The 223,061-nt window shown below is 35.2% G+C and overlaps 10 protein-coding genes and 2 long non-coding RNA genes across 16 annotated transcripts; 7 read left to right on the forward strand and 5 right to left on the reverse strand.

Moving 5' to 3' along the window:
* Positions 1-1,972: 1,972 nt before the first annotated feature.
* On the forward strand, positions 1,973-14,359 carry LOC136414196 (1-acylglycerol-3-phosphate O-acyltransferase Pnpla3-like). 2 transcript variants are annotated; one of them, XM_066398070.1, is made up of 11 exons: positions 1,973-2,276; positions 7,010-7,192; positions 9,183-9,421; positions 9,477-9,737; positions 11,283-11,458; positions 11,618-11,809; positions 12,280-12,437; positions 12,497-12,575; positions 13,381-13,564; positions 13,625-13,775; positions 13,839-14,359. In XM_066398070.1, exons 1-11 carry the CDS (start codon positions 2,117-2,119, stop codon positions 14,063-14,065), a joined length of 2,010 nt encoding a protein of 669 aa, XP_066254167.1. In that variant the 5' UTR covers positions 1,973-2,116; the 3' UTR covers positions 14,066-14,359. The 2 variants fall into 2 exon arrangements, with proteins under 2 accessions (XP_066254167.1, XP_066254168.1); XM_066398071.1 differs by lacking the exon at positions 11,618-11,809 and having other exon boundaries at positions 1,988-2,276.
* Positions 14,360-16,570: 2,211 nt separating this feature from the next.
* On the reverse strand, positions 16,571-18,170 carry AP-1mu (adaptor protein complex 1, mu subunit). Its single transcript, XM_066398084.1, has 2 exons — positions 16,991-18,170; positions 16,571-16,934 (listed from the first exon to the last, which is right to left on the reverse strand). Exons 1-2 carry the CDS (start codon positions 18,036-18,038, stop codon positions 16,714-16,716), a joined length of 1,269 nt encoding a protein of 422 aa, XP_066254181.1. The 5' UTR covers positions 18,039-18,170; the 3' UTR covers positions 16,571-16,713.
* Positions 18,171-19,212: 1,042 nt separating this feature from the next.
* On the reverse strand, positions 19,213-24,849 carry Ctf4 (Chromosome transmission fidelity 4). 2 transcript variants are annotated; one of them, XM_066397794.1, is made up of 15 exons: positions 24,727-24,849; positions 24,555-24,669; positions 23,390-23,633; positions 23,065-23,311; positions 22,734-23,015; positions 22,433-22,678; positions 21,678-21,963; positions 20,720-21,006; positions 20,494-20,666; positions 20,186-20,443; positions 19,932-20,135; positions 19,779-19,874; positions 19,651-19,719; positions 19,392-19,601; positions 19,213-19,328 (listed from the first exon to the last, which is right to left on the reverse strand). In XM_066397794.1, exons 2-15 carry the CDS (start codon positions 24,629-24,631, stop codon positions 19,236-19,238), a joined length of 2,772 nt encoding a protein of 923 aa, XP_066253891.1. In that variant the 5' UTR covers positions 24,632-24,669; positions 24,727-24,849; the 3' UTR covers positions 19,213-19,235. The 2 variants fall into 2 exon arrangements, with proteins under 2 accessions (XP_066253891.1, XP_066253890.1); XM_066397793.1 differs by having other exon boundaries at positions 24,555-24,843.
* A 4,053-nt stretch (positions 24,850-28,902) lies between these two features.
* Positions 28,903-30,572, forward strand: LOC136414057 (uncharacterized). The gene is made up of 2 exons (XR_010752509.1): positions 28,903-29,616; positions 30,085-30,572. It is a non-coding gene; the product is annotated as an uncharacterized lncRNA (long non-coding RNA).
* Positions 30,573-31,409: 837 nt separating this feature from the next.
* Las (lipoyl synthase, mitochondrial) lies at positions 31,410-35,128 on the reverse strand. The gene is made up of 8 exons (XM_066398085.1): positions 34,800-35,128; positions 34,563-34,730; positions 33,710-33,878; positions 32,915-33,071; positions 32,790-32,847; positions 32,579-32,737; positions 32,343-32,529; positions 31,410-31,634 (listed from the first exon to the last, which is right to left on the reverse strand). Exons 1-8 carry the CDS (start codon positions 34,835-34,837, stop codon positions 31,470-31,472), a joined length of 1,101 nt encoding a protein of 366 aa, XP_066254182.1. The 5' UTR covers positions 34,838-35,128; the 3' UTR covers positions 31,410-31,469.
* Positions 35,129-36,007: 879 nt separating this feature from the next.
* On the forward strand, positions 36,008-42,007 carry Aasdh (Aminoadipate-semialdehyde dehydrogenase). The gene is made up of 8 exons (XM_066397736.1): positions 36,008-36,456; positions 38,644-38,982; positions 39,043-39,258; positions 39,319-39,870; positions 39,929-40,486; positions 40,539-40,842; positions 41,308-41,527; positions 41,583-42,007. The coding sequence occupies exons 1-8, from the start codon at positions 36,233-36,235 to the stop codon at positions 42,005-42,007; spliced, it is 2,838 nt and encodes a 945-aa protein (XP_066253833.1). The 5' UTR covers positions 36,008-36,232.
* A 3,105-nt stretch (positions 42,008-45,112) lies between these two features.
* On the forward strand, positions 45,113-50,330 carry LOC136414033 (uncharacterized). Its single transcript, XM_066397825.1, has 3 exons — positions 45,113-45,359; positions 48,256-48,361; positions 48,414-50,330. The coding sequence occupies exons 1-3, from the start codon at positions 45,288-45,290 to the stop codon at positions 50,129-50,131; spliced, it is 1,896 nt and encodes a 631-aa protein (XP_066253922.1). The 5' UTR covers positions 45,113-45,287; the 3' UTR covers positions 50,132-50,330.
* An 11,888-nt stretch (positions 50,331-62,218) lies between these two features.
* On the forward strand, positions 62,219-167,872 carry ft (cadherin-related tumor suppressor fat). 3 transcript variants are annotated; one of them, XM_066398061.1, is made up of 44 exons: positions 62,219-63,388; positions 64,843-65,363; positions 65,417-66,631; positions 66,685-67,403; positions 67,507-67,759; positions 67,929-68,330; positions 68,389-68,960; positions 69,344-70,180; positions 134,039-134,347; positions 141,111-141,344; positions 146,252-146,453; positions 149,568-149,755; positions 152,173-152,302; positions 152,358-152,638; positions 152,689-152,922; positions 152,976-153,124; positions 153,183-153,313; positions 157,168-157,377; positions 157,434-157,630; positions 157,682-157,936; positions 157,989-158,369; positions 158,424-158,636; positions 158,688-158,937; positions 158,994-159,306; positions 159,357-159,690; positions 159,741-160,305; positions 160,360-160,668; positions 161,046-161,572; positions 161,629-161,817; positions 161,872-162,243; positions 162,294-162,633; positions 162,689-163,037; positions 163,096-163,641; positions 163,788-164,023; positions 164,084-164,294; positions 164,348-164,631; positions 164,687-164,938; positions 164,994-165,197; positions 165,257-165,421; positions 165,916-166,267; positions 166,319-166,594; positions 166,652-166,820; positions 166,880-167,109; positions 167,181-167,872. In XM_066398061.1, exons 1-44 carry the CDS (start codon positions 62,661-62,663, stop codon positions 167,443-167,445), a joined length of 15,099 nt encoding a protein of 5,032 aa, XP_066254158.1. In that variant the 5' UTR covers positions 62,219-62,660; the 3' UTR covers positions 167,446-167,872. The 3 variants fall into 3 exon arrangements, with proteins under 3 accessions (XP_066254158.1, XP_066254161.1, XP_066254162.1); XM_066398064.1 differs by having other exon boundaries at positions 166,325-166,594; XM_066398065.1 differs by having other exon boundaries at positions 167,161-167,322.
* Positions 76,805-78,284, reverse strand: LOC136414210 (uncharacterized). Its single transcript, XR_010752532.1, has 2 exons — positions 77,022-78,284; positions 76,805-76,966 (listed from the first exon to the last, which is right to left on the reverse strand). It is a non-coding gene; the product is annotated as an uncharacterized lncRNA (long non-coding RNA).
* A 5,436-nt stretch (positions 167,873-173,308) lies between the features above and the next one.
* Positions 173,309-176,880, forward strand: LOC136413911 (beta-galactosidase-1-like protein 2). Its single transcript, XM_066397673.1, has 10 exons — positions 173,309-173,632; positions 173,687-174,042; positions 174,094-174,280; positions 174,331-174,529; positions 174,582-174,732; positions 174,786-174,891; positions 174,942-175,104; positions 175,161-175,291; positions 175,485-175,627; positions 176,587-176,880. The coding sequence occupies exons 1-10, from the start codon at positions 173,332-173,334 to the stop codon at positions 176,839-176,841; spliced, it is 1,992 nt and encodes a 663-aa protein (XP_066253770.1). The 5' UTR covers positions 173,309-173,331; the 3' UTR covers positions 176,842-176,880.
* A 148-nt stretch (positions 176,881-177,028) lies between these two features.
* LOC136413912 (beta-galactosidase-1-like protein 2) lies at positions 177,029-182,136 on the forward strand. Its single transcript, XM_066397674.1, has 9 exons — positions 177,029-177,428; positions 177,500-177,719; positions 177,772-178,031; positions 178,084-178,359; positions 178,416-178,610; positions 179,034-179,203; positions 179,265-179,460; positions 179,517-179,660; positions 179,729-182,136. Exons 1-9 carry the CDS (start codon positions 177,161-177,163, stop codon positions 179,965-179,967), a joined length of 1,968 nt encoding a protein of 655 aa, XP_066253771.1. The 5' UTR covers positions 177,029-177,160; the 3' UTR covers positions 179,968-182,136.
* Positions 182,137-184,962: 2,826 nt separating this feature from the next.
* On the reverse strand, positions 184,963-206,128 carry LOC136414195 (peroxidase-like). Its single transcript, XM_066398069.1, has 12 exons — positions 205,949-206,128; positions 189,437-189,709; positions 189,150-189,382; positions 188,763-188,939; positions 188,510-188,706; positions 188,259-188,454; positions 187,832-188,177; positions 187,618-187,774; positions 187,390-187,563; positions 187,149-187,332; positions 186,972-187,089; positions 184,963-185,232 (listed from the first exon to the last, which is right to left on the reverse strand). Exons 2-12 carry the CDS (start codon positions 189,700-189,702, stop codon positions 185,100-185,102), a joined length of 2,181 nt encoding a protein of 726 aa, XP_066254166.1. The 5' UTR covers positions 189,703-189,709; positions 205,949-206,128; the 3' UTR covers positions 184,963-185,099.
* Positions 206,129-223,061: the final 16,933 nt, after the last annotated feature.

Consider the following 223,061-nt stretch of genomic DNA (forward strand, 5'->3'; position numbering starts at 1 on the left):
TAGGTCCAGTAATGCTTCGTTTTTAAAATACATGGTGTCAAATTTGTTTTAATCGTTATATATAAAAAAAAATATCCTAAATAACAAGAAGACACGTACAAATATGATGTTGAAACTTGATCACAGTTTTTAATATAATACAAAAGAATTTTTTAAGCTAGAAATTGTTTATCTCTTTTTGCTAGTGGCGTATATAGGGGTTACACCAGTTTAAAAAAATTCAAACAAGAGGAACGATTTATTAAAACTACACTTAAATGGTATGCAATTTTTTTAATAAAAAAACTAACAATAAGTAAATGCTAAATTTCAACAAAATCGGCTAAAGGTTTATTAGGTTTTTTACGAAAAAACTTCTTTTTTTTTTAAGTTTGACACCCTGTAACTTGAAAACGAAACATTGCTAGACCTATATTTATATAAACTTTTCGTCTTAGACCCATCCAAAGAATCACCCCTTAAAGTTTGGCCACGTACTTAAATAACACCCTGTAGAGTACATTTAAGCTGGGTTTGTACAACAATAATGGATCTTGGAACAACAAACTCAGAAACAATTTACGAAGTTGTTCCTGTTGTTTCACTGTTAAGTAATAAAACGCTTTAACCAAGTTACAAAATGAAGAAATTCTGTTAGCGAAGTGAACGTCAACGCCACAATTCGACAAAGAGGTCTTTAGACATTTTACAAAAAAAAACTTGAACGTACTTAAACTCTTGTTTTCACAATGAAAAACGTCAGTTTATTATAAAAAAATAATACAAAATTTTCTTATACAGGAAAAATCTTATTTAGGATAATTGGTACTACAATCTAGCCAGGCAGGGTATATTACCTAAAAAGTGGTAATGTTCGTGGGCGTTACATAAGGGTATATTACACAGCGCATAACGTATAATAAGAAGCATAAGAATAGCAGGGAAAGTTAAAAAGTTATGAACATTCTATATTATGTGTTATGTATTCGTATATGCTATACACTCTATAAGTATGATAATAGGTGTATCCATACAACCAGCTTTCCATATTATGCATTATGTTATGCAATATGCCCTGTATAAACCAGCTTTATAATCAAGCATAAATAAATATAAGGCAATTAGGGATCACAATAGTGGAGGAAAGAGTAGACAGCAAATAATTATTTTTACTATATTCGTCGAAAGAGAGACCTTGCAAAATGCTTTCATGACCTTGACCATTTCCCAAAATAAACCGATAAATTTGAAAATTGCTTCCGAGAAGGACGAGCCCTTTTAAATGAGAACCACAGTACCATTCTCGACCAATCAAATTTGGAAAACAGTACTGCTGCCAGTTCCTTAAGTGACCTTGCCGCAGCGAAACAAATGCAGAGCGCTGTGTTGCCAAATATCACGATTATCCAACTCTTGGCTCATAAATGAAGGAACACAAACTAAGTGTCAAACTTGATATTCGGTTAACGTCCACATTAGACTAGTTTTCATAGAAACGAAGAATTTAACCACTATTTGGGCTTATTTCAATTTTTCCATGAAAATTATCCTACAGTAATGAATCGTCAGCTCATTAATAATTTGAAACTAAGATGACTATAATAAATAATAGAACGCACTAAAAATTTAAGTGTAGACACATAATTTGTTTTTACATAGTATATTTTCAATTTGAAAATACATCAAACGGATGAAGTAAGCTTTTGGGAGACATTTGGCTACAAATTAGGATATATGGCAAAGTTAATACAAAAGTAAATTTATGACAAACCTAGTTGTCGAGAGCATAGGCATCACTGTCTAATTTTATCAAGTCAAGGAGAGTGAAGAAAAATTGACATAATCGGTTCAGGTTCTATTTGAGTCATATTTAAGTAGTGCTTTACCCCTCTTTATCCATAACCAGAATATCCCGCAGTACGTTATCTAGTTTTAATCTTTTTATCACCATTTGCGAGAAAAAGACAACCGATTTATGTTGGTTATTGTACTGCCTGAGAAATGAAGTACCTTTCGCGAATGATAACGAATGATGGTAGTCGCCTTCATATAGTCGTTGTGTAACGTCGCACTGTACTATAGCTTTTTACGTATTTTCTACTCGTTCTGAAAAATTAAAATATTTTATAGTTCTGCAATGAATCTGTCTTTTGCCGGTTGCGGTTTTTTGGGCATTTACCACGTTGGGGTGGCCTGTTGTTTTCGGAAATATGCCCCGCATTTATTGTTAAACAAAATCTCAGGAGCGTCCGCTGGAGCTATTGCTGCTTGTTGTTTGTTACTGGATTTGCCACTGGGTATGTTATGTTTAGTTATGAACAATAGCAAATAATAACTTATCTAAAAATAGAATTATTAAATATTATACATAACAACTCTATTGATCTCTAATAACAAAAACGCAGGGTCTTCTTCGTACCTAAAATATTTTTACAGCTCTCTCATGAATATTTTGTCATTTAAATGTCAAAAAATCGAAAAGAACGCGTTTCAGCAGTCCTTAAGAAATCATCTAAACATAAGTTCACCATCATATATAGTAGTACCTATAATTGGTAACCGTAACCATTTATCTTGCTTTCCATATACTAAAGTAGAAAGTTGTGCAAGTCAAACATAAAACAATATTACTTTTATATGTAATGTATATATACATATATAGCAATTTCTATAGCAAACTAACATTATTTTTGGGTGTAGAATTCATGGTTAAAGTAGTTAAAATATGTAATAAATTTTACTACAGTCGACGTGGAATATGGGTATAAGACAAAGTTACACATATTACAAACTATGAAATAGCATGTCTGGATGGCATAAAAGTTTGTCCCATAGTTCACATAAAGCGGAAGACCGCATTGTTATTGGAGTGAAACTATAATTGATATTTTACAAAAGAACGGCATCTCGCTACCCATTTCACTGATACCGGTTTGATAAGGTCTGCCTTAATGTCTCCTTAAGACGGCCAACACTTTATGTGGACAATGGCCGAAATCGCCCTGATATCCACACATAAAAAAAAATGTGTCAAATATAAAAGTTATATAAAATTTTCTCAAGAACTTTATGGCGCGTTCCACTAAGAACAATTAAAAATCGCTGATTCGGGATATGAGAAAAATTGAACATTTTTTTAAAGACACCCAATATAACTTAATATTTTTGTATGTAGTTGCGATTTTCATCTCAAAAATAATTTCAAGTTTAATAATATTATTTGTATTAATTTTCATGCAAATGAAGAATGTATCTTTTATAATAATGGTGAGTTTCGGTATTTGCATAAGTTCAACGGTAAACTTTCAAATTTTTATGGAATTTCTTGATTAACGTGAAAACTATCAGGATAATAGAGAGATTTTGGTATGTTTAATTTAACATTCCTTTAATGTTTTCGTTATTACGAAAGTGTCCATTGCTCCAAACTCAAACGTTACTACTATTTATGTTACCGAACGGCGATAATTACCAAGATCTTTAACATTATTAACGGATTTCAAATATAAATTTTTTCTCGTTCTAAGCAAGTAAACACTACCACCGGATTTTGTGGTACGAAAGGAACAAGTTTTTTCTTTGAACACACAAAGATGCAATACATAATGAATTAATGCCTTATCATCTATTCTTTTTCACAAGGTATTTACGCTGGATTAATGTCTCTATTTGATATTTTAGTTCTTCCACTGACTAAAAGTAATGAATACAAATTTCAGAAATTGAAATAGAAAAAATAAAAGGATGGTAGCCTTCACTGCTACCAAAATTGATTGTATTTTTCTATGCACGCATTTTCAGTATAACGCAAAAGTAAAAGTATTGTTAAAATTTTAACTATTCACAATCTATTTGTTATTTCAAATAAGAACCTGAATTTGATCTGAAACAAGTAATAATAACAGTATTAATAATATACAATTCGATTTTAAAACAACACAATGTTGTCATAAAACTATGCTTATCAGATACACAAATGCCACAATATTTTTAACAGATTCAAGGCAATGATTTTTCGCTTATCCTCACGCTTCTACATGTTTTAAGATGTACAATTGAGACAGTCAAGGTAGTTTTTATACTAATTACCACATGATTTCACGAGTAGGTACAATGAAAATAGTAACTGAACATACAGTGACTCACATTAATATTCGGACACTATGGTATTTGTGGAAATATTAAGTTTTTTGCTAACTTATTATTAAATAACAGTATTTATTGCGTAATCATTAGTTACAACCATGTTTCTAGTATATGTAAATACATTTTTGATCTTTGAAATTAAATTATATACAAAGATACTATCGAACAAAGAAAACAAGGCATCATTTTACTATCGCAAAAATATTCGGACACGGAATGCGGTGCGGTGCAATGCAGGTAAAAAATAATAGAAAAACACTGTATACAGACTTTTTTATGATCGTAAAAGATTAGAGATGCATCCAAGACTCAATTTTCTTGTTAGTTCAGGTTAGAAGTTAGCGTTGAAGGCAAACTTATAACTTACTAAAATTCATATTATGGGGCGAAAAGGCAAAAATATTTCTTTTGACGTACGACAATTAATTATTTTTCATCACGCTAAAGGCAGATCTTATCGAGAAATCGGTAATTTGTTAAGTGTAAGTAAAAGTACAGTTGGTGATATAATTAGAAGATTTGTTCAAGAAGATCGTATTGAATCAATTCCGCAAAAAGGACGACCGAAACTTATTGATGAACGTGAAAGGCGTAAAATTATTAAACAAATTAAAATAAACCCTGGACTGAGTGCTCCTAAATTGACAGCTGATTTACTAGAGTACAGTAACAAAAAAGTGCATTCTGACACAATTCGGCGATTATTAAAAAAAGACGGGTACAACGGAAGAGTAGCCCGAAGAAAGCCATACATATCGGAAGTCAATCGCAAGAAACGTCTCGCCTTTGCTCATGAATTCGTTGTGAAACAGAAAACATACTGGGAAAGCGTTATATTTGCTGACGAAAAAAAATTCAACATTTTTGGATCCGATGGTCGCAAAATGGTATGGCGCAAAAAGAATGAAGAGCTAAAAATTAATAATCTCAGGCCTACTGTGAAACACGGCGGAGGGAGTATAGTGGTTTGGGGCTGCATCTCAGCTGCAGGAGTAGGCGAATTAGTATTTATTGAAGGAAATTTAAATAAAGTTATGTACTTGGATCTTTTAAAACAAAATTTATTAAAAAGTGCTGAAAAATTAGGTATACGCGACAATTTTAAATTTTACCAGGACAACGATCCAAAACATAAGTCGCGTTTAGTCCAAGAGTATTTATTATATAATTGTCCTAAAGTATTAAATCCTCCTGCACAATCACCTGATCTCAACCCCATAGAAAATCTATGGGAATTTTTAGACCGCAAAGTCCATAGTAAGCCAATCAACTCCAAAAACGAGTTAAAACAACGATCAGTTGAAGAATGGCATCGCATACCTGAAGATTACATAAAAAAAATAATTGAAAACATGCCAAAACGGCTAGAACAAGTTATACAATATAAAGGCAATCATACGAAGTATTAATTTGTTTATATGTTTTTTGTTTATATTAATTTTCCTCACAAATATTATGTTCCTGGTATGTGTCCGAATATTTTTGCGACAGTAAAATTATGCCTTGTTTTCTTTGTTCGCTAGTATCTTTGTATATAATTTAATTTCAAAGATCAAAAATGTATTTACATATACTAGAAACATGGTTGTAACTAATGATTACGCAATAAATACTGTTACTTAATAATAAGTTAGCAAAAAACTTAATATTTCCACAAATACCATAGTGTCCGAATATTAATGCGAGTCACTGTAGCTGCAATATTCAAGACCTCTACGAAGGCACTTATCAATTTTTGGATGTTTTAAGGTGCCAGTTGTTGCATTTTCAGGGTCTTCATGTAAGACTTACAGAATTGATTTGTGATCTGAATTAGTCGAGTGCACCAGGAAGGTGTTATTAAAGATAATGTGTAGATAGCCAAATATAAAATCTGTGAATACTACACTAGAATCATTACGTAAAATAAATAATAAAACGATTTTTAAAGAGCATGATAATACTAAAAGATCTAATTTTTATATTAAAGGCTCCCTTTGTTTCAGGAACAACCTGGCATAAGGACATTTTAGTCTATTTTATTCGCTTACCGTATATCTCTTACCATCTCAACATATCCTCAAGTATGTCTGTGTTTAATTGACTAATTAAACCATAGCTCTTACGTCTACCCCTCATTATACTCAAATTTTAACGCATAAATGCTGATGCATGCTTTCAAGATAATGTTTGTTACTTACTATATGTAAAATTTACGTATCTATTATCATTGCTCGCATATGGAATAGTATTCATAGTCAAGATCTAATATGTAAGTATTTATTTCCCAAATGTCTAAAAGTCCACCACAACCATACACAAAAATATATTATCCATATGTGCATTGACTACATTTAGCGGTAATTATTTTTGTTGTGCAGTCGTTATCATCAAGGAATGGTAAACAGAAGTTGTATTATGTTAATAATAAACCCCATTTTTATTTGATCTTCGCAAGGGATATTTTTCGAAAGTATAACGTCTTTATCACCGCAAAGTTAATGAACTGTTACTTGATAGTTCACAATAATTCAATAATAACTAAATAAATATTGGAAGCACATCCATGAACTAATAATGATGGCATGAGTGAATAGGAGATTTAATGAGGGGTATGACTCAATTTGACAATTTTGCTGAATTGTGTTGTTACATTTTTTAAAAATAAAGATATGTAAATTATATCGAAAACAAATAAATAATATCGCGTCAGTATGCAGTAGCTAAATAGGACAATAGAGATAAAATAGGCATTTTGTTTGTTATTCACAAGGGACCCCCGGCTTTGTTTAATAATCACATGTCAATATAAAATCAAAATTATGTTGTTGAACCCTCACCTGAATAAATATACATTATTATTAATCATACACAAATGACATAAGAACTTTTTTTTAATTTCCAGGTGAAACAACAAGCGACATTCTCCGACTAGCTACAGAAGCAAGGAAGAAATCTCTAGGCCCTTTTAACCCATCGTTTAATATTCACAGTCTCCTCCTACAAGGATTAGAAAAATTCCTCCCTGATGATGCACATTTGAGGGTCAGTGGAAAATTACATATTTCATTAACCAGGGTTTGTGACGGTAAGTTTTGGAGCATTAAAAATAGTAGCGATGTGGAGACAAAAGTGTACTGAGATTTATCCCAGAGAAAAAAATTGCAACAAAACATAATTATGATACGATGACTTTAATTAGCAACACCTTCAATTTTCAAGGCCTCTTATCGAATCAAAACAGGCTTGGCTTGAAGTAGTTATTTGTATTCAAAGTTCGATTTTCATTATAGTTGCATACACGCAATCTATTTTTAATATTAGTTTTTTAAAGATTTCAGAATTTTCGATTTTATAAATAAACTGGATCGAAAAATAGTTAAAAAGCCATATTTTCGTAAAAGTCTGGGCCGTTTTTCATGTATAAAAAAGCGTCTGAAAGCCCGTTTTGTCTTTCTGACATCAATAACATGAAAACTTGGACGAAGACCGTTGTTAACAAAGAGTTAGTTGCTCAAAATGTCCAACAACACGCGCTCTTTTATCATTGTGTTGACAGTGATTATTATTATCTTGACAAGATCTGCTACACCAGCATATCCCATTTCAGTTTTTCAGGCCAAGATATCTATCCTTTTCTTAACGCCCACAATCAGGCAGATTATAATACACAAATTGTGGCACTCCTTCATGAAATTATTTCACAATTTCAACTGTTTCAGCAGATTTTCGCAGTTACCGCTTAAAAAAATTTAATAAAATTCGTTAAATTGCGTAAAAATAAAATTTCCGTTCAAAACAGAAACAAGATTTTCCAAATTAACAATTTCAAAATCAACATTTTTCTACCACGCTTCTCGCTTTGTGCGTTAAAGATAAGCTTACACAATAACATATTTAATATTCATTCACATACACAAAGCGCATCATCTCTTAGTTATAATAACAAAACGGTAAGACCTTTTAATAGTTATTACACGCCCGGTATATTTAAAATTTGTAGGAATATTATATAAAATATTATATGTAAAAAAACGAAGTATACCTAAAAAATCTTACGAACATTTCTGCCTCATTTAAAACCAACAAAATTAATATTTTCTACAAGTTCCAAGACTCAAGAACGATGAATACTTTAAAAGGCAAATATCCGGTGTATTACAAATATGAAGATATACGGAGTCCGTATGTGGAAAAAAGGAATTGTAATTATGAAACATAACTAGTATTTAATTTTATCTGGTATTAAGTCACAAAAGCTACTCTTTTAAAATTTTTGGAGCTCGAGAATAATTAGATACATTCAGTAATACATTTCTAACACACCTCATAGATTGAAAATTTGACAATATAGAGGGTAACCCTAAGCAATAACAATTGCCCTTTGGGTCAATTCTCGAAACCCTAAAATAGTTAGAACTATTAATAAAAAATCTCATATTAGGAGAAATATACAGAGTAACTTGTGAAGACAAATATTAGTACTTATATTATATTTGCTCTGTATATTGCCAATTTGGATGTAAACCATTACTGAACATGTACCATGTGACCTATTTCGAGTTATTTTGATATAACAATTACTCATAAATCAACATTTTTCAGGAGCAAACTTGTGCCCTCATAAAATGGGGCAAAATTGTGCCTCCATAAAATGTGAATTATTTACTCTGTAGACCAGCTTTGTACATACGGAGTCTAAGATTCCCAGACTACAATACGAACTAAGAAATATACAATACAATTTATGGAACCTCTTGGTGCAACGATGAAATAATTCCTTATCGCAAACTTTAAGCAAAATTAGTCAAGCTCTTTAAAAATCAAATTCTAAATCTAAATCCCAGATTTTTTATTTATTTATTTAACTAGAAATTTCAACAAAGAGCCATATTATTATCACACCACCTATGACGCACATACATTGCTGGAAGCTGTTGCAGATAATCAAGGGGGTCAGGCTCGTTTTGAGGTCTCGTATTGTTGTCCTTGCTCAATCTTTTATCGAATTTTTTCTAACATACTTCCCGCTTTATACGTTAACAACTTATGTACATAACAGCATTGTTTATTTCCAGGCAAAAACGTAATCGTCTCCCAATTTGACACCAGAGAAGAATTAATACAGGCCCTTCTCGCCTCAGCATTTATACCCTTTTTCTCAGGCCTATTTCCCCCCAAATTTAAAGGGACTCGTTACATGGATGGAGGATATAGTGACAATCTTCCTACATTAGACGAAAATACCATTACAGTTAGCCCCTTTTGCGGGGAAAGTGATATATGTCCCAGGGATGATAGTTCACAATTATTTCACGTAAGACTTTTTTCTAACCTTCTTTCGAAATCTACAATACTCCATAATATTTCAGATTAACGTTGCAAATACCAGTATAGAACTGTCAAAACACAACATATACAGGATGGTCCGAATTTTATTCCCTCCACATCCAGAAACTTTGGCGAATATGTGCAAACAAGGATTTGATGACGCACTTAGGTTTTTACATAGAAACAACCTTATAAACTGCACAAAATGCCTTGCAGTACAGTCTACTTTCGTAGTTTCGGATTCTGTGGATGAACATTTGGTATTCGATCCTCAATGTAAAGATTGCAAGACGCATAGGCAGGTCAGTATAGAAAATATCATTTATGTATATGAGTGAATTAGTGATCTTTTTTAATAAATAATCGTGGCAGTACGCTCAGGTCATCATAAATTATATTGAAAACTGAACAAAGAGAATTCATTAAAATGACACAAAGTAGTTTCAACTGAGTAAAGTTCATTTTATACGTACTACCAATTGAGACAGGTTTTGAGATAACAGGATAATGATGATTTGTTACTATGCAATTAAGGAGTAAAATACTTTTTTATCCAGGACTAGACAAAACAATTTGCAACATTCTAGGAACTTCGGTTAAGTTAGTGATTAATAAAAGAAATCTATCTCCCACGCAGTTTTAATTGGACAGATGTTATAATTCTTTATCGGTTCAAGATGTTTAGTAAGCAATTAGACATGTTATTGGAAAATTACCCATTTAGTTATATATGATAATTTTTTATTCTAAAATGATGCAAGGCAAAAGGATGCAATTCTCCAGTAGCAGAGGCAAATGATGATTTAACTTTTCTGTTTTAAGCAGTTATAAGTTTACTTCGCAGCCAAGAAAATCACTTTTTACTTAGAATTTTCAAATTTTGTAAATGGCGAATTAATAATTGCTAGTAATAGACGCTGTATATTGCAAAATTTGACGATACATACATACATATATACATATTATATGGGGAAAAGGCGATTCTCCTTAAGAAACCCTACTACCATTTTTAGTTTTATAAAAGCAATGAAATTCTCTTTATTTTCTTTTGAAAGCTCAAAAATGCCTATTGATTTTAAACACCCTGTATTATAACTTGTAAAAATGTTCGAGTTGTGTATGGAAAAAGCGAGTTATAGATAAGAAGCACTATCAACGGTTCAGCTTATTCAAGGTGAAAAAGGAGACATCTTTATATTTTATACAAATTTCAACATCAAAAACGAAATACAAAATGACTTGTGTTGAAAAGACACTTATAAAATAGCACAGTAAAAACATGATCAAGATGTGAATTCTGGTAATGACTTCACGAGTAAACCTAAATTAATATCCACAAATCAAAATTTCATTTAAATATCTCAAAAACTGTCACAGCTGTAAGCAAAATTAAAAAAAAAAGATCTTTGACACCCTGTATATTCAAAACTGTCAGCTGTTGTATAAGACAAAGTTAGTGAAATTGTAATATTTTTGCAGAAAAAATATGTGGATGAAGATAATATGCCAACCAGCGTGTACAAAATATTTAGATAAAAACACTTCTAAACAATTAAATATTTATATACAAATATTAATAATTTTCAACATCCCCATCCAACTATATCTCATAGCCCCAATAGTTTTGAGATCTTATTATTGTAACACTCATTTTTTTAATTAATTTTTTATTGAACATCCTCAAATTTTATTTTATGTGTTTATTTATTAGTTTAATAGGTACCTACCTACAGATAGATTTGTTTTTTTTCTTCACATTTTGGGCCTTAAAGGATAACTAGTAAATTGATTCAAAACAAAGTAACTACATTTTTGAATAAATCTCTCAGATCTCATTTCTTCTACAGGAAGCATTAGTTTCAAACGTACCTGACACAGTGTTGAACGTCTTTCAAGATGTAATAGAAACAGCAAACAAGGGAGTTCTCAACTGGATATTCAAGCACAGAGGTATGAAGCTTTTGTCGGTGTTAAGTTTACCATACACGTTACCAGCAGACATCATGTACGCCACATTCACAAAGTAAGTACTGTCCTTAAATCATTGTGAATGTACGTGTGATGTGAAGGGAAAAATATTATTAACAAGACAATAATCTCAACCCCTTAAGAATAATTAAATTGGCTCGATATATTCCTCAACAGTTCTTAAAGTAGGTTTTCGCATGCACTATCTTTGTAGGTTACAAATTTTGACTCCAAAAGTAACTCGTAGAATAGTGTTTCGTAACAAAACTACGTTAGAATTGCTTCATTTCGTCGGCCAAGAGTCCGAATGCCATTTGTATCAACATCAACCTTGTCAAGCCTTAGTTGCATCGCATGAATCTTTTGGACAACCTCCAAGCATGACGCATGATAATCATGGTGAAAGGTGACTAATACCGTTTCTACCCAGCAATTTATATACAATAGTTGAAGTTAAGTTACTCTTAAATAACCAATTTTCATATGTTTATTTTTAAAAACCATTTTTTAAAGAGTTGATGCCGTTTTCCAGCAACTAAAATCGCATACAAAGTTTCAGGTTTCTAACAAGGACACGAATAATAAACAGAAATTCAACACATCAAAAAATTTACTTGAAAAATGGACGCCGTATTAATTTTTATTTAGAGAAGCTTTTACTTCTAGTAGACTGAAAAATTGCTTGGTGTAAACGGCCCTAATACGATTTAGTTCATCCTCTTCCATATTGGGGTCATCTGGTCACTGTATAGCAAAATCTTCACCAAAACTGATTGTGTGTTCTGTCATTTCCTAGTCTATGTTATCTGAATGATTATGGCTCCCGATGACCCCTAACTTGATCGAAAAAAATTTAACTAAACTCTTCTTTCGTAGAGTAATGGCCACAGCGCCCCACGTGGGTAATTTTCTATGGGATGTGAGTAGGGTTCTCCTGGATGAAGTTTCAAATGTTCTCAGCAAAGTCAATAGGAAAAGGCAACAAATTAGCGCCAAAATTACTTGCCAGTTAGCTATAACCGAGTATGGAGGCAGTAAGTTAAAAACCATATTATGTAGAACATTTACTCTATTATATTGTTATGATTTCTAGATAATACTAACGAGCAAGAAAATGATTTTGTAGAAAACAACAAAATGAACTTGAACTTCACACTTAATTTAGACAACAGGTAAGAAGCAATGAACGCAATTTTTTTTGCGATAAAATGTAATTCCTTATGAATCGATGATGTAATTTGGTCAAAGGTTAATTAGCTAGATAAAACTTATTGTTTCATGTTATTCGCATTAAATAAATATAGGAACGTTGCATCCTTTGTTCCTGGCGATGATAACAATATGGATAGACAAAGAGAGAAAGAGACGGACTTCGTTACTAAAATAAGCAACAATTAATTGTTGTAAACAAAATTTAAGGTCAACGTAAAAATTAGATTTTACCAAAATGACCGAATTTTTGACTCTTCTGTTTACTCTGATATGTTTACTGCCAGAAGAATAATGGAGGATTTTGAAAAATATTTACTAAAAAATTTGAATGCAACATCTTTGTCATTACTGATTAACAAACATGTCCAACAGTTGTTCGAGAGTCCATCACATAATTACTTCATTAATCTCGAAATTTAATTTTTCTTTGAATATCTGGCGTGCTCTTTATTCATTTCTGATCGATAGACAGGTTACTATAGTGCTGTTGCATAAACTCATCATGAGAGCGGGAATATAAATATTGCTTAAAGCACGTATCAAGCAAAAATGTAAAAAAGTCAACATTTTCGGTAAAATAACAGTTCTATAGAACCTGATATGGTCTGAATATGTTTTTGTTTAAAAATTCAAACAGTTTATTCGTCAAAATCAGTCGTTCTAGGGAAATCTGGTCTTAAAATTGACCTTAAATTTCACTTATAACGTTTCAACTGTTGCTTAATTTACTATCCTGCAAACAATAAAATGTTCCCTATTTTGTAGTGATTTGCCCTTGGAACCACATCCACAAAACAAATTCAATGCCAAACAGATCTTACAACGTAAACCCAGTTTTACGATTAATAAGACTGACACTATTGACGATGATACTTTTGATCACATATTGCATGTTACGTCTGATCATGAGGCGGTTATGGCTTACTATTATTTGGACGAAAATAATAAGGTACTATTATGAAACTCCTCGATATGTAAATACAACATTAATGACTATTTTGCTGTGCAGGTTAAAGTCACCGAAATATTTGACGTAACTGAAGACGAGTCTCCAGTGTTACAGACACCCCAAGAAAGAGATGTTAACAAAAATTTAGAATTTGATGATAATTGGAACGACTATAATGAGGCGGATCTAACACATAATCAATTAGATGATGGTAAATGTCTGAGGCTAATTAATAGCATATAAACAACTTATGATTTTATTTCTTCTTCTGTAGACATTTCTGAATACTCAGTAGAAGATATTCTCGATGACAAAAATCTTTTCTCAGACCCAGAAAGTGAATGGGTGGGCTCTTGCAAAATAGAAGAACCTGAAGAGGACGAACCTACTTACTTTACTAAATCTAGTGATACGAGACCTGAAGCAGAACGAAGTACCAGTGAGATCACTGCAACCAAATGCACAGTGCCCTCTTTCTCATACGAAGAGATTGACTTTTAAGGGCCCTTGTTAAGCAGCACACATTCCTTAGCGACATTAACAATGTAATGAATGTGATATGATTAAAACATAAGATGGTATTAAGTAGCAAAGAGGGCGATTGTTAGTTGAGATTCTAGTAAGTAAGATAGGTAGTATTTAAATAATGTGATTGATGTAAAATAGTAAGTTTTAAATGGATATTTAAAATACACTCATGTAACTCACTCGTTATATAGTAGTATTCAAGAGATTTACCTAATTTATCTGCTGATTACTGTTAAATTATTTAAAAATATACATTGTTGAAACTTTTTTTTTTATTTTTGGTGATGGAGAAGATAATGGTAGTACAAAGTATCTGTGTTAGGTGCTGTTATCCGAATTAACTGCAGATATTTCTTATATATACATATATATAATTGAACACTTATTTCGTCCGAAATGAAAAATTTACATGTCATGAAATACTTAAGCATTTGATACTAATGGAAGGTGAATTCTGAATTTCTATTATGTATATAAATCAATAAAGCTCTGCAAGGACATTGCCTCATATGGTTATTAACAAGTTGATGAAAAGGAGATAGATGAAATTTTTGATTAAACATATTGATTCTGAGAACATAAAACTTAGAATAGAACAAATTCAATAAAATACTCATTGAACGAAGAAAAAATCATTTGAACACTTGATTCTTAAATACACGAGTATTAATGTTGTATAAATTTAACAAACATTTTTGCTAAATTTGACGAAAATAAAATGATGATTTTCTTAATTGAACCCAGCGTGTAAACGAATTTGTTTTCGCAATTAGTTATGACAACAAAACTGATACCTTCATTTGATATCTCATTTAGCAAATAGGTGCAGCAACGACAATGCACTAATGCACTCGGTGGGCTAAAAAGAATGCCCACATTTAATATTCTTTCGACTTTTTTCTTTTATACATATTTTCTTAATTTTCATAAAATGTACATTGATGTATAAGCCTTTGGTAATCCGAGAAAAATATGTCGCAGCTAGAAACTATTATTTAAAAAGAGTGTTTTAAAATTATGCTTTACTCTAAATCTTCGAAAAATAAAATAATGGGTGTATTAATGTTTCAGTATGATAATAATTTGGTAATTAAATCATATAAGCGTCAAAAATCAGTTTAAAAAAAAAATAGGACAAGGTTGTATTCACAATGTTACACGTTTTAATACACCCATCATGTACTTATTTTTCCAAGATCGCAAAGAAAAAACCTGTATGAAATTGGTTTACATTCATGACGACAGTAACACAAACTGACGATGTCATTGGTGTAAATTGGATGACAAGATTATATAGCAGAACGATTGCTGCCGACAATATCACAGTTCTATACGAAGCATCGTATCAGACATTCTTGAAGTATCATGAGCTAGAAAACATAAAAAGAACTCTGAAAACATTTTATTGGGGTACTTTATTGAACTTAACGGTATTCACAAAATAAAGAGCTCTTCCGTGTGGAGCTACTGTTACATATGAGACAAATATTCCTATTTCGATTCTTCGACGTGAGTGCATTTTTTGAAAAAGTATCAGAAAGAAGATTTCAGGATTAAAAATCACACCAAAAATGTACTCCGTTCACCAGATACTTGGAAATCAAAGAAAGTAAAACTGGATTTATCTGCAGTTTACTTTAAGATTTTACGTGTAGATTTTGCTGTTATTTGGAATTGGTGTTTGTAAATGCGAAGTCTTAATAAAAATGAGGTTGGGAGATATTACGGATTATAGTTTATTAAATCACATCAGAGTACCGGATGGACCAAACTCATAGGAAAAAGTAGTACTGCTGATGATGTGTGATATTTTGTTCTTATGTGTCAAAATTGCTGATTGGAAAATAGAATCATTAAAATTTTTAAGAAATTATACTAAGATGGAGTTTTGTCGATGTATTCTACGTCTACCATGAAATATAAAAATTAAAATAAATATTACCTTGAAAAAAAAAGAAATTTCATCGTTTCTAAATGTATAGATGATCTAAAAGTGGAAAAAAGAATGATTGAACCAATGTTTTCCATTTTTCCAATAAGTAGCCATTAAGCTACGCAGTATTTTTAATTCTTTATACAGTTCCCATCTGATTTTGCAAATTTAGAATGGCGCGACAATGAGCTGCCTTATAAAACTTATGTAAATAATATAACTACATTGTGACATCTTTGGGGAGGGTCAAGCAAAAAAGTAAAATCCACTTACGTTTCTTTAGAGAAAAGAGTCAAACTCTGATGCAGAACTTTACCTCTCTTGCTTCTTAGGTATGATTTCAAGCACTAAAACGCAGTGGAATATATTTGTTAAAGTAATAAACATGCACTGATAGAACACAACACCTAATTTTACTGAACAAATTATATCTGTAAAAAATGGACTTTACACGTTTTGCTTCTAACGCGCTCATTTCAATCAATTACAAGAACTTAAACAACTCTTCCTTAATATCATTAAAAAATAAAAAAAACTTCATCACATTGATTATTATAGTAAATTTAATCGTACATAATTTAACAATATTTGGATCACTCATTAATACTTATATAACAGTAATTAAAGTTAGGGAAAAGAAAATTATTCAAACCATTAATTTAACTTAACCATAGCAAAAAAAAACTAATTAATTGGTACGGAGCTGATAATCACCATTTTGTGTTATGTACCTTACCCATGGTAAAGCTTGATAGCCACTCTTCTCTATGATTTTCAAATAACGTACTTGTATGCCTGATGTAGTGAAATAGGGTATTTCAAACTTTACTTGAATGGGGGGTTTTCCCTCTGTGTCTTCACATTCAACACTGGGCAAGCCAAAATGCGCCCTCATCAAGTATTCTTTACCTGAAAACATAATTATTCTCAATAGCACATTGTGAATGTTTAAATTATTGTTTTACCTCCAGGGAACGATTTAATAGTCCAAGTTATGGCATTCTGCTCAGGTGCATATTTAACACTCCCAACTGTAGTCTTAAATTTAGGAGAATCGGCATCTTGAGGCACTGGTATAACTATCTCTACATTATTAGCTGTAGACCTTCTTTTAAATTGCGATTTTGCCTTAATCATATATTCCACACGGCTATGAGCATGCCTCTCAATAACTGACTCAATCCAAATCAAAGGCTTCACGTGAGTGTTCAAACGATATGACATGAGTTCAAACTCTCCATCAGGTGGAATGAAAGAAATGGTTCTATCAATCTCAAAGCGAGATAGTCGTACACACTGATGAAACTTTACATCTTCCAGCTCAACAGACTTGGATTTTCCTCGGCCAGTGCTCTCAAACAATACTTTATCATTGAGACCAAGTCTGAGTTCAGGCATGCCTGAAAGGTACACTCTCATTTTTATTGCACCAACTATTTCACTCCTCAAAACATTCCCATTGGCATTGGCCAACAGATTTACTGACTCAATAACATCCAAGAACACCTCATTTTTCCTGTATTTAATACCCTCAGATCTCCAGGAAACTGCATTAGTTACAGCTACAGGGATTCTTGGCTGAATTTCCAATTTATGACCCTCCTGTGTAATGTACTCTTGTAAAATCTTACTATCTGTTGTTTGAGGATAACCGAAATCAAGTAACTCATCTAACAGCTCATAGATAACTACAAAGTTGTCTCTAATACTCTCTTCTTCAAGCTCTTTGAAATACTCAGTCATGACCTGAACAATTTTGTGCAAGAACACAAAAACCAGGGCTATGTTTGCATTTTTCTTAGTAGTGCTTACAATGTACAAATTGTTAGTTTTTATATAGGCAAAAGTGCAATCTGCAGTTTGTAAAATGGGAGTTAACAATCCTTCTTCTTCCTTTTCCATCAAAAGAGGCATAAACTTCTCGATTACACTCAAGTCAATGTCGCCCCTGTATGTCCGGGATATTAGGACTTTACCTTTTATGTCCAAAATGTATATGGCCGAAGAGGACATTTTGATATAATACTGTTTATTTCGGAAAATAGGTACTACTTTTTCGAAATTTTCATAATCGAATTTTTTTTAGAAAAAAAATACAAATTAACACGTCAACCTCCTTTACACACACGTTAACTGACATATATGACTTATGACTTTGACGTTGAAAGTAAACGTGACGTCAAAAGCGAAGAGTAATTTGATCTACATTTTCCAGCCTGATTGAAACCTAACTCAACTCATTAAAAAAACAGGAATCTAGCCACTGATACGTCATTTAGTTCCGACCTATAATAACCGACGTTAAGCTGCACTACTTCTCATGGGGACATGATAACAGAGTTCCCATGAAGACAAAATAACAGACACCTTTTACTGGCACAACTATGGCCAAACGGAAATTACCCCGTATACATAGTTTAATAATCACTAAACAGGGTAGCCTTTCAGTAATTGTACTATCAAAGTTGATGGGTCCAATCCATCAAAACCATTTTCAGGATGGCGGAATTTCCAATTATTTTAAATAGAAGACCTAATATAACATTTAACTTCTTGAATTCCCTTCAAAATTATACAAATAATTTCCCTCATATTTCCTGTAAGTCTAAAGGCCAAACTTAAGTCTAAGCTTGGCTTAAATTCACTAAACACAAAAATGAGGATAACCGTGAGATAGTACATCCAATTATAGATAAAAAATTGAATTAGACATTTTTCCGTACCTTACACGGTTTCGCTGTAAACCATGCTTTTCTTATTGATCGCATTAAATGGGTGTGGGTCCACCCACTATGTAATATACACATTTATAGACATTTTACCTTAAATTGAGTTCTAATATAACCTGTTGACATTCTGCAACAAAAATCGAACTCCACCATATTTATATTGCGCCACAGCTACACAGAATCCGGTAAATCCCAGATGGTGTTATAAGGAATAATTATTGTCCTTCACTAATCTAAATTTTACTGTATTGGACGCGTTGGTATAAACATTGTACTCGTGAAATGAAAATCAGTAGTGTACCAACAATGCTTGAACACTCTGTACTTCCTCAACGTTTTTAAATATTAATATATCTTATATACCAAATTCTTCGATATAGAATCACTAAAAATTGCGGTATATGAAGCAATAGGAAAGAGGAGTCATAGCCAAACACAAAAAAAAGCGACAAAAGATCAAATAAAAATACCTGTTGAATTATTATTGCTTGGAAAATAAAAACTTATCCAATTTTCTCTGTTTCTCCGCTGGTTTTTCCGAGTCTGAATCTGAAAGCTTCCTTTTCTCAGCTACCTGTATAATTATCAAAACATAAAACATTTAAACCTGACACAAATCATTCATATTTTCCCCTACCTCAAAACTCTGCCTTGGGTCAGGTGTCTCATAGTTTACTCCTGCGTATTTCTCAGAAAGATTCAATGGATTCGTAGCGTTTATCTTCTTTGGCTTCTTCAAAAACGGGTTTAAATTCGGTGTAAGGCTAACAGTTTTATTTGTGTCTTCACTCTCCAATAAAGGCAAGGCATCTTTGGATTGCGACTCATCTTCTTTAAATATTGATTCCTACAACGAGAGACGTAAATTCCGAATACAAAAAAATGTGCCTTTATACTTGAGTATTAATTATTGAAGATTGGCTATTCTCGTTGTTTTCTGAGTTGCTAGCAGCAACAAAAGAGCTCTAAAATTACAATAGAAGACAAATTTAAACTTAAAATAAAACGTAAATGTAATACCAACCTCTTTAATGGACTTTCTACTCTTTGGGGTGAGTTTAGAAAGACTTAATCTGGTAGGTTTGGGCTTAATAACAAGTTGCTCTGGCTGTTGAATACTCTTAAAAAAAATACAAAGAAAAACTACTAATAAAACAAGTTACAAGTCAAAATATACCGACGTGCCAGAGAAATTCTGGGAAGACTCCTCACTTTCATCATTTTGCTGCCTTAAGCGCTCTCCAAGTTCGATAAGTTTATCTGAGAGGCGCTTTTTATTAACTTTACTGGTGTATTTAAGGGCCAAATTGAGTACTTGTTGATTACCGAGAATTTGCATTAATTCAAATGCCCGTTGATCTAGTTCGTTTTTACATGACAACTGAAACATATTTCTGTTTATTTTACCTTAGTAAATTTTAAAGAACTCACTGCAAAAAGTTTCAGTGCAGTTTCCTTGAAATTTCTCTCCACATTCGTGATGTTTAAGTTGGACCAGGTGAAGAGACTCATCTCCAGTTGCGTTTTCTGAGTACTACACTCAGCAAATGGAGGCTGTAAGGGTAATTCACATACCGTAGGTCGTGGTACAAAACCTGGGTACACAGTACCTTTACACCAAATCCCACCCACCGCCTGATAAGACTCAAATACTGCTGTTACGAAGAAATGATCTCCCGGGCTTTTCCTCTAAGATTGAGCGTGTCAAAGAATTATACAACGAATGGCGAAATTCTTACTAGTTCGGTAGTATCACAGAAAGGAATCCACGTATTGCATTTTGGTGGAAATAAGTTCAACATGCCTAAAGAATCCAACATAGCCGGAGTACCCATATCTGAGAAACCCAGCCAATATAAAGTGGATCCAGGGCCTAGAGCGGAGCTCAAATCGTGACTCTCCACATTCATACCTGAAATTTGCACTTTGCAATGAAAGAAATTCTCCGATTGCGCGTGAATTTACCGTCGAATTTGAATAGTTTAATGTTAATGCATTGATCACCTTCTCTGGCAGGTCCGGCGTGATAGGCCACAAGTAATAACTTCTGAAAAGCTGACATGCAAACCACTCGTCCTGGCACCGACACGATGCCTCTTTGAGTGCCAAATATCGAACAAACTCGGATTATGTAGTTGGAAGAAGCGAAACAAACCAAATTCTCTGAAGCCGCTATGAGAACAATGGTTTCGTATTCGAAATTTTGAGTCCATTCTTTGTTGTTTGCAGTTAAGGGAAGGACGAGTAATTGACTGAAATTTTATCATTTTGTTTAAGTGTCGAGACTGTTAAGGTTAATAAAAATTGAAAGATCTCTGAACTAGACGGATAGTTCTACAACATCTAAACTACAAGATTTTGCACAAACAGGGAGACGTTTGACAAAATGTTGCTCTGTTAGGCGATTCAAATATTTGGATAAATAGTTTTATTAATTAAATTAAAAAAAGAAAAAATTTAGAAATTTATTTACAGTAAATCGTGTAATTCCACGATGTGCCTGAACGTATGATAACCCAGTAATAAATTATTATAAGTTGGAAACAACATTGAAAGTCTTTTCTTATATTTTTAATTCGACATTAATTAAATATGGTCAAGGAAAAGTGGATTTAACGAACTCTATGTTTGGATAATATAAAGGGGAAATTGCAACACAGATATTATTAATTGCCTAAAAAAACTTTATAAATTTTAAATTCCAAACTTTGATATTTTTAGAATAACGGCAAAAAACTAATTAACACTTTAACTGTTAATACCCTGTATATTTCTTAAACTAATGACTTTCGAATAAGACATGTATGTTCCAATTGTTACCATTTAACATGTAGTATTTCTAGATTTGAGATTTTCTATTGTTAATAAATCACCCTGTACAATACAAAGAATAATACAAAAAAACAAATAAATGCCCACTTACTTGGAATTTGCGACAGCTAAGGCACCTCTACCGATCGACCCCATGGTATAATCCTTGAAATTCTGAACCATCATACTATTATGGAACGTAGAATCGTGAAATTCCACTTCAATCGTTTTTGAGCTTATTTCATCATCTGCATTACTGCCGTAACATTTAACGATTCCCACATCGTTCCAGCACAAATATCTAGGATCTAAATGTTCAGGTGTACAGGAGGGCATAAATGATGCTTGTAAGGGAATCGCTGGAGAGTGAGGTCTAGGGCTACTTGCTCGAGATGAGGCTACGAAAGTATAAGATAAATGTTATGCAAATTGCTCAAGTTATGAGAATTAAATAATTAATGAACAAAATGAGACACTTAGAAACATTAAAGAATTTTGAAATTTCCTGTCAAAAAGTTAAATAATATGTTTACATGTGCACAATAATTAATAAATGCTCTCCAAAGATATTTCACAAAATTACAGATTTGATGAATACTGTAACGCGAATATTCCGCAATTGAAGACACTGGTGAAGAAAAAGGGGACACTAGATCCAGATCTAGTGATTCTATGCATTAATAATTCTATTTGTTTGTACTTGTCAATACCGGCAACGAAGTTTCAAAATCTTTGATCCTACACAAGTAAAAACCTGGTAGCACATCTCAAAAACTAAGAATTACGTAACAGTTTAAACATTTCGAAGAGCCCCATAAATTCGATTCCAACCGTAAGTATACTGAATTTAAAGTAAAGAATGAATACCTTTACTCCCTTCACCAATACTTTGCAACTCAGGTTCTAAACTTCCAGCCCTGCTTGGCAAGCTTGATAAAGAAACAGCATCATCAACATCTTTCACAGGCTCATCTATAAACTCTCGAAAATCAACCTCATGCTCTGTAAATCCATTCTTGTCTATTGTCTCTTGGTCAATTCTTTGTAACCGGTTGCAATTTGACATTATGCTTAACTGGCCCTCAACATCTGTATATACAATTTCCCCATTTCCTAATAGAATAATACTATATTAGATTGAATTGTAATTAACAATTTGTGAAAACACCTTTAGGGTTCCACATAAGACCACATATAGCTAGGGAACTCTCATGCTTGGAAATTTTATAAATTTTCAAGTTGGAAGTTTCCCAGATTACAAAATCGCCTTCAAGTGTTGCTGCCGCTAAATATTTTCCACAACTCGAATAATTTAAAACTGAATAGTTAACTTTAACGCTGCCGCAAGATAATGTTTCTTCTTTCCAACTTGTTGTGTTCAAGAGTTTAATTGTGTTGTTATGAGGGTAGGCCAAAATGTCACCAGTGTTTGGTTCAAAGTCAAGACGACCTAAAAGTCAATTGTTCGATGGAAACTGACAAAAAAGATTTAAACTTACAAAGAAGTTTTGAGTTGGCAAAACTGTTAACTTTGGGAAAACATAAAATTTCTTTTAATAATAACTCAGAATCAATGTCCCACACTCGAAGGTGCCCATCACCACTTGAAGCAGCTACTTTTGAAGCATTAGGGCAAAGTGCTACACTTAAACAAGGTCCTCCAAGATCTTTAAATTTAGTTTTAACAGTATTTGTGTCTAAATCCATTATAGTTACTTCCATGCCTTCTCCAGCTAAGGCTAAAATCTGTAAAAATATTTTATTGTAATTAGAGATGCTAATTTAAAATTTAACTAGATTGGTGTGCATTTGAATCATTCTTACATTTTTATTTTTGCACACGGCAATTTGATTGAATAGATCAGTAGCTCGGGTGAGTAAATGATCTCTTTCACCTTCAGGGTGGCTTAAGATTTGAATTTCATTGTTACCAGTAGCGACATAGATTTGATCACCTTTATGACGAACACTCAAAGCAAATTCCCCTATACAAGTATGTGTAGGATCAGCACCTTCTTCAACAGACCATATTCGTACATCGCCATCAGCTCCACAGGTCATGAAGTATCTACAAATAAATAAAGAATTTATTTATCTCTTCTTCAGAACACAACATCAAGATTAAAAAGAAATAACAATACTGGTTATGGACTAAAATTATTTTCAAATCATGGGGTAAATTTACAACGGTTAAAACTTTTCTTAAAAACTAATAGCTCTAGTCCTATGAAAACAACAACATACAAACTCTAGATTATTAAACACTAAAATAGCATCCCTTATAAATTGAGCAACTGTTTATCACAGTTAATTAATTACAGTTAAACCTGACATGTTTTATGATCTACTAAATGTAAGATGCACTACACTTTACTGGTTTTTCTCTAATAGGTATAGGTTCCTTGCAAACCTCATCTCTTTATATAAATTAGAACTTTTGGTCTAATAACTGCTGTGCCAAAAAGATCAAACTTTTGTCTGTCATGTGCTAAATATTTGCACAGAATGTACTTCATAATTTTCTCCTGAGATACATCTTGGCTTGTATTTCTCAATAATACCCAATGAACAAGTGAACCTAAAGCAAGCTGGCCCTGTATTGAATTTGCCATAGCAATTTATACAAGTGATATAAATTCTTGAAATTTAATGACAGATAGTAGTCCTCGTAGATTTCTAAGTAGTAGTCTTAAGGTTTTTTGGAAAATTACTTGGCTCACTTACTTGAATAAATGTTGGTAACCTCAGGTTACTTAGCTCTATACATTTTAAATCTGAAGTAAACAGACATTCCAGAGTTCATTGATGAGCCAGTTAACCAGAGAAACTTTTCAAAAAATAACTTAGTTGCGGAGTATATGAACCTCATCAAAGATAATTTTATTTTTTCTCTACCTACAGACAATTTGGGGGGTTCATATCGATATATACAAGGGAAAAGTGTTCATAGCATTGAAACAATATAAAATTTGAGGGAGAGAGAACTTACTCTCCATCAGTAGAATAACAAACATCTGTATGACCATCTTCGTGGGCGTATCGCAATGGCTCATGGATTATATTCATTGCTAAGAGTTAAAAAACGGTTTATATGCAATAATTGTCTAAAAATACAAATAGTCGCGAATAAAATTAAGTTAATAAACTACAAATAACACAACCTATTTTTTCTTCTCGAAATTGAAATCCCGCCATATTTTGGCAGATGGTGGTAAATGTCAAATATGGTCATGGACAGAAAATTCCTCCCAGTGTATCTCGTTTGCACCTGTGGCAGAACGCACTGAACAGACAAAAGGTTGATTTTATTTATTGCCGAACTAAATGAATGTTTCTACACTACTTTATGGAATAAAGTTCGGTTATCACTTCTCAGCGTGCAGTATTAATATAAAGACCGATGTATTTTATGTATTTATTTCGATGTCTGTGCCTTAAGCCCATGTGGTTTCTTTCAGTTGAAACTTAGATAAAATAATAGCTGATAAATCAAAACAAACGATAAGACATTTACGAACATTCTTAGTCTTCGGTTCTCCGTTGAGGTCTTAATTCGCAGTTTTCAGGGCTTGCAAACATTGACAATGTTCCAAGTCCTGAATTAGCTGCCCCATCACAAAACCTAGGACAAGTGCTAACATCTGCGTCAAAATTTAAAATAATAAGTCCTAGGATCTCTCTCAAAACCAAGAACAACAAATCCTAGGACCTGCCTCAAAACCTAGAACAAGTCCTAGGACCTGCCTCAAAATCTAAGATAACACTACTGTATTAAATTAAAAACGCTACAAAACACATTCAGTTCTATTAAATTTGCGATAAAGAACGCTCCTGTACCGAAAGTGTAAGATAGTACTAAAATCCAGCAATAAGGAGCAAACTAAATATACCTCAAACCATAATCAAAATAAACAATTTTTTTATTTTCCGCATATGTTTTGCTTTGGTAGTGATTACTTCGCGATTTAAGTCCTCCATTAAATGGTTATAAATTTCATATTGTGCATGGAATGTTACAATGGTAAAAATCCACGTATAGTAAATGAGTTCAACAGCGGGCATTATTAAACCTTCTGATTTATCAAAATTGGAACATTACACTTTGAAAAATTTCACTCGTAATTTATTAACGTACAGAAAATTTACTAATAATTCATCCAGTATCGCAACCACAAATGACATATTTTAATTAAGATTAGCTTTATCTGACCTCATTCGATGGGGTGAAAACGAGGACTCCAAGTACAGAGAGGACCAGAAGTAGGTACCGCATACATTCATTGATATTGCAAAGTTTTTTTTTATGAAAATGCTCGAACACGACAAATCTTTGTTTTTCAGTGCAGCATTTTAGACGAATATACAGGGTCACCAATGTATAGCAGACAAATGTAATTTAATATATTTTTTCCCGCGGAACCCCTTAATGAAATTTTTGAATTCCTTATGAGATTCTAAACGTTCTAATTCAAACTCGGCAAAAATGCCATTTTGAAAATTTCTCCATCTGTTCAGGTCGTAAACGATAACAGGCAACGAGCCATATGTTTTATAAGCTAAGATCTATGAGCAAAAGTTTAATAAACATTGACTTTTCTTAATTAAATTTTTACTCAATTGCTATGGGAACACCCTGTACACCCCCTATGTTGTGAAATTCCAATTTTGTTTCTGGAACGTTTGTTTTGCCCTAGTTCCGTGCATCAAATTCCGAGTGCTCGAGCGTGACCCCAGTATAGCGAGACACCCAGTATTTAGAATAATTTTCCTATTAAGTATTTGGACTGAAGCCAAGTGGAAAATGGTTATTAAAAAAAAATAGCGCGCTTAAAATGGCACTTTACAGCTGTAGAAAAATCGGCGATTTTAGTGTGTTCGTTCCCACGAACCTGCGATTTAGGTTCGGATGTTCAATCATAACTTAATCTTACTGCCAAAATTAAATGGCATTGCAACGAATTTCTTATAGCTACCACCAATATAAGAAGGTTGACTTTGACCGAACCAAGCTAAAGCGATGATTACAGAACCGAGCCTTAATCTTCAATTTCCAAGTCATGTCTTAGCCAAGCTCATTCACTAAAATAAAAATAAAGCACATTCACCATTAACTGGTTATGCGAATGATTCTTTGATGATAAGATTTAATAGTCGACAAAATTGTCAGCTGTTGACAACATAATCAAACTGGCCACATTAAGTTGACGACACTGATAAAAATCTGGTTTTTATCGTGATAAAAATAATGTTTTTATCGATGTCTGGAAGACTTACTCGGTAGGAAATTGATATGATCGAGAGAAAATCGAACGTTTTGAAAGATGAATGAATTTGTCATATAAATCCTTGCAATTTTAACGAATTAATGCAGGAATTTTGGTCCTCTCTGTATCCTTACACTTATTGAAAGAGACAGAATTTTTATCTCAGTGCGTTTATATCACGCTACTATGTTTTCTTAATTAAAAACCAATCATTAATAAAGTACTTTGTTGCAAGAAGTATGGAGATTCAATTAGTATGAATGAACCTGTTTGTCCGATAAGGCAATAAATTTTATATTAAATAAATACGTATAGGTAAAGGATTCAATATATTATGTACTTATAAAAAGTAGGTACACATATGGATGCGGCACTATTCGCTTGGAAAAATCTTCTGCTAAATTTTGAGGAAACTAGAAAAACACCAATTATTAAAAACATTTAAAAAAATCATCAATATGAAGTTTTACTCACAATTTTACTCATCATAAAAGTTGAAAACGCGCCTGCACATCCCCCTCAGCGCAATCTCATGGTCGCCACAGGGATATACAAATGTATAACCCAGTTTAGTGAAATTTCTGGGTCGATTATGTGGCACACCCTGTAGCTGCCAGACAGAAATTAAAATAATTGCGAGAATAACAAATATATGAGATTTCAGCAGCATTTTTGTAGCTTTAAAGTCTGCAAAATGCCTCGTATTTTAAGAGTGGTACCCGTTGGCGCAATATATTGTTTATTGTACACATGTGCTGATAATTGTGTTGACAGGGAATACAAACAATAATATGGGTTTCAATATAATAATGCGCAAATCAGCTATAATAAACAATAAATTTAAGAGTAGTTGAAAAGGCGCGCGATATGGCTGCATTAATTAAATACATCGAAATTCGCGGAACAGTTATAGGGAATCATGGTTGTTAACAGATGTGCCGTAATCGAATAATATTATATTATCGGTTTCCTGGAGCATATCAGCAAATAGTGTAATTAATTTGAAATAATAATACGCCGTACATCTTGCTCGTCATATCTTTTTATAGACCGTTTAGTAACTTTTTGAATTGCGCTAAACACATTTAAATACTTCAAGGTGCAGGGTGTTTATTAAATAGGGATATAAAATTTAGTTTCTTAATTTAATCAAAATAAGACAAAATATACTTGAAACAAGGCGAAACCGTGCAATTTTATAGCTTCAAAAGTTTTTGAGGTTTTTTGTCGACTTTTGCGGTGAATATCTACTACGAATACAATAATAGAATTTTGTGTAGTATTATTACCCGTGAAATTTAAAAATACTGTAAAAAAATTATTTTAGTGAAACAAAAGAGCTTAGATATAAAATTTGAATTTTTGTAATGGAACCCCCGGTACTTATATTATTTTATTATAAATCGCTTTCTTTATGCTCATTTCAAAAATATAGGATTTCCTGAATTTATTTTCCAGTCTCAACAAATTATTATTATTTCTCAAATAAATGATTTGTGTTTTATAAGGATTGTGTGCGAAGGCGATAAAAAGCACCTGAATTTTAATAGGTTAAAGATATAAAATTAAATTGTTTTATTCGTCTTACACACAATTTGAATGGAACGCCAATAATTCGTTTAAGAGAAAATGAGTAGAGGTAACATCACTAACCCTTACATTTTTGAAATCAGCATAAAGCCCATCTAATAAAACAATAATATACAGGACGTTCCATTACAAAAATCGAAATTTTATGTAGTAGCTCATTAGTTCTACATCGAATACGAAACTAAAAAAAAAACATTTCTTGTTAATTTCAACTGAAAAACTCCATCTAAGTCATTTACATAAATAATTAATATACCTACTTTCTTAACTTTCCCTATGGCATTATAGAAAAAAAAACGAAATGCGTTGCAAAGAATTTCCTGTGGCTCATGTTAATAAAATATATTTTAACAAACTACTGAAGCAGTGTATTAAATTTATGAAAGGACAAGTTTAAAATGTTCGTTTTTTGTGGATATCTCTAAAAGTATTCAGATTTTTACTAATTTCATTGCAAATTCTAAACGAACATTCAGTTGTTCATATTTTTCTTAATTTAACCAATTCGGTGTTTCTTATGAGTTAGAAGATTTCCATACATTTCTGCGAATTTACAGCACTCTGTATATCGAGAGCGAATGCATGATGGAAAAAACCATTGTTAGCAAGTGTCAAGAGCCTCTTAAGCATACATGGGGGGGTTCCTTTGATGTGAACCAGACACATTTGACTTATCTCCTTATTTGAATGAAGTATGATGGCCAGTGCAGATTAATTACCAGAGTTCACACATGTTCTTGCAGATTTATCTATATCTTTCAATTCTATAACGATGGATAAAAAAATTACGTCAAAAGTGAAATCAAGACACCCCCACTATTCATTATAAAGCCGAACCAACAAACCTGGTCTTTTATGTATATAATGAGAAGGCAGCTTCATTCATTGAGGCAAAAGCTATCGCACTGAATACGCGTACACTCACACGTCTTAAAAAAATTTAGTAATTTTTCGCCTTGCTAGGGATCAACATCTTTGATCCAACATGAGTTTGATCTACATGATAAAGCGAAGATTGTTGATCTTTTTAATGGTGATCCTGATAGCCAATCAGATACACACCTTCCTGGCCATGCCAGTGGAGAGCACCAATGGAGCTAAAGTGGTGAAAGCGGGGAACGAGACGGAGACTGTTATTTGTATCTATGGATTTGAAAATGTGAATGGCACGTGTAGGGAGATATTTTGATTAATGTGGTAAGTTAACATAAAAACATCATTATTAGGGCGAATTTTGAAAAAACAAATAACGTTATTTTAAAGTAAACTTGAAACCAAATTATGCACATACATAACTAACCCAAATATTAAAAAAATGGCACTCTGGTAATATTCATTTAATTTCCTTGTAACTCTAGCATTAAATCTTATCCCAAAGTCTGAATCTGAAATTTCAGCATTTTTTTCATTGCATTACATCTCAGATAAAAAAAAACCTGAAGGGAAATTTCCTATGCTATTCTCCATTTATACGACATTTGGTCAAAAATTTCGTAACAGAGGATGTAACCTTCGAACTTTGATAAAACCCACTGAATTACTAAGATTAAATTTGAAAAATTAATTACATATGACACAGGGTCAGGAAGTATATTTTTGGCGATTAGATCACCCACTTTGTATCCTATAAAATGCAATTGAAAATGTCAACTTTTTCTTTTCCAGATGCTGAAAGCCAAACGGAAATCATCGTACAAATCATTAAAAAAATGCTCTGGCTGGGTATGAAAGGGAGGATTGAATGATTTGTCACATTGAGAATATTTATTAAATTATTTATTTTAATTTAGGACTTTTTAAATTTTAAACTTACACGTGGTTTGTGAAAGAAATGTTGAAATTTTCGAAGAATGACAAAGGAAAAATTGGATTATTCCGGTTTGAAGTTACGATCTACAGTGGCGTTACTTAATAAATATGTATATATAATTATTTTTATTATAAAACAGAGCGCCTCTTAAGCCCGGATTTTTGTATTAAAAATCATGCTGATCTGTACGTAGGTACTTATACAAATAATACAAATTTTAGATTCGAATAAGACAGTAAATCTCTCCAATATCATATGTAAGATGTAGATAAGTAAATAATTTGTATTTATTATTGATACTACGAATTTTATATTATATTATAAGTTGCTCTAACAACTACAATGACTGATTTCAATCCTCAATATGCCCTCATATTAGTGCCGACCCTGTCGCTTGCAGCACTTAATCGCATTAAATGTTAATAAGGCTTAATAAAAGTGCTGTCGTGGAAATTCCCGTCCACTAAAACCACAATCTGTCGCATCTTTAAGTAGCAGGCAACATTTGTCTGTCGGCTGCGTAACAATAATTCTTAGAAGGCGTTTTAAAACATAATATTACCATGCACGAGTGGAAAAGTTTCTTTCAGGTTCAGGTTTCTGGGAATTTATATGCATATAGTATTGGATGATCTAGAGATACCATCGTTTTTTTAAAAGACACTAAAGTTGAAAACTTTTAGAACTTCAAAAAAATAGTAACCACATCAACACAAAATCCATATTCATGTTAACTTTTAAGCGTTTTAGTATTTATACACGGTTTTGTCATATTTGGATCAGTTTGTATTTTATAATAATCACTCTTACCTAACACGTGCTTTTTAATAGAACAAATGAAAGAGAAGTTTAATCATTATTCTCGAATATTTTTTATATATACATATATATAGTATTATCCCTAAATGAATTGCATTTGTAATTCTTAATCATGGTAATATTATTCTCAGGGTGGTTCAAGCACCAGCTCTGGTTCAGCCAAGTCGATTGTTGAACTGTCATTGCACAACTATACCTTATAAATTTTAGAAGCTGTGCAACGACAAAAAGGAAATATGCAGAAAACTCAGAGTTAAAATTTGTTTTAATCATAATCTTACAATAATATAAAAAGTTGAATTTCATTCAAGTTTGCCTTGTTCGAGGTTTTTATTGGGTTTTAAGACAGACAAAAAAACCATTAACACGCCATAAAATCTTTATTCACTTAAACAAAAACTTCAAATAATATATCTATTTTTTAAGAACCATTAGATTGCCGATTTTTCAAAATACTAGAAATGAAAAACTCGCCTGCCTTGTAAGAACTCCTGACCAAAGGTCCACTAGCAACATAAAGAAATCCCATTTCTTTACCTATTGTCTCCCAATGTTTGTATTTGGTAGGAGTAATGTATTCTACCACCTGGAAAAAGTCAAAATTTGACATAAATCTTTTAAAAAGCTGATAACCGCTGCGCATATTACATATTTCTCAATTTCAAGGATGAAGATATTTTTTTAAAATCATTGTACCAAACACTTACGAAAAGTAACTTTATTTACAATCATATATGTATGTATGTATATATGTAATGTTGTGTGTTCTTTGTCGCTTTATACCACTTTTTTTTACTTTTTAGCCTTGTTAGCCGAATTAAAATAAAAAGAGACAGTTGAAATGTTACTACCTAAACAAGAGAACTTAAAACTGGAAAATTTGAACTTTCAGCTTTATTTAAAAAGTGGGAAAATAATAGTAATTCTTAAATAGGCCAAAGGATCAATACAATATTAGCTACAAATTAGTATTAGTTTGATAGGTTACTTAAAGCATCAGGTTCCTATAGTTGCAAATATTGTGGTACCATTATTTTTGTCAATTTCGTCCCTGCTCATGTAACCTTGAAAACGCCTGTTTTTCTTATTCCCATTAGTAACAAAACACGCTAAATTGATTTAAAATCCTGAATAGAGAACATATTTGATCTTTTTGCCTATTTGCGAAATATAAAATCTCGATATACATTTTATATACAACTCAGAGAAATGTCCATTTTTTTTCAACACTTGAATACTTCATTTCAAGAATTCTGGGCAACGGTTTTCAGTTGAGAAACATCGCATTATTTACCTTCAAATGACGTTTGGTAGGTTGCATATACTGTCCTAAAGTGACGCAATCTACCCGAGCTGTTCTCAAGTCTTTCAAAGTATTTTCCACCTCCTCATCCCTTTCTCCCAATCCCAGCATAATCGAGGATTTTGTTATCAAATCCTCATTCATATTTTTGGCGTTTTCCAAGGTAAAAAGCGACTGCCTACCATATAGATTTACCAAATTCATAGAGAAACAGAGAAAATTCTTACCTGTACTTAGCCCTTCTGTCTCTAACATAAGGGGTTAATTTCTCCACTGTTTCTATATTGTGAGCATATACGTCTAATCCACTATTAACAATATTTTTAACCTGCTCTAAATTACCACTGAAATCTGGGACAAGGCACTCAACAAGAATGCTCTTATTTCTGAAGAAAACATTCCAAATTAATTAATTGTTGATATAATTCATCAACAAACCTTGATTTAATTTCCCTGACAGTTTGAGCAAAGTGATTCGATCCTCCATCTGGCAAATCTTGAGAAATATAATTAATTAAATACTTCTTATAATAAACCATACTTTTTGCACAAATTTACCATACCATCTCTATCAACTGACGTTAGAACAATGTAATCTAGACCCCATGAGGCTATAGCTTGGGCTGTATTTACTGGTTCATTAGGATCAGGCAGAGGGGGTGCTCTAGATGTTTTTATTGAACAAAACCTACATCCCCTAGTGCACGTGTCTCCAAGCAACTAAACAATAGAAATTGGAAAGTTAAGAATTAGCATTTAATAATAAAAAATATATAAAATACAAAATACATATTAAGAAGAAATCTATAGGGTGTCTTAAAATAAGCAGAAGAGATTTAAAAACCCGTTTGGAAACGAAACATGCCCAATTATGTTTATAATTTTAGACTTTACATAAAAATGCAACAAAATTAGCATTTTTCTATTAAAAAAAAATGCTAATTTTAATAAGCTGATTTTGGTTCTGATGTGAGATTAATTCATTTTGGCTTAACATTGATTTATTCCAATCTGTGAGTTCCACTTTTAATTCACTTAATAAATTTATGAGTAGATTTGCTTCTTTCAGTAAGCCATGACTTTGTCCACTTTAATCTGGTTTACGTTTATTTTTGTTTTAATGACAGAGTGCTAAGGTTACGGTAATCACATCGTTGTCGGATAATTTGGGCATTATCTTTCATGTGACGTCGCTTGTTGATTGCCAAAAATTTATCAAAAGTCTAAAGTATCGAGGGAATGTATGAAGACATATATGTGTGAGGTGTCATTGGATATTATATTTTTTAAATTGTTTTAAAATATTTTTCTCTAATTTTTGATCACTCTCTTCTATGATATAGCTTCACCTTTCTTACCATTATTGTGGCAGTTTGTGTCCCATGTTCTCCACCACCCCAACATTCTCCAATGTTTGGACACCTAGCTTCCTCACACACAGTATGAAGTTTAAGATCTCTTAATTGTTCTTTAATTTTCATGTAATTTTTCCCCATAGGTATTGTTCTTTTTAACCATGGTGGTAACCTGAAGGAAAAATGCAAATGAAAACTTTCACTCCATTCTAGAGCTGGAGAGCATAAATAATGAAATATAAAAATTTAGTTTAAGACTGAAGCGTCATGGTAGAGTAGTAAAATCACTAAAACACAGATTCACAAGGGGGTACACAAGGGATTACATTAAGAGGTAGTCATCTATAGGACTGGGCAATATTGCAAGTTGCCTATTGACAATTCATTGCTACTTACCTACAGATAAATATCAGTTATTGATGACCAGAGAGTTATAGGTTTATCAATACTTATTGCTGTATTAACAGTTAGCAACATTTTGACAATCTTTAAAGCAGCATCAAATAATTATTATATGTTATAAGTATATGAGTGAGCATACTAACTATTATTATAGAAAATATAAAAGTCTGTAGCAATTATATGTATTGTTTGTCTTTTACTGATTTATAAAGGTGGATCAGGAATAGATATTAAAATTATCATCTGTTAAATGAGTGTTATACTGGCAAACACATTAAAAAGTTGTGGATATCACAATGGCAACATTACAAAAAGTATGTGTCTTTTCAACTTTAAGGCATAAATACAGATCCAAGTTCTGTTAAATTTTTTGAGGTTAGATATAATAGGAGAATGTAACTAAATTTTTTATTTTTCTTACTAATTTAACATTTACTTAGCAAGGATTATTTACCTCAATCTCTGGTCTTCCCCCTTTTCCCTTTTCAATTTTCCATCATACTCCTCCCAAACTTCAACTTCATCTTTTAGAACAGCCTTCGGATCTTGTATAAAGTCTTGTAAGCTTGGGCCATTGACTATTTTTTCACGTAGTGCCTCTAAATGAGACTTTCTCCTAACTCTAGGTTTAAATATTTGTGTGTATGAAATTTGATTATGTAATTTTACCATAACTAAAGGGAATACTTACTGTCCCTCGAGGATTGTTAGGAACTTTGATTTCAGCATACTTTCTTCAAATAATCAACAATTTTAAATAAAGATTTTATTATTTTGAGGTGGGTTAATGCTAATCTCACTTAAGATATTTCTACCACTTAATATTGGATACAAAGATTTATGAATGGAGTTAGTCACAGGTCAAAGTGAAGTATTAGTTATCCAGTTTGTTTATGTTACCATACTGTCAAGTCGCCATCAGCTGATGGACCGTAGGGAAAACAAAGCTATGTTTACCATTTATTTTTAATGTAATTATCGTCGAAATGGTTATGTAAACCAAATTTAACAATAAATGTGAATATTATTATACAAGACACCTAAGGCATAATTGCATATGTTGATCTATTTGTAGTAGAATATTACAATATATGTGTCGGAAAATATCTTGAGGAATCTTTCCAAGAACTGCTTAGAAGTATTACACTGATATCACAGATCATTTATGAAGCAAGAGCAAGGCAAATTAAAAGCCGTAAGCCGCATACGTTATTAGTTTCCTTTTTTAGTTTTAGCTTAGATTTTTCTGTAGTAATTTATGCGATAAAATTTGGTTGTGTTTCCTGGCAGTTACTGCACGGTTGAGATAAAAAAAACTTTAAATTTGCTGAGCAGTGCATACCTGTCGTGGTGACTCATAGATTCCGGTCTGTGTCTTTTCTTACATTTATTTTTATTAAAATTTTTATTATTTATATAGGTATTCATTTTTATGTCCTTACGATTTTTTCTAGTTTAAATTTAAACGAAATATTAACTACTAGATAAAAACGCACCATAAAGCAACATTTGTATACATTTTTGACATGTCCCGAACTAGCTGTCTTACTTCAAGACCTCTCGCAGTAGATTCATTACACAATTACACTAAATTTGAACATAATAAAATTTAGTTCTCCCAAATTTGCGATTAAGAAAGTTCCGGTACAGCAAATACCTAAAAGTTAGTAAGGGTAATTATTTAAGAAATTCTTTGAAGTAGGCCGGGAAGCGTAGACGTAGAGCGTAGATTAAGCCACTTGTTATTTACCATCATACATCTGACTGAAACTGGTAACAGATGAATGTATTCTAGACATGCCTCTGATATTTCAACGTTTAATTGAGGTTTTATTATTTTAATGGCCCCCCTTTACCAGTGTTTTTATGGAGTGCGCAATCGTGCAAAAAGTGGCGTTATATGTTTAACTGTTATTTTGGACGTATTTTGCAGTTATTTTTTATTTATTTTATGAATTTTATCACTTTTTTCTTTTTGGTAACCGTTTATGTGTAAAAATGGCGGCTGTGCCAGAAAAGAGCGCAATCGTCATCCGTTTAGGGCGATTTTGGTGCGGCTTGTGTTACGTGGGCAATAAAGAACAAACATTATTTCATTCAACAGTTTAACTTAGGATTAACAGTATGGAAACCTCAAGCTTGTTACAAATACTGGAAACACGTCCTTCCGCTCAAAGGGCAATTATGTTGGTCTCCCATCAAGAAGTCCTCAAAACCCTCACCTATGAAACTGTTCTTCGCATTTCAGCTGAAATCAGAACTTTCCTACAGAAGAATGTCAATAGGGAGTATCCTTGCATAGGCTTGTTCATGGAGAAAAACATTTTAATGCCATCAATTATTATTAGGTTAGTTTTTAAAATTAGATCCTCGAAGCAATTCCATTTTTATAAAAGAGTGTACAGTGGAACCCTATTCCCCCTGTTAATGTGACTAAACTTAGTAGATTCGAGACTCCTTAAATTTTTAAAGCAAAAAGCATATTATTGTCAGAGATAAATATGCAGGGAGATGCATTAGTTAGAATTGGCAGTGAAGCTTATGGGTCTAACCTGAAATCTAACACCCACATTCGTAGGTTCACAAAACAAGCAAAATTTAAATCTAAATGTAGCTTCATTTGATATTTCACATACAAAGTTGTTAATTTCAGCTATGGTGAGTCAACCGAGAAGTATGTAAGTAGACAATTGGGGCTGAGCTTAGCACCAATGAATTAAAGTACTAGCAGTTTTATCTAGATAATTAAAAAAAAAATTAAAACCATTGGTTAGTTTCTTGGTTTTCATAGAAAACCAAAACATCGTTTCCAATTATAGTTCTGAAAGTATAAAGTTTAACTGAGAATACTCAAATATATTTCACTAAATGTCAATTGTAGCAATTGTAGCAATAGCTAACTGAAATTCAGAAAGCATATAATGTAATTTATAATGAAGGGTAAAATTGAAATTATACTTTACTACCAATATGCTGTAAGACATAATGTTAAAATTCTATTTACATTGAACATTATATTGATGTCAAAAGTGACAAATATTGTGTCTTATGAAACTTGCTGTTGATATTAATGGTAACAAAACATTGTTATGTTTATTTTTGTTACATCTTAATGTTACATATTGGAACATTATCTAAGGAATCCATAAATCCAGTTTAATTCAGTCATACTTATATCAGAGATATTATGATTTAAGTTTCTTTAGTTAAGTAATAAAACATGTCTTCACATGGAAACTATAATATGATAGGGACTAAGAACATCATTTTAAGTCACTCACTTAACTCATAACTCTCCTATCCGGATCATTTTAAGGTAGTAGGTTAAACGTAGTAAAAACTCATAGGGTTCCAAATTTGCCATTAAGAATCTTATTCAAATAAATTAGAGAAACAATACAAAGCTATCCCATAAGAGCCATTGCTAATACATACATTCAACTCATCTATTTACGGGGTCGCTCGCAAGCTCGCACGGCCATAGATTTATTCATCTCATAAAACCTTACATTACGTACTTATTACCTGCATAAATAAAGGGTGATCATTAAAGAAACCTCAAGTAGGCGTTGAAATATCAGAGGCATGTCTTGGATAAATTCATCTGTTATCAGTTTGTCAGTAAGATGTTTGATGATAAATAGCAAATGGCTCAATCGACGCCCCGTGTTTACGGTTCATCGCCTACCGTGTTTTTTTTTTTAATGATCACCCGTTATTATTGCATGTATTGTACAATAACTCAAGTCTCGCGATAAACCAACACATTCCACGATACGTTGAGACTCCCAAGCCTGCAGATCAGTACTAACCTGTAATTCAAATGCATGTCGAGACCTCGGGTGTCCGTATTAAAAAGATGTGTCCAGATTATGACTTGTAAATCAATGTCCGGATTAAACTGTGCTGAGATTAAGGAGGTTACACTGTATATGGTATGCCATAGCTTGTTATCTTGTCTCATCCGATCTAAATATCACACATGTGCTCTATAATAAATGATTCTGTCAATAAAAATCATGGAAATCCTTGATTCGGTCTTGTTTCAAGTTGTTAAAACAAGTCCAATGTTTGAGCTCACAGTAAGTGCTTACTTTTTGGTAAATAATAGATATCAACAAATCTTTGATTGGGTCATCTCCCTCATTCTCAGAGTATGTGTGTTTTTTAATGTATATAGTCTTTTAATAGATTTAAAGAAAATGAAAAAGAGAACTAAGAAAATAATGTTAATTAAGTCATTAGATAGGTAAGTCCCCGAAAGACCCACAATACAGTTTATTAATGAATGTTCACTTCTATAATATCTGATAATGTGTAATAAATTCAAAGTAAACATTCATAAAATACCAAATAGAGACTTCATAGGATAGGTTAAACTACAGCTAGATCAAATTGGTAATATACATATATGGGCTGAATTATTGGGGTTGAAAAGAGGGTTCATCCCTGGGTTCTACTGTATAACTAGGTCCTTGTTTAATTTCTTTAACATGCGTATACTTATTCGTATTAATTGTGTAATGTTACTCTAGTTTCCAGGAACTGAACATAGCCTTCACGTTTTTAACATCAGATAATATAGTAACAACCGTTAATCTATTGGACCTTAAATGGGTGTTATCAGCAAATGAGTTCCAACTCTCTGACAAATCTTTTACTCTCGTTGAAACTTTATTTCTCTCAATAACTGGAGATCATATTTATTTATGGCTTAACAATAATTTGGCAATAGATGGTCAAGATCAGAGTTTAGTCAGCTTATCTACATATAAGGATGTTTTTTGTGTCATGCAAACATCAGGCACGACTGGAAAGAGTAAAATTGTTAAGGTGCCATTTAATTGCATCAGGGTGAATGTAATCAGTTTGAAGTACGTCTTTTATAGAGAGATTTGCTATTTTACCTATGATTCCTATGTGTAAAATTGCAGTAAACATTTCCGCATTTACAACGAAGATGTCGTCTACTGGGGGACCCCACTAACCTTTGATCCAAGTCTAATAGAACTGTTGCTGGGTTTATTGTTTGGTGGCACATTATTAATAGTATCTCCAGGAACCGTACTTAATCCATTTCTTTTGTATCAATCACTTTTTTTCATAGGATTAGCCACATTCCTCCAAATTGTTCCTTCAGTATTTTTAAGGTCAGTTTTCTTAATTTTAGTCAATTGATAGCACCTAGCTTATTCTGTCAATTAATTTAGATGGAGCCCTGTTCAAATTTCCCAAATTTTACTCAGTTCATCATTAAAATTATTAGCATTTGGAGGTGAGTGTTTCCCTAAAGAGCTTCTAACTTATCCCAGAAATCCAAATTTACAAATTTATAATTTGTATGGAATAACTGAACTCTCTTGCTGGGCCACCATTGCTAATGCCACAACTCTACCTCACAACCAAGAAGTTCCTCTAGGAGATCCTTTAGATGAAACTTTTGTCAGTGTAGATGAAGATTCTGAAATTTCCATTGGTAGTAATACCCGGTATTGTCTTATTAATAATGCTCAGATTCATAAACCTTATGTCGTGAAAACTGGAGATTTAGGTCAATGGCAAGATGGGAATTTGTTGTTTTTGGGTAGAAAAGTGCGCAGTATTAAGCGTTTTGGACATAAAATCTTGTTGCATAAACTGGAAGAGTTGATATTCAATGAAATAGGGCTGAGAAGTAGATTTGTCTATCATACTTCTATAAAGAAGTTATTAGCTTTTATTATCATAGAAGAATTTCCTCCATCTGAAAGTGTCAAAATAAGGTATTATGATACACATAAAAAAGTTTAATGCTTTATCCCTTAAACGTTTGCTTTGCAGGATGTTAGATAAATTAAGAATTAAAATACTGAATACCCTTCCTCAGCATTCATTTCCGGATTTCCTAGATGTTGTATGTCATTTACCTCTAACTGCCCATGGGAAAATATCTGACAAAGAATTAGTAAATCATTATGAACATTTTAAAAGTAGAAATTCGAGCAATATTGAAACTGTCTTTATTGAAAAATTGAGCAATTATTTGAAGACTGACTTAAAAAATAACTTAAAACAGCTTGGAAAGCATACATTTAGAGACTTAGGAGGCAGTTCATTATTGACAGTTCAATTCGTGGAGGCATTTGAGGCAGAAATACAGGCGAAAGCCCCTGAACAGCTCATAAATTTATTATTGAACGATCCTATTGAAGAGTGTATAAATTTTCTCAGAAAAAACATACGATTTAAAAGATTGTTGGAAAGTGGAGAGAAGAAAAGTAATGAAAGTGAAGATGCAAAACTTCCTAAAATTGGTGACTTTAGTTTCAAAGATTACGTTCTATGGTCTTATGATTTAAAGGGATGTGTTGACGCACCCCCTACAGCATTTCAACGATTGTAAGTCCCGTACTATTCAAAGATTAATTTTTTTAAGACAACAATATTTCAGAAATTGCACATATATTGCTTGCGGTAGCTTTGCTCATAGATTTGCTATATTAGACGAGCTGGGAAAAGAACATTGTAGCTTTGTGTTCCCTAAAGAACTTGCAGCCCAACCTGCAGTTTCATCAAATGGCAAATTTGTTTTTGTGGGTTGTTCCAATGGAGTTTTGTACTGTGTAGATGTAGATCTTAAGAAGATTGTCTGGGAATTTAAGACAGGGCAAGAAATTAAGAGTTTTCCCTGTGTGTGTAATGACGCGATTGTCTTTGGGAACTATGATGAGCAAGTGTATTGCTTAGACATACAGGTTAGTAAAATTCTCGTCTTTTATTTTTTAATCATGACGATAATGAGTATCCTAATATTCATGCTGTGGGTCAATTAGCGGGTTTGGGTTAAAAACTAAAACTATTGTTTGGAAGATTATCAATATTAATAGTAATGAAGCTCTTTACCAAAATGTCGAAGAAAATATCAGAAAAAAAGCAATGAAAATTCGAAATCTGAAAAAAATCAGAAATCTCGGAATTTTTTGAAATAGAAACCTTTTGAAAAATACTCTTGAAATTAATTTAAATCGCCCAAAATAGACAAAACTTTCCAAAGCAATTCCTATAAATCCTTGAATGCTCCTAGAAAATAAAAAAAAGTTGTTCGAAAATCAATTCCAAAGTATATTGAAAGCCTTAAGAACTTCTGAGCTATTGCAAATCAGTGTGAAATCTTTTTTCTGTTTTTGAAAAAATCACTTTTTTAACTTCAACTAAATTAGGAAGGTTCCCTGCTATGGAAAACAAAGCTCCAGGGTAACATCAAAGCCGATCCAGTTTATGACGAAGCTCAAAAAACAATATTCTTTGGTACAATAAAAGGGACTTGTTATGCATTAAATGTGTCCAATGGAAGGACAATTTGGAATGTGAATTTAGGTGAACCAATCTTTGGTGCTGGGTGCATAGTTCAAGGGCGTCCCATTTGGGCCACTGTAAACGGTTTGTTTTGCGTGCAACTCGAAATCCTTCTCCCATTTATAATGCTGTATTGAAGGTAAAGTGTATACGGAACTTCCGGAAGACGCCAGCAAGTTTATCGAGGTTGGAGGACACATATTTTCATCTCTAAGGAGATCTGCAGACGGTTTATCTTTTCATTTTGGATGCCATGATTCATTTTTGTATAGTGTTGAAGGGGACCATCTTGAACTTGTCAAAACTGCTCAACTGGAGTCACAAATTTCATCAACGCCTTTTCTAGTTGAAGTGAGTGGTAGTACTTTCCTTATATCGGTTTGCAACAGTGGATTATTGTATGCGGTGAATGTATCAACTAAGAAAATTGTGTTTAAAACTCGTCTACCCTCTCCTAGTTTTTCGTCCCCATATGTCCTCAACATGAAGGTTTATATTGGTTGTAGAGACGATAATCTATATTGTATAGATTTAAAGAAAGTGTTAATAAATTCTGTTACTTGAAGACTTTTGTGTTTACTGTCGCAATGAAATACCGTGGCAAATGCGAAAAGGTTTCTTTGTGATTGACAGAACCATTTTTGCAGCTTTTTCTTGCGCATAGTTTCGAACCAGTTGCCTCTGTGTGTGCTTGCTAATAATTAAGAAATGGCAACCACTAGTGTAGGTAGGTACTCGTAAAAACGAAATGAATTTATTTGTATTTTATTAATTATGGAATTATTATAAAAACCGTGGAATGATAAATATTTACTTCAACGGTGGACTCTTAAGAGCCTTTCGCTCACTCAAGTCTCATGCGTGATGCTTCGAGTTTGCTAATGTGTCGATGACCAAGTGGTGTCATGGAAGGTCCTTAATAAATTGTTCGCAATTTTTCTTAGCAGTTCGATAAAATTTGTTGATAACGATTAATTAGCGGCTTTCTGATTTACTGGGATGTAATTAAGGCGAGATTTTGCCATCGAGAATGAGGAAAATGGGAGAAGGTGAAAAATGCCCAGGCATTTTCTAGGCGGAATCATATTTCTGCTTCCCATGATTATTTGGCCCATTCTGACTTAATTATTGCTCGACACGTTTCATTTTCTATTGATGACGAATACTAAAAGCCAACAACGATGACATATCCCAAGAACTTTACGAATAATTGGGTTATCAGGTAATTAGTTGAAAGAAAAGAACGTCCAAGAATAAATATTTTGCCCATTTCGGGGGAGTAATTACACGCGGGGAAGGAAACAAAGCCGTCGGTGAAATTTACGAAAGTCTACCATGCTAGACAAGCTGCGATCGCCGGATGGACGTGCCAATTACTCTCGCTGGTCAGAATGCGACCGTACGTGATCTATGGGCAAATGTTCCTCTCTAACCATAGAACATGTTAACGTCCAATACCGGATTTTAGACACATACATATTTTGTTCACAGTTTAAAAAAAAAACATCAAAAGTAACCATTTTGTAATCTTCAGGTACGAATACAGTTCACAGCTGCTACTATATCTCAAGACTATTCGATTAACTTTATTTGTTTTTCACGCAAATGAAAATTACTCGTTCCAGAGAAGTGCATTGAGGAAAACAGTGATCAAAAATATTAATATCCCGTACGACCCACTTATACAGGGTGTTCCTTAATGTCGTGCTAATATCAAGGTGTGATTCCTCAGGTCATTTTATGAAGAAAAGTTCACATGAACACATTTCCGTAACGGTCCAAATTTTTAGATACAGGGTGTTGAAAATGTTCTTTTCAAATCGTTGTTTTAAATGTCTTACAAGGTACTTTAGACATTAGTTCAAATTTGGGTTTGTGTTAATAGGACCTGAAACCCCGTATTTTATTAAGGAAAATTATTCTATTGCTCAACCACTGGCGTCCTTACATGCATGTTTTCTGATAATTTTTACACAAAAAACTGGTGCTCTACTGATATTTTTTCGCGGGAATATTTTTTCCGATTAGGCTGGTCAATTTTACACGAAAAAGGTCTCTTACGCTTTTGTTGCTATACAAACCGTTCTTGATTAAAACAATAAAAATCATCTTAATTAATTTGTTTATTTTAAGAGTTTATTATAATTATTATTTTATAGTTTAATATAAGAGACTTTCATGTAAAATTGACTAGCCTCATCAGAAAAAATATTCCCACGAAAATATGTCAGCGGCGTATCACTTTTTTTGTAAATAATATTAAAAAACATGTATGCAGGGACGCCAGTGGTTGAGCAATAAAATAACTTTTCTTAATAAAATATGGGGTTTTAGGTCCTACCAACATGAATCAAAATTGAAAGCAATATCTAAAGTACTTTCTGAAAAATTTAAAAATAACGATTTGAAAAGAAACATTTCAACGTCCTGTGCTAAAAATTTGTGTCGTTGCGGATATATATATGTTTCTATGAACTTTTCTTCATAAAGTGACCTGAAAAAAAAATTGGAAAGTTTTTTACATCTCAAAGATTTATGGTAAAACACAGCTTTATTGAAGTTGGGATACTTTGTAGGCAATGATGGTAGATGAGGAGTATGATGACAAGAGCTTTCAACTCAAATAAGCAGCTGTGAGAGCAGGTTTCACTTATGGGGTCTTCCTACTTAGCTCCAGACGAAAACTGAAAGGAGTGCAAATAAATAGTACTTTTTTTGTCGAAAAAAAGCATGCATATTCATATGGGTATATCAACTGAAGAATTCTCTAGAAAGTTACTAATTTTTTACCGCCCTCGAGGACATATGCATTTTTCATTAAAATTTTGTAGATGCGAAGGACGATAAAGGCTATAGCCTTGTATGGTTCACAAGAGAGTATTCGCAATGCTATCAGGGTTTGATCCGACAATCATGTGCCAAAAGCACCTAGATTGCATCATATACTTAACTTCAGGTTATAAGTTTCGGCCGAAGCTGCTGAAATTCGAATGTTTCGTGAAGATTTTAGATCTTCGAAACTTCTAGCAAAGTGCATGTTTGAACATTTCTAATTCAAGTACACACGATATGAATATCGTTTCCGAATTCTTCAAGTCGAAACGGATTTTAGATTGCAATTCAAAAAACACTTGCAGCATTACAAAACGGCCTGGTTCAACATGCGACCTAATGTTGTGTAACTAAATGTGTTATTTGTATGCTCGCTAATTATAGTATGGAAGTTTCATATCAATCGTTCAAAAGTGAGCAGAATTTTAAACCATCACTTTCCATTCGATCAATTATGCATTCCCGACATGCAACAGCTATCAAATTACGGTGCGATTGTAAAAGTTCGAACTGTTTTTGCAAATTGGGCTTTGCCAGATCTAGTTTTGCTTCATGGAAAGCTTACTTTTTCGGCTCATAGGAATGTATTTGGCTGTTCCAAAATCATGTCATAGGTGACGACCACTATCTGTTCACTGAATACCTGCAATATGATGTTTTCAAATAAAGTATATCACTTTCTTCCGGAGGGTCAGGTATAACAATGCCGGACACTATGAGGATTTCTTCAATGAAGAAATATAGACGTCGGAATAAAAGGAAAGAGAGAGAGCTCGAGCAACGCCTTCAAAGAAGAACAGAGACGGGAGTAGGTAGTAGAAGAGTTACACTTCGTTTTAAGTTGTTTCACGTGGTCAGCGAAGATGATTCGAAGTTATTAGGCTTAAAGGTGTTGACAAAGGCGGTTGTTGCGGTCGATTTAGTGGAAGACGATTGTAATTTTCTTCGATCTTTAATTTCGATTGACCTTTAACAGCGATCCAGTTTGAGGTTTATCTGTAATGAAAATGTGATGCGGGGTTGGAGTGTTAGAGTGCCGTTGAAGGGTTTTGAGGTGGAAGAAGGTTGTGAAGAAAGTGTTAAGGTACGTCTGAAGATTTTTAGATTTAAAGAGGTGCGTAATTTACTTTTTTCAAATTTAAGTAGGTTTAGCAAGTAAGACTCTTGGTAACTCGTTTTTGTCACCGTTGGATTGATTGACAAAAAGTGAAAGTTAAATAGGCCCTAAAAACACTTAGTCCTCCCAAAACCATGCCAGAGTTTCCAGCCTATGCATTAACGTGTACATAATTTTCTTGCAGGGTCATTAGCATTTAATTTTACAACTAATTTTAATACGTCCCGAATTGTTAGAAACAAATGCCCGGCCTTCGTCTATTGAAGGTGTGGCGGCAAAATTTACAGTACATAAATAAGTATTTCCTATTTTTAGAAAAGAAGCCGGTTATTAAGTTTAAATAAACTCTAAACCATGGGAAACTAATATTATCGCCTGAGGATGTACTGTCTAGTCGAAATTGGGAGCCCCTACGTGTGGGCAGCTGATGCGACCAGTACTAAATCGATGGGCTCAGAAAGAAAATGAATCTTTAATTGTCACAAAAACTCATTTCGATGGTCGGCTTGAAACTTTTGAAGTTGGAATTACGATCGTTTATAAGCGTTTGTTAGCGGCCAAGTTGTTCACCAACTGGTACCATACCCGCCTCAAAATGAAAAAATTGGACATCGCTAATCTCTTATACATGGTACCACCTGTGGCGTACTTTTGTCTAGGCACCATTGTGTGGGTTCCTTGATTATGCTTTCTTTTTATTGGGTTGTGCTCACACATCCTTCAATTTCGGAAACCGTAACTGTCACCCGAATGTGAGAAACTCGGATGAGTTGTGGGTTGTGATGGTGGGCGACTATAAATAAATCAGGCACTAAAGGTATCACATGACCTCCTGTCCAGTCGGCTGATTTGTAAATCTGGAAATTGGATATTCAGAAAAGGAGATTTTGCAGAAAAAAATCATATTTTGACTGCCCTCTCGAGTTATTTACTTGCAATAACTCCGTAAAACCATCGATTTTGAAAAGTATTTGATTATACAAGACTGAAAATGAGTGCTTGCTACCTCGGTAGTTAAGTATACTGTCAATATACCTTTCCCGTGGGGGCGCGGAAAAATACGCCTTTCCCATAAGTACAGAGAAAACTGGCATTTTCTGGATTTTTTATTGAAATTCGTAGCATAGTAATGAAAACTATCGTTCACTACATGCCCGAAATACTGTCTCCAAATTGCATGTCAAGCACATCAATATTTCATATTAGAATTTTTTCATTGTTTTTAAATGTACATTTTAGAATTTCAAAATTCAATCAAATACCTACCTGAAAATATTTTTTTAATGTGGGACTGTTTGTACGCCATCAAGATTAAGAAGTATAAAATTAAACTAGAAAAACGATTCGCCTTAGACGTGTAAAACTTATTTCCAACAAAGATGTTTTTTTTATTGATTTGAAATAAATCAAAACAGCAGAATTGTCTTGCAAAGTCGTTTGCAAATTTCATTAAAACAACTCTTGTAGCAAGTAACTCAATTATCATTTTAAGAGTCTAATATTATGAAGATCTTCATTACCCACACATCTGAAATACATCTTCCATTGTTTCGTCACGCGCGCACGAGAAAACACTCTTTTCCGGACTTGTAATGAAATATAGAATTTCGAGTAAAATTTGAAAAATAAAGTCCTCCAAGCAAATAAATTTGACAAAAAAAGAAAATTTCTGTTTTTTTTTACTAACAGCTAAAACTTTACTTTAGCTGGTATTGAAAAACTAAAAAATGTGAAAAAACAAGTTTCAATTTATTCCCAATCATTGCAGTAATCACACACAGGTCTAACTGGGAAATCCCGGCCGTCCAGATCCAACTAGGGAACTCCGATCCTCCAGGACCTGTGGCATGGATAAATGCCTCCAGCGAGCAATTAATTTTTGAATTGTCCGGTTATTTAATCTCTTTTCCGCATATACTAACCTGAAAGATAATTTTCATGGAAACTAACTAAGCACTACACTGCCTGTATTGCAATATTTCAATGGAAATTGTCCTTTTGATAAAATGATCAGGTCTTCTATGTTCTGGCAATTTAAGTCAAATAATTAGGGATATTTCCGTAATAATGAACTCTCCTTTAATTTCTTAAATTTGCATACACTTTCAATTTTCAAAATGATGTATATTTTTTATGTGTAGATATTAAAATGCCGTGTAAAATTCTGAGGGACACGAAATTTTGAAAATTAAAAATCGATACCAATTTATGAAGTTGGGGGATCTATTGTACAGAAAAAAAAACCAGAAGTAGGCAGATTTTACAAATGTACCATAAATATATGTATATATGAATAAATTATAATTTCCCTAAAAGAGGCAGCGAGTAACTTCCTAAGATACCATCAAAGCGTATTTCTTTTCAATAATACCTTGAAGGCAGCATAAGAGCATAAGAGAAAACATATTGTTTTCATTGAGGCACATCATAAGAATCGTTCATAGATTTAAATACCTACTACTGAAATATCAATAGTCTTTTCATTCACCACTGTTTCGTGTTGAAGCCACATAGGTTTTCATGTCTAATACGTTTATTTTTGTCTTTAATGTTTCAGTCAAGTCTTCTTTCAAGCCTTCGTTCTGCAAATTTCCAATCAGTAAAAAGCCATTATCAGCTTAACTAATACAAAAAATCACAACGCTTAATTTTGATGGGTCCCTCCCACGTCGCATGGGTCACGATTTCATATACTGGACCCACGCAATCGTGAGCACGTGATCGCATAAATTGGGCCCCTTTGCCACAGGGTGTTCCCTCGGACGCGCGGAAATATGAGAAAGTGCCTGTAATTTACACTTTTAAGGATTAAATTCAAAAATAACTGTTTTTCGTTACCTACAACGTTTTGTTTTTCTTGCAGATCATGCGGCAGCGAAGCAGATGGAAGATGCTGTGGATACTGGTTATGATATTTCACATGCCGCTTTGTTCTTGTGTGGAGGACGAATCTATAGATAGAAGAAATGGTAAACAGTTGCATCAATATTTCCACTAACATAATTATAAACACTGCTTCAGTTCAGAAATCTCTATTCTCACCAAGGATGGATTACAATCAATGGAAACCACTAGGCCGCGGAGACCCATTGCAAAACGACCCAACTTTTGACTACGTCCCTCCAGTATTAGACCACGTGCATTATTGGGTCGAACCCAAACCGAAGGAAATGGAACCCAACAAGGGTGGTCAGAAAAGTGAAATTTTATTATTGGGCGTTTCCTCCAAGAAACCCGCCACACACAATGCAAGTGACCGTAAAGATATACTTTACGAACCATTCCCCAAATACTACCATCAAGATAAGGGCACCAGTTACTACCCCAACCAACCAACTCAGCGAATTTCTAGACCAAATTATCTGCCCTCGATGACATCGCAGGTTATACCATCTCTCATGTCTTTGGCCACCCAAGTTTTGAACAGGACATTGTTTTCTAAAGTAGCCGAGTCGAGAATGCCTTACACTGTTCTAATGCCCCCTCCGATATTCACAAAAGACCCAGGGAATAGTCATACAACTCCCATGACTCCTAAGCCAACATATGAGCCATTCACCAGAAAACATCAACAGTTCAGTCCTCCTGGAGTGACTGTACAGGAATCTAATCTTATCTATCAGGCCAGTAGCCTAGGAAATCGTAAGGAATTCGAGGCTGTGCCCTCACTCAGCTGGGAATTGTCCTCATCAACTGAAGCTCTATCGCCTCCAAAGAGTTTCATAAAAATTCAATTTGCCCCTCAAAATTTCTCAAATAAAATCTTGGAAGCATCTGGAAGTAATCATAATGTGAACTTTGTTACCCCTCCTCCTTTAGACGATAGTAAGTTAACTTTTAAAGGCCACGTGAGTGATGATAATGATATATCGGATAGTTATGTGAGGATTGAGAAGCCTCAGGCTCAAATGGATCATGGAGGGGTAGACATTTCCAATATTCATCCAATGCCTATAGTGTTTCCAAATGCTGAGCCCTTTGGCAATTCCAATAAATACTATCACCCGGTAAGCATGGAAACTATAAGGGATATGGAGACTATGAAGCCTCCTCCTCCCACTCAGAGTCCTGTTTATACTAGACCCACAAATCCTGTGGTGAACATTTTAAAGAAAGAACATGTAGACTTCACTAAAGACTTCTCGGCGACTAAGACGTATGCTACTACCCCTAAATTAGAATCTTACCCTACAGATGCTAATACTGTCGAGCCAGAATTACTAGTTACTACCCAAGATCCTGTGATAACAACCTCAGTGGAAACTACTACAATCCAGACCTTGACTACAGACCCATTATTCAGGCATTACAAGCAGCGTATGGAGCCTATAAAAGGGCCGTTATATCTGATCATTCAAGGGCATTCGAAGGTTAAAACATATAAACCTGCCAAGCAGATTGGTGGGGTAATGGTGCAGGATACTAATGAAATTCCGCATGATGCAAACGTCGACTATAGCATCAAGCATTTGCATGGATTTGGGGAAAAGGAAGATTTGATTAAGAAATCTGAAAATATAGCTAAAAGGAGGCAGGCCAGGACTGGGAATTTGCTTACTTTAAAGCATGTAGTGCAAACAGGATTAGGGGCTATAGATTTTATCGACGGGGAAATGCTCCGCAGGAGCGATTTGAAGGAGACTGAACTGGAAGCAGGATATAAAGTGGTGGATAACAAAGACGTTACTAGCGAGAAGTACATGAAAGGCATTGTTGAAGCGGCTAGGAAATTAGAGTAAAGTTATTGGAAGTTAGGAAAATTTGTAACGGTTTTAGGTCTTGTTAAGTACGTAAAAGTTTATTGTTGGTGCCATACATTTATCTGAGTTCTTAAGCAGAACAACTGCTTTGTAATGATGACTATGATTATATATTTTTGAGGTCTTTATATGTAGATGTAATGATTATATTTTTTTAAATAAAATGTGTTTCATGAGATCAACCGTGGTTTCATTTCAACAAATTTAAATCAGCAAGACGATGTGAAACTCTTAGAGAGATTAATAGAAATGTTTTGAATTTTTGAGATCAGTTTTCCGAATGTGGAAGCATAATATCCGGTAGTAGATCTAACTCAAAAAGAATCGGAGTAACTCAATACTAAATTAAGTCCCTTAAGTGCCAGGTTTTTCAATAAATTAGGCATATGGGTATCCTTTATTGTTAAATCTTAGCAAGAGCCCAATTTGGAGACATTTTTGCTAGTTGACAAATTATCCAGATAAAAGTTCAGTCCATATAATGTTGATACTTTCAAAGGAAGTTTTGAGATTTTTTCATAAAAGAATTTGAATATCTTATTTTATTGTAATTACATAAAAATGTTGAATTTCGGATATCTTCTGGATATCATGGTGAGTTAAAATTTCAGAATTGAAATTATAAAGTTTGCTTTTTTCTTGTTGATAAAGCAGAGTAATCTGGATAGTAGAAGCAGGTATTGTGTTGATTTAATAACTTTGGATTCGAAATGTAATATATTTGCAGATTCCCAGCTGCCAGCAGCTGGTTCAAAAATTTAAACAAAATTTATGTTAATCTGTACTAAAGCAATGCGGTCATTTTTGTTTCAATCTGATTCAGCCCCGTAGCGTTTCTAGTCTTCCAGAGGCTGACGACACCAACCATTTTTTCACAAGAAATATTTCGCATAATTGAATTATTGGGTCCCACGTTCCTCACATTATGGTTCGACTGTATTCAACGTAAGAAAACCATTGCTTCAATTTTTGGGTTTTGCCTTCCATGCATTAACAGAAACTTTTATCGCTCTTTCACCATCTATTAATTTTTTCTTCCTCCGTCAAATTGTCATTTGTGGATTGCTTTTAGCTTTTGGCAATCAAAATATCTTAAGCACATTCCCATCTTACGGGAAAATAATGATACTTTGTAAAATAATCGGACAAAAAATCTTCCAAATTAAATAGGCAATTTAAATTGTTGATTAGTAAATATCTGTGGAGTACCACAAGTTAGTTAGGGCCGAATAAGTAGAATTTACATGTTAAAATAATAAAGAAAAAAATCTGAAACCTAAATTTAACAGCATGTATATCGCTGGCATACAGTTTTTTACAAGGTCATCTAATTTTGCGATAATCTACCATTTTCTAAAAGTGTTTAAGTTGAATTTGAGACACTCAATATATAATCAAAAACTTATTTTAATTAGAGTGACGGCGAAAATCTTGATGTTTAGGTGAAGGAGAATTCTACAACCATCAGGTTAAAATAATTTAGCTGCATTGCTTATCAATTTAGTCTCACTATTTTCTCTAATAAGGCTGATTTGTACAGTTATGAACCGGCTTTTCCTGATGGCAATGATGACTGAACTTTGATAATAATTTCTAATATACAGTAGTCAGCAACTGAAATGGAACAAGCGAAATTTTAGGTCAAATTTAAAATTAAATATCTCGTGAACCCCGGATTGAACTCCAGTACTTTTTGAAGATTTGGAGTTGGAAGATTTCTCTTCATGGCTGGCTATGAGTGGTCACTAATAAAAATTTACATTTAACAATAAGGAGTGTAACTAAAACCCTGCAACATTTTTTAAAATTATTTAGACAAAAAGTATTTTAAAAATTTTTTTATTAGTGAATATACTGGGTGGTGTAGGCCTTAAGCCATTGCAGAACTTTTTTTAGATTTTCCATAGCGACGGACGTAACGTTTCCTGTGCGGGGTGCTTTTCTGAATTTTGGCCATTTCTCCATTTCAAATTTGAGATGATAGGTTTTTCGTTTTCATGTTTATATTTATGAAAATAATCGGCAAAAAGTATAATTGTTGTACTGTTAACAATACCAGGTGATAGTGTAGTAAAAATGTGACGCTCGAAAAACTAATCTTAACAAATGCTATTCTTGTTGTCATTTGTATTACTTAAGAACATATACCTGATATATGTCTTAAACCTGTTTCAGTTCGATAGGTACATTTAGTAACACTGAAGCATTAAAAAGAAGTATCAAAGGGACGTGCTTATTACGTTGAGTATTGTATGACGAGCATGCAAAGAGTCATTGATTCGACTATATGTCATGTCTAAAGCAAGAAAAGCGTCTAGTATAGTGTTTTAGCTATTGCATTTGCTTCTCTGGTGCATATTGAAAGTATTCTAGCTATGTAGGAATGCTTACACTCGTATTATCTCTAGACATTTTCTGATTTTCTTTGTTATCTCTAATATGAAAGGAGCTAAACTTAGCACGTTTAAAATGAGATTTTAAGATCAAGTACAGCAAGCACATCAATCTGTAACGGTTAAAAATCCTTTTTTGATAGTAGAAGATTCATACAATTTTCAAGTAGATAAGTTTCTACAGGATCTTACAAAAGTGAAATGAATTTTATAGGCAATTTTTCCATGAGGCTATTTCGAGACCCAGCTAATAAACCTTTTTTGAAATACAGAAATTACTATGACACTTCAATATATGTTCGGCCAAATATAGACATTGAATAGTGATCAATTGACTTAGTTTGGATATTCTGAACAATCAAATCAATTTAAATTTGACATCACTTCTCTAAGAGGAATTTAAGTAAAACTTTAGAAAATGTGCTTAAACATACAGGGTGTGGCAATAAAACTTTCTTTTTTCAAAGATCAATTAAAAAAGGTACTCGGTATGTATATATGTATATATTTTTTTGTTAATTAATTATAACAACATGGAAATTTACTTAAGTGTTTTTAAAAAGAATGTTTGACAAATGTCGACCGTTCGTTTTGATGCATTCTTGAATCCGTCCTCTAAAGTGCCTTTCAACACCCTCCAGCATAGCTACCAGTATGTTGGTAACTCTGTCACGAATGTTCTTCCAAACTTCCACCATTACAGGATGGTTTACGTAAACAACCGATTTCAGGTAGCCCCACAGGAAATAATCTCAAGGAGCCAAATCTGGAGAGCACGCGGGCCATGAGATGTCACCTCTATTTGAGATCAGCCATCCGGGAAACGGTTCCCTCTAAAGATGTACTGAAATTCTTGATAAGTGAGCCGCGGCTCCACCCTGTTGAAATTATATTTCGCCTACATCCATGTTGTGAAGTAATGGCAAAAAAATATCAATGATTGCCACGTAACATTCAGCATTTTCAGTTACCGCACGATTGCTCTCCTCAAAAAAGTAAGGTCCAATGATTCCTCCTCTTTACAAGGCACACCAAACTGATACCGGTAGCTATGCTAGAGAGTGTTGAGAGGCACATTAGGGGACTCATCCAAGACTGTGTTAAAACAAACGGTCGAAACTTGTCAAATATTCTTTCTAAAACCATTTAAATAAATTTCCATGTTATTATAATTAATTAATTAAAAAAATTTAAATATATACTGAGTACTTTTTTATTGACCTTCCAAAAAAAGAAAAGTTTTAGTGTCGCATCCTGTATTTTAACGTAAATGTCAAAAATTCAGAACTATTTTCATAGAAATTGCTCATATTCTTTTCTGTCAAGTCAAAGCAAATTGGCTTGCGAATTTCCATTTCGTCATTTTGACTTTCTTCATATTAATTTCTATATTGTTTTTCAACCTTTTTTATTTTCATTATTATTGCTGCTTCCTCATGTTTAGCTATCTAAATAATCAGTGACATTTACTTTACTTATTTTCTATATAATATGGAAATTACCTCTTTTAGATAAGATTAGTTCACGTTAAGATAGCCCAAACAGCAAAGAAAGCTAGTGGGAGGGAAGTCACTACTTACAATGTGTGAGAGATTATGCTGGCATTCGAACAGGGATGAAATGGGGTTGATAGAATGATAGAAGACATTCTGCATAAAAAACATCTTTTGAGACGATAAACAAAATACAGGCAATAAGGGATGTGGACAAGATATAGCCATAATTCTCGGAAATAGAAAGCCTTCCCCACTGGAAGTAAGAGAAGAGAAGGGGTTTTTAGTGGGTATTGCACAAGATTGCCTCTAGGTCCCACATATCCACATTAGTCTAATCACGATCTGGGATGCGTAAACGCTTTTTTTCCTCCTAATCTATATAAAAAAAAAGATTAAGATACCCATTTGAAATAATTCCTCACGGTGGTACAAGGGAATAGGAAAGGAGTTTAGTCGGTCGGTTATCCTGGAGAGAAGACAACCCGACAGTAGGTGGGCAATCGAGCTCGCCTTAGAGCCAACCCACGTGTCTATATGGAAGATTCTCTAATCCTCTTAAAAAAAAACGTTAAGATAGGTGTTGGTCGGAGGACCAAAATCGGTCCTCTGAATATTACTTGAGTCGCAATGCTTGAAACGTGTTTGTGGATTGTGGATTCAAGGGGAGGGAAATCTCATCAGGAAATTACTAGATAAGTAGTAGATAGGAGTTTTAGATAGGAGAGGATTTAGAAGATTTAGATAGGAGTACTCCTAAGAGTATTCCTATCTAAATTCTCCTAAAAGTTGAGAAGTGGTTGTTGCAGCCAGTATGCCTAGTACTACCTACATACGTACTTTCCTACATACTGGCAAACAGAGCAGCTCAATTGGGGTTTGATTCATATTATAGCTTAAGGGATTGAAAGAACTTGTTATTAAAATTGCGTTAATTTGAAGAATTTATTTAACCAGTATTTGAGTGTTAGCTGATAGTCCAAGAAGCTCTGGATGATATGAGCACGGGGCATAATTTGGAGACTGCATTATACGAGTTAATTTAAGTTAAAAACTGAAATGTTTTGACGAAATGCACCAGCAAAGATGTCCAGGGTTGTATAGAGGACTTTGGTTGTAATTTAGTTGTTAATGCTATTTGGCCTACATCAAAAATAGTTATTAATTCGCATTAAATGGATAAAATTTTCGTTCAGTTCTCGATGATACCTTGATTCGATATTCATTCTATATTTCAAGTACTTTCTCGAGTAGCGCAAGGGCAAAGCAAAATCTGTAGCACGGGGTCGTACGATGGATATGGGTGATTAAAGCTAGGCATCTATCATTAGAATCGCCTTGTTCATCGATTTACCATAAAAAAATGCTTAACATTTTTAGCATGTGTGAGTAGGTATAGCTGCACAATGAACTCGGTGTCTCTCAGTTATTTGATCATATGCTAAGATTTCATGATTGATTCATTCTTTCATAACCACGGAGAAGAATGTAACACCCAAAATGACTCGTATCTTCCATTAATTCCCCAACTTCAGCAATTTAAGCTGCACGTACGGCCGTCACACAAGTGCCAGCGCATTTAAAATTTAATTTTTCCCTTTTTTTATTCATTTTATTTGCTCGTGTACACTTTTTTCGATTTTGTTTTCTTTACACCTTGTCTGCCGACCCCAACCCACGCACTCGGGCCGCCATACGCGCGGGACATTCCTAAAACACGGCCACCGTTGTACGACAACAATGCTGAAGAATTGTGCAGGTTTATTTTGCAGGGAGACCCTCACTGCAAGGCCTTTGCTGATTTTAAAGCCTGACCACCAATCTTTTTCATACTGCCTAGATCCCCAAAGAAATTCTTGATCGTCAACCATCATCAGCTGGAAATTTAACAAAATTTCGGCAGAAATATGTGAGTTCAGGTGGTATGCGTTTGCATGAGATTTTTAATGGTCCAGCCTGTAAACTTTGCACGTTTTGAACAAAGAAGGCCTATAGAAATACTGAACAAAAAGCATCCGAAAATATTATTCATGCATGGTTTTGGTATGAAGTGTAGTGGTTGAGGCGTCCGGCGTTTTAGGCCTCAGGTAAAATCTGAAGCCCATGAGTGACAGGTCTTGAATAGGCTATGTGACGAGGGCCGTCTCAGCTTAAAAACACTCAGTCTAAACCGTTTTGGAAATTTAATAGCCCCATATTAAAACGATTCTTGTTCTTTTTGGGACAGAGACAGTCCAACCAAAAATTTTATGTTTTATACAAGTGGAGAACACATAGCTACAAGCACATCTACAACTAACCAATTTTTTCCACTATTAGCTATAAGAGATCATTATTGGGTGCGTTGAACGACTCTAATTTTTTCGAGTTTCTTTTTTAAGCTAGTTGAATAACAGGTTAGTAATGAAACGCATATGGCTCATTATTTATCTAGCGAGATAATCTGTCGCTAACAATTTCGTTATCATCCTCATTGCTGCATTATTTATGGTTGCCATGGAAATGAATATCAAATGAAACATCAATGTTGATGTTATGATTTAAGACGCGGTGTATTTTTATGTTTCGGATTTAATTTATGTTAAATTTAGGCAAGTTTATTGTAGTTTCGTAAAATTGCGTTAAATCTAGTAGCGGAAAAAATTATATATGTACATGTTGTCCCTTTCTTGAGCCCAACTGCGGGGATCGCCGTAACCATGTAAAATACGAGGTCGGTTAAATTGGAAACGTTAATTTTTTTTTTCTTCAACTTATTTGGCGAAGCAATTCAAAATTATTGACAATTCTTCGTTGCAACTTTTCCTTTTCTACAAAGTGGTGTATCATATTCGAAATCTGAAGTTTCGTTTTTCAATAACCATCGTCAATTTTCTTTTTTCTCATGAACGCCATCTTGATTTTTCAAATTTTTGAATTTAGTTTTTTTTACGATTGCGAAAGATGTTTTTCAAGTTAACTGTTGTCGAGACATTTTGAAAAATGCCTTTCGTTTTTTTTACTTTCTATCAACTTGGATGCCCTGAACTAGGGGTTTCTTTCGGGATTTTGTGCATTTTAATTTTTTTATTTATTTTTTGCGGAACCAGTTACCGAAGTGTAGTGAAGTATTTTAATTACACTTATATAAGCTTTTGTATAAGCAGAATACGTTACTTTTTTGAGCGTAATATTCCATATCTATCTTGCATGTGTTGTGTAACTTTAATAATACGTGTTTAACCATAAGCACGATATACGACTATATTATATGTAATGAGCATAAAATAAAGAATGGCTTGGAAGTTCTGTTACACGCCATTTATGATCCTTATAAAACATCTTCATTATATTGATCTTTGGTACTATCTTTTGCAGGGCAATATGTACAAAATAGTTGTTCTGCTAGCATTAAAAGCCACTCCACTTTAAAAGAAGTATTGCTTCTAATTATTCTATTTATAATGTACTTGTATTTTATTTCCTTAAAGCTATATATGTAAGAAATCCCGCAATGATTCACATGATCAACAATGCATAGTGCAACAATTCTAGTGAGTACCTTCTTGGTTCATGAAACAATTTGTCGCGACATTTTACTTCTTCCCCTTTCAATTAAAGTTACGCAAAGTGTTCCTTAACGTCGTACTAAGTTTTTAGGACTTGATTCTTCAGGTCAGTTTAAGAAGGAAAGTTCATACAAAATTCATGTGTCTCAACAAGTCAAATTTCTTGCTACAAGGCGTATACATTGACACATAATGTTTTTATTTGCCAATCTTGGCACCTTGTGACATGTTTGTTATACATCCACTCCTAGATCAAAATCTGGTCGATAATGATAGACTTTTGGTTGTGATTTTACTGAGAATGCTTTTCAAGGAACTCGATTGTGCGTAAATTTTAGTTACGTAAAAGAAATTCTTAGAGAATGAAATCCTGTTTTACATACAGGGTGGTCCGACAAAAGCTTTACACATCGAATTTCCTTATTTAAAAGGAAAATATGTGAACGCGCTCCAATCTATCGATTTTTGATTCAAGGGGGTCATTTTTTTAAATTGTATTTTCAATCCTTCAACTTCAACCCCTGAATAGACCACGGTTTATTTCCATGCAATAAAATCATTTTTGTTCAGTGTTGACTTTTGTTACATGATGTAATTTGGTGGCATTCATGAATATACGATTAGGAATAAAAAACTCACCTCCACCAAAATGTTTCAGTAATACCTCACATTTAACGGTCCCCCTCCCTCCTTTTGAGTCTGCAGGCTCTTATTGCGATAAATGAATTATGAATTAAAAACTATTTCCCCCACAGATTTTGATAAGTTGTCATATTAATGAGGATAATGGCAGTGACCTCAAATTTAAAGGTTATAATCAGGGTGCAACTACCTTTAAAATGAAGTATCATTGGACTCTCCTTCTCATTAGAAATTTTGGGGGTAACTGTCGCCTCTGTTCAGGGACTGAAATTAAAGAGTCGAAAATACAATAAAAAATTGCCCCCCTCGAGTAAAAAATCGACAGGTCCGAGCGTTCTTACACACATTTAGATACTGAAAATCGAGGTGCAAAGTTTTCATTGGGCCACTTTGTATAAAAAATAGGATATTTTATTTGCCCGCCGTTCATTGGTCGCGATAGTTAGAGTGTGGTTTAGACAGCAAACGAAATGAAATAGATATTTTTTCTGCATAAAAAACACGTATTTAAAACGCATTATTAAGTCCCCTGGAAGGTATATTGCATGTAAAGTCAGAAGCGAAAATTTGTCATAATCCGCTGGACTATGATTGCTATTGTTTGGTAGATTGAAAATCTTGAAATCTTTGTCCACTGAAATTGGCAAATGCAATTTTTATTTGATCAAAATAGGCCAAAATTGTTTTCCTCCTTTTGCTCGTTCCTATAGAATCGAGCCCCAGTTTCTCTAGATCACTATTAAAAAATCTCCTCATTGTCACTATACAATTCCATTTTGCAGAGAATAACAAGCCAAACTGTATATTCCATGACCGATTATGCAACCAGATACTGTTAAAACGATTCGTCTCTATCTCATTCAATTTCACCTTTTCTAGGGACGTTTTTTAATCGTGGGATTGAAGACAATTAAGAGAAACTAATTAATTATTCCCCCGTTAAGTAGACATAGTTCATAGAAGTTATTACTGGTCGCACGATTGCGTAGGTGCATATAGCAAAAGTTTTACGATCCGACTGCATGTTACATACATGTTATTCCATACGAAGAAATGTCATTGTCGTGTCACACAACGAAAGCAAATCATATCACACCCACTCTGTTCATTGTTGTTGTATTAACAAGCATTTATGCTTTAAACTGTTAAGATATATTTGCTTGTTAAATGCGTGTAAGTAACCAGGGATTTCTTTAAAATGACGTTGATTTTTTAAATTGAAGCAACAATTTGATGACTAAAGAAGGCATCTAAAAAAACTCCATCGTCAAGAACTTGTTTCTGACGGACGGCGAGATGCCAGAAAAGCGGTGAATAATAGATGCTAATGATATGACCAACAACTACCTTCTTCTTCTTGCGTTCTCGTCTCCGATAAAATTTAAATTGTCCATCGATAGATACCAGATTCCTCATTTCCATGGCCATATATCTTTACCACTGCGACGTCGACCTATACTTCTTGCCTGGGCACACGCAAAGATACCCACGTTCCACGTTACTTCCTTAAAGTCCAAATAGTTACATAAAGGAAACGGACACACTATAGCTACATTGTAGTTTAGAGGCGTATTGAAATTGTTCCGAGAACTCTAATCGGCTCATCTCATGGCATTAGATTCTATAGATGCTCAGATACCAATCCAAAAAAATCCAATCCTATAGATTTATGGCTCAAACAGGCTCGAACTGACACGGTCATAAATAATGTTTATGTTCTTTTCGATTAGAACGCGCAAGTGATTCTGCGGGCCATGTGGCAACGGTGTCTAAGGTACAGGTACCACTAGAGGTATTGCTGATTTGTCAAATCTACTACTAAGACGGAAACATTCAGACTCCTAGTTCGTGTTGTTTCTACCTGCACTCGTAGCTGAAAGTGGCGCGGTTTCGACCAAAATTCCGTTGAGGTTTTGATTGGACAGTTCGAGGAACTTTCAACGAAACTGAGTTCTGATCACTTGTTTCTAGTCAAGTGAACTTTTATTCTTCAATATTTTCTTCATTTGGCAAGAAATCTCAGTCATCGAGGAGCCTCCGCTGGAAAAATCGAATAAAACGTAACCTACTTCTACTTTCTAAAACCGATAATTAACACCTAATGAGATCCTAACAGCGCAAAGTGCTGATTATTGATTGATGAATTAGCTGTGCATAGAATATGTCTTATTAAGTATGGACTTGTTTTTGGGTCTTCAGTTGAAACTCTTAAAACATTAGTCGGATTCCCACGTATCTGCAACGCGAGAGCATGGTTCTCGACAATGCTCGGTCTGCAGACAGATTCCTTCCATTTTTCCTCACTGTCTTTCATTCTATCTCGAAATGTTCTCCTGCACCCCACCTAGAAACACGACATTTACTTCTAAATGGCTCTAAGTGGGATATTAATAGTTTCTGTTTTTGAGCCACGATTTTCTCCCCAGAAGCTTCAGTGTATTCTAAAATAGAGAGACTTAGCAAGGGAGGACGTGAAAGCCCGACTCGTAGAAATCAATGATTTTCAAGACGCGCAAGAAGTGGAGTTTTATGATATATGAAGAAATAACCGAAATCTAGAAAGTATTGTAAAAATTTGATGTTATTTACGAGAAACACGTAGGTATGCTTCCCAGACTCGTGAATCTAACCCCCGATCTTAAATTCTCTAATTGAGAAAATTAACACCTGTCCGGGAACTACGTGAAAATTATCTATTAAGCCAATTTCTTTATGATTTCATTCTCGGAGAATATCCTATTTGACAGATTCCAGAATCTAGCAGTATACATGATGAAATATCAAGATCGTACATTGCTATGTAAACGCTGTATTATGCAGTATAATCTAAGCAAGGACTACATTTTTTTTGGTCTTAATTTGAATGCTTAAAGGATAATTCATGTTCCCATGTACATAGGTACTTAACACGAGGAAACATGACTTAACTATCTAGACTATCAAGACACATAAAAATTAGACACTCTGTTATTTCAAACTACGCTCTAATTTATTGTGTTATGAGAGATGAATTTCTTCGCAAAGAATTGGAGGGTACGTGGAAACCTTACTTGTCGACATTAAATCGTGCTCAATATATTGGTATCCACGTGAAACATACTCATCAGGAAAAACTCCTTTAATGTAATATAACTGGTTCAATTGAGGTAATCGTCTTGCATATTGCTCCAATTGGGTCATTAATATGGATTTGTTGAGCGGGTTTCTTCAGTTGATTTAAAATAGTGAGATTGACCGACAATATAAATTATTACCATCATCTCATGCTAAATAATGGTGTAAAACTACTCTGTTAATAAACAACTTTATAGCCGTTGCTTATCAAATTGCTTTATTATCTTGCCCAAAGTTTAATAGATACTGAAAACAATGAGCCGCTTTAGTTTATTATAACAGTTATTATTTTTATACTTTTAAAAATTCTCCACTATGTCAAAAGTGCCTTCAAAAACGCTTCTAACTTTTCTTTGGGAGTTGCCAAACATTGGAGGAGTTACTAACCAATTTAGTTCCTCAGGTCCAAGCCAGATATGTCTTTAAAGTAACTCGTTTAGCCAACTAATTCGCAAAATAATGCTAGACTATTCGAATCTGGACATAAGAAAAATTATTCTAATCTCTGATTATTCATTTATTCAATTCTTGAATTCATGCCTGTTCTAGACTAAGACAAGTCGAAACTAAGCTTAAAGCAACAAATATTTTGTGCGTTTTTTAAACGTAAACCCTGATGCAATTCACTTATTTTTATCATATTTTTCTTCTGCAGCCTTTGATAACCTTCACAAATACTGAGTTCCTCAGCGTTACTGAAGAAACGAACAGCTTGAACATTCAAACTTATTCCCCATCTTCGAGATAAACAGGTACCTCCGGGCACAAAATTAGAAATATAAATGCAAAAACCGACAACATCGCAATCTTCGGTACCACGCAAGAACCACCTTCCATCTGCTGAAGAAATGGTACTCCTTCAGTCAACATCGTCGGTCCGCGTAAGTACCGTCAAGTACTACCGGTGCCCCGTGCGTTTACCAAGACTTAAACTTCGCCAAAGTTTGAGTGTTATCAGTGGAAGTTTTGTTTGTTATACGTGAACATCCTCCCTGAATGACCTCCTAAAACTCCGGATCTGATCCCTGCAGAAGAATTAAAGATGCTGCGTTCGGTCTGTTTATAACCGGAGTTCTCTGATCTCGCGAGACTCGCGCTTCGGCCATATTGAATACCATAGGGAGCAGGACGGGTGCATAGGTCCGCTAATGCGTTGAATAGAGACAGAGTCGGTGAGGTTGCGAAGATATTTGAAGGGGCAAGGGACTGTGGAATGCTAGATTAAAGAAATAGAAGACGAAGGCATACACGTGGATGATTTTCTAGCATGAAATGAGTACTTTGAGGGAAATTACTAATGTTGTAAGGAGATAGTATTATGCTGCACCACATAAAAATGCAGTTCATAAACAGCTTAGCCCAAATTCCTATATTCCTCCTGCTGGCGGTGCTAGTGGGAGGACAGGGGCCAGGGCCTGGACCAGGCTACAAAAAAGCACTCACAGAGTCCCCTTACAAATACACCGAACAAATGCAAAGCAGGGCAGTAGACACTAGAATAACACTAGAGATCCCTGAAGGGCAGCCAAAGGGTACCATTGCAGGGCGCATACCAACGAAACCGGGCTTCACTTACAGATTCAATGAGGCCCCTCGAGAGTTTACCTTAGACCCTGTGACCGGAGAAATTCGGACTAATGTAGTTTTGGACAGGGAAACTCTTAAGAACGACAGATACGACCTAGTGGTTTTGTCCAGTCAACCTACCTATCCCATCGAAGTCCGAATCTTGGTGATGGATGTCAATGACAATTCCCCGGAGTTTCCGGAACCCAGCATAGCGGTCAGCTTCTCGGAAAGTGCAGTGACGGGAACTAGACTGTTGCTGGACGCAGCGAGTGACAAGGATATCGGTGCGAACGGTATTAGCGATAACTATAAGATAATAGCCGGGAATGGAGATAAAAAGTTTAAGTTGGTGGTTACCGGGAACCCTACGGGAGATTCCTCCTATTTGCATCTGGAAACTACCGGGAAATTGGATAGGGAAACTCAGGGATTTTACATTTTGAACATTAGTGTTCAGGATGGGGGAGCGCAGCCGAGGTAAGCCAATTTTTGAGATCGAATCTAATTACTTTTATTAAACGTGCCACTGAAACTATTCTTGTCAAGGGTTTAAGTATCATAGAGTAGTAAGTCACACATTTTGGAAGTCTATGTAAGTAATCGTGCAAATTGCTAAGTTCTTTAAATTCCTTTCAGGGGCGTTGAACAAAGTTATCTGAGTGTTGTAGCTTGATTTCAAGTACTTTGGAGTACTTTAGGAGTAGTTAATTTATGCATATGGTAAATGCGAGAGCATTCGACACAGGTTACAACACACAAAATTTGTAATTATAAATATGTCCGCTTGGAGTGAAAGGAAAATGTAAATCGCCGATTTGTAAAGATAAGTTTTTGAAATGGAATCCAAAAATTTTAAAGTTATTATTGTCAAAACTCAAAAAGATAAAATTTCATTTGCCGCAAACAACATTTAAAAAAGATTAAATAGCAATTATCGAAATTATATTAAAAAAATGTATAATTTGCAACATAATTATTTTCTATCTCTGCTATGAATGGGTGAATGATCTGTTGTCTATAATTATTCCTTTTTAGACCGATTCTCTTGATGAGTTAATGGAAGAAGATTAGCATGAGCGATATCGTTGAGAACCCGACATTTTCACTAAGTGATGGGAAAGTAGTTTTGTTCTGTCACGAAAATTGCAGAACACCCAATATTTTACAAGTACATGTAACTGGTCTAATCTGAGTCCCGTAGTTTTTGAGATAGATAAACCAGTCCAGATACATATAAATTAAACGATTGTTCTGTGGAACCTGAACTACTTGCTTGCGTTTTGAAAGTTCAAATTGTCTCGGTATCTCAAAAAACTTTGCTAATTCCTGAACCTAACGTTAAAGATGAGATTAAAATTATGTTTATAATGTATCAACTCAGAAACAGCTATAAAAGTCCATTAGCATTCAAATAATCGAATTCAGCCAGATATCTCATTCAGTAGAGCGCGGTAAGGCTCATAAATAAAGAGATTGAATCTCGAAATGCGAAAATATGGGCCTGTTGGATATGCAAGATCGGTTAAATTAGGAAAAAGTGTTTTGTGATATCTAAAAATTTAGTAAAATAGGCGCATAGAAGTTGGAGCCGAAAGAGCAAAACGAAAATGAAACATTACTTTAATGATGTTTCGCAGTACAATGTGTTTGTCTCTTTTTGGAAGATCTGAGATTTGCTGCATCAATTTTTAATAACCCAAAAGCTGTATCCATCTGATTCGACTTCATTAACTTCCTTCACATTCCTTATTTGATTGATATCACAGTGGCAAAACTTGAATGGCCCTAATTAAAAATTTGGCACCTGAGATTGCATTTTACTTACGGCAATGTCTTTTATTAATTACTTGCAAATCTACGGCTCTTGAAATGAAAAAATAACTCCCATAGTTAACGTGCTATAGCCACCTTAATTTCCCTTTAACCCCCAGGTATGGTTACCTCCAAGTGAATGTCACCATCCTAGATGTGAACGACAATCCCCCGATATTCGATCACAGCGACTACATAGTCAGCCTGAACGAAAGTGTGCCCCCAGGCACCCCCGTTCTTCAAGTTATGGCCACTGACAATGATCTTGGGGACAATGCTAAGATCACCTACTATCTTGGCGATAATGAGAGGCAGTTTTCCGTAGACCCAGAAACTGGAACCATATCCACTACGGAACAACTGAATTGTCCCCAGCAAAACTGCGCACAGACGAACAAACATGGGGCTAGCTGCCCTAAGAGTTGTGTGTTCACTGTTTTTGCTAGGGATCACGGTATTCCTAGGCAAGATGGTCGGACTTATGTAACTGTGAATTTACTGGATGCCAATGATCACAGTCCAGTGATAAAGTTTAGGTACTTTCCCGCAACTGCTGCATTTGCCACTGTCGATGAGAATGCTGGAAATGGGTCTGTGGTTGCAGCGGTTTCGGTAGTAGACCAAGATGATGGTTTGAATGGTTAGTTTGAATGTCATTCTGCTACTTATTTTGAAGTAAAATTTATTTTGTAGGGGAAACTACAGTTAAAATTGTAGCCGGTAATGAGTTGAATAACTTCCGTCTTGACTACACTCCAAGCTTCGATATAGTCAGAGTGAATGGTGTGCTAGACAGGGAGGAAATTTCCAAATACAACCTTACAGTAGTCGCAACTGATAAAGGAAATCCTCCAAGAACTGCAACCGCATTTCTGATTATTCATGTAAATGATGTCAATGATCATGAGCCTGTCTTCGAGAAAAGCGAATATTCTGCAATATTGAGTGAACTGGCTCCTCCAGGAACTTACGTGGCTGGAATTACTGCTACCGACGAAGATACTGGAGTAAACGCGGAAATATTCTATGCTTTTGTGTCTGGCAATGAAAACCAATGGTTCCAAATCAATCAAAACACAGGATTAATTACAACTAGAACTCCTTTGGATAGAGAAATTCAAGGAACTGTAGAACTGAACATTTCAGCCAGAGATGGAGGGCCTAACCCCAAATGGGCTTATACCCAATTGAAAGTGACAATTTTAGATGAAAATGACGATGCTCCAGAATTTTCTCAGTCTAAAATAAATGTGTCTCTTTCTGAGAGTACTGCACCAGGAACTTTGGTTGCAATGCTCACAGCTATGGATAGAGATCAAGGTACGAATGGTAGTGTAACATATTCTCTGCATTCAACTGTGAAACAAAAATATGAAGACACATTTTTTCTTGATGGACTCACTGGACAACTCACCACTAAACGAAAATTAGACAGAGAGGAAGTTTCCATTTACGAAATCCAAGTAGTAGCCAAAGACCAAGGACTTCCACCCCAAAGCAGCACTGCTACAGTATTCTTGACAGTTCTGGATGAAAATGATAATGCCCCCGAATTTTATCCTCAAAAGTATTTCACTCAAATCCCTGATGACTTGAAGGCGGGATCTGTTGTTCTCAAAGTTGTGGCAAATGACTTGGATGAAGGAGATAATTCTGTAGTTACTTATAAACTGGAAAACCAGCAAGATAGTTTGTTTTCTATTGATGAGTTCACTGGAGTCATATCTTTAAGAGGGAGTTTGAAAAGCAGCTCAAGTCCTATTTATCGCTTACAAGTTTCGGCTAAGGATAATGGAGATAGGAGAGCTATGGAGGATGCAGTTGTGGAAATTATTAAAGAGACCTATGTGGAGGAGTTGGCTTTTGATAACTATGGTGGATATGAGTTTCAAATATTAGAGGATTCTGGTAAGTTATTTTTTTTCCAAGTTTTCAGTAACTGAAAACTTCGATTCTTTCAGGAGATTCTCCTTTTAAAAGAAGAGATATAGGTATAGTAAATGTGGGCAATCATGACGCCTCGTATTTCATCGTGTTTGGAGACCCCCATAAAAACTTCATTATCAATGAAGACACAGGCAAAATCTCTACCGCTAAAATCATAGACAGAGAACAGAGTGTCAGTTACACACTTTCGGTGATAGCTAGATCCAGGTTAAGTTTCGGCAAGACTACTGTGACCATTTTGGTGCAGGACCTAAACGACAACAAGCCGACTTTTTCGAAATACAAAGATGAAATCAAACTAGATGAGAACACTGCTGTAGGCCATGAAGTGTATTTGGCCAGAGCTAGGGATTTAGATTCAGGAATAAATAGCAGAATCACTTATGCTCTAAGTTACAATCCTGATGATCAATTCAGAATATCTGAAGCTACTGGGGTCATATACTTAAATAAGCCGATCAGGGCGGAACCAAACAGTGTGAATCATATAGAAATTACTGCCACTGATAGCGGTTCTCCAGCGTTGTCTTCAAAGCTTACTCTAGATATTACAATAGCAGATGTTAATGATCATACACCAGTGTTTGATCATACGTCATACGAAACCTCGCTTTTAGAGAGTACTCCTGTGAATGAAAGATTTTTCGCTTTAGTTGCTTCAGACGCAGATTTGGACTTGAATGGCAGGATCACATATGAGATCACTGAAGGGAATGTTGAAGAAAAGTTTGGGGTAAGTGTGGATTGGTTCATATGATGATTTGTTTATTTGCGAAGTTCTTCAAGTAGGCATTCCTTTTATTGGAGATTTTATTGCAATTTGTTCCCTCTTGCAGGTTTTCCCAGATGGATTTCTTTACCTCCAAAAACTGTTAGATCGGGAAGATAAAGACTATTATTCCCTTACGATTATGGCAAAAGATATGGGGAATCCTTCGAGATTTTCGGTGGTTCCAGTTGTGATACATGTCATAGATGAAAACGATAATGCCCCTCAATTCACAAACAACACGTTCACTTTTCAAGTACCAGAAAATAGGCCTCCTGATTCGTTTGTTGGAAAGCTAGCTGCCACGGACAGAGATATTGGTAAATTTCATCAATAATTATCAAATATTTCCTATTTTAATGTACCTGTTCTTTAAAATTGCCTGTATGTTTAATGTATGCTGCCACATAATGAACATACAGGTAAACACTACGAAAAATCTGTGGTTTACGAATGTTATGTGTTCACACTCTTTTCTTCCTTCCCTAGGGCGTAATGCTGAGCTAATATTCTCCCTCTCCCCTCTCCAAACTGACTTCACCATTGATCCTAAAAATGGTTTCATTCGAACTCTACACGCATTCGATAGAGAAGATCTAATGCGCATTTTCGGTCACAACTTTATTACCCTTGAAGCCACAGTGACTGATAATGGATCTCCCAGACTGAAGGATAGAGTCAAAGTGCAAGTTTACATTACTGATGAAAATGATAATCCCCCGAAGTTTTTGCGCACCCCGTATAAAGTACAAGTATCTGAAGGAAGCTCTGTTGGTACACATATTTTAAGACTTTATACTCAGGATGTGGACGAGGGTTTGAATGGGGATGTATACTACTCCATTGTAGGGGGTAATGAAGAGAGGAAATTCGATATCGAGGAAACCACTGGTGAGTTTTTTTTTATTATTGTTTGATATTGTCTAAAGCCAATATTCCTTGTTTTAAGGTCAAATAATTCTGACGAGACCTCTGGATCGAGAAACGACATTCAAGTACACCTTAACAGTCCAGGCTCATGATGCTGGATTAACTCAGCAACTTACCGCAACAACCACCGTACAGATCGAAGTTCTGGATGAAAATGACAATTCTCCAGAATTTACTCAAAGCGAATCCAAGATATCGATACGCGAAACTACCCCAATCAACACAGAATTGTTGCAATTTAAGGCTATAGATAATGATTTGGGAGTGAATAGTGAAGTTGGATATTCCATTACTGCTGGGAATCGCAAAGACACTTTCCACATAGATTCCAGTACAGGACTTTTGTATCTGCACAAACCTCTGGATTACGAAGAACTGACCAGTTATCAATTGAATATAACTGCTTCGGATAATGGGAGTCCTAGACTGGCAACGAATATCTTGTTTTCCATTGCAGTGGAAGATGCCAATGATAATCCTCCGAACTTTCCAAGTACAGCAGTTGTAAGGCAGGTCAAAGAAGGGATAACAGTGCATACTCCTATTGTGACTGTGGTGGCTAGTGATCCTGATTCTGGATTAAATGGGAATGTAAGTATTTTGTTAGTGATGTCAGAAAAGTCAGTGAAGATGTGACTAAGGAGTTAGGCGCAAAGGTTGTTTTAAAATTTTATAGCGGAAAAATAAATTCTAAATACATGATAGGAATTGCAAACATTTCTGATTTTTCCAATGAAACAAGGTAATGTCAGTTCTCCAAAAGTATTTCCATTTCTTTTTTTAGGCACCTGCTTATCCAATAATTTAAAATTGTTTCCCTGATTTCTAGAACATTGACTTAAAATCCTAAGTTTTAAGAGAACAATTTTTGGCTAAAACGTTATTTCCTAGAGAGTCAGAAAATACGATGTTTATTTTCAATATAACCGCATTTCTGCTTCTCATTTACTTAGCTTATTAATTTATCTCCCTAGGTGTCATATTCGATCACCTACCAAGAACCCGACAATTCCCACCGCTACTTCGGTATTAACCCCATCACAGGGGTAATCCACACCCTCCGCCCTATTGACAGAGAAACAATAGACACATTCCGCCTTACTGTAACTGCCACTGACATGGCAGAACCTCATTCCAGCAGACTGAGTGCTGACAAACTGGTAACCGTGATCGTCGAAGACATCAACGACAACATGCCCGTCTTCGTCTCTATGAACGCCGCAATTTTGCCTCAGCAGAACGAGAAATTCTACAGACAAGGCATCACTGTGATGCAGGTGTTGGCTCGAGATATCGACTCAGCTACAAATGGTTTGCTTACTTATGAGCTTATAAACGATCCTAGTGAGTTATTCATGTTGGATCAGAGCTCCGGAGCTTTGAGGCTCAGAAAACCTTTGAGTAATCCTGAACCTACGTATAAACTCACAGTCAAAGCTACCGATGAGGCTGTCCAAGCTGATAGAAGGTCTGCGGATGCCTATATTACTATTATATCCAATGGGAGTAGGAACGGGCCCAGTCCAAGTTTCGTATCGCAGAAGTTTTCCGGAAGTGTGTCCGAAAACGAACCTCCGGGGACGTCGGTTTTGACAGTGTCCGCAAGGAATTTCGGGAACGAAATTGAGTATTATATTACTAATGTGACCGGGAATGGGGTGCAAGTGGACAGGTTGTTCGATATCGATACAAAATCGGGGGTTTTGTCCACCGCGACAGGGTTGGATCGAGAGGCCGGGGTGGCTACTTATGAAGTGGAGGTGTACGCCATTGTGGTCGGAGGAGAAGGACACCGAACTGCAAAAACTAAGGTAGGATACCTTTAATATATGGTTGAGCGATGCTCGAATCTACATAAAAGCTATTTCTGCGAATAAAAGCAAAACAACGTTATATAATAACACAGAATTTAGAGTATCTGTGTAAATTATTGTGCACGTAAGTGAAGAAAACTTACATATACGATGCCTAAGGCCCTTAAATATCCGCTCTCGAGCTTCTATGACCCATGCAATCCTTGTTAACATGTTTCTTTTACTACTTTGCTTCATGTAACTACCGTCATCTCAACTCTAAGAGCTCCTATTGGATTATTTCTAATAATAATCCTTGTACAGCCACAGGTGCTGTAGCTTAATTTATCTGACTTCAATGTGAATTCATCATCAGGACAAAGCAATGTATTATCGATCGCGGTAAATTAATTTTCGTTGGCATTAATAAAGTTGAAACAAAGCTTTGGAAGCCATATTGCGATGGACGCCTCCTGCTGAGGGACCATGCTTAATTTAAGTGGTCGCATTTTTACAAATTGTTTTACAACATGCTGGTATTTAGCTTATTATAAATGTGTTATTACTTATTTATGTATACGGTTTGTGTTATTTTATGCCTTTTTGATTTAAGTTTGAAAAATCCGCACCGGCTTCTCTCAAGCCGAGTACCGAAGACATGAATTTCGCATAATCACGTTTACTTAGCCGAACGCCGGGCACACAATTAAAGGTTTTTACCCACTGAATAATAAATAGTCAAAAAAATTAGAGTAAACAACTTTCTAGTGATGTCTTAAGGGTACGGAAAAATTTTTCTGGGTCCGCATGTTTTAGTTCAATGGGAACGTTGGAAACTCAACTTCTCAGGGCGAGTACAATTTTACGACGCCTATGGACTTGTACGAACAAACAGAAAAATTGTCGACAAGGCCGAGTCTTGTTCTTCAAGTTAAACGAATTCAAAATGTCGTGTGAACACATTTATTTATTGCAAATTGAGTAGGGACAAACAACCCCTGATCCTGAAGAAAAGGGAATTCCCTCGGAGTTGGAGAGATATTTCTTATTTTTGTTTTTTTTTTCACCTCATTTAATTCAAATTAGAAAGCTTAATTCAGGTTTTTCCAATGATGAGTATTATCAAAAAACCAAAAGTTAATATTTTATCGCTGCCGTCTTTTGGGTCTTTTAGATTATCGGCCACTTTCCGAAAGGGAAAAATAGACGTCTCCTGTGTCACCAGAAGCATCAGGAATTATTAATGTTAAATTCCACTTCATCTCTCTTTGATTTTTTTTAAGTTGAATATTGTTGAGAATTCTGTTATCCTCTTTCTCTTGAGAAATCACTTGCTAATTACGATTAATTTTAATCAGTCCGGATGGGAAGAAATTGTCCACTGTTCAGATCCGGATCCGGAATCCGAATCTTTAGGTTTTGTGATAATTATAGGTCGTAGGCGTTCTATTTGTAATAACTAAGTACCTTGATAATATATTTAATTATAGTAAATTGAGTATGGACAAATAATTTGTTCCTGGAGAAAAAATAGAGAAATTAAATTAGTTTTTCCGGTTTTCCCATCGATAAATGTAAGAAAATGAGTTTATCAGCCTCTTCATCTCAACATCAATCATCTTCAATATCAGTAATTATAGGTCATAGAGGAGATTCAATATTCTGAGGAATTCTATCAACCTGCGGAGTGAGACCTTATGCAAGTACGGTTCTATGGATGGGTGGATTTGTATATAATACTATAAGAAAAGTCGTTTTTTTATTACCTTGTATAAAACGCTTGAGGCTAATTTAATTAAATTTTTTGTCGTTTAATAACAACATTAAAATGTGCCGTGTAGACATATCATAGTTCCTCTATAAATTTTAACGACCCTGTACCGGCTCTGAATTTTACGCAAAAATAGTAACGTCTGATAAGGCTTTTTTATCATACAATAAAACCTTAAGAAAACCAAAACGTGATTAACTCAAATCTTATAAAATAAATTTGCTAGTAAAGAGGTAAGAGTCTCTTAGGATTACACCCGGATGTTTCCCCTCCGGCGCAAATGGAATTTCTAGAGGTTCTTCGAGAAAAACCATTATATTTTAAACGATTTCTTATTGACAAAGAAGGAACCAATTCCTCATCTATAAACTTCTGTATTGATATGTTTTAACGAAATGTTTCCATATTTAGTATTCCAGTGACTCAATTTGAATAGTGTAAATTTGGAATGAAGTAGAGCACAGTAATCCTTAGTCTCAACAAATCAATGCCAACTATTAGATCTTTAGCGTTATATTTGATCGGGTTTTAATGAAATATCTACCAGACGACATATCAATGAAAAGATGGTAATTAACGGACACATGAGCAAAAGGTTAATGCCATTAACGATATCAGCGAAATATGCTTAATAGCAGTCAATGAGACTTACACTGATAAGCTGGATAATTAATTTATATTAGATTATTGTCTCGCTGCTTTTTCATTTGATAATTGAGTGTAGTCGATGTCGGCAGGTTTGCTGTGACTTGTTTCCTTATTACTTACGGAATTCTTTTACCAAATTTGGATTAAAGAGGATAGTGTGTGACTTTATACATTTATTTTTGTGAATCTGAGCTTCCTCTGCTGTACAATCTTTGGTTGATAATTGTTCTCATTGGAACTCTTACAACGTGTCGATTTGAAATCCAACCACCATCGATATTTTGGTCCTTACAGAAAATATGTAAATATGCAAAAATACGTCGATTTTATTTTCAATGTGGACATTCTTTAAGTCGGTTTTCTATTAAATTGCGTGCACTCTCTAGCGGGGGTGGAAACAATCATTCAAATTTTAAATTAGAAGGAGAGTTGAGTTATACCTCATTTGAAAGATCATTTAATTACTTTTCCAAATGTAGCTGTTTTTTTTCATTGAGAAGTTTTCGAAAAATCGTGCCCAAACCATAAACAAGATTAAGTAACAATTGTATTGTAGAAAACTGGTTTATTAATGTTTTAAAAGTTCAAAATGCTGTCCATTATTTTCTAAACAGTAATAAAATCTATTTTCAAAATTCACTCTAACATTTATAAAAACTTCTATTTGAATTTCCCTACAAGCAGCTGTAATTCTTCTTTTCAATTATTCCAAATCTCAAGGCTAGGTTTTATAAACAATAGTTGATTATTTACGTTTTTATTTGCCTATTCGTATATGTAAATGTATTTATTCAAATATTCTACTTGTAGAAAAAAACAATACGAATAAAACCGTTCGATTAAAAAAGGATGATGAAATTCTTGAGTTTTTTATTAAATTATTATTTCTTATTGTAAATTTTATTTTGCGAGTTAAGGGCTGGTAATAACCTTTTACAAGAAGATAAACCTCCACCACATTATTTTTCCTTATGTTAGACAGTAGTTACACGATAGGTTACCTGACAAATGGATTGGTCAAAGAGGACCAATTGAGTGGCCACCGCGATTGTCCGATTTAACACCTCTGGATTCTTCTCTAGGAGTATCTTAAATCTGTTGTTCATAAAACTTTGGTTTAAGATTTGGAAGGATTGAAGAAAAGAAATACAGCTGCGTCTAAAGATATTCAAATAGAAGTGTTGGTAAACGTTAGAAAGTGTTAAGGACTTTAGGTTATTGTTTTTGGTGTGGTTTGCTTAGCTAACTTATTTTGTACTTTCATTCCTTAAGTTTCGTCCATGTATGTCGATACTTATTTAAAGGATTCCATCTGTGTGCCAGACAACTGTACCCATCAGGTCATATCGAATAGCTCTTTATGGCTGGGAAATGCGCTGTTCGTCAAAAGAAGCTTTCTAAATTGGACCATTGCCGCGATCTGCAATTCGGCAGATCTGCAACATTTCAATAAAAGCGACTTGTATCGGTATTCATCCGATGGTGGCGAGTTATGACATCAGGCGCGACCATAGCCCGTAACGGCTCCTGGTAGCGGTGCGTCCCTGGTTGGAGCTCCTCAGGTTTAGTACTTAAGGGATGAGCATAGTAGATTTGCTCTCTTTGACGAGTGCTCGCTCTAGACATGTGATCGTAAACATAGTTCGTAATCTTTCCAGCTAAGCAAACTCCCTTTTCATACTTAGACCAATACTTTGTCATTATTTAAATAAGTGAAAATTAATACAGTCCACTTTCGTAAACCAAATTGTTGTTTTCGTGGTTTCGTTCATCGAAGGAACCTCAACAGAGTGAATTTTGACAACAAACTTTTTACTATTTAAAAATAATGGACGGCATTTTGAACTCTTAAAACATTAATAAACAATTTTTCTACAATATAATTGATACCTAAGCTTATTTATGATCTGAGCATGATTTTTGGAAAACCTTTTAATGGAAAAAAAACAGATACATTGGGAAAGGTAATTGAAAGGCCTTTTAAATGAGGTATATTTCAATCCCCTTCCCGTTTAAGATTTTAGTAGTTGTTTGTGCCCGTGTTAGAGGATGAATGCAATTTAATACAAAACTGACTTAAAGAATGTTCCCCTAGAAAACAAAATCGACGAAAAAAAATGTAAATGTGCTTTTGCACATTTACATATTTTCTATAAGGACCAAAATATCGAGGGTGGTTCGCTTTCCTATCAGTAAAAGTATCAGTACCTAGTAAAAATCACGATTGCCATACGAAACTGTAGACCTTACACTGAGCGGACAAATGCAAAAATTTAACTAGGTATAATTTTATCTAGGAAGTAATGGCGTTAAACGAATATGTACGATAAATCAGAGCGGTTAAGTGCAATTGACACATTTGCGACAGTTATCGGAGCAATTAAAGAGATAAACTCAATCAATTAACCATTATTTATACACTGCGAGCCATTAAAGACTGCATAGCTTTTGTTCATATTTATTACTTTTACTGCATCGTCTATCTTTCGCTTTGCATGGGTTTTAATACCCGCTTGAAAGTGTTTCTAAATTGTATACTGCTGATTTATGTAAGCGTATCAGTTTGTACTTGAGAACAGTTACCTAGAATATTATTTCTAGCTGGCAATGTTCAAAGCAACACTTTAAGACATTCTAATACTTTTATATCCTTCTGAGTTAAAACCCAATATCTCTTTGCCCTGTCATTACACCAGAAAACAATTTCCAACCAATAAATTCTTTAAATAAATGTCGGAGATGTCTTATACTGTAGGTAATAACACCAAAAATGCTATATTGCAGGGGCGTGTTCCGAAAATGTGTTGCCATAAGTCTGGCATGTCAGATCTGCTTTAAGGATAAGGAAATATTTATATTTATGTCTAGATTTTCGATAACAATTTGTAAATTATGAATTACATACACACTTACATGTGGGGATCGAGCCTTGCATAACGCCTATATTACGCTTTTCGGGGAAAATTGGAGAAAATCAAGATAAAATACCCCTCTGGAGAGTGCACATTTATCTATCTTCGGTTTCAGGACAGATATATGCGAAGGAACGACTTCATCTTGAGTTTGAACATCTGAAACACTCTCTTCTGGAACCGGTCTTGGGTTTTCGAAATTTGACCTATTTCCTCTGTTTCTCATACGATCGTACTTTCTTGCGCGTGGACTGGATCCATGAATTTTTGCTGATTCTGCTAGCTTTAGTTCTGGGAAGAGTGCGAGCTTCTCTCTTCCTCACCTCACTGTTACTAGAGTCAAACAGCGATCAAAAGATTAAAAAATTAATATTTCAAATCCAGTTACTACTGATTTTTTTCAGGTCAGGTCAAGCTTAAATTGAAGCTATTTAACATTTAGGACTAATTTCACAAATAAGCAGATATTTGAGGACGCAAATCCGATTAGCTGCGTTGACAGTCCAACATGCAAGGACCGATGGCTTTCAAGAGGAGCTCGACACGAAAAAACTGTATTTTTGGGAAGGTCACATGATCAATTAGAGATTTGTCCAAAGATGGTCCGATAATTATTCCAAATGTTGGCACCATGTAAGGCCCACAATTTAGATGATTGAAAAGTGCAGTATAGCATTTACGGATGTATCAGAAGCCATTTGATGGAAGTGAATTAGGTCAATTTTAGAAGTTTCAGAAAACTCTCGATAAGAAGCGCAAAATGTAGCTATCGCGCTCTGTTTGGATAGTGTGCACTAGATTAGTCGCAGACAGTATGAGAAAGTCATCAATGATTGAGACTTCTCCTGTAGTTTGTGTGCTTCCAATTGATATGTTGAAGCCCTATTTCTCACTGAGCTACGAAAAGTAAAAGCAAAACAAGGAACATGTATTATCCACGGCCTTCGCAATCCCAATCTTTGAATACGCGATTGCGTAACGAATCCTTTCGTCTCGGCCGCATTATTAGAAGAAATTGCTCCTGAAAATTCAATTGATAGGGCAGTTTAGAACGGTCTCCAACAATTAATAAGTAACTGACGAGAAAACAGTCTTGTTCTTATTTTATCGAAAAATAGCTTGTCACTCTAGGGATGTTCCGATTCATCGATCGCATGTTCGGAATACCGTCTTAGAGCAGTGATTTAACGCTCGAGTCGACGGTAGGCTCGCCCATCTCTAGTGCAATAATCGAAATTCCATCGAGTCAGAATTTTACAAAGTCAGGCCTTAATTACCGATCTTCTATAAGGACCAAATTAAAACGTGAGCTGGTGATGACTTATTTATTTTTCTAAAGGTGTGATTTTTAAAGTTTCGAACAGCACTGCATTGGAGTGCTTGTTGTAGCCGCCTTTGTCAACGCACCTGCATAAGCAAAGTCACTGATGAGGCCGATGATTGAATGATTTGAGTCGGTGTGCTGGTTGCTCGCTTCAAAATACAACATGGAAGGCCACTCCGCCTCTGTGCAACAATAAAAATTTACCTCGGCCAAGGTTCGACCCCCTGCGACTACGATACGACACTGATGGAAAAATATAACCAACATTACCAGTCCCACTGAGCACTGGGGAGCTTTGGCATTTTATAATCTGAAGTCGGGTTTTAATTCCTCTGAAATTTTTCATTTTACCCGTAAAAAAGGTGCAGTAAACACATTCGCTTATTTGTCTTGTTGGGCTATAGATGCAGCTCAGTGGCGCTCACTAACAAAATCATAAGTGTATAGAAACTCCCATCTGGGGCCGGTAGACACCAACACAAAATCCACAAAAAGAACTAAAATAGCCACTATCTCGAAATTTACTTACCATAATGTATGTCGAGGATTCTTAAAGCCTATTAGGTTATCTTAATGCCGGCTAATGTGAGCCAATATACTTCATTTAATGTTCCATGGACGGCCAGCTCGACAAATTCGCTGAGATGGGAAATGTTCGCAGATAAAGCGTTAACTTTCCTTGTAGATGTACTGTTAGGATCACGTTAGTGCTATTCGATAAATGCGCTCCAGAATAGCGAAAAATACTCAATTTTCTTGAGAAATGACGGTAAACTCTCGTAGTGTGGAGCATCACAATTCTCCAACAACTTCCTTTTTCTTCTCTTGTCCTCCTTTCCATCCCCCAATATTTGTCCGTGCAGAATTGGGCCTTCCTTCCTGGTTCTACTAGAAGGAATATGTTTCAAATTTTCGTCGGTTAACTATTTTACCATTCAATGGGATTAATTCAACACAGACCGTACCAAGTTCCAGGCTAATAAAACCGTTACTACTGTTGATACAATGATAGTGTTGAATTATAATGCGATCATTAAATTTCTGTTTAACATGGTTTCACCGATAGTACCATCCCATTGTTTTCCACATAGCTATGCTGTCAAGCACGCTCAGTCCCCTAGAAAAAACTATCGGCGGAATTTGCTGGGACAATATTATTACTTTTCAAGGGAAACGGGTCTGAATAACGCCGTTAAAGGCATATTTTCCTCGTCAAACCGGGCATAATATATAGGATATCGGGAGAAGGTAAAAAACAACCGGCTCACCTATAAAACCCAGTAGTGATCGTAATGAAATTTGCTAAATAGTGTCGATTAAAATAATTACTGTATGAAACAGGTGCTGCAATTACTTTTTTAAGCTTTACGTATAATCTTAGACTCGGGTGAAGCCTGAGATACAAACAAGGTTTTACGTAATTACGACCGCACAAAATGATATTAAGACTTCCGCTCCTTTTTTACTTGTAAGTGTCTCATCTTGTCATTAGTTTGCGAGTTTGCTAATAGGGCTAATGACATGAATTTCTTACACCATCGTAGATAAATTATTATAATTAATCGAGTACATGGAACCATGAAAGAGAGAGGTATAATTTTAATTGTTCATTACAAATGAAAACCTATAAAAATGTCCTGCAGACCGGTTCTGTTTTCTAGGTTGCAGCGATAAAATGATAGCATTCCTAGGAAGTTCCATTTTTTTTCGTAACTGCAGAGTTATTGTCTCGACAAGAAAATTTTGTAACAGACACCCTATACAGAGTGTTAAAAAAAAGGGTTCAAGAACGAAGGATGCGATTTCTTGGCCTATTCTAAGACAAAAAGTCCCTGTTGACATGCGCCCGCAAATGCACCGTTTTCGAGATACAGGGTTTCAAAGGAAAAGAAAAAAAATGCTATCTATCTAATCTAATTCCCTGATCTAAACCCACTTGACTTTTGCCTTTGGAAATATTTAAAACAAGTGGTTTATTCAAGGCCAATTAATCATGTGAATGAACTACAAGAGCGAGTAGAAAATGAGTGCCAAACAATTAGACGAAATCCAAAGTTGTTCGAAAGAATAAGAGCTTCTTTTCGGCGAAGATGTGAATTCTGTGTACAAATGGCAGATGGACATATAGAAAACCTTCTTTAAGTAAGGAAAAAAGTTAAAACTGTGATCGTGTTTCTTTTTTTGATATTTTTTTTTTTGACACCATGTATCTCGAAAACGGTGCGTTTGTAGACTTCATGTTAATAGGAACTTTTTTTCTTCGAATGCGTCAAGGAATCACACCGTTCATTTCTGAACCCTTTTTTAAAAACACTCTGTATATAAATACCTACATAACCGAAAATGAGCTTTTTTTGTAAGATACATGGTATTGAAGCTTTGAATAGTGTTTAATATTTTCTTAAGCGAACCTACAGTTTTTTAGGCATTTGTTGAACTATGAGTTATTTTTCGCCGTATATGTGAGCAGACTTTTATACTTGATTTTGAGATTTATAGGAGGGCATTTATTCACTCAACATGCCCATTTCATTGTTAACTTTATTTCTAGTACGTCACTGATCGTCGAAATTTTGAACTCCACAGTAACCTACCAAATATTCTATCTGATACAACACATCATTTTTACCAATATTCTTAAAAACTCTAAAGTTGTTAATACGTAAGTAGTGTCTACTCTGCGACGTAAAATAAATCAATTATTCAAAAAATTTCAATTGCGTTCTCTACGATAATTTTCCAAATAACTAAAAAATGGTGAGAGAAATAATATAAATGCAGGGGGTGGCGCAGCTTACGAGCCATACAAGAAAACTTTAATTTATAGAATGGACAGTCACAGCGGTGCAAAAGTAAAACTGTAGTTTCAAATGTAAAAAGCTTAGTAATTTGAAAATTAATTTGTAAAACTTACTTACATTGCTTCATTTATCCTGAACTTAAGTGTTTAAAAAAGCGACTACTTAAACTAAACGTTGCGAATATATTAGACTGTACAAATTTTCTTTTCCGAATGACCCAATACTTAAAATATCAGAATAGACTTCCATTCTGAATTTCACACATATGCTAAAGCAGAACACTACAGGATTCGTAGAATCTCCTTAAAACTCTTTCTCACAACTCAGTGCGCACTCTTAGCGTTTTTGTTCGAAAAATGCCCCTCATTAGCTGTATCTGTTATTTTCAAAATATGCCCGGCCTCTAGTGTTTTACTTATGAATTAAGGTACCCAAGAAACCGGGACAAGCGCAATTTATCTGTCAAAAGAGGGCGAAAAACCGGACTTAAAATTATTGATCTATATGTAAAAGACTCAATTTGCATCGATAAATATGGGTATAATAACGAGGATCTAGGGTGAAAGGAATCGTCAGAGGTTCACATGTCCATGTGCGAGGCCGGTTTGACCATGAACTTGTTTCAGTGCTTTTTGTTAGATTTTCCTATGAAAGTCTTCAAACTATCAATTTTTTTAAAGAATAATTTATCAACATATATTATGACGCTTTCCAAAGCATTTGTAATGATCTTAGCTCTCGGCTAAGACTTTCTGTAGTCCCCACTGCAACATTTCTTGCATGTCTAATGCACATCTTGACACTGCTCATTGAGGCCAGAACCAGTAATTTGACTTCAGGTTTTTGAAAGTTCCTGCAGCCGTTAATTTACCAATTTTACGCACTTTAAGTTTGATAATATCTTCAAAGATTTTCTTGATGTAAAATATCGAGTTGACTACTACAATTTAACAAACTGTATAAACAGGAGCAGGAGAAGGAGAAGGGCAGAGGCTCTTGACTGCTGTCGAATTTTTAAAATCCGTTTTCACGTTACGGTTCAGTAAGTCAAAGAAATGGCATCACTATCTATTTCTAATCTGATTTGAATGGCTTCACATGCCGCTTGATCTTATCTGCTAAGAACGAGGATTATGGACGGCCATCTTAATGAAGCGGGGAGTTTTTGGTGTGGGTTTACAATATACAAATAGCTTCTTCGTCTTTAACAAATGCCGAAGTTTTTATCAAGGTAGAAATAAGGCATCTCAGTACGTCCCAGTTTTCTCGGCACTTCTACTTACAAAGAAGTAGAATTCCAGACTAGAATGCCGGACATGTCCGGTATGGTATTAAAGAGCATTTTTATGGTTTTTCAGGCGTAAAGGCGCACCGAATAACTTTTAATTAATTAAAACCACTGGTGGCCGCCTCATTTAAAATTTTTATCTACCTACGGCAAATTGCCGCTCTTCAGAGTAAATGGACCATTAGAAAAGGAAACCGTCTGCTTTTTCCTTTCAAACAGTTTCAGGTAATGATTTATTTATTTCCACCTACTAATTGCTGAGAGCGGGCTTCTAATTAGTGGTACTATCCCAGTGACGGGCAAATAACCGACTAATACGTTGCTGTGCCCGAGGTCTAGATCCGCCACTGACTGTAAGATAGAATGTCTTGAAGTAACACCGAAAATTGCTGGAGCTTAAAACGGAGTGATACGCCACTGGTTTTAGAGTATGCGTGTTGAGTGCTTTGTCAGTTATTAATCACAGCAACAACAGAGGCGTGCTGAAAGCATTTTAAAGTTAAGGACCGAAAAAAGTACAAATGAAAGATATAATCTTAGAAAATTGCCGGGATGCTAGATCTCAAAAAGTTATATGCTAATGCCTTGTAAATTAATCATTATATGAGTTCTTTGTTATGTGAACAATATACTCTTGAAGTCGATGAAAACAGGGGCGTAAAGAAAACAATATTAGAGCAGACATTAAGGTAATAAAGGATGTAGTTATTTCTTTCACAAGGCAAAAAGTAGTACGCTTTTTTGCCTTTGAAGTTCACAACCGAGTCGAAGGCGAGGCTATGCACATGGCAGGCAATATTGCTGCTGAGGCAGCAAATTTGCGGTTTCAACAAGTAGCACGCGTTTACAAAAATTTTGAAAAACCGTAACTACGAGTTTCGCACATTAGTAAGATATCAGACACTGACTTGTCGTTTATCACACTAAATTTCGAAAATTTGGGATCTCGGAGAAGCAAAATACCCAAAAACTTGTTGACACAATTTTGAATTGTGGGACATGGCGAAAAAAATACCAATTAAAAAAGTATTTTTTTAACATTTATGGGTCTCACAAATGCAGATAAATTTATATGCGTGCATAACATATTGTATAATGAGCGCTGTAAGACTTCTTAGTAATTTGAAAAAATACATTTAAATCCAATAGAGTCACGGGCTTACAGAACATAATTTTCAAGTAAGACCTAGTAAAAATAAAATAAATCAAATGGTAGATATATTAATTTGTAAATTTTCTAGATGTTAACAGGCTATAATGTGCCAATGACTTAGTGAATAAGTGAGTGCTATAAAGGTCCTCTCTAATTTGAAAATTGTTGTAGTTAATTTATAAAAGGAATGGCGTACTGGATACAATTTTGAGGTAATAACAATAATTAGGATGAAAAAAAAAGAAACAGGAGAAATAATGTTGAAAAATTGCTGGGTTCGAAAATATTGTTGTACACCAATCACGTACTGAATATTAAGCACTGTACTCAGGTTCAGATCTACAGGATTTTGCCCTGCAACACTTACCCCTAGACCCACCACTGCACTACTTCCCCACTTATGTGGATTTAAAAATGCTTAAAATAACGTTTGTCTAAACCTCGTTTATATCTCCTTTACTAAACTTGTTATCGGCAATGGTCTTTGACTTTTTACGAACCAACCAAAACTCTGAAAATTCCACGGTTTAAGATCTCCTTTCAGTATTTTGATGCATATTCTGATACGAAGTCCGTTCTTAAAAACATAATTTGGCTAATTTACATATTGGTGTATCTAAAATAAAAGCCCAAAGCTTTTAGTGTGTAAAAGATTAAGAAGAGACCTGTTCGATGAAGAAAATGGTTTAGATTGACATCGATTCGCCTTAAGCGGTTGAACCTATGAAGATAAACTGAGACGTTTTGTATGCCTTTTTGTATGTAAGACTTAGACATATTCCAGGAAATCTTTTTTAGAATGAAATAAAGCAGCACTGATTTTGATTTACGTTTTGATCAAGACACTGCCTCATTATTACTGAACAAATAAAAAAGGAATTTAATTTCAAATTGGCTGTAATTATATGTAACAAATCACGGCAATGTCCAAAGTAAGAATAGCTAATGGGGTTGAAGGGAATCGCTTTGTTCATATAGTCCTATCCCAAAAGTTTTTGCTCCTGTTAAATTCCCTTTGACGAAGTTTTCCAAATTAAACATAAATTTAAAATTTATCAATAATGAGGGTCAAATTAGCGATATTCATACATAATTTGACTAAATACAGTTATTTCCCCGTCGAGTTAATTCGGTACAAGGAACTTCACCTGCTCTTGTACTAAACATTGCATTAACAAGAAGAAAAAGGGTTCGGTCCAACCCGGTTTGTGCATCAGTTGGACCTCCGAAAAAAGAGCTCCCAGGTAAATTTTGACAATATCTAAAGATTAATGGCGTAATGGCTTAGGCCCGGTATTTTCAAAAGTTTTATTCGGCGATTATCTTAATTATTGGTTTTGGGGCCGGTGCATTAACATATTTTTACCCCGTTTAAGCTTATTCTCGCGATACGGCATGTCTGTCCGCCATTTTCTGCCTTTACTTGGTCTCTTTTTCGGAATTAGTAGGCTTTGAAGTGGTACCGAGTTATGCTCAAGGAGTGGCATTACAGTAAGGCTACCTTCAATGGTCCTAAGAATAATTAACCTCAAGTTTGTTCCGAGAAGGGTTGGTTAAAAAGGTTTTTTTGTAGTCGCATTGGTATGCGACATGGGTTGATTTGGGATTTGTTGGTAACTCAGGCAACTGCCTGTTATTCATGGGAGATTTTACTGTAATGAAAGGGTACCGGATGAACTGAAATTTCGATTTTTTTCTTCCACGTTGAAACCAATAATGATCAGTCAGTCACGATTCACTCTACTCCACTTAAATCATTCTTGATAGTTGAATAGGTATAATCGAATACAAATATGTCCTTGTTGAGAAATCGCTGGCGTAAAGTAGTATCAATAAATTTTAAAATCTGGAAACAGGAAATTTTCATATACAGCACTGGTAAAAAGTATGACAACATATTTAGAACTTTGATAAACCCGATGATAAACACCAAAAAAAATACTTAAACACGTATAATTTTATTTTTAAAAATACATTTAATGCATTATTTTTGATTTTCAAAATTTTCACCACTATACAGGTACCTCTACTAACTTTTCATTTTCAAATGGAAAGGCACTCAGTGTAGTATACCAAATGAAGAGTAATTTTAGTGAGGGATACAACGGTATAATTACAACTAAAATTGGATCTACAGTTTCTTAAAAAAAGGAATAAAGTCCATATCCTAAAAAGGTTAAAAGTTTCCAATGAAAAAATGATAATAAAACGTAGAAATTCCAAATCGTCTTCAATGTAACCAATTTTTTAGGTACAAAATATTTTGTTTTTCATAGAATTCATTAATAGTTGAATTCAATTGTTAGACATTTACCACAGTTAGAATATCAAAAAATAAAAAATAAATTGTTTATCTGAGAAGTAAAGAATTGGAATTTTACTTTTTTTAGAGCATGTAGATCGCAAAAGAATTTACGAAAAGTGTGTTTTATATTTAATGAGAAATATCCAGACCGACCTATTGATAAAAGTGAAGTTTGTCGGATTAATTAAAAAATTCAACAACCTGGAAGTGTAAAAACTGCTTCAAAATGTGAAAGGCCCTACCTAAACAACTGATGACGATAAAGCACTAGACATTATTTTATCTATCGACGAACACCTCATATAGTCTACCAGCAGACTTGCCGATGAATTTGATATATCTGCAACAAAAAGTATGCAATCTTTTAAAACGAAAAAAAATTCATCCATATAAAATTTCCTTTAGCCAAGAGTTATTGCCAGAAGATTTTGATCGCAGGATGGAATTTTATGAATTGATGCAAAAAAAAAATTCAGAATAATAGGTTCATTTCTAGAATTTTATTTTTGGATGAAGCAACGGATCTATTCATCGACATAATTGTCGTTACTGGTCTATAGACAATCCTCATTGGATGCAGACTCTGCATACATAATATCTGCAAAAACTCAATGTATATATAGGTATAATAAGCTACCAGCTCATCTGTCCATTTTTCATAGAGGGAAACTTAAACAATACATCACACTTGCACTTATTGCAAAAAAAAATAGTTCCATCAATCGCCACAATTTTTTCTGGAGAAAATGGGGAAGGAGTAACCAATAATATTTGTTTCCAACTAGATGGTGTACCACCACATTTTGCTATGGCTATAAGAGATCTCGAAGAAATTTTCCCTAGAAGATGAATCGATAGAAGAGATGCAATAGAATGGCCCCCACGATCTCTAGATTTTACGCCCCTTAATTTTTTGTGGGGTCACTTAAGGGGTTTCGTTTGCAAAAATAGATCACAAAATTTAGATGATTTAAGTTTTAGACTTAAACAGAATTAGATTTAATAACAGAAGCAACACTGGATAATTGCATAAAAGAGTTCGAGAAATGACTGAGTCATCGCCAAATTGTTACTGGAGCCCAATTTGAGCATTTATTGTAGGAATTTCAATTTTGCTTGATGTAACAGTTTCTAAATGAGTTACTTTATCTTGTATTTAATAATTTTAGTTTTTCAAAGAAACTGTAGATCCAATTTTAGTTCTTAGTATACCGTTGTATCCTTGATCGAATTACTCTTCATTTGATATACTACACTGGGTACCTTGCCATTTAAAAATAAAAAGTTAATAGGGGTAGTTGGATAGGTGTGAAAAATTCGAACGTTGAAAAATGAAGTATTAAAAGCCTTTTTTAAAATAAAATTATACGTATTTAAGCGTTTTTTAATAATATCGGGTTTATGAAAGTTTTATATATATATACAGATGCAAGCAAAAAAATAGCGTCACCTATGCGCTCGTAGCTTTAAGTTAAATATTTTTCTACCAATTGAGATGAGTGAAATCGTAAACACAACACTTTCTTTGAACACTTTTAAGAACAATCTACAAGTAATTTGATGTCACTGTATCGTATATTAAAGAAAATGTTGAGGAAAGTTACAAAAAAACACAAAAACGAAAAGTAGGTGACGCTATTTTTTTTCTCGCATCTGTATAAATATTTTTTTTAAAAGACGGTCACAAATTTCTCACTAAAAGGTTAAGAAAAATTTTCATCCGAACCCTTAGTAAAGGGTGAATGTTAGTTTTAATTGCATTGCTCCAACAAAACAAAAAATCAAAGCAAGAATGAATAATCCCCTTCAAATATGTAGAACATACAAATTTATCAATAATAAGGAGCTGAATATTGTCCACTTGCACTTCACCAAATAAATTTTACTAAGTGATGATAATAACCCGAAAGAATGTTTATTTCCTCACAATACAGATTCCAGATATCTATAGTTTTTTCAACTTAAAAATTATCGCGGTACTTGATCCAAGCCTTGACCTTTTTGGACATATTTATTGTTCCATATAATTTCTCGGCCTCACATACCAAACAGTACATTATTTTTTTATCTATATACGAGGTAATGGCAAGAAGAAATGCGTCACTAAAATAAGCATTAAAAGAGGGTGTGTCTCGTTGAAAAAAAATAATGCTATTGACCTTTTATACTGATCTAAGTAGACTTATTGCCTAAAGCTGGCTTTAACCCGGACACGGTTTTCTAGTAAGTGTTCCAAAAGCTATTTAGCGGTACGATTTATGATGTGTAACTAAACACTTTGATGTTTCGAATTTTTGTAATACTGTTTAAATCAGTTCTCACACATATATCTAAGCAATTACACGTTAAGGTCATTTTCGAATTTTAAACGAGCAGTTACGGCATGACCAGCTGGAATTTGTCATTAATTAAAAGGCAAAACTAAGGCAGTCCCTGCGCAAATATGGACATCGTGGAATCGATACCTCACGACGAAATTCAAAAATTCATTGTCTATAATTTGCCGTTAATTCACCGTCATTCTAGAACTGTCCTTAAACAATGGACCTTAATGAATATCAAATTTATCTTTTTTTATCTCTAACTGTACCGCGTGTTCGAATCGAACCACTTGGTAGTGAAAATATCGGTGAGTCGACATTAGTTCACCGAGTAACACTGCAAATGGCGTAATTGAGCTCTACAAAATGCGGTTCGCCTTAAAGTGGCGTCGATTGCATAACCCAATATAGACGATGGTTTTTACCTACCCACGCCGGTTTACTGGGCGATATTTGAACTCTTACAAACCCAGATATTGTCATGGGTCTCAATGTAAGAGACACTAAGGCAGGCTATGTAGGTATGAACGTTCGATCAAAGAAGTCGTTTTATTACAGGAAGTTGCAAGCATGGCGTCAGGAAAAGGTTCTTAAAGGAGAACATGAAGATGGCATGCTCGAAGCAACTTCTGATATACTGTCACAATCAAGTAAGAATCGTCTTCAAGAATGAAAGATATCTTCCGAGGATCACAGTAATAGCACTAAAGCCATCTCGGGAGGGGTAGTACTCAAATCAACCAAGAAGCAAAAGTATTAGATAGTCTTGAAATGATCATCAGGCAAATAATTTTTCACGATTTTCTCGATTTTCATGGGAAAGGTTGTTGGAACATATTTCAAATTTCACTATATCGTAAAATTAGCTTCTATCATTATATGAGTTCATGTGCTTGTCCACGGTCGAGCAGCTTTGGAATATGGGCAGCCCAAAGCGCAATTCAATAGAAAACAAAAGCTCCGCAGATACCAATAACTCATTTAGATCTGGCCAAAGATACACCGTTTCATTCTGTTATATAAAATGTTTGGAATGTAGCTATCTGGGAAAGTTGCAAGTCCTTAAGGCTATTTAATACAGAACTCAAACAAGACAAAACAAAGTTATTCATGATATTAAATCAAAAGAACTGCAAATTAAAAAAAAATTTTAGTGCCAAAAGCGTGAAAGTACCTACCTGTCAGATGTTGGATTAATAGGAAAAGCAATAAAATGTATGCACATATTAATTTTATTATGTGTTAAAATACCGAATAGAAAATGTTGGCATCGAGCACTTCAGTATCCTAATGAAAATTTAACGTTAACAAGGCTTTTGATTTTAAGGCTTGGGGCTGTTGCAATCTCGATTTACAAGCACAAAACGCCGCTTTTTTAATTGCCAATAACTGTCGACAATAAAATAATTTGTGGTCTTTTATACCGGTGCCCGTTAATATTGAGGTTACTTGTCCATATTCGTACATAATAGGCAGTTTCTAAAATTTAAAATGTAAAAATTCCGCACAAGAATTATGCAACGGCTACAAACAAACGAGAAGCCGAACATAAAAGCTACTTACAAAGATTAGCACAAAAAAGTCATTAAAAATCCGAGAAAGCCTAGTGTTTGCCTTTGTCTAATGGATGAAATCACGTTTGTTGCTAAATCCCTAAGAGTGTTAATGGCTTGAAGGTAGACGCCATCGTACGTCAAAGAAAATAAGAGCCTTTGAGAAATCTAATAAGTAAAAAATAGTCAATAAGACTTCTTGAAATACATGCAGCGAAATCGGAAAGAAAATAAAAAATACTGCTATATCAGCATTAGAACAAATCTGATATTCTAAGATCAGAAAGTGCCAGACTATTTCAAGCTAGAGAAACTATATCGCCCAATGTGCCTTCCAGGACACTAATTATTGTATAAACAAATTCTGGCAGAAAATACCGTGCGGCTCTAAATTGACTCCCCCCCCCTCTCTTAACTATTTTACAAATTATTATGTTTGTCAAATTCAAAAGCAGCATTAAATAGAACAACAAATGCTATTTTTTGACGTTTGGCTGTTTTTTAAATGTTGCTTACGTCACCGGCAGCGCAAAATGATTTTTTTTAAATTGAAATATAGGTTAAATGACACTTCAAATTAAAGGTTTTTCAAAACTACACTCAATGGTATAGTGCGATTCAAAATCTATCGATTAGTTTTTGAGAAAAACAAGTATAAATTTGGTAAAAAAATTAATACAAACTCAGTTTAATAGTGCGTAAACAATGAAAAAACATGTTTATTGATAGAAAATTGGATTCTTTTCTATTTTGTGCTCATAAACAAGTCTTTGTTAAATAAAAAAAAATTAAATTAATAAATAAAAATAGTCAAAGACTCTTTGTGAGCACAAAACAAACCAATTTCCTATCAACAAAGAAGTTTTCCATTGTTGACGTACTATTTAATTGAGTTTGTATTAGATTTTTTACCAAATTTATACGTGTTTTTCTTAAAAACTAATCGGTAGATTTTGAATCGCACTACATCATTCAATGTAGTTTCGGAAGACCCTTAATTTGAAATGTCATTTGACCCATGTTTCAATGTTAAGAAAATTGGTCACTTTGTGCTACCAGTGACGTAAGCAATATTTTTAAAAAATGTCAAAAGATAGTATTCTTTGTCTTATTTAATACTGCTTTAGAATTTTCAAAAAATAATTTGTTAAAAAGTTAACAAAGGGAGGGGGGAGGTTACAATGTAGAGCAGAACCGTATATAAGAGGATATAAGGATATTTCTGTTGAAGCTTTGGAACCTTGAAAACCTTAATTTTGAAGCTCTTTCGAAATTAAGAAAATCACTATTAACGTTATATAATCGATGTCCCGGTAACTGAAAGAAAGAGAGCAACCCACCTGGAACAGGCTGATAGAGCTAATTGAAACGATTAATATTATATGATCTATATTTTAGTGCTATTACTTTTCAAGTTCCCACGAAGATGAGTCTGATCTAAGTTTGAAAAATGATTAAAATGGGCTACCCCTCACCCTTTTAAAAATTTTCAGCAAAAACTTCGAATCTTTTGAAGTAATATATATTGCTCTATCTGATAAATGTGGATCCTATATTGACTCTGGACAGTCCCATTTGGGCTTTGGAACATTTAAAATGCAATTTGAAGAACCTCCGTTTCATTAATTTGATCTGCATTTTTAATACATTTACAATTTGGGTTCTTAAAATATCGGCACTTAAACTTGAGTGATTATTCCTCTTTAATTAGGTACCTCATTCTCATGAAAAATTGAAATCGTTAAGGTCCAGCACTGTTTTCATTTGCATGGAGTTTTGAAGTACTTCTCGTGAATCGTCAGAGTCGGCATTAAACCGAACGTGTGGTTCTGCGTTTTTTGATCTGCAATAGTCAACTTCAAATGCACTTAAAAACATTCAAATAGAGCCACTAGAACGTTGCATCGTAAGATTAAATCCAGAACGAACGAATGAAATCGAATACTATACTGCCCTGATTGTTTGTGCTTAATAATCTTCCGTTACGCGTTTCATCTTGATCAAAAATTGTGTACATCAGAATGATGTTGCACATGAGGAAAGATAGAAGTTAACATTGGATCTGACCTCAACTTTTAGTCATCACTTGTGTATTACTTTTAATATTTGTGACTATTGCAACTGCACTGATTTTAAAAAGCTATAAAACTCGAGCACATTCTTTGACTTTTATTTTATGTGAAATAATCGCACCCAAATTTGATGTCATTTACAAACAAATCGAAGAACGAAGATGCAACCTGAGTTTCTTGTGTCCTCTTAATCTGCCTGACCTAATTATTTCTTATTATTTAGACACACGTGACATTCTAAAGAACCAAAATTAAGTTCGAATCGGAACCATAAATTCGTGGTTGTCGAGCTTCCTTTTCCAAATCTATTCCCATATCATTCCCATTGATCAGTTTCATAGAAATGAACACTAAGTGCTTACGTGATACTAAGAGAGGATATAGGTATTTCTTAAACTCAAAGTTCTGATCTCGAGGACTTAACTCGCCTGCAGCCATGGAAGGTAATCAACCAGGATTGGGTGCTGTTTTGGGATGATAGTGTAATGAAATATGAATGCTTCTTAATCATTAAGTGTTCCACTTTTTAACGCGCAATTACTGCTTGAAATTTGTGCTTGATACGTTTTTATGTTCGCGTAGTGGGAGATTTTAGGAGTTTTAAACAGAATTTGTACTTTCAAAAAAAAAAAAATGTCAGTAACTTTCTTTTTAAGCACAGTTATGCTTTTTTTAAATCTCCTAACTTTAATTAGCGGATTTCGTGGTTTAATTTGCGATTATTGTATTATGTGTATTGTGTCCCATATTTTACCTAAAATCGTCAGCATTCTGTAGCAAAAGCCCTCAAGATCAATCTAAACTCTTAATACAAAAATCACAGTTTAAAACCCGAAACCCACGAGTCAAGCTTTAAGTTTTAAGAAAACCTGTGAAATAACTGTGTTTGAAGAGAAAGTCACTGACATTTTATACTGACTTTTTTGATGCTGATGCATCTGCGGGATTTTTCCGTGGAATTTTGAAGATCTTAGACATTGTAAAAAATGGGACTTTCAAAGTTTAAAATTTATTGGCGTATCATTTTACGGCCGTATCTTATACAAGAGCGATATCTTCGTTTCTGGAATGAAGTCGAGTTTGGAAATAGGTCGTGATTGTCTAAAAGAAACCATAATTAAATAGTTTATTTTGCTATTGAATTTACCAGAATGAAAATTCTTTGCCGTTTTGAAGACTACTTCGCTTTAATTTTCGATGATTGGCGTATTTTACTCCGTATTTTAATAGAATCAAATCTCATAAAATACCTATCTACCGTAAAATTACAAGAGTTAACGAGCAAGAAGAGGTTTTCCTATTTGAATCCACTCCGACAATAAAGAACAGGTAGATAAAATTTATCTATTGGACTATTATCGTTTGTTTTACTGACCCTATTGAAATCCAAATAAAGAGCTCCTATATTCACCCCCTTGCCACTAGCAGTAGTGTGATACAAAATGGTGTTTAAAATTTATTTTTAAGAGATGATTAATCATCACGAAATAGACTGATTTAAGCCTAAAATATCATAATAAAAGCATGACAAAATGTTACTTTTTAAACAATTTATCAATTAACATTTTTTAACCATTTATTTTTAAGTAAATCATCATTAATGAGAATTAATGATGGTAGCAATCCATCTGATAAATAATTCATGGATACATGGAGAGATATACTGGAAAAAAAAATTTGATAATTTGTTTGAAACACCATATCTCCTTATTATGCAACTTTCATTATGGTGTTTGAGGCTTAATTACTTTTTTCGAGATAATTAATAACTGCTTGAAAAGAAAATCACAAGGCTTCAAACATCCTGTATAGGTAAAGGCATAAGATACTTTACGGTACGTAAAGACATCCTAACGAACGAATGGTAAATACTGTGTATGACCTGCTTGAACGCAGGTACGATTTTTTTTACTTTGAAGCTTAACTTATGCCTTTCGGGATTCTTAACCTCTACTATATGAAACTTTTCCTAAAACACCTCTGTAAAAACCTAAGTCTGATACCCCTGTGGGTTTCACGTAGTATATTTCAAAATCGAGAATTTTAAATAGAATTTAAAACTTTTAAATCCTTTAAAAATCAGTGGCCTAACTTATTTTTACACTTGAATATGATTTTTTATTGAAAACTTGACCCATGGATTTTCGGTTTGGTAATAGATATATGCGGTTATTGTGCTAAATTTATGTCCGATTTGCCTCTGGGTTTTATAAAGGATTTTTTAACATTCCAGAGATTGGAAATAGAACTTGAGATTTTAAACCCTTAAAAATACAGCGGCGTACCTTTTTTTCAAATAAAGTTTTGAATTTTTAAGGCTCACAATTTTACTCGCGGATCTAAAATTTTTAATCTGCGGTTAATGAATGCGAAAACTAAGGAGATATTGAGAATATACAAGTCTTGTTTGTGAAGTAAAGCGTGCAGAGGTTGCATTTTTTTTTATATAGAAGCAACATTGTGATCCTTAAGTGAGCCTCCTTTCCCGCAACGTATCCGAAATGGAACCTGAAAGGAAAGGTTGGAAAAAAGAAAGAGTGCTTGAGTGAGATGTATTCAAAGAAGACTGCTATAATCATAGCACCTTTCTCATGCATTTCCACCGATAACATTATGGGATTGCAGTTCTTAACATTTTCACGAACGGATATGGATACACTCCCAGTACTTCTTATTTACTTCTTGGTGGTATATTAGTGAGTAATTGATCACCCGCCTCATCAAACCGCAAATTTAAATCAGCGTGTAATACTTTATGTGATAGAAAAACGATAATCTGATTCTTCATCGGGAAACTTTTCGACTCGCGCATCTTTGTCTCGGAGTTGTTCGGCGTTCACTTCTGCAAAAGCAACGTCTTCGACAGTATATTTTCTCAAGGTCCACAAGCAACAATTCGCGGTATAAAAAATTTCCGAAATGGTACCAAAATAAATGAGCTTCATTTTAAATCGCAGCGTGAGGCCAGGATAGACGTTTTGGTCTAATGTCGAGCAGCGGGAGGTCGGCGGATTCAAGCTGGCATCAAAAATTCAAAGTCGCTTTTCTATGTTTGAATCTCTAAGTGTATAGCGTCGGCCATCAAAGACCCGACGTATTACAGGACCATTTGTTAGTTGTTTTTTTTCGAGTAACGGTTTCCTCTGTACATGGAAAAAATATGTTTGTTTTTGTGTCTGCCCTCATCGAAGCCCTAATAACAGTCTGAAGGATTTCGCACAGACGAGAACGGCAGAAAATCGACCTCAGAGGTTAAAGCAATTGCAGTCGGGCCTGCAGGCCTTTCCTTAGCTATCTAATAATAATTATTCAAGTCGGCCATATTTTAATGGAGACCGTTACTCGTTCGTATCCATAAGCGTTCAACTTTCAATAAAATAATAAAGTTACGTCGATGCGTTTGGGAGATACGGGTGTGACTGTGACTGTGATTGCCTGCATGTGCTAGGTGCAGAAATTTACAGGTGCAGCTTGAAATATAATGGTGTATGAACCTTCTGGGTGGGTTCACTGGGAATGCGCACCCAGATCTCTTCCTGCTTAATCCCTAATTAAAACTGGGCAACATATTTTTCAACTTACAGCTCTGCTTCTCCTGATTAAACATGCCCCAATGCAATTAATCAAATTTATTGCTGTTTAACATGCAGGCTCAGGCCAATTTGTCTGTTCGTTTTGATGTATCTTCCACATTCCTATATTTGCTTCCACATTTTTATTGCTTATTTTCGGACAGTGGCGCGTCCGATGCCGCTTCAAAAGAAAGGTCTGGGAACTGTAGATTTACACGTCGTCGATGGCTGACTAATTTCCGTCCCAGACATTGTTTCGCTTCATTTAAAATGAAGTTTCGTTAAACTGCGAAATAAAAGTACAAACAATTCGGTAAAGATTAAAACAATCGGTATTTGTTTTGCACTGACCGTATTTGCATGGGGCCAATATTGATTTTCCGTCTTTAAGACAATGGCCGAAACTAAATAGAGACACCATTTCTTTCGTGTTTTTTTCTTATTACTGCCTTTTCGAGTGAATGAATGAGCGACGGACCAGAGGAAAATCCACATAAAAAGTTCTTTTCGCCTCCTCACCGCATCTTGTCAGTTTGGGACATTTGAAAAGGGAAAGTTAACTGACGCGATTCACCGATAAAATCGGATTCGCCTCTTAAAACATGTGACAGAGGTGACAAGACCAGTCCGTAGATGCGTAATCCTTTTAGTTCGGCCCGTTCTTGACAAATGGAGGTTTTACAAGCCGGTCGGATAACTCTTCGGTGTACGCCACTGTACTCGAAAGGGTCACACAACCATTTTTTAAATATGATAAACGTTGCTGGTCGGGTCGTTCAGCAATTTATCGCAATTATTTTAATAATGCGTTTTAAGAGTGAATAAATTCAAAGTTTTGGGAAGTCAAACTGCCGTTTATTGGTACAAGTACTGCGTGTCAGAAACTTAAAATAATATGGAGTTAATGAGAATTTTAAAGCGTTTAATTCTACGAACAGAAAAAATCGCGAAATCCATAAACGATAACCAAAACTCACCATCACGGTGGTTCCGAAATGATTCTCTATGAAGATTCAGATTATTAAGTCTTTCAGATAATTAGTTCTAGCGTGGACTAAGTATCTACAGGATACTATATTTTCCGAGACGAACTGATGGTTTTCCTTCCAAGTACTTGTGGGTAAACCCAGGTCCAAAAAAATAGCTCCCTTTAAATGTTCAGGCTTATTTTGCAATAATATATTAATAATTGAGGATTTGCAATACGTCACCTCAGGACAATGGTTCAAACTTGTGCAATACAAAATCATGGGTTGAGCACGACAGTCCATCAAGGGAATCGCGGGAGAAGGAGCCTCCATTGCTCTCGGCCCTCGGCTTTCTCAAAGGGTTTACCTTAAAACCCTTATTGTCGGATCCAAAAGAGCCTGTTTCCTGGTATGGGGGTTAAGTTACTCTAGCCCACTACTTGGAGGTGGGCATGGGAAGATTGATCAAAAGGGGCTATTTGAGGCTCACCTTCCCGATGCTCCATTCTACTTCCTGATACTCCATTCTCAGATATTCTCAACTAATTTCCGTCATCAGGTTATTCTCAGATTATTCGATTATTCCTGTAGAGGGCCCTGAATCCTAAATATGCCTCTATTGCCCTTGAGTTCATATCTCCACCAAGTCGTTAATATTCAGATGCCTGATTCGAAACTACTACCAGCTAGAGGCAATATTATCCTTCCAGCTGTACCGTCAACTAGAAACTTTTTATTTTAATTCCGATCAGAACTTTTTGACAAGGAGGGTCCCACCACTGAACCAAACTGACCCTTTATTGACAATTTTTTGTATTCACGTAATTCTCTGAAATATGCACTTTTCCTTCTTCGTAAAACAATTTCATTTTCAAACTCATTTTTGCCTTCCAATCAAACAAATGAAGTCAATTTGCTCGACTCCATTTACGACTGTTAACCTTGTCGTTGCAGCCTAACAAGAACTAGGGCTTAAGTACTCATTTCGTATGGATTTATGGCATGATTCTTGTCACCTATTCCTGTAATTGCATTTATAATAAACCGAATCCAAACATGTCGACAAAAAAGCTGCTTATTATATTTCCTCTAGGTATTTAATTAAAGCTGCGGGCTAAACGTCCTTGATACATACAATATAATAGGTTAGTTTGTGTGTACAGCCGAAGCGTATGAAATTTTGCGGTAAATTAAAATTATATATTATTACAAATGAGTGTTTAATGTAGGCTGTCATTACAAATCGGAATACTGTAATTTGAGGCCAAAACTCTGTTAATTATCGTGAGGTACGCTGAAGGGAAAACCAACACTACGCTTCTGCTCAAACATTTAATATCAAAAATTATTTGAGCCAATTAAAAATATTCGAATTTTAATCATCTACCTAGGTGTGTCAGATGCTTCGAATTCTCCACATATTTTTACATAATGAATATGATGCGGTACCACCTAATAGTTTTACGCCGAAACAAACATGTATTTTATGCATCAAATCTTTTGTTTTCTGCTATTTTACTTTTTGCTCCTTGCAGCTAATGCAATTTGCTTAATTAAACTAAGTAAGAGAGTTAGTTTATGTGGAAACACTCCTTAACACTAAAGCAATATGATCCGTGTTGGCGAAACCATCTAGTTAAATCCCACGTACGTATTTATCGCTGGTGCCACCGATACTGTGCCGAGTTATAAATCTTTGGAAGAAAAAACCTATTTCAATATGTTAATATTTTGCATAACCTTCAATAGAGCTTTGGTATTTATTAATAATAGATTTATGGTTTCGGATGTTTTTTTCTAGTGTTTCGATGAATTGGAAAGTTTGAGAGAAGGTATTCTTGGATTGACAAAGTAACCAGAATTCACGTTTGGCCATTAATAACAAGCTATTCCTTTACTCATCAGTCATCATACTTGAATGCATTCCACTTTTCCATGCTATGTCAACAATTCTAATATTTTCGACGAACGCTAATTGAAATCGCCATAATAGGACATTCGAAAAAATGTATCCGCGACTCGCTTTACATAACCGTTTTGCTGTTCTCGAGATACCTAATTGCAGCGAAAGCTTCGTAAATCATCGACATACCATTTATATTGTTGATTTAAGACCGTAACGTTAGTAGTGGACGCTTCTAGATTTTCAACATTCACTAAATGTTTGAGCAATGCCGATTGAAACGTTCCTGTTATAACCCGCAAGTTGAAGTGAAGCAGTAGTTTCCTTTACGGTTTAATCTAGGTTAACGTACTATTGTACGTAGGAGCTCCGAACCACCGTTTGAAACGACCAATCAGGGCCGGATTGAACTTAGAAACTTTGGCAAACTTACAGACCAAAGATATTGAGAAGCCATTCCGAAGTCGGCCATTTTGGTCGGTCTTCTGAAAAACGGTCGCTATGGCCAATTAAAAATGTAAATTAAATTCTCGGGCGAAGTATCGATAATTAGTGAGTATTGTGTGCTAATCATCGAAAACATCAATTAAAATTCTGCTGAGGTCCAGTTTTTGCTGACCCTCTATGTCCACCGCGCCGACCGCTCGGTATAATGCACCCCAAAACTATTCATGCTTTTATGAAAGGGGAGATACGATTGGTCCATTGAGTTGCGGCAGGCTATAGAAGGGCATTTATTGCATACAGGCGATGTTTTATTGGAGAAGTTGTATATAGATATTTTTCATAGAAGTCATATTTATATATAGGGTTCGTATTTGAGAGCTGACACAATCCGTATATGGAAAATTACGAGTATTATGTATACATATATGAAGTTTATATTTTTGTTTTGTAGAAAAAACCTGACATTGTAATAATATTTTCAACTTGATATGATTTCTGGTTAAACCGGAAACTGACCTTCACTTAATATTTTTAAATGCACCATGGCAATTTTCCATTGTGAAGCGAATTTTTTAAGGAAAATGGTTTTTTTTGTCGAAAATAAATGTCGAAAAAATAAGAGTACAACATAATACCGTTTCTAACATATTTTTTTTTATTTTCACTTTTATGAATTTTTCCATATTTGTAGAGCTTTACTAAAACTCAATTATCTACAAAACTATTTAACATAAATTAATGAAATAAATTTTAAATTACTGGAAAATTAACAAATTATTATTAATAATTCAAGAATTAAGAAAAATATTTGAAAAAAATAGTTGAAATTTAGAATTTTTTAAATTCTAAAAATGTCATTTTTTTCAAATAGCGTCCTACAATTATTTTTGCACAATTGGTGATAGAAAGAAAATTGTCAAATATGATATACATCATAAGTATCAAAAATTAATACTTTTTGAGTAAATCGAAAAAAACCATAAATTACTTTATACTGCGTAGGTAATAGATACATCAGTGCACCGTTACACGATCAAGTTGCTTAATGTTTTTTTATCCTTTGTTCTGTTTTTTACAACGTTCGGTTTTTTCCAGAAAACAAAAATGCAAACTTAAAAAATACATTAAACTTGTAATTTTCCACTTACGGATTGTGCCAGCTTCCAAAGACGAACCCTGTATATATACAAGTATATTATACAAGGTTGCTCATTAGTGCGTTAAACTGCGTTTTAGAAAGAACTGTTTTGTATTAAATTTTTTGGTCATTAATTTTTACTTTTTTTAAAATTTTAAAATAACTTTCAAATGTACAGGGTCCGTCATAAAAGTGTAGTAGGCTCAAATTATGTTTTTTGAAATGGATCCCAAATTTTTTCGCCATTTTCAGATTTATCATCAAACTGTAAGGTCAATTTATACAAACGGTCTTATGTAAAAAAAATTATCGTTTCTGAATTATTCAGAAAAATTAAAACATTTTGATAGCTGTAAAGTCTCACAAAAACGGTATTGCAACCTAATCGCTGCGAATTTTGGAATTGGTCTTATGGAGATCCAAGAGGACTTATGTCCCTACATTTTGACTTGATTAAATTAAAAGAAGTTTTCCATAACCCCCGAAATAAGCCTCTTAACATGCACGACTTCACACTTTAATAACTTGTTTATTTCAAACAGAATGTCCCAATTTTCTCGACGACACCGTGTTCAGACAGACCCTGTATATTTGAAAATAATTTAAAAATACGCACTTTTTAATGACCGAAAACTTTTATATGAAGCTTTTCCTTTTAAAACGCATATTTACTGAGATATCGCATTTTGACGCAATAAGGAGCAACCCTGTATATATTACGAAAAAGAGGGTTTTTCAGTTTCTTCTTTTTTTTTTGAACTCATTTCTTCAAAATCTTCTCAAGATTTCAAAAAACTAGTTGAAGAATTTTTTCCAATCGAGCGAGTGTGGGTATCTCGGAAATATTGACAGTCATACACGCTGCCAATATTTGAGAAATATATCTAGCTCTTGCAGGGACTGGGCATAGGTATTTGACCCAAGGAAGTCTGTTACGTTTCACTTTAAATTTGTTACATAGAGTAAATGATTTATACAGTTATAACTTAGCGGAAATTGTGAGCCTGTCTTTAAGTCCAGTTGGTGAAACTTACCTTAATCTCTTTCATGTAATTCTTCAGAGAGATTCATTCTTCCTTCAAGAATTGCCCCAATAAAACATGAAACAAATAGGAGACCATATCTGAACGATCTTTTACTCTAGAGATCACTTCTCTTTAGATTTCTTTTAAATCCAACAAAAAATATTCACGAAGATTGATTTCTAAGGCATGTTTTTGCCTCGCGCGATTTCTGCGACTTTTCAAGGTGTTTTTCTAGAAGGTATTTTAAAACTATTTATTTGAACAGTAGATTTACGAAAAACTTTTCAGTCTTTTCTAAAACTTATTACCATAAAATCCGGAATTCTCACCCCCATTGTGTGACCCCCATTTATGTAAATACGTAAACATGTAAACCCCCATTCTCAAATGGGGGTTTACATAAAAATGGCACTCTATACATTACCTTAATGTGGGCCATGCAGCTCAAGATAATTTTTCTTAAAAGTTCACTTCAACACTACATTATTATTGTTCAGTTGATTGTGGGCTGTTTAAGTTTGTTGAAATTATGATGCGACACTGCTTGTATTTTGAATGTTTTGTTTCTTCTTGCCTTTTGTTCGTTTTACAAGAATTTAGCGACATTTGGGTTCTTTCCAAGAAGGGCCATATGCGGACTCATCTGGCAATCTGTAATTCATAATGTCAGACTAGGGTAGTTTTTGGTGAAAGTTTTTTCTCCTTGCTTAGACACATGTTTTTTGGTTTTAAGAGCCTTTTAGCAGGTGAATTGCATTGGCCTGGTTTTCTCTAAGTTAGTTCATTTTTGCCACACGTACCATAAGGATCTACCCAATAAAATTCTCACTGCTCTGTGGAAGTGTTTTGTTCTCTTAGCGTGAATCAAAAACCCAACAAAGTTTCATATTTTCGTTCAGATCTTCAATCAGCTCTCATTCATCAACAAAGAGTGACCGTCTCAACAATATCTCGCTAGGTAAACTTTGCTTCCTACATTTCTTTGAATTAAAAAAAAGTTACAAAGTAGTCTACACAGAGTGGTCCAGAAGTTTGGGAATGGATGATAATGGGAAGAGTAAATAAATGTTGATTTTATTTCTAAAAAGATCTATTCCCTACTGAGGCCCGCTTGTTCCATTGTGAAGCGAGTTTGCCTTTGTAAAGCCCTACCCTCGTATATCAGATTACGTCGATGTCCACTCTACGAAGGTCTGGTCCGGCCAAACATGCCTCAGCGGAAGATGCGAGCCTAAGTAGTAATAAACTAAAGGGCGACGCCATAATGTTGATTTTTGGACATCGTCAGTGCTGTCGTATTTTTGGATTCAATGGTTTTTCTAGAAGGAGCACACTTTGGATGGTAAAAAATCTTCTCAATGGTATGCAAAAAATTCCACCAATTCAGCTTTCCGATGTGGGAACGTGGAACCAAAATCGATTTAACGTTCTCATTTTCAATCAGCCTCATTGTTCATTTAAAGCGCTATACGCCGTAAGTTGGGTGTCATTCGATCTCGAGTTTCTCTTTCGCAAAATATGCCTTTGTGCGATTAATTGACAGATCGTTTCACAACAATGGCGGTTTTGTTTTTTCTCCGGGTCGCCGGTAAGTTTATGCACCCGGCATGTCTGGTTCTCATACCAGCTGTGTGCAAGGAGTGAAAGTTTACTAATGTGGGTGTAGATCTGGTTTCATGCTCCCAGCACATATGCAGGAACAAAAATGTATCTGCGAAACATGCAGGATCAAATACTGCTCAAAGAGTCGAGTCGTTCAAAAGTCGTTTATCGTGGTTTCTTTTTAAGAAACAAACAAGCACACCCTTTGGTTCGACGGTCGACAGTACCACTGTCCGAATGTATAAAGCACGGAGAACGAGCTGCATTGTGTCTGTTTGTGCCCACGTTCTATTAAGTTTTTCTGCCTGTGCCCATAAATAAACCCTTTCGTATAAATCTCAATTATGTGTCTTTCTCAGATGGGATATTTGCATTGAGAAATGAGGATTTCAATTAGAGGGCTGCAGTGGGCAAAGTACCGTAACTCTCTGATGTTCTCGATTTAGCTAATGCTGAATTTTGTTGTATTCTAGCTGTGCAGCCTGGAGGTTGTTTCATAAATAAATGGGAAAAACTTCCGTTGCAAAAGTCCTATAGAGAAGGCGTAGCAAGGAGGACGGAGCAATTGACAATAAGACACCACTCCTTATTCTTAAGATGCATGCGATATTGTCCCGCTGCAGTAAATTATACAGATAGGCATTTGGAGGAACAGTTCTTCAGTGTAACTACAACTTGAACGTATATTCATTTTCACCTAAGAGGCTGTCTCGCATATAAAGACTTATAAGTGTCATTATCTTCCTCGACCATAACGAGGGCCTCTAAAGCGCTCGCACATTAACAGGAAAAAGTTCCCCATTGCCGCATTAATAATTAATCAAACCTTCATTATCAATTCGCGAGACTCAAAAATTAATCATAAAGACAAGCTTTCCAAAAGAGGCAAAAGAATGACAAATTTACGGATCCTGCTATCGTGCAAACCCGTTTTACTTTATCAACCCAGCGAGCACCATCTATTAGTCTTCAGCCAGGCACATTCCTGATACGAGTAGATACACTCCCTCAGTTCTTTGCCACCGACAAGTGTCTGCTACATTAACTCAAAAGATCAAATCATACATTCATAATCACTATGTAATTGAGAAATGTGACCACCCACATCTAAGTTTTACCTGAACTTGTGAGGCTGGAAGGCTAGGGTGGACAAATTCCGATGCTTATACAAGTGTTCCAGATACAATGGTATAAATGAGTATTTGGTGTTAGCTATTACGAGTAAAAAACGGATCGACTCGACAAATTCAGCAACTTGCCCTCCTAATGGACAGATGGGGATATACCAATGATATTCCCTAAAGAAAAGCTAGGAGTAGAGGAAAATTTCGATTTTTCCTAGAGCCTTTAGAGTTATTGGAGTGTCACAAGCAGGCATTATTTGAGAGTTTGCCTTCTCGAGTGAAGTGGGGGCTACATTTCCGATTACGAGGGCGCCGGGTTTCATCACTTAGCTGTCTCCCGCTTCATAATTTAAGTGCTTCCCTTCTCCTCTTCTTCATTTTCTGTGGCTGTACTGATGAACGTAGTTACAGAACGTTAAATTACCGGAGTTCACTACTTGGAGAAGAATATCTGAAAATTAGGTAGAAGAGGCTGGTTGAGGTGCATATTAACTCAGAGCTTTATTTCAAGGGTTTATCGAAAATGGTGAAATCGAACATTTACACTTTTTTTCTTTCATGGTTCTCGAGATTCCCTACATAAATATAGAGATTTGCCCACCCTGTGGCGGTACGGCTATCGAGCAGCCGGACTAATAACAATAAAGTACCTGTAGGAACAAGACAACTCACGCTTCCCTAAAAAATATGAAACCATCTCGCTGGCTCGAACAAAAGTATATTACACCACTAAGTGATAACTTTACAACATATTAACCAGACTGCACGCAAAGACCCCGCTTAAGTAGCCAGCTTCACGCCATTTTCTTATTTTCAAAATGGCGGAGACGCGGTCAGGGTTCCGCCGTTTTACGAGCCCCACCTGTTGTGAGGTTCCGTGTCTCGGCGACATTGGCCCGATTGTTTCAATATTGCATTTTTGACGTTTTCAATCGGATGGTATTGAGTTAATTGCCCAGCACCATATTAGAAATGGTGCATGTTTCAAAATGGATTCGATATTCACTTGGGTCGTTACATGCACAGGAGTAGCAAAGCTCAATTTATGTGGTGAAAAAACTTAGGTATACACGGTGAGCCAGATTGTCTCAAAGATTGATACTTAATCCCATTTGTCTTGAAATACTGGGACAGACATGTAATAACTCGAGCCGTTCAGAAGTTACACCTGTCGAAATTGCAAAAGGTGCTATATTTCACACTACTGGAAGCAACTAATGAAAAAGCGCAACTTTCCGCACTCAAGTGCGTGAGGAAAAGTAAGCTTTTCGCACGCATTAAAGTACGAATAATAAGCAGGTGTCATCGGAAAAGTTAGTCTTCTATTCACTTCTTCTAGTTCTTCATTGTATTTTTGAAACTTCAGTGCTTTCCTCCTTGCTGGGGCCATACAGGAGGTTATAGTAGACTGAGGTTGCCAAAACTCTACGTTTTAAATCTTTTAGACGTCCCGGTTGAATAAGGCTACTTCCTGACAGGTTGCTCACCAGAGCCTTTATTGTTATTTCCATCGCATGAATTGCTATCCGCATGTTTTTGTCGATCAATTATATGTGACAAAAAAATGCATCACCCAGTAAAAGTATACATTGTTTAACCAAATTAGCTACGTATGTTTATATTGTGAAGAAGAACGTGTGATAAAAAACACCACAAATATATGAATATTTTATTGTTTTCCGGTGCCCTTTTAAAAAATTGTTTAATTTCATTCTCGGCTATTGCTGTCAGTTTGTTGTTATTATTGGATTCAAACAGTGGTAAATTAAGGTGCTAAAACGCCCAGAGTTCGAAAACGATCGAATTATCATCAACTAAGTGATTTTAAAAGGGGTCGTATAATTGGGCTACATGAAGCCGAAATTGGTTTTCGTAAAATCGGTGGACGAATGGAAAGAAAAGTTGCAACAATAATTCGTTGCTGGAGAAACTGGAAGGATATTGACACTGCTTGCTCTTAGGGCTTGACACAGTCCATCCAAACCGATAGGAAATGTTTTTGTAGGAAAGATGAGCCATAGAATCACAATGCGTTCCATATTCGCCATGTTTGTTTCTATGAGCTAATTTCATTTCTCTCGAGAATAATACTCTCTCTAACCAACTATCATTGTCTCTTAGATTGGAACGATAAAATGCAGGGTCAAATTAGGATGGAGAATGGAAGAGTGTCTTATTTTCTGACGATCCTAAATTTTGCCCGTGAACCCATGATGGTCGTAGACCAGTCAAGCGTCGAAAAGGGGAAAGGTAACTTTTGGAGTTTGCCGTGAAACGTGAAACAGTCCTTACCAGAGGATTAATGGTTTAGAGTCGAATCAGCCTGAGTGGTAGAACTCCTCCAATACTTCTCCAAAGCCAGTTGAATGCCCACAGGTACATTCATGAAGTTCTGAAACCGTTTGCTATACCGTACATTCGAGGGTTAAACAATGTCATTTTTCAACAAGATAACGCTCGCCCTCGTATTGTCGCGGTTACATTATAGTTTCTGCAAGAGGCCCACATCAATATTCTCCCATGGCTCGCACGTTCGCCTGACCTTTCACCCATCGAACATATCTGTGATATGATGGGTCGAAGGTTGGGAATGTTTCCTAACCCTCCAATGAACTTACAACAGCTGCTTGATGGACTACGGGTGGCTTGAGATGGGCTTTATAACGCCATAGATCACCTCATTAGAAGCATGTCCAGATGAACCGCAGAATGTATTCGTTTAAATGGAGAGGTAATCCATTACTGAATTTGGATTGTATAAGATATGGTTTTTCCAATGAAAATGTTATCAATCATTAATCTTAACATCATAAATATTTGCACAAAATTTGGTAAAAAAATTTCTACATTTATTGGTTGACGCGTTTTTTTTTGTCACACGTTGTATATATTCTCAGGTATTTATTTGGCTTTCGGTCTGGTTTGTATCTCGAGCTCTCGCGCGCAACCGCTATTTCCATTATTTTCCATTTCCGCACCAGCAGTCTCGCACTAGCTCCTTCTTGGACACAGCCACCTTGTCACAGTAATCAGTGCAATGTTGCACTTTTCTTTCAGATCACTTCTAGATTTAGCAGCTGCTATGATGTCCAGATCATCGGCATATGCAATAAAATTGACAGACCACCTGATACCCTGAAGTAACTTGATAATGACTCCAAAAACTAAAATTAAAAAAGTAGGTATTGCCGAAATGGGCGTGCTGGACCATCAAATTTCTGAGTAAATGGTCTCTCTTAATGACGCCGGAAAAATAACTTGAAATGGACTTCAAGAATGGAAAATTTTAAAACATGGTTCCTGCCGTCTATGCTAATGAATTTCTGAGTAATCCGTCTGCTTTAATGAGGCCAGAGAAATGCTTGAAACGGGCCTCAAGAATGGAAAAGTTGCTGCCTAAATAAGATTCTACGTTGAGTAACCCTTAAAAGATTGGCAAAATGTCCTTGTGTCCACTTCCACTCACATTTTCGTCATCCACTTCTTTCCTATTCACAGAATTCATTATTATGCAACATTTTGACGTGAGGATTTTTCTTTAGATCTTGAGGGTGGGGCGAAGAAGCGAATTCTTAAAGAAAAGCATAAAAATGCCAAAATAAAAAAACACCTTTGATGACATCGAGTCTGGAGGAGGTCTTCACGCTATTGTTGTATTTCTTTGCTGAAGTTAGTTGTTACTTTACACAAATTGTCGATTTTTCCAAATTGACAATTCTGACTTTTTTAATTACTGCAGCCAGACTACACAGGGTTCTTATGAGGGATTACGTAAAAATGTTCTCACTGGTCAGTTACGGAGTCGATCCTCAAACGAGCGTCACATTCAGCCGTATCAAAAACTCATATTTTTGCTTTGTAATAAAACAAATTCAGAAGGACTTTGTTCACATTTTTTCCTTATGTATCCACTGATTTATGCACTTCATAACAATGCAATTGAATTGCCTTAACAGTGCCGGCAAAATGTTGTCAGTTCTTGTTAGTTTAATAACCATGTTTTTAATTTAATTGGATTACAGTGATAGTGCACTTCTCTCTCGTTTCGTTACATTGCACTTGGCTTTTAAATAATAATGTTGTAAGCTCGGCGTTCTTGCTTAATAATAATTAGAAACAGGCTGAATTGTTGTATCGCATAATTACTCGGAATCGTTGATTGTAAGTACGTGCGTAGGAAGCCGTGTTCTTTTCTCTCGCTCTCGGGAGAGAAGTAGAAAAGAATTGATTCAAATGATTCTAATAATGTGTTCTTTTATTTTCAGGTACGAATGGATTTTGCGATGTCTTTAGAAGGGGAAACACAAGGTTTGGCAATAGAAACAGCAATAGTTTTGTGTGTAAATGTCTTGAGGAGACATACAAAAGGATTAAAATATTTTACCTAGCATAATCATACTGACCGATCTCAGGTTCTCGCGACCAGCACGATAAAACCAAACATATAGTAGCTTCTTTTTTGGACTGAGGTCTTTCCCAGAAGGACCCAACTCACCGTCACCGATCAACTGTTCTTGATTTTGCTAGACAATAACATCCTCAAACATCCAATCAAACCTGTTTCCCGTCAAAAACATATTAAATCAGCGCAGAGAAAACAGGCGTAGCACTTTAGCTTTGCTGCTAATCTTTGAGCAGATCTTTGGGCGACTAGTGCCAGTCGAATTGACAGCCGTCCCTTAAACAAAAAAGGTTCTGTTCTTGTTTGTCCTCCCCGTGTAGTACATTTATAAGAGATGTAAATTACATTTGAATACAATTACGGCCGGTCGGGGTTCTGTGGCAGGCCGGCACCTCGTACATATAAAATTAATTGCGAAAATATAGAAAGTTTTAAACACTTCAATGGCAAATCGAAGATGCCAATCGGAGATAGCCCACATAAATTTGAATCGAAAACACCTTGTTTGAGAATTGGAAAAAAGGAGGAAGGAATTGGGACGACGAATACGACGAGAAGAAATGGCATCATTGAGGTACTTCAGGCGTAGTAGCTCGGCGGCTTGGGCAATCGTATCTCGTTAAACGTGAATTTTGTTTGATCTACTTGTTGTTGTGCAATTGCTAATGATTGAAAGGGAATCGGAGAAATTGGTTCTGTTATGACAGTAATGTTAGCGATAGTTTCGCAAGTGAATGTTAATAAGGAGAAAAACGGTTTGTCGGAATTTGGAATTCGAAATTGAAAAAATGTCTATCATGTTTTAGTTCTAGGCGCCGATTGAATATTCAGATAGTTATGTGACACAATTAGATTCAGTCGTTTTTATGTGCTAAAAGCACTTTACCAACATGTACTTCTTCTATTAGTAGCAATTGAACAATAATATTTTGTTGTGCAGATTTTGCAGTTTTTGTGAAAATTGGATACTCAATCTCCGCTATTAGCAAAAGCCCTAAGAAGACATTTTGCTGCTTTTCTCATGAGAATAATTTCTTAAAAAGATACTGTGAAGGCTTAATAACAGCCACATTACCTCATCAAACTTCAGATGCATAGTCCAGATCAGAGCTCAGAAAGAGTAATCCTCAATTAAGGATCATGTTTTCTCATTCTGGCGCACACACATTCTTCACACTTTACCACACTACTTCACACTTCAGGTTCCAAAAAAGTTACAATTGAAATGAGTCCTGGCAGCCCATGTGACTTCTGGTTACTCTATGTTATTTCGCATTTCAATCGTACTACTTCACCTCTTCAGATCGCTAATGTCGTTCGAGTGAGTGCCGCTTACTTATATTACGTCAGATTACTATTTAAGTTTATTTTTATTTTCAGTTCAAAATTGATCACCCCAAATTTGCTTGAAATCACGTTACCTATGTGTTCATGTGGTGTCACTGGTCGCATCATCATGTATTATCATGCTAAGTATGGAGTTATAGAGGTTTTGTGCGAAAAAATCTAAAATTCATAGAAAAACAACACTTTGGTGGTATGGCATGAGTGGCCATGACTTCTCGTGAGATCACATGATGTGACAATCTTCTGGTCCCATCTTGATTACAACTAAAATTTAATTTCAATCTTACGAAATCTTCGAATTAATTCATTTTTTTTTCTATATTGATGAGTAACATTCTTCACATTTCACCTTATTGTTTTACACCTCAGGTTACAAAAGACACATAGTTGAGCCCTGATTACTCGTTTCACTTCGAGTTACTAAAAACATTATTCTGCATTCTTCTAATTTCATATTACCTCACACCTCACGGAATTCTTCAACGTATTCGAAGAAGTGGCATTCCTTGCGGGCCTTGGCTACTCACGTCACATCAGGTTACCTTTGAAATTTCACTCCGGTCCGAACAAGTCACTCATTTCATCACAAATAAGTTGAAGTAAATATGATTCATTTTGGTGAGCACACATTCTTCACATTTCACCACTCTTCATACTTGCAGTTACTTAAAAAACTGATTTACGTAAGCCTTGGCGACTTATACCATCTCTAGTTGCGATGAAAATTGTTTTTTATTTCGGGTCAGTCCATATTCCGTTGCACTTTAGGACGCTATAAAGAATTTATTGAAATGAGTACTGCTTACTTATGTCACTTCAGCTTATAATAGGAACTTCCTACCGGGAAGGATATTACAGCTTTCAGGTAACTGTAGATTAGTTGGAGACTAATTTTCTGTTGCGTAAACGCTCTTCACACTTTACCCCATTACTTCACAATACAAGTTAGAAAAAGTCATTTAGATGCATTCAGGCTACCCTTTTCGTTATAATGAGAATTGCTCATCCTTCCTGCGAGGCATTTTCGTGTCACGTTCTACTTCACTAAATTACTACGCATTTCAGAATACAAAATAAATACTTTTAACCGAGTCCTGACAACTAATATTACTTCAGATTACTGTTAAAATTTTATTTCAGTCGGTCAATTAAATACAGAAGTTCTTCACAGTTTTACTGAAAAAAGGAAGATACATTTAGGTCAGTACTCGACATTTATGTCCCTTCTAGTTACTGTGATGGACGTTTATCACTATGAAGAGCCCAAATTACATTACACTTCACCTCATTACCCCACACGTCCAGATGTTGAACTAAATTTCACACAGGTGAGCCCTGATCGCACATGTCACTTCAGCTTGCAACTGAAGTTTCATTATGATAATTACAAGTTGTGCAGGTCACCTCGGATTAGCTTGAGAAAATTTGTTTTTCTCAAATTAACAATAAGTGATTTTCTGATGATCCAAAGCAAGCAGTAAGTTGTCACTGTTAAGCTGTAAAGGAACGTTTTTGCTGCCTAGGTATTAAATATTTTTTCAGTGACTGCAAACTTGACGGATCGGTGGTAATAAAAATAAAGTTAGAAGTACAAGAATCATGCAAGGATGAAATGGAAATGTATTTTAATCGGTACGAATTGGAAAAAATAGGAGTTTTACTCAAAAAAATAGGAGTTACACTAGGTGAAAATGCAAATTTGGTGGTGTACTTTACTTCACAATCGAGTCGTAAATTTTACTATCTTTTCGACTTGTGATACAAATAACTATTTTCATTCTGGTGACTAGATATTCTTCACACTTCAGCGCGTCACTTCACATTTCAAATTATAATTAATTTTTGTTGGAAAAGGCAAAAGTTACGTCCCAAATGAATGTTCTGGATATTGGGTGATTTAAGTGTATAATAATTATCTGTCAACAGCAAAAAAATGTCAAAATCTGTGTCTGTCCTCTGAGATGGTGTAAACCGGACGCTTTTTGTCTGTTTTTGGAATTAGCTGAAACATTCACTCGGACCTAATGTGCACTTTAGAGATATGGGTCTTCAAGAATCGACAAGAATTATGCTGAAGATTTCCTACTAACATACGTTTCACACATGAAGCAGTCTCTTTACATAGTTATTAAAAAGCCTTTCGTCACTGGGACACTCGTAGAATAGACAAATTTAGTCACGGCTGGTTACGGCTATCTAGCGTCAAAATCAAATCAAAAAGGTGTCAATAATTGCATTCCGATATTGGCGAGGTCGCCATTTTGCCGCTTATTTATGGAGTAACTCGCCTAATGACATTTATTGGTTAATTATACACTGAAAGCGATGCTGTATGTGAGATAATGCTGCCCATGTTAATGACGATTAGAATTTTATGCTTATTTATGGCTTGTAAATGGGGTTGAAAAAAATTGTTGTTTCGAGAACGTTGGTATGTCAATGTCAAGTGTCTACATGAGGCCCTGAATGACTAATATCTCTTCACTCTGTGTTGAAGTAAATCCCACACTGCCCTGGTATACAGGGTGTATCAAAAACATTGGAACAAATTAGTATTGGGTGCTAGCGGGTAAAAAAAAAACAATGTTTTTGTACTTTTTGACGTAGAAAAGTTCAGAATATCAGAAAGTTATCGGCAGTCGTGAAAAAGTTATATCGATTTTTTGCCTCGGTAGAGCGCAAGAGGCGCTACCTGTCAGCTGGCTTGAAGCGAATATTCGAAAATAATGTATCTTCCCCGGAACTCCCCCTAGGAACAGCTTCGGGTCCGTAATACGAAAATTGCGAGATTCATTCCCGATTTATAGAATAAAAAATTACTTTGACGCCCTGCACAACGAAAACACGCAAAAGCCGATGCGCGCTATTTTTTACCCTGTAGCACTCAGTAGTCCCATTATTCCTTCTAGGACACTGTATAATTCAAAGAAAACAGAAATGGTCAATGCGACAAAAGTATACTGGTTTCATAACGAAAGCGCAACTTTCTTCGGACAACTGCAGATATCTCGACTTGCCAATTGGGTTTCAATTTCACTTTTCACCACCCACTACATGGACCCGATTCGACGACCTTCAATTGTGTTTGCGCTCACCTGGTCTAAAAGGCACTAAATTGCGACATGCAGGCCCTCGCGAAACTTCCTTGAGAGTCGTTCAAATCCACCAAAGGAATTAAATTCACATTCGACATGGAATAAATTAAAACAGAGTTGAATGACTCTTCTGCTAATCAGAAAGGGAAGGAAGTAAACAATCCTGTGACCGCAACCTTCTGGTCGCAGTTATGTAGGAGCGAAGGATGTAGTGGCGCAAACCAAAATATCGCATAGATGAAATATTAAATAATATCTCTGATGTAAATAAAAATCACCCAAGGGTATAATTTACGGCCGATCCCACCCAGATGGGCGTGGAAGTCATGGTTAGTGGTTTCAAAGCCTGCCTCCCACGTAAAATTGCTAGTTCCAAATTCAGCTCTGGTTCATGTTTGGGTATCGAATTTCATTTAACTTGCACTTGTACAATAGACGTTAGAATTTATCCGAAACATTCCACCCCTTATCCACCCACATTTTCGGGATTTTACACTGCAAATTTCACGGAAGAGGTTCATTTTCTCTGCAGATTTGTAACGGGGAGTCGTATCACACGCTAAAAACGGCAATTATATGCAAAACTCGGATAGAGCACACGGACGATATCTCCTTTTGATAGAAAGATTACCGTCGCCGAAGAGCCTGAGGGCCGCTTCGCTCCGGACCGGTAATGACAGATAGTTATCCGGTTCGAAATTGGTAAAACATGGCCTTTAGGGCGAATACTCGAAATGGCGCAGCGGCGAATTAAACGCTCAACGTAGGCCGGTCCTGGGGCCCCGGGGATCTTAGCACTAGCTTTTCCATCATGGATAATACACCTAACTTGCAGTGCAGACATGTCTATGTGTATGAAGAAAGGTGGCTACTCTCATTAATATTCTTAATTTATATTTAGCTGAAAACCACCCATGGAAGCATGGCAACTGTCGGCATGTTGTCAGTTAAAATTCTAAATACTCCTCCCCTTTATGTTTTCCATGAAAAATCAACACAAAAGGGCCCTTCTTCGAGATCTTCTATTTAAAGCTGAAAATATTTCTGTAATGCACCTAACTACCTGAACCATAAACGTGAATGGCTGTAATGAAACTTAGTGGCTTCTCTCTACAAATCTGCATCTACAAAGAGCAAACAGGAGTTAATGATATATTGCCAGGGCAGAAATGAAATTAATTTATCTCTTGTAATGCATGTTTCTGAACAATAAATCAGTGCAGTTATTCTTCTCTTCTAGCGCTGTGTAAATGTCTCTATTAAGGCTGCTCCTACATGCCAAGCCTACAACAATAGGGTGCGGTCGGTGCCTCTGATTTTTTTTTACCGATAAAAGCCCTATTCAACCGCGATAAGTTATCATTGTCTCTTGCATAACTAAGAAAGGCATTAAAATTTCAATTTTCCATTCGTTCTGAACATTTACATATATACATAAAAATCTTTATTTCCAGAGAAAACCACGTCCATCATAAGTAGCAATTCTTAAAATGTAAAGAAAAGAAAAGAAAAAAAAATTATGAGTAAAACACTTTTAAACAGGGATTTCTGTCTAGTGCCTTCTTGGTTGATTTCACGGTATCACAATACACATTCTCATATACAGAAATTATTATTATATACAGGGTGTAACATAAGTGATGACTTTAATTTTAAGGAGTGATTCCTTGTCATATTTTAAGCAAAAATGTTCATATAAACATGTCCTAACGTGCATCACTTTCGAGATACAGGGTGTTAAAGTTGAAAAAATAAATTGCGTTTTCTTTAATAGTTTTCGACTGCTTCGAAATAATTTCATGAAATTTCGTATACAGGGGTTTATTGGGATAAAAAATTCAAATTTATAGTCGATTTAGCTGTATTTTCTAGAGGGCGCCACCAGCAACGATTTCGACCCCCTGAAATCGTTGCAACTTTTTTGTGCTACCCTGTGTGCCATTTTGGAATAGAAAAATCGATTCTCTCATCTTTTCTGCTTAAAAAAGGTACACTTTATTGAAGTCGCTACGAGCAACGATTTATGAGAAAAATGCATTTAAAGTTGATGATGCATGCACATTTTCGGAGGGTCAAAATAGCTTTATTTAAATCAAATGCTCAAAATGAGAACCGCGACTGTTAATACAAGCATCTAGTCTTCTTCTCATCGACTGTCGCACTCGTTCGAAAATTCCTGAAGTGTCGCGTATGACATTACAATAATTTACAATTCTGTTTCTTAAATCATTTTCATCTACAACTACCGTTGCATAAACAAGCGATTTTAGATATCCCCAAAAGAAATAGTCCAGAGGATTCAGGTCTGGAGATCGTGCTGGCCATGGCTGAGGTCCTCCCCGACCTATCCATCGCTGAGCAAAAATGTCATTAAGATGTTGGCGAGCAGCAAGACTGAAATGAGCAGGTGCACCATCGTGCATAAACCACATGGTATTTCTTGTTGCTAGTGGTACATCTTCTAACAAACCAGGTAATGTTTCATCAAGAAACTGTCTGTAAGTTTCACCATTTAGTCGAGGAGGAAGAAAATGCGGTCCGATAAGATGATCACCAAGAACTCCAGCCCAGATATTCACCGAAAACTGTTGCTGAAATCCACTTTCTTCAATGGCATGGGGATTTTCATAGTCCCAAAAATGATTATTGTGAAAGTTTCTGATGGCATCTCGTGAAAAACTTGCCTCATCTGTGACTAGAATTTCACACGAAAAGTTGGGATTCTGCATAGTTTTTTGAAGAAACCATCGACAATAATCTAATCGTGCAGGAAAATCTCTTGGCAATAGTGGTTGTACCCTTTGAATGTGGTATGGATAAAGTAAATTTGCGTGCAAAACCCTCCAAACACTTTGGTGACTGATGTTAAACTGTAGAGATAATCTTCGCGTACTAATTGACGGATTGTTTTCCACTTCTTGCAGGATTGCTTGCTCTAGTTGTGGTGTCATTATTGTCCTCGGTCTACCAAGACGTTCAGCGTGAACATTTAAAGATCCGGTTTCGCACAATCTGGCATGGAGTCTTATGAAAGTTCTTTCTGATGGAATTGGTTTATTAGGAAATCGTTCCTGGTAAATTCGACGGGCTTCTGCAGTATTTCCATCTGCAAGCCCATAAATGAAATGTATTTCAGCTAATTCAACGTTATTCATAGTTATCTGCACATTAAACGATTTTCAACTGACCGTATCTTGTAAATTTTAATGGGAAAAATTATCGGAATTTCCTTATCACAGGATTTTTTTTTATTCCACAAAAAAAACTTGTTTTCATTTTAAATCTTAAAAATACCAATAAGAATTTCTTAGATGTCCTAAACCTTTTATTCATTTTCACAAAAATTAAGTGAGTTGCAAAAAAAGTCAAAGGACAAGAAAGTTGTATTTTTAATAATTAAAAATTGCATTTTAACAATTATTGTTTAATTTGGTAAGGCAGAAAAGCTATTTTGACCCTCCGAAAATGTGCATGCATCATCAACTTTAAATGCATTTTTCTCATAAATCGTTGCTCGTAGCGACTTCAATAAAGTGTACCTTTTTTAAGCAGAAAAGATGAGAGAATCGATTTTTCTATTCCAAAATGGCACACAGGGTAGCACAAAAAAGTTGCAACGATTTCAGGGGGTCGAAATCGTTGCTGGTGGCGCCCTCTAGAAAATACAGCTAAATCGACTATAAATTTGAATTTTTTATCCCAATAAACCCCTGTATACGAAATTTCATGAAATTATTTCGAAGCAGTCGAAAACTATTAAAGAAAACGCAATTTATTTTTTCAACTTTAACACCCTGTATCTCGAAAGTGATGCACGTTAGGACATGTTTATATGAACATTTTTGCTTAAAATATGACAAGGAATCACTCCTTAAAATTAAAGTCATCACTTATGTTACACCCTGTATATATATTATATTATATTCCGATAGAGACATATTTTGGTATTCTATTCCTATGCACTTTTCTATTCCTATTTCCTAATGCACTTTCCCCATCCAACACTCATCGATCTCTCGGAGATATCAACAGGAGTGTAAACGAGAAACATCTAGTATGTTCTAATAATATTACGGAAAGACGTCTAAAACCAGTGTAAACTGTTTGATGGTAGTGATTTATATACGCGCAAATATACATGGTACATGGTAAAAATACAACTGTTCTGTTTCTTGATTTCTTTGCGTGTTTTGCTCCGTTTTTTAAATTAAAATGACTTCTACCGACTAGAACTCATGAGGACAATCTTCTAAATAACGGCCGAATTAACTAAACATCATCAGGATTATATTTTGTAAAATATCTGTATTTCAGAAGTGAAGCGATTCTGACCATATGTTTCTAAGAACTTTTCTTCTATTTTAAATTAACGAATATCCCCTTAAATTTACGCCGTACGTTTGGAAAACACCTTTCATAATTTTGAATTGAGAAAGTTAATTTCTTCGTTGTAGTTTTGACTGCATTTTTGCTATTTAAATATTGAAATGCAGCTTTAACTTGCATCAGGCAATTCTTTCATCGACTTGAGAATGCCAAATTCCCTAAGGAGCAAAAGTACTCGGGAACCACGATGAGAGAACGAATAGAGCCTTCACTATGCGTACTTTAAAGTTTACACGTAAGGCAACGTAAGTTATCCCTCGACATCTCATATATATTTTTCTCAAAAAGGGCGGACTTTGGAATGTCCTTTGAAGTTTGCAAATAAGCTTAAAATATTCACATGAAACATTGCAACAGGAAATTTCGGATTCTCCACCTCTCACGTAGATTCAAAAAATGTGTTGCTATCTAACCCTGAGTGCAACGAATAGTGTAAACTTATATGACTCTCTCGCTACTTTTCGATTATCTTAATCAAAGCTCCAGCACATTCTGACGGCCGAAACCAACACGATTTATTCTTATATCTCAAATTGCTTAAGTCTAATCACTGTAGGTATAAGATTTCTAACTTAGAAATCAGCGATGTAGAATGTAAAATGTAAGGTAGGTGGCATGCGAAATTTTATACCGATATTTGATGTTATCACACTCTAATGGACTAAACCATTATACTTATGGTAATGTTGACCTTTTCGGTGTGCGATAGTTTGTTCGGTATCGGTTGTTTGGAGTGTAAGCGCTAATAACAGAAAGAATTTGGTTTTGTAGAAAAATAATGAAGTTCATATACAGGGTGTTATTTAAGTACGTGGCACATTTCAAGACGGGATTCCTTGAGTGATTTTAAGACGAAAAGTTTGTATAAATATAGGTCCGATAGTGCTTCGTTTTCAAGATGCAGGGTGTCAAACTTTTTTTTTATCGTTACACATTAAAAAAATTCTTAAATAACAAAAAGGCGCTGACTAATATGACGTTGAAACTTGCTTTAACGTAGTAGAAAAGAATTTTTTAAGCTAGAAATTGTTTGTCTCCTTTTGCTCCTGGGGTGCATAGAGATGACGCCGAAAATGAAAAAAAATTCAAACAAGAAAAACGTCTTGTTGAAACTAGACTTAAATAAATAAATAACATAATAGCATAAATAACAACAATAATCGGGAATAACACTGCCAAATTTCAACAAAATCGGCTAAAGGGTTATGAAGATATTTATAAAAAAATGATTTAAAAGAAAATCCTGTATCTTGAAAAAGAAGCATTACTGGAGCTATATTTATATAACGTTTTCGTCTTCGAATTCTTCAAAGAATAATCCCTTGAAGTTTGGCTACGTATTTAAATAACACTCTGTATATTTTATTATGTAATAATTTTTTAATATAATTTATGATAACATAATCAACTTCATATCCGTAGCCAATTACTTCATTAATTACGGCCTAACGGGTAATCATTGATCAAATCAACGATTTCCCGGCTTTTTATTTTCAAGTTTTTACCCCAGTCTTCGGTTTCATTCAATGGTACTAAATTTGATAACGTGCATTATTTGATACAACAATTGTTACTTAAATATATAGTGGCAATGAAAGTGTTTAGTATAGCACTAACTTTTCATGAAACGCTGTGCTAATATAAACTATCGAGTCAACACATGGCGCCATAGGGGTAATAAGTTATCGCCATATATTAACGACTATACTTCAAGGTACTTCCGCATCTGCGGCGAGATAAACTTATCCACAATGTTGGTAGCCACAACGATTAATCTAACCTGTCAACCCACTTTTTCTAAATTAACATCAAATCCAAGTGATACGATTGCGGAATACAAAGCACAAATTATGCCAACAGATTTCACCAGTACGACATATCGTCAATAAAAAAATGGGAAGGTGTCTGGACAAACATGGGTACCCGATGCCTTAAATGCCGATGAAATCAGTATGCACCCTCAAACGAGGTTAAATAGATGAGTTAGCGGGTCTGGATGTATTCTCTGAGTGCGCTATAATGACGCAATGAACCGCATAAAAGTTTCAACTATTGAACGAAACTGGTTCTGTTTTCCCGCAACTTCGTACATGCCTCATGAATATAAAATGATTTCGCGACATCGTCATAAATTCCAAGTGTTTAAGGAGGTAATTTATGCGAAATGTTAGAATCCAATAATTGGCATCTTCTTGCCAGATAGTTATCGTGGGGAGTAGGTGAAACCGTTTCAATTACGTCGTTGTTTATACTTAATCGGTTCCTATTAGATCTAACACGTCCTGTGCGTATAATTTTAATAATCAGTATGGGATTAACGAAAGTCTCAATGGGATTTCCGAATATCCTCCAAGGATGCTGGTAGACCAATAAATCGTTGAGTATCTCCCCGTGGAGCATCGGAAATCTATAAATAAGCTTTAATGAAACCGAAAAGCGTAGAAATAAGTAAGAACGCGATTCAAACTGCCCTTGCACAGATAAAATACATCGTGTAAACATTATGTATCTGACAAAGAGCAAAGCAGCATGTTGGAAAAGGATCGAGCACGATATAAGGTTTAGCATAAAAGCAGTGCCGTTCCAAATATCATGCAAAATCCGTTTTAGGTGTTCCTTGGGCGATTTTTGAGGTCACCTATTTTTGTTGCAGGACAACAGGTGTTTTCGAAGCAGTTTTTGGATTAGTCCTGTCAAGATTTTCAGTTTTTTGCAAGCGAATTAGCCCTAATTGGGCCGCCTCTGAGTATTAAAAACCGACTGATTGTACTTCTGCTGCACACATAATCGCAGGAATTCTTCGCTATGGCCACGCAGCAGTGCTGGCCGATAATCCTCCTGAGCAATTTAAAGTAGCATTTCGTGTATCGGCCACTTATCACTTATTTATTGGGATCTTTTTATCGCCTACATTATTTTAATCTGCCGTTTTGAAGTTTTTATGAACGCTGAAGGAAACCCTTCGCCGATTTGGCGGATTTATTAGGGCCCGATTGAATTTTCGATCGTTAGTCAGTCGCCGGAATTATCTGTATGGTTCCTCGGGTTGATTATTTTAATGATTTTGATGATTTTGCTCAAGTTATGACAGAGAAATGATTCATATTTTTGACCGCCGAAGTGTAGAGACACCCAACGCCGAAGAATTTTGTACAGTTAGGAAGGCTCAGTATATTTAGCTACTTACTTTTGATTGCCGAAAACCGGACAGATTTAATTAATTTTTTTATGTGCGACGTGTTAATTTAAGTGTTAAATTTTAATTCAAATATAATTAATCATCAGTCGAAGCCACGAATTGCTATCTAAAGCTATCTAAATCTTTGGATTTATTAATGGAATTGAGGAATCCCACATACAATTTCACAGCTTCTTTTCTCTTACCCTGCTTTTACCTATACCGAACCTAAACGAGACTTACCTGAACTAATCTAAACGAGACTTATATTTTCATATTGCAAATAACCATATTTACAATCAAATATGAGCAACAAGGGTTTTAACTGAGATTACGGAAAATACAGCAACAGAGAGCGCTTATTCATAAACGACCATCGGTCAGATTATACTTGTGATGAACCACAGTTTGAGGCGCTCTGAATAACATGAGAAACCAAAATCCTGCAATTTCCTGCTTACTAATGAAGAGGACTGTCGTTCAGTGTTGTCTCTCCGTTTTTTTATCACGTACCCTCTGTTTCTTTAGCATGTCGAATTCATTCCCTATTAATAAGTCAGCAGCCTGACTCGTTTAACCGATTACGAAAAAGAGTCAATTTCCTCCATCTTCCATTAACATTCTTTTATTGCTACTAAAATATTTTTTAAGGTCAAGAAATTTTACAATTTCATGGCCAGACGTTAACTTTAACAAATTTTGAACAGAAACAATATCAATTTAAAGTCGAAATTTTAATCTTTGATTGACGCTGGAACAAATGTATGAATAACGTGAAAATTATGTGTCATGTATCAAAGATTGCGCTTTCTTAACGCACTACAGGGTGTAAATGATGTAGGAGGACATATTTTAAGGACTGATTTTACATTCGCAAATATGAAGAAAAGTTGGTATAAGCATGGGTCCGCAACAGCCTCCTAAGGGAGCTACGGCCTTTCGAAGGTGGCACCCAAGAAATACGGAATGGCGTGTCCAATCAGGGGGGAGGGCTACATTTACTTAACATATTCCTGTATCCTTTATCTTTTATGACAATTTCACATTGGAATATAATTTCTCGTCTAAAATTACATAGAAAAGGTGCACTTGGTAAATTGTAGGACGATCCTTTTAAAAGATATGCTGCTTTAAAGGAAACATTGCAACGTGAGAAGCTGAAATTGGATAGTTTTTTTATTTATTTATTTGTTTTAATCGATTCTGAACTTGATTTTTTAAGTTTTGTTTTGCTAGACAATTTCACTATCCAATTTCAGCTTCGCATCTTGCAATGTTTCCTTTAAAGCAGCATATCTCTTAAACGGTTCATCCTACGGCAATTTATCAAGTACCTTTTCTATGTAACTTTAGACAAGAAATCATATTCCGACGTCAAATTGTCATAAAAGTTAAAAGATACAGGAATATGTTAAGTAAACGTGGCTCCCCCTGGTTCCGCATGCCATTCCGCATTTCTTGGGGGCCACCTTCGAAGGGCCATACTTCGCTTAGGAGGCTTTTGCGGACCCATGTTCATACCAACTTTTTTTCATATTTTCGAATGTAAAATCAGTCCTTAAAATGGGTCCCCCTATTTCATTTACACTCTGTATTTTATTGCAATTATTATACGAGTCTGTTAAGGTGCCGCAACGACTTTTAGTACTGCGCACCAAAGAACGTAAATTAAGTTGTCGCTAACAGTAAATTTAAAATATCTAAAGAAATTTATAGGCTTCGAACCTAATTACATTGTATTTGTTGCAACTTAATGTTATACGTCTCTTTCATTTCAAATTGTCACATAATTAGGCCTAGAAAATGATACATCAGGTAGCGCCAAAAGTGCCTCTCCAACTGCATTGATCCTGCTTCGCTCTATTTGAAAATATGAAAAAAAGTCCCTTAATGTCCTCCACGGGCTAGAAAGATCTGAAATTCGTGCTCAATTAAATAATAATAACATTAACCACTGTATCGCCAACATAAAATCTCGCTGTCACTTATCATTAGCACGTACCTACCAACTTACAAGAAGTTGTTAATATATCTCAACGACTACAAATTATATCTCCTTAAGTAAATAAGGCTGATATACATGTGTCCGGCGCTAATTAGCTTATGTCGTCGATTGGTCGCTGAACATGAGGATCTGCCCAATGGAAGGAATAATTATTATTAAAATAGGGCAGTATCTAGGAAGTTGATCGCCATTTGGTCCGATACCGATAACGATATCTTCCCTTGACGTGTGTCCATTAATAATATTTGCAACACTCCTTCTAAAGTTCCTCACGCATGGGCACGATGAACATAAATCACGGATTTATTAAGACATCACATCGTAAAGTTTGATGTCTTATAGCTGAACCTGTATAAATTTTTGCACCCGTCATGTAAATCTAACCTTAGACCAAGGAATTTCAGAAGTTAGACGGCATACATCAGCATTGTTATGAGGGAGTTACGCAAGAAGTAGACCTTTGTAGCAGGAGTTTTGTCCGGATAGAAAACTTACATGAAAATATACTTACCTCACCTGTTAGATAACTCGCAGGAGTTGCTTGTCTAAGTATCGGGGCCTCGATTGTTTGAACCATTAGGAACATATGGCCATTGATAGGTTGAGTTGTGCGAGCAGGACGACCCTATCGAGATGGCGGCGATTTTATCCGCTCAATATTCGAGAAATTTATCTCCTGCTGGATTTGTAGTATTAAGATGTACATAATTCTCGTTTGTCAATCTGAACGAGGAAATCGTAACGACGGGCTCATTCAATTAAAATTTTCTTCACTTATCCTGAAAGCATCTTTATGAAAGGAGATATCGAAAAAAGGCGACCTTCGGAGCGATGATAAATTGTCATTCAATTAATTTGTAGGGTACCACGAGAATAAGTGGCTCTAACATATTCCAACCCGTTTTAATTGCCGCTGACAAGACATTTGCTAAATTATAGGCTGTATGGTTAATTGCGTTATTAGACGACTTTCCTTCCACTGAAAATGGCATCTAGTAGTACGGGTTTATGCCCGGATTTTGATTGATAAAATAAGACCTTTGATGAATTAATCTACAGCTCGGATTATTTAAACAGGTTTACTGTATAATCGAGCAATAGAACAAAATGGCGGTCATTACTCTGAACTTTACTCAACGTAGATTTCATTAAAACCTTCAATGCATTAGCAGTAAATTTAGTAACGACTATGAAGTTTTCATTCGAAATCCATTATGTGACTATATTATTAAGAAATTTAGTAATGCGTAAAAAATCGATTATATGCACATAAAGCGGCCTTCAACTTCCTCATATACTCCTCTATTATTAAAAGTAATTATTAGACCTTAAAAGTAGACGGAAGTTATACTACTATATGAAAACAGTTTTTACAGCAGTTTTATAGTCCATTTCGTGAACGTCTAGCTGGAATATTGCTAGAGACGGTCGTGAGGGTGATAATGACAATTTCGGATGGTATTTGTACCGCAGTAAAAGCCACTTTGACGATGGTGTAACTGTATCGATAGGATTTCACCAAGCCCATATTGGGAATTCCCATAAATCACCTCATAGGTTTATTATGGGACGATGCCATAAAACGGCGCAAATCGTTTAATTAGTACTTTCTTTCAGTACCTAAGTTTTTCTTAGCTCTCATGAAGGCGTAATGTGCCTTTTTCTTTCCGAAATGTCACCGGGAACTAATTTCTCTTGTGGCCTTTTTAGGGTAACACCCATATGATTTGTCACGTAAAGTCTTCCTAAATGGCTGCCACATTTGGATTTTGTCAATTCATATTACAGTTGATACTTAACGGGCAGATATTGCAACAATTTTTGTCGAATCAAGTTAGTCCACCCTTTATTTGCTTTAAACTGAGGGCCGTTGGAAATAGTCGATGTTAAGTAATGATTTTAAAAAATTGTATCATTTTATTCTCGGCTATTTCAGTCGATTTGCTGTTATTATTTGGTTCAAACAATTGTAAACTAAGGTGCTAAAATGCCCAAAATTCGAAGACGACTGAATAATCATGAACCTAGTGATTTTGAAAGGGGTCGTATAATTGGGCTACATGAAGCCGGAATTGGTTTTCGCGAAATCGATAGACCAATGCAAAGAAAGGTTGCAACAATAATTCGTTGCTGGAGAAACTGGTCCGAAAATGGGAAACAATATCGTAGAAGAGGCTCTGGGCGACCTAGAACGACGACAGAGCAAGAAGAAAGGAGATAAGTCTGTTTGCCCTTAGGGATCGACACATCCAATTTGATAGAAAACATTTTTTTGGGAGAGATGGGCCACATAATTACAATGCGTTCTATATTCGCCGTATTCGTTTCTATCAACTAATTTCATATGCCTCGGGATTAATACTCCCTCAAACCAACCGTCATCGTGCCCTAATATTGGAATTGTGTAATACATGGGCAAATAAGGATGGAGAATAGAATTGCATCACGTGTTCTGACGATTCCAGATCTTGCCTGTGGGCCCATGATGACCGTAAACCAGTCAGGCGTCAAAGAGGAAAAAAACGGCTTTTAGAGTTTGCCATGGAACGTGAAACAGTCCTTACCAAAGAATTAATGGTTTAGAGTCGAATCAGCCTGAGTGGTAGAACTCTTCCAGAATTCCTCCAAGGCCAGTTGAATGCTCACAGGTACATCGATGAAGTTCTGAAACCATTTGCTATACTGTACATTCAAGGGTTAAACAATGTCATTTTCCAACAAGACAACTCTAGCCTTCACGTTCCCGTAGCTATATTACAGTTCCTGATGGTCCTGGGTCGAAGGTTGGGAATACTTCCTATCCCTCCAATGAACTTATAACGACTGCGTGATAGACTACAAGTTGCTTGCTTGAGATGAAATACCTCAGGGTGCCCTAGATCACCTCATTAGAAACATACTCAAACGAACCAGAGAAAATGGAGGGTTGAATTGCTGAATTTGGATTGTATAGAATATGATTTTTCACTTAAAAGTGTTATCAATCGTTATTCTTAACACCATAAATGTTTGCAGAAAATTCAGTTAAAAAATATCAACTTTTACCTGATGCGTGCGGGTGATGCGTTTTTTTTATCCCACAGTGTATATTAACGTTATGCAAGTTGCTGTTAAGGTATTCAAAAAGAGGGTTAGCTTAGGTTAGTCTGGGATTTTTCAGATTAGCCTTATTAGATCAAGATATTGAAAACAGTTGAAAATACTCTGTATCCGTAAATGAGTGAGATTTTCACGTCACTCTTGGTTAATTTTTTAAAATTAATGTCCTAATATCTCGAGAAAAGTTTAGGTTTGTGAAGCAGTAGGATTTACAATATACTTCTGATTACAATTCAGTTGAGGATACCCCGGATCAGTTCAATATTTCTACATTTTTCTATATGTTTACTCTCAATGCTCTCAATTCCAGTGTACAGAGGTCTCGAAAGTACTGAAAAGTTCAGTGTTGAGAAAGTTTTCATGAAAAGAACATCCCGCATCTGTTGGAAGTTGCCAGATTCCTGAGAAATCAGAAAGAACGTCTTATTTCTGAATTTAATACTAATTTTGTTTGTAAATTTCTTATCCAATTTACTTTCACTTAATTAAACCTCTATTTTCTGATATATCTTGCGCCCCTCTGCAGTTTCATTGTTTAATTATCTTCGCCTCTCCATGACTACCTTGAGTGTTCTCGCCAATACCGAAGCAAGATTGCAATTTAACTTAAGAACTTATAAACCAATTAATTCCACACTACTTTATCTGCTATAGAAATAGAAATAAGGTTGTGCCGTATCAATCGGATATATGTAGTCAGAATACAGCCAGCGAATTAAACGCAGATGAAACACATGAGTACTTCGCTAAGTCAAGGCTAATATCGATAATTGGTTTTATAAACCGTATAAAGTATTTCGAACCTTCAAAAAAGATACCTGCTATAGTCTGTTAGAGACTTCGAGGCATTTCTCAAACGCCACAACTATGAGGAATATTCATTAATTCGACGTTCCACTGTTAAGGTGCGTCCAAAATCCGATGCCCCGCCGTGAAAAAGATCTTCCATTCGTGAGGATTTGATTTTTAAATAAGGAAACCCGAGGATCTACCTGCTTAAATTAAGCCGACCGGGGCTTTTGAAATATTAGGTTTTTCTACGAATAAATTACTGCTTACTTAGCGGGCCACTCCGATATTTATAAATTTCGTTTTATAAGCTTTAAGCACGAGAAAAGTGTGTCGCGATCTATAATAGCGTGAATTCATAATTAAAACTAATAAATAGCCAATAAGGCGAGCATTTTTCCCATCTTGTATAGATAAAAGCTCTAAACGGTTAACATAAATCGAAGAAAGACTAGTAGCCTAACGCGTCCATTTCTTTTATCTATACATGGCGAGTTGCGTGACGGCCGGTGCTGGTTACCTTTTGACTTTTTACCGACCGGCGATGTTTAGAAATTATAAAAAGAGGAAAAGTGTAACAGTTGCCGGGAATTTAGATGTATTTAAGACGGTTTAATTGGAAAATTACACTTGGAGCTGATGAGATAGCAAGGTGAAGGTATAGCAAACAAAACATCCTTGTCACAACTAAATCACTCTCCATAATTTTCCTTATAAGCTCGTAGCTTCAAACGAGTTTATGGAGGAATTTAACAACTGTTTAATATTAAAGCAATTCATCTGGATATACATTTAAATCAAATATACGCGGTTAATAAGATTCAATCCCAAGAATATTCTATACAGTAGAAACAACTTTTAAAATCAGCTGTCATCTCATCCTCCGCTGAAATAATTATTCTGAGTCTTATAAGGAAGTTGCTAGCTAAAATGCAAACCATTAAATAATTTACCATTGTTTCTCGAAAGGGCATTTATTAACTTTCAGAAAAGAAAATTAGCCGTATTTTTCACTTCGCCTTGTCATGGCACTGATCTTAATTTGCTATTGTGCCTCAAGAACAATATGATGATTGATCGGTGACATGGGGCTCAAGCTAGGAGTGGACATCATAAATATTTCATTTTCTACATATAGAAAAACTTGCATAGATCTCAAAGAGATATTGGTCTATGTCGGGATTATACGCATACCAATGAGAGAGGCAATTGGATTTATAGGTACACCTCTGCAAGCGGATGATGCATAAAAGAGACATCCTTGTTTCAACGTGTTAAATAAGAATGCAAATAAAAATCCTACTTAGTAATGGCTTTATTCTGAAACTTAATTACCGTATAAAATAAATGAACCTGTAAAAAGAGAAACAAAGGCTCTTAAGGATGGTTGCTAGAGCAATAACTTCTTTTCCTGAGTGAAAAAACTCCTATGTACCTCGTCCTTAACTCGTATAAATACCGCATTTAAATACCCATTCCAGAGGCAATTCAAATAACAGTTGGTACTGTCCGTATTGGCACCGCTAATGTCCATGAATACCACATGCATGTGTCACTGATTATTATTTATCTCCTAATTCCCTCTTAAAAAGTGAACTTTAAGAGCTAATTCGACGTCCATTTTTACGGAATTCAAATTCTTTATGCGAAGTTATAACGTAGCTCAATAATAGTCAATAAGCCGGTCATTACGCGGAAAAATACTTCGGCTTAATTGGTGCCTTTTTTTAATTAGTCATATTACTGCCTGAGAAGTAAGTGCTATTGAGCTAAGCTGAGATCCAGCAGTCAGAATGTTAGAACTTAGAATGTTTAAATACAGTGGTATAATATAGCGAGAGGATAGTTGTTTAACTCCTCGAAATTCACACGCTGAGGCACTATGATGTCATTAGTTAATTTCTTGATTGGCGCAAAAATTATCTTCTAGGTAAAGTTGCCAGAACCTGGGTCTGCTGGCTCTAACATAAATGGTGCAAATGGAAAGCAACTGAATGTCGTAAATTGCAAATACGTCTCCGAGGGTCAAACTATACAGAAGAGTGCTGAAACACAGGCAAAATAAAGATGTGGTATTCCCAGCAGTAGTCTCTTACAGGGGACATATGTACTTTTTTCTTCCTCATATAGTTGAATCAAGAAAATCTGCCAAAAGAAGAATGAATTTACTTTTTCATGGATCTGTCTAATGCATACGACACTATTCGAATTGTGGCAACATTGTAATATGAGGAATAATGGCAATTCAACTAGTGAACTTGAAATAAACTTTTTTTGTAGGAATTCCGTAATAATTGAGAACGACATCGACTTCGATTTATGAATTTTCATAACTTAATTCACGCGTTCCTAACCATTAAGAAAATAATTGAAGTCGGTTAAGGTTACTTCGAGCTCGGAAAATTATTCGTTTCCGTGCAGGTTACTTGAAAATAAATCAGATCGGTATAACTGATAACTTAAGAGTTATGAAAATAATTTGTGTTATTTCAGGTTTATTGAAATTATGAAAATAAACGAAAAATAGACCATTTTACGCACAAAACGACAAAAACGGCCATTTTGTTACTGAGTTCATGATTGCAGAAGCAAAAAATTGATGCCAACTTCAACTAAGGCCTATTTCTTGAATACATTATGAGTTAAATTCTTCCCTTTAGGAGCTAAAAGGTTCCCGTGGAGAGTGGCGTCAAAATGACCTAAAAAAAGAGTTCGGTTACTTAAAACGTCAATTGTCACTACCAGAATCTGGAATCTAGTTCAAGAAGGGCCATCTTAAAGCAGATATGAAATAACTAAACGTAAAAAATCTTAAGTAGGTATAGATTTCGGATCAAAATCTGTAAAAAGACTGTGAATTAAATATGTGAGATTCCTTGCTAAAATTAAATGAATTTGAATGTTGCATTTTCCTTCTTCTACGAACTTGTGCGTTCATATTTTCTTCATTGTTCGTCTTATATTATTCTTAAGTAATTCTCTCGCTTCCATTTTTTCTTGGTTCTCCTCTCTTATTCTTCTGTAGGGTCGTTTCTTGAGTTATCTAGTTTGCAATAACTGCCGTTAAAGTTTTGTTTTCTTCTTATTAACTAGTTAGTTAACGCAAATGGGGCTCCTTAACACACTCGCCTGATTACCGTCCTCGCCTGCAGCTCATGCGCAATATTTCACGCTCGTGTTTTAAGATTGACTTTCTTCACTTCTTATGTAGTGTAATTATCATGAGAGGTCTAGGTTTTAGTGGTGGAAATACAGGGCGGTATAGTAGTATAACAAATTACTACGTCGTTGTTTTTTGTACAACTTAAGAAAAGTTTTAAGGAAGTGAAAGTTCTAAGAGATTACGAAAACTATAATGATTATCTAAGTTATTGCACAAAAGTGAAGTACATTCTTTTTTTTAATGGAACTTCCTATATATTATTCTAAATTTGGATTCGTCGTAAAATTCTCTCTAAAGGGCAATTATTATTTTTGCACTGAACTGCAACCTTACTAATTTAATTTTAAAAATGGTCAAATTGGTAGAAAAAACCGGTTTCTAATATCTCTTATAACTATTAAACTACATCAATTATATTGTCGAAACCGACGTAGTAGAAGTTAAAGGTGTGTTTAAGAACCAAACGAGGTGCAAAAGGCGCTATTTTATACAGGATACTTTTCTTTCTACTTCTTTCTACAGACCTTGGAAAATTCCTTTACCAACCAAATGGCTGAGTTAAGCCTTGAATCTGCGATCTGACATGCTACCACCAGCATGTCTTTCTTCAAAAAAAGAGTTAAACTAAATTTCTTCAACAACCTTCCCAACAGTCAATCCGCACGCAAGCCGCAAAAAAGAAGAAACCAATGTCAATGCCAAGGTCTCTGATTGGCTTGACCCTCTATGACCTCAACGGATCACTTTACATAGGTCAACAACCGGGCACACAGGTGACGTCATCAGGGTTCAATGTCCTCTAACCCTTAAAACCGCTGACTGAGGTACCGCCCCACATGATCTCTGTCATTAGTGTCAATCCGATCAGCTGGAGGTAATTGTTTATAAATGTGTTTTATATGTCTTCGGAACGTTGTTTATTTTTTATTTTATTATATTGGGAAAGCGTTCGTGATGCTGTTCACAGAAAATGCAGCATCTGACTTGATCTAACTTCTGAGTTCCCCATTTTACACATCATGTTCATTTATTTGTTAAAATGAAACCGCCTATTTATAATTGCATATTTGGATTCTTTACCAAAGTTGTCTGTATAAAGCAATTACCTATTAGTTTTGCATTAAATTCAAATTGGTAGAAAAAAAAACATTCCTCTCATACCTGTCTAACTCTCAAACTACATCAACAGGTTTAACAAAAACTGCCGTAGTAGAACTTTTAATAAGGTGTCCTTAAGAGTCACATGGGACGCAGATAGCAATATCTTCCTTATGAATACGGTATTCCTCGCAATTCCAGCATTCCTCATTAGCGAGACTGGTGGAAGAGATGCTCATCTCAGTGTTCTGTACAGCTTGTATGAAACGTTTGCATAAAATTAGTTCTTAAAATCTTTATCGTATATTTCTATGACATACTCATATGATTCAAAGAAAAATACTACGCAGGCGTATTAACAGAGCTTCAGAATTAACAGGTGTGCTAAAATGAATTAACTCAGAAAACTCGTTGTAGCCATCATAAACACATTTTAAAAACATGTATATTGAAAAGTATTGAAGTTAGCTATCAAAGTTTCGGAGATGATAAACAAAGTGTGCTATTTCATATAAAATATACTGTGCAAACGTACCGACAGTGCCCCAGAGGGTACAAACTCCTAAGACTCAGAAATCTTGTTGCAAACACCACGAATGCTATTAACTTCGCTTTGAATTTGAATTGATTGAATGAATTTCATGTAATGAATTATTTATGTTTATACATATATATGGGATATTTTCCAAGAGACAGTAATTTCCAGTAATGGAACTAGTATTCATGCATATAAGCACAGCACCATTTTAGAACGCATTTACTATCATTTATGCGGTGCATTGTTCTGAATTAAATGTTTTTGATAAAGAAATGGTTTGTAACTGAATTAATGAAAGTGAGGGTGGCGAGATGAACCCGACGAGGAATTGCAATTAAAATATCAGTTTAATTGCTTCGATGACCTCTTTCGGCCTGTACTAGACGGGTTACGCTGTCTCTTATAGTTTTCGAAATATAGACTTACTTTAATCCTGATTATTCTGATTTTGAAAGTCCTTTCAAATGAAGGTTCTTCAAATTGCAGCTATAAGGGTCCAGAGTCTCAATCGAGGTATCCAGGGTTAATATAGACTCCAGATCTGACGAAAGTAATAAATATCACTTCGATATATTCAAAATATCACTGAAAATTTTCAAAGTGATGCGAAGCATCCAATTTTAACCACTTTCCTAATTTTAATATTTTAATTATTGCAATTGGTACGTGTATTTGAAACTTAATGTCCCAGGTTTCCTATCGACCTCTTCAATATACAATTTAAAAGTTGGTTCGATCGCACGGAATTTAAGCATGTAACATCTTTATACCCTTAAAAAATGTCATTACTCCCAGCTGGCAGGGCTCGTAAGCATCCTGTATAAGGTCAGGCTTTCTGCACCTCATGTGACTGTTCAAGACACCCTTAAAACTTCTACTGCGTCATTTTTGTTAATATAGTTCACGTACCGTTTTTTCCTACCAATGTAAATTGAATAAGAAAATTGAACTTTAACTGCTCTACATAGAAAATTTGACGAGGGATTCAAATATATAATTATATATGGAGTTACATAAAAAATAAAAATAAAAATTGTGTATAAAATGTGGGGCTCAGATGTCAGATCAAATCAGATGGTATATTCGCGGTGAATAGCATTCCAAAAGGATGCCTCCAATATAGTATTACTTGAACAAGACGGCAAGATCTGTAAGAAAAATACATAGATATTAGACGTGTGAAAGGGAAATTGTAAGAAGAGAGACTTGAATTTTTTCCTTGACCATATCTTCTGCAACATTAGCAGCCCGCATAAAATTTATTCCATGTAACCATGAATCTCCTGTCCAAACGATCCAAATAACCATGAACCTGATACTTGATGATATAAGAAATCTGAAGTACCCACTTTCATAAAATGGAATTAAAACACTATTATGAATAGCTTAATAATGTTTTAATGTTCTTATGGGTTGTTTTATTGTTACGAACTGTACTTCTGAAAATATTAAGTATTCTCTGCCATGATGACTTGATAGAAAATAAATTAACACATGAGCGTATGCTAGAGAAGTTCAAGACTGAACCCATCGAAAAGAAACTGTAAAAGTTCAAGGCTACATCAGTGTATTTGGTTCCTTGTGGCTTGGTACCTACTAATAGACCATATAGGACATGGGCTGATACTCATTGTCTGATATATTTTCAAGATGTATTTGTCGATGTTCAGAAGTAGATCGCATATCCCAGGGGCCGGGTACATTCTCCCTGGATGTTTTGGCGTGCACTCGGCCACTTTTTCTGCCCGTTTCGAAATATCAGAGTGGCCGTTTAGCGGAGCGACGGAATGCGGCCCCAGAGCGGCTCTTTTGCGCTGTCTTTTTCGATTAATTCACGGAATACTAATAAGACCCGGGTATTAACTAAGTGGACGAGTGTTCTCGTCACTGGACAACGACGTTCGAGGAAACTCTCGGCTCAGGGATTATGATGACAGACTGTCGCAGTGGCGGAGCCCAAAGCGCAGAAGAACTTTTTTTATAAATTACATCTCAGGAGCCAATCAGAAATCAATAATCTAAACTGTTACCTAAAAAAGCCGTCGCATTGTCCTATTGAATCTTTACAATACCATCAAAGGACTTCCAGAAATCATCGGCACTGAGTCGAATAACCATGCAACGCACTCTAAGGGAATCGAAATGGTAGCAACCATTGCTATCTTTTAAAGGCTCAGAAAGAGATATTTACTTTGCCCATTACCCACATCTACGTACGAGATATGTCTTCATTAACAATTGGTGGCCACAACCCCTCTTCAATTACTACCTAAGCCTCAGGTAGATTTAATGTTCGGCTCAGCAGAGAATTACAAGTATACAGGATCTCCGTTTCTGGAGCTCAACCATAAGGATCTGTATTAGCATAAAAGGTAGGAGGTCGGTTAAATTGGAGCGAAATTGCGCAATTTGCAGCTCAAGAATATGCCGGTTCAAAATTGAAATTTTGGTGTTTTCATCTAGCTTATTTGGCAAGGTAATTTAAAATGATTGAGCTCGTCATTTGAATTTTTTTCTCTTTTACAATTACTAAAATGCTAAAATCTCTTCAAAAATAATAAACGTCAATTAACTAAATTCTTCATTAGATTCAAGATAATCCTCCAACTTCGACGAGAGTTATAGCAAAAAAAATCTAAATCTCTTATCAAGCAGTGTGAAGAGTCTTGAAAAACCATAAATATTGTTTGTTTCATTCCATTTCAACCAATGAAGACATACTTACGTACGTTGGCCAGTACATTCACCAGATCTTTCCCCATTAGATTTTCATTTATGGAAAACTCTGAAAGATCTCATTTACAAATCTACCCGCCGATATTAACGATCTGCAAAGCAACATCATCATAACTTTAAGGACCAAAATAAAAAAGAGAAACGTTTTACAATCCATGAAAAATTTAAGAAAACACATAAATCTATGCTTGGGAGTAGAAAAACGGAACTGTTCGAGCATCTCTTATGATTAAAAAAAAATTATTTATGTTATTTTGTTATTTCCAAGACATTTGTTACAAAAACAGGATATTCGATGTTTTCACCAGAATGCAAGACTACACCTGGGGATGTGATGCATCCTCGTAATAAAAAAAATCCAAATTCAAAAACAGCATCAAAATAGTGGTGCCACTCTTCCTTCACCTTCTTTATTTTGAGGTATTTTTAAATGTATGCTGCATACTCAATGAAGTGGTAGCAAATGAGGCCAATAAACCAAAAGTTTCCGATTTAAAATACGCAAGTATTCTGCAGGAATGCCTTTTATAGGATTAAAACTGGTCATACCACTATCATTTTTACTCATGATACACAAATTGTATTAGATGCTACTATTTATGTACCAAAAAACCTCTGTTTGAGAACTCCAATTAGTCAACAACGAAGTTCTCTCGCTAATCGGTTCATTTGTGCATGTTTTATTCTCAAAATCTCGTTGAGATTTGGGATCTTCAGCAAGGCTAATTATTTTTGAATCTAAGAAAAACTATTATGAGATGATTCTATGGCTCTCCAAATGGCACTTTCAAGGAAATAATTGGTCGAGGAAAATAATTTTTGATAAAAGTTCTGTTGTGATTCGCATTCATATGGTTCTATTTTTCTTGGTAACTCGTATATACCACCTATATTACCTGGTGAAGTTAAAAATGTAAGGGAATGTCGTTATTGCATTATCAAGTGCATCAATAAGCTTTGAGCTTGAATTTACAAGTTTACAGAAGTTCAAATAGAAACTAGTTAAAGAATGTCCGAAGAGTTTCTATTGTATTTTATTTCATACCTTGAAAATCTCATGTTTCCTTAGTCTGGAGTCACACCAAATACTTCTGCAATGTATTTCTTTTATCGATTTGCTCAGATTTCACTTTAAAGAAATGTTTTCCTTTGAGATTATTTAAGATTTAGACAAAATGAAATTTTTCACATGAAATCTTATTGATCTTAGGAATGAAACTTGACCTTCCCGCTCTCGCAATTTGAACATATTCGTAAACCATGCATTAAACTGGTTGATCTTCCAATCCTATCAATTCTCTATATGATGCAATTCTTTGCATGACACACTCTACATTGCCATCAATTTATCAAAATGATATATCAAATTCTCAAAATTTATAAATTATGTGCTTTTTTTCGGCTCCACAAAGCCATACATTTATTAGATATTCAGCAAGACAAACAGGTTTTCTTGTATCATTTATTATCATTAGTAAAATTTATTATAATTGCCTTATCAATCAGCTCTTTGCCGTGAGCTGGTTTATTTGAGTGGCCATTAAATTTTACACCAGTCTCGGCTTGTAAACTCCTAATTTTTGTCATTATTTTTATAGGAAAATTAACACAATATTTATTCATTTACCCCTTGTTCTGGTAGTTTAACACACCACTGACCGCCCAGAAAACGTTATGGCACGCCAGACCTCTAATGTCCGCCATCACAATTAGCAAAATTCCAATTACCAGTTTAATTTATAATGAAACTACGATTTTTTTGCTAATCAGTCTGCATTGCCCGGATAGTTGGGACACTTTTGTATATTCAAAATTTTTTAAAGCAATTTAGGGTCTTTAGTCTCGTTCGGAATTGTGCGCCTCGGCACAATCTAAACAAATCATTATAAATTCAAATCTCGTCATCCTGTCGCGGTATCCAAATGCCATAGAAATAGCCTCGGAACTATTTCTGATTATACATACGGCATGATAATTACCTCGGAATTATGGATAATTATATCCAATGCGAAAAAACGATTTATTACTGCTGAGAAAACCGATGTAATATCTTGGCTTTAAAGTTGCGCTATTAGCACTTAAGAACGCGTCCTAATTTAGCTTGTCTTTGCAGGTGGAGATTACAGTGTTGGACAAAAATGACAGCCCTCCCTCCTTTGAGGGATCTTCCTTGCATTATTCAGTCTCTGAGGATTTGGGACCAGGACAATCGTTTGCCACCTTAAAAGCTGAAGACCCGGACACGATTGGGCATCTAGAATACAGCATTTTGAGTGGAGATGATGGCAAATTCCACTTGGATAAATCCACTGGAGTCCTCAAACTCACCGACAGCCTCGATAGGGAAACGAAAGAAGGCTACAAGTTAACAGTGAGGTGCAGCGATGGCAACCAGTACACCGATGTTGTCGTTACCGTCGAGGTGAGTTTTTTGTAGATTCCTTAATTAGAAATGATGATTGAGACGTCGTAAATTTCAGAGTTTACATAAGTGTCCATAAGGTGTGGCTTTAAAAGCCCATAATTGGTAATATTTTATCCGAGTTATTAGATAGGATTATTCGCCGTTTTAGAATGAAAACAAGAGAGTTTGGTTGTTAATTCAATTATATCTTGCTAGTCGCTAAGTTAAGAAATGTGTGGGCTTGAATGGAGTTGTAGATGTTGCCAAGAATTTCAAGGTAATGCCTCATTTATTGACCAGACCAACATACAGCGCATTCACTAGCAAATTGTGATTGTCCAATGTCCAAGCTCAACATTTCACTTTCCTGCGGAATATATGTAAATTTAAATAATACATTTTGGTTGAATTCGGGCCTTTCTACGTAAACATCTGGTCAATCGTTTTCTTGAAATATTGCGAGAGAGATGTTCCAACCTCGAACTTCAGCTTTGACCTTCATTTATTGCCAATTTCACTGGATTGTGGCCAAAAAAAAAAAAGTTAGCAATATCTTCACGTTCCTTCGATAACGAAATACCAAAAATGTATTAAAATTTTTCGAAGTATGGCTGAAAATTGGATAAAACAAAAGTAATATGGAAATTTTTTTAAGATCGTTCAAGCTTATAACAAGGTTCAACAATAAGGAAACTTGATCGTTTTCCCCCCCGAAAATCCAAAAATAACTTGTAAATATCTTCATATTTCTTTAGGCTCGGGTATTAAAAACACACTGAACTTTGCTGAAATTCGATTCAGTTCGATGGACCAAAAATAATGTAGAATTTTCGGCCAGTTCCTTCAATCTTGCAGGGCTAAATTATGGAGAAATTTGGTCGTCGTCCAAGTCGCGAAACCAAAACCAAATTACAATGTTTTGTTTTTTACTCGGTTCGATAGATCAAAAACATTGCGTTGGACGAGACTCTTTAAACGCTGAGCATGATATTTCGGGAGGAACCTCCCCACCATCCGAAGGTACTATCAAATTAGAAATGACAGAGGAGACATCGCAGAGGTAAAATAAATTAGAGAAGTTCAAAGGGGATTAAAGGTATATAGAAAAAGTAGATAAAGGCGCCAATCATGTTGAGGAAAATTGGAATAGCCAGAAGTTGGAAATTAATCATCTTCACAAAATTACAAGTTATGATCATTTTCGGATACTAAAAAGTGAGTCTTTACAGAGACAAAACATAAATAAAATACATGCTGCAATATCTGGTGCATATGACAAACTGAATGGTGCAGGATATGTCTGTTACATAATTAGATTCTGTCATGTTTAGTTGCTTCCCACATCCTCTTGATTGCGATGTGTTAAATTAAATATAATTCCTCAAACAAAAAGTAAATCAAAATGTTATGGTAAAACATTTGCCTTATTGTAGTACATACAGCGATACATTTCACTCATTCGCATTCCTGTACTCTAAGTAAAAACCGAAAGAGTGCCGACATGTCTTCGTCAAGCATATGCTGCGCAATTTTCAAATTCCTCGTCATTTTGCACAAATCAAAATTTTTTAATCATCCGGTTTGACAGTAAAATAAACGCATGCTATTCTTGATTTATTTGCGCGATCTAGGTAACAGTAAAACGAGAAATTTGTCCAATCCTGCGCCGCTTTGTGTCTGGATCCGTCCCTGTCGAGACAGCATCGCATAATAACACGATCTATGCCTTGATTAATGTACCGAAAGGGATCTACGTCGACGTTTTTTTCTTTTTTCACTTGGTTCCTCTAACAAAGATCAAATGGCATTTTATGAGCCGATGGTAAAAATCATCTGACAACCCGTTCTCTGTTGTATAACCGTATGATTGCTTATTATTAATGATGTAGCTGGGCCTAGAGATGGGCAAAAGAAACGACTGTCCACGCATCACTTTTCTCTGGTTCTGCGGGCCAAACTGGAACTTCCCCCAAACAAATTTGGTTAGTAGAAGGGGGTTAAAGTTAGGGCATGCAATCAGATCTAAGGCATTTACCAACAGCGATGTCCCAACCGCAACTCAAACCCCTGCAGCAACATTCCTACCTGATGATTGGTTATTATAAATGTTAATGCCTATTCCCTCTTGTTCAGCTCATAGTATAAGGTACTTGTTCCGCGCTGTTATGCTTCATTTGAATTTCGTTAAATCCTCCTCTCGGTCGTGATTCCAAAGCATTGTTTTGCCATCACGTAGAAGATATCAATCGAAAGGGCATGTTAGCTTAAAAGACAAAAGACATATGCGAGGTAGATAAGCAGTGGAAGAAATTCGGCTTCGGACGCCCATCAATAAGTAGCACATCAGCAACTGTTTATTAAATACCGAAACGAACGAGGATTCGTTGGTTCCGATTACACGACCCGAAAGATTTACCTTATCGATGAAACGTCACTGTCTGTCATACACCGGTTTGGTTCACTTGTCAATTAGAGTGACGTGCATATTCAGACCGTGATGGCTGTATCTTATTTTTTATTCCGAATGAGCGGTCGGTATAAGAAAGGTGTTTAGGATTAACCTGTAACTCAGTCAATCAAAAATTAGCATCGAGTTCGGATGGGATTATGGGATCAGATTTTCCTTCGAAACATTGGTATGTGTTTAAGTTCGACGCGATTTGGTTCCCATAGAATGGGCCAAAAGGCGGAGCCCCAAGCAAAATCCCATTACGTAATTCACAACCATTTCAAAAAGTTACCCAATAAAGGCGAATATGACAAATGATAACTTTTACTTCCTTTACATTCATTTCTGCCCTACCTTTTCTGACCATTTTTTCGATGAAAACTTTCATAGTTCTAAAAAATGTACCGATCAAAGTGACGTGCACATTCACACCGTGATGGCTGGTGTCTTATTTAGGAAACCGAATGAACAATCGGTATAAGAAAGGTGTTTAGGATTAAGCAGTAACTCGGTTAATCAAAAATTAACTTCGAGTTCAGATAGGATTATGGCATCACATTTTCCTTTCAGGCATTGTATACGTTTAAACTTTCACTCGATTTGCTTCTCATAAAATGCGTCTAAAGGCGGAGATTCAAGCAAAATGCCAAATGTAATTTAAAGAAGATTATACCCATTTCAGAAAGGCCCATAATATGCACGAATATGACAAATGATAATTTTTACTTCCTCATGTTCATTTCTGTCCTATATTTTCCAATCTGATGATGAAGTAATTAAAGTTAAACACCTGCACAACGTGATTTTTTCACAAAAATAAGTTAGTTTTCGATCTTATTTTAAAAATGCTGCCTTTGACTTATATTTCAAAAACAAATGTTTTGCTTCGTTTCTACGATTATCTGCCTCATTTTTAGCTATTTATGTACAACTCCATTCCCTATCTATTTGTGATATCATTTGCCGTCAATGAAATAACTGCAAAGCAAATTTGCTTACAAATTTCCATTTTGTAATTTTATTACTTACTTTATATTCATGGTACCTATTTCTGCGTAAACGCTAAAAATTCCCAGCTTATGGTAAATAACATAAACATGTCTAAACATACAAAGGGAGTAATTGAGATTCCGCAGTTAACAAGTGCAGTAATAACGGCAATTAATAATTAAGAATCTAATTAAGAATAAATTATTAATATTAATTGCTCATTAATATACATGTTAGTTTCAACATTTCTCCTTCTTTCGATCGGCAGCATTGCAAAAAAATCGAAAAGCGACTAAAGCATAAACATTTCAACTTTTATTACTTTACCTTTATTCTCTATTTGCATTTCCGCTCGAGACTGACAACGTCTAATATCAATAATCAAAACCGTCATAAATGACACACACCGCTCATGTGGTTTAACATATAGCGCATATGGATTGATTGGACACAAACAGCAAACTTGGCGTATTTACTTAAATTGCAGAAGCACGCATTAATGAGAGTCTTTAATGAATGAAGTTATATACATTCAATATTAAATGAACGTCTTAATACGTAATCGACGGAAGAGATATTTAAATAAAGTAGAAATTGGGGAAATTCGTATTTTGCCAATTTTCCCAGTTCTCTTCAAATTACTAAAGACTTCATTTCGGACGGCTCAGGCTGGTAAGTTATTTCTCGATAATCAACTCAATAAATTACCTAAAAGTAATTATTCTCCTTCATATAAAAGAAGGGTCGTTTCATGAAGGAGAAGAGTGAACATATAGATATGATGAGAATGGGTATAATGAGAGTATGAAAAGGACCTTTTATATACAGCCTTAGGAGGTCTATTCTCGACATGCTACTCGAGCAATTCTATCCTCGAATGACGTCAAAATGACGGACTATGAAGGATCCTTAATGCCTAATAGTATGAAGTTTCAAGTCATTCTTCTCTCAATCGATTTTCAAGAATTCAGGGCAGGATCTCTCACATATGTAATACTATTACAATTTATCCGTCAATATCTCTTTCTTTACAGTTCTTCGAATACATGCCATGAAGGAATATAGGTACCTTTTGTTTTAAATCAGCAAGCGTACCTGTCGCCCTTTTCTCTGACTTGTCACGAGCGTTTGACAGAGCAGAGAAAGTAGGGAAAATATAACGCGTTGGGATTGATTGGACACAAACAGCAAACGCGGGCTACATATCAAAATTGCAAAATCATGCATTAATGCAAAATTAAGCATGTTTGAGGGTCATTAATGAATTAAGATTTTACCAATTTCTTCAATTTAAAAAAGGAAGTGTTCTGGCTATGTTAATTCAGGTTGTTGAAGGTAGATGAAGTTGTTCAAGGTCTCTTCAAATTACTAAAGACTTGATTTCGGTCGATTATAAAAGGGAGAGAGAGAGAAAGAGGGTACATTCGAAGAGGTTTAAAAATTTATCAGTGTGAAAGTGCAAAATTCATTCTAATTACCCAAATTTTTGGGGATAAATTATTATTGTTGTGACACATCCCTTTTCGGTACTAAATGGTACCATATAACTGAATTACCATAAAGAAGCATTTACCTCTGAAGGATCGATTATCGGAAAGATGACTAAAGTACATGGCTTCTCTTGCATATAAAAAGGCGATACTTGTATACGATTATACGAATAATTGCTCAAAGCGCCTTCCCATTCAATGATAATTTTGTAATAAAGATTTTCTTTTTATAGGGTAATAGCCATCCGGTCATCTAGAAGCTCGAACAGGTGGTAGTTCGGAAAAATCAAAGTAGAAGCCGTAAAATAAAAGTGTACTGCTCTGTTTAATAAATGAGAATAATGGGATTAGATAGCGAAAACGCCCATGTTATTCTAGTTATGTTAAACTTTTCCAGTTACAGGCGCCAACATCTATTAAAGTTTTTTTAAATTATGGCGTGGCATCAATTTCATAAAAATTTTAAAAAATGATATACATACATCCAATCTCTATATTTTAAAACTCCCAAGAGCTTCCTCGGTCCTCCATAAAAGACCTACTCACTCTCTGATCTACCATAACCGGTGGGGATCGATGTGGAGTAAAAAAACGTCTAAAATCCCTAAGTAAATAATTTTGTTCTCGATTTAATAAGTAAAAAGTTTTAGAATGCCATACGAGAATGAAATTTTGCAGTTTTAAAAAGTTAAGTCGAATTAAATATTCTCAAATTCGAGAGAGAACTACGAATTTTGTTTACAAATTTGTACTACTTCGCGGTTTAAAAAATGATTCCGAAACAGAATTTAAAAAATTGTCAATTCGTCTGAAATATATAAAACACATTTACAACAAAGAGCCTCTCTTAGTATCAAATTATTAACATGCTGTCAAATTTAACTGCTACTTAATTTCCACAGAAACGTCGAAATAGAGCGTAGGTGTCGGTCTGCTTCTTGGTTTCTACAGAAACTGCTGCTGTTAAAGTGAACAGCAAATTAATAATTTGGCCTTTAACCGTTTCAAATAAGCTGTCCTTACCTCAACTCTTGATTGAGCTTTAACTTACTAATAGCTGTCGCTTCTTAACTGCACATTGAAGAATCATGTCTAAGGGCCGTTTCTTCAATATTCTGCTATACCTGTATGTTAAATAACTTGCGGTAGAGGGTAACCATTAGTCAAAGTGTCTCTGCTAATTGCGGAAGTGTTTCAGATAGCTGTCTTTACTTCAACTGTTGGTTAAGCTTTAACTTCAGCTTGAAAAACCTCTTATCTGCCAGTTAGTTGTTAACTGGCAGCTGTGGCTCCCCACCGGTTCTGACAAAGACAGTTTGGCTGATGTTACCTTTGATCTAAGTGACTTCGCATGTCGTTTTAGCAAGACATTGAAGAACCGACCCTTAGGAGGGTACACTTGATGGTCATGATTGCTTATGATCCTCGAATGGATTTCTTATGGCTTGACCAATTATAATTCTCAAGGATGCACAATTCGTCCCTACTAAAACTGTTCATGATAAATGTTTTAACATCCATCCTTTTAAGCGGTACCGGGTGAACCTCTAATTTATACCGACAGTGGACACCTCCACTTGTTGGGCGGTACCACGCCATCCGACTGAACCTGTACTAAAATGGGACACCAATAAATATCATCGAAATTATCGGGTGTAACATCGACAATTACCGGGGTCGTTGCTCCTCCACGATCCGCATCTGCATGGTGGCAACTATGATAAACTACTATTGCGATGCTTGGCGGTACCGTAGGTACTCCGGTCTAACTGTATCTTTTAGAGAGGTTCAGTTCTGAATACTGAAAGTGCATACAGCTTTACAATTTTCTAAAATGGATCTTTTATTCCAGGTTAATGACACTAACGACAATCCCCCAGTGTTCCTGGAGCAGGCGTATTCCTTCGATATCCCTGAGAATGCCATTAGGGGGTACAAGGTGGGACAAATCAAGGCGACTGATGCGGATTTAGGAGTCAATGCACAGCTGAGTTACACAGTGGTCAGCAACTGGGCCAATGACGTCTTCTCCCTAAACCCCCAAACAGGCGTTTTTACCTTGACTTCAAAGCTGGATTACGAAGAAGTAAGTTACTACCGTTGTTGGTTAAAAAATGCGAATTACGTCGGAAAAAGTAAAGGAGCTTCAAGTATGGTAAGTGGCGGTTTTTCTACTAGGCGTAGACCTAGAAAACGGTCGCGAATAAGTGGAAAAACGCTGATTAAATGGAGGATTGAAGCGATAGAGTAGCAAAGGAATACTAATTGAAGAATTACATAGAGAAGAGCCACACAAGTTGCGGTTTTCTTTAGTTTCAGATTAAAATGGTCATGAGTCCTAATTGAAGCAGTATTTTTTGATTGTCGTTATTATCATGGTTGGTTACAATGTTAATCTTTCAGCAAAAGTTCTTATTTATGAGCGCTCCGCAAGGCCAATCCAGGACATAACAAAGCCCAAAGGAAAAAAGAAAAAAACACAAAGTATTGTCAACCAGGCTTTATTTTTTCGAGACGGAAAAAATGACCGTTCGTACCGATATACGTCCACGGGGTTTCTGCTTCAAAAACAAGGTCAGTTCTGTTATTAAACGATTTATTGCCAGCCCGCGGACAACTACAGATATCCCTAACAATAATTTTAATTTTACCATGAGCCCTGAATTTCACAAACATCAGGGAAGTGAAAACTCGTCTGTCTGTAGGTAGATTGTACTCGATCAGATGAGCTGGTGTTTCTGTATAAAAACCGACCAGACTTTATTGCCATTGCCCGTCGCGTCGCTTTGGTTTCCATCTGTATTTAGCTTCCGAAGTTGCAGCCCCTAGTTTTTGTCCCACTCTGTGTATAACCTTTGTTGTCGTCTTTGCATTGTTGCCCAACTGTTTGGAAAACAATTTTAATCAATGAGGATTAGGTTAATTCAGGCTATCATCTGCAGCGAAGCCTGCCATAGTAAGCAGCTTGATTACTTCCATTACGCCAAAATAAAATAAAATTTTTAGCTTATTTTATTTATTAATTTTTCTATTGCTAACCGCGTACAACCGTACAACAAACGTACAAGATAAATTCTGTTAATACAGAGACAATTAAAGCTGCGAATTTATCAAACAAGAAAAAATCAATAGACCTCGATAAAGACCCATTTTTGAGTGACGAAAATGGTTCTGCAGGGTAATTTCTCTGCTTCGAAGATGGTAAATTTAATTTTACATAGCATAGAAGGAAATACGCTCCAGGCAACCGAAAAATAAAACCCGAATGAACCCAAAAAGGACATTGGATCAAACGGATCACGTAACTGTAACCATATGGTCTTACTTGTCATTAATTCTTGCGTGAAGTTGATAATCGTAGGCGATAATCGTCATCAATGCCTAATTCAAAATGGTTTTGAGAAACGGTTTGGGAACCTCACGAGTAAAAGCACTGATTGGTGAAGTACGTAAACCTCAGAAAAGCAGAGATTAATGCTCAATTTCGAGGATCAACTACTGTTTTATTCGTGGCAATTCCGAAACTCAGAAAATGCAACAGAGTTCCTTACTAGAATTGCTCCGTCAATCATGTTTGAACCAGATGCTCTTGATGCCTATCTATCTGGATATCGAAAAGGACAGAGAATATTAACTATTATAATGTCCCTATCGATGTACGAGTAGATCGATGACAATATTCACGCAGAATATTCAATGACAATAATTGTTGTCATCTTTCGAATACCAATCATATACACCAGAGTTCTCTTGACCTGCAAATATGAAATGAAAAAACTAAAAGTATCTACGTATATGAAAGACTTAAAAGTCGAAGAATCTCCGACCGAATCGTGAGGTATAAGTGTTAATATGCGTCGATTGTTCTCATCACATGCGGTCTCGTGATCTACTGAAGCGTTCATAGAGATCTATTTAATTCCTCAAACTTTGAACCCATTTCACCTACCCAGTTACCTTTTCCATTAAAATCAACGTTTTCTCAGTTAAGTGCTCCATCAAATTTCTGAAAGTCTCAATAATTTCTATTTCAATGCGTTTGATCAACTTGGTTTTGCATCGTCAGAAATTAGTTCTGATGATGGAAATTTGTTGAAATTTATTGAAATTGATGAAATTATTTCTAATCCAAAGAAAATGCAAAGTTTTACGAAGACGTTCTGTTGTCTAGATCAATGATAGTCTCCACACACTAATCTTGAGAAATTTTCTGTTCTTTGAATTTGGAAATCTGGCTTCAATAACGTCGATGCTAGGTGTGATTGCTGACTTTGCAGATTAAAAGACTGTTTGCTATAGTACAAATCAAGTCACTTTTTATTTACGTCGCAAGCTTCAATCAGTACTGATGCTATAGCTATTCAAAATTAGTATGTTGCTGGATTTTGTCAGGTATTGGTGCATTGCTATCAGTATTTAACAGCATTTAATAGTATTGTTAGATTCGGAGCAAACAATTATCATATCAATGAACAAAAAAGCAATAATAGTATTAATCTTTATTGTTAAAAAATTAACCAATCTCAAGGCATATTAATCTGGTCAATGACAAGTCTGGGGGCGTTTTAGGAAGAAACGTTCTGAATAAACACGTTTAAAACATTTAATTTACCTCTCCAACTGAATTCAATGCTAATAAGAGTCCATTATTTTCCAATTATCTTTCAAAATAGTTGATACTGGTAGATTCGTGGAATTGATAGAAACAGAGACACAAATGTTTAAGAACTTGGGCATTATATCAACAATAACAACACCTATAGTAAATAGATAAGAGAATAAAGAACAGATTTTTACCATAAAAGTTGATGAATAAAGAAAACAATTGTTTAAAACACCAAAAACAACAAAAGTTAACGAAAATTGACGTTTTCAAAATATCAACTGTCAGGTCAACTGGGAAACGTCAACAAATTAAGCGACAATTATTCAGCAAAATATTGTTGTGTTTAGATATTCAAATATTTCTTCATCCTTTTTTAGCATATTAAATTTATATGACTCGTCATTTTACGTAAGGTGACTCTCAATCGTTACATTTTGTGATGTCAATAAAATGTTATGTGATTTGTACTATACGTCATTTTGACATCGTATCTCCAAATCGATCCCAAATTAGAAAATTGGGCCAAGAAGTGTTGATACCATTATTCCCAATCATAAATGTCACATTCGTAACTCAGTTTGTCTTTAAGTCAGTTTAATATATTTACTCTGTCCTCTTCAAAGCATCTTTTACTATCTCATTTTTCTTCATAGCAACTGCCCTTCTCTATACATGAATTACATTTTTCGTTGTATGTTATTCACCATCACCTAAACTCTGAAACCTCTTTTGAAACCTCCTGAATTCCTGCTTTACATTCAAATATCATACTCGTTGGGTATTATAAATATACGCCTCTGAGGGCCTGATTAATTCAGCAAGCGTAATTATTCGATGATTGCGTCATTTAAATGTTGCAAAATTAAATAACCGTGAACTTGTTAAAACACCAGGTACGCATTTAAATCTCACCTTGACGGTTTTTATGCACTTTCTCATGGATCCCATGAACTTGCACTGAACGTTTATAATATGTAGGCATGCTTGTAAGAAACGTTAAGGAGTTTTCGAGCTGCTTGTTAATGGTATTCATGGCTTGGCAATAACTATCTATTTTCGTATTAACTCTTAATCGAATCATAATTAAAACGTTATCAAATTGTTGACTACGAAGGTGTTACTCTGCTGAAATGCTCAGCCATAAATGTAATAGCATGAGCTATGCTAGCTAGCATGGCAAAGACCAAATGGATTTCTCAGGGCTAGTGGCTAATGGTATGCAGAAAGCGATAAAACAATCCCACAAACAATACTAATTTAACTCTGAATGCACCGGGTTTTGCGCGTCAAACCATGACAGGTCTTCATTAAGCACGTTTCATCCATAAAATACTTCGTACGTTTCAACAAAAGGACGTAAAAGAGAAATGTTTCCTAATGAAATGTTCAACCAAAACAATGAATATCACCAGGTATCAATTAAAGTATTATTATTTAGGCTTTGAAAACCTATCTCAAGAAGAGAGCATACTTCTCTAGATTCCTGACATACTAGTGTATCTAATCAACAGTAAGGTGATTTTAATCAGAATATTTGAATTGTCTGATTTTTGGCAAAAGAGGATTCAATTGCAGCCAGACTTTCAAAATCAAAGGGTCCATAAAGTTTAAGGAACTTAATTTTCTACTAAATGAGCACTTTACCCTACGTAAGGAAGGATGAGGTCGTTTCTCTTCGTTTTCAGAAGCTCGATCTAGATGGTGCTAGAAAGAGATGTAAATAAGGGGTATGGGGCGATTACCTCGAAATTCCTAGTACCTGGATATACTAAAACTTTGTCTAAGTCAAGAAATTGTCATAGAAACCATCAAAAATGGGGAAATTCATCCCATTCCAATGGAGAAACTGAAATTTTACTAGCAATGCTGCAGTTAGGACTAATCGGTACCCTCCATGATCCAGATAAATGTAATGCGCACTTGATGAAAACGTGATGATTCTACTTTGAATCATCACATATTCTTCAAGTGTATCTCTGAGTTACATCACACAACTCTATACGACTAATTGCCTATTTCCTGGACCAGTAAAGTTGAACAGGTCAAGAAGTATGGCTGCTAAGGGGAAATCGAAATTTCTTCACAGATGTTCAGTTCTCTGGGGGTAAGTGAGAGATACCCTTTGGGAATAAAAAAAATCCCCTCGTAGATTGGAACCCAAGAAGAATTCCCACCTAAATATATGTTTGAGGTGTATGAGAGAACTGTCTGAGATAAATGCAAGATTTTCCACTACATGAGAAGATCTCGAACTATCGGAGAATGGGACAGGAAATCCTTTTCTGTTAAACGAAAGTATTCAAGTTTTGAAAAATGATTTGCAAAGCTGTGCCTTCTCTCACAAGTACTACACAGAATGAATGATAATTTTTATTTCCTCCTTTCAGGTTCAACACTATATTCTGGTCGTTCAAGCTCAAGATTCCGGAGTCCACCCTCTGTCCAGCACTCTAACCGTCTACTGTAACGTCCTAGATCTCAACGACAATACTCCGATCTTCGATCCCATGTCCTACAGCAACGATATATTCGAGAACGTCACTGTTGGTACCAGTGTCCTAACGGTCAGCGCCACGGATCTGGATTCTGGTAAGAGATTGATCAGTTAAAATTGCTAGCTTTTACACATAATGTAAGCATTACACAATCAATTCACGTTATAATACGTGATGCGTCTGATGGCGAAGCGAATTTTTCCGATGTAACACTGTCCATTAAACCTGGCAGTACCAGGAATCGATTCATATTTGTTCGGTCGACATGTTTAATACATTTCATTTCCATTTTAAATAGGGAGCTATTGGAAAAGCTTGCGTATTTTTTCACGTCAACGTTCCTAACAAGCTGATATAGGCATTCGTCAGAGTTTTGTCTAATGAAATGCGCGATAATGGGTTTTTACCTTTTTGGTGTGTGAGAAGAAAAAGAAAGAGACTCTAATGATCACTTGAAGTGACATTTTTAGGTGCGCGGGAAGTAAATAATTATAGGTGAGGTCAGTGTCGGTTTGTCTATTTCTACAGCTATACGAATGGTAATTGTATGTTATTACCACCAGCATTGACCTCTAGGTCGGTTTCGCAATTTTCCTCGCTGTGATTTACTTTCTGCAATTTTCGGTTATGAATGTGAACGAGTCGCAGCAAAGCTGCAAACCAATACATTTTTTCTCATAAAAAAAATGTCGTGTAACACCAACGAAACCCACACGGAACCATAACTCCGGTACCAAAAAACGTCTCAATTGCGCGTCTTTTTGTCGCAACTGACGCTACACACAGCGGTCAGTCTTTTGAAAATTGGACGTTAAAAATACGACCAACCAAAACAGATTTTTTCTGGAACCGACCGGTCGTTTGTCGCATTTACATAAACATTTCTCGGGCCCGTTTTGTTAAAATAATCGCGGACCACTCATAAAAATAATTTATTCTATAAATGAGATGCCCGGGAACTTGTTCTTTGCAGTGGCGTACTCAGAACGAAGAAGGAATCTGGAAAGACACTAACTTAATCTATTCAGATACTGAGAGAATTCTAAAATTCAAAACAAATTCTGATGTTTAAAATTTAGTTCTAGTTGCGCTTTTTTGAATATACATTTATCTGCCGAGAGTGCATCTCGAGAAAGTTAAATGTTTTTTTTAAGTTCATGCAAGTTTTTTTTTTTTACTTAATTGAGTTATTAGCGTAAAGTCAGTGACGCCTAAGTAATACTTGACAAGTTTTTAACTTTAGTTGAATAGAAGCCAACATGGGGAAAAATTGAAGTACTTGAAGTCTTGTGTTACAGTAAAAAAATAAAGGTAAAACCGTCTAATGTAGATCATTCCTCTGGTTTAGGACTTTATAAATTTCTTGATGCACCTCTGCAACTGTAATTTATTGCGCAAAATATATGTTCAAAGCTATAATTGATAAAAAATCGATCTTGGATCTGAATATGAAATAAAAATAGGGTACCGTTAAAAAAAAGAAATAAAGTTTAAGTCGATTTCCGGTATTTCCACAAGTGATATCATCTTTTAGACTTGCAGCAGCCGATTATGGCTGGCTACCCACTTTATTTCAAATACGATTTCAGAAAATGCCTAATTTTCTGTGGAGCGAGCTCTGTGAACCACCCTGTATAGTCAAAATCATCCCGCTAGATAACAGTTTCTATTATAAAAACAGTTGAATTTTTGTTGGCAACAAGGTGAAGACACTGAAATATTTTTATTACAAATTATTCAAGTACATACCAGTTTTTATAACTCAGAAACAGTGAGAGAAAGATACAGGGACGCTTATGCTTAAATTGCCTTATTAATTAATTACAGTTTCTAAAAGTACAAGTATGTCCCAAATATTGTATTAAAAATGGTCTAGCTTTTGTGACATAAATACGAAGACACTTTTTTCCTTTAGTAAATTCCCCTGGTCTTTGAGGGGCTTAAGGCAGTGGAGCAAATTATGTGTTGTTAAGTATAGCGTCAAGCTACTTTCCTTAGAACCGAGAATCTGACCAATATGTAATTACATTGCAGTTAAAATTGAGAGCATTCATAATTTTACCTTTACATGAGTTCCTGCATTTACAACTTTTGCTTGAAAGTCGTATCTCTCAAAAGTCAAATCTGCAATTAGTCAACATGTTATGAGCGTGTCCATAATAAACAAAGTTTCTAAATAAATCACTTTGGATGGCATTTTGAGTTATAGTAAGTACGTAATAACTCAACACAATGAATTTGAGAGTTATGACTTTTATGACTAACTGGGCAACGTACATTTTTTCCAACTTAACGAGAAATTTATCGTCCCCATATATTTATCGTATCCACAATTTCTCGGTGAGGTCTGAAAGGTAGATAGGTGCTCAATTTTCCAGTTGGTTTCATAATGGCTTCTAAAGTGAGAATATGTTTGTAATTGGAAAACTCATCCAATACACATTTCAATGTCCTCCATAATCGCTAGCGCCTCCATTCTTACGCAATAGGAGCTACATGTCACGGCGAATCTCTGCAGACCTAAGACCAGATTCTGCGCAGTCCAGACTCTGAAATGACGTGACAATGACATGAGCTTGTTAGCCTCCTAGAACTGATTTCATAAGTCATTTTGACGTACTTCGGCAGGGAACGCTCTGCTTTCCGCGTTGCAGAATCGAGCCCCTAGCAATTGGTTGTACTACTAAGTCTTCTCTCAATTGGTGCGTGCGACCAAAAATGACCAACAATGACCAACAACGTGAAATACCTGCTACTACGGCCCTGAATTTTCGTCTTCTCGGAATACCACGAGAACCATTACGTCAATGGTAGACGAAACCCATCGCGTTATTAAAGTTGCGGTTGTCGGCGCAAAAGTACGAACAACCAGAGATTGTTTTTTGTACGGCGTTATTCTCTCTGTCAATTTATACGTCTTCATTTGACAAGCAGCATGGGAAGCGATGGAGAGAGACAGAAGGCGTGTTGTTGTGCCCTTCACGCTCAAATTAAAAGATTTTAACGGAAAGGTGTGTCGAATCGCGCGGCCTTACCACAGACGGCCAAACGGGCCAAATAATTAAAATTTGCCCAGGCAACAATGCGGTCCGAATTGCCCCGATGTCCGTTAATTACAATGACAAAGAATATCATAGCACCGCTTGCTATATTTAATATTTTCACGAAGGACCCCCGGCCCAGCTTCTCAGAACTTTAATTGTTACAGGTGAAAATGGTAAAATCACATACAGCATCACCTCTGGGGATGCGAGTGGCGACTTCGAAATCGCCTCCAACGGAACCATCACCACAGCTCGTCTTTTGGACAGGGAGACGGTCAGTTTGTACAACTTGATCGTCACGGCCTCGGACCAGGCAGTTTTCCCCGAGAAAAAGCTCTCGTCCACAGTGCAGGTAACCTTGACAATGAAAAACTTAATCTACTGATATTTATTTTCACTGTCAGGTCTAACACCTTGAATCAACTCGCGTCTATTTGTTGAACAAACACTTGGCAAGTCTTAATGATCTTGCACCTCCGCTTTCTAGTGTTGACACAGGTCCCGCTGGTATGCCAATGTGATGATCCTTAACTTTTTTAAATCCCTCGAGAAGCCCTCTTTTTACAGTCTAGTGCGATTCAACTAATGAGACTGATGAAATGCTCTTTTGTGAAGTCATGAGCACCAAATGGGAACATCGTTTCAATGAGCTTTGATCGTGTTGTGCTGGGTGGTCTCATGTTATTAATGTTATTTCCACCTATACCAGAAAAAACCTAATGGTGACTTCCATTGATTTATACTTAAAGTGCTGAACCTTACTGTTCAATGGTAACCATTACTAGTGACGCTGGACTTTTGCTTTCGCTTTCGCAGAAATGGAGCGTTTTAGACGAACTATACCATATGTGCTATGTACATTCCGTGTTTTAACTATTAAATTTAATTAATTAAGAACGTTTTCCTTATTTATCAACGTATCGACAGTTGTTTGTCATAATAAGAAACATGGATTTTGAACAATCAAAAGGAAAAATATGAACCAACTCCACCATTCAAAATGCCGATAACAAGGCCATGATTTTTTTCAAAACACTTCTGAAAAGTTTTTTTCCTTTTCAAGAAACTCGAGGGGATTTTCCATAGAATCGAATAGAGTAGCTTGTTGGCTTTGCCGTGAGTTAAAACGAGTTTTTGACTTAACAAAGAACACAATGAGACGTCAAACCGCTGAGATTTTTATTTGACCATTTTTTTGAGAATTTTATTGATCATTGTATCGCATACACACTTTTTTAACAATTTCCCCAACCATTCCTTCGAATTTTACAAAAAAAAACAAAATTCCTGACTCATGAAATAGCAACCACGTTGTATCATGTAAAAATGACAATTTTCCCACATCGAACAATTAAATGCTAAAAATCTGAGATAAATTCTCTGTTTAATTCCTAAGTATTATACTGGGTGTTTCCGTGATTATCTTACATGAGGATTTGTTTTTCTCAAAAATAATGAGAAAAATCTAAATAAAAAAATGTTGGAAAACTTTTCACTTTCGAATTAGAAATTGTAAGTTACAGCGTTATTCGTGCCGACTCTTGAATTATGAATATCATCATTCAATTGCTTATACATAGAGGATCAAAAGTCCCGTATAAATTGGTTAAAAATTGAAGGAAATATTTTTGATGAAAATGCTGGAACACGTCAAATATTATTTTAACTGTGCATTTTTTGATGTAACACACATGTATACAAGGTTACCCATGTAGTAGATAAATATACTTTTTCATTTTTTTCTTATGGAACTCCATGTATGTATATTATAACGTTTTTGAGTTCTTTGATAAATTGTAAACATGTTTCATATAACATACCCATATTTAGATTCAACAGTTTTCGAAAAAAATTACAAGCAACATAAATAACAATAGAAATATCAATACTTAAAAAATAACAATATAAACTACTATAATGTAATGTATTTAACTTTCGAACTGTGTCGCGTTGACCTAATCCTAATCTAAACTAACCTGACAGTGGGCAAGTCTCAATTAAAATTTCTCAAGAATTTTTTTATCATTTCAAGAGGTATTTGTTGAGCTTCTTGAGTAATTAAATTCTTTTTAATTCTTCAATATTGTTAGGTTTATTTAAATATATCCTATGTATTAGATAACTCCATAGAAAAGTCCATAGGGGTGAAGTCAGGTTATCTAGCAGACCACTCCAATTGCCATATTGCGCAAATATTTCAACTGTTGAATTTAGACATGGGTAGATTACATGAAATATGTTCAAAATTTCTCAAAGAACGCAAAAATGTCATAATATACATGGATTGCCACAAAAAAGACATGGAAAAGTACATTTATTTACTATATGGTAACCTTGTATACAAGTCGATATCTTTAAAAGACGCATAACTAAAAACAATATTTGACGTGTTCCAGCATTTTCATGAAAAATATTTCCTTCAATGTTTAACGAATTTATGCGGGACTTTTGATCTTTTATATATACAATCATCATTACAATTAGGCTCCATCTTGCATCAAATCTATATCTCGTATATCAATCTATATCATATAATTTATATAGGAACTAAACTTACCTAGTAAATTTTGGATTAAAATTCCTTATTAACCCCTATGCCAGAATCCGTGACATCTACTTATTACTTTCCAATCTTTCCCATCTAATCACGGCGTCCTTTCCAATCAGCCGGTCGAATTTACATAAATGCCGTGATCATCCGTTTGACCCCGAAACATCGCGATTTCGTGGCTTGAATGGCTCCACACTGACCCATTTACGAAATTTCAGGTCGCCATTATTGTCAGAGACGTAAATGATTTGGCCCCCGAGTTTGTCACCTCGAACGAAACCAGCGTCATGGAAAATGTCGCCAAGAACACTGTTGTAATGGTCATTAAAGCTATAGACAAAGATGAGGGTACAATTGTGATATATTGGTTTTATTTCGTATATTAACAGCTATTCTTTTTAAGGACGAAATGGCTACATTGAATATTCTTTAGCCCCAAATCGAATTTTTTCGTTGGGGTCAGTAGATGGGGTTTTGAGGGTTGCTGATAATATTGACAGAGAAATTACGGGCAACTATACGATAATGGTGATGGCTAGAGATAGAGGGGAACCTTCAAAGAGTGCTAACATGACTATAGCAATTAAAGTCTTAGATGAAAATGATAACAACCCAGTTTTCGATCCGCGACAGTATAGTGCCAGTATAGCTGAAAATGCCTCAATTGGAGCCATGGTTCTTCGAGTAAGACCATTGATGCTTAATCATCCACATCTCTAGAAAGAAAATTTTAGGTCTCAGCCACTGACATAGATGATGGTCTCAACGGCAAAGTGCGCTATTCCATTAGCAATGGGGACGCTAACCGCGATTTCAGCATTGCTGAAGATACTGGAATCGTACGAGTTGCCAAGAATTTGAACTTCGAACGAAAGTCCAAATACATCCTCACAGTTAAAGCTGAGGACTGCGCTGGCGATATTAGTGAGGAAACGGTGAGGTCTGATGTGGCTGAAATAACCATTTTGGTAAGTTGATAGGTTTTGTCGAACAGAACAATTTAATTTGATGTTATATTTAGGTTTCTGATATTAATGACAATCCACCAACTTTTCTGGATTCACCATATTTGGCATGTGTAATGGAGAACGTAGTTCCTCCTAATGGAGGCTATGTAATCACAGTCCAAGCCTATGATGCTGATACACCGCCCTTCAATAATCTCGTTAGGTATTTTATTTTAATTTCTTTAGGAGTTTATTGTTTCTGATTGTGAGAACTGCTGTAGATACTTCATTAAAGAAGGAGACACCGATATTTTCCGTATAAACGCCTCTACCGGAGATGTCTCTCTATTACAACCCCTCGACCGTGAAATTCAGGAGGAATACGTGCTCAGTCTCGTAGCAATGGACACTGGTAAGTTTTGGCAATTTAAATTAAATTAAATTTTTTTTTTAAACGTAGAACGCAGCACTTATTGTTTGTTACTATTTCCTTGTATATGCTAACCCATTTTTTTTCATTAATTTATATAGAAGAAAATCACATTCTATACTCTAAATCTGTTCATTTCACGCAGCTTCCTAATTGAAAATTCAATGTGCTGGTTATGAGAAAATTCTCTAAATTTCTTTAACCAAGAAGGAGGATTCAAAAGAGGAGAGAGGTGTTTAAATATAATTCGGAGTCCAAGAAGCCGGTGAAAATCTAAGTGTAAATAAAACAAGAAAATGTAGATGAAGTGTTTAAGGCAACATTTTTTTAATTTTGAAAAATTCTGCAGTCTTCTTCTGTTGTGTTCTTTTGCTTATTTAAATGTTTCTTTTACAATGTTAATTAAAATTTCCAAAATTACTGTAAAATTGCTCCCAACAAAGATTACTAGTAAACTTCAATCACTAATCGAATTAACAAGGAAAATATCGGTTACTTGTTTATCGGTTACTAAAGATCGGCTTCCCAATTATTATAATTAGCGTCTTATTGGCAATGCGATTCGGTAATAAATCGTTATTCGATTTAAAAGCTCGACTCTTCGGTCCGGACCTAAAATGATCTGTTATTTTAGTAAATCGAATACGGTAGCTGGCACGAAATCGATCACTTAACTGGTGCGAGATTTGGTCACGTTTAAACGATGCACTTGACTACACTTTTGATTCGAAAGCCTGCGATCTAATTGGCACCTTTAGGGTAGTACTACTCCAAGTAGCTCGAATTTACAGATCATTAAGTTTCAGAAAAATGACAGCTTCATAGAGAAAAGCAAGCTTCCTTATGGGCTGAAACATTCGTCCACTGCCTGAAAAAACCCCTACAAGGGAATACTAAAATAAATACTTACGTGGACAAGCTGCAAATATAGCCAGATGTACGTTTCTGAGATATTTTTCGCTTGTCCCGCACTCGTATATGGGATAGGTATATTCATTATTTCGGGCTAATAGCTGCGTAAAGATTTATCGCTGTAAATCAGTTTGATTTATCGCGCTGCTTCTCCATTTTTATAGCCGGTGGACAAATTAAAAAATTCCTAACAGAGTGCACTTTCTGCCATGGGCGGCCAGGTATATGAACCTGCTAATATTGTTGCAATATATAGGGTTCATTTACTTTGCGGACGTTGAAATATCTATGAACGGTCTTTTGAAGAAACAATCTGTGTTTTGAGGAGTCCTTCAGGATCTTTTCGATAAAATGTCCTTCGCTTCACATTCAAATAAATGGCTTATATTCCTTTATAGTTGAACTTTATAGGATAATAAGATGGATGTTTTTCCATCATTTGAGGAGATCTGATTCTAAATGACCCATATAACCCGGGAAAGTGCTCTTGTCTCACTTGTGAATGTTTTAGAAGTTTTGGGAGCTCCAAGAAGCGATTTCCCTAATTGATGGCGAATGTGAGTTCTGTCCATCTGTGGTACTTTACATGAAGACTGAGACTTCTAGAAATGCAGTTAAAATACTTTACGCTAGTCATAGCTTCGCAGCTGCCGAAGATATTGAAGGTCAAAATTTGAGGATTGGTAATATTGAAAATGCCCATTTCGGGTGCGTTCGAGGTGGTACAAAGCTGATCAGAAGATCAACTTGCGAACCGTCAGACAATTTTCGTCTCTAAATTAACGTCAATTTCATTGAGTTTCCAAGAGGATAATCCCATAACCATTTTAGTCCATCACTCTGCGTGTATCATAAAATATAAAAGTATCTTCGAGGCAATAAATCGCCATATCTTCTTTTCTTACGACTCTAACAAGCACCAAGTTCCGTTGCAATATTATTTAGTATCTATTTGAGAGTGCTTCGAGGCATCATAAATTGACCTTGATGATCTTCTAAGTGCAGCTCTTTTAATAGTTTAAACATGAGTATTCTATAAGGTATAGGAAAATACATAAATAGGAGCCCCCCAGGTCGTCAGTTGGGTGTTGGTTTTTTCTTCTGCTGAGCTGACTAAAGATTAAATATCGACTGGTACACATACAGCAAAGTGGACTCCTTATTTAAAAGATAGGAGTTGGCCTTTGACCGTTCAATAAATTGCTAAGTCACCAGCGCTAATTCCTCGACGACGGGGTCAAATTCGTCGAGCGATGGTCATCTGCAATGGACCAGAAATTGTTAAACACTCTTTTAAAATGGATTTTTGTGTAGTGCTGGCGTGTGACCAGATTCGTCTTGTTGACTGAGCCTTGAAGGGTGCTGGTTACGCCACTGAGCTGTGAAGCTATCGGGTCGAAACAATCGCACAAAGAGCCAAAAGCGCATTAAGTTTTTCTGTTGGGACAATGCAACGCCAACAAACAATTAAAAATTCAACCAACTACCGCTACTTTTTAATTCGCGACTGCTGCCAACGAGTTCGACTTCTTTTTTATCGCGTTTTAGTGATCGTTGCGACTTATGAGCCTACATGCCCGTATGAATGTGCTAAGCTATAGTTTATAAACCTAGTTAGGTTGATAAGCATCAATCGATCGTTCCATTCTAAATTCCAGCTCTCCTTGTTGAAAATATCAAACGGGGACAAGTCAGGTCGTGCAGCTCGCCTATTGTTATACTTGTCCGGAGTTATTATAGATTTGAACCGGAGGGTCAAGTGCCGTTTTTTCAGCCGGCGGTCTACAAGAGATAGTCATCACAAAATGAACTTTCCATCGTAAAATTTTATTGTTGTATCTATGTTGAGACCAGCAGACGAGAAATTTGTATTGAGGAGAATTAGTTTCTCAAGCCAGTACTGTTTACGTAACTCACGGCATGAGGAACAGGTTACTGGAACTTGTCCTTTGGGGCATTTGACGATCTGAATAAATATAGTCGGCAGCGATAGTAGAGATTAGTATCAGCACTTTGGAATTGGTTTTATTATCGCGTGTAATCATGCCTTCACTTTCCAGATAAGAATTGGTGACTCTATATGAGCAATATACGCATACTAATGTATTTTATGGTTCCCGCTAAGAAACAAGAATTGACTGAATTAGAAACTTCTGATTTATAATGTGCGGATGTCAGGCAGGTTGCTGTGGTACTAGTGTTTTGCGTCTAATTGCGCCACAGTTGCTCTTCACCAGAAATCATAAGTTATATCGTTCTCTTAACTACCTTCCGTGTCAATGATCTGATGTCTTCTATGATCTAGATAAATGAACTTGAATTCCTAAATAAAAATGAGAAGACTACTCTGCGAACGCGCTGATAATCCCTGAGAGATAAATATATAGAAATACAATATATATTTCCGATGGAAAGTGTTATGTTATTTATGATGATGAAACTATTTCTTCCTTCAAAAGTCTTAATTAGTCCGCAATTTTAGAAAAAAATCATATATTGGGTATAAAGCTCAGATCTGTGATATCTATACTTCCTGTCCGGCATCAGCACTAAAAAGATCACACACGCCATGTTACTCAGAATGATCTCATTTGATACAAAATTTCATGTTCCTCCCGATGATGAAAAAGATCTATATAAAATCTAAAGTATGTCCCCGGATGGAGTTGCCAATAGGAGAAAATTTCTTATTTTTCACTTTACGGGAAAAATGTATTCTTTATGAAAATTTTGTTTGTTCTGAAACGATTAAATCAGTTCTCACCATCAACCAATTAATAATAACTACTAGAACTGACCTTTTACTACATAAGCTTTGTGAAATGGCACCTTGTTACTCCTTTTAACAGTAGACATACCCATATACCGAGTATTGCAACTTTAATTTCCCTTCCCATTTTATAGTTTGAAAAATTCTCCAATAGGTTCACCTCCAATGACTGGTACTGGCACATTACGAATCGTAGTCCAAGACGTCAATGATCATAGTCCGGAATTCAAAAGACAGTCCTATTACGCCACCATAAAGGAAAATTCGCCAGTTGGTACCTGGATTCTCACAGCTACTGCAACTGACAAAGATGATGGCCTAAATGCTAAGATACGATATACCCTTTTAGGAGACAAAATTGACGGTTTGTTGTCCCATTTCCAACTATAACAACAAAATGTTAACTACAAATCTCGATAGGATTTAAAGTTGATGAAGACACGGGAGTGGTAACCACTAATGCAGCTTTAGATAGGGAAGAAACTGATAAGTACTTTTTGACCCTAATGGCCCAAGATTGCTCAGCTACTGACCCACGAGCTAGTGCAGTGAATCTCACTATTACAATCTTGGATGAGAATGATAATTCACCTGTTTTTGAAGCTTCCAAATATGAGGTAATATATTAGAACCTTGAGTCATTCGGTGATTAAAAATTTTATATTCAGGTCTACGTTTCTGATGAAACCAAAGCATCTGAATTCGTATTCGGTGCCAGGGCCACTGATGAGGATTCAGGCCGTAACAGTAAAATCACCTACACCCTAACAGGGGAACACTCCCACAATTTTACCATCGATAAGCGCACTGGAGTTGTACGAGCCCTTTACAACATGCAGAGATCTTCCACCAAAATATTCAATCTGGATATTGAGGCGGAGGATGGAGGAAAGCCCTCCAGGAAGACCAGCGCTGAATTAAAGGTTGTTTTAATATCGGCATACTTTGGATGTTTTAACTTTATGTTTATCGCAGATTCACTTGAAGCCGGATCAAATGTTTCCACGATGGAGTTCCCCAGGGAAAACCCATTTTATCTTAGGGGAGAATATTGAGGAGGGAAAAGTGGTCGCAAAATTTAAAGCGACGTCTCCTAAAAAAGGCCCTAGTGGTGATATTAAATATGCAATAGCTGGGGGAAATGTGGGTGACTCCTTGAAAATTGACCGAAATTCTGGGGAAATCCAGGTGGCAGGCACAGGCTTGGACTATGAGACTGCTAAGACGTACGAAGTGTGGGTAGAGGCTCAAGACAGTGATTTCCCACCATTGCGCAGCGTTTTGCGTTTTACAATAAACGTTACTGATTATAATGATAATGTCCCTGTAATGTCTAGTCAGCTTTACAACGCTACAGTAAGTATTATTCGCCTAAGACGCTTAGAAAATCTCTTTTAATTTCTTTTTTAGGTGATGGAAGAAGAAACCCCACCACTTTTAGTAGCCCAAATCAACGCTACCGACTTAGATTCCGGAGAAAACGGGCGAGTCTCTTATAAGCTACTCAATGACTTTCAAGAGTCCTTTGAAATTGACTCTGCCAGCGGTGAGATCTACACTCAAGCTAAACTGGACAGGGAAAGTATGGGCAGTTACGAGCTTACTGTAATCGCAGAAGATCAGGTGAGTTCGGATGAATTTTCAAAATCATGAACAACAAGGTTTGATCAACAGGGAGTTCCTCAAATGACTGGCACTGCCACTGTCTTAGTCACAGTGCTAGATAAGAATGACAATCCTCCAAGGTTCACCAGACTATTCAGTGTTAATGTTACTGAAAATGTGGATATTGGCTCTTTTGTCATTAAAGTCACCAGTGTTGATCAAGATATCGGGGAAAATGCAAATGCTACTTACAGTTTCACTGAGAATCCAGGAGAGAAATTCAAGATTGATCCCATTAGCGGAAATGTTACTGTTATGGGTAAGTGTGTCTGATGAATCACTAATTTTAATTTCTACTCAATTGTTTGGTCCCAGGTCATTTGGATAGAGAGCAACAAGACGAGTATCTGCTGAAAGTAGCTGCAGTGGACGATGCTTGGAGGGCAGAAACTCCTTTAACAATCACCATTCAAGACCAGAATGATAATGCTCCGGAGTTTGAGCATTCCTACTACAGCTTCAACTTCCCGGAGCTGCAAAGAGATGTAGTGTTTGTAGGACAAGTCATTGCAACAGACCGGGATAAACAAGGACCTAATTCTGTGATTAGCTACAGCCTTCAACAGCCCTCGGATTTGTTTGCTGTTGACCCAGCTTCAGGGGAGATCTTTAGCAAGCAGAGCATTCGGTAGGAATGAATTGTGCTTTTAGAAGAAACTTTAATTAATTTCTCTTTAGATACAAATACACCAGTATGGAATCTTCTCCCGAGAACACTTACTTCTTGACAATCTTGGCTACGGATAACGGGAAACCCCCAATGTCTTCAGAATGCACTGTCACCATTAATGTTGTAGATGCCAATAATAATGCTCCCAAATTTGAGCAACAGGAGTACCTCTCCCCGGTACCATTAGACGCCCACCCCGGCCAGCAGCTCTTGCGAGTGTTTGCAAAAGACGATTTTGATGTTGGAGTGAATGCTGAAATTGAATATGATATTGTCGCCGGAAATAGTACTGGTCAATTCATTGTGGACAGGACCAGCGGCTGGATTTCCTTAAAGGAGACTGTAAGTAATTATTGAAACTATGAGTTTCGTGATAAAAAAGTGAAATTTAGGTGCATATGGTTGGCTCTATTTACATTCTGCGAATTCGTGCTACTGACAAAGGAGTTCCGCCCCAAATTGATGAAACGACTGTGACAATCATAGTCACCGGTGACAACAAATTTCCCCCAGTATTCGCTGCCCTTAATTACCAAGTATTCGTGCCTGAAAATGAGCCCTTGGGGTCGACTATTCTCATTGCCACAGCTACAGATCGAGACCAGGGGCCTAACGGCATGATACGCTATGAAATATCTTCAGGGAATGAAAAAAAGAACTTCGCCATCGACACCATTACTGGAGCAATCAGCATATTGCAGCCGTTAGATTATGACACCGTTCAAGTGTATCATCTAAATATCACTGCTCAAGATTTGGCTTTCAAAGCGAAGAAAGCCACGTCTATGTTGACCATTACATTGACCGACATCAATGACAATAGTCCTATATTCAATCAGACTGTTTATGATGCGTATTTGGCTGAGAACCAGCCTCCAGGGTCATTGATCTGCCAACTAATTGCCACTGATGATGATTCTCCTAAGAACGCTATTATTGTTTATTCAATATCAGATGGTAAGACTGTATATTTAAGTACAGTAGCTGTAATTTTTTTAATTTATTAATTAGGGGCTGACAAGGATCTATTTGCCATCAACCAACAATCCGGAAAAGTGACAACAAAAGCCTCTTTTGATTACGAGGAAAAGAGCACGTATTCTCTAACAGTGGTTGCAGCAAATCCGAACTCGACAATGTACAGCGAGACTTCTTTGCATGTCCACGTAACAGGAGTCAATGAATTTTACCCAAAATTCGTGCAATCCGCCTTTCATTTCGATGTATCGGAGAGTACCGACATTGGAACTAAAATCGGAACTGTCTTGGCTACCGATCAGGATTCAGGGGAAGATGGCAAAGTGTATTATCTTCTAGTAGGTGAGTTTGAAGTTAATTTCGGAACTCATATATTTGCAGTCAAAAACCTGCAGATCAATATTTAAGCCCAGCTCAAGGAACCATATTGTCATATGTTCATATGGTATTGCCTCTCATCCATTTCACAATTCGCTTTTCTTTTTTTTTGTCTGATCCAAACTAAATCAGCGTCATGTGCTACTTACAAACAATAAGAAAGTACTCATATTTGCGTTCCTGTTTAAGAATTCGTGAACTTAAAACCCCTGAACGTACAATTTTAAACGACCCGACAAACAAAAGCTTCTTAATACTTTTTCGGTTATGATAATTGTTTTAGTCACTAGCATGATTTCACTTCTGACAGAAAAATTAACAATTCAAACTCTTGATTAAAGGTTCAAGTAATGATAAAGGATTCAGCATCAATAGCGAAACAGGGGCTATCAGCGTCTCTAGAAATCTCGATAGAGAAACCCAAAGCCGAATTGTTCTGACTGTAATGGCCAAAAATGCTGGAGGAATTCGAGGCAATGACACAGATGAAGCTCAAGTGATCGTCACGGTACAAGATGGCAACGATCCACCTGAATTCCTGCAAAATTTGTATCAAGCTGATGTTTCTGAAGCTGCAATAATAGGCACTAAAGTCACAGCTGTAAAAGCTGTAGACAAAGATGTCAGATACCAAAACAACCAATTCAGCTACTCGATTATAGGGGGTAACATAGAACAGGCATTTAAAATCGACCCTCAATCTGGAGATATCCAGACATCGAAAGAGTTAGACCGAGAAACCATTTCTATGTACTCATTGATTATAGGAGCTATTGATACCGGGCTGCCGCCTCAAACTGGAACTGCTACCCTGAAAGTCAACGTGTTGGATGTCAACGATAATGGGCCTGTCTTTGATCCTCCTCGGGTTAGTAGTGTTATCTCAAAAACTTCAACATTTGCATCAATTTTCTTTGAGTTTAGGTGGTGGGTAAAGTACTGGAAAACCAACCAGCCTTCACTAGAGTTATGACATTGAACGCCAAAGATCCAGATTTGCCCCCCAATGGGGCTCCGTTTACCTATAGGCTGATTGGAGGAAAACACAAGGACTATGTGAGGGTGGACAGGCATACCGGGGCTGTAGTCACTACCAGAACCATCGATCGAGAGGTGACAAGAATTGTTTTGAAAATCTACGAATTATTTAACAATAAGTTTATTTAGATCACTCCGGAATTGAGCATAGTAATAGAAGTGGAGGACAGTGGGACTCCGAAATTGAAAAGCCAACATCCAGTCAAGATTATAGTCTTAGATGAGAATGACTCAGAATCATCTCCTCGATCTGTTCACGTTGTAATCTACACATTCAATGGAGAGTTCCCTACTGGTTTAGTTGCAAATGTCCACCCCAACGATCCAGATCTCACTGGAGACTATAAGTGTAAAATCCTGCAAAAATCTGATTTCTCCGATATTCTAAGCATTCCCCATGGATGTGATCTAAACGCCGAAAGAGCTACTCCATCTCAGGGGTATTCTCTTTCTGTATCAGGACATGACGGGAAACATAAGTCGGTGATTTCCAGCGTCACTGTAAGTTATAAATTTTGTTATCCCCACTTGCTACAAAATTTTAATTCCAGGTTGAGTTTATCCAGTTCGACAATACCACCATAGAAAACTCAGTAATTGTCTTAATCAGAAACATGTCAGCTACTACTTTTCTAAGTCTCGCTTATGCCAACTTCCTAGAGACAATGAAAGCTTCATTAAGCCGAGACGAAATCATATTTTTGTACAATCTCCACGAGGGTGAACAAGGCTTAGAACTGGCAGTAGCTGTTAAAAGCGATTCGTCCTACAAAAGTAAATTTTACGCCAAAGAAAAACTTCAACGAAGAAAAGAGACTTTGATCAACGTGTTTCAAACCGAAGATTTCATCATTGGATTTTCGCCTTGTAGCAATGAAATTTGTCAGAATGGTAAATGTTATTTCCAGTCAATAAATACTAGAGTAGCATAATTCTTGTTTTCTAGGGGGCATCTGCACAGAATCCCTCAGAGTGAAGCGTACTACCAAAATCACAGACAGTCAATCTCTAATCTTCACTTCACCGCTGTTGCTTCACGAATTCACTTGTCAATGCATGGAAGGCTTCACTGGTACCGCTTGCGAAAAACGTCAAGATCCATGCCTGCCCAATCCATGTAAGAACAGTGGACAATGTCGCAGACAAGGATACACTTATCATTGCGTGTGTCCTCACAACAAAGATGGCAGACACTGCGAGTTGGAACGGGGAGATGTTTGTTCTGGAAATCCTTGTCAGAATGGCGGTACTTGCAAGGAGAGTCCTGATGGTTCCAGTTTCTTCTGTCTGTGCAGGTCTGTCCCAAGAAACTTTGTTATATCTTTTGGTTATTAATGCAATTTTCCTCTCTAGATCTGGCTATAGAGGAAACCAATGTGAGGCGTTAGCAGACTCCTGTAGACCCAATCCTTGCCTCCAAGGAGGCATTTGCGTCAATTTAATGCCAGGATATCGATGCAGTTGCACCGAAGGTCGCTACGGGAGACACTGCGAGAAATCAACTTTCGGTTTCCAAGAATTGTCCTATATGACTTTCCCTTCATTGGATGCTACCACCAATGACATTTCCTTCATTTTTTCTACCACAAAACCCGAGTCTTTACTCATCTACAACTATGGACTTCAGACTTTGGGTAGAAGTGACTTCGTTGCCATTGAACTTGTAAAGGGGCGTGCGGTATTCAGTTTTGGGGGTGCTCGAACTGCTATAACTTCAATCAATGCGACGGGGAAAAACAGTGATAATCTGGCTGATGGAAACTGGTACAAGGTCACCGCTACCAGAAACGGGAAAGTGATTTCCTTAAACGTGGGTAACTGCAATGAAAACGGGGATGTTTGTGAAGACTGCAAGCCCAACGAGGGAAATTGCTATACAGAAAATAGTGGAGACACTGGGTAAGTTGGAAACTGTTTTGATAAAAATAATAATTAAGCTGTTTGTTGTCTGGTAACTCAACAACAGTCTTTAAACCTTAATACACTCAAAACCATAGTCAAGAGCTTATTTATTCCTAACACAAGTATTCCTTCAAATTTAACAGGACGCTAAACTTCAACAATCAGCCCCTCTTGATTGGAGGTCTGAATAGTCCAGATCCAGTCTTGGAACGTCCTGGACAGGTTCACAGCGATGATTTTGTGGGTTGTGTTCACAGTGTTTCAATCAACGGCAGACAATTGAATTTAAGCCAACCAATAGAGTCCGAAGGAATAGAGAATAAGTGCAGTAGAAGTCAGAGTTGCAGCCGTTCAGCTGTGTCAATAGATCCTTGTGGAGGTAAGAATTTTTTAATGCTGTAAATAAATTTTTCCTATAACTTTCATAATTTTTTTCAAGGTTTCGGTACGTGTATTGACCGTTGGAGTTACTCGTCTTGCACCTGTGGAAACCATCTCTTAGCTCCAAATTGCCAGAATGCTTTACAGCCAGTGAGCTTCTCCAACGGTGGTTTTGTGGAGTTCACCATCACCAAAAGGCACAAAAGAATGCAACTTCTCGAAAGCTTTTATTTAGGAAGTACCATGTGGTCTCACCAAAGAAATATCCGGTAAGTTCCAGAGTTAGTTGGTACTTTTGGACTACTCTAAACATTGATTTTAGTTCTACTGATGACCCATCCACAAGGTATATAAGATCTACGTTAACCACTCCGGATAAGAGCTTGAGTATGGTATTCAGGACCTTAAAGGAGAATGGGCTGTTGCTCTTTGCCACTTCCAATAAACATTATACTTCAGTGGAGATTATGGGAGGCCAAATTGTCTATACCAGCAAAACTTCTTCAGTAGTAAATATGACTGATTTTCATGTGACCGTTTCTGATGGAACTTGGCATAATTTGACTCTGCATATTAGGCTTAGAACTTTAGAAGTTCTCTTAGATGGTACGATATTCTATATGTCCTCATAAAGTTTAATCTGAAATATTCAATCAATTAGGTGTTCGACTGGGCGAAGAACTGGATTCTGCGGGAGTACATGACTTCTTAGACCCATATTTGACGTATCTCTCTATAGGGGGAGTACAAAAGGGTCTTTACTACGTCAATAAAACCTTTCCAGAATTCTTTGAGGGCTGCCTGGCTAATTTTTCAGTTAACAGGGAAATCCAACCCTTCAACGGCTCAGGGAGCATTTTCAATGAAGTTATTACCAGAGGCAAAGTTCAGCCGGGATGCAATGGGTTGCTAAGTAAATATAGAAAATCCTTAAAATGTTTCCTTACTAATATCAATTTTTTTCTTAGGTGTTGGTAATGCAGCAATTCAAGATCCGCTGAGCATCGGAATTACATTAGTTATAGTCTTCTTTGTGGTCCTCCTGGTGGCCATTCTGGTGTCTTTTGTAGTGTTTAGACTTCGTAAGCAGTATAAAGAAAAGGGAGGCAGCTCTAATGGACCTAACAGTATCCATTCCAAACAAAATGGAGGGTCCAGTTTAGGGGCAGTAGGTACGTCTGACCTCTTAATTAACTCTGAACATGGGCCTAAGTATAGTTGCGGTTTGTAGGTTTGAATGCAGTAAATGATAGTGCTTTGGCTAGAAGTTTGCATGGAATAGAGAATTCTATGAGTTACCATACAGACGGGGATGTTATTCGAGGGATTGGAGGTCATAGCTTGGTAGGCCCAGAATTGCTACCCATCAAGTTTAAAGACCGTGATTTGTTACCAGGTATGTTCAAAAACCACAGTTCTACAACAAACTCAATAACCCCTTAATTCTTGCAAAGGCCCTTTTAAATTTCCCCAAAATTCCTAAGAAGTCCCCAAATCCCTAAAATCCAACCAATCCATTAACCGGTTTTAGAATAAATTTGATCGAATTCGCAGTTCTGATATTCCCCAAGACGAATTAGGTTTAAAAAGCAGTAAAAATCCTCAAAGTAGCTCCATTGTTGGAAAAATTGCAATCCTGAGAGGAGATTAATAACTCGAGTTATTCAAAACCTCATGTTTAAATACAACAAATTTGGTTTAAATCGAATAAGTAATATTGATTTCCTCTTGGAAAAATTTAAAAGCCACATCCGACTTTCTTCATGTTCTGCAGATTCAAGAATACGCCTAACGGAAATCAATTTTCAACATTTTCAACAACCATTTTGAACAAAATTGTATAGACTTTCAGGTTATAAGAACATTATGTAAAGTGTAATTTTTTTTCAGGCTCTGACCATCCTCGTCCTCAACGACCAGATATAATAGAACGCGAGGTGGTGAGTAAATCCCCTCCAATGAGGGAAGACCACCATCCTCCACTGCCACCCTCTTCCAACCATACTCACGATCACGTGAGCAATGACCTAGGCTCGGAAATGCCAGAACACTATGACCTGGAAAACGCCAGCAGCATTGCTCCTTCAGACATCGATATTGTGTACCATTACAAAGGCTTTAGGGAGGGAGGTGGAGTCAGAAAATACAAAGCTGTACCTCCTAATGTTGCCGTATACCATCACAAACACGCGGGAGGAAATCCACAGGCGCAGCACAGACACTCCCCTCTCCATCCTGCAGGGTAAATAGTGTCAGGTTAACAAAACAGATTTCGGGAATTTATCATTATCAGAAATAGGTTCCCACCGAGGGCTCCCCCGGTGTCCGCTCCTGCGAATCGTGGCCATCAGTCCACCCCACTGGCCAGACTTAGTCCTAGCAGTGAAATGTCAGCTCAGCAACCTAGAATATTAACTTTGCATGACATCAGTGGAAAACCACTGCAAACCGCCCTTTTAGCCACCACTTCGAGCAGTGGCGGGGTGGGGAAGGATGTGTTGCACAGCAATAGTGAGAGAAGCTTGAACAGTCCTGTCATGTCTCAGCTGAGTGGACAAAGCAGTAATAGGTATGTCGAGATTTATCCTCGACATGGAGGATGTGTTTTACTGTTGATTTCTTATAGGAAAGCTGCAGCTCCTCCACCAGTTACTTCTACCTCGCCCGCCATGGGCCTTACCGCAGAAGAGATTGAAAGACTGAACCAGAGGCCGAGGAATTCCAGTTTGGTGTCTACGCTGGACGCAGTGTCCAGTAGCAGTGAGGCACCAAGAGTGGGAGGAAATAACCATTTGGTAAGCTAATTATGGCCTTTTACCCCTAATTCCACTCATAACCCGCAGCTTTATTACAGAGCAATCACATGCGTCATAGTCCGGTTCAAGAGACTCATCACAGTTCCACGAGTACCGATGAAAGTGGCAACGACTCATTCACCTGCTCGGAAATAGAGTACGACAATGCGAGTCTTCCCGGAGACAAGTACAAACCTAGCGAATTAGAATCTAGACGTAACGACTCAAGTAGCGGCAGTAAAAGCAATATACCACCCCCCTCATACGACGGTTTCGATTCCTCATATAGGTGGGTTAAAGTTACTCAAGAATAATTTGAAAAATCATGTTTGCAATATAGTTTTGTGTTTGTGATTCCAGGGGCTCGATGAGCACATTAGTGGCCTCGGATGACGATCTTGGGGGGCCCCTTTATAGGCCGGGGACAGGTAGTCCTCCTTCTACGGCCTTGGGTTGGGACTACCTCCTCAATTGGGGCCCCAATTTCGAGAGCTTAGCGGGGGTGTTCAAAGATATCGCCGAACTACCTGATTCTGTGAATAGTAGAGTGCCAAATTCGTTAAGACTTACAAATAATAATAATAGTATTAGTAGTACCGCTAAACCCAGCGAAGAGTACGTGTAAATATTATGGTGTGCCGTATTTGTATTATCGTGCCTTATATCGGGAATGATTGTGCCTATTTAGAGGGTTCCGTAGATGGGACCCAGTGATTGTTTCAATTCTAGAAGACTGCTTTTATTTAATTTCAAAATGTTTTTTACAAAAAAAAACGTTGTTTTGTATAAAACATTTCCCTGGTTTTACCACCCCGTCCTTGCATCAAGGGCGGTAGTCGTTTTACGGAACATTTTGTATACACAAATACAATGTAAGTCTTCTTGCCATATTTTTGTAATATTATGTACAAAGAATGTTTTCCTATTGTTGAAAGACTTTTAGTTGTAAATAATATCTTCGTCAGCTGTACTAAAACCTCTTGTAAATTACAACAATGTAAGGGCACAGTTGCAAGCTAAAAGGTAAAAATAAAACTATTTTGAAAATTACTCCTTACATTTATTTTTTATCTTTATTTACCACAATTAAATAGAAATGTGTAAATATTCCTTACATATAACTAACCTAACGTTCTTCTAAAGTGGGTGAGTGCTAAAGGCAGCTGAAGATTGCCAACACGGAAGTTTCAATTAGGACAATCAACCTCTAAACTTCTTATTTAACGATTTTGCTTTTTTCTTTTTTTTTCAAGAGAATAAGTCAATGTAATTTTATGGAACATCACTCTAATATTTTTATAATCTTGATGACTTAAGTCTCAAATGGACATCAGCCAGAAGCGCGCAGGAATGATTACCCAAGTGACCAATTGGAAAAGTATTAACCATCCTTAAAAATTTTTTTTGAGCATTAAATCGAGGTATGCCCCTGTAATTTTTTGTTTAAAGATCGTTCTTTAATATTCTCTATAAAAGCAATAAGAATTGAATTCTCAATTTATCACAAGCGAGGAGTCACTCTAAGTCAATACAGTAAATACTCCATACCGTGAACAAAATAAAACAACGCACGTTCACGTTAGCGATTTATTTATGTAATCGGGGGTTAATCTAAATAGAGTGGAAAACAGATTATTGGGTGACAAAAAAGTCTGAAATTTTAGTTTGCTTCGTAGGATTTGTAATTTTTTGCACAAGGGCTGTTTCTCTTAGTCTTTTTAAAGCTATGAGGTCTGTGAAGTCCACACCACTATATTCTGCCCACTGGATTGCAGTATTTAATGCAGTTATAGCGCTGTCCAGTGACACTTTACTTGACATTTCTTCAAAATTCTCGACTACATGAACTTCACATTCTTTGTCAGCATCGTTCCATTCCAATACATCAGTTTCCTTGAATGTGGCCTACAAATATACATAAATTACATATGTAATAACAGATTTAAATTGTAAAGATAAATCCCTTACTTGTGGTGCTAGTGTATTGAGAAGATCACAGGATTTGGAGATTAAGCCTGCCTTATCATCGTCCCATCGACGTTTTAAAACAGAAAGAGGTAATTCATCATCGTCATCCTCGGACATTTCAGTGTTCTTTAAAATATTTCTCCAACATTTTGCAATAATTTGTGAATCGAGTCGATTCCATGCAGCCGTTAAGTTGACAACAGCTTCCTTAATAGTCAAGTTTTTCAATGTATCAGTTATGTTTGAATAACTTGCTATAACATCGGCAAGAAGGCTATTCCTGTAATATAATTTTGATCCATAGGTTGGATAAGCGGCGTAACGTTAGGTGGAAGAAACATTGTTACTATCTGTCCATCTTCGCTCTTTAATTCTTCTTCGTTTGAATGAGATGGCGCGTTATCTAGCAGAAGTAAGGCTTTTATCGGGAGCCCTTTATTTGACAAAAAACGTGTAACCTGTAAAAGAATACGTAAATTTATGCTACGATTTCAAGAAAAATACACAACAAAATTTACCTGAGGTACAAAGGAATGATGGAACCATTTTTTAAAAATCCAAACACAGCGGTCATCCACGCTGTCTTGGAGTGTTCATAATCAAGAGGGCAAGTAAAGTTTTTAAATGACCTTGGATTGGCAGCCTTACCGATAACTAATGGTTTTACTTTATGTCTTCCAGTAGCATTTGTGCAAACTAGTAATGTTATTCGTTGTTTTTCAGTCTTTCAATGTTTTGTCCGGTAGAAGTTTCCAGTATAAGCCCGTTTCGTCAGCATTATAAAGTTGATCTAATGCAATTCCAAGTTTCTGCATTTTATTTTTTAACTGCTTTTTGAAAGGGTCAATAAATTCCGGTTGGGAAGAAAGTTTTTCCCCGTAAATTTTTAAAAACCGAATTCCAAATCTTTTTTTAAACCTCTGTAGCCATCCCTCACTAGCCGTAAATTCCTTATCAGGAATTACATCTTTTATTTCAGAATGTATGGATTTGGCTTTTTGCTTTATCATTTCTCCGCTTACGACAACATTTTTACAACATTTCGTTGATTTAGAAACCATTTGTATAGCTGTTTTTCCATTTGTGGTAATCCAGACCCAGTGACAAAGTGTTTTTCTTTTACTTGATCCAACATATGTATCTGTTATTACTCTTAAAATGGTTTCTTTCATTGCTTTATTTTGCAAATCGTAGATTCAGCTATATTATATTTTCTGGATAAATTTGAAACACTTGCACCTTTACTTAGCTCCTGAATTACGAGAGATTTTTCATGGAGAGTTAAACACTTTGGTTTTTTCAGCGACATTACATATAACAACACGTATTCACTAAACCTTTCGACAACCGTTCAAAAGCAACAGGCAAATGGTGCAATGCAAAAAATGAAACTACAAAGTAAAACTGGGGAAATACCGGGCACGACCCGGGGTCGGGCAACCCCGTATTGACCACGACTGCCAGGGAATCCCCAGAGTAGCTCCCCCGGTAACGGAAATCATTTGTTCACGTTATACGGTGGTTAATGTGACAGAAAGATGATTCACGTTATCCGGAGGTTTACGTTATCCGATGTTCACAGTATCGAGTGTTTACTGTAATTAGATACGTTGTATGTAACGCGTACATAATGAGGTTTTTTTAAGGCTTTTATACACCAATTTAATAGGTGTACAAAAAGAAACTGAGCAATGAAGTTATATTCAATAAAAAAACATACTTAGACACGTTCAATTCGCCTGCAATTGTAAGCAGGTATTGTTTATTTATGACTTTTTATATGATAAAAGTTTCAGTTGTTTAGGAGCTGTAGTTCAGTGCACAAAACGTAAATAGAGACATGGATATTTCCAAGCAATATTTGAGAATATCAATGTTGTTCTGTTTTAAACTGAACAAAAATGCTGCTGAAACAACAGAAATGGTTAATTCGGCTTGGGGAGATAATTCTGTTGGTGCATCAACTGTTAGGAGATGGTTTAAGAAGTTTCGTGAGGAAAATTTTTGTCTTGAGGACGATCCACGTGCGGGTGTCGAAAAAAAGTTTCAAGACGAAGAACTGCAAACTTTACTGGATGAAAATCCATGCCAAACTGAAAAACAACTTGCAGAGCAGTTAGGAGTAACTTAACAAGCAGTTTCAGTTCGATTGCATGGAATGGGAAAAATTCAAAAAGCAGGAAAATGGGTTCCTCATAAGCTAACCGAAGACAATAAAAATCGAAGAGTTGACATCTGCATGAACTTGCTTTCTCGGTATAAAAGGAAGAATTTTCTGCATAATATTATTACGGGAGATGAAAAGTGGATTTTGTATGACAATCCTAAGCGCAGAAAAACATGGGTTGACCCAGGCCAGCCATCCACATCAGTTGCAAAACCAAACATTCATGCCAAGAAAATCTTACTGTGTGTCTGGTGGGATTGTAAAGGAGTCATTTACTATGAGCTTCTGGAACCCGGTCAAACTGTTACAGCTGACCGTTATCAGGCCCAAATGATCAAATTAAGCGATGCTCTGGAGGAAAAAAGACCATTTACGGGCCAAGGAAGTCGGAAAGTGATATTGCTGCATGATAATGCTCGTCCGCATACAGCTAAACCGACCCAGGAACTCATCTTCTCGTTAGGCTGGGAAACACTCCAGCATGCGGCGTACTCTCCAGACTTGGCTCCTTCCGACTTCCACTTGTTCAGATCCATGCAGTCTCATTTAGCTGACCAACGATGAATTGAATGTTGAAGATATTCGAAAATGGCTCGATAACTATTTTTCGACGAAACCACTAAGCTTTTATCACGAGGGCATCCATCGTCTACCCAGTAAATGGCAAAAGACCATAGACAGTTATGGAAATTATTTTGATTACTAATATTTTCAATAACTATGTTTTTAATGAAGCTTAATTTCGCCAAAAAATGCTCAGTTTCTTTTTGTACACCTATTACAATACATTTTATTACAAGTGTATCAATATTACAACTAATAATAAACGCTTTTAAGGGTCAAGAAGTGTTATGAATTTAACAAAGCGTTTAAACATGCTCGAATTGAAATATTCGGTCGTAAATTCCACAGTAAACATATATTATGTACCCTGTTTTATCATACTTTTTTCGCACAAGAAAAATCCTCAATGGAACGCCCGGTTGAACGTTCTGGTGATCGGGTAGTATGGGATTCACCGAAGCGCCTACTCACTAAAAATCTTGGGATTCCTGTTGGCCCATTCTGCCACTGCCCGGGACTGTCCCTGAGGGATAAAGGCATTGAAGTCAAAAAGGCATGTATGGTTTTGATTAGCTGGTTACCCCTTTATGCCCCGTTGTTAATTTCCTTCTTTTTGCTCCAATGAATTTTTTTTTTCCTGAAGCTTTGTTGTGGATTTTTTATTTCTCTCCTAATGTCTTGTGCCGTTTCGTCATGGAAAAAGAGATCTTTAATCTTCTTGTACGGCTCGTTTCATCCATTTTTTTCCTTAACCACTGCGGAGGTGGTTTTACTGCAGCGGTCCAATTTTGACTTCCTCTTCAGAATTCCCTTAATTAGGGATTCCGGAATCAAGGTCGTCTCTTTGTTCTTGAACAGTCTGGCACTGGAAAATGCAGTGGTCCGTGATGTCGAAAACTCCGCAGTCCCTGCAATCCGGGTTCCTTTTTCCTATCTTGTGTGTGAAGTTTCTACAACGTCCACGACCGCTGAGAGCCTGTGCTACGTAATAGTTCAGGCCTGCTTTATCGCACTCGGATCATAATGAATTAGTTAATGGTGACAAAACAGTCTCGTAAAGATTTGCTTTAGAATAAAATCTGACATGAAGTAAATTTCTTGGATTGCATAAAAGTTTCTTACAGATATATAAGACTAGCGGATCTTACTTTTACCTGCTAAAGTATTTCCACTGTTTCCATCACTAACCTGAACTAACCTGAACTACATCATATCAATAGGAAATTCAAACCTTAACCAAACCAAAACCAAAACCTTAACAGCAACCTAAAATAAACAGAAAATTTAACAAATTTATCAACGATGTAGTTTTTAATGTTCTTAAGTAACTATCAATGAATTTATGGGCTACAAGATGTGAACTTCTAGAAGCAGAGTTTGAATTTCGGAAGTTATATTTCATGTCTGTCGTTATTAAAAAGATGTAAAGCCTAACTGACTTATGTACTCGTAGTTCATGATTGTTTATCCCTTGTTATTTTCTTGTTCTCCTTGTTATTTTCTTACTTGCATCATGATTTGTTCTGCTCTTTCCAGCCCTCCATCCAAATTCTTTTAGTATTTTCTACCGGATAACATTTTATGCTGTTCATATACCGTGTTATTATGGCATACCTACCAATTAAGAAATGATGGTAAATTACATACTTATACATTTATCTTTATCGCATTTCACCAGTAGTATCATAATAAACTCACCTACTTATGTATCTTAAAAAGCGTTCTTCAGATAAGATTGCATTATCATTATCCATTACAAGAGCTCAATATTCCAACAAAACACCGAGCAAATCTTCCTTAGTAACAACCAAAATGTCGGGGTCAATGTTTGCATTTTCTTTAATTTGCACAATTTTCCTCCTTCCATTAATTTCTTCAGCAGACTTACCTACCAACTATGAATACTTCACCGGAGACGGTATCGAAAGCGGTTTAAACGCAGACCAACGCGACTTCCTTCTCAATGGAAAAAATATTACTATATTCAGTGGAACTTTCCATTATTTCCGGGTGCACCAGTCTCAATGGAGAGACAGATTGCGTAAAATTCGTGCAGCAGGTTTTAATACTGTCGAAACTTATGTGCCTTGGAATTTACATGAGTTTCAGTCAGGTGAGTATCGTCAATAGTAATTTATGCACAGATCCGTAGATAATTTTATATTAGGTGTATATGATTTTGGCAAGGGAGCTTCGGACTTTGAAACATTCCTGGATATAGAAGAATTCCTTAAAACAGCCCAAGAAGAAGACTTATTCGCATTAGTCAGACCTGGACCTTACATTTGCGCTGAATGGGAGTTCGGAGGACTTCCCAGCTGGCTTTTACGGGAAGATGGTATTAAATTCCGTACCAGCGACCCAATCTACTTAAAATATGTGGAACGATACTGGAACCAACTTCTTCCAATCCTGGAACCTCTGCAGTTCACCCAGAATGGCCCCATCATAGCCTTGCAAGTAGAAAATGAGTATGGCAGTACCGGAAATAATGATTCAGCTTATTTGGAAGCTCTTGTGAAGGTTTTATTAGAAAAGTATTATTAGGGATGAGTTAAGAAAATTGCATTTTAGTTATACAGAGATAATGGCATTAAAGAGCTGTTATACAGCTCCGATTCTCCTTCTTCCGGGACTCGCGGGTCATTACCTGACACTTTGTTGCTGACTGCAAACTTCAATTCAAATCCTTCAGAAAATCTCAATGAATTGAATGCACTTCAGCCCAACCGACCTTCCATGACCATGGAGTATTGGTCAGGTAAAACGTTAAGTTACAAACTAAATTCCTGAATTTAATTGAAGTTTTAGGCTGGTTTGATCACTTCGGCGAAACCCACCATACCATTGACGTGGATACTTACAGCAAAATATATGAAGAAATCCTTACCCATCCAGCTTCAGTTAACATCTACATGTTCGTTGGCAGTACTAGCTTCGGGTTCACTAATGGTGCCAATATGGAAACTGAGGGTTCGAACAATTCTGGCTTAGAACCTGACGTTACAAGGTGAGCCATATATTCTGGATTGAAGTAAAATAGTTTGTGACTTAACTTTTAGTTACGACTATGATGCTCCGCTTACTGAAGCTGGAGAAATTACTGCGAAATATAATGCAACGGCTGCGTTGATAACCAAATACAATCCTGTGAAAACTAAGCTGCCTCAGATACCTGAAACCCCCGAAAGGGTGGTTTTTGACGATATTAAGGTTTTTATATTTTTTTCCTTTAAATTTTAAACTGTATAGGCTATCATATAAAGATCGAAGAGCAACTGCTTCTCTCAGAAATCATTGATGATTTTCCAAATAAGATTGAAAGCGAAAATGTACTTCCAATGGAACTTTTAGATATCAACAATAAATCAGGTAAAAAATTTTCACGACGCTAAAATAGGACATAACGAAAACCATATTAGGACAAAGCTATGGATACATTGTGTATCGGAAGACTGACTTGAACCTCAATGCCAACGCTGAATTACTCATCAACGGCTATGTCAGAGATACTGTTTTGGTGCTTGTGAATGGAAATCTCATTAACTCAGTACCTACCAGTAAAGATGTACTTGACCAATTTGGGTAATTGATTCTCAGAAAATAGTTAAAACTAGAAGAACTTGAGCTTAATGTTGTAGTTTCTGGAAACTTGCAAACTCTTCAATCACTCTGACCAAGACCGCTCTCAAAGGCGTAACATTGGATTTGGTGGTTGAGAATAATGGAAGGAATAATTTTGGAAATCTAGGGCAGTTTTATCAATTTAAAGGTGAGTTTTCTACTTCACAAATTCTTCATATACCACATGCAACCCAACAACAGCAACAAGCTTAACCCAGGAACATTCACACTTGTATCAACTCTGCACCCATATAATTGTGCCAAATTGTGGATATTGCCCCAAAACAAACTTCTTCTCTTGGATTTCAATTCTGCAAAATTATGCCTTTTTCGACTTTCAGGCTTAACTGAAGAAGTCACGATCGATGGTGAAACTGTGAAAAACTGGCAAATTGTCCCATTGGAATTCAAAAAGTCTTGGAATCAACAGCTCTCAGGATGGCATGAAATCAAAGATAGTACTGCAGTTCCTGCCTTATACAGGGTGAGCTTTAACACTTTCTCTATACGTATAGGGTGTAACAAATTCCAGTCTATGTATGGGCGGGATCTCGGAAACGGTAAGAGATACAAGGTTGGTTAATTGGAGGCAAAGTTGCTTATTTTGGCGCTGAATAATAATCCATCTGCGAATTCAAAAAAATCCGAATACGTTTGGATATATCCGATAATGCATGAAAATTTCGATTTTCGCTTTTCTTAAAAAGTGAAAAACCATTATTCGAAGAAACCTGATAATGAAATATCATTAGAACACGTTTTATCTGGCTTTCCACTGGTGTGATCGGTCCGAGAACTCTCAAAAAATCTAAAAATTGGCATTCAAATCCAGAATCTCGCTAGAAAATCCTTTAAATGCGGAAAAAAATTTAAATAATGTCGGTTCAAGTTTGTTATCAAAAGAATTATCTATCTAAAGGATCTCTATAAAACCTAGGGAATTTACTAAATATACCATGGTAATTCCAATATATTCTCGAATTATTCCAGGATTGCAAAGTTACCTGATTTTCCTAAAAGTACAATAAAAGTGGAATTTGCTGTAATAAAAACCAACAAAACTTTTGCTTTTAAGAATTTCCCTATATTAGCAGAATACTATTATACAATTTCGCACCAAATATGTTCATAATAACCATGACCTCCTAAGCAACCTTGTATTATTCCTTACAATTTCTCTGAAATCCAGAGTTTCTCTAAGGTCCAACTTACCATCCATGGAAACGTTGAAATGAAGATTGGTCAACTTCGCCGTTTCCATGACCACTATCTCCAAGGGAAAACTGCCAGTACATTGATCTAGTAGCCCTAAGTATATCCCTAATTTTCTGACTGCCTTTGTTGGATTTCAAACATTTTTTTAAATGTTATTGCACTGAATTCCATTTCAAGTTCCATCAAGACTCATATAAGGCACTACTGATCAATATGATTGTTATTTAGGTGACCTTCAATGCTAAAGCTCCATTAAGGGACACCTACATCAACGTGCAAGAGTGGCGAAAGGGCATAGTGATAATCAACAATTTCGTCCTAGGAAGAGTGTTTGCTATAGGTCCCCAACAGGCTTTGTATCTCCCTGCAGGATTACTGATCGAAGGAGACAATGAAATTATAGTTTTTGAGCACTTTTCCGCCCCAGAATACATTAAATTTTCCAAGGATGCGATTTGGGGTGTAGGTACTTATATTCAATAGACACATGTAATAGTCGTCAATAAAATCTTTTCGCTGAAACCTCGTAGTGTATTATTCAAGCAAACACAATAGCTTCGAAAACGGTTTCTTTCTATTAAAGTCGATTATATCATCAAGCTTTCTTGTTTATAGTCCAAAAGCCGGCCGGAAAATATCTACAAGCTTATTTAAAATCAAATTGATAAAAATTCTAATTTTAAGTTACTGTAGATTTTGTGTGTTTCTGTGCCAACCTCAGCTTTCGTCATTATTGTTTTGTATGCAGCAACACAAACTGTGAGCTTTATTGCCGTCATTTCCGATTAACTGAAGAAAAAACATGGACTTATCTACAAGTTTGTCAAACAGCAGTTCCAGTTTACCAACTTTGTATCAGTATTATACTGACGGGGGAATAAAATCGGGATTAAATGCAGATAAAAGCTACTTTACCCTTAATGGAAGGAATATCACCCTGTACTCTGGCGCAATGCACTATTTTCGCACCCCTAAAGCGCTTTGGAGGGACCGGTTAAGGAAAATGAGAGCTGCTGGCTTGAATGCTGTGGAAACATATGTGCCCTGGAATTTACACGAACCAGCTCCTGGTAAGTTTTAAGACAGCTCGTCAAAGGATTCACTCTATCCTACAGTTAATTGCAATTTCTTGATGCTTTAGGACAATTTGACTTCGGTGGTGGAGGCAGCGATATGGAAGATTTCTTGGACATAGAAACATTTCTAAAAATCGCCCAAGAGGAAGACCTTCTAGCCATTCTCCGACCAGGCCCCTATATTTGCGCTGAATGGGAATTTGGGGGATTTCCTAGTTGGTTATTAAGGCAAAATAACATTAAGCTAAGAACTTCTGACTCCAAGTATATTAACCCTGTTAAAAGGTAGGTGCATAAAATTTGCTGCATGCACTACAAGTAAAGAAGAGTGTTTCAGATTCTTTGAAGCCCTTATGCCAATCCTGGCAGCCCTGCAATTCATTAATGGAGGTCCCATCGTGATGTTCCAAGTAGAAAATGAATATGGAAGCACTAGATCGTCCTCCTTTATGCCCGATAAAAAGTACTTAAAGCAGCTCAGACAAATATACCTGGACAACAACATTACGGAACTCTTGGTTACGGCAGATGGGGTGGAAAATTATAATACAGCAGGAACTTTGCCTCAGTATTTTTTAGTCACTGCTAATTTTGGAGGTATGATAAGTTAGACTACACCTAACTATCATACTAAATAATCATTCATTAGGCAATCCTGCAAATTCCTTTAGCGCTTTATCAATCATCCAACCAGGAAGACCAAAAATGGCTATGGAATACTATCCAGGATGGTTTGACCATTGGGGAGAACAGCACCATACCACTTCCGTCCTAAGTCTTATCGCAAACTTAGAATCTATCATTACATACCCGGGATCATTTAACATTTACATGTTTCATGGAGGGACCAGTTTTGGATTCACCAATGGGGCTAATTTGAATAACTCCAGAGGATATAAGACCGATAATAGTGGATATCAACCAGGTATTACATGATATACATTCTATTCTATCGAGAGGCATGGAAAACATCTTTTTTAGATATAACAAGTTACGATTATGATGCCCCGTTAACTGAAGCTGGGGATTATACTATTAAGTACGATTTGGTGAAAGTGTTGCTTGCAAAATACGCTTCTCCCAAAACATTGATTCCTCCTCAACCCAAGGAATCTGTAAGGGTGGCTTATCCTGCTATATCACCCGTTGAATATATTACTTTGAAGCAACTTATAGGTAGACTATTGGGATCTCGGAAACTAAGAGAGACAGTTTGACTGCAAAGTTGAGAAATTAGTTGCTCAGTAACTTGCAACTTTTGCCCCATAATTATTTATTTTTTAAATATAAATCACATATTTCTCCAAGTTCGACCGATCTGGCTATTAATTTAGAAGAGGAAAATTTATTATTGTTCCTCAACTTTTATATTTTCATAACCTTTTTTTCTTATATCAAACTTTAAGTTGAGTTTTTAGGTTTTTAATATATAAAAAGATTAACTTGATGATAGTGGCGGAAAATCGAAACGTCGGGTTTGAGGAAGTATCTGTATCCTTTATAATTACTGAAATCCCAATGGTGAGTTTCGAATTTCCACCACTGGTTACCCTTAGGTTTGTATGATTTAGACATACTGTAAGCTTTAATATTCTATAGATTCTCAACCTGCAACACTAGTATATACCAAACCCAGGGCCATGGAATTGCTAAATATAAATAATGGCAGTGGACAAAGTTTTGGGTATTTAGCCTACAGGAAGAATCATCTCAACCTGCCGGCTGGCTCGATTTTGACTATAAAAGGGCATATTTGTGATACTGTTTTAGTTAGTGATATCATCTCTGAATTATTTCATCCCGAGCAGCATCCCGAATTCTGGTTTTCAGGTATTGGTGAATGGGCAGCTGATTTCTCCTTCCCTTACCTCTTCTAATGATCTGAATAATTTTGGATTCTGGAGGGAAGCTGACTCAAAAATAATTCTAACTAATGTCTCCCTTTCTGACGCCACTATTGATCTGGTGGTAGAGAATTGGGGTCGAATGGGTTACGGCGAGATACCCCAATTCCACCAACTCAAAGGTAATGAAGCTAATCCTTAAAATTGTGAATTAGCAGCGATATCGAGATTTTGTAAGGTTTATGGCAAGGCGATGTTTTAATTAATAACAGAGTAACAACCTCATGGATCCATATTCCTCTCGAATTTAAGAAATCCTGGACTTTAGGTCTACAAGGATGGCAAGAGATCAAATTTTTCATTGGCACAGGATTGTACAGAGGTGAGCAAGTTTATTCCCCTTTATTATTCGAGCGTTGTATAGGCACAATTCCTTCTCCTTTGCTTCAGGTTACATAACTATAGACTCAATCTCGGATACTTACATTGATATGCGCACCTGGACCAAAGGAATCGTAATCGTCAATGGATTTGTCTTAGGCAGATATGCCGCAATAGGGCCTCAGCAATGTATATACTGGCCAGCACCATTGATTAAACCTGGCATCAATGAAATAATGATTTTCGAGCACTATCAAGCTTCTGATCGCATTGCATTCTCTACCGATCAAATTTGGATGACTCGTTGAGATATAGCGAAAGTCTATTAGTGTGTTTAAAAAATTTATTTGTATTAGAAAACAATGAAGGTATCACTAGTTCAAGTCAAGTAGCAGAAGGACCACACAAGGTGACTCTGAAAAAGATAAATAAAGTGAGTTGCAAGATTAGTGGTTGAGGTAGATGGAGTCAGTCCAGTGTCCATATTTTTCACCGTTTCAGAATTGTTACTGATATGAGTTCTAGCAATGGATTGATTTTTTTTTAATTTATTTACATTGCTACTTTTTGCTTTGATATTTTTTTAAATTTCCATCGCCGCGAGGGCAGTGAAATCTATACTAATTTAAACATTGAAATGGAGACCCCACCCGGACAGGATCCGCCCACTTCGCTGTTGGTCTTTGTCGCAGACATATTAAAACTTATGTGGTACCTCTTCCATTTGCGCAATTCCTGTATTCCAACTTGAACTGGTGAGACCTATATAAAGTGTTATCTTAACTCTTTGATTCATAACGTTAAATATATTCACTTTTATATAATCTGGGTCATTTTAAAGTATGGAAAACCAAATGCAAAATTTGCTTACAGCAAATTGATTTTTTAAAAATGAAACAAAACCAACATCTTAGTTATAAAAATAAGAGCTTTAATAGAACTGTATTACCTAACTAATCTACGTGTATTATGCACACCTGCTAATAATTTTTGCAAGTTGGTTTGTATTTTCAATATCTAAAACCTGTTGCAAACTTTATATTTGCAACAGATTTTAGATGTTCTTTTAGATTCTAGATGTTAGATTCGCAGAGCCCACATCTTTTCCATTTGATGCCTTCAGAAGTACCTGATACGTTATGTGATACTTCGGAAAAATTTACTCCACATAAACGCATAGCTTTCTTTATGTGATGTGTGAAAGTAGGAGCAGTGCTCCTTGTTCTCATATGTGACATGATAATTTCTTTAGCCACATCTTTTAGGAAAAATCTGAGTTTGTAAGAAAACTTACCATATCTACGAGGTGTGTTCAAAAAATAACGGAAATTTTGTAAATTTGGGGGCTGTATTAATTCTATTTACGAAATCTAGTTTGTCGACAACTTTCAAAAAGGCTACATTGTGTCCGACACGAGCAGCGATCTTTAAAAAATTGATAAAAAAATGTGCATTAGATTTTGTAACAAAAATGTGAAAAAAAAAGTGCAGCCAGGTTTTAGAAATTTAAACGTAGCGTTTGGTGGGTCCACTATCCGTAAAACAAGGGTTTAGGAGTGGAATAAACGTTTTCAAAAAGGCCGTAAACTCGTCGAAGATGACGAGCGCACTAGACGATTCAGCCCATCAAAAACGGATGAAAACGTAGAAGAGGTGGAAAAAGTGATTATTAGGAAATTACCTACAAATTCAACTTTGTTTGCGTGAAGCAATTCGGAAAAAACGCCCGGATTTGTGGCAAAACATTTCATGGCTTTTACACCACGATAATACCCCGTTTACATTTTATTGCTTCTTCGTGAATTTTTGGCCACAAACATTACTATAATGATACCACACGCTCCATATTCTCCAGATATAGCTCCTTGTGACTCCTTTTCGTTCCTGAAAATAAAGAGAACTTTAAAAGGCCATCGTTTTACAAACTTTAGACGAGATTAAATGCGCGTCGCTGAAAAAGCTGAACAGTATTTCAAAGTTTGAGTTTCAGAAGTGTTTCGGGGATCGGAAGAAGCACTGGCATAGTGTATCTTAATTAACGGGGACTATTTTGAAGGGGATAAAATAGACATAGTCGAATAAATAAAATTCTTTAAAAAAATGTAGAATTCCCGTTTTTTTCTGAACATACCTCGCATTACTGTGTTATAATTGGAATATTATTGAAGAATTGATCCCAGCAACGTCTAGCATATTATAAAACAACACCACAGGCTAACGTTTAGATTATCGTTTACACGAACAAGTTCTTGCTTTTTATCGAGAGAATCAACATCAGACTTTATTGAATTATAATAATGTACAATTTCTGATTTTATCTTCCGACCATCAATTATATTTTTATCATTGTGCATGGTACTCAAAAAAGTAACACATCTATTGGGGTTGGATTTACTAACTAGGCTAGTTTACCAAAGTAATTCTTACCTGAATACGAATAAACTTGAATATAAAGCTCTAATTTTGTTGGGCCTCGTGCAAGATGAAATTTTTCTTTTATTTTGCTTTAGTGTTCCTACTAAGCTTAGGTCTTTTTGCACCAGTTTTTTTGGCAAGTGGTCAATTACTATTGACAAATTGTCAATAGTAACACTTCTACCACTGTATTTGATTACTCAAGTTAATTGATCAACAATCGAATAACCCAAATATTCCACAGCAGGTTGCCTAGTTGCGCGACCAGTATATACTATTTCATTCGTTGCATAAGACGGAGAACTATCACACATCCAAAAAAATGTTAATGCCATATTTGGAAGGTTTGCCTCGAACACATCCTCTGCGAAAATGGAGATCTTCCCCTAAAGGATACCAGTTCCTAATCGATAGTATCACTTTCTCCTGATTCATAATCATTTTTGCAGCTTTTAATAAATTCATTCCAAATATAGCGAACAGCTAATTTACCTGTTTCTGACCAACAGAGATAGATAGAGAGGGTGTTACCTCTAATTCTTTTATCATCAAATCGTAAAGCTGACTCAATACCTTCAAATTTATTTATAGCCATATTTGCTCTATAAAACAGATTATACTCTTCAGACCACGTCTCTCTGGTTGACATGTTCCAGTTTTTTTTCACCTTGGTTAATACCAATCAATTAACAGAGGCATTCATTTCTTCAAACTCAACATTCCTCCACTCTTTCTTTTCAGTTTCAATTCCCTTCTTTTTTTCTCGGTTGCTGCATCTGTAGATTTCTTCAATAATCTTTTTTGTAATAAAGGAAGAAAATGTATCTCTAGATGTTTCAGTTGACGTGCGTTGCGTTCCATTTTGATTCTTAATAAAAATTCATAACATTTCTTTGAGGCAGTCTCCCAGTTTTTGAAGGATCTTCTTCTCAAATAATTCCAGTTTTAGCTGTACTTTCTATTGCGGAAATATGCAGAGCAGCTACATTTGTTGGAGCAGAGCCTTAGCCATTATTTTCGTTATTGTATGCTTCAGTTTCAGTGTTTTCAGTTTCACTTTCATTATCACCTTCATGTTCGTCGTTAAAATTGTAATTATTATCACTTTCTCCCATAGACTCAATACGTTCTTCCTCAGGCTCATCTTCTTCACTTGAAAGCAAATCAACATCCGACATGTCTTCTATTGCTTTTCCAAATTCTTTATCTGTGAGTCCTCTTCTAGCCATATTTACCGTTATCTGTTAAAAAAAAAAATTATTTCAATTACTAAAGTTTTCTTGTTTTTTTCGAATCTACTGGTTTTATCGAACACTGAATTCAATGTAGATCCAGTCATACGTAAAGATAACTATTATTTCCAATTTACGCTAAACTGAGCTAAAACAGCAAATAACTCTTCACAAATCTTCATTGGATTGATTGACAATTCACAGATTCACAGATACCTACTGAAATTCCCCGATATTCATGTAAGCATTGTTACCAACATAACATTAAAAATCAGTAGAATTCACTGTGAGTCAATTTGACCCGTATTACGTACAGATATATAGCGACCAACAAAACACAATAAGAACCTATTTTACAATAACAAATTATTACCAATGTAAATATCATAGCGCGAGCAATGCTATTCCTGACAAAGTCAAGAAAGGTCACTAAATGAAATTAAAAATGAATAGCTTTATGAGAAGTTAACATTTCGTTTGGGTCAGAATGGCCCACACCATGCATCAGAGGGTTAAATAAAATACATGTTTTAAGCTATTAATTTATATGTACAAGCTTAGAATATTATACAAAACAACATGTTTATTTACAATAAAAATGGAAAGTATACAGGGTGTTTGGTACAGTGATAGAAAATTTTCAATGAGAATTAGATGGGGCCATTTTGAATCTATATAACCACATTTATCCTTATACAAAATCTCGTCATTTTTGAAATATCGGCTCAGAAGGGGGAGTAGGGAGGGCAGAGAAGAGGGGGCTGCTAAACGCATTAGGAATGGAGGTTTTTTTTTAAATGAACTGAATTAATAGTAATATTATTTACGTTGGAACTAACATTATAACTTTTAAAATGATTAATATTTATTTAAATTTAATGTTACTTATTTTCTTGTTGTGAGTAACATTTCCTTTAGTTTTTAATTTGGATATTGTTATATTATTTTGTCCTAATATCATATAATATTTAAAAAAGTGTACAATAAAGAAGTTTTTGAATAATCTATTGAGCAAACACTATATTGGAGAAAATTTTGTTTAAAATAAAAGAATAAATGGGAACCAAAGTATTTTAACACATTATTTCGTCTACATAATTATTTGTAATAATAATTATAATTAATTTTGGTTTTGCTTTGTCAATATGCAAATTAAGAATGTTTTAAAAAAGTATTTCCAAAAGCAGAAAGTGTTTAATGTTAAAAAAAACTATTAAAAAAAACTATCAACTCAATTATTTTGTATAAAAATCTAAGAAGGCCAACATTTCAAAAAAATGAGAATTTGTATCAGGATTAATATGGTTATATAGATCCATCCATCTATGTCCCATTGAAAACTTTCCATCGCTCTACCAGACACCCTGTATAAATAGAAAAATTAAGAGCAGGAAAGCCCTTTATAAATTTTTAGAAAAATGCGAGATAACGACTATAATGAGAAATTTATCCTTGCTTTAAAGTAGGCAAAAATGTTTAATAATGAAATCATATTTGTTTTGGAATCTGCAAACAGTTAAAAAGTGCATCATATTTGGTAGAAGTACAATGGCAAAGGAGTGCTTAAAATCTATCCAGGCAGTTCAGAATCATAGAACCGTAATATTCCCCTATTCAGGTTACTACGTCCTCTATCTCTTGCATTTTTCGTGTTAGGCCAATAAACAAAACTCTATACAAAAATTATAAAAATGTCTAAGATAGATTAATTTCTTAGTTTCTGAGACATTTGATATCTTTCTACAACATCCATAAATAAAGTTATACTTATATCTTTGCTATTACCGCAACTTCTATTTCCTAAATAGGTCGTAGTCTGAACTACTGCCAAAACCTGAAGTAGTTAATGTGGCATCTCCACCTTGTAAATCTCTCCAAAGGGACAAATCTACCACCGGTAATGCTTCACATGGGACGACAGTATTTCTGGAAATTTTAGACTCGTGAATGTGTGAACAACAGAAATATACACGAGAAGTAATTGAAGTCATCTGCTCTATTGAGTATATTCAAAATTCCAACTAGCCTGTAGTACGCATATTTCAAAAAGATACTTCCAGATATTTATGAAAAATTTTAAATGACTTTTTTTTATAAAAATATCGAAAATTCATAAGTTGAAATATTTTTTTCCAGAAAAGAAAATAAAAGATTCCTATCATCTAGAACATATTTTCAAAACATTCAATATTTGTGAATTATTGAAACAACATTTCTGGAATATATGGAGCTATTATGAACAATTCAAACCTCAAAAAAAAGGATCCCGGAATTCAAAAGCTAAAAAAAAAACAACTTCGGCCTCTATTGAAAGTAGTTGAAAATTCCAACCACTTATTCTTCAATTGTATTAGGTGTACAACTTTGCTTCCGCCGTTTTTTTTCCGAATTTCGCGATTTTATTGTAAAAAACTAATTATACCTTTAGGATCCAAAGTATTGTCCATCGCTGGCCACTACTTTCTCCCATCTTTCGGGCAGCATACGAATCCCGTGTTGAAAAAATTGGACATCTTTTGAAGCGATCCACGATTCTATCCAATTTCTTACTTCTTCATAAGACCGGAAGTGTTGGTCAGCTAGCCCATGTGCCATGGATCGAAACAAGTGATAATCAGAAGGAGCTAGGTCAGGAGAATATGGCGGGTGGGGTAGGACTTCCCATTTCAATGTTTCCAAGTATTTCTTGACCACTTGCGCAACATGGGGTCGAGCATTATCGTGCTGCAAAATCACTTTATCATGTCTCTCGTTGTATTGCAGCCGTTTCTTTTTCAATGCTCGGCTCAAACGCATTAATTGGGTTCGATAAAGAGCACCTGTGATTGTTTCAGTTGGTTGTAACAGCTCATAATATATTACGCCGAGTTGATCCCACCAAATACAGAGCATGATTTTGGAACCATGAATAGACGGTTTGGCCGTCGACGTGGAAGCATGGCCGGGATATCCCCAAGTCTTTTTGCGTTTGGGATTATCGTAATGAACCCATTTCTCGTCCCCAGTCACAATACGATGCAGAAATCCCTTCCGTCTTTGCCTTGCAAGCAACTGTTCACAAGCGAACAGACGCCTGTCAATATCTCTTGGTTTCAACTCGTACGGCACCCAATATCCTTGCTTCTGAATCATTCCCATGTCTTTGAGGCGTTTTGAGATTGTTTGTTGAGTCACTCCCAATGATTGTGCCAATTCTTGTTGACTTTGACACGAGTCTTCGTCAAGTAATGCTTCCAAGTTCGCATCTTGGAAAACCTTCTTTCTTCCACCGCTATGTTGGTCTTCGACGTGAAAATCACCGTTCTTGAAGCGCTGAAACCACTCACGACATGTCCTTTCACTAATAGTGGCTTCCCCATAAGTATCTGAGAGCATTCGATGAGCCTCAGCAGCAGATTTCTTCATATTGAAGCAGAAAAGTAAAACCTCCCGCAAATGACGAGAATTTGGCTCGTACACTGACATTTTCAATTGCGAATAACTTTATGATGAAGACACAAATAGACTAATATTTTTATGAGGTTATGTTAACAGGTGCCCAAGGCTCCTGCATGCCCACATGGGGTTATTTATTTCGATCATTACTTACCGCTACATACATCTATTCAAAAACGGCGGAAGCAAAGTTGTACACCTAATAATACAAGATAACATACGATACTTACGAGTGAGATATCCTCTCAAATCCTCTGGGCTGCATAGATCTAACACCCACCCCATTATCGCACATTATCCTAGAAATAGACGCCTTCCTAATTTCCTTTAACTGGGGCAATGTAAAACCTATTAAACCATTCAAACCATTTCAATCCAGCAATGAAAATTGCCCTCAACCAACATACCAAGATCTCCAGAATTCTCAAACCAGAACCTGTCACCAACTCTCGTCCTGAAGAACTGCTCAGTCAAAATGCAGAGGAATGTGGGTCCTGTAAGTGTACCTGGCACTATGGATTCGAGGGAACCTCCTACTGTGAGATCCACATCATCTGGATGCTCATAAAGCGAAGCTAATCTGGCTACATTCTACCAAAAAGTTACTTTGGAATATCTTCCACTGATAAATGAAGTTGATTTCCTTACATCCGTGGAGATTACATCCAGGAAATCTTGGAACGACCTGGCTTTGGGTAATCCACAGAAGTGCCTATAGTCGTTGTATGATGCCAATCCATGATCTCTGTTTCTCTGGATGCAAATTGCTTTCAAGTCTTGTCCTAGTGGTTGACCTGGTTGTCTCAGCCAATTCAGAGTAATCTAGTAAGTTCCAGAAGGTTTTAGAGCTATGCTAAAATCTTTAGAGGGTCTTACTTCTGTATCGTGATAAGGATCTGCAGCCAACTGAGGCTGAGTTCCCAAACCCCTGGTAAGTTCGTCAAAAGAATTGCCTTGCTCCAAAATTGCAGGCCTGTTGAACCAATCACTGAGCCTGACATTGCCATAGCTGTTTCTCTTTTCGCTGACCAAACTGCAATAAAATACATATCTAGTGATGAAAATTTCCTAAATCCCCTGGAAAGCTCACTCTAATTGACCGGCAATCAAAGTGTGGAAGTATCTGAAGGCAGCAGTAGCATGTTCGTTCAAAACTGTTGGATTTACACTTGCATCGTAGTCATCTACATAACCCTTAGTCCTCCAGATGATTTTATTCTTCAGAGAGTTCTCCAGACCAATGAAAATGGGTAGCCATTCGTAATACGAGATTTGTTGATGTTGGCCAATGTTGATTTTGCGGGCTTCTTGGAAGATGGTTTCATCGTCCCAATGGGGATTTATTTTAGCCAAGTTATCGCATATTCTGTTGTGCTCTCTGAGGAGAAGGGTTTGGAGGACGGTGAGTTGAGGGTTTTGATTTACTCTGATGTCGCCTAAAACGCAGAATTTCAAATGAAAGGAATTTCATGAAATAAAAAGTGCTCATGTATGATGTTATTAAACTGAAATTTTACCGGCCATATAGCATGGTTCACTGAAGTCCAAGACTGTACAAGTTCCTGTTACATTTAAGTTCCTGGGCAACCATTCCTGGTTGTTCCTTCTTTCCGTGGTTAATTTACCACCCTGGAAGGATCGCACTTGCTGGTTAGTAATATCGTCATTTCCGTAGACAATAGACAAGTCCAAATAGTGATTAACTGCTGTTAACTAAGAAAAACACAATTAGTTTTAATTTCTAGTTTCCGTATTCCCTTTTACAAACCTGTTCAGCAGGCTGATATCCTCCAACACACCTCCTATCCCTGTCAGTGATGGTTCTAACAAAGTTCATACATCTAATGTTTTGTTGAGAATAATTAGGATCGTTTGCAGGAACCACAATGGGGAAGCAATGCTCAGGGCTATTTGCTAGTTCAAGCAGCTGACCATCATCAGAACAGCATCGGGTAGAATGGGGTTCTACGATATAGAGAACGTTGAAAACTAAGGTAGTGAGGAAATATGTGGAAGCTTACGGGTTTGAGTGGTTCCGACAATCAAGCTCATATCGTGAGTGATGATTTGCCCATACTGCATGGCGTTTAGGGTCCAGATGGGGTCTTCCAAAGGTACGTGCGGATATATCGAAACGGAGACAGTTCTGGCACTTGGAAGAGGATTGCCACTCTTCGCTTCAGTGGGCGTGCTAATGCCTGAAAGAGGATTGTATGTAAAGAGTGATTTTCTGTAACGCCTTCAATTCTCTAAACTGTTCTGTGGATTCAGATGGATATTGCAGATAATAAAAGATCGAGAATTTTTTTTAAGTTTCCTCCATATAACATCAAAAACATTATTAATAAGCATCTCCCGCCTTTTTCCTATTGTGAAACATATACAGGGGAAAAAAGGTACAAACTTACCATCTCCATACTTGGCAGGCAACAATCGATTATATCTAGTCTGTGGGGTGCCCAATCCTGGATTCCCCAAGTTATTGCAAGAACCATCATATGATCGGTATCTAGATTGGGAACAGAAAGCTGGTGCTTGTCCACAACCTAACGTACTTGGATCTGGGGTTGTTTGTGGTTGCGGTAATTGCGGAAAACCTCGCCCCAGAGGAGCTGGTTGTAGGGACCCCAATGGAAAACCACTGGAAAAGATCTGTTTATCCAGAAAATTCTCAAATTTAGAAATTGAGATTTACCCTCCATTAGAAGCTACAACTCCACGGAACCTAATCGGAGTATCTATTTGAGTAGCAACATTGAAATCGGGCTGAAGAATTGGTACATGTGCTTGCACCTTTCCTGGGCTTCTATTGTATATATGATTGTCAACAATGGTCCCTCCATATATACTATTGTCGTAACTTTCAGGACTTATCCTCTGCAGGAATAAATTTTGATAAGACTCTGGCTGGCCATAGGTAAAATGCACCAAAAGGAGTGGCAGTGCAGTTTTGAGGAACATATTCGATCTGAAAAGTAATTGTAGAACTATTATTTCTAAATAATATGTGTTAAATGTTAGTATGTCAAAGCGTTTAGATTACGTGGTTATCTAATTATGATCAACATTTACCCAGATTTGTTAAAAAATATATAAAATATATTGTAACTTATGGCGAAGTAATAAGTGGTTCTTTAGTCAATCGAAGTACGTATAAAGGTAATTTCCTATAATGTTCAAAGTTCTACAAATAAACCTTGATGTAATTAGATGGGATTGTATACATTTCAAGGCTCGAGAAGATGGAGAAAAAATTGAAAAAGTTCGTAATAATAATAGTAATCAAACTATTATATCATTCATTTTAATATTTCGCACGATCATAATTCAAACCCTCGCACGTTTCGTTTCTTGAGGAATTCGATCTATTTCCTTTTACGTGTAATCATTGTTATTATGCACGTTTATTTGTACCAGGTTGTAGTAGATCTTTGCAAGAAAAAAGGCTTATTGTGCAACGGTAATTAAGAAATTAAAAAATTCTGCATCCCACATATTCAATAATAGTTGTTGTGGAGTTGCCTTCTTTACAGCTAAAAGTGAACGGAACAATCCTTCTGTAATAGTTCAGGCTGATCTAATAAAAAAAATAGTGCTCTACAATTCCTTTAAAGTCATAAAATATTTAGTAACCTTTCAGTGGCTGCTCTTCGCGTTAAGGAGTGTACGGTATGATGCACTTTACAGCATGCCCTCTTAAATTGAGAGTTGCCACAGAGTTTACCATTTTGCCAACACATTTTATGTAGGATTGAAATAGATTAGTGCAAAAAAATTAAGTGGTTCTGGCAACAGCTGCAAATCGCAATCTGTCCCAGAAACTCTCTGTATAATTAATGGGATACATCATGATCCGGCCAACTTTAACCGGAGGGTTTGGTTTGAATATGAAAACGTGCTAATGCTTGCAGGCACTTCCTAGAAAACACCTACGGAAGGCATGATATCTTATATGTATAGTAACCGTGACACAAATCACGAATGAATAAATCGTAAATTTTTTGCTCGCCCGATATACCAAGCCAGTCACGAGTACCGATGTGTTACATCACCCAGTAATTGGGAATTTGGATATAATGAATTCTAAATTACCATTCCTTTTTAGAAATAAATATATTTCACCGTCCCTACAGGTCAATGGCAAAGAATGAAAAATTAATTGAGATCAATGTCCGAAATTTTGTTAAATTTGGGTTTCGAAATTGCAAAACAAAAAATAGTCTTAGGTGTAAATATTAATTGGCGTATGCACTAGATTAGATTTAGGTTGTGCAAAACATTTTAACGACTAATTAGACCAAGCGATCCAATCTAAAACCTTCAACTTGCGCATTGGGTTTAAAGAAAAAGTGCTTCAACCCACATTTTACTTTAATTAAGGGCAGGGCACACCTAATTTTTACGGAATTGTCGATAAAATGAAATCGCCACCAAAAACTATTGACGAATAAATATGTGAACGTATCGTATTGCCTGAATGCAATATATCATTCACTTGTTAAAGCTTTACCTTGAATTGTACCTTGGAAAAAAATAACAAGCATTAGCCTTACCTAACTGCACATAGATAGGTTTTTTCTATAACATTTCAGTAACATTTTAATGAGATAAAAAAAAATTGTTTGCCCCCAAAGTAAAACTTCCAGAATAGCGAAAGACCAGAGTTGTGAAGAAGCACCAGAAGAGCGATTAAAATCTAAAGGTAATACTCAAAAAAATGAGTTAAAAATATGGATTAAAAATGCACTGAATCACAAAAGTTTGGAATTGCAGAAGTTGAATGAGATACAAAAATAGGATCAATAGCAGTGGAGCCAGAGTACAGAGTTGAGAGAAACAGCAGAGTTCAAAAAGGAGATAAAAAAGAGCCAAATCTCGTGTTTCATGCAAGAAGACTAAATTCCTCCTCCTCAATCTTAAATTATACTTATATTTGAAGTTAATATTGCATTGCCTAATAATAAGTATTTAATAAGTTTATCCTCAACAGAAATAAACATATAATTCAGAAATAAGTTGCAAGAATCATTTAACTACGCCATCATGTACTAAAACAATTCAAATGAATCTGAGAGAAACTGCTGCATAGACAAGCAAGTTTTCGATTGCTTCATGAGGATATGCTGTCATCACTCTCGAAATATGCGAACCCTTGAAGTTGCAGCAACGAATGATTCCAAGCGGACAAATGGACATTCAAAATTTCGAATTTTCTTGTCTGCGAAACTTGATTTGATGACGTTCCTCTTGAAGATTCTACTGTAGAGTATGCAATAAGACCTTACCCTAGAACTTAACAATACAATTTCTAAGAATTGTGCCGTCAATCCAGGAATTCCATCATGAGCCAACTCCAAAAATTCGAATTTTCTTAAGAACATGAACATGCACGTATTCTTGTAGATGTTATTGATGAGGAGACGTCTCGAATTGAGACAAAAAGAAAAAAAGGAGTAGAACAAGAAATTGTAGAGACAACTCTGAGGTTGTGAGCTATGAGTGGTTTTAGTGAGATCCACGGAAATTAGTTGACTCAAAATATACCTACCTTCGGAATTAGTTCCAGAACACAATTTTAAATAAGCTGGAAATGTTTGAATACATGATAGATTGATAAAAAAAAAGATGCAAAGCCAGACACAGAGAAGCTAAAGAAGCTGAAATATCTTACTTAGGTATCTAACTCAATAACACCTAGTATATTTTAACATTTGAAAAAGAGGAAAACCATTTCAGTCACGAGTAAGTGCATTTGAGAGGTAAGAAAAACCGACAGTAAAACCATCGCTCATTCTCAAATCTCAAATACATAGAGGGTAGACAATTTAAATTAAAAAATTTCTTAACAATGACGAAGAGAAGTTTTCCATTAAAGACGCTTAGCCAACGCCCTCTATTAAGAGTAAGTTAAGTCCCTCAACAGCATTAAGGCCATAAATATGTTCGCCAGCACCATCTGGCGGAACGCGCTTCTAAATAATTCTTTCAATTTTTATTGCGCGTTTGCAGGCAATTTCGTCAAAAAATGTCAAATTAAAGATGCTGAAACTGTAACTCGTTGATTCCATTAGAAACTGCTGATACTGAAATTAATTTTCGTTCTTTAAATTTATTTAAAGCCTTCAAAGTAAGTCTAGAGTATTTCGTCAAAAATCCAATTTCTTTGTCAAAACCCTTAATTTTTGAGATCTTTATAATCATTAAAACTTTCCCTATTGTTAACACATACCAACCACCAATTAGTTCCAAAAATAAAAACAATTAATTACTACTTTCTGTGTGCAAATTTGGAACTAGTTACTATTATTTCTATATTTCCAAATTGAGACGTAAGGTGCCACTGTTTAGTCAATCTTACGTGAAGAAACATATTATTTTTCAACTAATTGGGGTTAGTATGTGTAGTAAGTGGACATTATTTATTTAATTATGTTTAATTAATAGCCAGTAGCAAAGTCTTTGCACACATTGAACTAGTCAATTAATTCAAAATGTGGCAATACTAGAGCCTGGGAAAAGTGGTGTTTAGGTATTTTCCTAATAGCGCATAGACGCAATGGGAAATCTAAGTAAAAAGCATAAAATATGCCACACGAGTAATCTGATTACAAACAGAATGCATTTGGGATGCAGAACCGATGCAGTTGGATCGTTATTCCCTCATTTGCTAACACACAACATACTTTAGTCCGGAGTTAACATAAATATTGCAACCTTTCACTTTGTGTTCAGATTCCATTAGGAAATATTTCCATGAATGAAAATCAACTTTATAATTATTATTGCAGTACAGATCCTATAATATTGATCTTATCCAGGTCTATATTAGCAGAAGGATGTCTATGTATAGATAATAAGGTGTAGATAATGTAGGTATAATTCGAACCTATCAAGATAATGACATCAAATTAATTCAACAGGATGTCTATTTTAGACATTTATTTATTGTTATTTACTGCTCTTCAAGGTACTAAAGTAATTCCAACGTCTCTTTATAGGAATTACCAATAGGCACGTAATGGGCTTTCGCCATTTTTGTCGCCTAACCAGATGATATAAATTTTTAATGTATGTAATCCGTGCAATATATTCCTCTAGGTGTTCCTGATTATTCAATCTTGCTTTTTTTTTGGAAAATTCCTTTCATAATATAAGGGAAAGTCTCAATGGGAATTTTATGTCGTTTTGTACATATGAGACTTCCTTACAAGCATATAAAACCCAAGTGAGTAGGCCAACTGAAAATGCAAATAGTGACGAATCTAATGGCAACAAGAAAGAAACATTAGGAGAGAATAAAATATCAAAGTCGCACTTGAGTTTTATAACATTAACATTGAAATTGAAAGTGAACGGTTTTCAAGTAGCTTGAACTTTATGAACCGTGGCGAATGTAGTGCAACAGTTTTTTATGCTGTTGTTTTATATGCAAAGTTTATTTGTTGAAGAAACTGGAATCTGATCGCATAAGATCATAACTGAGATAGAATACAAATAAAGGGTTACAAAACTTCATCAAATAAATAGAGCCTTATAAGTAGTAAAGTCTTATAGAACTTCCAAAAAAATCAAAATAATGTTAAAAACCATAGAAGAACCGCTCTAAACATACAATAAAAATATCATTTGAAATTTCGACTCTCTGGAATGCTTAGGAGATTGGAAAATTGTAAAAGTTGTCCACAATTTTTAAAATATCCAGAGCTTTTGGAAACGCATAGAGAAAAAAAAGAAATCAGGATATAGATATAAAGAGTGTCTGAAAAGTGTAAAATATGTTTTACAAATTTTTCAAGAATCGTTTATTCAAATGCAAATGTAAAAAAACGCTTTTTTTATTTCGAAACTCTAAAATTTAAAATCCGACTTTTTTTATTTAAAACTCATCGAAAAACTTCAAAATCTACCTGGTGGTTCAAAAACTGATAATTCTTAGTAAATTCTTGCAAAATCTCTAAAAAAAAGCAAAAGGTCGTCTGAAATTTTAGGTGAACCCCTTAAAAAATTATGAAAACTGCGAAAGTTTCTTAAAATTATCCTTCTTTGGATTCTCGTTCTAGGAAAGAAAAGAAATCGAGGTTATAGACAGAAAAACTCTGTGCAGTGTACCAACAAATTCTGGGACGAATATATTTGAAATACTTGAAAAAGATAGTGTATTCTAAACAGGAGGTTTTCTAATTCATGGCAAAATTTTGTTGTTTGAATCCTCGAATTGGGTGTAAGTGTTTATTTTAGATTTTTTATATGAGCGGATATGGCAAATTATTGTGAAAATCTACACGACAAACGCAATTCAAAACAAACAGTTTCAAAAGTTACTTAAAGAAAATTGAACGAATCTGAACTAATCAAGTTGAAATGATAAACCCTGACAGAGTAAACCTACAATATAAAGATTGTCATCATATTTTAATTCTTCCCATTCGATATTAATATGTATTATGATGATTTATGCAATTCCTTTGAACCGCAGCAGCATTGCAACTTCCACTTTTTCCTCAATGATTGTCTATTAATATTTTTGCAATAATTGCACACGGTTTAACCTTGGTCTTGCCTTGGTTATGGTTAATCTGCATTCTTATTATTGCTTGGTTAAATATATATTAATTAAATAAGAAAAATACTACCGAGATGGTCACCTCCAGTTCATCAATATTTCCATCAAAAGACTAGTACTGAATACAGTTGTCAGGTATTCGGTATTTAATCATTCGCAAAGAAAAAACGTTCTGTAGACTATTCGAGTATTGCAAAATTAATTTAATTTTAATAGCACCCATTATCTTTTCAGTATCTGGAACATTGGCACCTGGCTTGTAGCAAAGTCCTAAATAAGCTCGATTGCGAAATAAATAAGAAAATTATAGTAATTGCCCTAATTCTACACACTTACCCCGCGAGGAACGCATGTCCTATGCTTTTGAAGACACTCCTTCAAAAATGACATAAACTTCAAAAAAGAAATTTGCCCCTATCTGCTCTACATCTTAAAATTGCGATATTTTGCAATACTTGTTCAAATCAAACGATTTGGGTCAGCCACTGCAGCACAAGAAGTGCCATTATAATTATGCTATTAACAAATACCAATAGTTTCACTTAATGTACGACTAGCACTTGAGAACGTATTACAGATAAGTAGTAGCGACATATGCTAGGAAAAATGCTATACAGGGGGAAAAATTCAGATTATTATAGTACATTTGCACAACAATGGCGTCCTCTTAGTGTTCACGACACGCAAGGATATCGTTAATTAATAGATATTATTCTTTCGCATATAAACACAATATGCCTGTCGCAATAGCTCCATCGATGGGAGTTTTCTGACGTAAAAAAATACAAATTTGTTTATAGAAATGCAAATAAACTATTAACAATGTAAGGAAAAGCAATATTTTCCTTATTGTTCTAATTAGTCAGGCGGTTGCCACATCATCATTGACTAATCCCACAATTAATTAGTGAAATAGCAGGTTATACAAGTTTACAATTATTTACATATATAAAAACCCAACTAACCAAGCCCACCTGCTGACTTCATACAATTTCTCTTTACCATTTTTTTTCTCATAACATGTGAAACATGTCTAATCCGAATCAACTTGTTGCTATTGATTAATGTTTTTTGACGGTTTCACAAACTATCCACATTACCTACTTTCGATCAGCAAAAAAGCTTAATTAAAATTTAAGCGTTAAAAATTCAAGATCGAATTGCATAATGCTAAATCTCAGAGGAGCGGAAGTACGCATACTTCATTACATATTCCTATTAGAAATCCCCGATATTGGTACAGCTTCATGGAGCAATGCAATGGGTTTGTGACACAATACCTCCCAACTATAATTGGCATTTTCTGGTAAGACCGTTAAGTGGCATGTAAAACATACGGTGATCAAAAGTGCATTACAGGATACCTGTAAATCAACCATATTCATTATGAAAACTAAGCTAATAAGAGGCTTAATTAGCCTCAAACGGTTCATTCATATCTGAGTGAAATAGCGTGTAAATTTCTCTTTCATTTGAAGCGAAACTAAAAATCCGATGACAAGATCAAGGTTTGCCGCAATCGCTGGCAAAATGTTAAAAAAAGGAAAAGCTTAATGCATGTATGTTGGTGTATAATATTTATTAAAGGTTCCGGTATGCGTTAATATCATGATTAGTTTTTTGAAATTATGTGAAATGATGCAAAACATATTAATTGGAGATAGTCTACAGGAAAAGTTAGGATTTGCGCCCCGCCCATCATAGCAAATGTAGAAAAAAATATATTAATAAAACAAGTAAATTATGAAAATTTCTCTGATACTTGAATAAAGATGAAGTAAACGATATCTCAGTTGTTTTTCAGTTTACCAGAAATTGTTGGAATATCTTAATGACTTTTAAAATTATATGAATTTTCGAATTTATGGAAGGTTTTTGAAAGTTGATCGGGAAATTTCAGTGAGCAAAAAATGGTTTGCAAACTCACATGTTTAAGTATTTATTTCCTTCTTTGGTTTCCAGCAAAATTAAAATGAACTTGAAAATGATAATGTTACTTTCCAAGAACTTACCGCCCTTCTAAAGACCTCGATAGTGGTAAGCTGTACTAATCAGGGGAACATCCAGTAACTGTTATGCTGAATTTCACATCGTCTCCAGAGAATTTTAATCTGGCAAAATTTATTCTCCAACGACTATAATTTCTGAAAATTTTCAGGAAATTGGTAAATTCTGATTATTAACCAATGAACCCTACAATGATTTTTATACTGAATTTCACTACATCTCCAACAAAATTAATCCTTCAATGGTTATTCTTCAAGGACTTTAATTTCTAGATATTTTTATCAATTATTATTGACGATTATCAAATTCCTAAAACATTTTTAAAAATCACGCAAAACTCCAGTTTATTTAAGCTGGTCTTTTAACATGGAAATAATATTATTAGCATCTATAGTATGAGAGAAACACATGTTTTTCTAAATCTTTAGATTCCATAAGATCAAAATTTCCTTCGGGATTGATTTTGACTAAGATTCATTCTTTTCTGTTTGAAAAATTTCGAATTTTGGTTCTTCTAATTTTCGATTTCTGGTTAGTTATTTCTCGCGAAACTAAAATATTTACTTATAATATCATTATTTACTACTTGAATTATTTCTGTAAGTTTCTTTAACATCACGAATTAAAAAAAAGTCTTAAAAAAGATCCGTTCTGTATTCGGTAAGAAAATTTTATGATGAAGTATAAGCTGAACTAAAATTAATATTAAATACATAGACAAACATGAAAAAAATCCAATGAACCTGAAACTTTATCTATAATTGTGGAGGTCAATTTTTGAAACATGAAAAAATATCCACTTTATAAAAATATACACTTTTTACGTAGAGTATACAGGGTGCTTCAGTTTTAACCCGCATAATTTTAATAGCGCATTGAACGTCCAAAAATAATGTTCGTTTGCTATATAAACCAACGTTCAATAAGACTTCCTTTAACAGACACAGGGGGTCAAAATTTAATTTAAAAAATGGAAAATATTAAATTGAATCAATTTTTTTTTAAGTAAACATAAGTAAAATATGATCGATCGTTTTCCTTTTCCTTTAAAATTGTGTTAATTAAATGTTGGTACCATTACGCACGGGGGTTCCAATTTATTAATTTAAGACGTACATTAAAATTATTTTCATTTTTTATTTTGAAATGGTGGGTCGAATGAAAAAATCTGAAAAGAGACTATTTCTCCAGAGTTGAACGAAGAATTAAAGAATAATTTGTATTTTCAGAAAAACCAGTAGCGCACCAGTTTTTCTGAAAAAATATCACCTAAAATGAAGGTAGGCACGCTACTGGAAAGGTTAAAAAATATTTTTTCCAGTGAAACATATGCGTCGTTTATAATCATCAACATTTTCAAAATTTCGTTTAAGAATTTCTAGACCTTTTTGAAGAAATTTAATATTTTCCATTTTTTTAATTAAAGTTGGACCCCCTGTATTTGCTAAAGAAAGCTTTGTTGGACGTTAGTTTATATAGTAAACTGACATTATTATTGGACGTTCAATGCGCTATTAAAGTTATGCAGATCAAAACTGAAACAGCCTGTATAGCCGTAGCCGATAAAAATTTTCGTGAAGTTATCTGATTGCTATAGTAAAGAGAAGAAAGTAAATCATCTTATTGGCCAGCAAATTTGATTACGGCATTTTCTTCCTTTTGCGTATTGCTGTCAAAAAGATTAATTGATATTTCAAAAAATAGAATGGACAATTACCACTTAAATAACAATAGCATTGTACACTCTGTTAAAAAGTCACGGATTAATAACACAATAATTATAGATTTTTCTCCCTCATTTTTATAACAAATTTTCTAATGTAATTTAATTTGGAATATCAGAGCATTTTTTAACCTCCGTCCAAAGAATAGGTAATATGTATGTGTCGTAACAATGGACCGCCCTGTACAATGCACCATACAGTGTACAGCCGACACCGAATTAAGATAACAATTGCCTGTGGCTAATTATTATCACCGTTTCAAACTCTAATTAGTTCCCTTTTAGTAAGTTGACAATTTGTATGCATAAAAATTGCATAATATTTTAATTAACTCCTATTCTTCTGGGAACGGCAATTAATACACTAGTAATCTATTCTAAATCTGCTACCTATATCTGATTGGACCTGGGAAATTTTTGCGAAAAGCCTTGGTACCACTTAATTGTGAAGAAACACCATAATTACTCGTTTTTAAGACTTTTTTGGTACATAGTTAGAATCAAGATAAATCAAAAAAAGCTATCGATGTTATTATTGTATTAATTGGAGTAGCCATAATTTATGTCTGAGGTTATTGTTAACTATGTTCAATCTCAAAATTTTGTTCACACCTGTATAAGGATGGGAAACATATGAGGCGTTGCGGATACGAGGGGCAAACTCAATGTCGTGTAAGAAAAAAATGTTTTCGTCATCCGAATCTAGGTCTTTCAGATAATCTACAGGTATATTTTTCACGTTAAGTTTGCCCTTCTTTCTCTCTGAAAATAGGCAGAGAATAATACCAAATTGCCTGGAAAATGCCATTGGAAAGCGGATATGAAAGGCGAACTCAATGTCCTCCTCCCTCCGCTCCCCCCTCTCACCAATGAGCGCTCCGCTAAACGATGTTTTTTTGTATTATCGAGATCTTAGAGTGAAGTAATGGATACTGATGGTAATAATACACTTTTTGGATATTCTAGAGAACGAATGAAAAATGGAAAGACTTGGAAAAAGGTGAAGGCAAAAAAGAAAAAGAAATTCTGGCAAAAGATACATATCTAGACATATAAATGCAGTTGCATCCGCTCGTCAAATCGGTGAGCCATGCAGCTGCCAATATTTCTCAAAAGTAGACGAAGATAATGTTCAACATATTTTTAATACTTTTTGGACATCGGATAGTTTCAACCAACCAAATTCGTATTCATCAAAGCAACCATGTTAAAAGGTCTAATGTAAGAAAAGGCTGAGTTGCACTTTACGGCGTCTAACCTGAACTACACTGTAGTAATGAACAACGAGAAATACAGTGTGTGCCGTAAAGCATTTTACAGAATTCATTATGTATTCGGAAAACGTAAAAATAAAACCACTTTGACTGGAATTTTTGTTTGTCACCAAAGGGGGAAAAAGGAATCACGTCGTAAAATGCAAGATGACAAAAAGACTAAAGTGAAAAAACACATTATGCCATTGTCAACTATGTCAAATCATTATAGTCGCGTAAAAAGCCTCCACCGCAAGTATCTTCCTATTGAATTAAACATTAAATCGCTGTTTTCGATGTACTTAGAGTGGGTTCATGAAAACTATCCAGAAACAGAGCTTCCCACCATGCACTATTATCATGATATTTTTAATTCAGAATTTAACATCAGATTTGAACTTGTTTGAACATGCATAACTTCTGTGATAAAACTGAAACTTCTATAACTAATCTTAAAAAAATAAGAACAGTATCTTTGCTGATGAAAATATAAAAAACTTAAAGAAGAAAAATCGTCGCATCTCACAAAAGCCAAAGCTCCTCAGCGTCTCATAAGTCTTTGAAAAATAATATTGATGAAAGAGTTCTCGCTATCGCATTTGTCGTACAGCGAGCCCCCCCCACCCCTAAATTGACCAGTGGTAGCCAGTTTAATAAACGGAAACTCTGGACGTACAACTTCTGCATTCATACCATCAAAACATGGGCATATTACATAAAATGTACTTGGAAGATGAAATTACAGCAAGACGTGAATCATGTGAAATAGCAAACTGTGTTATTAGCTACTTATCAAATGTCGATGATTTTATTAAAACAGTAAAAATGTTTAGTCATAACTGCTTCGAGCAGAATATGAATTTAGTTTTGGCCAACTTGTCTTCAATTCACTAGGATAAATTTTATTAGATAAGACATGTTTTTATGGCACCTGTTCGTTCCTTGTGACCAGGACGTTGGCCACAACGAGAAAGAGATTCGGTATGCCAACGTGTACTCCAAGAATAATTATGAGTACTTCGTTACAAAATGTCGTCATAAAAAATCATTCACGGTGGTACCAGTCACTCAAGATTTCGTTTTGGACTACGGCCTTCTTCAAAAACATAGTACAAAAACTCAGCTTTGAGGGGGCAAATTTAAGGATGGTGCTATTTTTGAGGTCACCAAAGAATACAAACAAAGATTCTACCTGCACAAAAGTACACAATTTCGGCATCAAATTTCCAGTGAAACTTTAAAAAGGACAGGGCAGTTGTTATGATCGTTACGAGTGTAATCTGGCGAAAATTACACTAACGCGGCTTTATGATTGTCTTGTACCTGTATCTCCTTGGAAAATTGAAAGATATTAAAAATCTCCTTTTCTATAGTCAATTACCTTGATCACCATACTTTATAAGTATTATTGAAAATCGCCAATCAGTTACCCCTACGCCCAAACAAGAAAACACAAGATGACCAACTTGCTTGTGATGATTATGATGACTGAATATTCTCATTAAAACAACTTGTTTTCAAAATGGCTTTAAAATTTATTTTATATATGCACAATACAGACTTCATTTTCATTATATTGCAAATTATAAATAAAATGTTCTTTTTTTAAAGTGAGGTTCAGACGAATTCTTGTCCAATTACATAGGTTTATTATTAAAAAATATAAATAATGTTATTATAAAATGATCTTTTATAATAATGATTATTGTTATAAAATAACAAACCAAAATTGATACATTCCATAAGGAAAATATCTTGAATACCTTTATTGTTAAGTTCGCCCTTCGTATCCGCAATGCCTGATATATTTCTAATGATAAGTTTAAATCGGATTCCTAAGAGATCTAAGGACCTCAACAAATTTCAGAAAAGTTTCAACATACATTATTTTAATTAGAAAATAGAAATAATTGATTTGGAAGCATGGAAGGTTCTGCTACATTTTAAAAACTAGATGGATATTGGATATGGATGGATAGATGGATATATATAAATTTTGTAAGTGAAGGCACATAGAAATAAATACTTTATTATTTGCTTTACTGCAACACCTACTAGTAGTAGGAGTAATGTGCCAAACCCTACGCGTATGCCTAAAAGGTCCTTTTAAAAATGAGGTGAACCCGTTCTCCAGAGTGATTTTTCAATTTTTCTATCGTTAAGAATTAGGTTTGAAGAAAAAAATGCTCGTATTTATTAAAAAAAAAAAACAATGAAGCCGAATTTTTATATTTTTTACCAACCTCAGATCGACCTTCCAATACTCCAAGATGGTTTTCCAAAAGACATACCTCCGAAATTTTTACCAGAACATTATGTCTTAAAATAACTTACAGAAATGGCCTATTTTCATTGTGCTAATAAGTATCAGAGACTAAGTATGTAATTGATACTAATAAGAATGTTAAATTTTGCTAAACGTGGAAAAAGTGTCTTCTTCTTCGATCTTCTTCTTCGATCCTCGACAGGTACGTAAATAACTTTTTTCTGAACACTAAAAGAAATCTTATTTAATCTCTCATTCCAAGATTTCTTGTTCAGGAATAGCTTGAATTTGTTTTTTTTGTTATTTAGCAAAAAATGCCAAATCCAAAGAACAGGGAACTTTTTACGAAACATCTATAATAAAATATAAAGGCTGTATTTATAGGACAATTAAGCTGAATATAAGATCTTTTTTTTATTTTACAAGCACGAAATATATTTTGAAAACTAGTTCCTTAATAATAGCTATTAATATAATATGTGGGTAATGTAAGGTTAAGGCTAAGGTTTTATTAGACAAGTCGGTTTATGGTCGAGTGAAGCTTGCGATAGAGTCCATAATTGGATAAGTTGAATAAAATTTCATTACGTACGCATTACATACAACGTTTTATGCCCAATTCCAGGTTAATCTGCTAATAATTTAACTTTTAAGTAAAAATTCAAATAAATCCGAAGTGCTTGGTTTATTATACTAGAACTATTATGGATCACTTTCCACAATCAGTCCACAAATCAGTATCCTAATTTGCTCTTTATAATCAAAATCGGAGAGAAAATACATATGTAGACTCACTACATAAAAGATTTTGAAATTTACACTTTTTAATTTAGCATTTTTTTGTTTCTAAACGTGCCTGGCCTCATAAACTAAAATGTCGGATAAACTTAAAGATGAAAGGGGACTTCAGAAGAGACATTGTTAAAACACTAGAGGTATCTAATTTTTAGTTAGAAACATAATTTTCGCTGCAAATCAATGAAAATTTATCTGCAATTTTACTATATGGGGTAAATAATTTTTATTATTAAACTTTAACATCAGCACAAAGACGTGAGATTTGCCAAAGATGATAACATGTACAAGATGTGAAATTTAAAAAGAATATATCTGAAACTGTCCTTATAGTAAGTAGATTTTGAAAAGCCCTTGGTATTATTTTTCTATGACCCCAATCAAATTCAAAGAAATTGATTTAGAGATGTGAATGTTCAGTTTAGAGACTGCCCACATACTTACAGTGGCCAGCAAAAGTATTAATACACCTGCAACGCTGTTAAATAAAATGAAATAACAATATGACTAATACATTGTAACATTATTTAATTAATTTTGTATTAAACGGCAACATGTAAACAACTAATCTATAATAATTTTCTTTACTAAATCATATTGTTTATAAGTACTGTAGCAAAATGTTTACAAACATGTCATAAAATTAGACCGCAAAAGTATTCATACATTTGTGTCAGCACACAAAAACAGGTCTAAACCTGCAAGGAAGTCGATCGTATCTACGGACATTCATTTCTAAATTATACCAGCTAGTAATAGCAAGTGAATGTGAGTAGTAAATCAGAAATTAAAAAAACAATTGTTTCAAGACATAATGGGTCGAAAATTGGGAGAAACAACAATTGCTGAGAGAGAAATAATAATCAGGTTACATAAACAAAATAAACCATATCGAGAAATAGGGAAAATAGTTAATAGGAGTTTTGCAACTATTCAAAGCATTGTCAAAAAGTTTAAAAATGAAAACTCCGTTGTTAATCGAAAACAAACCGGACGACCAAGAAAGATGACTGTTAGAGAAGAGAGGAAAATTGTACGAGAGGTCCAACAGAATCCAAGAATAAGTGCTACACATTTAGCTGCAAGGGTTGAAGAAATGTTTACAAAAAAAGTAAGCCCCGATACTGTAAGAAGGATAATAAAAAAAGGTGGATACTGTTCAAGAGTGGCTAGAAAGAAACCTTTTATTAATGAAAAAAATAAACAGAAACGTTTATAGTTCGCAAAACAATATATAAATAGCCCACTAGATTTTCGGAATAGTGTCTTATTTTGTGATAAAAGCAAATTCAATATATTTGGTTCAGATGGTCGACAGTTAGTGTGGCCAAAAAGAGAAGAAGCTTTAAACCCCAAGAATCTGCGAGCATCAGTAAGGCATGGAGGTGGTTCCTGCATGGTATTGGGCTGTATGTCAGCCAATGGAGTAGGAAACTTAGTGATCATTCCAGGGATCATGGATAAAATGATTTATTTGAATGTTTTAAAAAACAATCTGAAACAAAGTGCTGAAAAACTAAACATGCCTCGAATTTATTCATTCTACCAAGACAATGATCCTAAACACTCGGCGAAAATTGTTCAGGAATGGTTAGTATACAACATACCAAAAATTGTTAAGCTTCCACCCCAATCGCCAGACATCAATCCCATAGAAAATTTATGGTATGAATTAGAGAAATGAATCAGAAAACGTGAAATAAGCAACAAAAGTGACTTAGAAAAAATTTTGCGAGAAGAATGGTTAAAGATTGATCCTTCTGTAACACGAAACTTGGTCGAATCGATTCCCCGACGCTTCGCAGCTATTATTGAATCTAAAGGCCATGCCACAAAATATTAATAATATATATCCTAATATTATTTCTAATTAATTACATTATGTATGAATACTTTTGCGGTCTAATTTTATGACATGTTTGTAAACATTTTGCTACAGTACTTATAAACAATATGATTTAGTAAAGAAAATTATTATAGATTAGTTGTTTAGATGTTACCGTTTAATACAAAATTAATTAAATAATGTTACAATGTATTAGTCATATTGTTATTTCATTTTGTTTAACAGCGTTACAGGTGTATGAATACTTTTGCTGGCCACTGTAGATACACATCGAAAATTAGAATTGACAAAATAGCGGTCACTACACTGGTCTACCTTTATTTGGAATACCTTGTTAGTTGCCCTGTTTAATATAAAAATAGACATAATCCTGAAAAATCAAAACCCACTTGCAAATACAGAAGAACTAATCTTTTCTTTGAAAATTTTTTCAATAGAATTATTTGATTTTAATTGAAGTAATTGAAAACAAATAAGCTATTCCGAGAATATTAAATATTGAAAATAACTCCAAAAATATGGTCCCTTTTTTACTCATTCACACTTTATTTTTATGTCCTTAATAAAATTTAAATATCACTAAAGGCATTTGCATAAATTCTCAATAAATTAAAGTTAAAGTAAACCTTAAAAACACCTCATAAAAATACATTGCTATTAGACAACAATATATTCTAAATAGAAATTTTATGGTTTAACCTAGCTAAAATTTAATGAAAAATAGTACAAATAAAAAAAAAATTATTTCACTCACCCTGCAAAACTGGCTCTTCAACAACACCAAAATCTAATCCACAATCAATAGTCCTGATGTCCAATCTAGCCGGTTTACCAGTTTAAAAAATTTTAGATCCCCCCTACTAGGCAAGAACACCCTACACCTAACGGTGTGTCTATTCAAATGACACTCGTCGAGGCGCGACACTAAAACTTAACACCCGTTAACCCTATCTTAAATAAGTTTTACAACTAGTGAAAGTAAAGCTTAACCCGTCACCGCTTAAGATTTCTTTATGGGTACAGGCGGCAGGTTCCTGGGCCATAATACACAGTATTTTGTATATACAATGACATCACCAGGGTCACTACCTATGGTTGGTGTGTGGGCCATTTATTTGCTGTAACACACTGGTAGAACACAGTTTCGGTTGTGTCTGTTACGAGCAACACAACATCCAATGAATGCCATGATCAGTTTAATTTCTGCGAAACTTATCAAGTTATCTGAATATATTGCAAATTGTCCAATTAAACAGATATATGTTAAATGTCTTCATGATGCACTGCCATGGCCAATTAAAAAAAAAAAAAACATTCTTGATCCCGTAAACCCCATCTCCATCATGGCCAGTCTTAAAAAAATCTTTGGTAAAAAAGTAAAATGTGCGAAACGTTGTTGAAAGGAAAAACTTGTGAAAAGTTGGATTCATCGTAGATATATCAGTAGAAAATGAACTTAGATGAAAGACCGATTTCCTTGCTGAAATTATTAGAGTTCTTAATGTCCCAATGGACTGAGGTCCCATTCCACATCCAGTGTGTTATAATAGCTTTCTCAACATTTGCTAGTTCTAAATGCTTAAATGTTCAATTTGATCAAATATTATTTCTTATTGCGAAATTAAAAAAATATATTTATCGAGTACAAAAAGCGTCCAAAGTATACAGGGTTTTTCAAATAAGCGGGACTGATCCATTAATTTTTCAGTTTTTGAAAAAGATCAAAAAGATATCTAAGGGACTTGTAGAAAGTAGTGCAAAGCATATTTTGCAATTATAGCTAGATAGACAAGGTGGCTCAAAAAATGTTAATTTTTAAAACGATAACACCTACAATGTTACTAGAGGTAAGTGTTCTATTCTAGGCAGTTCTATATTGTCACAGTAAACCCTCTTCTTGGCAAGTACTAAAAATTGCTGAAATAATGCGCTCGAAGGGGATTCAGCTCAGATGACATCATGGCTCTTTGAAAGAAAAAGTTCGGTACTCGTAGTGATCATATCGCCTCCATGGGGCCCCACACTAATCTGAAATATTAATAAATCGCAATTCCTTCACGTTAATTAATTATCTGATTATCTTTCTAATTTCCATGCTTCCAAGATCTTATTTTCATTCCTGAAACTTATTCTCACTGGTTCAACATTTTCTCCTTTTGTTTAATACCCTGAATCTGACAATGAAATATGATCTTCTATCGATAAATGCGTACTCTTTACCGAAGATAATTTATCAGTTCAGCAGCCTTGTCTACTCGAACATTAAGTCGTTATACATCATTACACAATAGAGAACTGCGCTAATTTAGGCACGTCGCAATAATTCATAAGCGAATTTTAATCAGCTTCCTGTGTTTGAAGGTCCACAGTACCTTCACTAGTGTGAAAAAAGAATTCCATTGACCCATTGCTCATCGATCTATAACCACATTACTATAATAAAAAATAAAGTGATTCCAACTCTCATTAGAATAGCTGAATCACTATTGTTATTGTAAAAGGCGGATCTTATAATTCCGACTTAAAGTGTTATTAAACAGGAGCAATAAGAAATAATTAATAAATTCGATTAGAAACAACATTTATTTCATTTTGTTGAATATACAAGATTGTTGTTTATGAGGAAATCAACCAAGCGAAGAAGTGACGATTTTTTAATTATTTGTATATTGTATCAAATTATGAAATGTGTCATACTTTACAATACTAGCTGAAGAGACGGTCAAGGTTTCAAGGCCATTGAAAGACCTTTTTACCTAACAACTAATTGGAGAATTATACCGGCTTGAAATTGTCAGCAGGCCTCTGGTCAACCCATCTTTTAATAGCAGGAATCGCATATATATTTTCCCTTAAAGTCTGAAGTGCAGGATATCCCTCTAAGAAGTCCCGGCCAAGGTAATTTTTCAGATATCCAGTAACCGCGTAAAAATAGAAATCTGCCCAAGATAACTGAAACATGCAAATTATTTCAAGTCATTATCACTTTATGCCATGAAACCTACCTTTCCAACAGCTAAGTATCCATTGTTTTCTTTGGTCCAAGATTCGATTACGGAAAGCAGAAATGGCAGTTTTTCCGTGTCCAAAGTTTTTTTGATTTCCTGTTTTCTGATTGGATCCTTTTCAATCAAATATTGGACGATGCCTAAATTTTAACAAAAAAAATTATATAGGGTGGTTCATAATGGAACCGACACAGAGCAGGTGTGTGTAGGGGACCTCAAAATTTGACGATTTGTTGAATATTTTATCTCAATGATCGATTGTTGAGGAAATATTGATCTCCGAAGTGAGATTGTAAATTTCTAAAAAAGGCATATTCCAATGATGCGTCATCACAACGAAACCTAATTTTGAAACATGTTTTATTCTTATCAACATCTTTACTTGGCAGAAATGTGAAGTCGATAAATGCTCAATACGGGTTGGATTAGGGGCACAGAAGGTCTAAAAGAGTTGAATTTTTTTTATCTATAAAGCAACTAATAAACGAACAATATCGTTTAAGAACAAAATGTGTTCTAAAATTTCTATTGCCATTCAAAGTTCGTCAAAAACCTTATCATTTTTGATAAAATCACAATTTTGTGAGATGGGACCAAACCAAATTTAAAGAAAGTCCGCGTAAGGTTAAGGGGTCAATTTGGCCCCCACGAGCGATCGATCTGAAATTTTTACCAATTGTCCCTATCACTCAAAGGACTTACCACATAAAATTTCAATTTCCTAAGTCTCACCATTCAAAGGTAGGACGGGGTTGAAGGTGAAAACTTTAAAACGCCATATCTCGGGAAATATTCATCGTACAGCGTGGAGCAAAATGGTGCGTCCTTCAGTAACCACCTTCTTATTTTCATATACTTGGAGATTTATCGGTTGATGCCAAAGGGCCGAAATCTCAAAAAAAAACTTAGGTGATTTTAAAGGAGTTCGCACTTTGGTACACTAACCATTTTTGCACACTGTGTAGAGCGCCTCTCGAAGTATCTACCCACGTTGAATCAGATTTGTATCAAATTCAGTATTTGGGATCTAACGATTCAAAGTATAGGTATACAGGGTTATTCACCCAACCCGTTCATTAGAAATTTACTAGGATCTAAAAGTGATACGAATTTGAAAATTTGGAGTTAAGTGAAGTTCGACATATACTATTTTTTAAAAATATTTTCAACTTGCTGTCACTTCCGGTTTAATCGGAAATAGCTGTAACTTGCTTATTTCAAATGGAACCCCCAGTATACTATTTTATTTTTAGATTCTACATAATATTTTAGGTACATTTTCTGTATAATGTTCTATAGTTAGTTCTTACCGTTTTTGAGATATTTGACTTTGAATTAAAAACATGCCTCTGTAATGACCAATTTTAAAATTGCATATCTCTGTAGCTATTAAAGACATAATATCCGTATTTTTCAGAATGTCAATACATAGTCTTAGGTTCACTCTTTCACTATTTACATGGCTTAGTATTATACAGGGTGTCCAAAATTCAGCTCCTGACATTACATTTTTGAAGTTGCAAAAGTCGTTTTTTTAAATGGGACGCCCTATAACTTTAAGCAGTATCAAGTAGAAAATGCAATTCTCTATTGAACTGTATTAGGGTTACTTATACCTATTTGAAACCATTTTCGAGATAATTAAGTTTATGTGAAACTAATAGTACATACATATTAATTCTGGTAATTTTTTATTTTTCACGTAGTTGGCCATGGAAAAGAAATAATGACAGATATTACTTGCGTTGTACGTTTTTGTTTTTCGGTGACTGTTAGTAGCAAAATTAAAGTGAAACTTTGAATCAAAATTGAGAATATCAGCGTTTGTGTATTCTTCCATTAAGTTTCCATTAAAGTTTCACTTTAATTTTGCTAACAGCCACCGAAAAACAAAAACGTACAACGCAAGTAATATCTGTCATTATTTCTTTTCCATGGCCAACTACGTGAAAAATAAAAAATTACCAGAATTAATATGTATGTACTATTAGTTTCACATAAACTTCTCGATATATGAATATCTCGAAAATGGTTTCGAATAGGTATAAGTAACCCTAATACAGTTCAATAGAGAATTACATTTTCTACTTGATACTGCTTAAAGTTATAGGGCGTCCCATTTAAAAAAACGACTTTTGCAACTTCAAAAATGTAATGTAATGTCAGGAGCTGAATTTTGGACACCCTGTATAATACTAAGCCATGTAAATAGTGAAAGAGTGAATCTAAGACTATGTATTGACATTCTGAAAAATACGGATATTATGTCTTTAATAGCTACAGAGATATGCAATTTTAAAATTGGTCATTACAGAGGCATGTTTTTAATTCAAAGTCAAATATCTCAAAAACGGTAAGAACTAACTATAGAACATTATACAGAAAATGTACCTAAAATATTATGTAGAATCTAAAAATAAAATAATATACTGGGGGTTCCATTTGAAATAAGCAAGTTACAGCTATTTCCGATTAAACCGGAAGTGACAGCAAGTTGAAAATATTTTTAAAAAATAGTATATGTCGAACTTCACTTAACTCCAAATTTTCAAATTCGTATCACTTTTAGATCCTAGTAAATTTCTAATGAACGGGTTGGGTGAATAACCCTGTATACCTATACTTTGAATCGTTAGATCCCAAATACTGAATTTGATACAAATCTGATTCAACGTGAGTAGATACTTCGAGAGGCGCTCTACACAGTGTGCAAAAATGGTTAGTGTACCAAAGTGCGAACTCCTTTAAAATCACCTAAGTTTTTTTTTGAGATTTCGGCCCTTTGGCATCAACCGATAAATCTCCAAGTATATGAAAATAAGAAGGTGGTTACTGAAGGACGCACCATTTTGCTCCACGCTGTACGATGAATATTTCCCGAGATATGGCGTTTTAAAGTTTTCACCTTCAACCCCGTCCTACCTTTGAATGGTGAGACTTAGGAAGTTGAAATTTTATGTGGTAAGTCCTTTGAGTGATAGGGACAATTGGTAAAAATTTCAGATCGATCGCCCGTGGGGGCCGAATTGACCCCTTAACCTTACACGGCCTTTAGAGGGATCACCAGTCAAATATAATTTAATGCAATGATGTAATGCTACATTTAGGATAACTATCATTTACATGACTTTGGCAAATTATAAATGAGGTAGTTAAAACTACATCGTTTTTGACTAGTACTCTCTTTAAATTCCTTTAAATTTAGTTTGGTTCTATCCTACAAAACTACTAGTTTATCAAAAATGATAGTTTTCGTCTTTTGAATAATAATAGAAGTTTTAGAATTAAATTTGCTATTAAATGGTGTTGTCTGTTTGTTAGTAACTTTACAGATAAAAAAAATAACTCTTTTAGACTTTACCTTACCTCTAATTCAACCCTTATTTAGCATCTATCGATTTCATATTTCTACTGTTGGAATATCCAGTCCAAAACAACGAATAAAGCGCATTCCTATTCATAGATATATGACGCAATGTTATCAATGCCTCAAAGAACGACCGGCCTAAATATGATTATTGCTTAGGTTAGTGTTTCTCTTCCTTCTCTGGCTTAGCGATAAGAGTAGTTAAAAAATCTAGAGTTAGTCTATCGCCTGTCGGGTATATATAACGATCGTTGATAATAAGAAATAAAAGGTTTAATTAATTACGCCTACAATTTGATTTTTACTGTCACACCATTAGACGGTCTGGTTAAAAAGGATTATTCAATATCTACAAATTAAAGATGTTAATAAGAATAAAAGATATTCCAAATTTGGTTGCGTTGTGATGACGCATTACTGAAATATGCTTTTTTTTAGAAAACAAGCCAACGTTAGAGGTCAATATCTCCTCACCTATCAACCACAGAAAAAAAATTCAATAAATGGCTATATTTTGAGGCCCCCTACAGGTACCTGCTCTATGTCAATTCCTCTACAATTCACCCTGTATAATTATATTAATTAATAGACATTAAACCTACTTTGTCTGAGTTCGTTAAGAGTATCAACCGCAGAATCAATATTACAAGCTTCTAAGTCGTCATCACCGGCCAATCCTACTTTCTTGGCCACATATCTAGCAATAGCCAAACTTTGATACATCACCTTTCCATTATGTTCAAGAACAGGAAGTTGTTTTAACGGCATTGCTAAGAATCGCCTCCTGAAATTATAGACGGGCTAGTTAACTAGATAGATCACTTACATTCTTTCAATTTTGGCCATTCTGATTGAGGAATGCGAACATCAGTAAAGTCAATTCCTCCATAACTGAAGAGAAGTCTTGTGGGTTCTGCTAATCCAGTGAATTCGAAATATGTAAGTTTGTACGGAGGAGCCATGTTCCCTAGTAAAAGTTTTGATATTTCGCACTTAAATTTATTTGAAATGCATAACTAAACTTATTATTATGTTGGACTCTCGCTAATACTAGTTTTGTAGTTGCTTTGTCACGTTGGAGTGACGAACAAATCAAGTAGGAAATTATGCAATTAACGTCAATTTTATTTTTAGTGCCACTTATCTGTAAAGTGTATATAAAGATGATATGAAACAATAGCTACTTGTTTATATGAATATTGTCACAGCTCTCGATTATTCAAGTCACCGTTCACTGGAAGTCTTGAAAGTTTTGAACGCACCCGTATTTTAAAAAGAATTGGTTAGTTCAGGTTAGTTACCAATCCCTCTCCTCCCCAACAACAGTTGCAAAACTGTCGCCTCTGCTGAACTTACTTAATGAATTGAACTTATTCGCTGCATCAAGTGGAATCTAGGAACCTTCTCATACGCTATTACCTCAGAGAAGTTTCCACTTCTCAAAGACATCTCTCAAAGGAAAGTAAATATCTTCATGCTGAGAAGATTCTTGACTTTCGTACAGCAATTAAGAAATAGGGGGTGATTCTTAAACTAGACGCATAAACTTGGAAAATTATAGCTGAGGACAAACAATGATTAATAGTGAAAAAAATGTAGTAAAATATTTTTAGTTTCGGAGGTATCAATTTTTTTCAAATATAAATAAAAGAACCTGAATTTCATAAAATTGAAAATGCTTTTAATTTATTATGGCAACTGTTCAAAGTTATTTCCGTGATTTTCAATACACAGTTGAACTCGCCGGATCTATGAGTTCCAGCGGCAACATGTAAGCGATTTTGCAACTCTTGTTCCATGTTAACTTCGTTAACATACATTCATTAGTTTTCACTATTAATCATTATTGGTCTTCAGCTATAATTTCTCAAGTTTATGCGTATAAGTTAAGAATCACCCTGTATATCTGTTTTAGATCTGATGGTCAAAAGTTGTTATCAAATTAGACAAGGTGTCTCTGAACATAGTACGAACGAAAACGAAGAGGAATACGCTTCGTTTTCGATATACAGTATATGAAAAGTTGATTCCTGAGGATGGTTTCCTATTAATATTTTCGAAACATTTCGAGATAAATTACTAAAATTTTGTACTTTATTATGATTTTTTGTACTCTTTCTAAATTCCTATAAAGAAATTACCACATTTTTCCAGGGGCGGATAATATAGGGGAACAGTGCTTAAAAAATGCCTAATCTTTTTTGTGGTTTACTTTGTTTTTATATAAAAAATTTTAAACTTGAAGATTTTTATATAAAAAAAGTACTTTTGAAGTACTTATTGAAAATCTTTAACAGTTTTCCAGAAAATTGAGATTTAATAAATCGATGGATGTTATGTTTTATTAAATAAACATCAGATTTAAAACCCAGTTGGCCTTTAAATGAAACAAAAAAAAATACATTTTCATATATGGCAACATATACAGGGTGATTCACGTAACTGTTTCATTAGAAACTTTTGTACTTGTAACAAATCTAAATTTTTCATATTTGGGGGTTAAACTAATATAGATACCCTCTACGTTTTTAAAATATTTTGAAGGTCATATCACTTCCGGTTATACCGGAAGTTGAGGTCAACTTCCTTATTTCAAATGGAACTCCCAGTATATTTTTGCATTTTTGGAATCTAGTGATTAAGCTGATTAAATTCTTATTAGGTACTCCTATACCTAAACCTAACCGTTTTAAAGATATTTTGGTTTAAAAGAAAAATCTTTTTAAAACACCATTTCTATAAAATTTAAAATTCTCAGTTATTATTGAAACTGGCTTTACGAAAATTTGCTGACATGTTAGCTAGATATTGTAGATTAGGTTATTGTGAAAAGTTTTTATAAATATTCTACAGGATATCCAAAAAAACACGTCATATTTAAAGAACTTTGATGGCAAAAAAGTCGCTTATTTCAAATGGAACACCTCATATATTTTTATATGTCTAGAATTTAAATTTCATTTTGAATCGATTACTCTTAAGCATCCCTATACCTAAAATTAACGTTTTTGCTTTAAGTTGCGATTTTTTAATATTGTACAATAATAATTGTAAGTATCTTAGTTGGCTTTGAAAAGAACATGGCTGTTTCCTCTAAAATGCGTTAAACTACTAAGCAAACTTATTAAATTGATAATTACATTAACTGCATTTTACAAACCATGTTCTTTTCAAAGCCAACTAAGATACTTACAATTATTATTGTTCAATATTAAAAAATCGCAAATTAAAGCAAAAACTTTAATTTTAGGTATAGGGATGCTTAATAGTAATCGATTCAGAATGAAATTTAAATTCTAGACATATAAAAATATATGGGGTGATCCATTTGAAATAAGCGACTTTTTTGCCATCAAAGTTCTTTAAATATGACGTGTTGTTTTGGATACTCTGTAGGATATTTATAAAAACTTTTCACAATAACCTAATCTGCAATATCTAGTTAACATGTCAGCAAATTTTCGTAAAGCCAGTTTCAATAATAACTGAGAATTTTAAATTTTATAGAAATGGTGTTTTAAAAAGATTTTTCTTTTAAACCAAAATATCTTTAAAACGGTTAGGTTTAGGTATAGGAGTACCTAATAAGAATTTAATCAGCTTAATCACTAGATTCCAAAAATGCAAAAATATACTGGGTGTTCCATTTGAAATAAGGAAGTTGACCTCGACTTCCAGTATAACCGGAAGTGATATGACCTTCAAAATATTTTTAAAAAGTAGAGTGTCTCTATATTAGTTTAACCCCCCAATATGAAAAATTTAGATTTGTTACAAGTACAAAAGTTTCTAATGAAACTGTTACGTGAATCACCCTGTATATATGTATATATTAATGAAGTCTGGAATTTTTTCGTTGTCATAGGAACAATAGTTAATTACAATTATTGTTAAAAAAAATTAATAAAAATGGTTTTAAATCTGATTTTTAGTCAATGAAATATAGTATTTACCGATTCGTTAAATCTCAATTTTCTCGAAAACTATTAGAGATTTTGACTTTCAATAAGAGTACCTTTTTTATGTAGACATCTTCAAATTTGATATTTTTCCTATAAAACCGTCAATAAAATAAAACACAAAAAGGTTTTCGTATTTTTTAAGCATTGGCCCCCTATATTTCCTGCCCCTGGAAATATGTGATAATTTCTTTACAGAGATTCTGAAAGGACACAAAAAGTTATAATAAAGTACACAATTTCATTCATTTATCTCGAAATGTTTCGAAAATATTACTAGGAAATATAGATAAAAAAAGACATATTGAGGAATCAACTTTTTACACCTTGGATATCGAAAATGAAGCACCTTTTCGCATATATAATAGTATATTTATATGAAGTTTTCGTCATATTTCGAGGCCTCAAATACCTGGTTAAATTTAGAGCACTACATTGAGAGACACCTTGTATAACGAATTTTCCAGCTGCTTATTGACAAACAATTGCTCCTTGGATCCATTTTGGTAGCGACTCGATCCACTTTGCTAAACTTGAAATTACGGTGAATACTTGAAATGTTCTCAATATCGACCCTTTTAAGACATTCGTTCAGGAAAAGACTATCTTAGCTTTAATTCCGAAGTTGAGAAACACTTGACTTGAACTGAATTAGAATTTAATTTCTCTTAAATAATGAGCCAGATTGTTTCCTACTGGTGTATCTATATACAGAAAATGAGACCTTAAGGCTTCAGGCAACATTCTACATAAACTTACGGTAAGTAACTGCAGTGCATGCAATCAACAGTAGTAATACGTGCATTTCCTTATAAAACAAACATTTAAGTAATATGTCTACGTAACGCTGATACTGATTCAAGTAATCGATATTAAATTAAGGAAATTCACCAATAAATTTTATGAGTTTTAAAATGTTCAGTTTTATCTTGAAATACTTGTTATTTAGATGGCACTTTAAGTAAAAAAAGCTGTTGAAAACTATAAGTATGTATTTGTGTGCTGTAGCACTTAAGTTATACTTAAAGGAATGTTTGATGCTTACTTAAGCTCACCAATTCTTACCTAATGCGCTTTGATCATATTGGATTTAACTACTTTACAATTCGACTTGACCGAATTTGTGTTGAACCTTTGTAAGACGCATGGATCTATATTTCCTGAGACAAAAAATCATTCAACATAATTGCATTATCTATCAAAACATAATAAAATTAAGTGGATTAAACATCCAATATAAAGCTCATGTCCTTTGAAATTTATCTTCCAATATTTATAAAATCATACATTTCTCTAAAGTTGCTCTCCTCCTTTTTTTTCCCTCTCCTCTTTCCATAAACCACGCAAGGTAAATAAATTTCCCTCAATAAAATATAATAATAATTGAGTATTTGTTTTGTTATATAGCTACGCCATTGGTAGCTAGAGCGGTCACATAAGCAACACCAATTTCTCTAAGGGACTCTTCTGGGGATACGCCTCTGCTGCTTACCAAGTAAAAGGCACATGGGACGAAGATGGAAAAGTTTCAAACTTGCGACTAATACTTTTTTTGGCAAACGCGATTTGAATTTCTTCAGGTGAAAATATCTGAGATTGAGAAGCACGCAACACCAACTGGTTTCCTGCAAATCAAACAGGGAATGTTGATTGTGATGCTTATCATAACACTGACATAGATGTTTGTAATATTTCTCTTCTTCTGGGTTTCGTGATCCTGTAGAAATGTTTACTATTGCAGCTTTTTTGGTAAACTAGCGCGCAAACGCATATAAATTCTCAACTGCCTGGGCTAGAATACTACCCAGTGGCCATCCTGATAATATTAATCAAGAAGGTAACCTACCAAATTAGACCAAATATGCAATAATCTCTCATAACTTCAAAATACTAGGAAGTGACTACTACAAAGACCTGCTTATCAAACTAAGAGGAAACAACACTGAACCTACAATCACTACGCACCATTAGGGTCCACCTACTGCGTTAGAGAATGAAGAGAGATTTCTAAATGAAATTCTATTCTAAAAATCCCCTAAAGGGATTGTCTCTGTAGAGCATGATTACTGTTTTTGTGAACTACGCCACAATCCTTTATAAAAACTTCGGAAACCAGATGAAATCACTGGTAATCTTCAATGATCCCACACAGACTTTTGTTATTTGGATGATTATGGTGGCATTTTCCCCAGAAGTTAAACCCTGAAAAGGGGAGGATACATTTACTCCCATAATTTACTGAGAGCCCACACTAGAGCTTATAGAGTTTATGATGAGAAATCTAGTAACACACAGAAATGAATAAGATTGATATAGGTAAAATATTGATTGATTGAACTACATCAAAAATAATTTTATATAAAAGAAAAATTTCAATTATGATTGATAAGCCTTGGTACGAATCTGCTTCAACCTCTTCCCAAAATGTTGAGGCTGCTGAAAGGATTAATGTGATGGCTGTATGTATTTGAGAGCTAATTTCGTTTTTACTTACTTCCAGTATGGTTGGTATATCCATCCGATAGTCTTTGGGGACTATCCAGAAGTAATGAGAAAACGTACTAATGAACGTAGTAGGCAGAAGGATTTGAGTGAATCAAATAAGACTACCCTCCTGTGGCGTATCTTGTATTGGTCAGGTGTTGAATTCGTTTACCTAATACTCATGTACTAGTAATTGGTTCCTTTATAATAATATCGACTGGTAGTTTGTTTATAGGTATAATATTACTTAGATCGTTTCCAAAAACAAGTTTAGTAAACCACCATTCATTCTTATATCTTTTGTATTTTTAGAATAATCATCTTGTGTCAAAAAATCCATATATATAGTTTTGTAAATAAGATTAGCCAGTAGTAATAAACCTTCTGATTTCAACTTGTACATTCATACAACAATACTCCTTTACTGAGGAAGAGAAGGCTGAAATTAAAGGTCAGATGTGACAAATTGACCAACAAAAAAATGATTTAAAGTTCATTTCTAATTAGCTACAATTGCCTGACCATTAACATGTATACCACCAATATGGCAACCTGGATGGAAGAATTGCCTTATGCCGATATTAGCTACGTAGGAGGTATTTCTGTGAAAGTTTGCCAACCTGATGATTGGAAAGTGACTGTGACCAGCTGATTCTAAATGAGTATTCGTTACTAATAAACAAAGATTTCCACAGAGCGATGTCACAGGTAGGTCCATGGGAGACCCGAAGACTGGTAACCTGAACTAACCTAGGAACGAACAGGGAATCGAAGTAACCGAGAATGGATATCGCGATAATGGAAATGTTGTGGAAGATTTGGATACTAGAGGGCAATATCACGAAATGAGAAAGATTAACCATAATAAAGCAAAAAAATAGTTTTCACTACTTTAAAGTCGTACTTAAGCAATATCAATAACACAAGTTACCAAGACGGGGTGAACGTCATTGATTATATGGCTTGGAGTTTGATGAATAACGTAGAATGGCATGCCGATTGATTCTAAGTATGAAATTAACTTTATTAAGTAAACATCTACAAGTTTTGACAAATTTTCAAAGTGAACTTGGGATATTACCACGTTGATTTTGACAGTGTAAGCAAGACAAGATCCCTAAAGCAATCGGCCGATTATTATCAAGTGGTGACTACAAATTGTCTCGTAGACTCATGCGAAAACTCTACGAAGAGTATTAAGTTCTTAACTAGCTTGGCTTACTTATTTTAAAAATAGATACAAGAAAGTTTATCAGTTTTTATTAGGTTAATATTTCTATAAAATATAATTTAGATACGAAAATTGTCCTTAGGACGTTTTTGGATCCAACTCTTGATTCCAGGGTTGGCGGAGACGTTCTCTCGTACTTTTTGCAAATTTGGATAGCCCTCATAGAGATCTCTCTTCAAGAAGTTACCTAAATATTCCATAACAGCAACTAGGTACAAATCAGCCCATGAAAGCTGGAAAAGAGGTTCAATTAGAAATATTTAGGACAATTTTTAGAATCCAACTTGCTTTTCCATTAGCCAAGTAGCCATTGTTTTTCTTCGCCCATGAGTCAAGTGCTCCCAAATATAATGGAATTTTCTCATCCATCTTTGTCTTGACGTATTCTTTAACAGTTGGATCTTGTTGATGTAGATATAGGGCAATAACTGGAACAAGGAATTTGTTAATACTACTTTATCGGACTTGATAGGATTAATATATGTAAGTTTGTTCTGAATAGAAAATTGATATTATAATATTATATAACGGCTGGGTTTAAATACATTATGATACGTGAATAAATTACTGTATAATTAACTTAAATCTTCTAAATAACTCTTGTAAAAAGTATTGCAATATGTTTATAACTTTGATAAACCCGATATTAAAAAAAAAACTTAAATACATATAATTTTATTTAAAAAAAAGCCCTAATGCGTTATTTTTCGACGTATCAATTTTTCACCCCTATCCCGCTACCCCTACTAACTTTTTATTTTCAAGTGGAAAGACACCCAGCGCACTATATAAAATGAAAGGTGATTCAATAAGAGATACAACCGTATATTCAGAACTAAAATTAGATCTAGAGTTTTCTTAAAAAAATAAAATTATTAAACACAAAATAAAGTAACTCATTTAGAAACTATTACCTCAAGCAAAATTGTAATTCCTACAATAAATGCTCAAATTGGGCTCCATTAACAATTTGGCGATAACTCAGTCGTTTCTCGAATTCTTTTCTGCGACTATCCAGTGTTGCTTCTGTTATTAATTCTATTTCTGTTTGTAATTTAAGACGTAAATCATCTAAATTTTGTGGTCTATTTTTGCAAACGGAACCCTTGAAGTGACCCCACAAAAAAAAATCGAGAAGCGTAAGATCTGAAGATCATGACGGACATTCTATTGCGCCTCTTGTACCAATCTACTGATCTCCTAGGGGAAATATAATTGAGACACTCTTCCACAGCTATAACATAGCGTGGTGGTGCACCGTCTTTCTGGAAGCAAATGTTATTGGGTACTTGTTTCCTATTTCCTCCAGAAAAAATTGCAACGATTGATGGAACTATTTCATTCTGCGATAAGTGCAGATATAATACGTTATTTAAATTCCCTTTTATGAAAAATAGACCGGTGAATTGGTGATCGATTATACCTCTCTATAGATTGGGTTTTTGCAGATATTGTGTATGCAAAGTTTGCTCCCAATGAGGATTGTCTATAGACCAGTAACGACAATTATGTCGATGAATAGATTCATTTAAGCTAATATGAGTTTATTAGCATTAATAAACATTGCTTCATCCAAAAATAAAATTCTAGAAAAAATCTATTATCCTAAAAGCCCTTTTTTGCATGAATTCACAAAGTTTAACCTGCGATCAAAATCTTCTAGCGATAATTCTTAAGTAAATGAGATTTTATATGGATGAAATTTTTCTCGTTTTAAAACATTGCATATTGTTTTTGCAGATATTTTTGGTTCTAAGTATACCGTTGTCTTATTGAATTACCTTTTATTTGATATACTACACTGGATACCTTTCCGTTTAAAAATAAGAAGTTAATAGGGGTAGCTGAATAAGGGTGAAAATTTTGAAAATCAAAAGTAATGTATTAAATGCCCTTTTTTAAAATAAAATTATATGTATTTAAGCATTTTTTTAAAATATCAGGTTTATGAAAGTTATAAACGTGTTGTCATACTTTTTACAAGTACTGTATAATTTGAAAATAGGTCGTTTTAGAACAGTAAAAACAAGGGCATACTACTTATACAATTTTAAAGCAAGAATAAACAACAATAAAAAATCTAATGGGGAAGATAAATTTGGACAGTTGCTGAACTTTAAAGGTTGTAATATGCCATTGATTTAGCTCATACTGACTAAAATTTCCTATAATTTGACGAAATTTGTGTTTAAATGAATTTCGAAAAATAACGACGATACAACAATAACGTACTTCATATTGACCGCTATAAGTAGCGACGATATACAGGTTCTTCTTGATGCATTTTAACTTACAAATTAATTTGAATTCATACCTTGCCTAAAATCATTTGCAGTATCAGCAACAGCATCGATTTCATAGCTCTCAAAGTCATTGTCCCCAGCTAATCCTACTTGCTTAGCTACAAATCTGGCAATTGCTAAACTTTGGTGCATGGTTTTACCATCCACTTCCAACAGAGGCATTTGTTGTAAAGGGGCACCTAAAAGGATTAAATACCTCTCACTATTTCTTAGATATTTTTAAAATTTCACGTACTTGGTTTAAGCTTCACCCATTGTTCTTTAGTTAACCGATTGTCTTCAAAATCGACACCTGCATAATGGAAGATAAACCTTATGGGTTCAGCCAAACCCGTAAAGTCGAAGTAAGTTAATTTATACTTGGGTGCCATTGAAAGGTAAGAATTGCACAGTATCACGAACGACTTGTTACTAAGGTTCATCAATGAGTTTTGAGCTTATAAAAGGCTATAGATAACAAAAGCTTATCTGAAGTGAATGACACGCACAATTTCTGATGATGTTTTTAATACTTATTGTTAGGTCCTAACTTATGAAGGTCAATACTGACAACTGACCATGATGCTACATTTTATAGACGATGCCCCTAAAATGGCTGTACAACTTTTGATCAAAAATTTCTTAACCAAAAATAAGACGTTCTAGGCAAAATTACTTATATCCAGCGTTTTTTCGTGTTGCAGCTACAGAGTGCTAGTTTTCAAATTAATATCTTTTTTTGCAAATAATTACTAAGCTCTTTTATGGATTTTCACTAATTTTGTAACTAAGAGTTACTACATAAATTGACGTACTTTGACAAAAGTGGGATCTTTTTTTTAATGCATTTAAATATTAAAAATAGCGTATGGTTCGTAAATAAAAATTTGTATTTTTATTACCCCCCGTGCAAATTACTTTAATTTTTTTTCTGCCACTAGCTGAGTTTACCCTGAAACTTTTTTGTCTCTTGTAAAACCTTCGACAGAAATACAGTTTCTCTATTAAAAAAATCATTTTTAGAATACCTTGCAATTCATCATTGTTAAAACAATGTTTTAAAAAAACCGATCCCAATGGGCAAAGTACGAATTTATTTATGTATTCAAGAAAGCGGTTAACATTTTGAACATTTGTTATAAGAATGAAATTAAGTTGGTAGCTATTTAGAATTAAAACTTTTTTCACGTTTTCGTTTCGACTAAACCACAATGATGAGAAAGGTATCATAAATAATTTTTTATAGAGAAACTGTATGTTTGGCGAAAATTTTACAAAAGACAAAAAAGTTTCAAAATAAAGTCTGCTAGTGACAGAGAAAAAATTAAAGTCATTCGTACAAGAGATAACAAAAATACAAGCTTTTATTTACGAACCATGTACTATTTTTAATATTTTCATACATTAAAAAAATATCCCGCTTATGTCTCAACATGCTAATTGATGTAATAAATCTTAATTCCAAAATTAGTGAAAATCGATAAAAGCGTTTAGCAATGATTTCGAAAACACAATACTAATTTGAGAATTTTAAAG

Source organism: Euwallacea similis, chromosome 16 (genome assembly GCF_039881205.1).
Source record: "Euwallacea similis isolate ESF13 chromosome 16, ESF131.1, whole genome shotgun sequence".
NCBI lineage: Eukaryota > Metazoa > Arthropoda > Insecta > Coleoptera > Curculionidae > Euwallacea > Euwallacea similis.

Coding starts and splice junctions, on each gene's coding strand:
- LOC136414196 (XM_066398070.1), top strand. CDS start 2,117: ATGAATCTGTCTTTTGCCGGTTGCGGTTTTTTGGGCATTTACCACGTT. Junction 11,459..11,617: donor ATGTACGCCACATTCACAAA/GTAAGTACTGTC, acceptor CTATCTTTGTAG/GTTACAAATTTTGACTCCAA. Junction 12,576..13,380: donor ACACTTAATTTAGACAACAG/GTAAGAAGCAAT, acceptor CCTATTTTGTAG/TGATTTGCCCTTGGAACCAC.
- Aasdh (XM_066397736.1), top strand. CDS start 36,233: ATGGAAACCTCAAGCTTGTTACAAATACTGGAAACACGTCCTTCCGCT. Junction 36,457..38,643: donor ATGCCATCAATTATTATTAG/GTTAGTTTTTAA, acceptor ATGTTACTCTAG/TTTCCAGGAACTGAACATAG. Junction 40,487..40,538: donor CCTACAGCATTTCAACGATT/GTAAGTCCCGTA, acceptor ACAATATTTCAG/AAATTGCACATATATTGCTT.
- LOC136414195 (XM_066398069.1), bottom strand. CDS start 189,702: ATGTTCCTCAAAACTGCACTGCCACTCCTTTTGGTGCATTTTACCTAT. Junction 188,178..188,258: donor TGAACCATGCTATATGGCCG/GTAAAATTTCAG, acceptor TCTGCGTTTTAG/GCGACATCAGAGTAAATCAA. Junction 187,564..187,617: donor ATCCTTATCACGATACAGAA/GTAAGACCCTCT, acceptor GGAACTTACTAG/ATTACTCTGAATTGGCTGAG.
- LOC136414033 (XM_066397825.1), top strand. CDS start 45,288: ATGCGGGGTTGGAGTGTTAGAGTGCCGTTGAAGGGTTTTGAGGTGGAA. Junction 45,360..48,255: donor GTTGTGAAGAAAGTGTTAAG/GTACGTCTGAAG, acceptor TTTTTCTTGCAG/ATCATGCGGCAGCGAAGCAG. Junction 48,362..48,413: donor ATCTATAGATAGAAGAAATG/GTAAACAGTTGC, acceptor ACACTGCTTCAG/TTCAGAAATCTCTATTCTCA.
- LOC136413911 (XM_066397673.1), top strand. CDS start 173,332: ATGTCGGGGTCAATGTTTGCATTTTCTTTAATTTGCACAATTTTCCTC. Junction 174,043..174,093: donor ATTTGGAAGCTCTTGTGAAG/GTTTTATTAGAA, acceptor ATTGCATTTTAG/TTATACAGAGATAATGGCAT. Junction 174,281..174,330: donor GACCATGGAGTATTGGTCAG/GTAAAACGTTAA, acceptor TTGAAGTTTTAG/GCTGGTTTGATCACTTCGGC.
- AP-1mu (XM_066398084.1), bottom strand. CDS start 18,038: ATGTCCTCTTCGGCCATATACATTTTGGACATAAAAGGTAAAGTCCTA. Junction 16,935..16,990: donor TATTAAATCGTTCCCTGGAG/GTAAAACAATAA, acceptor TTATGTTTTCAG/GTAAAGAATACTTGATGAGG.
- Las (XM_066398085.1), bottom strand. CDS start 34,837: ATGCTGAAATCAAAGTTCCTAACAATCCTCGAGGGACA. Junction 33,072..33,709: donor CACAAACTGCCACAATAATG/GTAAGAAAGGTG, acceptor TCTATTGTTTAG/TTGCTTGGAGACACGTGCAC. Junction 32,738..32,789: donor GTCAGGGAAATTAAATCAAG/GTTTGTTGATGA, acceptor TGTTTTCTTCAG/AAATAAGAGCATTCTTGTTG.
- ft (XM_066398061.1), top strand. CDS start 62,661: ATGCTGCACCACATAAAAATGCAGTTCATAAACAGCTTAGCCCAAATT. Junction 157,631..157,681: donor TTGAAGCTTCCAAATATGAG/GTAATATATTAG, acceptor TTTTATATTCAG/GTCTACGTTTCTGATGAAAC. Junction 164,295..164,347: donor TCTCACCAAAGAAATATCCG/GTAAGTTCCAGA, acceptor CATTGATTTTAG/TTCTACTGATGACCCATCCA.
- LOC136413912 (XM_066397674.1), top strand. CDS start 177,161: ATGGACTTATCTACAAGTTTGTCAAACAGCAGTTCCAGTTTACCAACT. Junction 179,204..179,264: donor ATATTTGTGATACTGTTTTA/GTTAGTGATATC, acceptor TCTGGTTTTCAG/GTATTGGTGAATGGGCAGCT. Junction 179,461..179,516: donor CCAATTCCACCAACTCAAAG/GTAATGAAGCTA, acceptor AGATTTTGTAAG/GTTTATGGCAAGGCGATGTT.
- Ctf4 (XM_066397794.1), bottom strand. CDS start 24,631: ATGAATATAATCCATGAGCCATTGCGATACGCCCACGAAGATGGTCAT. Junction 21,964..22,432: donor TATTGGTGAAGGGAGTAAAG/GTATTCATTCTT, acceptor ATACTTTCGTAG/CCTCATCTCGAGCAAGTAGC. Junction 20,444..20,493: donor TCTGTGATACTACCGAACTA/GTAAGAATTTCG, acceptor GCTCAATCTTAG/AGGAAAAGCCCGGGAGATCA.